This window comes from Notechis scutatus, chromosome 2, assembly GCF_049901735.1.
Source record: "Notechis scutatus isolate UNSWTSFEM ecotype Mainland chromosome 2, rNotScu1.2, whole genome shotgun sequence".
Taxonomy (NCBI): domain Eukaryota; kingdom Metazoa; phylum Chordata; class Lepidosauria; order Squamata; family Elapidae; genus Notechis; species Notechis scutatus.
Genome location: NC_142010.1, coordinates 69,904,081 through 70,150,615, shown reverse-complemented (window position 1 = coordinate 70,150,615; position 246,535 = coordinate 69,904,081). Strand labels below are relative to the sequence as shown.

At 42.0% G+C, this 246,535-nt stretch overlaps 6 protein-coding genes and 1 pseudogene across 12 annotated transcripts; 5 read left to right on the top strand and 2 right to left on the bottom strand.

Annotated features, from left to right (window-relative positions):
- Positions 1–31,912: 31,912 nt before the first annotated feature.
- FAM193B (family with sequence similarity 193 member B) lies at positions 31,913–46,297 on the top strand. Of its 2 annotated transcripts, XM_087955077.1 has the most exons (8): positions 31,913–32,237; positions 32,552–32,752; positions 33,544–33,940; positions 36,169–36,364; positions 36,839–37,075; positions 39,094–40,096; positions 41,774–41,849; positions 45,088–46,297. In XM_087955077.1, the coding sequence occupies exons 1-8, from the start codon at positions 31,928–31,930 to the stop codon at positions 45,182–45,184; spliced, it is 2,517 nt and encodes an 838-aa protein (XP_087811203.1). In that variant the 5' UTR covers positions 31,913–31,927; the 3' UTR covers positions 45,185–46,297. The 2 variants fall into 2 exon arrangements, with proteins under 2 accessions (XP_087811203.1, XP_087811204.1); XM_087955078.1 differs by lacking the exon at positions 32,552–32,752.
- An 11,475-nt stretch (positions 46,298–57,772) lies between these two features.
- On the top strand, positions 57,773–77,602 carry DDX41 (DEAD-box helicase 41). Its single transcript, XM_026673389.2, has 17 exons — positions 57,773–57,906; positions 57,992–58,165; positions 60,924–61,083; positions 61,165–61,239; positions 61,899–61,959; positions 62,388–62,524; positions 66,849–66,921; positions 68,965–69,118; positions 69,246–69,382; positions 70,181–70,343; positions 71,172–71,303; positions 71,645–71,716; positions 71,927–72,023; positions 72,751–72,900; positions 75,071–75,142; positions 75,720–75,830; positions 76,203–77,602. The coding sequence occupies exons 1-17, from the start codon at positions 57,883–57,885 to the stop codon at positions 76,337–76,339; spliced, it is 1,929 nt and encodes a 642-aa protein (XP_026529174.1). The 5' UTR covers positions 57,773–57,882; the 3' UTR covers positions 76,340–77,602.
- DOK3 (docking protein 3) lies at positions 77,159–86,618 on the top strand. Its single transcript, XM_026673390.2, has 5 exons — positions 77,159–77,289; positions 80,280–80,570; positions 81,651–81,741; positions 82,625–82,797; positions 84,207–86,618. The coding sequence occupies exons 1-5, from the start codon at positions 77,233–77,235 to the stop codon at positions 84,984–84,986; spliced, it is 1,392 nt and encodes a 463-aa protein (XP_026529175.1). The 5' UTR covers positions 77,159–77,232; the 3' UTR covers positions 84,987–86,618.
- A 10,058-nt stretch (positions 86,619–96,676) lies between these two features.
- PDLIM7 (PDZ and LIM domain 7) lies at positions 96,677–154,250 on the top strand. Of its 5 annotated transcripts, XM_087955075.1 has the most exons (14): positions 96,677–96,874; positions 104,561–104,667; positions 127,785–127,936; positions 132,653–132,683; positions 134,341–134,513; positions 137,385–137,468; positions 139,796–139,950; positions 140,495–140,531; positions 149,330–149,388; positions 149,731–149,971; positions 150,355–150,535; positions 151,110–151,230; positions 152,382–152,497; positions 153,081–153,828. In XM_087955075.1, the coding sequence occupies exons 2-14, from the start codon at positions 104,563–104,565 to the stop codon at positions 153,165–153,167; spliced, it is 1,542 nt and encodes a 513-aa protein (XP_087811201.1). In that variant the 5' UTR covers positions 96,677–96,874; positions 104,561–104,562; the 3' UTR covers positions 153,168–153,828. The 5 variants fall into 5 exon arrangements, with proteins under 5 accessions (XP_087811201.1, XP_026529172.1, XP_087811200.1 ...); XM_087955072.1 differs by lacking the exons at positions 137,385–137,468; positions 139,796–139,950; positions 140,495–140,531 and adding an exon at positions 97,720–97,793 and having other exon boundaries at positions 96,768–96,874; positions 153,081–154,250; XM_026673387.2 differs by lacking the exons at positions 137,385–137,468; positions 139,796–139,950; positions 140,495–140,531 and having other exon boundaries at positions 153,081–154,250.
- LOC113415832 (U6 spliceosomal RNA) lies at positions 107,779–107,856 on the bottom strand (annotated as a pseudogene).
- Positions 154,251–156,737: 2,487 nt separating the features above from the next.
- DBN1 (drebrin 1) lies at positions 156,738–206,804 on the top strand. The gene is given in 16 exon segments (XM_087955070.1): positions 156,738–156,995; positions 187,954–188,009; positions 188,277–188,389; positions 190,998–191,072; positions 192,208–192,354; positions 192,743–192,820; positions 193,311–193,462; positions 198,363–198,426; positions 198,681–198,740; positions 199,273–199,384; positions 201,205–201,253; positions 201,255–201,343; positions 202,858–202,992; positions 203,151–203,893; positions 204,574–204,676; positions 205,791–206,804. Coding segments are annotated over 16 exon segments (2,133 nt in total). The 5' UTR covers positions 156,738–156,909; the 3' UTR covers positions 205,862–206,804.
- A 476-nt stretch (positions 206,805–207,280) lies between these two features.
- PRR7 (proline rich 7, synaptic) lies at positions 207,281–217,214 on the bottom strand. Of its 2 annotated transcripts, XM_087955071.1 has the most exons (4): positions 216,945–217,214; positions 211,135–211,179; positions 208,623–209,622; positions 207,281–208,022 (listed from the first exon to the last, which is right to left on the bottom strand). In XM_087955071.1, the coding sequence occupies exons 3-4, from the start codon at positions 208,939–208,941 to the stop codon at positions 207,634–207,636; spliced, it is 708 nt and encodes a 235-aa protein (XP_087811197.1). In that variant the 5' UTR covers positions 208,942–209,622; positions 211,135–211,179; positions 216,945–217,214; the 3' UTR covers positions 207,281–207,633. The 2 variants fall into 2 exon arrangements, with proteins under 2 accessions (XP_087811197.1, XP_026529169.1); XM_026673384.2 differs by lacking the exon at positions 211,135–211,179 and having other exon boundaries at positions 208,623–209,602.
- Between the last annotated feature and the right edge of the window lie 29,321 nt (positions 217,215–246,535).

Genomic DNA, 246,535 nt, shown 5'->3' with positions numbered 1-246,535 from the left:
TCTAATTTTTAAAATTACATAGACAGAGATTTATTATATTTGGGAGTATGTTCCAGTATAATTACTGTTAAATATCAGAGTAATATAATAGTACATTTTCTAATGTTTGCAGATTCAACTGATTACTAAATCAAATAGAATTAATACATTTCCAAATACAATAGAATTCTTGCCCAAATTTTTCTTCCTAAATTATTCTTATCGCAGTCAGTAAACCTTGGCAAAATAAATTTATAAAAACCAGTATTAACATTGTTTAATTGATTGACATAATAATATATTCAGTGTTGAATAATATGAATTATATTTACTACCGGTAAGTTGATATTGTGGTAAGTAACCAGGTTACCATTAAACTGTTCTTTAAGAAAAATAGTGTTTTCAATTTCTCACTTAAGGTGCCTGAGTCACAAAAATGATTGTATCCCATTTATGGTGACCTGAAGCTCAAAGATGTAATAAAAGGTTTAAGAAAGATCTAATCACACTGGATTGTGAGCAACTCAGATACAGCAGACAAAATCACATTAAAACTGCTAGTACCCTGGATAGCACCAGGTAAATGCTGCTGGCTAAAGTCCGCCTATCCTCAATTGATCTTGAAGTTAATCTTGGATTAACATCACACTAATAAGTAAACAATACCCCAATCAAGGAACTGCCAAATATGCCAACAGTAAACAGCTCAACCAAAGAACTCCTAAGACCACCACTAAGACCACCACTGACAGGGCAAGCCACTAGAATATAAACTGAGAACAAAGGCCACTCCTTACTACCTTACTAGCCTGTGGATGTCTAGTTTGGGTAATGAAGCATCTGCAAGAAAACAACCAGGCTCAGAGAGCACCAAGGACCCCTCAATTTCAACCCTGAGCTACAAATATTCTCCTTTATTGGTATTAACCAGATCAGTTAAAGACATAGCTGCAATCACAAAGCATGCTAAACTTGGCTAATTTTAGCTTGGTTTTGTGTGTGTGTGCTTACTATATTGTGTGAATCTAGTCTATTAGGTTTATTATTCAATGCCTATGCAAACTCAGAAATAAGTTGATTCAGTAACCAGATGAAGGATGTTGTAAAAGGCCCTTTTATTGTAGGATGCATTATTATGGATGGGTGTCCATTTGTCAGATACACAAGAAGCATTTGCTACAAAAAGAGAAATATTGAGTGAAGTCATTGCTATGAGCTTTTTGAAACTCTGTCCTCTAAAAATTGAAAAACTATACTGTAATCATTTGTTTACTATTTTCAGAACAAAAAGGCTTAAGTTTCTTTGGAGGTCTGGTGGCATTGAGTAAAACTTAAAGATTAAAAGACATGTTACTATGAATAAGCGAACAGAGCTAACTGGAAAGACCCTGGAAAGCAGACACTTAAAGCAATAGTCTGATAGATAAAACTGAAAATAGAAATTCCACAAAAAGGGCTTTTAAAAGGAGTAAAAATTCATGCAAATTAATAGACCAGTTGGCCATTTTTTTTTAAATGGAAGAGGCAAAGCATTTCTGTTTAAGTCCACATTTTAGCTTGTAATTATTAAATTAATGCAGGTTAAATGATATATGATAATTTGTATTGATGTTGTCTGGAATGAACAAACAGTGCCCTCTGCTGTAAATGTAAAATTAATATAGGGCCCTGTCCTTGAAGATGTACATTGAACATGTAATCTTCCTAATCTATTGTCAGTCCAGCTACAAGCTGCAAAATGCACCATGCTTCCCATAGTAGCAGATCTAATCCCTCAACATTTTGTTAAAAGAATGTACATGCTATCTTGCCTTTCTCAGATTTGAAGCCTTGCCTTGGATAGAGTTTATATATATATCACCAAATAAAGCAACAGCACAAGGGGCTTCATGGATACATATACATGTTCATGGACATGGATATACAGCTAATATATAAATATTGTATACATGCAACTCAATAAATAATAAGTTTATTTCTTTATATAACTCCAATGCTAATCTACATCAATGGGTAATTTGTTCAAAATTTGCTAATATCACTGCAGACTATTGGGTAGTAAGGGGAACAATCTAAAGCATATAAAATAATTCGTAGTATGGAAAATGTGGCAAGAGGGAAGTTTTTATCCTGTTCCCATTGAGAGTCATCCATTAAACTTGAATACAGGTAGTCCCCGATTTACAACAGTTTGCTTAATGACTGTTTGAAGTTACAACAGCACTGAAAAAATGACATGGCTTTTTCACACTTATGACCATTGCAGCATCCCCATGGCCACATGATCAAAATTTGGATGCTTGGCAACTGCCTCATATTTATGACTGTTGCAAAGTTCACTTAACAACCAGGTTACTGATTTAACAACCGCAGGGATTCATTTAACAACAGTAGCAAGAAAGGTGGTAAAATGGGACAAAACTCACTTAACAAATGTCTCACTTAGCAATAGAAACTTTGGACTCAATTATGGTTGTAAGTTGAGGACTACCTGTATAGGGAGATTTCTTTACTTAATGGATATTTACATGGTAGAATTTGTTGCTATCAGATTGTGAATGGTTAATTTAGACAGGTTAGAATGGACACTGGATAAATTCATGATGAGGCTATTAATACATACCAGTCTGGATATCTATTTACAATTTTGCTACAAGAATTACAAGCTGCACATCTAAATTTGAAAGCTTGCAGAATGAATTTATTTGCCTTATAAATCACACAAAGCTGGAGTAGATGGGCCATTAGCAGAACTCTTTTAGGTATTGTTTCCAGCATTGATTGAAGATAGACCATTTTACTCAAATCTTTCCTTTTTCCTGACAAAATATGCGGTGTCGTTTTTAGGAACACTGTTTCACGGAAATTGTTTTACATTTTACATTGTTTTACTTTATACATTGTGTAGGGACTATTTTAACAATGTGGTTTAGAAATGTTTCAAAATCTACAGCGTCAGGGTTTCAAATACACATAAAAACTACATACTGCAAGTTTTTTCTAAAAACGATCAGTGAAAGCCCTAATGGCTAATTGCAAAGAAACGTAGTTGGAAAGCAAAAAATCAAGGGGACAGGGACGAGAGGGGGCCGCCTATACAGATGAGGGCGACCCCTTTTACTGGATGGATGGAAAGGTAAAATGCTCGGTTAAACATGTCCAAACACTCTTCCTTCTGCATCAGTGCCCGGGGATCAACGTTTCCTGGCCTGTACCCGTTTGTGCTAAAGAAGCCTTCCCGCTCTCGGAAACTGCCTGCTGGGATAGTCAGGGAAAGGAGAAAGATTAGGCAGGGAGGCAGGGAAAGGGCTGGGATCTCCCTGCCCAAAAGCCACAGGCTTTTCTCCCGGGCCATTTAACCGCCGCCGTGCGCTCAGCCTGCTTCCAACGGCGTCTCCTCCAGCCACTGGGGGGCGCGCTGCCCAGGCGCTGCCCGCCTCGGCGATGGCGGCGAAGGCTTCCCCCGCGGGCAGGGGCCGGACGGGCCGCGCCGCCATATTGGCTGTTGTCCTGTCTGAAAGCAGCAGCGGCGGTGGCGGCGAGCGGCGTTAGCGGCGGCGAGCGGCAACGGCATTATCGGCGGCGAGCGTCGGCGGCGGGAGCTACTGCGCGGGGTGCAGGACAAGCATGACTCGCAGGCGGAATAAGGCGGTGGGCGCGGCTGGGGCGAGGCGGGAGCGGGCGGGGGGAGCAGTCCCCCCGGAGCCGCCCGCGCCCCCCGCCGGGCCCGGCCTTCCCGAGACCCCCGAGGTGGCGGCGGCGGCAGCGGCGGCGGCGGCGACGAGTGGCGCGGAGCAGGGGAGAGCCTCACAGGTACTGGGCGCGCGCGCCCCCATCTCGCCCGCCGTCAGACCCGAGCCTGCATCCACACCCCTCAGCCCGCTTATCCCCGCATCCATCGGCGGCGCGATCCACCCTTCACCCACATTGCTGCTAGCGCAGTCGGATCGCCCGCATTCAGCCATCCGGAGTAGCCTTTTGCCATCCCTCCTCCACACGGTGGGATCGCCCTCCCGAATTGCGGCTCCCGCAGCACGTTGCTTCAGCACCCTCCTTTCGTGCCACCGTGCCTCCAGCAGCACCCGCTGGTCGCTTGGCGGTCACCTCAAGATCCACCTTGGATCCTGCCTGCCTAAATCCCGGTAGAGCATTGTGTGCGCCTTTCATCAGCACCACCCCAACCGCAGCCACCTGCTCTTCCCCCCCACATCTAGGACCCATCAGGCCCAGAGCCCCTCCACTTATTCAGCACCAACATCACCTGCCTTCAACCCCCTGATTAGACAGTTAGGCTGAAATAATGTCTGCTGTGCTTGTCGGTATTATTTCGCCTTTCAATTGCTACCTTTTTCCTTGTATGCTATCTTAACTGATTGTGCATATAGTCCACTCCAGGATGCAGAAGGCGGTTGCTTGCACATTTGCTGCAATTTCCCTCTCATTTCAATAGAGAAGCACTGTACCATATGCTGGTTGCACCTTGTAATCATCACCAAAACCTATTCAGATTTCTTTTGCAAAAGCAGTTACATATTTCTTAAATCTTATTCTGTATTCTGCCTCTATCAGGCATACAAAGACAGGCCTTTCCCAAAAATAATCAGTTAGGTGTTACACATCTATATCCTAGCCTTCTGTTTATATTCTGAGTACTGTATTTCATTTGCTTTTCAGTGGGCCCTGCCCTGGGACTATGCTGCATCTTGTCCTTCAGATTGTGCCTAGGCCTGTTTCAGAATCCCTTTCAATGCATGAATCCTTTCCTACTAGGTACTAGGAGATGGCAGTCAATCGGATCTTATGCCGTTGAAACATCCCTTATTAAACAATAAAGAGTTAATTGCAAACAGGAGATGGTTACCAAAATACTTTTTACGAGAAGGCTGCCTTGCAAGAAGGAAGTATGTAGATCAAAGAATCCTGTAAGGCTCAAAGGAGACATTGACCATGTTCCACAAAAGTCATTGTGTAAGTGATGTTATATCCCCCAAGAGGCTCACCAAGTGGACCTCAGCAGTAACTTTAATTTACTGATTTATTGTGGGAGAACTGAAGGGGATCTTGGCTACAAATATAATGCAGTGTGCCCCAAAAAGAAAGAACTAGAACCTGATGTATGCCAGGGCTAGTTCAGTGTAGTTATTGAGCCCTATTCTGGATAGGTGGCATCTGTTCTATTGGCCCAGGGCAAAATGCTTCTACATCTATATTGTTCACCATGTATAGTGAGGTGGCAAATGCCATGTATAGTTTTGTGCAATCTAAGGCCTATGAATTAAACTGGGAAGCCAGACTGCCATTGGTAGATAAACATGCTTAAGTCTTAGTCAAAGCAGTACAGAATATGTAGAAATAGGGCCTTGTCTATAAACTGTGCCAGTTGGCAAGACATTTACAGTCTTAGGAGGCTGCAGGCTACTGCTCTTGTTTACATATTTTTCAGTATGGCTAACAAGAACTGTTTGATGGGCATTTTAAGTGAAACAAGGACAGAGTTTTCTAGAGTTAGAATCCAGCTCACCTAAAATGACATTAGTTTCTAGCCCAAGGTTAAAAAAATGTCTATGCTGCCATTACCTAGCTGCTTGTAAGCAACCCTCTATATTTATTTGTCCCTTGTTATTTTCAGGAATAATTGTATAGCTATCATTTATAAATGTTAATGAAATGGCATCAGACCCAGAAATGGCTTGAAATATGCTTGAATAAAATAAGTGGTTCCCCCAAACAAATCCCTAAGTCCTAGGTGTGATTCCAATTTTAGCCAAACACATTAGCCCACCTACTTTTTTTAGTCTTCCAAAAGCTGTAATGATGGCCTTTGATATAGAAATTAAAGAAATTGCTACCCTTCTGATCTATCACAGAATATTCTATATTTTGAATTCAGAAATTAAGACAATGAGTCTTTATGAGATACCTAGGATCAGGTTTGCCTCTTATCTAAGTATTTTCCTTACTTTTTAATGTATGATATCCTTTTTTCTACAGATGACTTTTATTTAGAAAAGTATTCCCAATTTGCCTTGTGGCCAGGAAGTCACTCCTATAACTTATAAAACTTCAACCATCTTAAGAACTAAAATTACCATAGGCATCAGCATTGGAGAAAAATAGTCCCACTTATACGTACATATGCACAATTCCATTGAGTTCAGTTAATTTTACTTTAGATAACTAAAGTAAAAATTATCTAAAGTAAAATCCACTGAACTCAATGGAATTGTGTATATGTACGTGTGAGTGAGATATTTTTCTCCAGTGTTGATTGTGGCCCTAGATTGTGGTTTAGGATTTCTTGCTTTGGTGCTTAACAGCTTAACAGATATATTTATCAGAGAAATCAAGATTTTGACAGATTGGTGCAAACATGAACAACTAAGCCAAATAAGCAGCAGCATGGCAGCTCTGAAAGTTGAGAAATTAACATCAGCCTGCCTTACCTGTCATAAAGATGCCTAATACTCTGTTTATCCTTGCTTATTATATTTTGCTCCCCAACTATTTTACCATTTACCAAAAGCATGACTTTTCAACCTTTGGCAAGATTAAGTTGCAGTACTTAATCTTATCTTAAAATCCAAATATTGTATGATTTATGGGTAGACTAGGAAGCCACAGTTTCTGGTGGGAAGTGGAGACAGATTCCCCTGAAATAAGAGACGAAGCAGAGCACTTATAGGACACAGCTGACACAATTAATTGCTCCACTTTGGGAAATACTCCTTTACATTTTGGGCATACAGTCATGGATGCCCTAATCAAATTGGAAGTGACTGTCTTTGATAGCTTCCCTGTCAAAAGAAGCAAAAACTATCACTATCTGTCATTTTTTGTATTATTAAAAAAACCCTAAGATGGAGACAATTGGCCCAGTGTTGACGTAGTTGAAGGAGACTTCTTTGCTTGTTTCTTTCCATTTTAGCTTCCATGTAGTGGGTATAAAAAAAGTAAAACAAGCTGTAAGGTGTTATTAGAGCTGCCTTTTTTTGTGTAGGGCCACTCTAGGATTTTGTCTCTTTGTCAGCAGTAGCAAGAGATTTTATTCAGGATAACTGAGGGAAGTTAATGTAACCCTGTTGCTTCTTAAGCTTGTCAGTGTGAACAGTATGTATCTTTGTTTCTCATCATTTTCAGGAACAATGGTTCTTGTCAGGTTGCTGGCATAAGGGTAATGACATTAGAGATATGCACCTTCAGCAGGTTGGCCAGGATGAATCTATCACTTGTTATTCAATTGTGATCTAGATTGAAAAGTTATTAAAATCTATATATCTCAGTTTAGATATCCCAAGCGACCTATTTGTGGCAATATCATCTATGAATTGTGAAGATTAAAACTTAGCTTCAAATCATCCTTTTATGTAAAAGAGGGATGGGTTTAAACATCTGATTGAAAGAAAGTTTTGTACAAGATGCTACCCAAAGCATCCCTGTAGCCTCATGTTTTGAAGACCCAAATCCACATGTTTGAAGTCCTAAAAATAATTTTTAAAATCACAGCTGTCTCAGTTATTATAACTGATCACGCTGTTGGAGTGTTGAATAGTTAGGAAGGGTATGACCTAGGACTAGTACAAGGATCTTCAAACTTGGCAAGTTTAAGACTTGTGGACTTCAACTCCCAGAATTCCTGAGCTAACATGACTGGAAGAAGAATTCTGGGAGTTGAAGTCCACAAGTCTTGAAGCTGTCAAGTTTGAAGACCCCTGGACTAGTAGATAGATAATTGGCTAAGAACACAAATGTCTTGGTTTTCTGTAGAACTTAAGACAATGAAGCACTTTTAAATAGATGACTATGCTGACTTTTGGTAAAGCAAATTAAGGCCTTTTTTGTAACTGATAAATCATTTCTCTCTAGCCCAATGTTCTCCCATAGAATTATTTTGGGTTCTTCATTGACTAATACATTCCAAGTAATGAGAAGAATATTTCCCCATTTCCACAAAACCTATTATGATAAACTTTATAACCTTGTTCTGATAAAATAGTCTTTCATGTTAAGGTATATTACGTAGCTTCTAATGTAACTGAGGTAACCACTTCTTTAGTTTTGATAAATGAGATTCACTTAAGGCCATGAGACAGGTTGCCTAGAGGAATAGCTGATTGTTCAGTACGAGGAACGTAAGTGTAACCATTTGAATTGTCTTGAGAATGAAAAGCAAAGATGATTAATTTCAACTCCTCTAAAACAATAATTTTGCAAAATAAAATCTTTATTTACGGTAATCCTCTTAAACTAGATAACTGTCAACAAATACTTCCTTTTTAAAATATAGTCAAATATAGAAGGATATAGCAGATATGCCAGACATGACACTACAACTCTAGGTATTCTTGGATGAAGACTATTATTTCTACCTATTCCATTTTGGGTTCAAGCTTCAGAGAAGGTCATGCTGGGATCTAAACAATAGGAATGCATTTCTGTTAGTTGTTTTGGGCCTTCCAATACTACCAGAAGCATTATAAATGCATCTTTCAGAAACTGGCTAATTAGGGTTGAGAGATAATATATTGGAGGGGTTCCTGAATGTATTGGCCAGATATTTCCAGAAAGTGCTATTAGAAGACAATTTCACTGCCTTTTGGTCCTTGGTTTATTAGATCCCTCAGTTATATATGTATTGCCAAAACTTTGTATCTATATGATTGTTTGTAACCTTCAATTGGCAATTGGCATTGCATCACAGGGTAGCAATTTTTAAATCAATGTACCTCAAATGGGCTTACAAAAAATGCATCCAAACTGTGGGACTCCTGATTCCTGCGGGAATGAAATTTGGCAAGGTGGTGACCCCTCTAGTGCTGCTACACTGCTGTGGTCAGCCACTATCACATGATCATAATTTTCAATGCTCTCTGTCAGCTTCCTGCAAGAAAATCAGTGGGGAAGCCAGCAGGAAGTTGGAGCTTGCTCTTTATCCCACTACTTTTTGCCTGTCCTTAGTGATTTTGTTTGTTTTGGTAAGGAAATATTGCTGTAGCAATGACTGGGGTAGTCTAGTATATACTATCCCTGCAGTTCTTATTTATTACATTTATATGGCATTTATTTGACAGAAGCTCAAAGTACATAATACTTCACCTATTTTTCCTCCAAAGAGCCCTGTGAGTTGGTTGGGTTTAGATATAGTGACTCTATGAGCTTCCATGATGGAGAGTGGATTGGGTCTCCCTTTCCTAATCCTACAACTTAACTATTTCACCATTTGGTTCTTATCATATCATTATATAAATGTTGGGAAAAATATACTGTGCTGATGACATTTAACTCTTTTTTTTTTCAATTGAGCCAAGAAGGCTATGGATGTTCTGGACAATATGAAGGACTGAATATCAGCACACAACTTGAGGTTCAGTTGAGATAAAATGAAGGTTTTACTGGTCAGTAGATGTAATGATATGTGGAGAAGGCCTTGAGAATGTGATGAAGAGATGCTTTTTAGGGAATGGTCAGATAAAAGACAACACAGCCTGAAACTGCAGAGTGGATAGAGCAAGAGGCTCAAAAAGGACTCTCTAGGTCTGTGATGGCGAACCTATGGCACACTTGCTAGAAGTGCATGCAGAGCCATCTCCGGCAGCACATGAGCTGTTGCCCGGGAGCAGGTCCATGTGCATGCGTGCGCGCCGCCCGCCCACCAGCTAATCATTGACTAGCTGCTACCCATGTGCAGCGGGATGGGGCACCTGTGGCATACATGCATGCATGCGCAAAGATGCGTGGCACATGTGGGGGGTCACATGCACATGCGCAGGGGGCGTGGCCCCCCCGCATGCATTGCCTTATGGCTGCTGGCACGCATGTGCGTGAGTGCACTTTTGGAATGCGAGGACAGAAAGGTCAGCCATCACTGGTATAGGGCCATGATGGCAAACCTATGGCACGCATGTCGGAAGTGATACGCAGAGCCATCTCTGCCGGCACGTGAGTTGTTGCCCCAGATCAGGTCCACTGCACATGTGCGCGCATACCTCCGCCAGCCAGCTGGTTTTCGGGTATCTGCCTTGCATGCATGGGGGTAGGGCATGCGCGGGAGATGCACACATATGTGCAGAGGCTCGTGGCATTCAAGGGGGTTACGTGTGCATTGCATTATGGGTACAGGCATGCGAGCGCATGCACACATGCATGCATGTACTTTCAGGTTAGCCATCACTGCTCTAGGTTATTGGGCTGTAATGGGTGATGGCAAGAGAATTTTACTTTCAGACTTGCATGAATCTGTTAATGTTGCTTTACAGTGTATTAGAATTAGTTTATCTGGTCATGTTTCCTGTTTGGTCCACCTTGTAAGATTGACAGTAGACAAACCTGGAATTTGAACACAACCTATAATGGATGGATTTGTATTATTATTTTATTATTTACTTTTTTGCATGTTTTGCGGCCTGGTAGGAGTGTGGATTCTTAAACCTAGCACTGCTTTTAGACAGCCAAGTAGTCACAGCCAAGCATTCTTTTCTTTATGCTAGTTACATTGCTTCCTGGGGGCAGTGAATCTAGTCTGTAATCATGCCTTAGCTACCTCTTGGGTGATTACTATAACACTCTGACTGGGTTTGCACTTTATACAATTGTAGTATTTCAATAAATTGGTACTTAACCAATTATGGCTTAGCATGATGTGTGAAACTAGCCTTTCTACTGGCTGCCCTTGAAAAACTTTGGACTTGAGCTAATGTGAATCACAGCTGACAAAACTACCATATGATTTATGCTTTAGAAATGAGACATCTGCAGATATTAACTACATTGGGTCTCTACTTGTTCCTAAACCCAAAACAAGAAGATGTTTTTTATCTGTAAAGCCCTCACAGACTGGAGCCTGAATATCTGACCGCTGTAATATCTCATACATTTTTTTATCACAGGCCTATGTTGTATCACCAATGATTGTTAGGTTCATGGGATAGGCTTGTTTTGGTTATACTTCAGTTATGAAATGTCCTTCTGGGAGAGATGAGTTGGTTCCGTTCTTTTACTTTTAGTTTTAGTTGTAATAGTAGTATTGTTTGAATAGCTATATTTTAAGGTCTCAGATGTTTGAAAAAGTTTTTATTTTTAGTGGGACCTCGCCGAAGCGTTGCCTAGATACTTTGAATCTTACGCGGGAGAAAACCCGAATAACCAAAGATCCACATACACATACCCACGAGAACCTCAGAAAACATATATATATATATATATATATATGGTGTTCGGCTTGGTTCGGGTATTTTCCACGTCATTGTAGTTGTTCTTTTAAAGTTGTAGCAACGTTTCAGCAGAATCTCATCTGCCATCATCAGGCTTCTGTATTGTGTCCGTCTGTGGGTCAGACTTTTACAGTGGTTTCAGATTTAAATTTGGGGCAGCCTATTGCTGTGCCAGAATGGTTTTTTCTTCATCCTGATTGGTTGGGAGTCTTGGTCTGTGTTTATTGGTCTCGGAGTTTGCTGTGTTCTGCTTGATGGGTGTTTCTGATATCTTCTGTCTGTTTTTGGCTCTTTTTGTATCTTGATTGGCTGGCAGCATTGTGTTACTTTAATGGAGGTCTTTAGTGCAGCTTGGCTTCGGGTAAATGGACGGCTATCATTAGTTAGGAAGCTGGGTTTCATCTGGGTGCCTGGTTGGGGTGTGTTTGAGCTGGAGGTATCAGGGGGATCTGTTTGTGCCCAGGTGTTTGCCTGGCTTGTGGTGTGGAGATTTTTTGTTTGTGAGTGCAGGCTTCCAAATGATTGACAGCCTGGTGGAATCATCTCTTCTGTTCATGCTTTCTGGTCTTTTTCAATCTCTATGGCTTCTCTGATGACTCTGTGGCTAGGGTTTTCCATAGTGGCCAGGGTTTTGGTGCCATTGAAGTTGATGCTATGACCTGTAGCTTCCATGTGTTGGACTAGTGAGGAAGTGTGTTCCAGCTTTTTGACTGCATTTTTGTGTTCATCCAGGCGGGTGCTTATTCTTCTATTGGTCTGTCCAATGTATGTGGCCGGGCATGATGCACAGGGGACTTCGTATATGCCTTGGTTTTCCAGGTCAACGTATCCTGAAACGTATCCTGAAAAGAACTGAAATGGCTTTACTAAGGAACGAGCTCCACAATAAGAGATTCCGATTAGATCAGTTAAACAAAGATTTGCTAGCACTACACCTGGAACTGAGCAGCAAAATCCACCTCTACTTTGGGACAAGATAAAACAACTTACAACTTGGAGAGCTGATTCTGAAGGCATTTACAAACAAGAAAAATTATTGAAAAAACTAAAGAAATTAGAACATGACAAGAAAACCCCAACAACTCACAACAACACCTGAAACAATTAGTGCACAACGTTTCCAACAGAGAACTCACCAAAACAGAAACAGATGTCCTAACCAAAGGATTCAATTATGCTATAGCACCCCAAAAATCCCCACAGAATCCATCATATGTGCAGTAGAATCCAGCCTAACTAAATTAAATACAGATGAAGCTGATAAAATAAGACACCAAGTTACCAACATCTTATGCACAAGCAAACCACCAAAAAGCAACTTACAGAAAAATGAAATCAAAGCACTACAAACCCTGAAAAGAGATAGCAGCATAATCATCCTCCCAGCAGACAAAGGGAATGCCACTGTAGTAATGGACAGAAAAGACTACGAAACAAAATTGACAGACCTACTCCAAGACTCCACATACAAACCCATAAACACAGACCCAACCACATATCTGGAAAAATTAACCAAGAAGAAAATTATAACCAGCCACATAAGCAAAGAGATCCAACACGCGATCATACCCAGAGAGAAATCTTCCAGATGCCCCAAACTATACGGCCTCCCAAAAATACACAAAGAAGGCATACCTCTCAGACCCATAGTCAGCTCCAGAGGAGCACCACTACAAAACCTAGCTAAACACCTAGCAAAAGAGCTACAGCCCCATGCTGAAACAGCAGCTTCTCATGTAAAAACTCATACCACTTCTTGGAAATGATCAAAGATCTACACGTGGAGCAAGAAGATCTGCTTGTAAGTTTTGACGTGGTTTCACTATTCACTCAAGTCCCGATAAAAGAGACCCTTGAAATCATCAAAAATAAATACCAACCAGCTAAACACCTCATGGAACTAACAGAACACTGCTTAACCAACACATATTTCATATACAAAGGACAAAGATACAAACAAATAGAAGGAGCTCCCATGGGATCACCACTGTCACCTGTCATTGCAAACCTGTTCATGGAAGAATTCGAATCCAGAGCCCTGGCCAATGCCATCCTCAAACCCAAACTATGGTTAAGATACATCGATGACACATTCGTGATTTGGCCCCATGGACAAGAAAACCTAAACAATTTCCTAACACACCTAAACAGCGCACACCCCAAAATCAAGTTCACCATGGAAACAGAAACAAACAAACAACTACCATTCCTAGATGTACTAATCTACAAAAAACAGATGGCACACTAGGACACACCATATACCAGAAGAAAACCCACACCAACCGCTACCTCAACGCCCAATCCCACCACCACCCAGCACAGATAAACTCCGTGGCTAAAACACTAATTACCAGAACCAAACGCCTGGCAGACAAGACACACATTAAGACTGAACTATGCACCCTGACTAAAGTACTGACAGCCAACGGCTTCCACAAAAGCAAAATCACCAGCTTGATCCACAAAAACACACCGAAACATAATAGAGACCCAGAAGATGAACAGACCTATGGAACAGCTGTCCTGCCCTACATAAGAGGTACTACAGACAAAATTAGTAAGGTACTACACAGACATCACATCAGGACTGCCTTCAAAACAGACAGAAAAATAGCAGCCATCCTTAGCAACCCCAAAGATAAAATTGACCTGGAAAACCAAGGCATATACGAAGTCCCCTGTGCATCATGCCCGGCCACATACATTGGACAGACCAATAGAAGAATAAGCACCCGCCTGGATGAACACAAAAATGCAGTCAAAAAGCTGGAACACACTTCCTCACTAGTCCAACACATGGAAGCTACAGGTCATAGCATCAACTTCAATGGCACCAAAACCCTGGCCACTATGGAAAACCCTAGCCACAGAGTCATCAGAGAAGCCATAGAGATTGAAAAAAGACCAGAAAACATGAACAGAAGAGATGATTCCACCAGGCTGTCAATCATTTGGAAGCCTGCACTCACAAACAAAAAAATCTCCACACCACAAGCCAGGCAAACACCTGGGCACAAACAGATCCCCCTGATACCTCCAGCTCAAACACACCCCAACCAGGCACCCAGATGAAACCCAGCTTCCTAACTAATGATAGCCGTCCATTTACCCGAAGCCAAGCTGCACTAAAGACCTCCATTAAAGTAACACAATGCTGCCAGCCAATCAAGATACAAAAAGAGCCAAAAACAGACAGAAGATATCAGAAACACCCATCAAGCAGAACACAGCAAACTCCGAGACCAATAAACACAGACCAAGACTCCCAACCAATCAGGATGAAGAAAAAACCATTCTGGCACAGCAATAGGCTGCCCCAAATTTAAATCTGAAACCACTGTAAAAGTCTGACCCACAGACGGACACAATACAGAAGCCTGATGATGGCAGATGAGATTCTGCTGAAACGTTGCTACAACTTTAAAAGAACAACTACAATGACGTGGGAAAATACCCGAACCAAGCCGAACACCATACATGTAAGTACCCGCGAAAACTTAAGAAAACATATATATATATATATATATATATGTATGTATGTATGTATGTATGTATGTATGTATGTATGTATGTATGTATATGTAAAAAATTTTATTAGGCTACTTCTATATTTTCAGTGTTTTAAACACAAATTAGAATCACTGGGTGATAGGTGTTTTCCCAGTTTTTACTCTGGGACAGAGACTGCAAGATACTCTCGGTTTCCCAGTTGTTCATATATTAGTTTTAATTATAATTTGAGCAACAACTTGTGCCTGGTTCATGTTAAGTGATAAATATTATCTTACAGACCACAGTGTTAAATGTATTCATCATGTTAAATCAAAACCAGACATACCACATTATCACATAGTATGATGTATGAACCATCTTTCAATTGCAACATGTTAAAGTATCTAACCATCCTAAATAAGTTTATAAAATAGTGTTGAGAAAAGGAACAAACCACAGCAACACTTGAATTTAGGAAACAGAGAAGGAATTATTAATGTTCCGTGTCCTTAATTTAAAGATAAAAAATGGAGTATCATTGAGGTTTCATCCCCTTTACTTCCTGTAAGATCCCCAAGAAATGAATTTTTAATTCATTTTGGTGTAAGAGTGATTAATAGTGACCACAAAGATAGAAATTCTAGGACACTAGATTAGGTTTCTGATGATAATACTGTATATGGTTTAGCTGTATGGTAAGGCTGTTACAAGATCTGGGCCACAAAAACCTGGACAACTAGTAGATGAGAGTACAGAACCTTTTCCTTTATTTTTTTATTTTATTTTTTTACATCTAATGATCATTCAGAATTTTGCAGCCAGATCTTGTAGTTTTAAGTATATTCCCAGAAAGTTCTAGTATTAAATTCATTAATGTAGACATGTGCATTTGACCTTGTCCTGTCTCAAAGTGCTTATTCAAAGCATAATTGATATGGTACAGTAGTGATGAAACTAGAATAGTAGAAGCTCTGCTAAAATTTAAGTATTTTCAGGGGCTTCAAAGTGCTGTTCAGGCAATTTTATTTACACCAACCATGTGTTCTGGCATATGTGTGATGCTCAGTATAGGAGAACCAAAATGAAAGAGAGTTCAATAGAAGGACAAATAGAAGTTTGCCCGTAACTTGCGGATACTAAAAGTACTGCATGGAAGAAATAGTACAAATATTTGCACATTTGCCATACTTTTACTAAGTGAGATTTTAGGATGACATTCTTCTTCAAACCTGACACACATCTTTCATGCAGTGTAGCTGAAGTTGTGTGGTCTCTGCATAGCTGGATACCCAGATTTCAATATACATACATTTTTCTCTTCACAATCTGGAAGCTTTTATATCTCAAGCTGGAAACTAGCAAGCAACATACAGGTAGTCCTTGACTTACAACAATTTGTTTAGCAACTGTTCAAAGTTACAATGAAAGAAATGAAAAAATGGATTCACTATGGGTCCTCACACTTACAACCACCACAGCATTCCCAGGGTCACGTGATCAGAATTTGAGCGCTTGGCAACCGGCATGTGTTTAAAATGGTTGCAGTGTTCTGGGGGTCAAGGGATCACCCTTTGCAACTTTCCCAGCCGATTTTGACAAGCAAAGTTAATGGGGGAAGCCAGATTCACTTAACAATTGCATGATTCCCTTAATAACTACAGTGATTCGCTGAACAATGGTGACAAAAAGGTGGTAAGATCTAACTTGACTCACTTAGCAACCGCTAGCAATGGAAATTATGATCCCAATTGTGGTCATATGTTGAGGACTACCTGTAGTAAGAAATAATCGTTGCCCTTCATCAGATAGGACAGAATTTTTGTGTGTTTAAAAATAAGAAGCCAGGAAAACCAATAGGTGTAAATTCTTTCATTGTTGTATCAGAACAGCAGTGCCTACTCATCATCTTCCTCTTATACAGCTTATAAACACACGGGAGTCTGTTATTAAATTGACATACCTGCTTTAATGCAGTGAGGAAAAATTCTCCTGACTTCTCATTTCTAACCCATTAAGAGTGTAATGACAGGGTGGACTTTTCATTGCTCTTGCTACTGAGCTTTATTGAGGATAACTTACAATAGTTTAATTAAAGTTATTAAAATGAAAGTTTTTCTTCAAGGCAAAAGAGGCAGGATGCTTCCTGAGTACACACTGTCACTCACGTGTTACAATTTTCCAAAGCAGATTCATAGTACTAAGCATAGTTTCATACAGTGGAGTTTCTTACCTGCCATATAATTTAGGACACAAAGCAAATAAGGAAGCTATCCAGTTATAGCATTGCAGCTATAGCCTTCAGGTTTAATATATAGAATGCAAATATTTCCTAATTTGGAGATTACTTCTTATAGTTGCAAGTAATATAGGCTTTAAAAGACTTACAAGTACTGTACTAAAATGTTGCTACGGAAATTTAACCAGCATTTAAATTCCCCATCAGAATACTGTCTTATCACTGCTAAATTTATTTGGAGTTTTCTTGTCCCTTCAAGTTCTAGGTGGAGATTGTGCTTCCTACACTTGAACTCCCCTTTTATTTTTATTTGCTATAAACCAAGTGCTGCCTGTGGTCACCTTGGTGTTAGAAACAGATCGTGACAATATGATTTAACAGATTCCCTGATGGTATCAGTCAGTCTGTTGGACCAAAAGGTGCTACAGGATTCTTGGCTGATGAGTTAACATTGGTGGTCAACAAATCTCCTTGATTGAAGGACCAGTTGCACTCTTAATACCCAGGGCCACAATCCAGAGGTGCATTAACAGAAGTTATTTTTGTATGTTTCTTTTTTGCAGCTGTCACACCAAGTCAGACTTGTAGTTGGCATCTGTCTCTGGATTAGAACCTAAATGGCTAATTGCATGCCAGCAACAGAGCCCCCTGCAAGATTATGCCAAAGACAAAACGATATGCAGGGGACTGATCATCTTTTTATTCTTTAGCATTAAATAACTAGCAATTTCACCATTAAAAGGGAAGCAACACACTTATGTACAAAGTGTGAAGCCTCCTAGTTTGTAGCCTTGTAATACAATGCGGATAGATGCTGTTCTCCTAACTAGTGTATGGGTAGTTCTCAACTTACAACAGTTAGTTTAGTGATCGTTCAAAGTTACAACGGCATTGAAAAAAGTGACTGTTTTTCATGACCATTGTAGTCTCCCCATGATCACATGATCAGAATTCAGATGCTTGGCAACTGACTTATATCTATGATGGTTGGAGTATCCCAGGGCCATATGATCACTTTTTGTGTGCAAGCAAAGTCAGTGGGGAAGCCAGATTCACCTAAGAACCATGTTACTTATTTAAAAACAGCAGTGATTTGCTTCATAACTGTGGCATAAAATGGGGGGAAACTCAATGTTTCACTTAGCAACAGAAATTTTGGGCTACACACACACACACTCACATACACACTGAACCATTGTAAGTCAAGAACTACCTGCAAAGGATGGTATCCGCCTCGACTTACAACCACAATTGAGCCCAAGATTTCTCTTGTTAAGTGAGACATTTGTTATGTGAGTTTTACCCCATTTTACTACCTTTGTTGGCACCGTTGTTAAGTGAATCACTGAAGTTGATAAGTTAATACCGTGGTTGTTAAGTGAAACTGGCTTCCCCCATTGACTTTGCTTGTCAAAAGGTTGCAAAAGGAGATCACATGATCCCCCCGGGACACAGCAATGGTCATGAACCAGTTGCCAAGCATAGGAATTTTGATCCCATGGTCATGGGGGTGTTTGTGCTGCAAAGGTTGTAACTTTGGAAAACGGTCATAAGTCATATTTTTCAGTGCCGTTGTAACTTTGGTCACCAAATGAACTGTTGTACCTACCTGTATGGAGATATCTTCCATTACAGGTAGTTCTTGACTTACAACAGTTCATTTACTGACTGTTCAAAGTTACAACAGCACTGAAAAAAGTGATTTATGACCATTTTTCACATTTAATGACTGTTGCAGCATTCCCGTGGTCCTGTGATCAAAATTCAGATGCTTGGCAACTGACTCATGATGATTGCAGGATTATTCCCTGGGTCATGTGATTACCTTTGGTGTCCTTCTGACAAGCAAAGATTCACTTTACAGGTGCAATGATTATTCACTTAAAAGCTGTGGCAAGGCAGGTCATAAAATGGGGGGGGAAACTCATTTAACAAATGTCTCGCTCTGTAACAGAAATGTTGGGCTCCACTGAGGTTGTAAGTCGGGGACTACTTGTACAGATGAATCAGTGTCGTTTTTGTACTGAAGTGTTTGTCAGTTCCTGGGGAGTTTTGTAGAAGTGTTTAATTTAAAACTCATATATTATTTGGGAAAAGGAATGTCCTTCCCCTAAGCCCCTCCCCCCTTTGGGTCAAAGCCCAGATTGGACAGAAAAATCTAGCAATAAAGCCTGAACTAAGGCTAAGCCATATTAATTAATTAATTTTAATGTCCTGTCTTTCTGGTAGGAGCTGAAGGCAGTTTACAGGAGGATTTCCATTTTATCTTCACAATAAGAAGCCTATAAGGTTTGAGGTAGGCTGGGCTAAGAGAATGCGATTTGGTGAAAGTCACTTGCTGAGTTTCCACAGCTGAGGATCAACTTGACTCTGCCAGTACTAATCCAACACCTTAACCACCTCACAGCAGCTCTGCTATGCTTACACTGAGAATTCTGTAGCTAACAGCCTCTCTAAAAGATATCATTTGCTCACAGGAAAGTGACCGTGTACATAAACAGTGGGGGGGGGGGGAAATATATAGAAATTAATACTTGAATAGGCATTTCATCGATAAAACTTTGCATCATAAAATAATTTAACTCCATTCTGTCCAAAATATGTCCTCCCTTCCCCCCCACCCTTGCTCCAACAGAGCTCCTCTGAATAGTTCATGCTTAAGGGTTTAAAAACATGAAGAATGAATAAGAAGGTTTTAACGGTAACATCATGGGGATACTCATGCTATTTGATACCTCAGTTTGTTCAGGCACAGCATACCACTATGCGCTCCCCCCACCTATTTTCAGTTCTTTCTCTCTTTTACCCTATATACTCACTGACAAAGCCCAACTGCAAATAAGTCAAGCCTCAACATTTTTATGTTTTAATTTTCACAACTGGCTTATTTGCAGGTAGCACATTTTTCGTTGTATTTTGGTTAAAAATTTGAAGGCTTACTTTATCCATGGATGGGTTTGTTTGTGAATATATATGGGATTTACGGATACTTTGAAAAAGTAATACTTTTTCAGTATTACAGTAATAATGAACATGTACACCTGCAGATAAGCTCATCCCTGGATAAACCAAACCTAATTTGAGGGGTATATTTTGGCACCTAAAATCTCGGTTGATCCGTGAGTGTATGGTATTTTCACCATTTAAAGTTTGCATCAACCTTAGTGTCTTCCAGATGGTGTTGGCTGCAGCTCCCAGAATTCCTAGCCAGGAAGGCTACTGGCAGAGAATTCTGGGAACTGTAGTCCCAATACCATTTGGAGGGTGCTAGGCTGAAGAAGCTAGTTCTCACTTTCTCATCAGAAGCCACCCACCAGAAATCCAGAAATTAAGCACTGTCATATGATTTCATGTAGCAGCAGCTATTTTGTGTTGTCTGTTAAGTCCTAAGTAGATAAACATTCCGTCTGTTCTGTTATAAGGACAAACCCGAATTGTTAAAGCATTATAAGTAGAACCCCTTGATAAAAATCATCAGGGGAGGTTTTCTGCCTCACTAGAGTCTTTTTTATATAATTAACTCGCATTTCATGGTGTCATTTAGAACCATTAAACAGAAATGTTTAATTGTTGTATTGTTTAATATCAGACTATTTTCACATAAATTTGCACGTTATTAATAGGCCTGTGTTTGTTTTTTTTACTATAGTGATATACCAGAAAGCTTTAAAAAAGGTAAATTATCTATTAACTCACAAGCTTACCAGTTAAAAATTTCTCTTGAGAATTTGTTGAATGCTTGGCTGTTTAGTCTACAGATGTAGAAGGTACAGGTATAATTCAAATAAATATTCTTCATTGCGCTTTACCTCAGCTTCCTCACTCCCCTGCACTCAAAATTCCCCCATCCTTTGTTGCCCAAAAGTTAAATTAATTACCTAAGATAGTTTAAAGAGCAACGTTATTCTCTAGGATGTCTTTAAAATGAGGTTTTAACAAGTTTCCTGCAGATGAGAAGAATCAGAATGAGGCACTCTCAAGAGACAGGATGCAGCTGGTACACTTCAACTTGAACAACTTTAAGGACAATCCCCCTTAATAGTTAACCAAGAAGAAAGAAAGAAAAAAAAACATATCTGCATGATAGGAAGTTTGTTGGTTAGACATCTTTACCTAGGAAGGAAAAGATATTCTTAGTTGAAGCAGATCTAAAAGCAGTAGAAAACTGTCATGCAGTATATTTTCCCCAAGTATTTGAAAGGGGATCTCTGGGGGCCCCCTTGCTTAGCATCATGTCTCAGGTGTTAGCTAGAAACATAGTATCCAAGTTAGTTAGAGGCATACATTACAGCTAAAATAAGTTTGAAACTTAATTTGTTCAAGGCTTTAATTAATAAATAATTACTAAATTCAGGGATGGAAGTGGGGCTGGGGGGGGATTAAAAACTGTTTATCCAGTTATATTCCAAAACATTTTCAGAATTAGGAATGTGGCCACTATCATATTTTATTAACATCTCCCTTAATATTATGCTGAAGGATAACAACCCCTGAGGTTTGTCTGAGCATGCTAAATACTTCTTTTTCCTGGTTAAATACAGGATCTAGAAAGAATGTAATTGAAACCACAGATTCTAATTAGAATTTTGCTTTTTCAGTATTTTTGATCTAATATATTATGTGGAATCAGTTTAAATAATAAATATGAGAGTTATTTTCTTTCAAATTGTTGTCTCTATTTTAATTATTTTCATTTTGTAAAGTATATAGTAAGGAAGTAGTGTTTTTGTTTAAATTTAGGGTTGGTAGAAATAAACCTAGAATTGATTTAAAACATTTACATCAATATACAGTTTTTCTTACAGCATTTCCTTGGCATTGCTCTTTGCCACAGTCTCTTCCATAATCTTAATTTACTTTTATCAAGTATAAGTTATATGGGTGATAAATGTTTATTCTCTGAAGAAGTGCTGGTTATATATATTTGTTGCAAATTGGAAAGTTGGTCAAATAGGTGAGGTTCTGCAGAATAGTCATTGAATGTCTCTTAATGGTGTTGGGAGAGATGGCTATATTATGGAAGAATAGAATTCTTTGCAGTAGCCTTTGTGTAAAATAGTTGTTATAAAGCCTATTTTGTGGATTTGAGGTCCAAATTATAAATGATATGCAGAGATTAAGGTTTGAAACTAGGTTGGTTGGTTTTATATGCTCAAAGTTTCATGCAGGGACTTGTAAATAAGATCCCAATAAACCAATACTTTAAAGTATTAAATATTAAATAAATACTGTGTTTCCCCCAAAATAAGATCCAACCAGAAAATAAGCACTAGCATGATTTTTCAGTATGCTCATAATATAACCCCTACCCCAAAAATAGGCTATTTCAGGGGTGGGATTCTACCAGTTCGCACCTATTTGCTAGAACCAGTTGTTAACATTCTAAGCAGTTTGGAGAACTGGTTGCTAGAAGAAATTACTGGCCTAATCCTGTAAGGAAGGCAGAAAGGAAACATTCTGGTGTTGCTTACAGAAACTGCCTCTCCGTTAACCCTTATTACATTCTTGGTAGGACTAGACTTCCTGTCTCAGCAACTTCTCTGGAGTTTTTTTCCCCTCCTTTGCTGGTACTTTGCTTGTGTGGAATGACCATTTAAAAGTTACAATGGCTTATGACCATTTTTCACACTTACAACTGTTGCAACATCCCCACAGTCATGAGAGGCCAGGCGAGGAGATGCATGCCTCGATGTGAGTGACATTGAGTTGGCCATACCCAGCCAATAACATGACCACCAAGCCATGCCCACAGAACCAGTTGTTAAAAAATTTGAATCCCACCCCTGGGCTATTTACTATTATATTCAGTGGTTAGTTGCTCTGTTTTGCTAACATTCATCATCATATTGAAAGAATATATGCTATGACGATATACAGATATTATGCATGTTCTAAAAATGGAGGCTCACAGAGAGAAGAAAATCCCGCTCCACACCGCCTTCTTGGACTTGGAAAAGGCCTTCGACCGAGTCCCGCACGATCTCATCTGGTACGCACTGCGAGATCACGGCGTGCCGAGCTACTCGTACAATGGGTCCAACTCCTATACAGATGTCACAAAAGCCGTGTAAAGCGGCAGCTGGGATATCAGAGGAGTTCAATATCACCGTCGGCGTACACCAGGGCTCTGCTCTCTCACCACTGCTGTTCATTCTGGTGATGGACACAATTACACATGACCTGCACACGCCCGCCCCATGGACGCTGCTCTACGCCGATGATGTGTTCCTGGCCAACCTGCGCAAGGCTGAACTCGAGCACCTAGTCCAACAGTGGCACGACCGCCTCGAGCAGTTCGGGCCGGTTGAACCTAAAGAAGTCCGAATACCTGACCACTGACAACGAAGCGACAGGCTCCATCCACGTGAACGGGCAGGAGCTACCGCGCGCCTCCACCTTCAAGTACCTGGGAACTACTCTTGGGAAGAAGGCCTACTACAAACTGAGGTGGCAGCCAGGATCAACGCAGCGTGGGGCAAATGGAAGTCCGTCACGGGTGTCCTCTGTGACAAGAAGATGCCGATGCGCCTGAAGGCGAAAATCTATAACTCTGTGGTGCGCCCGTGGCCATATACGGCGCAGAGTGCTGGCCGACGATCAAAGAAGTCGAAAGCAGACTCCAGACAATGGAGATGCGAATGCTCCGATGGTCGGTAGGCCTCACCCTACTCGATCGCGTCAGGAATGAAGAAGTGCGCAGACGGTTCAACGTCGTGCCCATCCCCACGGTCATGAGGCAGTCCCGGCTACGATGGTTCGGCCATGTGAGTCGCGCCAAGGAAGAATCCATCATCAAATCTGCGATGAAGGTGATTGTCGGAGGAGCGAGACCGCGTGGTAGACCTAAGCAACGCTGGATGGACACGATCAAGGCCGATCTAGAGATCGCGAAGGCAGACCCGACATACGTGGCAGACAGAGAGGCGTGGAAGCAGTACTCAAGGACATTAGCGGACCTCGCCAGAGCGCGAGACAAACGCTGAAGAAAAAGAAGAAGAAGAAGAAGAAGAAGATGCATGTTCTAAAAAAGCCTAAATAATAAGAGCAACCAGACAGTAGACAACTTTAATAGGAGACACATTAGATGAACATTGAACACTGACTATTTGACAATGCTAAATGTAATCTGCTAAAAACAGGCTAATGTGGAAGCAAAACATTTTGTTGTTTAGAAAAGTGCCAGATGTTGGATCTGACTAAGTATTAATCTCTATAGCAAAATGAAGAAATATGGAAAAAGTAAGAAATTTCCTTACTGCATAGTCAATGGGGAGAACATAACCTAACACACGTTGTTGATGATTCATTTTTTTGAAACTGAGGCACCAGTCATGTCGTGATCAAGTTCAGATAATTTTTTTTACAGAGATTCATTCTGAGACATATATATGTTTTTTTAATTAGTTCAAATGAACTTCCTTCTGAATTAAAGCTAGGGCCAAATATAAAGATCCTCACCTCCATTTCATCAGTCTTGGGTACCATCACATATCCTTTTTCTAGAGAAAATAGCAGCATATTAACTTTTTCATGAAAGTAATCTTCTAATTTAGTCTCTCATTTATGTCCTGGCTTTTCTTCAAAGCTCCAAAACAGTGTACAATATATGGAGTTATGCTTGAAAACAAGAAGATTCGGAGACGAATAGGTCTTTAAGTCTGATGATGTATATCGATATGTGACTGAGGATGTTACTTGGAAGCAGTGTTTCTACACCCCTATTTCAGCTTGAATAATTTAATATAGTGTATTATTTACTACTGTTGTTTTAATGTTTGTAGATTGCATAAGAGTCCACTAGAATTGAGACAGTGGATTAATTGCATAAATAAATACTTTATGCAAGGCACATGGGATGATGGAGACAAAAGTTCTCATTTATTCAAAGACAGCAAGAAGGGGCCATGGGGTGATGAGATCCAACACTGCATCTTGCCATGGTTGATACACTCAGCAGACATGAGGCATTGTCATGTATACCAATGTAGAAGTCCCCAAAAAGGGTGTGTTGAATGATGGGGCATTTTCTCTCTCTCCCTGCTGACAAATAGCTGATTCTGTTATCAAAGATGGCTCTTTGGAAGCATGCTCCCCAGTTTTGAATGGGAGTAACTTTGAGTGACCCACTATGACTGTGTACTTGCCTAGGAAGAGAAATCTAGAGGATTGCAGCCGTCGGGAAGAGAGATCGGAGAGGGTCTTCATCTTTTCCTGCTGTTTTGTGTACCTTGTATTTTGTACTGTTCGTGTTTTTAAGCACACCTCAGTTTTTAATATCACTTTTTGAAGCTTAATTGTTAATAGCCTGGATGAATACTGATTTGCCTGTACCCTTTTGCTTCATTACAGATGTAAAATTTCATCATGTTATTGCGGAGCTTTAAAATATTTTCTCTTCCACCACAAAGAAGTCAGTGGCATAGGGTGTTTTTTTTTTTCTCCTCCTTTTTGCAGTGAAAGTGATTTGATCTGATTTATACCGGAATTTTACTTTTAAGGATTTTGTATTTTACTAGTTTTTCTCAATAAACTCTGTTGCTTCATTTTACTTTTGTATATATTCTTGTCTTTTTAGTTTTAAAAAAGATGGGACTCTCTGCTGTGAGAATCATTATCTTAGCTCCTTCTGTGGTTCATTTGTTATGGAACATCTACTTTTTTTGTCCTTGAAAAAGAACTGTTTACATTCTGCTGTGAAAGCTTGGTTATAACAGAGATTCCGATTTTATAAAATGAAAGCAATAATAAATTAAGGGCTTTGAATATTATACATTTAATATGTTTTACAATACACCCCCCCCCCAAAAAAAAACAAAAGATATATAAAAGACAGATGGGATTCAGATTACTTTAATGTTAAACCTTTCTTGGAAACTTTTGAAAAGAAATGTTTATCAACTTACACATTTTAAATGAAAAAAATAGATAAAAGCTTTGATGAATTTGTCACAATTTCAGATCATCCTAAAGAAGACATCCAGATACAGGCAACATTAATTATCTGTGCCATTGGATGCATTGGAAATAAATTTGCTGTTAATAGATTTGAAAGAGAAGGAGTTTTGTTTGTAAACTGGAGATTTTGCTAAAGGAACTGAAGGGGGCATTAACAAACAGGATTTTCTTAGGAAAGTTGATGAAGTCTGTGGAATAGAACCATCACGTGTAACTAGAAGGCAGCTGTCAAGAGACATAGTGTTCCAATTTGCAGGAAAATTTACTGAACTAGTGCTATGGAGATATTTTCAGTGGCGACCTACCTTTTGGGAGTGAGAAGCAGCTGTTTAGGAAAGATTCCATTCACAATTTTAAACAAAAGTAACAGTGATAAACTGGGAGGAGAATCAATCAATGGCGCGGTGGTTAGAGTGCAGTAATGCAGGCTACTTCTGTTGACTGCCAGCTGCCTGCAATTTGGCAGTTCATATCTCACCAAGCTCCAGGTTGACTCAGCCTTCCATCCTTCTGTGGTCAGTAAAATGAGGACCCAGATTGTTGCTGACTCTGTAAACCGCTTAGAGAGGGCTGTAAAGCACAGTGAAGCGGTATATAAGTCTAAGGGCTATTGCTATTTGATCCTGGATGGGTCAGAGAAAATGTGTGCAATGTTTATGAGAGACAAGAGACCACTTGTGAACTTTCTGTTCATAGTTAACAGAGGACTCTGAAGTTTAGCTTTGTTGTTGGGCTTATCTGTTAACTGGGTTTTTTTAATATTAGATAGATAGTAGGTCTGGTTGATTGATAATAGGTTTCAATATTTGTGATATTTTATATTGTCTTATAGCCATTATTGCGGAAATATATTTATCAGTATTCAACCAAGGGGGATATTTTATGTGTATGTTTAATATTTTGTTTTATATAATTTTTTTCTTCATCTTTATTTTTGCCTTGTATATTTTCTTTCTTTCTTTCTTTCTTTCTTTCTTTCTTTCTTTCTTTCTTTCTTTCTTTCTTTCTTTCTTTCTTTCTTTCTTTCTTTCTTTCTTTCTTTCTTTCTTTCTTCTTTCTTGATTCTGTATTTTAAATGTGGAAATAAATTTGGAAATAAAAAAAAATCAAAAGACATGTAAACTAATATTTATGTGTGCAGAACTCTTCTATATAGAGGGCATCTCAATTAGCCCAGGTTGCCCTTATGTGGAGGAATTTAGATGATTTAATTGATAAAATTTAGATAACCTTTGCATACATGACTAGTATGGTGTGTGAATGAGAGGAGGGGCTGCATCCATTTCGGATTATTTTACTTTCTTCTTCAAAGCACAAGGGATAGTTTTAGAATGCTATACTATATCATTCATGTTTTACACGTGCATGGAAATTCCCCTTCAGAATTTCTCATTGGGGAAACTAAAATTTCCTCTTTCTACAGAGGATTGCATCTGATTGGCTGATCCCTGTGTTATTACTATCACTTCCTTCATTAACTTTTATAGCTTTTTAAATTATATCATCGTCAGCATCTACAAATGGGGCTCTTACAGATTGTGATTTCTGTGTTTAAGCATGTTTTCTTTAAAATTAGACAGCCTGTTTGAATCAGGAAGAGGCAAAATAGAGTAAAGAGTCAAAACCGGATGTGCTGATTAGTCTGCATGAAGAATTGCAAAGATAGGAGAATGCTCAGTTCAAGCTGCGTGCATGGAAAAAGAACAGCAGCTCTGATTTTGAAGCATGACTGTACATAGTCTAGGCTGCCTATATATAAACACATTCTAGCCCATTTCAGCGGCTTGCCGCTTTCACAAAAAGCTTCAGGGAATTAACATTCTCACGTATAGTATGTTAATGTAGTAGCATGTATATGTCTTCAGGTAAAATCCTGTACAGCAGGGCTCTTCAAACTTGACAGCTTTAAGACTTCTGGACTTCAACTCCCAGAATTCCTCCTCAGGAATTCTGGGAGCTGAAGTCCACAAGTCTTAAACTTGCCAAGTTTCAAGACCCTTGCTATACAGTAATATAAGTACACATGAATACTTCAATCAGGCCTATGACAAACAGACAAATTAGGCCTATGGCCTTATGTTTAGCTGGTGATACTTAGCTTAATTAGATTTCTAACAGAGGAAAAATAATCAGGGTAATAATTTAATAAATAAATAAAGACGAAAGAGGTTTGCCAAGGTTCTAATGAATAGAAAAGTCACTAAAGGTGAGTAGAAATGCTATGGAATAGACTTTCACCCCATTTAACCAGAGAAAAGGGTTCCATACAACTATGGCTAAAACTTTAAAGCATGAGACGGCATCAGAGGTGGGATTCTACCTGGTCGGACCGATTCTATAGTTGTTATGATTCTGCCGGTTGTCATGATTCTGCCCAGTTCGGAGAACCGGCAAATCGCGCCACTGGCTCGCCCCGCCCCGCCCCGCCCCCTCACTCCTTACCTGGCATGTGCGCCATCCAACTTGCCTGCGTTAACCTAATTTTTGGTAAGTTGCTATTTTTCCTTTTTACCCGCCCGACCATCAGCTGTTCCAACTATCAGCTGTGCCGGGAGATTTAGATTAGCTAGAAAGCAGGAAATTGTTGGATTTCTTGCTTTCTAGCTAATCTAAAAGCAGAGCTGAACCTTCCTTAGGATTGGAACTTCTATTTTTCAGTGCAGACTCAGGTAGCAGATTGCAGAATGGTAAATATCTAAGTGAATCTGATTCTGTGAGCAACTCAATCTGCCTGCCTGCTTTGCCTGATTTTGGGTAAAAGTTGCTCTTTTTTTATAGAAAAATCAATATTTACATATGGTGTGTTGTGAGTTAATTTTGTGAGTTTGCTTGCTAGCAAATTTTATGAGTTTGCTTGCAAGCAAATTTTATGTGACAGGTAGCAGATTGCAGAATAACAATAGCAATAGCACTTAGACTTATATACCGCTTTATAGTGCTTTATAGCCCTCTCTAAGCAGTTTACAGAGTCAGAATATTGCCCCCAACAATTTGGGTCCTCATTTGACCCACCTTAGAAGGATGGAAGGCTGAGTCAACCTTGAGCCTGGTGGGATTTGATCTGCCAAATTGCAGGCAACTGGCTGCAGTAGAAGTAGCTTGCAGTACTGCACTCTGACTAAATCTGTGATCCTGTGAGCAACTCAATCTGCTTGCCTGCTTTGCCTGATTTTGGGTAAAAGTTGCTCTTTTTTAAATAAAAAATTCACTATTTACATAAATATTTACAATATTTACATACAAGCCATGCCCAGGCAATCACGTGACCACCAAGCCATGCCCAGTCAGCAAGCCATGACCACCAAGCCACACCCATAAATTAGGCCATGCCCACAGAACCGGTTGTTAAGGAATTTGAATCCCACCCCTGGATGGCATTCTACTTGAAAGATAAAACTTTTCTATGAGGGTTTATAAGGACCTATGATTTTTTTCTTTATCTAGGCAGTATTGCTTTGTATTATATAACTAGTACTTTATTTTTACTTGTCTGTGAAACGTAAGTAAAATAATGTAATGAAAAGTGGTAGTAGTACGTATTAGAAGATCTGTAAGCTAGATCGATTTAAATTTTTTTGGAATAAATACTATATTTATGTACTATATTTATTTTTAAAAAATTGCTGCAACATATCTTCAAAATATCCATCATTGTAACTCTCAGAAATACAATAATGGAAGTAGATCTTTCTTCTTTCTTTTTTCTTTTTAATTATGTGGGACATTATCTTAAGTTCAGGTAAATATAGGATATTGACTTTCATCAAAATAGCCTCCAATGTTTAATAGACGAGCTTTCATCTAATAGATGAGGCAATTAGATGTTTGCCAGATGTGTTGGATCTGCTGGGAATTGTGGAAAATTTAGCTTACCTGAGAAAAGCCAGCTTAAATTAGCCTGAGAAATATTTCAGTTGAATACAAAAGAAGTTTACAGCTGGCTTTAGTGCAACATTATTAATGTCTGTAACTCAAGCATTCTTAATGGCAGTACTCCAAAACTTGGGCACCTTATGTCCCTCATAAGCTAGTTTATCTACCGTGTTTCTCATATAATAAGGCCGGGTCTTATTTTTTGAGCCCCAAAAATGGCTAGGCCGTCTTTTCGGGGTGACTTAATCCCCCCCTTGCATCTTCGGGCGGGCGGTGACGGCTTGGATGTTGACCTCGGAGTTGGTGGGGCACTTCTATATCGGGTCAGCACACAGGCAGCACCATATCCAGGTGTGCAACAAAGTACTTCCTAATGGCAAGCCCCCACCATTCCCCCATTTCGCATGTTTTAATATAGGCCTTAATTTGGGGGAGGGGCTTAATTTCATTTCATGCCTATAAAACATGCTGGGACTTCCTATTGGGGGAGGCTGTTGGAGAAACAGGGTAGGTGAGTAATAGACAACCTGTGCTGAAAAAATTACTTGCCTTCTGGCAAATCAATACAAGTAGATTTGTTTATTTGTTTGGCTATTTCGCTTTTTTTCTATTGGGCAGGTATGATTGATTTACCATGTATGATCTGATGTTACCAGATTTTGGTACGATATGAAATTTTTCCCTTGTCGCTTTGATTGGCCATCCCAGCCCCCTGAGCACACCTGTTCCTAAAGATGTTATGAGGAGCACAGACCAGCATGCCTTCTGTCTCTGGCTAATGCATTCTTTGTGCTTTGATTCACCTGGGACTAAGACAGGCCATCTGCTTTCCAAAAGCCATTCAGTGCACAGCCTATTGTCCCAGTATTTTTGCTTAGTGGGAGGCAATAAGACCTGCCCTTAACACTTCATGCTTGTTGCCCTTTCTTCACAGTCCTGAATCCGATCTGTTGCCAAGTTTCCACCCCATGGCCAGGCATTGTGGTATGGGCGGAAGGAAAGGAACAGCAAGGAGAAGATCTCTCTTTCTCTCTTGTGTGTTGCAGCTGTTCTTCCATCTTCACTCACACTAAATATCAAGCAGAGGCTCAGAGTCACTTGTTTGACCTAGGTGGCCATATAAATTGAATGAATTAAAAAATAAAGAAAGAATAGGCTGAGCCCAAGAATCCTTGACATAGCCCTGAAAATATGTGTATGGGGATGGGGGAAGCAGCATACTAGGTGAGACAGAAGTTGAAAGGCATTTGAAGAGATATTTTACAAAATGTATTGTTATGTATTGGTTTTGAGGCAGATCGCTCCATTTTCAGACCAATATACAGCATTTTGCAAAGCACTTAGAGCTTAAGCTAGGACCTGTAGCTGTCTGGATGCTTCTTCTGAGCAACATGGCCTGAGTATGTTTTTGTTGTTGTGCTGCAGGTTCATGCCTACCCTTTCAACAACCATTTATACTTATTGTCGTTGTAGACAATTGCAAATCAAAAAAAAAAAAATAGCTCTGCCATGGGAGCCGCCCAGAAGACTGGCTTGGGCCATCCCATAATGGGCTGGTATCCCCAGGTGAGCGGCTGCCCCCAGACTTTGTACCAACATTGGTGCAGAACCTTCTGGGAGAGATGCCTGTGGATCTGCCAAAGCTGTCGGCAGAGTGTAGAAGAGGAAGAAAGAAGAGGCTTGGTCCCAAAGGGCTGGTACCCCAGGTGGCGGCTGCCCCCCGCCTTTTTCCCACTTGGTGCGAACCTTCTGGAGATGCCCTGTGGCAGAGTGTAAAGAGGGAAAGAACAGCGGTCAGGATGTAAGCATTTCAATGTAGAGAAATGTTTGAAGGCCCAGTGGCTCACTCCAGGCAGGTGCCATTGGGTAACAAAGGGTAATATCAATATCAAACCTTAGTCTGGATTTGGGCATTTTCAAACCCAGTGAACCCAATTCTAATCGCTTTGGGCCAAGGCTGTGAGAGTTGCCAGCTGCGACATGGTTAGATGCTTTTTGAACAGTTATAGGCTTTGGGTCTTTTCTTTTGTCACTGTTTCTTTTTTGGTGGTAAGAAAGGAAATACAGTTAAAGGCAAGACTAGACAGGTCTATCTACCCTCACCCTAAAGAGCCTGCCATTTTACACTTTTGTGCAATTACTATGAAGAGTGCTACTGAGTAGGAAAAAATGTTGGTCCAGTGTTATGTTCCCACATAGATTAGTCAGCAGCTTACTTTCCCAAACAAAGGTGATAAATTGGAACGAATGGCTACTTAGCCATCAATTCTCTTCCCAGGTCTCACTGTCACATACAGCCTGTAAGTCACAATCCTGCGGGGCAGGCTCCCACTCCTCTTCGTCTTCATCATCTTCATCCTCGTGCCACGGGAACTCGGGAGACTGGGACCCTAGCTCCTTCCTGTCCGCGCACAAACTCTCGGGGCTCTGGAACTCCCAGCATGCAAATGGGGCAGCTCAAGGGAGCTCCCTTGGGGGAACACCTGTAGTACCAGGTGAGTTCATGTTGGCCCTGAACCAGTGCTTGTTTTATCCCTTATGGTAGTGGAATTCTCCCTCTAGCTTCTTCATGGAGGCTTTTGTCAATTACGGGGATGGATATTGTTTAACTGTATTAAGAAAGTGTTTACATCTGCTGGTCCAGAGAAGGTAAGGTGTCTTCTCTTGGGGCCAAGTAATGCTCATAGGAAAGCTTCTGCTTACTAGGTCTAGAGACCTCTATGATCTTGGACCAGGAAAAGGTTCCACAAGTGGGGAGGTGAGCTAGGGGCCTGGAGAGCAGCCAGCTCCATTTCTGACTCCGTTTCAGGTGACAAGCACCCCGGCCTTCCTCCGGAGTGTGTCAACCAGGCCCCTGCTGTAGGAGGTGGGCTCAAAGCCTGTCCTTACAGCCACGCGCTCACCCCAGCTCCCAGCGGCACCCCAGACTCACCTCTGCCTACCTCACTCGACTTCTGCAAAACGCTTCCCAAGCAGTTCAAGAGCATGTGTCGGAGACCCACCCCGCCAGGTCTGTATATGCAGGGCCTACAGGGAAGGCCAACAGACCAAATTGGCAGGGCAGAAAACCCACTACTGTATTGCTGGGCTCCCAACTAAAGGCTCTTTCTTCCTCCTGTGGACTACAAAGAGCCTTCTTCCTTTGGTTGAATTTGGGGCTTTTGTGTGACAGATCCAAGCCAGCCATGGCTGACTTCTTTACCCATCTCTGTGAGTTATTGAATGGGCTTAGAACTTAAACCATCCTTTGAGCCGTGGTGGCACAGTGGTTAGAATGCAGTACTGCAGGCTACTTCTGCTGCCTGCCGGCTGCCTGCAATATGGCAGTTCGATTCTCACCAGGCTCAACGTTGACTCAGCTTTCCATCCTTCCGAGGTGGGTAAAATGAGGACCCAGACTGTTGGGGGCATTATACTGACTCTGTAAACCGCTTAGAGAGGGCTGTAAAAGCATCGTGAAGCGGTATATAAGTTTAAGTGCTATTGCTATTTATGTCCTGTATTGGGTTGGACTTTCTAAAATGCTCGGAGGAATGTCACTTGTGGAAATGCCAAGTGTGAGAAGATATATAGTTGGGTTGGGTTGGGTTGGATTTTAATGTGATGTCTAGATATGTAGCCTTAGACCCTTTGAGATATTACAGAAGGACAATATTTTGTGGGACGATACAGTAGTTTATGGTGGGGTGTATTTGATGTATCAGCTTAGTGACTCAGGTTATTTTTACCCTCTTCGTAATTCATGGAAATTTCTTCTGGAAGGATTAGACCTAACATTACTTTGTTCCCATCTGGCTGCAGGAGAGGCCTTCCACTCCTCGGAGCACCACCGGCATGTGGACCTCACTGCTCCACCCAACAGCCCCACAGGCCTCCCCTCACAGCCACCGGCACTCCTTCCTGCAAAGCAGATGCCTGCCCACACCGGGCCCTACAGCTCTCCTCCTCATGTTCACTTGAGCTCTTCACCGCAGGCGGCCCCATTTCCTACACCAGCCCTTAGTCCACATGCACCGGCCCCCAAACCAGGAGCAGAGTCCCCTCCTACTGGATCTTGTAAGAGCCCACACTTACCCACTGCCAATGTGCCACTCCTGAAGATTCCACCTCCTGTAGGCTGCACCCATCCCTGCAACGGGCACTGCAGCGGTTCCTTGGGTCCTCCTACAGCATCACATCAGCTACCCAGCACCAACAGGTAATTAAGTGGAGTTCTGATTGCTGTGCACTCCCAGTATTATTAATAAGGATTCTTGTTGCGTTTCCCTTCATAGTTTGCCTGCTTGTTTTGCCAGATCTGTTGAAAATCATATCTCTAATTGGTGATAGATAGTTTTTGAATATCTGATTTTAGATTGAGAATAATATCCTCATGTATATGGAACATCGTATCTACTTGGTGTATATTAATCCTTAAAACATCAGGCAAATTAATGGCATAGTAGGCAGAGTGTTAGTCTTTTTTTTCAAGTGTGATTTTATATGTGTTTGATAATCTGATCTTCTCCTGTGTTCTTTCTGGCTACCAAAGAGGGGTGTTGAACGCCTGTCAAACTATTGTCTTTTGGACTTGATTGAAACTCTTAAATCAAAATCCTAGCTCTAGCTCCATTTTATGCCTATTTGTCCCACTGATGACTGAATCCTAATATGTTTCATCAAGCATTAATGTTGCCATATGGAAGAATATGTGACAGAAGTTAAATAATTGTATAGCATTGCTTTTTGCTTTTATTGCTTTTAACTTTTTTACTGACAACAGTAAAAAAACGAAAAAGCATCTAAAAATTTGTACCATAAACAAGTAACTCCAGACAATTAGACTACTTTAATAAAAAATCCTCTGCCTTGCCCCACTGTCAACAAAAGAATAATTCACATTATCGACAAACACATATATCAGAGTCTACTCTACTAATCAGGAGTAGCTTTATCTTTCCAGCATTGTATAATTTCAGTGTTGATAAATCCCTATGTATAAAGGAATTACGATTTTTGATGCCTTGATAAATTTTAACTACTAGACGAACAGCTAAAAAGAGTATGCGTATTTCTTTATTTAGACAATTTATATGACTGCCCATCTTAAATAATTCTCAGTGCATAACAACTAACACAACAGCAATAAAAGAAAAAAAACACAACAAAAATTACAATTAAAATAATTTTTATTTCAGAAGCAGCAGCTGACCTAAGGCAATTTGACAGTTCTGTGAATTTTGACCTTCACTATGGCAAGAATAGAATAGAATAAGCCAAAATTGTAATGAATTAATATTCCATCTTCTAACTGTAATCAACCATAAGAAAGAGCAAGACAACCATAACAACCATTGCTGAATATGTGCTGGGATGCAGTATTCCTGTAGAAAAAAACTTTTCTTGTTGAATTAACCACATTCTTATCAGAAGACAGTCATTTTTCAGTTTTAAAAACAACCTGTCATTACTTTACTAGAACAGGACATTCAGATCAAAAGATCATATAAATACTATTGGGTCTCTTACACATTTGGGAGCATCAGATAATTCTTCCAAGTTCTTTATTAAATACAGACTTTCAAAAGCAGTGATATTTCAAGTCCAAATAATAAATTGTTCAAAGCTATCAAGGAGAATTCTGAAATAAATCAAATTCTTAAATTTTATAAAGTTTTAAAACTCCTTTAACAGAGCCACTTTGGTCTAAGATAATCATGTTTTAAGGAACTGAATATGTCTTCCATTATTCTTAATTAGAGTTGATCTTAATTAAATTCTTGATTTATAAAGGACCCACACTATATTGGTTACCAAATATTTTCCATATATTTCTTACAGCATAAAGTGTAGGTATTGAAACTTCCCTTGGGAAGGATCCTAATATTTTTCAAGATTTTGGTAGCTTTAATAATAACTTTTCAGCCGATCCCAAGAAAGAATGAAATTTTGAAAAACCTTGTTCCAAGGAGTAATTTAACTAAAGAATTAGCCTAAAGGATAAGAATAAAGGATTAGCCTAAAGTTATTCAGGGATAAGGGTAGACTTGGGTTTTTCCTGATTGCGACATATCACCTAAACTAGTGTTTCTCAACCTCAGCAAGTATAAGATTTACAAATTATCTCAAGATGACATACATCACATTCTGTCCTCCTATTTTCCCCCTGTAACAGTCCTGTGAGGTAGGTTGGTCTGGGAAAGAATCTGTGGCCCAAAGATTTGCTCTTTTAGAGGAAGTGCAACCTTGTTTCTCAAACATATTTTCTGTTGTAATCAGACAAACCTTCTACTGACAGTATTTCTATCTTAACTGGATGTGACTTTATTATGCTGGCATTCACTCAACACATTACAGACATTAGGCATCAATCTAGCATATCCATTGGAAGTTGAGAATCCAGTGGGTGCCTTTTCTTACCTCCTTTTTCCCCTTTTTCCCTCACAGGGACCCTGCCTGCAAGGGTCATAAGTTCCCAAATGGTACAAGCTGTCATGCACCACAGTCCTGTGAGGCAGATGAGGGGCTTGGGGAGGATGAGGACAGCAGCTCTGAGCGTAGCTCCTGCACCTCATCCTCCACTACCCAGAAAGATGGGAAATTCTGTGACTGCTGCTACTGTGAGTTCTTTGGCCACAACGCGGTAAGTGAAAGCATTGCCAGCAGCCATCCCTAATCTATACTGTTAGACTTCACATGAAGCTCGGAAGGACACCTTCCTGGCAATGGAGGCACTGCATTTCCCTTTCTCATTCTAGTGCTGGCCTTCCTCAACTTGACTTTACTCTACCTGGACTTGTTCCAGGTTTTGAATTCTGTTGTATTTTGTTCTCCATTATTTCAACGGGGGTTTCTTCAACAATGAGGGTAAATGCTTTAGATCAGCGTGTTTCTCACCTTTAAGATGCATGGACATCAATTCCCAGAATTCCCCAATCCACACATCTTAAAGTTGTCAAATTTGAGAAATGTTGGCTTAGATGGATGAGACTTGCTTAGCAAAACTTTGGGCCAAAGAAAGATAGAGCAGGAAAGATAGGAGTGGTATCCCTCGGGAATAACGTTGGGGTGGCAACTCAGTGTTTGACATCCAACTAACGATCAACTCTGTCCACAGCCTCCAGCTGCTCCAACAAGCCGGAACTATGCTGAGATCCGAGAAAAACTGCGCTCCAGGCTGACCAAGAGGAAAGAGGAACTTCCTCAAAAGCTGGGGCATAGCAGTAGCTCGGGAGAACCAGCTGTAGACCACCGGGACGTGGATGAGCTGCTGGATTACATTAACAGCACTGAGCCGAAACCTCTGAACAGTGCTAAGGCTGCCAAGCGTGCACGCCACAAGCAGAAGAAGAAGGTGGGTTTGGGTCCATGTGAGGAGTGGGTGAAAATGAGCACCCTAGACCTGGCAAAATGATGTAAGAACACTACATAATAGATGGCTGTTTGTTTATTTAAAAGATTTGTATGGCTCTAGGAACACAGCTCTAGGCAGCTCTCAACAGCAACAAAGCCAAAAAGGAATGAAAGCTTTTGTAGAAACAAAAAACAAAATGCTTCTGAGGCAAATGTTCCACAAACGTCCATTTCATCCTACCCCCAGCACCTGGGGAAAGAGCTAGCCCTTTATGGCCTTCCTGAAATCTAAATATCAGATAAGGGTGCGTTTGGGTAAAGAATTGCCTCAGAAATATAAGCGGTAGTCCCTGAATCTGGGTGTATGGATGGGGAAGTGGTTTGATGAAATGAAATACAGTGGTACCTCGGTGCTCGGTGTTCATTGGTTATAAGAGATGCAACGGGAGAGTCACAAACAAGGACGAGCCCCAAACAAACCATGTAATTTACCATGTAATCCTTTGTTTGGCCAGGAAGATTTTTCTGTCTGTCCCTGTCAAGCGCCAGGGAAATCAGGAGATTCAGGCAGTTCAAATGAGTATAAAAATTTATTGCAAGCTTTAAGCTCTCTACAAAAAATCTGAGCTACTAACGGTGAAGTGAAAGGAGCAGGAATAAAAAGGCATTCAAGGTGGGCTGGACTTAGATCTCTTGCGGGCGCGCGGGGACTCATAACTCATGACACATTTGACCCCTTCCTTCGGGTCCCACCTGGTCATCTCCTACAGTCCCTTTGCCAATGTCAGCGACCTTCCCAGAATGGCTGACTTCCTGTCCACCCTCTGATTGTCCTCCTTTTGCAACAGCCTTCCCAGCATGGGAACTTCCTGTCCATTCCCCACAGCTGTCCCCCTCTTCCTATAGCAGCACACTGAGTACTAAACAAAGGTTGAGTACTGGGATTTTCACATCAAAATGCATTGAATACCTAATTTGTTTTGAAGCAGTCGAGTACTGAGATATTTGGATATATTTTCATGATTGACATAAATTTCAAAAATGTATGGCATAATTAGCTGCTAACATTTTAACTTATAAATGGATTGTGAGCCCCCCTCTTTTAAAAAAAAAAATTCTGCAGACATTTGAAAATGCCCTATGGCTTACTCTGAGTTTAGTAGCAGGAGTCTATTAAATATGTGTGTGGATCTTCCAAAAGTATTGTAGACCCTTTAGGGATTAATCCAAAAGCCTTTTTCTCCATCTGGGTATTCTTGATGCTGAAAATATGAAGGTACATTACACCAAATCAGACTGTTACGTTCTTCCCGAGGCCTGCCAACCTGAACAGGTGAATGTGAGAGAACAGCACTAAATGCAACTGGCATGAAGCATGAAAATATTTCCCTACTACCTTTGCATGGAAGATAAAATAGCTTTACTGTCACTTTCCAGTGGAAAGATATAAATAAAGTCCATGCTCTTGCTACAGGATCTGCCTCCTGTAATATATAAATAAACCAGAAGTTAGAATGAGTTGAGGATTTTTTCCTATGGTTAACTAAGCAAGCACTTCAGCTATTTACACCTTGAACTGGGTCAGGCAGTTTGAAAGTTTACATTTGTTTTTCTGCTCACAACTTTCCTTCTTTCCTGAATATTGCACTGCCATGAGCTGAGCTTAGAGCTAGGGATGTAGGAGTCTTGGGACTTGTATACAGAGGAAAATTGCTGTGGGAAATTGCTGTGGGAAATTGCTGGCAGTGCATCTCTTCCCTAAGGTTTGTTACTATAGCAGAGACTTTGTATGTGCCATCTTATTAGTTTCCAGGGTCAATTCCCTAGTATGCTCTGTGGTTTGTGGCAGTGCTTGCCTAGCTGCGTAAGAGTTGAGTGTGACAGGCTGAAAAGCAGAGGCCAATTCATTAGCCTGGGACTGACTACTACCCTTCATCCCGCCACAGGGCTACCCTTTCAGTGCCTGTTTGATTTGATGAAGCTATTGGGGGATTCATGCTGCTAATTCTGGTATTGCAGGAGAAGGAAAAGGCCCAGCTAGAGGCTGAGGCTCAGAAGCGTGTGGATCGAAGCCCGCCTACAGGTCAAGATCAGGAGCTGCCTGAAGAAAAGCTTCTGGAGTGGCCCCAGCTAGAACTAGAGCGAGTGAACAGCTTCCTGAGCAGCCGACTACAGGAGATCAAGAACACAATCAAGGATTCCATCCGTGCCAGCTTCAGCGTCTATGATCTCAACTTAGACGTGAATGACTTTCCCAAAAAAGCTGCCGTGCTGGAACAGAAGAACCTTCTCTCCCACCTCAATGGCTCCTCTGAGCTGCAAGAGATTGACCTTGACCTGTCTCCCCTTAGCCTGAATGCGCCCCATAATCATTCGTTACTGAGAAACGAAGTTGGTCCTCGATGGGCTGAAAGCCCTGGAGAGGTAGTACCGCCGCCGGCCTCCGAAAATGGTGTGGTGAAAAGGCTGAATGCTGTACCCAATCTCTCTCGTATGATTTGGGTACAATCACCCAAGCCAACAGACTCTCCCCAAGAGATTGGAACTAACCATGAATCCAAGGAGGCAGCGCTGGGCAGGGGAGTGGAAGTGCTAGAACAAGTGCCCCTTCCTGGAAAGCAGAGGAAGGGTAAGCGACAGGGCTGCCCGGCAAAGAAGGGGGAAGTTATCTCTTCTAATGATAATCCTGGCTCCAAGGGGATGGGGCAGAAGAATCCCTCCAAGGGCAACCTTTCCGAAGCCCCGAGAGGCAATAGTCATGCAGAGCAAGGTGATGGTGCCAGAGGGCTGCGACAGAGCCAGGGATGGAGCTGTGGCGGCTCTAAGGCAGACAAAGAAAAGAGCCTTGAGGGGAAGAACCGGAGAGGGGAAGGCAGAGGTGATCAGACTGAGCAAGAGCCTGGTCTGTCTGGCCCTGGGGACCGGCATCTCCCTCACATAGCCATCCCAGATGATTTGCCTCAACCGAAGGGCAAAGGCAAGAAGAGTAGGAACAAAACGGAGAAAGCAAGCCCTTCCATTGGTGAGTATCAGATATTCTCCATTCTTTTTACTCTGTAACTATTCTTTAGGTAAAAGCCACTTACACTCCAAAGGGCCGGCAGTTCTAGAACGCCTGAAACCTGTCCAAACATACATGATCACTGATCGCTGTCAGATGTTTGCAAATCAGGGAGGCCACTGAAATAGGAGAGGTTTCCTCCGGGATGATATAAACAGTTTTCCACAGTCACATTTTAGAGCACTACAGCAGCCTTTTCCAAGCTGGCATTCTCTGAGATTGATCCCATTGGCAAAGGCAGTTCTTAGGGCCCCTAGAGTGGCCCATGTTACACCACTGCTTCGTGAGCTGCCCTGATTGCTAGTTTGCTTTTGGGTGCAATTTAAGGTGTTGGTTTTCACTTTTAAAGCCTCGCATGGCATGAGGCCAGGCTACTTGAGGAACCATCTCACCCCGATGGGACTTGGCCCACCCCACCCACACCAGCAGAGGGGGCAAATTATGGATCCCGTCGTTTAAGGAATTTCAGCTAGCAGAGTCCAGGAGAACAGCCTTCTCTGCCGTGGCTCCAGCCCTTTGGAATATCTTTCCTCCCGAGGTGAGATTGGCTCCCTCCCTCCTGACTTTTCCTAAGAGGCTGAAGACCTGGCTGTGCCCGATGGCTTGGGGACCCAATGGGGGAGCTTTTCAGTGTAGGTGGCTAACTAAGGAAAAGCTAATCCCCCCTCACACACACCCCGCCCCCGTTGTATCTGGATTTTGCCATCTTGTGCTAAGGATTTCATTTTATCTGCTTTGTTATCTTATATTTGATGAATTTAATTGTGGGGTTTTTTTTTCATGTTTTTATTCTGTAAGTACCCCAGAATCATTTGACACGAGATGGGCAGCAAATACATTTCATAATAAAATAAATAAATTCTGGGAAATGCAGTCCCACTGAATCTGCCTGATGAAAGATTGGGGATGGCTGGCCTAGAATCTTAGCATGCTTTACAAAAAGGCCTTAACATGGTATTAAGGAGAATTTTACTGAGTCAGGGAAGTAAACTATAAATACTTTTTATGCCTAGTTTACATTGTCATGTAAGATTTTGAGAGGCTGGAATATTTTGGCAGGGGCTGATGTGGCTAACAAAGGAGAGAGATGTGTAGATAGAGAAAGAATTATTGTGTATGAAAAAAGGAGAGAGAGAACATGAATGCTCAATACAACCCGGAGCTCCCAAAATGTACAGGGCCTTCAGTTCCCTCCAAAGCCAGCCATTATGCCCAGTGATTATGGGATGGGCGTGCAAAGTAACTGGAGGGCCTCTTGCTAAACCCTGCTTTTCATTTTACTCTCATACAGTTGTTGCCTTGCAGTTGTTAGAGTGAAAAATATTATGGATTTATTTAAAGTTGAGAATCACATGAAACTTAGGAGGACCACAGGGAATTTGTCGTTCAGATATTCGTGTTTGCCCAGAAAATTTTCTTTCCACCTCAACCTGCCAAGTGTGTTGCTGCGACACACGTACAGGATAACTTATAATGAAACTGTGGAAGGCACTTTGTTTTCTTTGTTTAACCTGCAGGATGTGGCCTTCAACACATTTCACACATAAGAAAGCACATGCTGTGCTTCTCAAGGGAAGGAGATCCTCACCATTGACCTTTCTTTTGAATCACTAACCTTCTTGTGTTGTACATTGCTAGATGACGTGTTCCTGCCCAAAGACTTGGATAGTGTGGAGATGGATGAGACTGACAGAGAAGTGGAATACTTCAAGCGGTAAGATGTTTTACTGTTGTTTTGCACTTCTGGTTGGATGCTAACCGCATTTCGTTGCCTGTATCCATGGCAATGACGATACAGTTGAATCTAATCTAATCTAATGTTGTCCCATTATAACCGACCTTGGGATCTTTTAACCTCAGCTTCCACATGGGAAGGAGATCAGCGGCATGCAGCTCTAATCCAAATGTCACAACAAATGAATCGGGTTTGTTAAATAAGCCACAGCTTGTTCAGTGTATACAATATATGAAGCGACAAACCAGAGTTTATAAATCACAGTGCTAGTTTGTTGTCCAACTCTACACCAAACCATATTACGGCTTAACACAATGTTTGAACTCTATTTATTGCAAGGATGAGATTGGCTCAAAGGCAATGGAAAAAATAATATTCTTTCATATTGCAGAGTATTAATTTGCAAAGAGGTGCTCTGGTACGCACACCAGCCTCTCGGGATCCCTAATTGTAAGCATCATCCATCAGGAAGACGGTTAGGAAATAGAAGTTCAGATGCACTATGCTGAAAGGAAGAGTTTCCTAGTTATTTTTTTCCCCCTATGAATTTAGTAGCTGGTGATTGTTTATTTACTCTCTATTGCTAGTAGTGAAGGAAGTGTTCTTTCAGCCATTTCCAGGGATGGTTGGAAATGCAGAGCCCAGACAGATCCCACAGCATTCTAGGATATCCACTGTCTCTAATCCAGTTTTTGTTTTTTTTAAAGTTATCTTAGATGGGCAGTACACCTTGCACCCATTGCCTTTTCCACATTTGCCTTGCCGTGTGGGCTAAAAAAAAAATTCTTCAGGGCAAAGGAAGAGGTTGAGAGAGTTGTAGGCAGGATGAACTTTGATATTATCCAAAGGGCAAATATTAAAAGAAAAAGGATCGATTAGGCATTGGGGGGAGGGGGGGATGGAAGGCCTATCTTTTGTGGGTTGGGAGAGGCAAAAGGGAATTTGGGGGTGATGGTAGAGATATAGTAGAAGAAGAAAGATCAACTCAATATGTTTTGAGGAACAGAGGGGAAAAAAGCAGTCAGACGAATGGAAGGAGATGGGGGAGAAAGAAGGAAAGAAACAAAAGGCGGGGGGGGAATACACCCAAACTTGCATCTATTTATACCAAGACAGAATTCATATACCATGATACATCACCGTGTATTTCATTAGGTTTTCTGATGTGCAGTTCCTGCTGTTATGGTTTGCAAAGTATGGCTAATGGGTAGACCAGTAAGCAAGAGATCTTTGGTGCTGTCTGAGCTTGGTTGTTTTCTTACACGTTTCATTACAAAACTAGGTAATCAGTAGTAAGGCTTGAGGGTTGCTCTCAATTTATATTCTTTCAAATCATTCCTATTAAAATGAAACTAGATATTGCAAGTCATCCAAGATAAAGAGTGTTGTCTATCTTAGTGTTCTGTTCAGGCACTTCGATAGCTAAATCTTGTAATATAAATGCAAGGTAAATATATTTTTAATAAATAGGAAAGATTGACTGGAATTACTAATTGAAAGAATCACATTTCCAGCTCTGGTTAATTTTTGGCCATTTCCTTTGAAGAAACTATAAAATGACACTGAACAATATATACAACATCTTCTGTATTTTATTCCTCTGTTTACCTCCCTATTTATGGTAATCTGTCTCAAAGCTTCCTACTTTCTAAGCCTCTAGTAAGCCATCACTTATTGTGTTTCTGTATGGCAAGCATCACATATTCTTTTCAAATTGGCCCTATTTTTTCCTTCTTTTTAGAGCCTTCTATTTATTAACCCGGAGTTTCCTCCAGTTTTCCTATATACTGCTTCATCTCCACTTTTACTTCTATTACCTACTATCTAAGTGTGTTTATCAAATACAATATGAAAAAAATATCAAATCAAATATTTTGGTTTGAAATTCAATACAAGGTAGTCTCACTTGAAGCATTTTAGTACGTTGCTGTAAAACAAAACTTGAAACATATTTCATGTTTCATCCTAAGGGAATAAAGGAGACTTGAATAAACTCCTTGTTCCCTCATTTATAGGGCCACAAAAGTATACGGAGTGAGAATCCATGCTAAATGTTATTTGCTATCCATCCATTCAACAGAAGAAATGACCCAGATAGAAGCAATACAGTAGTGAACCATATTTTTTACACTCTGCGAGCAGCAATATCTGCAAGATAGAGCCTAGGAAAGTGACACCAATGAAGCCATGTCAACATAAACAGTAAATAACACTAAAAGCAAAAACATCTTCTTCTGATTTAAAGCTTCTACCTAACACTACCTGTATGCACATTTGTATTTGGCAACCTACCTGAAAAAAGAAAGTACAACAGAAGACACGATAACATTGTTATATTCCAACCCATGAGCCTTACTTGCCCATAAGTAAAAATTTCCTAGCGGTTAACCATCTTCTCTCTGGCTATTCAGCCATTCAAAATGGCCTCTGATGCAGGTTCAGAACTAAAAGGTTTTGTCCAATGTTGATAAGTCATCAGAGTCTAACAATGTCATTATTGGCTATGTACAAATATTAGTTTTGATGAAGAATGACTGATGGGCAACTGCTGGTGGTTTGGGGGATAAAAGCCAAGAAAGTCTAAGAGGAGGATGTTGATTTTCAGAAAGATTGATTTCTCCACTGAATCAGTATCCAAGTATGAGGGAGTGCAGGATCCTATTTGTTAGGCCCTACTGTAAAGTAGTGTTAATAGTTGTGAGGTCTGTTGAGATCTGCACATTAATTAATTACAGTAATTATCTAAGAGAGGCCTGGGTCCGTCTACTGTTTTTCCTCTGGCTTTGCTGATGCAGCCTAAATTATTCCTTTCTGCAATATTGAGTACTCTATAAATACCCTGAAAAGAAGCCAGGCACATACAGTACCTCTATCCCAGGTTCTGGGAAAAGCACATGTGCACTTGTCAAGGAGAAGCAATCAAAGTAATATTATCAGTAGGGAACTGAATGAGGGGGGAAATGTCTGAAACAATCAATTTCTCTGATCCGCAAATCAGTCTGTGGTCTCAAATTGGTTACTGTTCATAAAATAGCTGTCTAACAAAGTTCCTGAGGTCTCATTCTGTGTCTGTAGACAAAGGCATGACTAATGTTTGTGTGTACATGTGGGGAAGATAATGAAGTATAGATTTGTATGCCTATACTGTAAAAACAAATGACTACTCCGATCTGGAATTCATCACCCTTTTACATCCCTCCCTCCCCCTGTGTTGCAGGTTTTGCCTGGACTCAGCCAAGCAGACCCGACAAAAAGTGGCTGTGAACTGGACCAATTTCACCCTGAAGAAAACCACTTCGAGTGCAGCTCAGTGAGGTGTGCGGTGCAGCCCTGGTATATCCGCAGGGCCCCACACCTCGCCTTCCCTCTCCCCAAACCCATAGAGAGACATTTGACCTCACTGACCCTCAGCCCTCCCCTTTCCCCCTCCCCATGGGGCTCCCCACCCCTAGCCCATAGGCAGGGCCTGGACAGCCCGTGTCCCTCACCTCTCAGTGTTCGACGTTCGGGGAGATGCTGACTGAGCCGCCCCAAGCCCAGGGGCAGTCTTATTCGGCCAAGGCCCAGCGTGGCACAGGGACCAGGCTGCACCCAATAAAGGACTTTTTAATTTTTTATTTTATTTAAAAAATCCATCTTCTCTGTTGTTTGTTCTGCCTTCACTGGGCCCTTGGTGCCAGGGCGTGGCCCTCTTCGTGGCAGGTGTAGCATGATGGAACCCCCTCTGCTCCTGAGCGCTTTCTTACATGTTGCTTCAACACTGTTGAGTTTCATAAGGGCAGGAGGTGCACAAGGAGCTCCCCTTACGAAGGAGCAAGAAGTTTCTTCTGCTTTGAGAACTAGATATTCCCTTGCAAAATTGGCAGAGCTTCTGTGTGTGATACAGCCCTTGTCTGTTTCTGTGTGTGATACAGCCCTTGTCCGTTTTCAGAAATTGCACATGTCATTCAATGTGGCTGTGTTACCTTACTTCTCAGGGAATGTTATTCTCTCAGATCAACACACCGTAAAGTACAGTGTTGCTGCTAGGATCCTACTAGTAGTAATAAGAGGTGCAGTTTCATTTCAAACAGGTAGTCCATGGCCTCTGACAGCCAACCAGAGCAATGCTGATAAAGTCTGCAAATTTTAATCTTTTCTCTTATTGTCTTCTCCCCTGCGTCTAATAATCTTTCTGGACAGATATTTCTTCAGCACAGGCAATTCTGTACACTTTCTACGTATGAACAGCACACACCTCTTTGTTTCTTCACAAGCACACACAACAGAATTACCCCCAATTGGCTGCATCAAACATAGTTGTGCTCTTTGCACATGAAGATATATGTGTTACATCCTACAAAGACATATTTATGGAGAGTCCTCATGTAAAATAGACTTACTGAAGAGTAAAACTGCACATCTGCTGTGTCATAGATTATGTATTTAAAATCAAATGTGGAGTGTGACTCCATTCTTTCTTGCTGCACTAAAAGTCCATCATTCCGTGACTGTTAACCCTTTTCACGTGTTTGCAAACATGAGCCTCTCTCTAAAGGTTTGGTTCTTGCTGCAGCCGGTCACCCGATTCATCCGATACAGGTGTATTTGATAGTGCTCCTTGTGTATGACTGCAGAAATCTGATTGCTTTTACTGTAGATAATCTTACAATCCCACAGCAGAGCCCTATTATTTTTCAGTTCATGTACTGGTTAAGCTATTGTCATACCAATGATAGTGCATTTGAAAAAAGTGCAAATGCTGGAATTCCTTCCTAGCATAAGTTCTCTCTCCTGCCGTTGTTTTACCATGGATCTCTGTTTGGCTTATACATATTTGCACATATTCCCTTAGAGCAGAGCTGCCAAACTACCGGCCCACGGGTCCGATGTGTCACATGCTGGCCACGCCCACACCTGGTTTAGCGAAGGGGAAAGAAGTCCTGATACGTCATGTGACGGCATGAGTTTGACACCCCTGCCTTAGAGTCTCTTATATGTTACTTTTTGAGCTCTACTTGACTTAAGTTTGCCCTTGAATATTATACCGAAACACACCAGTTTCACCCTTCTAGCAATGTAATTGGGATTACCATCTCCCCATGCGTGATACTAGCTACTTTACTCTGCCAAGTGTTGCGGGGGATTTCCCCCCCCCCCCTTTTTATCAGTGCATGACTGGGCAATCATTGCTGCCTGCTTGATACTGTTTGTCACATATCACTCTCTGTCTCAACAAATGAGTATGGTCCATTGCCGAACTATATTTCTGGAGGTATCCTGCCTCATCCTCCATCTTACGAGATGGATGCCCTTCGTACATCCCAGAAGGTTTGAAATGTGTGATATCATTATCGGCAAACCGATCAGATTTTCTGTTTCTTTAAAGATGCTGTGACATATTTTATGTGAGATAAGCTATGCAGCAGCATCCAGAGCAAACTTCAGGGACACTATCGTCAAAATTCCAGTTGCATACTTTAATTCTGATGTTGATGCAAATATCTACCTGCATGCTGGTTCATTTGTTCCCCCTCACACCCTTCTGCAGATGCTCATGCTGACGTAGTCAGAAATCAACAGTGTAATTGCAGCCTATATGATAAGTGCCAAGGAACTGGATTTTTGGTTATTAAGTCACAATAGAGAAAGCTTGGAGAACTTCACTAAGGCCAAGGCTAGTTGCTGACAATCTTATAAATTGCTTGCTGATACCAACCTCTCTTTGCCTCCCCCCCACACTTTTCAAGAATTCATCTGGATTATTGGTAGGTGCCTTATTGGAGAAACAGGGGACATAATGAATTTATAGCACTTAGTGTTGATTCAGAGCTGGGGGCACTCATTGCTGCAATACAAGGTAAGATGTGTCATCCTTCCAATTCTAAAAAAACCAAATATCTTCAAATCACATTGGAAGTTTTCTACAACTGGAGTGCACGTTGTCTAGCTAGCTGTCCAATGCTATTATTTTGAATCATTAGAATATTATCTAAAAAGCTAACAATGAAATGGGGCAGGAAATATGGCAGCCAAGTAATCTTTCCTGCATTGGTTAACTTAAAACCATGCATATAGCAGGCAGAACAGAAAGAAACAGCAGAATTCCCACAATGTGGCATATTAGATTTTTCTTGTACACTAGTTCATTCCATATTTGAAAATCTTGTTGCTCATAATAGTTTCATGAAATACATAAAATTTTGTTCATCTTAAGCAAGTGTTTCTGAACCTTGGCAACTTGAAGAGGTGTGGATGTTAACTGCGAATTCCCCAGCCAAAAGTGATTTAAACCATACAGGCTTGTCGCAGTCTTTTTTTTTTTTTTTTTTTGAAAACACTGCATAGATACTGTATGATATAGTTCTCTGCTAGTATCTGGTGGAGAAAAGTAAATATTGGATGGGGACTTTTTTGGTTAAGTCTAACCACCAACAAAACCCCAGCTAATCCAGAAAGCTGGATCCAGTTTTGTAGACAGAATAAAATCAACTTTTACTTTATTTTATTTGAATGTTTATGCCTCCCTGGAAATGGTAGCAGAATGGTAGCTGGAATTGGGCATCAGGGGAAAAAAGTTATACAGTACTTTCTAGATTGGGAAAGAATTAAAGGCTGCCTTTCTATTTAGGTTAAACATCTAGTTTACCTGTATTTGCAAGGTGCAAAAGATCCCAAGCTGGGCATGAAGGCAGCAAATGTGTTTTTTGCCTTCAGAATCTGGTAAAAAGTATACTATAATTGAACCAATAGGCCTCAATTTGTCTGGTTTGGTGTTTGTTTTTTAAGTTATCTAAGCCACTTGTAATGTTTCATCTATCTGCAACCTGTTTTGATGGACATCTCAGAATAATAGTGCTCTAAGAAAAGCAAAAGTTTTTCACAATTCACACAGGATGCTGAAAATTTAAACCACACATATAAGACACACTAATCTCTTATGAGTTAGCCCCAGAATCCTAAAGATGGACCACTTTAAGTTCCCTCAGGTGGAAGGGAAGTGCACAAAAATATCTATTTACTGAGGAGTAAATCTCACTGAATTCTCAGGATTGCCTTCTTTCCCACATCAATCATATCCTTTATTAGGAGATCAATATCCCAAAAAAAGCAGACAGTGGTAAGGGAATGATAGTACACCATGCACCTTATTTTAATTCACGTTTCTCATCATTAACATTCTTCATTGCTGGTGTAAAGTATTTATCAAATATACTGATTTGATAAATTTTGGCAAAATTTTTACCAACTGATTTTATTTCGATTTGCTTACTGTCAATTTGGGATCCATCTCCTTTCCCTACATGTCTTTGTTAGTAATTTGCAGTTGTTTTTGTTCTACTCAGTCACGTCCGATTCTCAGAAGTTGCTTGGACAAGTTCCTACAGTTTTCTCAGCAAGGTCAGATTAAATCAGTGTCAGCTACTCTGAATGACGTTCTTTCACCAACATCTCTTAATCTCAGTGATTTTTGATACGATCTGCCATCCTCAGCCTTGTAAAGCATATTGTGCATTATTGAACAATAGTGCCTCACTTACAAATAATTTGCTTGGGTTTAATGTGATTTTAGTATGATCCTAGAATGAATTAAAGTGCAGTAAATTGCACATCTAATACCTTCTTTCCTACTCCTTGTCCCAACAATAGTTCATTTGAAAGAAAAGAAAAAAATACTTCAGGATTGCCTCTATGTGCCCCAAACCATCCGTTAGGCATAACTAGTGGAGATCATGCTTGTGCCACATTCATGGTACAGGTTGGGCCTTCAGATGTGACACATTTTGCTTCTGCAAGCAAAGCATGCATGACCTGAATATGACAAAAAAGGTCATCAGAATACAGAGACTAAAACTAAGGAATAAATACAAATCCTATCCCAACTAGTTGTTCCAAACTTAAGGACCTTCCTATTCTCTGGATATAAAATACAGACAAATAGGATGTTGACTTTTCAGAAAGAGCTAGATCACCTGCTCAGCAGGTGCTTCTAGGGAGCTTCTGAATCTGGCTACCGCCTTCCAGATAGTTTGGAATTCAATTCTCAGAATTCTTGATCATTGACCATCTTGAGCCTTATGGGAATTATATAACCTGAAACTTCAAGTTGCCTGTTAAATAACGCAGGTATGGCATAATAATTTATATAATTTAATTATATAATTAAACTACCATCAGTGAATATGGAAATTCCACACATACATTCTTAGTTAGATATATGAACTTAAGGACACGTTACATATTTTTTAATTAAATCAGCAGTTTAAATTTGAGTGGATATTTGAATATTATGAACATTTAGACGAATATTAGCTGGACCGAATGATGTGTTTTCAGTTAAATAATGTACTGTGCAAACTTCACATTCCAAAGCCAAGATGCCAGCCTAAAAAAAAGCTATTTTCCATAGCCATTTGCCAAAGTCGTGATGGCACCAAATTTCTTTTTCTTTTTTTAAATAAAGTTTTATTTGGGTTTTCACACACAAAATACAAGTAAAACATCTTTTTTGAAAATAGCATGGTCCCGGGTTGAACTTCTTTATACAGACACAAAACTCAACTTCATGCTCCTTTTTGTATTCTATTCCATATCTTATACTATTTTACATTTTCTATATAGTTTTTCCCCTCTTAATTTTCTCAATTTTATTTTGATTATCTCATCTCAATTCAAATCATTATATTTATACTTTTGTCTGTTCTGTTTCAATTTCATATTATCTTTTCTCATTAAACAAATTTTCTCCTGAAGTTACTAATTGGAGTATGACACCTTTATATCTTTTAATTACATCCATTAAACTCTTATTTAAACTTCAATATATACCTTAAGTTTATGACCTTCAATATAATACATAATACATAACTTCCAATTGAATTCTGCTTGGCACATTCTTATAATACACACGATATTCTTTTAAAAAAAAGAAAGATTGTAAATATATGTAATTATAAACCCTCATTCCATTCCAGTTCAGTTCTATCATTAATAATCATTAAAACCATAACATCTTTAACACTTCTTTTCAATTATCATACTTCCTTAAAAACACATATAATCTCCATAATTAATTTTTCCCTTATTTCTCTTCACATGTTTTATAAATCATTAAATATACCTTTTGTTACATTTATTTATTGACAAGCATTCCACTGAATTACGATAGCTATTTTATCAGACATTTTAATCATACATTGTTTCATATTTTCTAAAATTATTTCTGCTTCTAATATAACCATACTATCTTATGTACCTTTGCAGAATCCCTTTTTCCATTAAGTTTTCACCCATTATCTGTAAATAGGCCCTGTTTCTCTATATTTTGCTTCTGTCCTTTATAACTTCTTTTCCTTTCTTCCCTCTCATCTTCTCCCTCCCCTTTTTACCCCCTTGTCTCTCTAGTTCTAATTCTCTCTTCTGCATTTCCCTCTTCTGTTGCTTTCTGATTTTATACTTATTTTTCACTCTATTTTGGGGGGGAGTTGTTTTTCCCAATCTTAAACTTTCCATTCTCTTTCTCCCCTTTCCTTTTTTCCCCCCATCTAAGATTACTTGTTCATTAAAGATGGCTTCTTCTTTGTCACAATCTGCTGCTTCTGCAGGCATTTCTTGTTTCTCATAATTCCAAATCTCCATTTCTAAAAACTGAAATACGAAGCCAAAAGAACCTTTCCTTTCTTGTGCATCTTCTTTGTACTTTTTAAGTTCCATTTTCAGTTCTTCTAAAAGTGGAGCCATTTTAAAAAGTTTTAAACAACCACCCGATTGATTTTAGTCATTCAAAACAATAACCAAGAATCCAGAAATCATCAAGTAATCCAAATAGTCCCGAGTTATATCTTCTTATTTCTTTTTCGACTTTCTCTTCCTGGGGTTTTTGTTGCAATATTTCAGTTAGAATGTATCTTTTGGAAGTCTTGTTGAGATTTTGCTGTAAGTTCTTTTTTTAATTCCAGGCAGTCTCCTCCCTTCCAGATCCTGCCCTTTTATTCTTCCTCTCTCCTTTCCTGTTTTCAAAAGCTTTTAATTATCTAGAAATCTTTATTATCCCTTTGACCTTTTATTTTCAGCATTAAATGCCTATTGATGTCAAAGTGGATTTTTTTCCAATTTCTTGCTTAAGTCTCTTAGCTGTCAGTATAGGAAAAGGAGAAAATCAAATCTTTTCCCTTTTCTCTCTCCTTCGCAGCTTAAAAATCTTCTTGGGGAACAATGTTGTTGTTTTTTAACAGTTTCAATTCCAGGGTACCTTATTTGTTGCTTTTGCTGTTTGACCCTGTCAACCAAAACTTTCTCTTCTTATCTTCCTCCTGCACATTCTTTTCCGGTCGAGTTCTTCTTTGTGGTGGCCATTTCTGACCACCGCTACAACCGCCTTCAGGAAAGGGAGTAATGGACAGCTGGGGAGGAGAGATGCGGCTCCCCTCAACCCTGCTGGCAGTCTCCCCCCCTCTTCACCACCTCTACGGGGTGGCTTAGCCCCGAAACCAGCCGGCTCGGGGCGCTCCAGTGGCGAGCACGCATCAAAGCCTCGCAGACACAAGGTTTTGGTCTGTTGCTGAAGAAGCTCAAACCGGAAGTCCTGTGATGGCACCAAATTTCTGAACACAAAGAAAGGACTTGATAGATATTTTAGACCATTCTGGTTTTTAAAGAAAATACTTTAAATTAGGCTTAGAAACGTACTTTGAATATAGCAAATGCATCTGACCTTTAAAATTGATATTAAGACATCCTGTATTTATCACATAATATGGATGTAATTAAAGAATCAGTAATAGACTAATGTACCAATCTGCAGAAGAAGCTTATTAAAATACCTTGTGCTTCAGAAATCTGAACATATATATAATCTTTGTTTAGCTACTGCTTCACATAGTGATAAAAATTTAACTTTGCGACCAAACCCTGCATTTAGGACCTTCATGGACACAGTTCTGTAAAACAAAGCTGAAGTAAAATTAAGCAAACTGCTTTGCTTAACAATCAAGTTGCCAGTCTCCATTGTGGTTAATAACCGAGGATTACCTGTAAAATCCAGAATTATACAAGTGATTATTAGGAGAATGCAATATGCATTATCAGCTCTGATTCAAGAAATAAATTATAATGCTAGGACACAATTAAAAAATAGTAGGGTGTCATCTGTATATTGATGTCATCTCATTCAAAGTTAATATAAGAATTCACCCAAAGATTTCATATATAGTCATGTGAAAAACTTAAGTCCACCCCATTCAAATTTTTAAAATATTTTAACAGACAAGATTATTTGGTCATTTCAATCCTATTGCAAGATAAAAAATAAAATAAATGTCACATGCCATTTACATTGTATGGTCAATTGTTTAATTTAGATAAAGATAAATGCAAATTTCAGATTTGCAAAAAGTAAGTACCCTTTATTATCTATCACAATCTCAAATAACTAAAATTAGGATCCGGAGCACCATATCAAGTGTAAGTGTTTTAAAAATAACAGTACAAAGGATCTGGGAGTCTTATTTAAACCTCAGGTGTTTAGTTGGATTTACTCTATGTTATTAGAGTGTTTGAAATCACCATGACTAGACTGAAAACTCTTCGTGGCTCCAATGAGTTTATAAATGCCTACGAGTCTGGGAAGGGATTTAAAAAGATTGTCAAATGATTCAACAACAATTATTCCATTGCCTGGAAAATCTACAAGTAGAGATTTAAAACAAATGCCAATTTGCTCAGGCCAGGCGTCTGCAAGAGCAGAACACACAATGCTAAAAGAAGTCTCTAAGAACCACAGAAATATCCTGTAACTCAGTGGCCCCCAACCTTTTTTGTACCACGGCCCAGTACAAAATGTTCAAAATGATCCACAGACCGGTACTGGCATCAGCATGCACGACCAAGGCAAGGCGAGCCGAGCGACCGGCCAGCCAGCCGTCCCCCGCTTCTCCCCGCCACCTTCAACTCCTCCTTTGTACCTTCTCGCGGTCGATGGGCTTTTCAGGCTCTTTCTTAATCTCCTCCTGAGTAATGTGAGACTCCACCGCCATCGGGACGGCTCTTTGTTCGAAGCCGCCCCCGCCTTCGACGAAACTAAGGCGCGAGGATTCCTTCAGCACCCAAACGCCACTTTCCAACCGACGACCGACAAGCTCACCTGGAAGCACTTTCTCAAGCGCCGTCGAAACAAGATGGCGGCGCCCAAGCAAAATAGGCAGCCCGGTACAAAATGATCCATGGACCGGTATCGGTCCGGGGCCCGGTGGTTGGGGACCCCTACTGTAACTTATTGGTAGCTCTCAACATTACTGATGTCCAAGTGCATGACTTTAGAAAGAAGCTGCATAAATTAGATCTACATGGAAGGTGTACCAAGAAGAGATCTCTGCTGCCCAGAAAGAACGGGGCAAAGTTAAAGGTCACTGTGACAGTCTGTGCCTATGAAGAGAGAGATATCTGTTGGACTACACTACAGTGAAAGAGCAGTTTCCCAGGAAAGAAGGAACACATTCCAAGGAGTAGGATGAAACAAGATAACATGCAAGAGCTGGATCAGAAACAAGAGAAGAGAGCTAGGACAACCACTTCCTTGAAGTTCCCAGGTTATATCCATTAAGGGTGAGAGTAGTATAGGTTTAGTCTGGCAAGATTCTGTCTATTTGGTACAAGCAAATAAAGAACTGAACTTTGGCTGAAGTTTCAATTATTCTATGTCATTCTTAGGCAGAGCATATAGTTACTTATGCAATAGCTAGGCAAAGGCCAGGATTTGTGGAATAATGTGCTCCGACAGATGAAGCAAAGATTTATTTGGCCACAGTACCAAAATACAGCATGTTTGACCAAAACCAGAAATACCATCTCACCAGAACCTGATGGCAGCTATAAAGCATGGGGGTGGAAATATTTTGTATTAATAATTTCTGTGACTACAAAAATTGGCTTGAGTTTTGTAAATTTTACTTCCAATAATTTTGAAATCAGGTTATTAGTCAGCTTTTAGCTATATGGCAAAATGGTCATATAGGGCTTTATGCTGTAGGAAGTTAGCACCCACCCCTCTCCTAGAAAATTGAAATATCTTGGAAATATTAAAAAGGCAGAATATTTCCCCTCAAAAGAGTAGAAACCCAGAAGCAGAAATTCACCTCAGAAGTAGAAACTCACCCCCACCTTTGTTAATGGGTGGGCCATTAAGGCATGGGCCAGAATACTTTACATAGCAAAGATCTCCAGGTAAAACTATAGCAATTGCCCAAAGCCCTTTCAGTGCATCATCCAGCAAGGCTCAACCAAGCCTGGAACTCAGGACAGCCAACAGAGTTGCCCCCGCATGGCCCCATGGGAGTCTGACAACCAATTAGAAACAAGCTCCAATTCAAATCCCAACAAAGGTTATAAAACCCAGGCACTCTCAGCACCTCAGCCCCTTTCTTGATCTCTTCCTTCACCTTGAAGTATGTGTTCATCTTTCCTTTTCACTCTGGAGCTCCAGGCCATGTGGTCCTGATTTTAAACCTTCCAAACAGCCTCCATGTTTCCTTTTCCCCCACTTGGAACTGAACCCAGAAGGATATTTCTTCCAACAATGCACATATCTTTAAAGTATTGAATTTAATTAGTGATTCTTCAACAGTGGGTTGTTTAAAAGTGAAACTTTGCTGTATTATATTATTTCAGCACTTCCCTGGACTAATAATTTTAATCCAGGGAAGTGCTGAAATAATGTAGTGTACAGCAAAGAGAAAACTTGGACAATTTACACAATAATGGTAGAATTGGATAAGAAATTCTCCCCAAACAATTTCCGTATCTACTTTTGACAATTCAAAACCCTACACATCAGAGTTCTAAAACTGCATCAACAAATAGTTTTGTGATGGCTGAAATATCCTTGGAATGATCCTTTTTGTTTGTTTTAATACCATCTACTGTATGCCCATCTTGTCTGATCCATTATGGATCTGTGTCTGAAAACTGCAGATATTTCAGATATATTTCTCATCCATTTACTTCTATTGTTTTAAGCTTATCATTTATGATGTTCCAGAATATTACATAATTTTAGAAAACTGACTTTGAGTTTCTTCACTGGTTTATTCCATACAGTGGGGATTGAAAGAATTCAATCATGAATTACAGAGTAGAAATGGATGCTTTGTTTTAAAATTTAGGAAAGACTTTACTGTATAAGAAGTGTTCCTGTACAGCAGGGGTAGTCAACCTTTTTATACCTACCACCCACTTTTGTATCTCTGGTAGCAGTAAAGTTTTCTCTAACCGCCCACCGGTTCCACAGTAGGGGACAAAACCCCTACCGCCCACCATGAAAGCTGGAACGCCCACTAGTGGGCGATAGGGACCAGGTTGACTACCACTGCTGTACAGCTATTTTCTATGACTATAAAGACGATTGCCCTCCAAAAATGGGACTGTATAGTAGTACTCCCACTTTTCAATTTCAGTAGTTAGTCAAGAGACTGCTTGGGTTGTTCAACAATATGACACAGAAGCAAATGACTAACAATTGCATGCATGTGCATCTGTCTGTCCTAGAGCCAGAACTGGTCTAGTGGTTAAGGCAATGAATCCTTGGTTGATCCAGAAAAAAAGCAGACCCTGCAATTATGGGAAAAACATTAGGAAGAAAAGTTGATAATCAAAGCAGGATTCAATCTATGAATTAGGGTTTTGACACATACATGAAAATTGGTAATGAAGAGAGTGATCACCAGGAATTGCTTTTTCAGATTTTCTACCGTTTTATTTAATGTATAAAAATATGTGTTTCTCTTACCTTTTCTGAATCTGTTGAACGCTTACCATTTGTTATTCTATTTAATTATGCATTGGTTGTTTGCTAAATTCTGGATCAATTGTAAAATGCAGGGGCATTTATTTCTTAATTTTACATTTTATTAGATTAGAACTCCTTTTCATATTATACTACAATATTAATACACAATCTCAGAACAAATCAAGGGATTCTATTGTTTGAAATGCCAATACTTGTATCTCAACAGCACAGACTGGAATATGTACATACACATAACCCTGAATTGTCATGGTATCACAGATTCTGCAGGGTGCAAAAATCTATTGGAACCAAAGGGATATCCACACAGGTGGTTTAAAAGCAAACTGTTTCTAAGAAACGAATGGCAATTTACTAGATTCACCCACCGCTAATGAAGCAGCTTCAAGAATCAAACTCAGCCTAAAAATAAATCCCAACTTTGATGGAAGAACACTTTAAAAGTAGTTGCCTAGATTATTCTGCACGCCCAGAGCCAAGAAAGCACACATAGCATCAGGATAAGATTTACAAAAAGAAGCTGCACATTTTCCACGCGGGGTAGGATAGCCTTGCTGCCCTTAACTCAGGGAGAAGCAGAATAAGGAGAGTTGGAAGGGGTCTTGTAGGTCATCTAGTCCAACCCCCCACCCTCTTAAGCAGGAGACTCTGCCTACACCATTTCTTACAAGTGGCAGTCCAGAAGCACAACCCTCCATCTGCTGATTCAGCGGCGACTCCAGCCACACAGAATGGGACCAATAAAAGAGAATATTTGTAGCTCTGAGTTGCACATGAGGGGTCCTTGGTGCTCTCTGAGCTGTCTTGTTTTCTTGCAGACGTTTCATTACTCGAACTAGGAAACATCATCAGTGACGCGGAATGAAACGTCTGCATGAAACCAAGCCAGCTCAGAGAGCATCAAGCCTCCACACCCCAGAATGGGGCTCCTTCTTGCCGGAAACTACTAAAGAAGTCGCAAAAGCGAACCCAAGCTATTAGCGCCAACTAAGGTTAGCGGCGTGTAATCGACAACGTTCTAGGCGCGCTCTTCTGCGCCCGACGGTCCCAGACCGGACTTCCGCTTCGCCTTCCCGCAGTTTGTGCTTCCGCCCGTCGCACATCCGTTCTCGTCGCGAGAATTTTATTGTAGGCCCGGCTGCTGTTGCTAAGCAACGGTAACTTTCCCCCTCATTGGATACGTGTGCGTGCCCCCACGCGCGGATGGTCGAGGGAGCGGAGTAGTTTGAAAACATGGAGACCGGAAGTAGCAGGAAGGTAAGGCCGCATCGGGCCGGCGACGTCCCGGGAACGGTTGGGGGAAACGCCGGTCGAGTGACTCTTTTCTCGTAACCCGTCTCAGAGGCAGCACGAGCCAGAATCGGAAGCGTCGGGCCTGTCTGGAGAAGAAGAAGAAGACTACGACGACGACGAAGAAGAAGAAAGAGTGAAAGGAGAGGTCGAGGAGGAGGAGGAGGATGACGCAGACGAAGACTACCGGCCTTATGTGCCCCTCAAGCAGCGCAAGCAGGAGCTGGTAACGTGGGGAAGGTTGGCACGGGGCGGCGGGAGCCATTAGCGGACACCGCTTGTTGCTGCCTCCTCGCTGGGGGCCTCTGACCCGATCCTATGCATCCTTATTTATCTAGGGTTTTCTAGTCGCAGAGGTCTCCAAACTTGGCAACTTTAAGACTTGTGGACTTCAACTCCCAGCTGGCTGGAAAATTCTGGGAGTTGAAGTCCACAAATCTTAAAAGTTGCCAAGTTTGGAGACCCCAATCTAGGGCCTTCTTAGTTAGGGTCGGCGCACTTGTTTCTGCTTCCCCTTTTCTACTGGTTGCCCTGTGGGTCCCAATCTTTAGCTCTCCGCAGCTAGTTGTATGTTTTTGGGACAACAGAAGAAGGGACCCCTAGGTCAGTGGTTCCCCACTGGAGTCTGTGGGAAATGAGTGAGACTCAGAAATGCTTTGGGTGGTTTATCAGAAAAGGCACTGGCACTTGTAGTTAAGCTTTTAACAAAATGATAAATATATTTAAAAGAATGCCCTGTGAACATACCCATTTTCTTTTGAGAAAAGTAGCTTTTTTGTTTCTATAATGGTGGGATCCAGTGTGTTTGACAGAGTGGCTGGTGAGAGTTGATAGAATCATTTTGCATAATGCTTTGTAGTGCTTTGCCTAGCCTAAAAGGGCATAGCTGATCTTGATTTAGATGCAAAAGATTGAAAATCCCTGCCCTGGATAATCTTATAAACTGTTGTGCAGTAAGCCTGTAAATGAGAGCCACTTTGGTGTAGGGGTTAAGACATCAGGCTAGAAACCAGGAGATTGTGAGTTCCAGTCCTGCCTTAGGCACAAAGCTAAGTGACCCTGGCCTAGTCAATAGTCAATTCCATGTCAATTGCCTCAGGAAGTATGCAGTGGTAAACCACTTCTGCTAACCTTGAAAGGAAAAAACAACAACAACCCTGCAAGGACTTTTCCAGGCCATCTATGAAAATCAGATACAAATGAATGAAAAGGGAGTCAGGAAATGCAGATAAATGTAATCGGGCTATGATACTGTAGATCTAATAGGTTCTTCTTTTTGTCACTTTTATAAGATCTATAGTAGCTGTAGTAAGTACTGACATTATTAAAATATTCTTAAATGTGGCTCACTTAACACTAACTTTTTTGTTTTGTGCTCAGTAGCTAAAGCAGATATGGGAAGCCTGTAGCTCATCTGATGTTGAATTCCAAATCACCCTCCCTTAAAGCTGTGCTTAATGATTGGTGATTGAGAGTTGTTGCTCAGCAATACTTGGAGCAAGTCCCCTACTACTCCCTCAGCCCGCTACGACTGACTCAGCGTAATGTTGTTTAGTTAGTAAAGAGCATACTGGGCGATATAAAGAACAGTAATTAATGGGGAATATACTTCAAGTACTAAGATCCAAGTACTATCTGCAGAACTGCAATTCTGCATTTAATTAGCCTTTTGAATGAACCTGCTTTGTAAGGCAGCAACAATTCTGTGTACAGTATAATAGTGCAAGATATTAGTGTCACCCAATTTTGAGAGGTTGCACTAAATACACCTATAGCAATAAATACCAAGGCTTGAATTAATTGCAGCATAGTGTTAAACATTTTTGTAATTTATTTTGAATATAATTTTGGTGCTGCTATTATCCCACGTAGGCAAAAGCCCTGATAGTTTCATAACAAAAACCCTGATAGTTCCAAAGAAATACTAATTTAGTATTGTGGTCTGTTTAAGAATTAACAACCACCCAGAATCATAGAGTCAGGTGGCATCATTATCTAGATGTCATTTAAATCATGAGCACTGTAACATTCTATTCATGTTCTCTACCACTGATGGTTCGGTATAATTCTGCCTCTGATTATCATAGTACTAGTGTAGTTATGAAATTCTCATTGTAAAATATATGTTTGATTTTCACCAAGAGTGGAACTTCTCTGACTGTATACATAGAATAACAGGGTTGGGAGGGACCTTGGAAGTCTTCTGTTCCAACTCCCTGCTTGAGCAGGAGACCCTCTACTATTTCAGACATTTGGTTGTCCAACCTCTTCTTGAAAACTTCCAGTGAAGGAGAACCCACAACTTCTGGAGCAAGTTATTTTTACTGTCAGGAAATATTTCCTTAATTTTAGGTTGGATATCTCTTAATAATTTTTCACCTGTTACTTCTGGTCCTGCCCTCAGATGCTTTGGAGAACAGATAGATCTTCTCTGTGACAGCTCCTCCAGTATTGGAAGACTGCTATTATGTTGCTCTTAATCCTTCTCTTCATTAGACTAGACATATCTAGTTCCCACAACTGTACATCATATGGTTATTTTCATTTTCTTTTCTGTGGACATTCAGATTTATTTTGGGGGAATACGCCAGCTACGTTAACCAGTTCTATAAAACGCATCTCCAAAACGCTATGCTATAAGAACCTTGGGATAATTTTTGCACTTTGTGAGAATTTGAATACAGTACTCTAAATGACTATATGAGCTTAGATTCTCATTCCCCTCGATTCCGACTCTTTTAATATCTGAAAATAATTTTCATATTTGCTGTGCAAAATTAAAATAAAACCTGACTATTTAAAATTAGCCTAGAAATAGGCAGAATTGAATAGGTTAGATACATATTGATGAGGTGAGTTTCATTGAGAAACAGTTGATACAAATCTCAGAGGGTTCTAACAAATACAAGATCTGTGTCTGCAAAGGCAATAGTAGTTAAACCTGCCTCTAATGGAATTCTCAGCTCACAACTTTATGCCTCTAGTTGCAAAAGTTGCTGCAGATTCGTCGCAAAGGGGCGCTGGAGGAAGAACAAAGGGACAGTGGCAGCGATTATCATGGTGATGAAGATGACATTCCCCTGGGCCCTCAGTCTAACATCAGCCTTTTGGATCAGCACCAGCATCTCAAAGAGAAGGCAGAAGGTAAACAATCAACATACTAGGTTTGATTTATTAGTAGAGAGAAGATTTTGGGCTAACTATCTGATATGTTACTCTTCCCAGCACGTAAAGAGTCAGCTAAAGAGAAACAGCTTAAAGAAGAAGAAAAGATCCTGGAAAGTGTGGCAGAAGGACGAGGTAAAGAGCAAAAAAAATATTTTTTTTCAAATAGCTTTGGTACTTGGAAAAATGGTGTTGAAGTTACAAAAAACGGCAAAATTGGGATAGCTGGGAAATAACAGTTAATTTTGAACATGTAACAAAACATGCATTATGTCCCATGAGTAGAAGAAGTATGTTAAGGCTCAGGTGTTTGGATGGCCCATTCTGGAATGCTTGTGGCCAGCCAAATTAAAACCCATAACATCTTAGTTATTCCAAGTTTTGGCTGAGACACACCTAGAGGGGTCTTGCAGGAGGACAGGGCTGATGCACCTTGTCTAGTGGGTCTTCTCACTTGATCTTTCTTCACCTTCCTTTCCTGTGTCTCCACTGCTATGCCTACCCCCATTTTCTGTGCCTTTGATTCCCTTATTTCAGTTTAGCTTCTGTGTACTGTAACTTGTGCTGACTTTCCCTTTTATCGCTCTGAAACTCCACTGCCTGGAACATATATGTTCTAGATTCATGCCGAAATTGCAGAACAATTGCAGAAGGTTTTCTATACATGTACTGTAAATCCTGAGTGCTTCCCAGGAACTTTAGCCTTCTGTTGCTATTGCCTGAGATAAGGCAATATTCCAATAGGTTGCTTTTATTTTTTCATGGCTGCTGACTGTTGTCTTTTTCTTGTATAGCTCTGATGTCTGTGAAGGAAATGGCAAAGGGCATCACATACGACGATCCAATTAAAACCAGGTAGATGTACTCTGGTTGTACAAGATCCTTTTCAAAATATGACAAACATTTCTCTATAACATTTATTTGTGTTAAAATGCATAAGTGCATAAGTGTCTCTATCTTGAGATTCTCCCTTGAAATAATTAACTTTTGCATGTGCCTTTGTCTACTTACATAGATAGGTGGGTTAGGGTTAAGATTATAGCCATGGTGTTCATGCAGGTTGGATATAAAATAGGTGGTTTTGCTCTCTATCAAATCTTCTGTCCAGTTGTTTACAAAGAAACGTCTGAAATTTGCAGTTGATGTTCGCTTGTTAGGAGAACAGACACTCTGTTTAACAATTTCTGCTTAAAACATCATGGCAGAAATTTTAAAATGAAACAATCAGTATAATCAGAAATAATAATCATAATGAATAATGTTTTTCTGTATTTCTGCACCAGCTGGAAGGCTCCCCGGTATATCCTAACTATGTCAGAAGCAAGGCATGACCGTGTCCGTAAAAAATACCATATCCTTGTGGAAGGGGAAGGAATTCCACCTCCTCTCAAAAGTTTCAAAGAGATGAAGTTCCCAGCTGGTAAGTATCCAGGCTATTGGTTTCAAATTTGATTTGAGTGTTCAGATTGTGAGGCATATATACTTGCTTTACTTAGAAAAACAAATAAATTAGCAGTTCTGTAATGTGGTAAAGCCTTCAAACATGTACAATCTTTGGATCAAGACTCAGTTATCTTAATTTGCAAAATGTTCCAGACCTTTTATATTTCCCCAAATAAATTATATTTCCGTTATATAAGGCTTCCCCAGCAGTCAGTCAATATATTTGAGCTAAGGTGTTTATTTAATCACAAGGCACTTCCTTCCACAGCTAATAGAATAGAATAGAATAGAATAGAATAGAATAGAATAGAATAGAATAGAATAGAATAGAATAATAGAATAGAATAATAGAATAATAATAGAATAGAATAGAATAGAATAGAATAGAATAGAATAGAATAGAATAGAATAGAATAGAATAGAACAGAACAGAACACTTTATTGGCCAAGTGTGATTGGACACACAAGGAATTTGATTTGGTGTAAATACTCTCTGTATACATAAAAGATACATTCGTCAAGAGTCAAGAATTATAAGGTACGACACTTAATGATAGTCATAGGGTACAATAAGCAATCAAATAATACTAGGAAACAGTCAATATAAATCATAAGGATACAAGCGACAAAGTTACAGTCAAACAGTCACAAGTGGGAGGGGATGGGTGATAAGGGGTGATAAGAAGATTAACAGTAATAGTGATGCAGACTTTGTAATAGTTGAACAGTGTTGAGGGAATTATTTGTTTAGCAGAGTGATGGCTTTCGGGGGGAAACTGTTCTTGTGTCTAGTTGTTCTGGTGTGCAGTGCTCTATAGCGTCGTTTTGAGGGAAGGAGTTGAAACAGTTTATGTCTGGGATGTGAGGGGTCTGTAAATATTTTCATAGCCTTCTTTTTGACTCGTGCAGTATACAGGTCCTCGATTGAAGGCAGGTGGGTAGTAATTGTTTTTTCTGCAGTCCTAATTATCCTCTGAAGTCTGTGTCTGTCCTGTTGGGTTGCAGAACCAAACCAGACAGTTACAGAGGTGCAGATGATAGACTCAATAAATTATATACATTTCCACAAGAGACAATGCAACTTTGTTACTTCATTACTCCATCTGTGCACAAACATGTGGCAGCTCTCATCTCTTTCCAGAGAAGAGGGGATGAGATTATCACAGAGCACAGTAAAGAATGTAGAGCAGACAGTGTTGAAAAGAGTTCTAAAGCAGGTTCCTTGGAGGTTAGAGTATTGATAAATACCTCTATTGCTTCAAGAGTTATGGTAATTGAACTCACATATCATTTAAAAATCTATGTTCAAATGCTAGGAATTCCGTGGCACCCCTACTTCTTGCAGCACTCCTCACTCCTCACCTGGTACTGCCATCACTTCCCACTTAAAGATCAGCACGGTCCTGGGGTTATGTTGGCAACCAGGATTGCTAAGCAATATAGTCATGTGACTTCATGTTTTATGACCTCAGTAGTGGAATTTCTGGTTCCCGTTGTCATCGTAACTTGAGGACTACTCAATAGCACCAGGGGTGACTACTCATCTAGGGTTGTAGGTCAGGCATTGGCAAGTTGACTGCCATTCGAGGGCAAATGTGACATTAAAGCCCTTCAAGAGCAAGAAGTTGTTTGGTGAGTTCACTGACACGGTGCTGGTGGAGATTAAAAATATAAAGTATCTACTTTCAAGTAAATAGGAAAAAAAGCAGATGCCATCGGAGAACACTTCCAGGGTTTGTTTTTTTCATTTTGAAAATGGCTAAGAAAGCAGTGGCTGGGGTCAACAGGATCTACAAGGCAGGCATTTTAATGATGTCAAATGATTCTAGCCCTAACAGAAAAGAACATAAAATTGGTGTCAGAGAACAATAAATGGGCAAATGCCTGTCCCATTTTTGGACAACAGTTGATGCTTGGATCAAGTGGAGACATGCTTTGGAACTCAGATCAATAATTAGGTTTCTACCATCACCAAAATCTAGGAAATCAGAATTACATTGAAGGATATTGGTCTGTCTGGCCCATCTGCTGAGCATTCAAATAATTGAGCAGGTGCATCAGCATGAGTGATTTACTGTACTGGCCTTTTCTTGGTATTGTTCATGATCCCAAAGCAAATAGATTTAGAGGACTTTTAAAATTGGAGCAGATTGATTAAACACTCTATATTCCAAATGAAGACATTTCCTGGCTCCCATAAACCTGTCTAATGCATACCTTCACAACTCTGTTAGGGTGAATCGCTACATGTTTCTCAGCATTGTTTCAACTTCGGCCGTTTCCATTTGACCTGCTTCAGCCCCAGAAATCTTTGAAAAGTTAATCATCATCACCCTAATCAGAAGTGTGAGGACCAAGAGATTCATACCTATACTTATTGGGGTGATTCACTATTCAGAGCTTCCTCTCACAGAGCAAAGAACACAGTTCAGATCATCTTATGTTGTATAAATTAGAGTTGATGGTGATTTGGGAAAGTTCTCTCTCTAGCATTCTAGAGAGTTCTCTCTCTAGCCTTTAAAATAACGCCCAATACCCAATCCGATTTTGCTTGGTACATTCTATCTAAATAGTACATCCAGAATAATTAAATACATAGTTAAACAATAGATCTAAATATTAAAAACAAATACTATAATAGAAATTTTATAATAACATCAATACCATAATCTTATTAAACTCTTTAATTAAAACTCAATATTCTAAATTATTAAATATATTCAATATTCATATTATTAAATTTTAAAACCAATCATTATTAAACATTTCAACATTTTAATCTCTTATCAACTCTTAAACCATTTAAATTTTCTATTTCTAGTACAATACTACAATATCATCTTATGTACCTTGCAAAATCTTTTTGAAGAAATTATACTTTATCCTTTATCCCTAAAAAAAATTCCTTTTTTCCCATTTAATTTCAAAACTTTGTAGCTTTTCTCCATCTTTTCCCTTTCTTTCTTCTCCCAACAAACCTTTCTACCCCCCCTTCTTCTAGCCTCTGCCTTACTGGCTTCCCTTCTCTGTCGTGTTCCTTTTTCCTTTTGTTTATTATCATTATATTGATTTTGCACCTTATTTTTCCCTTTCTTAAGTGTTTTTTTAAATCTTAAGTCCTTTATTTCTCTTCCTTTCCCTCTTCCTTCTTCCTTGGTCGAGTTCTGAAATTTATTAAAAATGGCTTCCTCTCCTTCTTCTTCTTCTGCTGTCTTCATCTGTTGTAATGTTTGTTGATAGTTAATAAGCGCCATTTCTAAAAAAAGGAAGGCTTCTTTCAAACCAGCTTTACCATTTTTTTTTTGCTTGTTCATAATCTTTTCTCAGTTCCTCAATAGAAAGAGCCATTATAAATCTTTTCTTTTCTTTTCCCCTTCTTTCTTCTTACAACAACCAGAATATTCCAAAGAAAAAATAAAACAGTCCCAAAGTTATCAATCAGTCCAAACCAAGGCAGAGTTCTCACTTTCTCCTCCTGGGGTAGTATCAATCAGGGAGAAAGAAAGTCCAAATCTGTTTCTTAAAATCTTATTGCAATATATTTTAGTCTTCAAGTCCTTAAGGCATCTCCTCCAACAAAGTCTTAGCATACAAATATATATATATTTTTTTAGTCCTCTCTCTTCCCACTCATCGCTTAAAGCCAGTTTTCACCTAAAAAAAATAGGTTTCTTAATATCCACTTATTTATTCCGTAGGAAAAGAGGGTAAGCTTTCCTTTTAGCACCACCAAACTGCCGCTTTTTTCCTCTTCTAGAAGGTATCATTCAAAAAGTCATACTTTTCAGGAATTTTGTTAAATATTCTTGTAATTGAAATCAATAAGCAACTGTGTGGAATGGGCCACCTCCATAGAATAGAGGTGTTTTAGTCCTGCCTTCTAACTGGAAACAGTGGAGTTAACCTTCTTCTTTAAGGTCCATCAGGTGGCCAGGATAGCACCTCATAATAAGTTCAATTTATGCTTTGATCAATTTTCCCAAATCTAGGCTATAAGTAATTCAGTAATAAATTCATATGTTGCATTACTTTTTAAATTATTGTGAATGAGGTTATGGGTTTTTTGGGTGGGGTTGGTTTGCTATCATTGTTTTCACCTATGTTTTAGAAATAGCTAATTATACATGTATGCTACATTCGTATTCAACAAGATAAGTGGGAATGATTTGATGATGCCTCATTAAATATCAGCATGAAAAATACCTTATCTTGCTTCAATATCCTCCTTCTGGAAGCACACAACTCTGTTTTCTGATTTACTTAGCTCAGTTTACTAATCTGTCACCGAATTCTCCCTCCAGCAATTCTGCGAGGCTTGAAAAAGAAGGGGATCCTGCAGCCAACTCCTATCCAGATACAGGGTATTCCTACCATGTGAGTGTTGCGAAGAATGTGAAGTTTTATTAGTAGTTATGCTCTCTGTTTTCCCCTCATTGTCATGGTAAATCCATAAAGAAACTGAACTTTAAAATCTTGTAGTTTTTATTGTGGCAGAGATGTTTAGGTGACAAGAGTCCATTTTATCAGATATTGGCAAAGTCAAGTCTCTGCTTAAGACCTGTTTTTAACAACAATAAATATGTGGGAAATTTGATGCTGCAAGGTGATTTGTTGCAATCCTGCCCCCTTAAAATCTTCATTTTCTCAAAGGTGATAAATTGTTGGCTTTGGGATAATAAGATTGGAGCCTGGAGATTACACGGAGGAATGAATCCAAATGATGAATTAGGCACCTGGTTTTTCTTGGATTTTGTTTTATGTTTATTGTTATTAGCCATCCAGAGTTGTGGTCACAGAATGGGTGGCCATATAAATCATTTAAATAAATTTATCATCGCAAGCATCTCTAAGCCTTAATGCCAGATTTTGAATTGGCTTGCATCAAACCATTATAGATAAGTTACTGCAGTTTAAAAGAAAGCATTAAATCAAAAGCAGTTAGAATAATATAGAATTGCAGGGTTTGAAAAGCAGGGTTTGCCTGCTACAATTTAGTGTCTTTAGGTGCATATATTTAATCAGATCTGAAATCTAAGTCTTCAAAGGCTACTATCAGCATCTTAAACTGGATCTCCAAATTAATAAGCAATATAATTCCTGCAGTGTATAGGTTCTTCATCAGCCGCCTCCTCCCTTTCCCAGCATTTGAAAAGTTACACTCTGTATCAGCTGAACTTTCTGAATGGTCTTTAATGGTAAAACATATTAAAATAATCTGTAAGAAACAAGGGCAATTTAAACCTAAGGCAAGCTTAATTTTCTCTAGATAAGGTACAGTTTATGCACCAAGTTAATTCAAAATATGGCATTTTCTAGATAGAGTACAGTTTGTGTACCAGTCAAAATTATTGCTGTCACAAGTTACTGGTGATACCACCAACACCATAACACATTGCATCAAGTCCAACAAAATCCCTGAATTGTTGATCTGCAAAAGAGTCAATTGTACATTATTTTGGAATTGTTTATTAAGGATCAAAGCATGCAGAATGTGGACAAAAATAGAGAAAGAGACTAAGACTAAGATGCTCTGGACTTTTTATTTCGTAAACTAAATAAGCTTAACACATAAAATATTGGAAATGTCAGTTCTTCCGTTTCCTTTATACTTTCTAGTTGTAAATGATTTTAAATAAATTTCTTAATTAGATAAAGCAGTGGAGGCAACCTGCAGGTCTCTAGAAACTCTGAGATTTCTTGCCTTCCACCGGATTCAGACAAGGGCAGACTTGTTTATAATAAAATTTGTGTAATCAAAAAAAAAACAGACAAGGGCAGACTTTAGGGTTGACAGGAATCTATACGGGGCCTTCAGCATCTGGAGGTCAAGTGATCTCAACTTTTCAACATACAGGTGGTCCTCGATTTACAACAGTAAATTTTCAACATACAGGTAGTCCTCGATTTACAACAGTAAATTTTCAACATACAGGTAGTCCTCGATTTACAACATTGAGTGACTGTTCAGAGTTGACAACAGTGCTGAAAACACGACCAATTCAGCATCCCCATGGTCACATGATCAAAATTCAGATGATTGGCAACTGGTTCATATTTGTGGCCGTTGCTGTGTCTCGGGGTCATGTGATTCCCCCTTATGCGACCTTCTGACAAGCAAAGGCAATGGGGAAGCCAAAGCCACTTGACAGACGGCTTACTAACTTACCAACTGCAATGATTCACTTAACAGCTGGGGCAACAAAGGTCGTAAAATGGGGCAAAACTCTGACTCGCTTAGCAACAGAAATGTTGGGCTCCATTGTGGTCGTAAATTGAGGATTACCTGTATTCTCCTAGTCTGCCATGCGTGGCAGTTCAGTTCTCCTGCCTGGCCAGTGCAGCCGAAAGCAGCTTTTGCAGCCCTGTTTGTTCCAGCTGCAGCAAGGGCTTCATATGCTCCTTTGTTTTCCTCCGCAGTCTTTCTGGTAGAGACATGATTGGTATTGCCTTCACTGGCTCTGGCAAGACCCTTGTGTTCACCCTCCCGGTTATCATGTTTTGCCTAGAGCAGGAAAAGAGGCTGCCATTTTCCAAAAGGGAAGGACCATATGGGCTCATCATCTGCCCCTCCGTAAGTCACCCGGCTTTCACTGCGCTTGTGCATTTGGCCCGGGGAGTGGTTTGGCCAAGAGAAAGAGGGGAGAATAAATGGGCTTAGTGACAGCGGTCCCTAGCTGATCAGGTTTTTGTTTCTACAGAGGGAACTGGCTCGACAGACCCATGGCATCCTGGAGTACTATTGCCGCCTGCTGCACGAGGATGGGATGCCTGCCTTGCGCTGTGCTCTCTGCATCGGTGGCATGTCTGTGAAAGAACAAATGGAGACTATCAAGCAGTAAGGGCGACTTTTGAAGAACATTGATTAAAGCAGAGTGGCTACATTTTTCTTGTGTTGGGTGTTAAGGAAGCATAGCAGTATTTAGCTTCTTGGTCACTTTCTTCCTCTGCCTACACAGTATAAAAGATTGTGGCTTTATTGTCAACAGGATTGGCCTGTTATTTTTCAGCTGCAGAAATTCCTCTTTTGAAAAGATCTGCATCTCATACCTCACCAATATTGCCTACCTACGAATATAAATCTGATTACTGGCTTACTAGGAGTCCAGAGCAAAAGCCACATTAATCTCTCCTCTTATTTTCATTGTTGAAGGGAGGAAACCACAGTTATTTCTACATGCAAAAATAGTGGGTGGATGTGATGCACGTGGATGCCCATGTATCATCCTGCCCTTGCATTGGCTTGCTGTGTTTCAACTGAATGGCTTAAAGGAGAAAAGAGGAACCATGCAGCATATGTGGCACAGAATTACTGGTTATCCCACTCTTATTGGCAGGGATCTTGAATGATATCCCTGGGAAGGAAGGAAAGCTTCGTTGTTTAATGACCCTCTTCCAGTGGCATAGTTCCCATAATTTAGGATCTGTCTGTTGGTAGTAAAAATAGGAAAGGCCCCTAGAGGCCCTGAAGCTATAAACGGTAGCCAAGGTCTGTGTAGGTACCGCGTTTATGAAATGTGGTTTCCCTGGTGAGATGCAGATGCTTCACAAGGGAATAATATTTTTTTTTCTATGCTATTGTTATCGTTGCTAGTACAGGCCGCCCTCCAGTGTTCTAACCCTTCTGTTCTCACAGTGGTGTACACATGATGGTGGCAACCCCAGGCCGCCTGATGGATCTGTTGCAGAAAAAGATGGTCGGTCTGGATGTCTGCCGCTACCTGGCTTTGGATGAAGCTGACAGGATGATTGATATGGGTTTTGAAGGAGATATCCGCACCATCTTTTCCTACTTCAAGGTACTAAGGAGGACAGATTTTGCTCCAAACCTGATCCCAGTGAACCCTTGATTGCTGAAAGGATTATTTTCCTCTCAGCCTTTTCTGGTACTGGATGTGTGGCTAATGACAACTGTGGTGTTTTTGTGGTCTAGATAAAAGCTTTAGGCTAGTAGTAGAGGTAAGATTTAATCTGCACCTGTTAGGATCTTATTTATGTGTTGCATGTCTCCATTCGTTGGTCTTATAACTTATATAATCCTGACAGAACATTAGACTAATTGGAAAGATTGCGAGGCAGATTGGCAATCTGGTACATGTGCTCTTTTTAGAAATCAGGCACTGAGTAGGTAGAAGCACAGATGTTTGAATAATATATTGTGAACAGCTACTTATCATACAAATTCATCTTTCTCAATTATCAGAAAGAGCCAGCTTCTAAGAGAACATAGGATAAAATTTAATTTATATCCAGCCTCTTGAGATAATTCATCTTAGTTCATAGCCAAAAAGTTACACGGGCCGCTAAGCCCTTTTTTTCTGGCTATTAGAAATTCTGCCACCTATTGTTTTCTCTTTCCTCTATTGCCTCCTTTCTAACATGTGAGGTTTTTCAAGGTATTATTTTATGTCTTTTCAAACTTACTTTTCAGAAATGAAAGATGACATTCTCAGTGTTCTAAATTGTTTGCCCAGTACAAATGTTGGTCTGCGTTTATTCAGGCTTGCAAATACTGTAAAATATATCCCGTGGCCAGGCCTGGAAGCAGAATTTTTACAGTGTGGCATCAGCAGAGCAAATTGTCCATCATTGCTTATTTGCCATGTGTGGTTCTCTCTTTCTTTTAGGGACAGCGACAGACCCTTCTCTTCAGTGCTACCATGCCTAAAAAGATTCAGAATTTTGCAAAAAGTGCCCTTGTGAAGCCTATCACAATCAATGTGGGACGCGCAGGAGCTGCCAGTTTGGATGTCATACAGGTATGTCACCAGTTTAGAGCACTTCATTAGCCTGGCTCTGTTTGTACCTCAAACTGTACTGCGTAGGGAGTCCAAATTATAGTGAGATGCCTGTGAGTTCTTTAGTTTGTGGGCGTTGGGTAGGAGAGGTCTCAAAATGTTCTGTTAATTCATTCTTACATAATTAATTCATTATATAATTCATTATATCCTATTTAGTTTTTATTCATGCATAATCTCAACCTTGGTTTTTCATATCTATGCCCAATACATCAAAGGTACTAATTTGTTGAGCCCTAATGAGCCGCCCTGTGCTGACTTCTCTGTAGTATCTTTCACTTTGTCTCTCTCGTTCTGTCTAGGAAGTAGAATATGTGAAAGAGGAAGCTAAGATGGTATATCTACTTGAATGTCTACAGAAGACTCCACCACCTGTAAGTTCAGACTTACCCTGATTTGATCTGATCTCACCACTCCCAAAGTTTTTTGCACTTGTCATAGGAAAGGAAGTAGCATTTTGCATGAGAACAATCTGATTTTTTGGCTGTTCTGTCATTGTATTCTATCTTATTTCTGAAGTAGGGTCTCCCTTTGATTAAGGGACTGTAGTATAATCATCACTTATTTTTCTTTTTCTTTGGCAGGTTCTTATTTTTGCTGAAAAAAAAGCTGATGTAGATGCAATTCATGAATATTTACTACTCAAAGGTGTAGAGGCTGTGGCCATACATGGTGGAAAAGGTCTGTAAAACCCTTTGGTTTTGAATGAAAGTACTCCTATGGTCCCAGACATAAAACGCAGTAATCTGAAAGAGCAGAAACTGGATATATGATAATTTTTCTGACTTCACTATAGTTAGATTAGATTTTTTAAAAAACGTATCTTCCTGCCAGCTACAGAGTAGTGGTGGCACAATGGTTAGAGTGCAGTACTGCCAACTACTTCTGCTGACTGCCGGCTGCCAGCAGTTCAGCAGTTCGATTCTCACCAGGCTCTAGGTTGACTCAGCCGTCCATCCTTTTGAGGTGGGTAAAATGAGGGCCCAGATTGTTAGGGGCAATATGCAGATTCTGTGAACCGCTTAGAGAGGGCTGTAAAGCACAGTGAGGCGGTATGTAACTGCTAGGGTTATTCTTCTATATCACAGAATGGCAGTCACATGGTATGAAGCATGGTGAAGATTAGAAAAGGATCTAGAAAGAAGATTCAAGCAGGAGCTCTGGCAACTTTTATCAGATCTTTTAGGGAATTTTCAATATTGCCTGTAACAAATTATTAAACCAGCTTTGGCCAGTAAAGCAGTTTATTCTTATCATTTCATAAAAGTGTCCATGAAGATAAAGGCTCTCTTGTTCCAAGAGTGTGAATCATGCTCAGAGAGAATGGAAGCTTCTGGATTAGGGATATTGGGGGGAAGGGGGGTGGGGAATCCTTCTGCTGTTCTTAATACATTACTTCATTTTACAGACCAAGAGGAGCGAACAAAAGCTATTGAGGCTTTCCGGGATGGGAAAAAGGATGTTCTTGTTGCAACAGATGTTGCCTCCAAAGGCTTGGATTTCCCAGCCATCCAGCATGTCATCAATTATGACATGCCCGAAGAGATAGAAAACTATGGTATGAAAGAGAGGGACTCCTGGGGTTTTTTTTTGGTTTCCGGGTTCATGTGTTGTAATCCTTAAATGTCTGCAGAACTTATCCACTGTGACAAAAGCAATATTTAAAAAAATGAGTGAGAAAAACCCATCAATCAGCAGAATTTGGCTGGCGGGTCTGCTGCAGAAATTATTTCTATATACAGTATCTGAGTTCTAAAATGGGTTCAGCTAAAATAGGATATGAGACACCTTCTAGCTTTCCTTCTTAATCAATTTTTTTCACCTGCTACTGTGTCTTTTAGCTTCATTGCTGGGCAGGGGTCCAACAAATGAATGGCTGGGAAATGCAAATAGCAACAGAAACCAGCTGCTGAGAGGATGCCCGAAGATTAGGAAGGAACGAAGCTCCTCCCTGTTGCTTGTGAATTTGAATTCCTTTTTCTGGAACCTAGCAGAGCTTCTCATAGGCAGAGGGGTGAAGGGACATCATCTGCATCGTTTTGAGGGTATACGACTTGCCACAGTTCATTTAGTGGCCGTTCAAAGTTACAACGGCACTGAGAAAAGTGACTTATGACCTTTTTTTCACAGTTATGACCTTTGCAGCAAAAGCCCATGGTCATGTGATCAAAATTCAGAGGATTGGCAACAGGTTCATATTTATGACCTTGGCTGTGTCCCAAGGTCATGTGATCTCCCCCTTTTGCGACCTTCTGGCAAACAAAGTCAAGACTCACGTGACGACCGGGTTACTAACTGATCAAGCTCTGACAAGAAAGGCTGTAATATGAGGCAAAACTCACTTAACGAATGTCACACTTAACAGTGGAAATGTTGGGCTCCATAGTGGTTGTAAGTCGAGGACTGCCTGTAGTGTGGATTGGGTTGTTGTAATAATCATAATTTATTCCTCGTGTGCTGCCTGACTCAATGCCTCTCAATGCAGCTTAAATCAATCAAACAAAGAAATGACAATCAATTCAATAAAATGATAAGATTAAAGGTAAAGGATGGCAAGTGGGAGGAAGCTAGGGGTCTAACTGTCCCTTGCCAAAAGCGTGAGTGAAGAGCCAGGTTTTCATGGCTCTTCTAAGCAACACCAGATTGGGGGCCTCAGGGGAAACTTTGCTCCAAAGGCAGGTGCTGCTACACAGCAAATGTGCTTCTGGGGTTCTGATAGGTTATACCTGATTTAATTGAAGGAATCTGGAGCATGTCCGTCCCCCCCAAAAAAAGCCTCCAGTGTATCGGTTATGGGATACAGGTGGATGTATGACTTATACCATGTAGGGCTTTATGAATAACAACCAGTATTTTAAATCACACCCAGAAGTAAACCTACAGCCTGTGGTGTTCACAGAGCTGAGGTATTACATGGGCATGCCCGTTACTGTTCATGCCACTGCTTTTTGAACCAGCTTCTGGGTGGTCTTCAGGGCCAGCCCCACAGGCAATGTGTTGCAGTAGTAAAGCCATGAGTCACTCATGACTGAAGCCCCCCCCCTTGCAGGTTTCATAATACAGATTATTTGAGTGACAATATCATGTGTGCGATATCGCTTTGAATTATTGGACACTTGTGGCTTCTGTCTACTTTCTTTGTCTACAAAAGATCTAGTTTTCTTCCCCCTTTCGTTTTCCTTTCCAGTATTCTTGCTCGTTCCTATTTTCTACTGTTTTTTTTTTTTTTGCTGCTGCTTTTGTAAGAGGAAGGGGAATTTGAATGTATGTGAGAAAGTATCTTATTTTGCCCACAACTAATGAAACTGGGGCTTATGAGTTCAATTAATTTAGTATGGGCAGTCTGGCCCTGATTTTATTTGGAATGTGGCTTTTGGTTGGTATATGTAACCATCTGTATGCATATGTGAACGCTCAACTCCATTCAGTTGCCACGATGCCACTGCTATAAAAGGGATTACAGTCATAAAAAGAAAAAAAATGTCACTATATATATTCACATGTAAAGTGTGTCATATCATACATTATTCATGAGGAGTGGGAACTACTTTCCAGGAATTTTTTTCCACTGGAGAGGCTTAAATTGACCTGATGGGGAAGTTGAATGGTCTGCTTTTATACTAATTTCTCATGGCTACTATATTTTGCTTTGGTGAGCAAGCATCGTCAAATCCTATTTCTTTTAGCTAAAAATGGTATTTTGTGTCCGATTTTTCCCCCCTCCCCAGTTCATCGGATTGGGCGTACAGGCCGCTCAGGGAATACTGGCATTGCCACCACATTCATCAACAAAGCCTGCGGTAAGGAACTGAGAAACTGACATAAAAGCTGGGCTGCAATGAATGGAACCAGAGGAACTAAGAGGGTGAAGGATGAAGGAATTCAACTAATTATATTTTTGTCAGCTGGGCTCATCCGGTCATGCTTCCTAATGAATCATTAACAACAAAGAATATTCTGGGGAACTGGAATATGGTCAGCGGGTGGCTTGGGTAGAGAGATACCTTACAGAGATATAGATATATATATACCTTATAGAGCCTCTGTGGCGCAGTGGTTAGAGTGCAGTACTGCAAGCTACTTCTGCTGCAGCCAGCTGCCTACAATTTGGCAGTTCAAATCCCACCAGGCTGAAGGTTGACTCAGCCTTCCATCCTTCCAAGGTGGGTAAAATGAAGACCCAAATTGTTGGGGGGCAATATGCTGACTCTGTAAACCGCTTAGAGAGGGCTGTAAAGCACTATAAAGCAGTATATAAGTCTAAATGCTATTGCTATTGTGTAGGCATTGTCCCTTGTTTACTGTAATTGAAATGCATTTATGCTATATATCCGAGAAATTGGCCTTTGTCCACATGACTTGTCTCTTGGTCCCCAGATGAATCGGTACTCATGGATTTGAAGGCGCTGCTGCTGGAGGCCAAGCAGAAGGTGCCTCCCGTGCTTCAAGTGTTGCACTGTGGAGATGAATCCATGTTGGATATTGGAGGTAAGTAGTTGGTTGGCAAAGAATAGGATGAGAGGAAAGACCTGGGAGACCAGAATAGTTTTACAGTTAGTTCAACCTTCATGAGGTGAAAGCCTATTGGAATTATGGTCATCTGCTATTCAAAGAAATGGAAGGATTTATCTGCTCAGTGGCCTCAGGAAGGAAAGAAAGAAATAACTGCTATGCAAATTAGATGCCAGTCAGGTGCATTTTTCACAAAGTGCGGGAGGTTTTTAAGTCACATTACAGCTATAATAAGACAGGCATGTCTTGTGGCTGAGAGCTGCATAGGCAGTCTTTTCTACTCCTCCCATGTGGTGGTCACTTTTCAATGATCTGAACTTTTAACTGATGCAGTATTTTCACTTCTAGGAGAAAGAGGCTGTGCTTTCTGTGGGGGACTGGGTCATCGTATCACCGACTGCCCCAAGCTGGAAGCCATGCAGACCAAACAAGTCAGCAACATTGGACGCAAAGACTATTTGGCACACAGCTCCATGGACTTCTAGACTGACTCTGCCTTTTGGCTAGGCATAAGTTGTTGTGTTTTTTTTTTCTCCTTTTTTTCTTCCTTGGAAAAGCGTCTTTTCTGAAATAATTCCATTGCAGTTCCTGGAACAACTATCGCCAATAGAAGTAGGAAACAGGCTGCAGAGGAGGACTTTTTTTTCCATTTGGGGATCTTAATGCTTCTGTTGAAAATATTGATCCTATTCTCAAGGTGAAGTGCTAGGCTTGGTTGCCCTACCTCCCACATTGCCTTCTGTGTGAACATTTTGTGCTAATTTGGGTCAATCACATCACCTTGGTATCTGGGGTTGTACATTCTTTAAATGCACGCTCCATCCTTTTTTTAACACTTGTTTGTTTTTAAGCTGTTCAGTATGCTCTTTCGTGAGGGCAGCAGGCCATTGTTGCAATAATTGGTTGCATCAGAGATTGTCATTTGTGCTGGGCAAACTTTGCCTCGCTCCTCAGCGTTTGACCATAATGAGGAGTCAGAGTCTCGGTATGTAGTTCACGTTCTACTACTACTAAGTTTCTGGTCGCTATAAAAACAGTTTGTATAATTTTATTTACCCCTTGCCTTGACCCCACCCATCTTATATCCAGCCATGTTGCTCTGTTTTGGATGACAGCTCCTGCAGCTGCAGAAGAGCTGTTCTTGCCTGCTAAAAGTTGTTGGGTTCGCTGTCTCCTGGGACAGTCCGTCTCTCTTGGGACTTTTTGCCCGTTATAACTTTCTGCGTGCTTGCAGGCCCCAAAGGGGAAGTTAGCAGGCAGAGGAAGTTGCCTGCACTATCATACTTACTGACTCATCCCTTGGGCAGCCACAAGAGCTCATCATCTTGACAGTCTCTGTCGCACACTTTACTGGGTTGTTAGCTTGGATCTGACTCCTATGGAGCACCCTATGAGAGATGGCTTCCTGTATGTTCAGCACCCCAAATTTGGGAAGGTAAATGTGGTATCTCAACTTGTAATGGGAAAGCTGATTCTACAGAATCTTGAAGGTAGAGGTGAATGGATTTGTGGATTTTGTTTGTCTTGTCAAGGGAAATTTTTCTTTGTACTTTCCACTGTTAAGGCTTAAGGTGTTAGCCTTGGTCATATAAAAGGCAGAGCCTGCAGTAGCTATGATTATCCGATATTTATGTTCCATTCTCTTGCTTTATTGTTACATTGAATTGTGAGTGTACAGCTCTGTATTCTGTCGGTTCTGGATATGATTAAATCAAATGACAAATAAAACTAAATGCTGTGTACATTAAGGAGTGTAGCATAAATGTGTCTGTTGGCAAAATGTGGGAAATTGGCCTGAAACAATCATTCTGAAAGGAATGTGGACAAAATTACTTTGCAGGGTATGCCTTTGAATGGAGAAACCCAAGACCAGGGTCTTTGTACCAAGTCTCCCAAGTAGGGGAGACTTGGGAAAGCTCAGACATTTTAAAATTTGAGACACCCATGTTGAGGCTGGGATGGAGGGAGGTTTGGATCCCTTCATTCTATTCCCCACCCTCTTCAGTTTCCTATCTCTTCTCAGCTCTGGTTTTGCAGCTGCCAACTGCATTAGCAAGTACAATCAAAGTCTTCCCAAAAGTAAAATTTGGCAGTGTTGGGTGGGGAAATCACCAGTACAAAATCAAAATGGTTCAGTGATTCTCTCGTTTTCAGTCACTTGCCTTATAGGCCAGGGCGGGCAGATTTCAGTTGACACCCCCAGATTGAAAAGGAGCCATAACCAGGCTTTTAATAGTCTAGCATTTCTTGAAAGTATTTTCATGGTGTCAAGGATGTTATCTCACTAAGCCTGGTGGTTGCCAATGAAGCCAAAATCCATCTCGAAGGGTGAGACCAACTGAAGACTTTCTAACTGGCAATTTTGGTTACTGGTGACAACTGACACATTAGGGAACTAGAGTTCAACCTTCTTTTGTTAATCTCTGATTGTACTTTGAAGTTTGGGAAATGGCTGCTGGCAAGCAAAATTAAATGCCAAGTTGAAGTTGCTTTCTTGTTTTATTGTAACCACTCTAAAAATTTGACTTCATGGAAATGGATATAGGCTAAAATATCCTGTTACCACTCTAATGGCTGAGGCCTTCAGGCCTCCGTATTATTCCTTTACTACTAGTGGAAAAATATGTTTCATATCTCACTCTTGTTTTTAAAATGATGCAGAGATTCTATATTGGGTTACCTAGAGTTCTGGGAGATTTTTTAAACATTTTTTTATCCCATGTTTATTGTTTTTAAAATAATACATACTAATAATCCTTCCTCCTCCTGTTTTCTCCACAACAACCCTGTGAGGTGAGTTGTACTGAGAAAGAGTTACTGGCCCAAAGTCACCCGCCAGTTTTCACGCCTAAGACAGGACTAGAACTCACAATCTCCTGATTTCTAGCCTTGTTGCTTAACCCAAAATTGGCTAAATTTATAGCCATCTGAGATGCTGTTTCTAACAGCTTTCTCATTTCATGCTCCGCAGCAGCTCATACAGTATACTAAAACTAATATGAGTTGATGCTTTGGTTTGGCATGATGTGACCCAAGGTAACTATTCTGTCTAGAACAAAACATAGTTAAACAACCCATAGCTTAACAATGATTGACTCAGTGTATCCCTTTGATAACTGGTATTCATTGAGGAATTTTACAGAAGGAGCACCAATTGGTGTGGGTGAGTATGATGAAAATCCTCATCTTCCAAATATTTATATCAGCCTTCCTAAATCAGCTGCTTCCCATCTCCTCAACAGTATTTCTATCATTTCCAGACATTTAGCCTATACTTCTCTTAGAATCAGATCCTCTGATTCTAAACTGTTGCGTCAAAAATTAGGTGGGTGGGTATAGAAAATAGCTCGGAACAGTTACATTGGCCACGAATTATTGATGCTGATAGGCAGCAGTTTCATAAGATTTAGACAGATTTTAATTTTGTCTGGAAAAGCTGACTATTGAATCTGGGGTATTTTATGTTTTAAAGACAAATCCACTTAGGAAAAGCAGTGCACACACCTTCCTCTGACTTTTTTTGAACAAATTGCATAATGGAAATTACTATATTTCACTTGCTCAATCACTGATCTCAGACTATGAAATGCAATGTCAAAAAGGAAGGGACAGGCACTGGCTGATGATGAGCTGGTCCAATAAATAATAGCAGAGGGCCCTGAAACCATTACTCACAATCAAGTCTATAGTTTTTTTGAATCCCACAAGGATTAGAAATTTACATTTCTGTTGACTGCTTTGATCAAGGGGAAAAAAACAAATACTTTTGTTTCTACCTGGAAAGTGCTTTCTGGACTTTGTGCTTGAGGTAGAAAAAAAATGAAACTTTGATTTTGGGTTTTACCGATCAGTTGGATTGTTGTTAAAGAAATGGCTACTTCAAACTATCATGTTAAAGTAAAAAGTTGTGGCTTGATATTATTATCCTATTCTACTGCACCAAATGGAGTTGGAAGTTAATGCCTTTTTTTTCTCCTCCCCACCCTCTTTTCCACACTTTCCCTTTCCCCTTCCCTATTTTTCCTACATTTTTGTATTTTTTTGTATGTTATATTATAAACCAATAAAATTGTTATAAAAAGAAATAAATGTACATTTATATATTATTTCAGGGAGCAAAGACGTTAAATCCCAGGCCTGATACTAGATGAGGCAATTGTACAAATATTTTCTATGCTTATAAATGCCACAAAGGGACTATGGATTAACGAAAAACAAATGTTTGCCTTTTTGTGATTCTATACATTGGCTCCTACTCCTCCGAGTAGCTCAGTAGCAGCAGAATCATATCTTTTTTTTCTGTTTCTGTGCAGCTACTTAAAACTTAACTTTCTTATTTCTTCCTCGTGTGTGGCAAATATTTGACTGCAATTGGATTGTTTCCTGGATTGCTTCATCCCCCCATTCCTTTGCCTCCATTCACAGAAGACTTGGCGGAAAGTATGGGTCCAGCTTTTTGCTGACAGTTCCTTTGGTGTCGCCCGTCTCGAGTACTTTGAAGCACGTGATGGTGGTGCAGCAGGAAAAGCAACCCTGAAGAAAGGGGAACGTAAAGTGATTCGCCTCTCGGACTGTGTGTCTGTGGAAAGAGCTAAAGATCAGAGCTCCCCCAAGGACACAGTGCCTTTCTACTTGTGCATGCTGGAACGCAACTGGTTGTTCGCAGCAGATCAACCAAACGAATGGATTGAATACATCTGCCAACTAGCTTTTCAGGTATTGATCAATACAGTACACTACAGTACGTAACTGAATAGCATTCACTCGCATCTACTTGAACTGAATTAGAGGATTTCTCATGCCCAAAAGTTAGCCATACAATAGCAATGGCACTTAGACTTACATGCTGCTTCACAGTGCATTACAGCCCTCTTTAAGCGATTTACAGAGTCAGCGTATTGCCCCCAACAATCTGGGTCCTCATTTTACTGACCTTGGAAGGTTGGAAGGCTAGGACAACCTTGATCTGGTGAGAATCGAACTGCTGAACTGCTGGCAGCATACAAGCCATTATGGCATTGCTCCCCCAAGATTGCTGTTATATTATTCATGGATGAATGACTTTCCAACCCTAAAAGTTCAGGATTCCATTCTCAGTAGCTTTTTGAAATACTGCATGAAGAGTTTTTGGAGGAGACTGCTATAATAATGGATGTTCTTCATCTACTTCTTTTATTTTACTTCTCAATTTTTAAAAATGGAGCTCTGCTGCCAAAACTCTTAAGAGGTTCTCTTAAGAGATCCAGTATAGCTAAGTAGAGTGTTTATGGAAATTCTCAGTCATCCAGGTCATGGTTGTCCCAACCATGGACTAGTCATTGGAATAGTCAGAGTGTTGCATTAGGACCGTGGAGACCAGTTTCAAATCAGTATTGATCTCAGTGATCTCAGACAACTTATTTCGCTGGTGGGTGGAAACAGTACTGATCTCAGTGATCTCAGACAACTTATTTCACTGGTGGGTGGAAGCAATAACAGAGAGAGGACCTTGAAATTTTGGAGGAAGGTGGGATGTAAACATATCAAATAATAAGTTGCAGCAAGGGTTGCTGGATATGGTGATAAAAGGTGGTCAAGTTGTGATAAAGAGGCCATTCAAATGCTGCAACTTTGCTTTTATAAGTTAATTGGAATAATAGAGTTGGAAGGGACCTTGCAGCTCTTCTACTCCAACCCCCTGCTAAGGCAGGATACCATTTCAGACAAATGGTTTTCCAATCTCTTCTTAAAAACTTCCATTGTTGGAATTATCTGAGGGTCCCTCTCATTTCTTCCCTTTTGCTCTGGTGCATGCAGAGAAGACCTTCCCAGTCCAGTCCAGTTGGAAGCACCTCAAGCTCTCAACCTCTAATGGAGGAGAATTCCATCTACTCATCCTGGAAGGAAAGTACGTATACCGGCCCAAGGGTTGGGATGAAGGACCTATAGCCAGCCAGGGCATTAAACACTCATTTGGGCTGACCAAAGGAAATACCCTCTGGAGAAAGTCAAGCTTAACAACTTGCTATAGCTGAGGTTGCTCTAAAACAATAGAAGCTTTGGCCCCAAAGCTATGGTTATCTATCACAGTTTTTCACCCAAAGCTGCCATCAGATTATAGGTTAATTTAATTTAACATATTTTTAATTTTACTTAAGTTCAACCAAATTAATTTTTGTCCTGGTCCCATCCAAGCTAACAGGAGTGCCATCTCCCCATGTCAAGGGCCTGCTCACCATTGTGAAACATGTTCCAGCACTCTGGTTTGTTAGTCCATTTCTGATTCCCCATTGTGTCAATGCTAAGAAAGATTCTCAAACAGCAACCACCATTATGGAACAAAACAAGAACGTAAGCATCCAGAATATCTTCCATCCAGGAGATAGTGTCGCAAATTCTACTTTTAAAAGTGAATCCATAGTTGTACTCTGGGTTTAAAACTTAAGTCTTCCAGGTCAGTATTTTTATCAGTTAGGCTTTTCCTGCTCTCTGGAGCTGATCGCTTTCCTTTGTTCTTCAAGGATGTCCTGTTTATTTTCCACCAGCTTTTAATGTTATTCTGTGAGCTGCCTAATGTGACGGTACATAAACCAGGTCTTTAGCTAAATAAATAAATTTGGTTCATGTTGTCAAACCCAAATAGTCACCACAAAATGGTGGTGCTTAAAACTGGAGACATCCATGGTTCTTAAAAAAATGATAGTAATGCAATCACCATTGAAGGATTATGCAAAGGATTAAGAAAGATTCTTAGATAAATAAATAATATGTCTAATATTTTTTCCCAACAGTCTGTGAGTTCCCAGTGAGTGTATTTCCAACAGAGGCTTCTGCAAGGTGTCAATTGAAAGGGAACTACCTGATGGTCTCTTTAGCTGAGCAACTGGTCCTGAAGGATGTGCAGTCTGGACAAATACAATATAACTGGCCTTATACTTTCCTCCGAAGATTTGGCCAGGAAAAGGTACATAACTGCTTCTTTCTCCTCTCTTTGTTTACGGCAGAAAAGACTTACAGTAAGAACATCACACATGGAGGATTTCCTCACTTCTTGTACCACATGAGAGAGTTGTCAGTCCTTCAAGTAGACCAGATTAGGACATCAAGTGTGTGTGTGTGTGTGTGTGTGTGTGAGAGAGAGAGAGAGAGAGAGAGAGAGAGAGAGAGAGAGGAACAGCATATACTGAACAGCACAAGCAAGTAGCTGGCATTGTGTACAAAAGCATCTGCAGTGTATGAGTTAGACCCTCCCAAGTCCAGATGGGGGACTCCACAGAAGGTCAGGGTCAAGTTCTTGAGATCCAGATTGGCAATCAGGTACTGACTAGTTAGAACATCCTGGAAGTAGAGAAGGAGCAGAAGACAGCAGTGATGATAGATGTAGCTGTACCAAATGACAGGAATATCATTAAGTATGAGAAGCTGGAGAAGTACAGGGCCTGAAGAGGGAACTGAAGAGGATATAGAAAGTAAAGGCCAAAGTAAATCTTGGCAAAGTAAAGGTAGGAGCTCTAGGGGCTGTGACTCTTAAGCTGGGAGAGTGGCTCCAACTGGAACTAGATCCCAGGAACAAACCCAGAACTCTCTGTCCAGAAGAGTAAAGTGCGAGGAGCAGCTAAAATACTGTGCAGAACCTTCAAACTCCCAGGTCTCTGGTAGAGGATCTGAGATATATGTCCCCCATAAGTGTGAAATGGGATTATTTTGAATATATGATAAAATCAATGATCTGATTCCACATGAGACAGATACTGATTTCAGCAGCTGATATTTTATGGTTCTCTTTTCATGGATTTGAGATGAGATTGAGCATCACCTGAAAATCTTTGTAGTTATTGGCAAAATTGAACAAAGGAAATCATGATGACCTGTAAAGCTTTTATATGACATAGTGTCAGGTTATCTGAGGGACTGCCTTTTTCTTCTGGTGTCAGCTTGGCTAATTTAACCCATTAGGGTCCTGATTCCTTTGATCAGTGCCATCTATAGTGACCCCGGAAGGCATACCTTCTGTGTTTTGGCACCTTCCTTCTGGAATGAGATTCCTCATGAGATATAGATAGCTCCTGCCCTGATACATTTCAGAGGGCTTTTAAAGGCCTGGCTTTCCTCTAGGTTCTGGTTCTAGGTGATTGGAGCCCCTTACCTGGTGTGTGATATTTTGTTTTGCTTTGCTGACCAGATTTGCCCTCTTATTTAATGTTCCATTTTTATTGTATATTTGTTATTTTGATTTTATGGTTTCGTATGCCCTGAGTGGAGTGGAGTCAAGCAGCAACGAAGTCCAGTAAATAAACGATTGACAGATTGAGGGCTAAGCAATTACCCTAAAAGAATAACTGTTGAAGTTTTCTTTTTCTTCTCTCTCCTCAGAGTGTCTTCTCTTTTGAGGCAGGTCGCCGCTGTGATTCAGGAGAGGGCATCTTCACTTTTAATACTTCACAGGCTGCGGAAATATGCAAAGCTGTCTCAGCTGCAATAGAGCATCAAAAGGCCATCCTTATGGAGGACAACAAGAAAGTTGGGGTTTCTCAATCCCACGACAATATGCAGAAAACTGGGCTATGGTCATGGCCCTCTGGCACACAGAGTTTGGACGAAATGCAACCCCTTCCAAAGGGGAGCATGGAAATGAACCTCTCCAGCGAAAACCACTCTGTTTCCCCAGAGCTCGAGTCTCCTGAACCACCCATCATCTACGCTTCCATTGGCAAGAACTTTCCTCTCATGTTTCAGTCTTGGGGTAAGACAGAGATGGAGTCCCAAGAGCCAGGAGCACAGCCCTCGGACCATCTCTACGAGAATCTGCACGACCTGGAACAGCATGCCTCTGGCTCAGAATGCCTTGGTTTCAGCTACAGGGACTCCGCTGAGGGAAGCAACAATAATGACCAATTACCCATTTATGATAGTCCTAAAACACTCAAGCGCTTGAGTGGCCATTTTACCTCAAGTGCAAAGGTGGACTCCTCTCCGGATAGACAGTGTCCATCTCATCTGCTAGATGGTCAGGAGGCTGCAAGTGGAGGCGAAAGGAGTGGTAGGCCCAAGGGAAGAGGAGCTGGTGCATTCAGACAGAAGCTGGTTACCATGCTTAGTCGAGAAGGAGGTGGTGGTAAGAACAAGAACTCTAGTCATGTGGACAAGCCTTAATAAACTGCTCCAGCTGAGAGATCAAGTCCCAACGCCTGGCATTCTTCTGATCTGCCTATCTTTTATTTTCTTTCTCCTGCCTCATAGCCATTACCACCAAGCAGGGGTAATCTATGCATGGTGATAGTTGTTTGGATGGAGATAAAATCCTCCAGGCCTATTCCGTTCCTTGGAGGCTAAGTGGATATCTAATTGTTTTGTTTTACAAAACCATCATTTTTAGGCAATCGATAATAACATTTGTTATCTCAAGTGTAGAATCTTAACTCCCTTCACTCCTTTTCAACTATTACAGATCATTTCATTATATTGCTGGTACTAGAACTATCAGTTGTAATCATTTCCACATGTAGTGAAGACGATAACTTAGTGAGCCAAGACCTTGGGTTTCTTCCATTCCTGCTTTACTGATCCAAGATTGTACAAATGGGGGGAAAATAGTGTGACTTTGGAAAATGATTGCTAGTTCATACTGAGATAAAAAGACAGTGGTTTAAATATTTATGCTATTAAATATATAGCTTTATTTTTAATGTAGCTTAATATTTAACCTATAATGTAATATATTGATAGCTTAATATTCAAGCTTTTAAATATACAGCTTTATTATATATAGCTACTAAATACATAGCTATTCTGAGTATGTAAATTTCTCATAATTGCTGCTCTTTAATTTCCACTAGAGTGCAGTGTCTCGCTTGCATTTAAGAGCTCAGCTTGAGAAGAGAGCCTGCTCCATAAGAACACTAGGTGGATGAATTAGTGTGGATCTGATAGGGTGCCCATTCCTCTTAAACCCTAGAGTGTTAGAATGCAGATGACAGAATCTGCATTTGAAGCTCTGTTTCCCTTCTGTTGTTCCTCGGTTACTGGAATGGCATTTACTCTGGAAACCGAGCCTCAGACATTTCAAGGGAAGAGTATTATGCATTAGGGAAAGAAATAAGCAATAGTTGCAGCTACAATATGCCAAGATAGACCATTCAGGAGTGCAATTCAATTTCATGTGTAACTTGAAGCCACCATGCAATTTGCTTATTTCTGAGATAATGTGATACATGGAAATTACACAGATGCCCTTGGTCTGCTTATAAATAATTGCAATTTAATTAGTTAGTGTATTAAGTAATGAATATAACTAGGACAGTTAATTATCCATAATAAACAAAAGCCCAGCAAAATCGCTAAACAATCCAAACAGCTACTATCAATATTAACAATTGCATCCGGAAAGCCTGGCCTCATGGCAACAGTAATAACAGGGTCTCTGGACCAACTTTCTCTTTTTTTGTATATGTATAATTTTTACTGAAAGTTTTAACAGCAATAATAATAAGTGCAATCTAAAATAGAACTGAGAATATGAAAAGGAAAGAGAAATAAAGGAAAAAGCTAAAAGTAAAGGAAAAAAGTAGGAAAAAAGCAAAGATATAATTTCTAAGAAGAATATTGGAAGCTGCTTCCTTATAAGTACAATTATATTTTAACCCCTCTGTTTTTAAAGTTACATCATGACTTTCTTCTTTCTATAATCTATCCTGTCTAATCATCAAAATGTAAATCACTTTCATTTTTACTCAAAAAGTCCGTAAGAGGTTTTCAGTCATCAATAAATATAAATATTGTCTTTTCTATAATCAAAGAAATCAGTTTATTCCTCTCAGTAAATTCTGTCAGTTTCACCAACCATTCCTCCATGATGGGCAATGCCAAATCTTTCCATCTTTGTGCATATAGTACCACAGTAATCATATATTGAAATAAACTTCCATCTAAACCAGTTTTCTCTACATGCCTAGAGGAGGAAAACATCCAAGAACTGAGAACTCTAAGAGAAATGGTGTTTATGAATTTGATTTTTTAATTGCTTAACCTTTTATGAACATATTTCTTGCTATATATTTGGATGAGAATATCCCATGTTTTTACCTTTAGAAAAATAATAGTTTTACAGTGTCTTTTGATTAATAAGTTGGAACACCACACTTCACTTCGACAGTGCAAAAGATGAGAGAGAGAAGAGGCAACTATCGTGAAGCATTGTGAGAGAGTTGTCATGCAGATGTTTGGTTCTGTGGAAAGTTCTAAATAAGATCATCAGTCTTATACAAAAAAAAAAAAAGGAGGAATCTTGGTTTTTAGGTTTATGAATTTGCCTTTTTTTCTTAATGGAACTCTAATAGAGAGCCAGTTTCGTCTAGTGTTTAAGGCACCAAGTTAGAAAGCCAGATATGATAAGTTCTAGTCCTGCCTTGGCCATGAAAGTCATCTAGATGACTTTGGCCCCCTGTTACTATCAACCCAACCAGTGGTGGGATTCAAATTTTTTTTACTACCAGTTCTGTGGGCATGGCTTGTTGTACGTGGCAGGGGAAGGATACTGTAAAATCTCCATTCAGAGATGGTATTTGCCGGTTCTCCGAACTACTCAAAATTTCTGCTACCGGTTCTCCAGAACTGGTCAGAACCTGCTGAATCCCACTTCTGAACCCAACTCACTTCACAGAGTTGTTGTGGGTAAAAATAGGAAGAGGAAAGTGTGTTGAATATGTTTGTTGCCTTGAGTTATTTAAGAAGGCAGAATACAAATAAATATCCATCAGCCTGAGCCTAGTAAATACATCCAGAAGAAAGGATTTGAGCATGAACACCAACTAAAACCATAGTACTTTAATTAACATACCATACTGAGTTTATTGCAGCATAAACTTAATGGACTAGAGCAGGGTCTCATTCTCGTGGCCCGTGGGCCAATTGTGGCCCGCAGCACGATATCCTGTGGCCCCCACCGTGATATGAAAGTATAATATTAGTGCGTTCTCCATGCGTCGCTAGCTGGCTAAACACTTCTATGTGCGGCCCAGCCTCACCCAGACTCTGCCTCCAGCGGCCCCCAGGTAAATTGTGTTTGAGACCCCTGGACTAGAGTGTACTTTGATATGCAAACCATACAAGGTTGGTGTGTTAACTACAGAAATATATAAGTGTTGCCACAGTGGATCAAAGCTGCAAAATCCACAGAGCAGCACTATTCAGACATGATATTCTTCGATTAAAACGAATTCGATTTTTTGGCACCCCCCCCTTCCTCCCTCTCTTCTTCCTCCTTTCCCTCCCCGCCCCGGAGTCAGGAGTTGCTACCGCGGGCTCTCGTGGCTCCAGTCCCTCGGCCTCAGGAAGGGGGCAAAAGGAAGACGCGCTGCAACGGCAGCGGCTCCTGGTTTTGCCTTCCTCCCGAGGCATGCAAACCATACAAGGTTGGTGTGTTAACTACAGCACCGAATACCTTAGGAGCTGGGCGTGCAGCGCCCAGTGGGTCAAAGCTGCAAAAATCCACGAGCAGCACTATTACAGCGGTCTCTCTTTGCCTGGCCCATCCAGGGGGAACGCCTGACTATTACATTTTCTATGCATAGCCCACATATACATACACACAAATACATAGATATACACAAACCTGTATACACAAACATTAATATTACAGTACAGTGTGCTATGATTTGTTTTGGATTGTTTCAACAGAAAGAGGACAAAAATAAACTTTAGAGCTGTAGTGCTTTGAAACACAGACCAGTCTTAAAATATAGGCCATTTGTCAGCTCTGTGTAGAAAAATGAGGGAGGTTCTTTTTTTTCAGGAGCTCAGTTTACAGGCTGCAGCAAACGCATGGAGTGGATGGAAGGAAGATTTCCTGTTGCCACCATCTGAAGACAATAATGCAGCTACTTCCTGCTTTGCTTGACTAAGCAAATACAGATGTGCTCCCTGAATAGAAGCAGCAGGCAATTTGCTGTAAACAACTCCAGGCCTTGGTAAAAAAAAAAAGACAACAGGCCCTGCTCTACCAGTGCAGCAGCTTAAATGATAGCCAAAGAATCAGTCACAAATTAATAAATCCGAAGGGGTAAGGCTGTGAGTCACTAAAATTTAGTAATTTAATAATTACTTGATTATTTCAAATGAGTAGGGTAAGGAGAGAGCCCAGGTGCATCAGTCTCTACAGGCTTAGAGCTAACATTTCTGTTCAGCCAACACAAATTTATGTTAGGATAGTTTCCATTTGGATGGATCTGGTGGATAAGGACAAGCATCCTGACTTCTGCACTATCAGATTTATCCAGCAGAGGGGGTGAGCTGATCAGCTCCTTCAGCTAGTAGGACCACATGGCTCTCAAATACTCCCATTTGCTATAAACTCAGCATGGCCAGGGTGTTGGTCCAACACCCTGCTCAACAAGGAAACCATGCCAGAAAAGTGGCTGTCCAGACTCTTCTTATAAAAGCCTCCACCCACAATGTCTGAAGGCAAGCCATTAATTCACTGGTTAATTGTTCTCACAGTTACGAAATTTCTCATTAGTTCTAGATTGCTTCTCTCCTTGATTACTTTCCATCCACTACTTCTTGTCTTGTCTTCTGGTGTTTTGGAAAATTGGTTGGAAACTCCCCCCCTTCCTTTGGACAGCCCCTAAATATTGGAATACTGCTATCATGTCACCCCTAGTCCTTCTTTTTACTAGACTAGACAAACCCAATTCCTGCAACCATTCTTTATATGCTTTAGCTTCCAAGCCCTCTAAATCGTCTTTGTTGCTCTTTCTGCACCCTTTCCAGAATCTCTACATGTTTTTATAATATGGTGACCAAAACTGCATGCGGTATTCTAAGTGTGGTCTTACTAAGGCTTTATAATACTGATACTTCACGTGATCTTGATTCTATCCTTCTGTTCATGTAACCTAGGATTGTGTTGGCTTTTTTGGCTGTTGCTGATTGTCCACTTGGACTCCAAGATTCCTCTCACTTCTCCAGCCAGGTTTCACCTAATCTGCAGGTGCGGTTTGTTGCCTAAGAATAAAACCTTACTTTCCTCTACATTGAGTTTCATTTTGTTAGACAGGGCCCAGTGTTCAAGTCTGTCGAGATCCATCTGGATCTTGAGCCAAGACAAAGCTTGCTGGTAGTTCAACAACTTAAGTGTCAAAGTATAGCAAGCAATGATGCAGCATCCATTAACTTTGGGGTACTGGAGTGAATATGAGACCAATGTTTGGCTAGGGTTAATGAGAATTACTGCCCAACATCTGTAGGACCATGTACACACAGTATGTTTCACCCTTCTGGACTAATTGCTTGAGTTGTAAAGTGTAATTTAAGAAGGACATAAGAGAAATGAAACCAGCCAATATCTTAAAAATGAGTTTTGTTACTGGAATCTGAGTTACTGAAGAAGATTGTAAAGTTATTTCCACTCCAGAGCCTCCAGTTTCTTTTATTTTTACTGACTCTTCTAGAAGTCCTCAAGCAGAGGATAATGAAGCTAAAAATGGTAGATATTAAAGGAATATTCAGGATTGTGTGAGACCTCCCTGTTTCTTTAGTCACTGCAAACTTTGCTCCTTCTCTCCCAACTCTTTCAGTTTTGTTTTTACATTATTTTATTGCCTTTTCCTCCCTTGGAAGCAATTTTATAATAATTCTGAATTCAGATCTTAACATCTGGGAGGTACATAGCTGCAACAGAATAAATTGTGAGTGGATATACAGACTTCAGAACCACCTTTTAATGAGCCCATTCTGGCAGAAACTAGGCTGCACCTTTTTGATGCCAGACACTAGTTTTCTTCCTTTCTCTCAACGGCTATAGAATTACATAACATGTTCCCTACAGGTACAACAGTAAATAAGTTAAACACACTGTACACACATAGTCATTATGTTCTCTTACACTATTAAGGTTAATGGAATATATTAGGGGCTACACCTATGGATGTCAACGTTTCATAATTAAAACAGTATAACTGGATTCATGCATAACTCTAAATCATGGTTTGCTTAACCATGTTGCATTCAGTATGCTGCCACAAATAACAGCTTACAAATCCAGTAGTTAGTTTTACCTAACATGCTAAACCAAATACACAGGTATCCTTGAGTTGTGACCACAATTGAGCCCAATATTTATGTTGCTAAGTGAAACATTTGTTAAGTGAGTTTTTATTTATTTTGTCAAGGGATTATAAGATAACAGGTATAAGTATAAACATAGTTATGAATACATGAAATTGATACATTTTATGTCCCATTTTATGACTTTTCTTGCCACAGTTAAGTGAATCATTGCATTTGTTAAGTTAGTAAGTTGGTTAAGTGAGTCTGGTTCTCCATTGACTTTGCTTGACAGAAGGTTGCAAAAGGTTGCATTAAGTGTTGTACCTTATGATTCCTGACTCTTAATGAATGTACCTTTTCTTTTATGTATACTGAGAGTATTTACACCAAGACAAATTCCTTGTGTGTCCAATCACAGTTGGCCAATAAAGAATTCTATTCTATTCTATTCTGAAAGGGGAATCACATGACGCCGGGACACTGCAACCGTCATAAATATGAATCAGTCGCTAAGCATCTGAATTTTGATCATGTGACCATAGGGGTGCTGCTACAGTCATAAGTGTGAAAACGTCATGTCACTTTTTTCAGAGCTTTTGTAACTCTGAATGCTCACTAAATGAACTGTTGTAAGACGAGGACTACCTGCACTTGATAGTATCTACCAGAAGCAGATGTCCTTTCAAATTATGTTAAGGAATCACTCTGAGCCATAAGAAGGGGCATTTCTTCATCACTGGATTTTATCAAACTTTAGTAGTAGAAAGAATCCACCTGGAAGTGAGGGCCATTCTGCCTGACCCAGCACCCCCCATTTCAGTCCCTGCTTTCTGGCAAGTCACAAATATCTTTTGAAAGGTAGAGTGAATGTTATCTTCTGTCCTTTGAACCTAATAGTCAAACAGCTTGAATGCCAACAAAGAAGCCTGGGTATCAAGGGTAGTTTGCAGAGAGTAGAAGCTTTGAAGTTTTTAAAACAAAGGAGTTACTTGTCACCTGGAAATCAAACAAGTTATGAAGGACTGTTGCAAAAGAGTAGTATGTAGTGTGCAGGGTGGCCATGAATTATATACAGTGAATGTAAGAATACATGGAAGAGCAAAACATGTCAGCACAATTTTACTGTTGCTATAAAAGCAATAGCTTTTTGATAAATGAAATAATTCCTTTCCAACAAAGAAAACTGGAAAAAAAATATTATAATTCCCTTTGTAATTTAGAAGCCCATGTACTCCATCCACACTGGCTAACCTCTGACCTATGTTCTGAAAGTAGACTTGATATAACTAGTTTAGGTATCTAAATATTTCGATTCTCTACATTCCATTTCATTTCAATCCCTAAATATTTCAATTCTCTACATTTCATTTCATTTCAATCCCTACATTTTTGTTTACAGGAAAAGTACCAAGTTAAACTGAGTTATAAGCATAACTACCTCTCTTCTGTTTTTTAACATACGTATGAGCCTAATTTATCAGATCCATTCTTTTCAAACACATTTTAAAAAGTACTATTGTTTAAAAAACTGTACATTCTATGAAGATTGTGCATGCTCAAAAGAGGAGATCTCAGCAGGCTTATGAAAAACCAGCCCTTTGCAAATAAATAAACAAAATAATTGAGAGAACATCCTTAAAAACATAACCAAATGGGGACTTATTACACTACAGTATCATATAATGCAGAGGGACTGTTAAGACTAGAAAAGGATGTATTTGAACTACTGGCCAACATCTGAATTATGCATTTTCTTCTTTCTGCATGTAGATAGGCAAAACAGTCTGATGCTTAGCCTTTCCTTTGTGGTAGCACTGAGATTTACTTTCAAAATCATCAGTTTTTGCATAATAATTTTAAATAAATTGCCCACCATAAAAGATCCCACAAGTCACTAATTTAGCATTACAGTGAACATGCAGGTCAAATTAATTTGATATTTATCCTGTGGTAAGATGGGCTACCAATGTATGTATGTATGTATGTATGTATGTATGTATGTATGTATGTATGTGTTTGATAAATATTTCTAACAGCAGCATTCAGGATTTCAGAGCTTGAAATCTAGTATGGTGGAATCTGGAGAGCCACACTGAGCCACTGTGTCCCTCACACATCTCCTTTAGAAAGAAAACAGTCTGTTTTGAACAGACCAGAAAAGGGGATTTCTTTTGGCAAGATGAGTGGTGGGCAGCAGTTGGGAGAATGGAAAGCTCATTGCTAGAAGTTTGAGAGAACTATTAAACTAATAATTAAAGCAAGATTTAGGCCACTTAGAATTGGATTCAAATATTAACTCCTTTGTCAATAAGTTTACACACTGCACTATAAACTAGTTAGTCAAATTCATACACCATGCAACTAAGTTTGCTTGCTTTAGATTGTGTCAGCCCTGCTATTATGCTCTATTGTATGAACCCAGATAATTGTGGTTAATTCAACAAACCTAAACTGTTTAGCATGATGTATAAACCCAGTCATATCAGCTTGATTCTCAGAACACTAAACCAGAAACCATGATTTATAATACCTAACAGCTAAATTACACATTGTATTAAGGCAAAATGTAACACATTACAGTATGACTTAACCATGCTATGCAGATCAAGATAAGATTTACTTTGGAATAGACTAAATTTCTACACAAGGTTTGGGGGAGGATATTGTTGGAAGAAAAAAATACATCACAATCACTTTAGAAGAATGGTAGGATTAAAAAATGAATAAATTTAGCAGTTTACTCCTACACACTTGGCAGCATTTCATGGTTGAAAAAATCAAAGGTAAACCCGGTTCTCAGCCATCTTGGTCTTCTTGCCTTCTTGTTTGTTTAGTTAGATTGAAGCAAATGCAGCAAGATCATAGATTCTTGCCTACTACAAAAATCTATGGATATTTAATAAATACAGTATTAGACAATATTTTGGAGATCTTCCTTGGAAAGAACTGGCTTCTCAACAAACCGTTATTGTTTACAAGGTAAGAAATCTGGAGAGTGTCTGCTTTGTCATCTTCTTTCTAACATGACAGTTCATTCTGGGAATTGTGAATCACAGCATTTTGCCTTAAATAGAAAATAAAGCAACTGGAGATTTGCCTTATTCAGCTGTGTAGTTGCATTGGCCCAGTAATTTTTCCTGGCTCTGTGTTGGCTTTTAACTCCTCCATGGTGTCCTCTGATGACCTTCATGTAATATTGATTAAACTGGTGTGTGTGTGTGTGTGTACATAAATCCATACATATTGATTCCATATGCAGGATCACTAAAGATCATTTTATTTGCTTTATAGTTTTGTACACTACTTTCACGTTTTTGCTATTTTCTTTGGTCATTTGCATCTCTAAAATGCTTTTCCCTGTAACCTTTCAAGATTTGTGAAAATACGAAATACTTTCTATACTATAAATAAATCTTTAAAGATTTTCCTCACAAAACCACCCTTACAGACATAGTGTATAATCCTTTTACAGAAAAAGATAATCCTTTTCTTGTACTTTTAGGTATCAGTACACATATTTTTCATCTTGGGGAAGATTTTGAAAGGAGAGCTAATTGAAAATGGCTGCAGTAGAAGGTCCTTAATTCATTGTGAGAACAAGAGTAAGTGGAAAGAAATAGTTATGGGCACACAAGTTGAACAAGTTGAACACTGCAAATAAATGTAACTATGAAATCTTTAATGAACTTTTTTTCTCTCTTCAAAAAAGGATTGCCCTAGAAATTATGAGCATGCAAAACAAAATCCCACAATCACTAGAACTTGTAGACAAAGCTACAGATAGATACAGCAGCTATTCTTCATGTGACCAAAATTTGTGCCATGGTCCATCAAATGACTGCCAAAATTGGAACAGTGACGAGTTGCATAGTTCCTGAGCTTTATCTGGATCTTACAAACATGCTTTTCATGCTGTTTTGTTTGCTTTCTTACATTCTTTAAATTGGTCAATGATCATAACAAAGATGTAATTTAGAAACAAAGCAGTGCATAGCTTCAACAAGTTAAAATATGTTTGAGATCCACCCTCAACACAATTGTCTGAAGCTAGTATAACTGTTGTGGCTCCTGGAGAGAAGCTCAGGCATTATAATTTTCAGGTGTTGAAAATTCATTAGAAAGCTTTGGAGTCCTTCCAAATTGAGAATTTCTAATGCTAATAATAATTTTGAGATTACTGTTCAGTGATTTTTGTCTTTCCTAAGTTTTCTTTGGTAAGAAAAAATGTGAAGAAAACTCTGGGAAGGTATGGGTGAGTTGTAAAAACGATATTCCCACTTGTCTCAGTAAATTCGGTGCAATTAGGGTAATTGGCCAATAAAAAGCTCATTAGTTAATACCTCTACTTTTTGTATGGAAATTCCTACCTCAGAGCCTTGAGAGCTACACAAAATTGAATCCCACTTGTAATGAGTAGATGTGTTTATAAACTCAGGACTTTTATAAACTTTATAAACTCAGGACCAGTTTAATTGTTGTCTACTTCATCACAGGCAGAGAGAACAGTCTTGCTTTTTGGACAAAGCTAGATTTCTGTGCAAACTGCAAAAGTTCCTCAGTGGTTTTATCCCAAAAATGGTGATGTATCATTTCAGTTTTGCTAGCGCAAGGAACTAGTCCTGTCTTGCTCATTGTTTTCAACATGGAAATGCCCCTTAAATTGCACCATTTAAAGTAATTACCTTACATGCTATAAACCTGAGCTTGCTTTGTGTTATGTACAACTGTCAGAGCCATTGTGTACGCTTGTTCTGTACACAAAAGCCCATACATTTAGAGGAGACAGCTTACTCCACCTAATGATGAACCTTTTAAATTTGACCCTGGGTGAATAGATAAAAATAGTTTATTTGACACCCTTAACAATCTGGTGCTTGATAACAATTAGATCAAATCCATTTTTATGATCTGGAACAATGCACACGTGGGCAATGAAGAATCAAGTAGGGCAAAAAGTTTCACCATATACAGGAGAGGTAAAGCACAAAGCTTTGCAATATGATGCATTCTCATTTCTGGGAGTCCCTTTGGAGGAGGAGTTTCTTGTATGCCTGGTTTTGTGTGATGAAGTATCCTGGCATCTATTATTTGCCTCCCCTGGGGAAAGCACTGCAAATATAAGGGTCATGCGAGCTTTTACCGGATTACTTTATATGGCATGTTTTCTGACTTTGGAATGCTCTCCTGAACCAAAGTCTTAATTCTATCTGGGCCATTTTCCCAAGACTGCCCACACATCAGATTAAACTACTCTACTCAGGGAGAGGATAAGATGGACTGTGGAAACAATCCCCTCAATTTTAAATCCTTCCCCCTCGAGTTTTCTTTCTTGCATTTAGGTATTTAAATTTCGCCTTTTTTAAAAATAGAAACAGCTTACAGATGGTTTAAGTAAGCCAGTGCGGAGATCTTCACTCCTCAGTTGTGTGAAGCAACAAGTATCTCCTGAGCATATTATGTAGCATATCGCTACAAACGTTTAAGCAGCTCTCTATTTTCCTATGTTCAAATACGGCAACCCGAAGCATCCCGCTGACTTGGAAAAGGGAACAGCCACAATTTCCTGGGCTGGTTTCTTCACAAGAAAGGTTTTCAAGACCCGGCTAGCAAGCCGAACGTCAACGGGGCGCGCCCCACCTCTCCACCAAACGGGATCGCCTTTCTTGCTTATCCCGTCCCGAAGTCACCGACGGCGCCCGCGGCCGCGCCCTCCCCGGCGACGTCACCCCCAGCAGCGACTCCAGGGGGAGCCTTCGGGCCGAAGAGGCGCTTGCTCCCACCGCTGCGCATGCGCCCTCCTTGCAAACGGCGCTCAGGGGGCTTGGCTGAAAACGCTAAGCAGGCGGGGCCTCTTCTATCCCGGCCGGAGAGGAGCGCGAGGTATATATAGATATATATGTAAGGCTCGCTTTCGTCTGCGCGGCGGCGCTGGAGCATTTAGTGGCCCCCTCCGTGAAAGCCGAGGCGGGGAGACTGCCGTGCGCGGGCCCTGCAAGGTAGGTAGCCCATTTTATGGGAGAGACGTGACTTGTGTCTCGGATCGCGTCGTAGCGGTGCAAAGCGACCGTCCTTGAGCAAACGGTGGTGGGTTACCCCCCCCCCCGCCCCCCGCTTGCTTTCCTGGGCTTTCTCGCACCTCTTTTCCTCCTTTCCCCTTCCCGCATCTTCGGCGCTTGTCCCGGAGGTGGAATGAGCCGGGGCACCGAGTTAAGTCGTCTGGAGACTATCCTTCCCGTCCCCCCCAGCCCCGTTTCTATCTTGCCGCCGAGGGCCGGACCCGATGCAAAGCGCGCGTCGCCTCGGCGCCCCGAATCCGGATTGCTGCGACACTGTCTGGGGGCGTTTGGGCAGCCCTTGTGGCGTCTGATGCCATGGGCATGCCTTGAGCTTTTAGCTCCTTGGAGGTTACCGGCTTTCCCGGCTTCCTGTGCCGGATCGGAACGCCCCGTTTTTTGGGAGTCAGCGGGTCTGCACACAACGGCAGGCTCTCCTCTCGATCGGGGAAGAGAACCGGGCTGTGGGGTCCCGCTGCGGCCGAAGGAGAAAGTGGCATCGGGCTTTTCGTGAAGGGAGGAAACATGAACATTAGCCTTCCCCGAACTTAGCTATTCCGGGAGTCTGTTGGACTACATCTCCCGCCCCAGAGCCAACGATGCCATTGGTTATGGATGATGGGAGTTTTGTTACCCAATGCATCTGGGCTGTTCCAAGGTGGGGAAGTCTCCTGTATACAATAACATTGTCACAGGTTGCCTCCTAGCAAACTGACTTTTTCGTATTGTCATTTATATATGGTATCTTAGATACCGGTATCAACTTGACACAGTATTATTATATTTAGGAGAACCCAGGTCCAAGTGAGCTGTGAATTGTGTGGCTTCAGTAGTGGGTCTGAGCTGGGGTGCTATTAAGAAGGTAAAGCATAGCATTTCTCTGACTTTTTTTTTTTTAAAAAATCTGATTGTGAATAGATTTGGAAGGGATGATATGATAAATACCCCCTCCACACAAATAGTATACCTCTGAAAACAAGACAGTAAGAAGAATCCTAGTTGTTATTTAATGGAGATTAGAAACGTTTGCCCACGATCGAGAAATAGGATTCTGAACAAAATGATATTTTGATCTTACCTAGTGAGGTTCTTGTTTGGATAGCTTAAAGAAATTGTTCTGTCAGGGGAACAAATAAACTAAATGACATACATATCCTATATGTGTGTTTCTTTCTTATTCTGTGACATCAGCCTGTGTTGTGAAGGGACACCCAAACCAAAATAAAGTTCAGTTCCTGTGTGTCAAAATGATTTCTTAATTTTGAGGAAAGTGTGGTTGATCAGGGCTATTGCATTATGAAGTCATTTCCTTTAAACAGCAATATTAGTGAGGAGAAAGATTTCCAAAAGGGATTGGAGTTGGGATTAATACTCCCTGGCTATTGCTCATCTGGTTCTTTCCATTTGGGAGAACTGCCAGCTGAATCCATTTAATGAATAAACTTCTGGAGAAGTGCAGGGTTAAAGAGGGAGAAAGGAAGCCTAGTCATTCTCCAGGTCTTCCATTGCCCTTCACCCCAAAGTGCCCTTACTCTGAAAAGATGAAAGTTCTGATGTTTGCCAACATTAGGGATTTTAAACATACTGTCTCCTGGGACAGAACATGCCTCCTTGAAGTTGAGAGACTTGTGTGCAAAACAAACAAACAAAAAATCCATTGGGTCACTCTCAGCTAGGTAATGAAATAAGAAGTATGTTTGATTTTCCCAAAGTGAAGGGGGAAAGTAGGAAGGGATATTTCTTTTTACTTCTAAAAGTTTTATTACAGAGGGATATTTTGTGTTAAACTTTGCAAAGGAGTTGGAGGCTATTTATTAAAAATTAAAATCCAACAGACTTTTTCTTTAGTGCTGGTAAATATATGGAAAATATCTGCCTTTTTAGAAAAAAAGCACAGTGGACTCCAGCATTGCTCCAACAAGCCTCTCCTTATTCCCTTCTTTTTAGTTAATGCCTTTTGGTGGATTGATTAACTTTCCAGTTTAGGTTTGTATTCTGCTTTAGGATCCTTGGATCATTAGGGATTCCAATGGGGTTTGAGAAGGGGAAGCGAACTGACTGACCTCATGAAACAAACTCTCTGACTTACTTATGTACTGTATGTCTGATGGGACAGAGTTTATCTCATGATGTTGGTATGTGTGTTACCATTTCCTTGTCAGAGTGGTTACCTGTAGATGCTATGCTATGGTCAACTTCCTTGGTGGAGCTCTTGGTGGTCTTTGAGCTTGGTTGTTTGATTTCAGATGTTTCATTACCTAACTAGGTAACATCATCAATGCAAGTCATATTTGAGTAATGAAATGTTTGTTCAATGAAACAACCAAGCTCAGAAAGCACCAAGAATTCCACAGTTCAGTCCAGAGTTACAGATATTCTCCTATATTGGAATTTCCTTTATGCCTGTCAATTACTCCGCTTTGCCTGACTTGAATTTTTGAAAGATTCTAAATTTAAAGCACAGGGATAGGCAACCTTTCGATGGTTCAGGACATTCGGGAAGGTTATAGGGGGACACAGCCTGGAATTCAATCCTGACTGGCTCAAGGTTGACTCAATCTTCCATCCTTCTGAGGTCAGTAAAATGAGGACCCAGATTGTTGGGGCCAATATGCTGACATTGTGAATTGCTCAGTGAGTGCTGTAAAGCACTATGCAGCAGTATATAAGTCTATTGCTATTCAGCCACAGTGTACTTGGGGTGGGAATTTTGGAAGCTGCGGTAAAGTACCAGCAGAATCAGGTCAGAGGAGATTCCACGTTGTTTGTTACTCTTAAGACTGTAGGCCTAAGCATGTATTAAATACATTATGGCTGCTCTGAGTGGCTGACAATATTGAGATACATAATTAAAACTAAATTAAAGGTATCTATTGTAAGCCACTGTGACACCAAAATGATAATTCTGTGCTTGCATCATGAGGTCTTGTGAGATCTCAACCATATCATTTGCATGATGTTATGACATCTTTGTCATAATTTGTCCTAACATAAATTCTTGTGTCTGCACCGTGTCCACAATTGCTTTAGCATTATTTTTACTTACAGAAGGCCTTATAGATAGAAAATAAAAATGTTGCATGGTTATAGCCCATTCTTCTTTATAATAACCACCTCAGAAAAAAGGCAAAAATAAATTAGGTTGTGGAAAGCATCCATTTGGGGATGAGATTTTGGAAGTAAATTTGTCAGTTTACTTTTTGATGAATGTTTTATGATTGGATATGCATATTGTGGCAGCCATTTTGGGAAAACACTAGTAACATACACAAAATTTCAAATGTGCCTATGAGCTCCTAAAAAATTGTTAAACCTGCTCGAATATAATTTCTTCATTTCAACCTTAATGCTAATCTCAACACTTCAAACCTTCCTCCCAGCTAGGATAGATATGTATGCCTGTTTAGAATAATACAATGAAGTGATTTCTGATTCATGTAAACAAATACATTTGTTATTCTTTAAAAATGCCAGAGTGCTTTGAGGGAAGTCTGTTTCTGGAGTCTCTGTGGTTCCTGTCTCCTTCCTTTTCAGCAGACAAATCCTAGCAGTGCCTGTTGGTGGTAGGTATGTTACCCTATCAAACTGACACATTGCTTCAAAATTTGGCCATAGAGATTAATAGCATAGAGATTAATAAGGCAGAAATCTGACTGTATGAAAACCTATCTCTGCTGAGTAGTATTCCTCTGCATTTCTTTTTCTCAGCACTTTGATTCGCCTTTAGTTCTTCATATCCAGTATGTTTTATCACAAGGACAGCTGATTATATTAATGTAGTTTCCTAACTACAAAAGCAAACAGTACTCCAGTCAAGAAACTACCAACTCAGACAAACAAGCTAACAGTAAACAACAGCCCAATCAAGGAACCACCAAGTCCACTCCCACAAACAGTGACAGGGCAAGCCACTAGTGTGTAAAACGAGAACAAATCCCACTCCCTTACTTGCCCTGATGATGTTACTTAGTTGGTAACGAAACATCGGCAAGAAAACAAGCTCGGAGAGCACCAAGGACCCCATAACTAAAAAGTCCTAGTTTGTGTAGTTCAGTGTTTCTCAACTTTGGCAACATTAAGATAGCTGGACTTCAACTCCCAGAATTCCCCAGGCAGCATGCTGGAACTGGGTATGCTGTCTGGGGAATTCTGGGAGTTGAAGTCCAGACATCTTAAAGCTGCAAAGGTTGAGAAACACAGATGTAGCCCGAGACTGCAGATGCTGAGTAACACAGGATGCTACCACTCTTCACCCTGGTACTCTTGGCTGGGGATGCTCTGGTGAGTCTGAGGATGCTGTAGAAACCTTGTACCAGGCAGTCGAATAACTGATGAGTGAGCTCTTGTTGTGAGGTATAAGACATTCCTCCTGCCCGCCCAGGCACGTTTTGCCGACTCAGGTTTGCGAGGAGGTGGGAGAAATCTAGGCTCTCCAATTCTTCCAGCAAAGCACGTTCCTCTGCGATTCCCAAGGAGAGAAGATATTAAAACTCTTGGAAATGTTCCAAGCTGAAGCACCCCAAGGGTGCAAAGGAAAGGGTGGTTCAAGCTTGAATGCTGCTGCCACCGGAGTCTTTTCTCAGGGAGAGGATGGGGGTCATTATACTCCCCCTCCCCAGGTTGCCTTCACAATATGCTTTCCCATCCATCCTGCATTAAAAGAAAGAAAATGTTTTGGGTGTGGGCGTACGTTTTTCGTGTTTCCTTCTGATTTGTCTTGATTTCTATTAGATCAAATAAGAGCAAAGTTGACACTTGGAAGAATTCCCAGTGAGTTCTGCAGCCTGATGAGCAACCCTTGGAACATGACAATAATGATTGCCTTATATAGACAATGCACCGCCTGTGGGAAATGGAGGAGGCAAAGGAAGGGCTTTGTGTTCAGAGGAAACCTTTCCTGCTTACTGGACAGGGAGGGGGGTTTTAGTCAGCTTATGTTGTAAGGAGATAGGGGATAGCCATGTCTTAAGAGAAGATGTCTCTTTCTCAATATTTAGGAGAGATTCTAGGCATTGCCATTTACCGTCTTTATTTGCCACCCAGCAGCTTGCTAAGGTGAGGAATCTGTGGTCCTTCATTCAAAGTTCTGACCATTACCATGCTAAATAGGGGTGCTGGGGTTCAAGAATGTCAGGAACTTCCCAACTCTGTCCACTTGTTTTAGACATAGCAACAGAACACTTTTTTTTGTTTCCTATCTCTCTAGAATAGCTTTCGTATCAGATATTTCCCTTCCAGTTATAGGAGTGCAGAACACGATTAAGGACGGTTCTCTGATCTTAGGACTAGTTTGTATCAATCAGAAAGGGAAGGGACTTTGGAGGTTTTCTAGTCCAACCCCCCCCCCTCCCTTCCTGGTTCATGCAGGGGACCCTCCACTGATGAAGCACTCACAACTTCTGACAGCAAGCTGTTCCTCTGGTTAATTGTCCTCACTGTTAGAAAGTTTCTCCTTAATTCCAGGTTGCTTCTCTCCTTGATTAGTTTCCATCCATAATTTCTTGTCTTGCCTTCTGGTGTTTTGGAAAATAAATTGATAAATACCGGAATGCTGCTATCATGTCCCCACAAGTCCTTCTTTTCTCTGGACTAGCCATACCCAGTTCCTGCAACTGTTCTTTCCTAGTTGCTTTTCTCTGCACGTTTTCCAAAGTCTCAACTTCTTTTTGTAATATGGGGACCAAAATTGGATGCAGTATGCCAGGTGTGGTCTTACTAAGGCTTTATAAAGCGGTACTAATACTTCATGTGATTTTGATTCTATATCTCTGTTTATACAACCAAGGATTGTATTAACTGTTTTGGCTGCTGCCTCACATTGCGCTCTATCTATCTATCTATCTATCTATCTATCTATCTATCTATCTATCTATCTATCTATCTATCATCTACCTATCTATCTATCATCTATCTATCTATCTATCTATCTATCTATCTATCTATCTATCATCTACCTATCTATCTATCATCTATCTATCTATCTATCTATCTATCTATCTATCTATCTATCTATCTATCTATCTATATTAAGTGATTGTCCACTCGGACTCCAAGGCCCCTCTCACAATTACTGTTGTTGAGCTAGGTTTCACCTAATCTATACTTGTACCTTTAGTTTTTCCTGCCTAAGTGTAAAACCTCGCTTTTCTCCACATTAAATCTATAAATAAATAAATTTAATATATTTATTTCTGTATAGGAATTTCATTGTCACTAAAGACAGTGTCTGTCTTGATCGATCAATCGCACTTTCTCAACTATGCCAATTTCAAAATGTATGGACTTCAACTTCCAGAATTTCCCAGCCTGCATGCTGGTTGGGGAATTCTGAGAGTTAAAGTCCACCCACATATCTTCAAACGGTCAAGGTTAAGAATTGAAGGTGCTATTGCAGCCTATTTTGATAGGGGAGATAGGAAGTTGGTATTCAGGGAGAAACAGTCATGCCGAGTTAAATAGATTGAAACATTAGGTCTTTACATAACTCTGCCATTTTCAGATTTAAGGACACCTACATTATTAAAGGCAAAAATTCCCCAAATTAGGGTTTTTAAAAATACTTCTTGTTGATAAATTTAACCCATGCATTTAAAAAACTGAATGGAACAAGGAGTTGGCAGATTTCCATTTTGCCTAAATAGTGGGGAAAAGTCCTAACATATTTACTGAAAATTTCAGTAGATCTTAGATCTTTCACCCTGATTGGGCCCCATTACAAAAGCACAGTGTTGTTGGAGATGCCATGAGAAAATAGATTTTTGTATCATCCTAAAATTGCTATGTTCTGACAGTTGATTTGAGACAGGTTAAGACAGGTTGAGATAATTTGGTCATCAGTACTCCTTTGAACTATATACTTATTGCATGGAAGTGATGGCTGAGCAACAAAAGTGGATTTTCTGTACCTTCCTGATTGCTAAAAGTTTTGCCTTTTCACATTGGAAGCAATCATTTATGGCCCCAATTACTGAATGGATTGAAGACATGATGTTACTTGGAATTATGAAGTTGCATAGATACGGTAGTTCTAATGAAATATTATAATCATGTATATAATCATGTAAATGCATGTATGAGAAGTCCTTGAATATATATAAAGCCATTTTGTTTTTTTGTTTTTTTATTGTTTTCCTTCTCTGTTCTGTTTAATTAAATAAATGCATGTGAAACCTGTTTTTTTTTTTAAAAAAAGTCTAGTCTCCCATTAGTGCTAGGGTATGTGGAAGCCTTATTTATGCAACTCTCTGAGTACTTAATAAAACCTGAGCAAATTTGATGGGAATATAAAACAGGCCCATCCAAACACCATGTAAATTGGCCCCAAATATCTGAAGCTCCTGTGCATCAAGGCTATTGGAAATACAACTCGATAGAGAAGTGCAAAGCTTATGGGCATTTTCTGTAAAGAAGTAGGTGAGGAATGAAACTAGGTCTGGAGTAATGAAAGAAGTTTAATAGTGCAGCAACTGGGCAATGTTATTTGCATAAAATAGCAAAATTCTAAGATCTCGCTCTGCAGCATGCCATCATTTGCTCACCTTTTGGCACCACCCCTCTTCTGCATGCCTGATGTTTTTTTGTTTCTACTGTTTTGGGTAACTATTAAGTTAATATTTTCTAACCCCTTAGAAATGAGTGACATGGACTCATACAAGGTTCTTCTGGATGGGCCAGCACCATGGGGGTTCAGACTGCAGGGTGGCAAGGACTTCAACATGCCACTTTCCATTTCCAGGGTAAGTATCATCTAAAGACGCATTAACGGGACTGTTATATTCTTCATTTCTCTCTCTCTCTACCACACACACACTTGGGAGGATATTGAGACATTGCGATGACTGTGTTACTTCATCATTTTGGTTGCAAACATTTGAGTTAAAATGTTCACAGCAAGTTGTGGGCTTGTGTTTCATTCGCCAAGCCAAGCAAGGCCCTTCCCTCAGGAAACTGCCAGTTTGGATTGCTCCCATGATGTAATGAGAAGGACCTCAGCATTTTAGGCTGTTACTTGATATCAGGCTCTTGGAGCTCCCACACACTATTTTTGAGTCTGTGGCAATAGCTCTTGCCATGCGGCTAGGTGGAGCAAAACGGGCGGCCCCCCCCCCCCCCCCCCCCCCCCCCCCCCCCCCCCCCCCCCCCCCCCCCCCCCCCCCCCCCCCCCCCCCCCCCCCCCCCCCCCCCCCCCCCCCCCCCCCCCATAGCAGTACAGGAAGGGATTGTGGTAATATGAATACACACATGTCTGCAGTTCCAAATGTGTTGGCAAGATGTGAGGTTTAGTTGATCCAGAGGGCAGCAGTTTCGGTTTGACACATTACTGGCAGCTGATATTTGTTGGTACCTAATTAATCTTGTTTCTTTCCAACTGTTGGGTTTGGGCTTTTTTTAGGTTCCCTTTTGCAAATTCAGGAGGTATCTACTTAGGCAAAATAAGACTGAGCTTTGTAGCAGGATAAGAATAAGATGCACAGTTTCTCTTCTCCAGAAGATCTTTTTGGAGATTACTCACTCTAAGCTCAGTCTCTGCATCTCCAAAATGAAATACATAGGAACCGCCCTCACTTTCCCTGTTCATTTTTTTTTGACACATTCTACTGGAAAGCCTAGAGATTAACTCTCCTGCTAGAGTCTGTGGGCAGAAAAGCCACAAGACAATACAAATAAGGTCTTACTAACCTGGCACTCTCTGGTATTTATTTTATTGGTTCTTTATACTAATCTTTTCTGCTTATATAAGCTCTCAAGCAGATAGAACTGGGACTCTAGCTCTCAATATTATTCCAATCATCATGGCAAAAGTTACTGAAGTGCAAGTGGGATTTGAGATTACAAAGAACCATGTTTTGGGAATGTTCAATTCAAATACCAATACAGCTGTAATTTGGCAAAACAGCATTAAGATGAATACTTTTTAAATACCTCAGCTTCTCATGCCTTTTGCAGGAATCACAACCATCTCTCTGTAAGGTAATAATGGATGCATGAAGGGCCAGTTTGATATTGGGATTGAAACCAATGATGATGATGTTGAGTTGTAGTCCTCCTTAGGCACAAAGCCAGCTGGGTGACTTTGGGCAAATCTGTCTCTCTGTGTACTGAGAAGAAAGCAAAGAAGAACCATTTCTGATACATTTCACGAAGAAAACTAATTGGCTTCTCTGTGTACTTTCTGGGACTGACATTCCCCCCTCCCAAAAAATAAAATAAAATCACAAAAACCATTGAATTGATTGTTAAGATCGGTAATTAACCTCCCCTTAGGATCCGCAGGCATTTTCTCAGTGTTTCCTACAGTTCATTATTAAGTGTGCCTTGGGCTTCCTTTCTGGGTTTGTGAGAGCCATCTTACTCTCGCCCGGGGTGGATCTTTCTTGACCTGAAAGTGCTTCTCGGGGGGGTTGATTTGGCTGCTTACAAAGCTGTCACTGGATGGCTTGCAGGCAATTCCTCCCCTCTCCTTGGAATCGCCTTATAAGCCTAGGAATGCTGAACGCAGCCACTGCTGACGCCTGCAGCCCTTTGGCAAAGCAGAAGGTTTCCTTATGAGCTAGAACTAGCCCTCGGGGGCTGGAGAAGGGCACCACGAAGTCTCCCAGAGCTTAGGCACCTCCTCCCCGTGCAAACCCGCTCCCAAATTCTGTTTTTGTACCTCTGGAGCGCTACTCTCTTTTTCCCCCCCCAGTTTGGTTTGTCTGGGCCAGTCCTGTTTATATTCTCTGCTATTGGCTATTCCTCTGCAAAAGTGTTCTTCTCTAACCCACCTCAGGGGAATGAGCCGTGCTTTCCCCGCTAAGGACGGCTTTCTGCTGAAACAGCCCCAGCTATTCCCACTCCCTCCCTCTCTCCTTTTGGAAAAAGGTTTCTCTTGGCTCACAGCCAAGTCTTAACAAAGCCCCAGCCTAGACAGGGTAGAGCCGTTCTGTGGCGAGACCCCGGCTAGTGCCTCCCACACACATACCAGACAAGAATTGCAGCCCTTCTCCTTGGCCCTAGCTTGCCACAGCAGCCCATCCCTTTCGCAAGCGAGGTGGGCCCTTCCTTAGTGGTCAGGCCTTGGGAAAGCTTTCTTTCCTATGCTGTTGTGCTCACTGCATTTGTGCAGCAAGCATCGCGGCTAAGAATAGTCCGCCTTCCTTCCTTCCCTCCTTCCCCTACTGCTTGGGCAAAAGCAGATGGCTACCACTGACCTGTGCTCTGGCAGAGCACAATTGTTGTTTTGGCAAGCTTCAGAGAGAATATGGTGCAAAGATTCATTGCTGATTCTGGCACTATTACATATTTCCACTAGAGTGGCCTCATTTTACTTTTGCCCTTCTAAAAATGATGTGTTCCTTTTTCAGTATATGCTTTCCTCTTCTTTGTTTAAAAAAAAAAAGTTAATTTCCTTTTCTGCTTAATAAATGCTGAGAAATTTTTGCAACTTCCAGAAGAAGATTGGTCAGATATGTCCTTTATGACGTATCAGGAATGAATAAGCTAGGATTTGTTTCTGTTAAAAATTAACAAGGCATTTGCGTGAAAAAAAGGTAAAGATGCCTTTCAGTCAAGCTGGATACTCTATGACTACATGGGACCAGGTTGAGGAAAGAGGCAATAGAGCTATGCAAAGGCTGGAGGTGAAAACTTCTTGCTTTCTAAAGAAACTGAATTGCAATTCTCAGCCAGTGTGATCTTAGTGAGGACTTCGGGAGTTGTAGTTGAGTAAAACCTTTGTTTCATAAAACTTGGAGAGATATGTGAGAACGTGATGGAATTTTGTGAGACTGAGGAAAAAATAACATGCTCCCTTGCCACTATTCTATCACTTTTGTCCCTCTCTTTCTCTTTTTTTAAACGGGACACTCTGTCATCCATGTGCAGAGGCCATGCTAATTGTCCCTATATCATTACAATTTCACTATATATGCTGCTGAAGCAAGCACACTAGGGCTTTACCTCTTGATTAGAGATGCTAGAAAAAAATTACCTTTAACCAACTCTGGGCCTAAAACAGTTTGAAAACCCTGATCTTGATGGCTGTAGTACCCCCCAACTATGATACGAGTAAAAACATAGGGCAGAGGACAATGTGAAACCTCTGGGCACAAAATGCAGAAACTTCTGGCATGGGAAAATAAAGAGTGGAATGCAAATAATTATTGCACTTGGCATCTCCCATTCAAATATTAATAAAAGATTTGTGAAATATTGAACATATCCTTAGTCACATGTGCAGGAATACCTGATTACCATATTTAGAGTTTTCAATAGACATGATCAGATACAAGTTTTTATAGTCTAAATCTAGAGAATAGCAGCTTTATTATTGTAAAATAAAACAGAATGGCAACCCAGTGCCAAAGAAGCCCTCCATCAAGGAACTGAATGACTACAGACCAGTTGCTCTAACATCGGTAGTTATGAAAATCTTTGAAAGGTTTGTGCTGTCCCACCTGAAAACCATCACGGATCCGCTGTTAGATCCCATGCAGTTTGCATACCGAGCAAATAGATTGACAGATGATGCTGTTAACATGGCTCTGCATTACATCCTACAACACCTTGAATCTCCAAATACCTACGCAAGGGTCCTCTTTGTAGACTTCAGTTCAGCATTCAATACCATCATTCCAGACTGTGATGACTGGTAGTCTCTCAAAATAACCCAAAACATATATTAAAGTCCGGTAAAGCCTTCAACTTAACTTCACTGTTTTATTAGGCACAGTTTAAAGTCACAAAAGTAAATAATGAGGCAAACAGAAAACCAAAACAAACCGCATTGATGAGAGTTCCGAAGCAAGCCAAGATAACTAATTATAAACTCCAGTAAAATAACCGAGAAAAGTCCACGGGAAGAATGCCAGCAAAGATAAGCCTCTTTCAAGGTAAACACTAATTGACTTCAGCAATTCTAACTGCGCAGTTGCAAACTTATATACATAGTTCCCACCTGAAAGCCACGAGGAGGATCATGGTAATCTCCTCTTGAGTAGACCTCGCTTTTCCCTGATCCTCTCCTCCCTGTGTGACCTAGGATGGATAGGGGATGGGCCTGGATCCTCCTGACTGCTCAGCTGGCCTCTGCCCTTCCCCAGCCTCCTCCAGCACCTCTGGAGCCACACTCCCACTCCCTGTTGGCTGTTCCTTCTCTTCCTCAGAGTCAGACTCCACCAGGGGCGTGACACAGACATTCTTCTAAGTAAATTAAACCAACTAGCGGTACCTCAACACACTTGTAAATGGATCATAAGCTTCCTAACAGACAGGAAGCAGCAGGTGAAGCTAGGCAGAATCACATCCGATACCTGTACAATCAGCACAGGGCCCCCCCAAGGCTGTGTGCTATCTCCACTTCTCTTCTCCCTATATACCAATGACTGCATCTCAAATGATCCATCTGTTAAAATACTGAAGTTTGCTGATGACACAACAGTGATTGGTCTCATTCGAGACAACGATGAATCTGCATATAGACAGGAGGTTACACAACTTGCCTCGTGGTGTAACCAGAACAATCTGGAACTGAACACACTCAAAACCGTAGAAATGGTGGTAGACTTTAGAAGAAACCCTCCCATACTACCACCTTTTACAATACTAGACAACACAGTATCAACAGTAGAGACCTTCAAATTTCTAGGTTCTACTATATCACATGACCTAAAATGGACACCTAACATCAAAAACATCATCAAAAAAGCACAACAAAGAATATTCTTTCTGTGCCAACTCAGAAAGCTCAAACTGCCCAAGGAGCTGCTGATTCAGTTCTACAGAGGAATTATTGAGTCCATCATCTGCACCTCTATAACTGTCTGGTTTGGTTCTGCAACCCAACAGGACAGACACAGACTTCAGAGGATAATTAGGACTGCAGAAAAAACAATTACTACCCACTTGCCTTCAATTGAGGACCTGTATACTGCACGAGTCAAAAAGAGAGCTGTGAAAATATTTACAGACCCCTCACATCCCGGACATAAACTGTTTCAAGTCCTTCCCTCAAAACGACGCTATAGAGCACTGCATACCAGAACAACTAGACACAAGAACAGTTTTTTCCCGGAAAGCCATCACTCTGCTAAACAAATAATTCCCTCAACACTGTTCAACTATTTACAAAGTCTGCATTACTATTACTGTTAATCTTCTCACCACTCCTCATCACCCATCCCCTCCCACTTGTGACTGTTTCCTAGTATGATTTGATTGTTGATTGTACTCTATGACTATCATTAAGTGTTGTGCGTTATGATTCTTAATGAATGTACCTTTTCTTTTATGTATACTGAGAGTATTTACACCAAGACAAATTCCTTGTGTGTCCAATCACACTTGGCCAATAAAGTATTCTGTTCTATTCTATTCTATTCTATTCTATTCTATTCTATTCTATAGACAGCAGGTGGGGAATATCTAAAACGCAAAGATGGCTATTCCAGGATATGGTTCGTATATTGTTCAGCTTGATTGATTAATGGATGTCATCCTTTTGATTTGGGAGAATATGAGTTTTAGCTTTCCTGAATCCTGAGCCGTGTTCTAATTCAGGACCCAAAATGTGAAGAGGAATTGATACTTTGCGGCTTCATACCACTTTTTATGATAGTTTTATTAGCTTTGTAACATCTTAGAAATAGATAACTTCTTTTTGTTTCTGGTTTGCTTTATTACAAATGCTAGCTTAGAGGACACAATGCTGTGCCTATGGGTCACAGGATATGGACATTTGGAAGAGGAATTAAAGATGGAAATGTAAGGAAAACTGTTCTATTACTAAGTATAGAAGCCCTCTTTTGGGACTGCTCTCTAAGGTTTCTGCAGTGCTTCTTAGGCAGAATGTCCTATTACAAACCAGATGTACATTTTGGGTTAGATACCTGTATCCTAACCAATGAAGTCTTTTTTTTCAGACTGAATAAATGTTCTAAATCAGTGTAACGTGAGGAAGGATTGTGCATAATTTTCACATGTTTTGTCCTTTGCACTCTGAAGAATGATCCTTGAAGATCAGAAGGTTGGTTCAAGTTTAATATGGGAATAATTATCTTTCAAATAATCCACATCCAGTTCTTAATAATAGGAAGACAGTCAATTACTACTGTCTGAAAATAAAGTGACTTCCCGGACGACTGCTTTCCCCTTTGGAGTTGTATTTTTAAGGAATTCTTGGCCCAGATTGATTGACATGGATTTCTAGAGCCCATCTGTTCTGACATGGCTTTGTGGAAGAGCAGAGCTTGACTAGCACATTCTGCTTGGGGAGCTTTCTTCCCCTTGGTTCTCTGTTCCCCCTGCCCTGTCCATTAACCACTAGCTTGCATAGCTAGTGGTTAATGGCAGGGGGATGATAAAGAGTAGCTTAATTAAGGCCACATTAGTGAAGGCAGTATAGCTGATATCTTGAATGGAAATGCAGCCAAAAGCAGAAGCAGCTCTCTAGCATTTTAGTGAGTGATTCTGCAAAGATGAATGTAGGTCTTTCTTGGAAGAGACAGATACATTCTTTAGCATCTCCACCCAACTCTGCTATGTGTGTGGGCTTCTTTCCCGCAAATATTGGCATAAGTATCTAGTAGAGAAAGAAGCGAGAGATGGTGGGAGATGCTATTGGAGCAGGCATTCTGTTTCAGATATTATGAGTGGATTTGTATTATGTGTAGGCCACTTCGGCTAACTTTTTGTACAGGTTCCCAAGTATGGGCCAGTTCGACTGAAATTAAGTCGTAAATTATATCTTAGCTAAAGTCATCCTTTCTACATGAATTACCTACCTGGTGTGTGAACTAGAACCGGGTGGTCTGTCCTCTGAACTTGTTCTTTATTTCTAACTCAGACAAAGACGTGCATCTTAGTCAGGCCCAAGTCTGGCTCTAGATAGGAGTGAGGAGGAATACACAATGAATTTTTAAAAAACCTTTCCTGCTTTAATACACAAGGTTTCTTCTGTGTTTCTGTAACATTTAGACAACTGTAGCCTATTTTGTAAACCTCTTGACCTGTCAAAAGTCTACAAGAGAATAGTACTGCTTTGATGTTCATTTAGCTTTGATTTATAAGCAAACTACAAACTACTCAGAGCATGGTATCTTTTTTTTTTTAATTATTATTAACCTTCTAAGCTGCCTAAAGTTGCCGAGGTAACTTTAGGCAGCTTACAGTCATATAATTAAAATACGATATAAAACCTTAAAACAATAAATAAACATACCTTTAAAATTCAATTACATCTCGCCTGAAAACTACAAATTAATATATCGGGATGCTGCCTCTGACCAGTTTCATACTGATATATGTGGATGTATGAAGCAACACCTTAGAAATATAGGCTAGTTTTATTTCTTATTCTATCTCAAAGTACCTTTAGAGGCCTATAATTACATGATAGTTTAAGTTTGGGCTTGCTCATTGCTCCCTTCCTATTTAAAAACTGGGTTCCATGTACTGAGAATCAAATGGCTCCATTACCTATAGGTCATCTAATGTCTATCTGGATGTTATAACAAGGTCAGCTGATCTTGATTGCCAGATCAGATGCATCCCATGAATGCTGTCCTTAACTATCCAGGAAGAAGTAGAGAAACCTACAAAAGTTATAGGACTTGCTATAGAGCCTTCTATAAATACAGAACAGATGCATTCATTCATTCATTCATTTGGGGGGGAAATAGCCAAAAGTCTGTTAAAAAGAATGAAAAGAAAAGAAAAGGCATGACTGATGTATATATAGAGAAGGAGCTTGATATCTATGTTCTTCATCAGGTAGATCTTCTGCATAGATATGACGTTTTTTAGTCTGACGTAAACAGTTAATTTACCTGTATCAAGTTATTTCTGCTGTTACCTAGTCCTGAGCAAGAGGCTGAGTTTCTTTTTTGGAAAAATAGAGAAAATATGTGATTTTAGGAATTAGAACTCATCATCAGAATAAAGCTGGAAGGACCTTGGAGGTCTTCTAGCCCAACTGCCTGTTCAAGCAGGTGAGCCTATACCATTACAGACAAGTGATTGTCCAGTGTCTTCTTAAAAACCACCAGTGATGAAGCAGCTACAATTTCTGGAGGCAAGTTGTTCCATTGGTTAATTGGCCTCACAGTTTCTTCTTAGTTCCAGGTTCTTCCCTCCTTGATTACTTTCCATCCATTGTTTCCTGTCCTGCCTAAAGGTGTTTTTGGTAAAAAAAAGTTGACCCCCTCCTCTTTGTGGCAACCTCTCAAATACTGAAATACTGTTATCGTATCACCCCTAGTCCTTATTTTCTCTAGACTGGCCAAATCCAAATCCTGCAACCGTTCTTCATATGTTTTAGTCTCCAGGCCTTTAATCATCTTAGTTGCTCTTCTTTGTACTTTTTCTAAAGTCTTAACATCTTTGTAATGTGACCAAAATTAGATGCAGTATGCCAGGTGTGGTCTTACTAAGGCTTCATAAAGCGGTACTAATACTTCACGTGATTTTGATTCTATGCCTCTGTTTATACAACCAAGTTTGTATTAGCTGTTTTGGGTGCTGCCACACACTGCTGGCTATGTTTAAGTGATCGTCCACTAGGACTCCAAGGTCCCCCTCACAGTTACTCTTTTTGAGCCAGATTTTGCCTTAGTCTGTACTTGTGGTTTTGTTTTTTCCTGCCTAAGTGTAAAACCTTGCTTTTCTCCACATTAAATTTCATGTTGTTGGATGAGGGTCCATTGTTCAAGTCTGTCAAGATCTTTTTGGATGCTGAGTTTGTCTTCTGGGTGTTGGGGTACTCTTGCCAGCTTAGTGTCATCTGCAAATTTGATGAGGTCCCCTTCTATTCCCACATCTAAGTCATTTATGAAGATATTGAAGAGTACTGAACCTAAGATGGAGCCTTATGGTTCCCACTGTTTACTTCCTTCCATGTAGATGTAATACCATTAAGGATAGTGCAGTTTGTCAGCCAATTACAAATCCATCGGGTGGTGATGCTGTCTATCCCACATTTTTCTAGCTTACCAAGAAGTTTTGAGGCCTCTTACCAGGGTGGATTTGATTTAAATCAAGTCATTAGTAAAAAGGCATGATTTAAATCAACTCTATTTAAATCAAAATTTTTAAAGAGCAACTGTCATCTCTGTCCCGCAGTAGTTCTAACCCTCTGTTGACTCGACAGTCTCAGTATTGCAAAATATACAACCTCATGCTACATAATTAATTTCATGCTGAATAAACTAAATTATATATGTATCTTAAATAGAAAACTATCTTTAGATAGATTTTTACTCCGAAGACATTTTGTTAAAATAAATTTGATATTAAAGAAAATCCAATTTAAATTTTAAAAAATCAGGTTTAACTAAAAAAAATCTGATTGAAAAAATATTTTTTTTTAAAAAAAAAATCATTGATTTATATCCACCCTGCTTCTTACTTTTTAAAAAAGAAATTATTTATTTGTTGGACAAATTTCTCTGTGGTTTGGCTGGTCTCTTCTGCAGAACATTCAGAGATGCGCTTTTATTCTAGATAGTAGAACACCAAAAAATCAAGACATCTAGCTCATTTTGTCCATGTGGTTAAAGCATCCTGCTGGACTTGAGAGATGGAAGAAGCTATCTTCCAGGAATATAGAGTTTATCATCTGTCTGGTTTCTGCACTGTGGGGTAAATATTAAATAAACATTAACCAGTTGCAGTACAGCAGAACATATTGGCTCATTAAGCCTTAGAACTTGAGGGTTCTTGGAGTGTATGACTATTCTGTGCTGCCTGCTTCCTTTAGGTCATTGTGAGCTTGCAAACTTTTGCATAGTTCAAGCGTGCAAATAGACAGATGCATGAGTCACATATTCGGCAAGTAGATGAAATATTTTGGTTTCCTTATTGCAGCAATGTGTCAGAGTGGTCTTGCAACTCATGTACAGCTGGAGAAACCCAAGCCTTTTATGTTTGTTCTGATATATCTAGCTTCGTACAACTTGCCAAGGAGTACGAAGCTGGATGAATTCCATTCCTCAAGTTCCTGACTCTGTTCATCAGTACCAAGTGGTCTGCTTTTTCTTGGGCCTCTCTCCGAGTGGGGAAAATGTGCTGTGGTAAGGTTATTTGAAGAATCACCTAAACCAGCAGCCAGGATGATGATATTGTATGGGCATAGATGTCAGATCCCTGCCCTTCCAGAAGAATGAGGGAATGATCGATGACAGAAAAAAGCAGATGGAATGATTTATGCCTGTCTTGTTCAGCTGTCCCAAAGCTGAGTTCTGAAAACCAGGGAGGACTGCTGAGGTCAAATGGAAAACAGGATAAAAATACACTCCCTGCTGTTAAATAAGGCTGAAGTAAGGTGGGCATTTTCCAAGGAAGTTCATTGGCCGGATGGAAGAAGTGCCTCCCCCAGGTGGTGTACATAGCCTTATATGGGACATTTCTCCCATTTGTCTGGTAGCTTAGGAACTGGATGCAGAACTGCTGTTTACTGAGGATGGGATCATTTCTGAAAACCCTGATTAGATACCTAATGCACTTGTTGAAGTTTGATTCCACCAGAACTATAAGGGAGAAGACTGGAAAGAGTTTGGCTCTATAAAGCAGAGAAAGTTTATTCCAGGGTTGGAAATCTAGGTAGAAATCCATGCCAGATGCTATGAACTGCCTAAGTCATACAAGTCAAGTGTAATTGTAATGGGTTCAGCTTTTTGATCAAGGTGAGAGGCACAAGGTGAGGTGCTGAAGGCCAATAGAATCACCCTCTGACTTTATTTCTGCCAGATATTTTTGCTGTCCTTTAAAACTTGTTTTCATCGAGGGCTTGGCTCCTCTTTCCCAAACTGTTCATCTATATTATTTGGATTACTGCATATATAATTTTGGGCCAGATTGAACTTGATGGATGTTGTTCAGTTGAGGAAGGCGGGCCTACTTACCCAAATGCATGTCAACAAGTGTGCGTACACACACACACACACACACACATGTTAAACTAGAAAAAGGCCCAGTAATATTCCTGGAATGTTTGTGAATTCCTATATCTGTGAAAAGTAAAATACCAGTGCCTGAAAGCAGCGCCAAATAAGAGCAGTAAATATGAGTTTCAATACACACAAGCAATTCTTAAAAAGCAACATGTCACATTAACCGTCCCTGGGTGGGATTCTACCAGTTCGCACCTATTCGCTAGAACCGTTTGTTAACATTGTAAGCAGTTTGGAGAACCGGTTGTTAGAAGAAATTACTGGCCTAATCCTGTAAGGAAGGCAGGAAGGAAACATTCTGGTGTTGCTTACAGAAACTGCCTCTCCGTTAACCCTTATTACATTCTTGGCAGGACTAGACTTTCTGTCTCAGGAACGTCTCTGGAGTTTTTTTCCCGTCCTTTGCTAGTACTTTGCTTGTGTGGAAGGACCATTCAAAGTTACAATGGCACTGAAAAAAGTGACTTATGACCATTTTTCGCACTTATGATTGTTGCAGCATCCCCACAGTCATGAGAGGCCAAGTGAGGAGATGCGTACCTTGATGTGAGTGATATTGAGTTGGCCACGCCCAGCCAATAACATGACCACCAAGCCACGCCCACCAACTTAGCCATGCCCACAGAACCGGTTGCTAAAAAATTTGAATCCCACCCCTGGGGAAAGTCATCACCATTTGGGAAGGTCAGGGAGCGAAGAAGCATGAAATGCAGAAAGTTGCAAAAGGAAAGACCAGAGGGTGGAGAGTGAAGGAAGGAAGCTGAAAGCCAGGTGTTGTCTGATGCAGCTGGCTTCAGGACCGAAACCTCAACCCAGGCAGGAAACAGGGAAGTTCTGGCTTGTAGAAGGAACATAACCTGCCTGCTTTCCCTGGGTGGAGATTGTGGGGCCTCAGCGATGATGTATGCCTGGGAATAGACTGCCTGTCCAAAGGGCAGACCCTGGAGCCTTGAACTTCCTGCCCAGCCTGATTAAGTATATAGCCAAAAGAGGGCAGTTTGTACACTTATTTGGTCTGTAAAGAAGGAAGGAAGTGGGGAGGAGGGAGGGAATTCAACTGTGCCAGAAAATGGAAGGTTAGCGCATTCTTGATAAGTGCTGGTTGCCCAGCTTCTGGTTTTGTGATCTTCCTGTTTCTTGCTCTGAGCATTCCAGGCTCTTTCTTTGCACTTTAACACCTGGGATGATGGGCCTATATGCGCTGCTTGTCCTTTAAAGCAGTGGCCCCCAACCTTTTTTGTGCCATGGCCCAGTACCGGCATCACAAAATGATCCACGGCCCGGTACCGGCATCAGCACTCATGACCAAGGCAAGGCGAGCCGAGCGACCGGCCAGCCAGCCGTCCCCCGCTTCTCCCCGCCACCTTCAACTCCTCCTTTGTACCTTTTTTGTGCTTTTTTGTGCTTTCTTAATCTCCTCCACCATCGGGATGGCTCTTCGTTCGAAGCCGCCCCCGCCTTCGATGAAACTGAGGCGCGAGGATTCCTTCTGCGCCCAAACGCCGCTTTCCAACCAGAAAAGCTCACCCGGAAGCACTTTCTCATCGAAACAAGATGGCGGCACCCAGCAAACTGGCGGCCCGGTAGAAAATGATCCACGGACCGGTACCGGTCCGGGGCCTGGTGGTTGGGGACCACTGCTTTAAAGGTTCTTTCTGTGCGTATTACACTGTACAGTACTATACTGAGGGTGGGGATGTATTTTTCCCCCCCAAGGCTAGTTTTCTCTTCCTTTCTAGGAAGCCATTTGTATTCTTCATCTTGAAGAATGAATTGGTTGTTTTAATGTCTAAACTATCTCATGACTGAAGACTTCCCTCAGAAGGCCTAGAAAAAGGCTGTATTATGTTCATATTAGTCACATTATGCCAAAGGATAGGTTCCAAAATGGTAGTCCATGTTGTGGCTTGAGCTCCTCAATGTTGTAGAAACTGTTATGGGTCTCATAGTAATAGCTATAGCACTCATACACTGCTTTGCAATGCTTCGCAGCCCTCTCTAAGCAGTTTACAGCAGTGGCCCCCACCCCTGGTTTACAGAGTCAGCCTATTGTCCCCAACACTCTGAGTCCTCATTTTATTGACCGGAAGAATGGAAGGCTGAGTCAACCTTGAGCTGGTGAGACCCGAACTGCTGAACTGCTGGCAGCCGGTGATCAGCAGAAGTAGCCTGCAGTACTGCATTCTAAGCACTATGCCACCATGGTTCTCATCCAATATTTCTCCTTTTCTCCTCTCCGAGTCTGCCCCACTAGGTACACCAGACAAAGAGATCTCCCCACATCACCCTACCAATAGATCTTACATGGCTCCATCAAGGTCACCTTCCTCATTCTTTGCATCTCCATGTTTTTTCTATATTAATACTCCTGACATTGTTTCTTCTAACTTTACCGATAGATGGCTTTATATAGAACGTTCTTTCCTGGTGTGGCATTCTGTGGGTTGTGTTGGTTTTCCAACATTTCTATAATTTGTCCCAAAACTCCTGGAGTTATTGTTCAAACATATCTGGAGGGTGCTATTTTGGAAAAGGCTGGTGTGGAGTAACCCTTGGAACATAAAAAGTTTGGTTCTGCCTCTTCTGAACTTGTCTCTCTTATTATGGGAACTTGTAACAGTGAAATATTTCTTGCAGTAGTTTTCCTTTTATGAAAATATGAAATGATGAAGTATCTGTTTACCTGGAGAAAAAGTTTAGCTCTGAAGAAGGATTGCACTGGCAAATATCAGGGCCTAATTCTTTTGTAGCTTTACCTCATTATCCACTGTCACTTTTCCAGCCCTATTAGAGCATTCTGTCCTTGGTATTGCTTACACATCCCGTCTCTTGGGATTGTTGTCACGGTGTTAAGTGTGATATTTATAAGCCCATGGACAGTTTGAATCTGCGTCAAGAAAGTAGGGCTTTACTGCTGGGCTTCCACGGAGATTTGTCAGCAAGCGCTCAGTCCTTTTATGTTCATGTTGAACTGGACTTACACAAATACTTTTATTTTTTCCAAAGTACTAGGAAATCTCCATTCCAAAACTGCAGGACTCACTAGCATCTTTAAAATACATATTTTGTCCTATTTTTCTGCTGTTCCAAACTTTTTTAAAATAACCGTTTTGCGGAGGCAAAGGAAAAAAATATCTTTGAGGGGGATGGGAAGCCCAATGGTTGGGGTGCTTGTTTAATATGATATAGTGACATTTCCTAAATGTATGACTCCTTATTTGTGTGTTCATACCAGGTGGCTATAGTAATTATTGAGCCCTATCTAGGGGAGAGCTGCTGAGGAACATGGTTGCTTGATTCTTTAGAGTAAACAATCCATGGAAATATTGATGATGGCATTGGAAACTTGCTGGGATATATTAGGCAAACCAAGATTTTTCCAAAAAAAAAGCTGTACCAGCATGTGTGTGGAGGAGATTGGGGAAGAGCCTGTGAGGAAACTCATAGTGGACTCCCATTTGTATGCATATTTTCACAATCCATCTTTTCCTATTATCTCTATTGCTGTGGCCTGAGCTGAATGCAGGAACTGTTACTGGCTTGTGGATAAACAGGTAATTGTATCTTTGAACTCTGGGAGAGTGGATCTTTGCATTCTTTTCAATCCACCCAGCAGTGGACACTCTTGGTACTAATATGCAACCTCCCCACCTCCCCAAATGCACATCATGTATTCTGCTTCTAGATGTTCCTCCCAGTACTGCTTTAAAGGCTTCTGGAGGACCTTTCTTCTTCTTTATGGAAGGCTGTGGAAGAAGGAAGAATATGAGTAGCTGATGTACTCCTTTCCGTTTTTATTGGGAGCAGGGAGATGGGCCTCAGCACTTACAAGAGGTCATACTGATTCCAGAACCATCTTGGGAAACTGTGATTTCCAGGCAAAGCCTCCTTGCTATAGACCAGGGGTTGGGAACAATGACCCTTTTATGACTTGTGGACTTCAACTCCCAGAATTCCTGACCCAGCCATGCTGGCTTAGGAATCCTGGGAGTTGAAGTCCATGAGTCATAAAGGGGGCCATCGTTCCCCACCTTTGCTATAGACATATAGACACTGGAGACGAGGAGTTTCCATATGAAACTGTTTTCCTAGAGTCTGTGCAGATGGCTGTATCTATGCTCTCCAGATAGGCCTCCTGCTTATCACTGTTATGTATTGTATTGGCGACTGTCATGTCTCAGGCGTAGCAAAATGGTACAAGAACAGTCCTGCTTTCCTCTGCTTTGGCTGCTGCTTGGGGCCCCTGTAGCAAGAAGGCTTTGAGTTAATGGTTCCCTGCCCCCAGGGTAGGTATTGCATTGCTGTTCATGAGCTAATGTCTCTGTTTGCTGACAGAGGGAGATAAATTAGTTGCCGGGAGAGGTGAGCCCTGTGGAGAGGTGGGCTGATTGCAGCCCCCTCCATTTCACAGAGCAGATGTAAAAGCTTTAGGAATTTTTGTGGCTTGGTAGCTCTAAGAAGCATGAGTGTGACCACATGGATTGTGTTACGAGAAAGGTGTTGATTCACTCCAGTGCCCTGTTCTTTCCACAAGTCTGGTGATAGTCTGAAGATTCTGCAGCCCATCCACCCCTCCTTTTCTGAACGAATCAGGCTGGAAGAACACTTCAGTGGGTTCCTCCAAATTGTCTTCTGTACTTTTACAAAGATGGATACGCAAACTGATTGTGTATGCGCGAGAACTTTCTTTGTAGGGTACAGAATGGGATTGGGGTAAGAGAAGAGAACACAATGCAGTTAATCAACTCACTGTATGTCTGAATTGCCCATGAGGAAGAAAACTTAAGAGAGACCACAAAATAGTTGTTTCTAACTGGAAATCTGATACTGTCCCCATGTTAATTTTATTCTACATGATTTATGAGAAATCATATGATTGCGGTGCATATGGGCAATTTCTCTTCTGCAACTCTGGATGAATTGATTAAAACGGCGGTTAGATTATCAGTGTAAGTTAGGATTAATGATATGACATCATTTTAATATTCAATTCTGGAGATAGGAAAGAGGAATGAAGAATGCTGGTCCTTCTCAAGCTATCTGAAATTTCTCCTTTAGGCTGTGCAAGGGTTCAGCAATGTACAAGTGGCCTCAAATATCTACATTTTACTGAGGTCATGATTTCCCAGTTTGAAGAAGATAGGCAAACCACATGGTGATTGCATTCCCCAGGATATCTCCAGACAATCAATGACCATATGTACCAATCCAAAAATAACCTTTAAAACTATAGTTTTCTTCCATTTCATTTCCATTTACAGAAGACGTGCCTTTTATGTTTTTTAAAGATGTGTGTATATTTGTGTGAGGTGTTGGCAGGGAACTATGAGTTCCAGCACTGGAAAAAGTAGCATGCAGCACACTTGAACAACCTTCTTTCCTCTGTATACAGTATGTTAAAACTTTATTTCCATAATTCCTAGCCAGTATGGTTGTGGGCCATGTTGCCCGGGAATTATTGGTGTCTGACAATCTGGAAAGCGCTTGTAAGGAAAACTGGTATCATAAAAGATAACAAGTCAGTTTTCATGAACGAGTTACTCACAAATGGCAATACTCAGGAGTTCCTGCAACGTATTCCATACAATACCCACAGTAATCCAGGTGAGCTTTCTTGAGGGAAATGTGAACATCACGGAGCCTGCTTGGTGTAGCACTGAAGGCGCTGGCTAGGAACCAGGAGACTATGAATTCTAGTCCAGCCTTAGGCATGAAAGCTGGCTGGGTGACTTTGGACTAGTCACTCTCTAACTTCTCAGGGTTGTTGTGGGGATAATAGGAAGAGGAAGAAGTATTACATATGTCTAGAGATGGGAAGGCCTAGAAAAAATGGAAAAGTTGGAGTGAAAAAAAACCCCCAGAAAAAAACTTTTTTCAGTTTTTTTCAGTTTTTTTTCAGGCCTTCCCATCTCTACATATGTCTTCCTCCTTGAGTTACTTATAAAATAATAAAGGTGGGATTACTAAACATAATTGAGCGTTGAGGACAATCTGATGTCCCTCAACATCTGTAGAAAATAGAAGCTTGAAAAAAATGCAATTCTAAATAACCTTTTCTGAGGAGAGGGCTGTTACCTAACTAGAGAGATTGAAGCTATTTTAGAGATCTTTAAAAAGAGAATGTCAGCCAACATAAAGTAGGAGGCAGTTAGATCTGCATGCCAACCAGGTTATCCAGATTAACCCAAGTGTGAATTTCCCCTTCAAAGATATTTGTTAAGTATCTTTGAACTTTGAATGAAGAACTTTGTTTTAAAACAATGGAAAACAACTCCTAGAAAGACCTATTATTAGTCGTTCAGACCAGAGTCACATTTAAAGAGCTTATAAATCAAACAAATACAAGTTTAATTATATGTCACAAAATTAAAATATATCCCCAGCCCCTTTGGTGTTGTTTGCAAAGTAAAATGCTTTAGTGTATACAGAGAAATGTCATCCAAACTAAACTATAAAAAGAAACTAGAAATTGTGTCTTCCTTGGTTTTCTGAATATCTTGCCAGTAGTTGCATCTGATTCTCCTCAGATGATTTCCAGTTATATAAATTATAGTCTTTTACGTTCTTGGCTTGAAATTTTAGAAATATCAGGTTATGACTGTTTCCAAAATGAAAAAAAATAATTTCCCTACCAGTCTCTCTGCTCCCTGAAGCACATTAAAATAATTACCTGATCTGCAAAGTTTTTTATGTTTTAAGGCTGTAAATATTTGAACCTAGGTTGATACTTTTCTGAAAGTTCCTGTTTAGTAGCTAATCCACAATTGCCCTATTGTGAGGAAGAATGGAGGTTACTCAAAGGTTAGTTCTCAGGTTAGCTCTCACTCGTACCAACAGTCTTCGTCATTAGTCATTAAATGCTACTTATCTTCCCCATTCCTCACCCCCTTTTCTTTCTCAATAAGGCACTACATTTTTTTCTGTTTAACTGTGTAGAAACCTATTGCATCATGGTATCTGAAATACTTAGTGCAGCAAGAACTTTGGTAAATTAGATTTTGCTTCCCTAGATTCACAGATACCGCAACCCAGTACAGACTTGCAATCTGGATTTAAATGATGGTCAAACTGCAGAATTATATCACTTGCACAACTGCAATCACCTTTAGTCCTTCTCTGTAGACTACAAATAGCCCTATTTTAAAACTATCTTAGGGATGCAATTTTGCCTGATCCCTTTTCAAAAAAATAAAATAAACAATCCAAATTTGTCTTGAAAAAGGTTCATTCTGAAGGTGTGTGGCGTATCTCAAATTTTAAGACTTTATGAATTTTAAGAATGTCACCAAACGATAAAGATGGGAGTGTGTAGCCAGTCACAAATATCCCATTAAAGAAGAAAAGATGGGTAAAATAAAGGCAAGTGATTTCGCCAAACACTTGGGTGGAAGGTGTAAGTAGAATGGCATACACACACAAAAAAACCCTAATTCCCTTGTATATCCAGTTTTTGTTTCAGCAGGTCAAGCATTCCATAAACAAGTATTTCATTTTTTCCAGTCCCCTCGAACAGAGGTGGTATTCAGCAAGTTCTGACCAGTTCTGGAGAACTGGTAGCAGACATTTTGAGTATTTCGGAGAACCGGCAAATACCACTTCTGACTGGCCCTGCCCCATCTACTCTCCGCCTCCCAAGTCCCAGCTGATTGGTTGGGTCTTCTTTGGTTGCCTTGCACAGGAGAACGGAGCTGGAAAGCAGGTTAATGGGGTGGGGAGGGAATGGGATTTTGCAGTAACCTTCCCCTGCCACGCCCACCAAGCCATGCCACACCACACCACACCCACCAAACCACGCCCATAGAACCAGTAGTAAACATTTTTGAATCCCACCACTGCACTCAAATTAATTCATTATTCATTTTGCTTTTATGAACATGAACCTTCCCCACTCCCAAAGCAAACTCACACATCCCAACCTGCGGTGCACAAAAACTGTGCTGAAGACCCAGTGCCTGTGCTTTCGCCTTCTTGGAACACACAGCTCTGTTTGTGCAGACCTAGCTATAGATACCACACCGAATGGTGGGATTCATTCCCAGAGGATGTAATATTTAGATCAAGTCATGCCAGATGCGACTATCAGATGCACATGGTCTATCAGTTGTTATGCGCAGTATCAGAGGACGGACCCGTCAAAATCAGTTGGAAGGCAATAAGAGTAGTAGGAGAATGTTATTGTGCTTTCTGGAAGTGCCACATTTGCTGTTGTCAGAAGCCTGCCTTTTGCCTAATTCAGGAGGCTGGGGCAGAGTTCTGATACTCAGAAAGCAGAGCGGAAAGGTATTCCAATTCCTTGTGTGATCATTTAGGGTGGATGTAGCTCTCCACATGATCATAATCCGTTGGTTTTAGAAAACGGCAGTTATTGGTAGCAGGTTGCCGTTTTTCCCCCTGCAAATTTTCAAATTTTAAAACAACTTTTTTAAACGGATATTCTGTAATCACAGGAATGTTTACTTATTACGATAGGCAGGTGCCCGTGCTTTATTTCTGCTTTTTTAGTTTAAGATGTTTTGACGGGGAAGGAAAAATAACCAAGCAAACAAGCCAGCTCTAATTTTGAACGACTTTTATTTGGGCTTCCAGGCTTCCAGACAGAAAGAGGATTCCAATCTTGCAGGGAAAGTGGAGACTTTATTCTTCTGTTAGAGGTTTTGATGGCCGATCCTGCAAGCACAGTTGCTCTTCAGAGCATCGTGTGAAGGCCACATTTCAATTGTTTACAATAGTGTGGCTTAGGTGTCCAGATAGTAGTTTTCTGAATATGATTGTTGTTTGCATTTCTAAGAAGGTAATGTGTAAAGACATCTAATTAAGGTAGAAAGAGAGCAAAGAGAAGAGAGCCAAGGACAGCCCAGTCTGAAAATTGAAGAAATATTTTAATTCCTCCTTCTGTTTTCAAATAATCTTTAATACACCAATAGTATTTTTTTTAAAAAAAAAATCAGTATGCTTTGTGGAAATTAGGTTCCCACATTCCAGTGTTCAGAAGGTGAGGAGTTTTGTCAGCTTGTTCAGATAGTCTTGATTGGGCTGTCCTCAAAGGACCGTTTGTGTATGTGAGCACACAGCTGCTAAATTTGGGAATGATGCAAATAGAAGCAAAGGGAATATGAAGCCAAATATTTCATGGGGAGGCGTGTTGCTAGATGGCAAGGGCTTTCTGACTTACCTGGCTTTATTAGCGGAATGTCACAAATAACATCAGGTGCACCATCTCTGCCACTTGCCTGACAATTGACGATGCTCCAATGTAAAGGCCTAACTTAAGGAGTGTGCTTTGGATCAGTAGCTGGCACACCTGCTCAGCTCTGCTGAGGTTGTTCTGTAGGATATGCTGCATTCATCAGCAAGTCTAAACTCTCCCACAGGCCTTGAGGCCTTCCAAAGAATGTGCTTTATTGCTCAAGCACTGTGCATTGGTTGCTCAATTTTTTATTTTATTTGCAATGGCTCTACTAGATAACCTGACTGCTGCAATGGAGTGATGGAGAATCTGCTAGGGTTGCCAGCTATCATTGAAGGCATTTCTGCAGGTTTCAGCTTATAACGCAGGAATCAAACATTTAGCATCTAACAAAATCTCTACATCTGTACAGATGTTGCAGTGGTAGCAGCCTGGCTCACCCTGTTTACCTCTTTTAGCTCTCATCTTGTACAGATTCATTCTTAATCCATCACTATGCTGCTTTGGTTGTTTATATTGACTTGCATTTTGGGGTTTTTATAAAAACCTGCTTGATAACCATCTTGTAAAGCTTCCCTGAAAAATTCCAGAAAAACTAATGTGATGAAACCATGACTACAACTCCCCCTTGAGGTAGGCCAGTTACACACATTAATGTAATGCTGCAACCTCCCTTTCTCTTTTCATCCTGGCCTAGGGCCCAGAATCATGTTCTTCTTAGGATTGCTAGTAAGTACTATAGTTAGAGCTCTCCCTTCCTTGTGGACAAAGCCAGCTTGATTTTCACTGCCCCATTAGGCATTCCAGGGTAACATACCGGCAGTAGAGGCTTGCCACAGACTCACCACTGTACAATTTAGCTTAAGATCTAGTTAAAAATACTTACCTAAGAATCAAAGAAAGGGGCAAAGGGAGAAAAAGAAAGAATAGAGGAAAACAAAATGGTAAGATGTTTGTTATCCTTTGCTAAGTCTCTTGGAAATGGAACTGCATATTTGCACATTTGGCCAAAAAAGTTTTAGTATGGAACATACTCAAATATCAAAGAATAGAGTGCTGAAAGAAAAGGAAATTAATTCTGTATTTATTATGTTTAGGCAGGATAGACCAACACCCTCTTGAATAAGCTGTAGGCAGGAAGGCAATCTTAGCACCTTTTGCAGCTTAGGATATTTTGGAGGAAGATTTTAATGGGGAAAAAAAGATTGCTTTCTGAGCTGCCTGAAGCCTCAAAGACATCAAAGGATTTATCCGATTCCATGTCTGAAACTGTTTTTATTTCAATGCCCTGAGCAGAATGAGACTAGCTATGAGGAACGTATTGTTTGTGTGTTTGTTTTTATTTGGTTTTTTTTTTGGTGAAAGAAAAAAAAATACTAGGCAAGACCATTCCTCCATAATAAAGGAAACATGACAGAGAATACTTTTAGTCCACTTACCTTTATTTCTCCCCGACATGGACACATCTGCTACAATACGTAAAGATAGCTCAGCCTGGCACTGGCAGTACTGTAATATTTAATTTGACAGAATACAGAATGACAGAGTTGGAAGGAACTGTGCAGATTTTCTAGTCTCACCCCCTGCGTGAGCAGAAGAATAAGTTGGAGAATAAGTTGACCCCTTCTTCTCTATGACAGACCCTCAAATATTAGAAGACTGCTATCATGACATCCCTACTCCTTCCCTTCATTAGACTAGACCAGGGGTCTCCAAACTCTTCTTGGGCATTTTGCAAACGTTCAGGTGTTTGGAAGGGGAATCAATTTTACAAATGAGCAAATAAAATGTAATTAAATAAATGTGTTTTATTTTGCTCAATGTAACACACACACACACACACACACACATACACCAGAGAAATCGAAGGACTCCTACCTTTCTTTCCAAACAGTGGTGAATATAGCCCTGCTTTCTCTCCCTGTGCTGTTTGGAAAGGATCAGAGCAGAGCACATTGGAGGAGGCTGGTAGGCTGGAAGGAACCTTCTGGAGGACCGGATGTAGCCTGCAGGCCGTAGTTTGGAGACCTCTGGACTAGACAGTCCCATTTTCCACAATCGTTCATCATATGGTTTAGCCTCCAGTCCCCATCTTTGTTGCTCTTCTCTGTACTCTTTCTAGAGTCTCAACATCTTTTTTATATAGTGGTGACCAGAACATAGTATTCCACGTGTGGTCTTCCCAGTATAAAAACAATACTAACACATTTGAAAGTTTTGGAGAGACAACTTGATGATGAGCAAATCTTTGGACTGTTAGTGGTTTGCCTTCTTGCTGAAAGATACGGTAGCATCAATCCACCTTGCTTATAAACTTTGAAGGAGTAGCTTTAGAGTTTAATGAGCAGGAAGACAGGGCCAATAGGTCTTCTGTAGTGAACACAAACTCTTCTTAAATGCATATTTTGCTTGAGCACTTTGAAATGTCCCTCTGAGATTGGGAAAACTCTGAGAAATATGACTTAGCAAAAATATGGGTTGCTACCATTCAGGTGTGTCCCTTAGCTTGCTATATCATGCTGCTTCCAAGCACCATTATTTTTTAAGAAACTTCTTTGAGAATAAATAATGTAACTACACATGTTATTTAGCAAAAAAGTATAAGGGCATAGAGAAAAACAAGAGAGAGTTGTGTCTGCTCCCATTTCTCCTAATCCAGCTCCATTGCTTATTAGCATCGGAAGAATTTTTGTTCCATTAATGATGTCTTTCATGTTGGAAATAACTTTTTCTTTCCTCGCAGCTCACCCCTGGGGGCAAGGCAGCCCAGGCAGGAGTTGGAGTTGGGGACTGGGTGCTCAGCATTGATGGAGACAGCACCAGCACCATGACCCACATTGAAGCCCAGAACAAGATCCGTGCCTGTGGGGACAAACTCTCCCTCAGCTTAAGCAAGTAAGTAGCTCTTATGCTGATGCTGGGGTTTTTCTTTTAGGGATATAATGTAGATGTTGGAATAATGATTGCTTGGTTGCTTGGTTTCATCCAGAGGTTTATTTCATTCAGAAATAAACCTTTTGGATAGCAGCTGCTTGCCAGCTTTCATTTTGGTATTTAATAAAACAAACAGCCACCTTCCTGAATTTTACCTCCTGAAGGTAAAGGCTCCTGAATCACACCAAACTGATAGGAAATGTAAGCTGCTGTGTTCTATTCCCCCCCACCCACCCCAGGCTTCCCAATCATCACATTCCTTGTTTAAAAACTTAAAGCCAAGTAAATAAACAGTGCACAAAGTTTTAGGTCAGAGCATCTGGATTTTTAAACTAGGACTCCAGTTCCTGAAATAAAGCTTCATTAGGATTAATAGGAGAGAGGTCAGGAGTCGCCAACCTTTTGGACCTCAGGGACTACCAAACTCATAATTTTAAATTCCGCGGACCAATAATATGAATTTTGACTGACGGTGGCTTGCTGACGTTGGTGGGAGAGAGAGAGAGAGATCCGATCTAACCACTGGCAGTGATTCTCTCTCTCTCTCTCTCCCCCACCTCTCTCTCTCCCTCTCTCCCTCCTCTCTCTCTCTCTCTCTCTCTCTCTCTCTCTCCTCTCTCTCTCTCTCTCTCTCACACACACACACACACAGACACACACACAGAGGTCCGTCACACCCACCCACCCCCTCCAAGGCAGCCACATTCCTAACCTGATTTCCAGCTCCATTCTCGGGGAGAGAGACGGTATCCTGCGATCGATAGGAAAATGGGGTGGGGGATTTTCCTGCAGACTTTTTTGGGGATTTTCCCAGGGTCTCTGCTGCTTCTGCTTTTGGCTGCATGCAAGGAGAACAGCAGACGTCTTTCTTTCTCACCCCCAAACTCCGCCAGAAATGAGTCTTTGGGATCCTGCAAGGCATCCTGCTCCAAGAGGCTGCGCCATTCTGGCAGAGTTTGGGGGAGAGAAAGAAAGACTTCTGCTGCTTTTGCTGCTTTCCTTGCATTAAGTCAAAAGTCTCTCTCTCTCCCCCTGTGAACAGAGCTGGAGATGGTAAAGAATGATCAATTGGTTGGAAAACAGAATGGGGGATTTTCCTGCAGACTTTTTGGAGGTTTTTCCCAGGGTCTCTGCAGAAAAAGCAGAAGTAGCAGAGACCCTGGGAAAATCCCCAAAAAAGTCTGTAGGAAAATTCCCCACCCCGTTTTCCTACCGATCAATCATTCTTTACTGTCTCCAGCCCCATTCTCAGTGGGAGAGAGAGAGAGAGAGACTTTTGGCTTCATGCAAGAAAAGCAGCAGAAGTCTTTCTTTCTCTCCCCCAAACGCCACCAGAAATGAATCTTTGCTGGCCTCTTGGAGCAGGAGGCCTTGCAGGTTCCCAAAGACTAATTTCTGGCAGAGTTTGGGGGAGAGAAAGAAAAACTTTTGCTGTTTTCCTTATGTGTGGCCAAAAGGAGAAGAAGAAAGAAGTGGAAAGAAGCAGCCCAGTGGCCAGGCCAGGCGTGTGGGGCAAGTTCCCTTCCAACGCCCTTTCCCTCCTCCCCTCACTACCTTGTGTTGTTAGTAATGCAAGCGATGCAAGCCTTGTGTTCCCAAGGGCATGTGGGCGGTGCACCCTTGTGTTCCTGCGCAACCTGGATTAATTGCTTTGGGGGGTGCCATTTCTCTGTGGACCACCAAAATTTTCTCGTGGACCAGGCCCATCGGTTGGCGACCACTGATCTAGCTGGCTGCTTGAGTTACTCCATGTGTTGTATTTTACCTTTTAAGCCCCTGAGAATCTGAATGATAAAGCAGTGTACAAATTTAATATTAATAACAATAATAGCCTAAACAAAGTGGCAGCTCAGTGTCCAGAATTGGTAAGCATATTGTAGAGCCTATAGAATCAGTTTCCTGCAAAACCAGTGTGCCCTCTGATTCCAGATGTGCATCTTCTCCTGCAGAACAGAGCTTAGACTGACTGTCTTGCAATAGCGTGACTTCATATGGATTTCAGCCAAAGTATCCAAACTGATTTCAGGCTACACAAAAGGGATTCCTAGGTGAAAACAGGTGTGGATTTGAAATAATAAACAATAAACAAGCAAGGTGGTGCTGGCTGGTATTTCCTGAAAGTTAAGAGGCAGAGAAAACGCCTGTCAAAAACAGCCTTGCTTGTTAATTGTTTATTATTTCAGTTCCACACCTGTGAAACAGATAGCATGAAAACATTATAGTCAAAATTAATGTGGGTTGGCCAGAGCACGGCAAATAATTATTTCTGGATGAACACAGTGCTTGTTGTTGGATTTCCTTATAAGGATAGCTTGGAGGCTGCAATTGGTACAGAATATACAGTAGTTAGTAGGATTACCCTGTTATTTGCTATGAATTCTAAAACCAATCTCAGCTTTTTACTTTTATATAATTAGTAAGTACCAATTCTATAACAACAAACTAATCTAAGCATCAAAACCCAGTCACCTTTTTTTTTTATTACCATTTTGAGCACAAAATCCAGAAGCGATTTCCCGGTAGACACAAAATTGGACACATTTTTTTCCTTAATTAGGACAGTTAATTTTGCCATCTCTGCCAGTTCCATCACTTTTCCCGTCCATCCTTTCATTGTGGAAATTGTCATGTTTCTATTTTTTGCATATATAAAATTCTAGCTGCAGTCAACATATATAACAACAAAGCACCATTTTTTCAAGATCTTTATCCAATAATTCTAAAAGAAAAACTGCTTTCACTTGTATATTTCTTTTAAGAATCTTCTGAATTAAAACATAAACCTGGCCTCAAAATTTTGTTGTCTTAATTCTGTTACAGCTTTATTAATTCTCTTACCAACTGGTGCAATATTTGCTTCTTGCTGTGATTTTCCCCTGCATAAAAATCTAGATAACATAGAATTAATAAAATATGCATTGTCTGTATGCCATAATACATATGTGTTTTTGATAAGAACCATGTTTTTTGTCATCTAGAAAAAGGAAGAGTCATTTAACAGGGCTTTTTTTTTTTTTTAGAAAGATAACATGAACTCAAACAATCCTTAATTGCAATACAAAAATGGCAATTATGGGGGGAAACAATAAAATTTAATCCATGTTATGATTTAAGGGACAATTGATATAAAATGTTTTACAGATGGTTTATGGTTTATGACTCTGTCAATAATTTTCAAGTTGGATAAATCATATAACAATGTTGGAAATGTCACAACAAAGAAGGAACATTTTATAATATGTGGTGGCTATGCCAAAAACTCAAAAATATTGGAAAACAATACATCAAAATATTCTGAAAATCCTAAAAATAAAATTTAAACTGAAACCACAAATATTTTTATTGGGTACAATCCCAGAAAAAAATGTTACAATTTACTAAGATATGTGCTGACAGCAGCAAGAACAATTTTGGCACAGCATTAGAAAAGGGGGCCTGTGCTGACGATATCAGATGGGGAGGCCATAATTGAAGAATGTGCAGCAATGGCAAAATTGACAATATATATTCATAATGGAAGTCTGATCAAATGTGTGCAGTAATGATTTCCATATAGACTGTGTGTTACATAGGAGGGAAAATTTGGACATTTGGAATATGGTTTTTAGGAAGGAGGTTATGAGATTAATGAAAAACCATAGATGAAAGAATTGAATCTAGATCCTAGCAATAGCCTTACATGATTAATGTAAAGCATGTATATCTAGGTTGCGGTTAGTAGTTGGGGAAATATCTGGATGGGAAGTGGAGAATGTGTTATTAGAAAGTTATGCATAATGTTTTTTACGTTTTATTCAAGTTTAATTGTTTCTTGTGTATTAGTCAATTGCCACTATCCAGTGTAGTCCTCTTTTTCTGACAGGATTCTGTCAGAAAGCAAAAGCACAGGAAAGCACATATACCTGATCTATTTCACTTTCATCTTACGTCCCCTGTTATTTTCAGTCTGCAAAAGCAGGTTAACCTGTACAGGCAGTCCTTGTTTAAGCAAAGGGGGACCAGTTACTTGATTGTTAAGCAGAGCAGTTGCTAAGTGAAACCACTAATGTGCTTACAGTGTTACTTCAGTTTTTCTTTGCTTTATAGGTCTGTGAAGGTCATAAATAATGATTGCTTGCAAGGTTACTTTTTCAACACTGTGGTAACTGAATGGTCGTTATCTGAGTCAGTCATTAAACAAGGACTGTAGAGTCTTTGCTACTGCTTTGGCAGTATGGAAGTACCCAAGGTGATATTTGCAAGAGAGTGATCTGAACTGATGAAATCATTTTTTTTTAAACAGAGCAGGTTAGAATGCAAAGGAGAAATACTATTTCTTCACTGTAAGAATTTCCAGACAGTCTGGAAAACACACACACACACACACACACACAAACGCACTCATTGAAGTGTCTAAATTCTCATGACTGTTCTCTCCCAAAGCTTCCTTTCCAGATGCCTGATGGTGTGAAAGGAGCTGGATTGCACAGACCAATTTGCTTTAGCTCTCCATGGTTACAGATAGTTGCAGCAACACAGCTCTCTTGCAGCAGAGGGACTGATTTGCAGAAAGCTTATTGATTGTATTTATTATTCCAATTGTTTACAAGATAAGAAGTGCAACAGTTGAATCAGATGGGTACATATAAGAAAAATTAGGCCAGTGCCTCTGTTAACAACGTTTTTTTCTCTTTCCAGAGTCCAGAATCTCCTAGGCAGACCTCAGAAGGTGCGTGCGCAGCTGTTTCTCTCTCTCTGTGTGTCTCTCACTTCACTTCTCTTTCGGAAACTGTGAAATAAGGTTGGAAGTGATCTCCACCTAGCCTCTCCTAGATTTTACAAGAAAAACTGCAATACGTAGTAGATGCATAATGTATTTCAAAAGCAGGATAATAAATGCCCATATATAGTTTGGGTAGAAGTGTGAAAAATAATCCACACTTTGAAAGCTCTGACCATTTTGCAACCAAGCCAGACAGTCGTTGTTCAGATAGTTATTTTAATACCCAAAAGAATAATAGATATAGGGGACTTGAGCTTCGAAGGTATGCAGTGATCCTTCTTAGCCTAAATGGTCCTCCATGCTGAGTTTCTGAAGAATTCCAATTGGAACTTCTTAGCAATCAGTAGAAATGCTTCATTTTTTTTCTTTTCTTTTCTGATTTTGGTAAGCTACCCGGAGTCGTTCTATGAGCAAGTTGCTAAATATGATACAGATAGCCCTCAACTTATGAAGACAACTGAGCCCAACATTTCCATTGCTAAGCAAGGCAGTTGTTAAGTAAATCATTCAGCCATTAAGCAAATCTGGCTTCCCCCATTGATTTTCCTTTTCAAAAACCGACTGAGAAGGTTAGAAATGGTGATCACGTGACTCCAGGACAATGCAATTGCACCATAAATACACACCAGTTGCCAAGCATCCAAATTCTGATCACATGACCATGGGGATGTTACAACAGTTGTAAGTGTGAAAACTGCTTCTAAATCACTTTTTTTCCAGTGCAGTTGTAACTTTGAACAGTCACTAAATGAATGGTTGTATGTTGAGGGCTCCTAGTATATAAATAAATAAATTAAATTTCTCCTCTCATTTTTTTCCCCTTAGAATTGATCTAGTGTTTTAATGTAATGTTCTGACACAGGGAGGCAATTTAAAGAACTGTAGAATGCAGTAGCTTTTTTTTTCCCTTCCTGAATTTCTGGCTTGCTAAGCTCATCCCTAGCTTATTTTTAAATTGCACTTCAGAAGTCAGAAATTGGACATGGGTATTACCCTGGTGTTGTAGCTGTGTACGATTCACAAAGACAAACCAGGGATATAAACTTGAAGCTACAAGGAGGGCCATGTGGATCCCTGGATTGGGTCTTTGCTTCACCCAGTAGAGGGGCAAACGGTCAGATCCTGTCCTTTCCAAGGTCTTGGGGAGGCTGCGCTGGAAGATCCGTTTTTTTCAGGTCCATTGGTAGAAGAGGGAAATGAGATGAGGGTAGATAAAGAGACACGCATGGTTTTTGTTTTTTGCTGCTCAAAACTTCAGCATGTGCCCCTCTCCTGTTTCCGCTGTTTGGATGGAAGGCCATTTATTCCCTTGCACACCCTCTGGGCAGCCTTAGAGGGGTCTTTTCTGCCCCTCGAAGGGAATTGCTGAACAAGGCAGTGCCTGTAGAGGAGTAGACCGATAGAGACAGAGATGGACCACTGGGCTTATGTTACAGCTGCTCTGTGCCAGCTTGTATTTATTGCCTTGGTGCTCAGAGAAGAGCCCTGAATGGCCTGGCTTCCATCTGGGACACTGTGGCCTCTGGCTCTGCCTGATTATTGGGTGCTGTTGCATGTTGCCTGCCATGCCAGCTTGGGCATTGTTGTTTTGTCTTTTGTCTAGGACGCACTCCCTTCTTCTCAGCCCCCCAAATACAACTTCACTCCCAGTTCTGCCCTCAACAAGACAGCCCGGCCCTTTGGAGTTAACCCTGCTCCAAACTCTCAGCCCGGGTGGGTGACGAAACCCGTGCGTTACGTTCCCCCTGCATCCGTCTGCACCACACAGCACAATGGGTATGTTGCTGTGCTTCTGGCCATCCGGGACGGGGTGTGGGCGGGGTAGTTAATGCGACCGTGAAACTCTGCACACTGGCCCTCCTCTATACACCTGTGCATGTAAACTTGTGCATGTGTGGCTTTCCACTGAGGGGCACCTGGTGGGTAAGAATGTATCCCCACCCCCAATTGAAAAGTGTAAATCTCTGATGTTGCAGTGACCTCTTGTGGCTGGAAAAGATATTGCAATTCCTGAATAAAACCATTCCCCAATTTAATTATGTTCATTCAGTCCAGAATGTCACACTGGCAGCCCAATAAATTGTGATTTTAATAATAACATCTCACTTTTTAAAACTGGACAACTCAATAGATGAAGTTAGAAATATAATGTGATGTCCCAAGGAAAATGTTCTATTGTACCTGTAATTCTTTTTACTGACCAATCCTAAATAATTCTTCATCAGATAGTTTGATTCTAATGATAGCATACTATAGCAAGTTCAGCTGCATCTGCACATCCATTATTGTCTGCTTATGGGTTGTATATTCTACCTTTATAAAATAGAGTAAATGTACTTTCTGAATATCTTTGAAAATCTTCCTCCCCCCACATTCCCTGGCTCAGAGAGATACAGACCTGAAGTATAGTGCTATGCAGCCTGAATCTGCACATTTCAGAGAAGACACTGAGAAACAGACTTGAGATGCCAAGCTGTTTTCTGATGAAGAACAAAAAACACCATTCTTTTAACTCAGATTTCTAATTTATTAAGAAAAATGTTAAAATGAAAAATATACAAAAGAAATGCACATAAAATACAAGATTTACATTCCCAACATTAAACGGGTAGTTTTATCTTTACTCCATATGGGAGAAGTGGGGATTTAAAAAATAATAATAATTTGGGCTTTTGCCTTTTTTATTTCTCACTTTCCTTTCGGTGGAATTTTTAGACTCTTCTCCTTCTTAGCTTTGCAAATTTTGACCAGAGCAGGATCACGAGACTAGAGAAACAAGCTGTTTAGTTAATGCAGAAAACCATAGCCCGAAGGGTAAAACTGGTGGAAAGGATGCCGGATGAATGGGGATTAATTCAGTAAAATTAAGAAGCTTCAGAAAAGAAGAGGGGGAAAAGAATATGCTTGGAATCAGTGACATTGACCTGCTTTTTCTGCCAGGATGAGCTACTCATGTATGGAAGACAGCCCTAAGTGCTTAACTGCATGCAAGTTGTTGGCAGTCTTTGTTCAGATGTTGCCAAAAAATAATGATGCTTTAGGTGAGCTCCTCTAACTTGGTGCATTCAGCTGGTTCTTACTTACTTTATTTAAGCTAATAAATGGTACTGGTGGAATAGCGAGAATAGCAATAGAAATAGCACTTAGACTTATAGACCACTTCACAGTGCGGTATATACTTAGTTGTTTCAGTATAACTTCATTTCCTTAGCAAGGAATAGCTTTCTGGGCGACAATTTATAGTACAAAAGGAGTTGTGAAGACTCACTGTGAACTGGTCAGATCGTTCTCTTTTCAGCAAAGGGCTTCTGTAAACTTTCTGTCACTTGCACGTAAATGTAACTATTGAGGATTCTTCTTAACTTATTTGGAGATGAGAGTTTTTAGGAAGTAAGCATTTTCTTCTTCGGATGGGAAACTCTTGTCCTGGATTTTGCTTGGGATCGCACCACACGATATCCTTAGCCAGCGTTGTCGTAACACGTGATGATCTGCAATTACACCTGTCCTGATTTCATGTACTCTTTCTCAGTTTGGTGCCCTCCAAATAGGCCGAGGTTTCACTTCCTAATATTCCTGATTAAGAGGGGTGTCATGCTAGAGATAACAGAAGTAGGGGAAATCCAAGGAGGGAAGGGGTGCGAATGGCATCAAAACGGTGGGTGTGACTGGATGACCACAGCCTTGCTCCTTTTTACCTGCATGTTAAAAAAAGGGGGGCTGGTCTTCCGTCACCTGGTTATGCTGGCCATTCTGCTGCTTTGACTCCCTTGTGGATTCTCCCTGATTGAAGGCCACCTGACTCTTACCCAAAAGAGAAATGGGGGGGGGAGCATTGTTTTCCCTGCCTTTGATTCTAACCTGTCTGCCTTTCCTGTCTTTTCCCCCCTCTTTTTCTCTTCTGCAGGCACAGAATCCCAACAAGTCAGTAAGCTTTTGGTCTTTGTAGCCTTTTTTTTTTTTTTGCTAATTTGCATGATGTTTTCCATGTTGGGTTTCTCATTTCCTATCTCGCCCCACTTTTGGGGGGGCCCCGGTTGTGACAGGAGTGGGAAATGCTCCTTTCCTAAAGAAATCCTACCCTATGTTTGTTTTGGCTAGGTTTTTTTTTTTAAGTTTCAAAGCTCGCAAGGGGCTTTGGGAAGAGCTGCTTTTACCTAAATAAGAAAAGCAAAATTTGTTTGTACTTTTTTGACCAAGTCCTTTTGGGGCACGCTGGAACTCCTTTGAAGTCACGTTTTTGCCATTTCCTCGGAAATAAGTGGGGGTGAAAAGGCCTCTTTATATGGCAAGAAGCCACGGAAGTTACCCTAAGGTCAGGCTTGCCAAAAAGATTTGATTTCTAAAAAAAGGATTCTGGTGCTTCTGCCTGCGTCTGGGACAGCAGTCTGGTGCAGCTCTTCCTAGTCTACATTCATCTATAACTGTGACTGCCTGACCTAGATAAGGGTGAGGAATTGGTGCTAAATTTGGCAGGGAGCTTGTGGTTTCTCTCCTCCCCAGTGAAGCTGCAGATATCTCTAGGGACATTAACTACTCCCTATGAGCAGCGGAGGTGTAAATGTTCTTGCTGTGTTGGAAGGGAATGATATTTCTTACCTGGCTGGTACTTTGCTTTCTCTTATCCTTTGCTGCTCTTATCTTCAGGGTGACTGCTCACTCACCTGAGGTGAAGGCTGTGTCCCCAAATCACCCCCCACCTGATTATGGAGATTACTACCTGGAGGATCAGTAAGACTTGGGAACAGGGTCCTGGGCTAGGAGGGCAATGTCAGTGGTGTTTGTCTTGCATGTAGATGTTCTTGCCTCATAGCTTGCAAATGTTCCTCCCAAAATTATGGGGAGCAATCTCTGAGACATCACAGTTCAAGTCTTTAAAAAAAGAAATAAAAATAAACTCAGGTTAAGAGGGTATATTAGAGCATCATCTGGTAAACTAGGCCACTGTATGGCATGGAAACTCAGGATTTAAGGCTTGTCCCCGCACAAAGTCAAACATTGACTGCTTAATCTAACAGCATTGGAGTAGTTTGTTAATAAATTCAGTGCTTTGTTAACTCAGAATCAGCACACCATCCCACGAAGCAGTTCATATTTAACTTCTGATTACAGTTTAACTGTTGGTTGTTCCAGTCCCTGGGGGTGGGGGGGAATCCAGTTTTCACCTCTTAAGGTGATTTGTTTGTGGGATCAGACATTTCCAGGTACTTCTCCCTTTAGGTGAAGATTAAAGAGTTCATGCTTTCTTTAACAAGGCAGTTTTCTCTGCTGCTTTGCGTGTCCTTATAGTCCCCCTCTGTCAAACGGGGAGCCTCAGCCAGGCCCTAGAGGCCGTGTAGCATCCTTCCTCCCTCTCTCCAGCCAGATTGCAATTCACCGTTACAAATGGCTTCTGGTGTTTACAGCGGACAATCGGAAGGTTTTTGATGGTGTTCAGGGTAGGAAGCACTCGTTTTTTGTAGCCTTCCTGTAGAGCAGGGGTGGGCAACTATGGCCCTTTTATGCTCAGGAATTCTGGGAGTTGAAGTCCATAATTCATAAAAGGGCCATAGTTGCCCACCCCTGCTGTAGAGGGAGGTTGCCAGGACACACCCACATATACCCCACATTTACATCCCCCCCCCACAAATAGCCTTCCTTTGCTTCTCAGGGTTTGTTTTTTTTTGAAGGAATTCCTTACAATCTGCTGGTTGTTCTGGCATTCATTTTCAAGCCCTTGCTCTGGCCTGCAGGAGGATTTCCATTGGCTTGGGGAAAGAAAACAAGGCCTGAACTTCGCTGGTGTTTCTGGACAGAACAAAATGAGATGTAGCTCACAAGTAGAGCTATACGGGCAACGTAAAGTGCTTGCTTTCCAAGTGGCCACAGAAAGGGCTGCAGACATTGATGGGGAAAGGACCTAGAACAGATCACTTCACAGCTATCCCTAATCAGACCCTTTGTATTGGGTAGCCGTACAATCCTACATGATCAGAGGTGAGAAAAATGGGCCACGGCTTTACATCAGGTGGGCCCAAGGCTTTCTGGTTGTGCTATGTGGGGCTCCTCAGATCCCACCTATCTTCACTGCCAAACAGCTCTTAGAGCAGTGGCCCCCAACCTTTTTTGTGCCACGGCCCGGTACCGGCATCACAAAATGATCCGCGGCCCGGTATCGGCATCAGCACGCATGACAAGACAAGGCGAGCCGAGCGACCGGCCAGCCAGCCGTCCCCCGCTTCTCCCCGCCACCTTCAACTCCTCCTTTGTACCTTTGTCGATGGGCTTCGAGACGGCTTTGGGACGGTCGCTTGGCTCGCCTTGCCTTGGGTGCTGAAGGAATCCTCGCGCCTTAGTTTCGTTCGAAGCCGCCCCCCCTTCGATGAAACTAAGGCGTGAGGATTCCTTCAGGACCCAAACACCGCTTTCCAACCGGAAAAGCTCACCCGGAAGCACTTTCTCATCAAAACAAGATGGCGGCGCCCAGCAAACCGGCGGCCCGGTAGAAAATGTTCCACGGACCGGTACCGGTCCGGGGCCCGGTGGTTGGGGACCCCTGTCTTAGAGAACTAATTTGCCACTGATGCCAACTGTGAAATCTCAGCTCTTTAGCCCTCCCCAGCCCGATGATCAGCCCCCTGGTAGAAAAGGATGGCAAATAGGATGGATTCCTATTTCCGTCCCCCCCAGAGTCTGGTCCGCCTCGTCTCCCTTCTGCCCAGCAAGTAGAATCAGGGGCGCGGGGAAGGAGATTAAGCAGCCTTCGTAGCCTTCACCCTCCAGATCTGCTAAGTTTGCAACGGTCAGGACTGTCAGCCGTCTGCAGTTCTAGCCAATTTATTTCTTTAGCTACGGAAAACGAACCATTGTAGACAAGGGATTGATGGGGTGAGCTTCAGGATCTCGTTATTGCTTCTGAAGGACAGGTTATTTATTCAGCCCTTTAGAGTGGCCATGTCTTGATTCATTGCTCCGTGTGTGTGTGTGTGTGTGTGTGTGTGTGTGTGTGTGTGTGTAATGCATGCCTGCAACTGCTGTTTTCAGTGCAGTTCTGGCTGAGTGCCCTGGTCTGTTTGTAGGCACTCTCTGCGGCTGGTGAGCCTGCCGGCTTTCTTCCCCAGCGACACCAGTAAAAAGAGACTTATTGAGGACACAGAGGACTGGCGACCACGGACTGGGACTACTCAGTCTCCTTCCTTCCGCGTTCTGGCCCACCTCACAGGCACAGAATTCAGTAAGTGCCACTTTGGCGGGGACTGTGTAAGGGGCAGGGCAAGCTTTATTTTGCTGCCCCTCTTGAGTAGCCAGTTCCTGCTAGAGACTTAGGGGAAATCACAAGCTTTTCATATCTGCCGCTTCAGGAAACAGGTGCAGTGGTGCCTGAGATTTGGTGACAGCTCTGATCCTTCTCTCACTTGGTCTCCATGGTCAGAGTCAGGTCCTTGCGTTCCTCCTCCTCCTCCTCCTCCTCCTCCTCCTCCTCCTCCTCCTCCTCCTCCTCCTCCTCCTCCTCCTCCTCCTCCTCCTCCTCCTCCTCCTCCCGTACTCATGGCCTCATGCTCCCTTGGCCTCATGCAATCTGTCTGAGGATGCAGCTAAATGCTCTGAAGGCACCTCCTTTCTGCTTCTCTCACCCTGATTGCTATGCCTAGGCACCACTTCTCTTGGGGGCGGGAGGGGTTAGCCTTCATTAATTCTTGCTTTTTCTTTCCATCTACCAACCTGATTGGCCCAAACTCTGATCCTCTCTCTTTCTCCTTTCCTTCTGCTGCTGCCAGTGCGAGACCCAGATGACGAGCATCTTAAGGCGGCCAGGTAAGAAAGGCCAGATCTTGGGGGGCTTGGATTTCTGTTAGGGTTAGAGAGAGGAGTTCCTCAAGTGCTAGGGATGCCCACCAAGACGCATTTGAAAGGGTTTCAGACTTGTTTATAGAGATCCTTTTTCTCTCTTACTACAGATAGTTTGTACAATACGTCCAGAGTTAAGCCAGTTTTCTGGGTTCATGCGGCACACCAGATCCTAAACTAATGGCTTAAAGTGTTGTTGGCTGGTTTGAGGTGTTGTATGAACACCCTTGCTTCATGGCATTATCATCTGCTGGGAGGAAAGAGGGAGAGAGAGAGAAGCCATTTTTTTCCTCTTGAAGGTGGGGTGCTATTGAAATAGGTTGGGCATCGTGTGAAGTTCTTCTGCATGCATTCTGTCTCTCTCTCTCTCTCTCTCTGTCTCTCTCTCTCTCTCTTTCCCCTCCCCCAACATTACTGTTTCCTCTCCACTGTCTGCCTTCCCTTTCATTTTCTTTTTCTAGAGAAAAGTTTGTCCTGGATCTCCGGAGCCCCCGTTACACTCACCTGCGCGACTGGCACCACCAGCGATCGGCTACCTCTCTGAATGTGCTCTCCTAGGATTTGTAGACTGATCCCGCCTTGCTCTTTCTGACTCGACGACCCTCCTGTTGATTGTATGCAGTGCAGATGTTATGTAGGGAGGGCAACTTTTCTGTCTGTTTCCTTCTGGCTGTTGAGTGTAACTTGAAAATAGGAAGTCCCCACAACTCCTGGAATGTAATGATTGAATCCGTGCTGGAGAATTGCTTAGTTAGGAACTAGAAATAAGCGGGAGACTTTTGTTTTATGGACTCACACTTTGAATTCCATGCCTCACTTCCTGTCCTCTGTGGAAAGAAACTTTAGGATCCAGCCTTACCATTGGAAAGGAGGATTAGTTTCCCCACCTTAAAGAAATGTTCTGGAACAAGGAAGCCATTTCCACTGAAGTGGGAATTAATTCCTAAGTAAAGAAACAGCATGTACTCATATACAGCTGGCATATTCTACTCATGGAAGATCTTCTGGCTTTCTCAGGCTGGCCTTTGTTTTTATGAACTGTCAAGAGTTTTCCATCCTGGATAAGCATTACAGGAAAAGATGGCATTGTTAGAACCATTTGTTTGGGTTCTATTTATGACATTTATAAACTAGCCTCCTTCCAAGGAATGTAAGATTGCATGCATGGCTCTCTGCCTTTCCTCACAATGCAGTCCTTTGAGCTAGGTGCAGGAAGAATGACTGGCCCAAGGAAACGCAGCGTGACTCGTGTAAGAATTGGGGTTTGAACCCTTAGTCTTAGTCTCTAATACCCGCACAGACACCGTCGTTCTCAGTTTAACCAGTTCCAAAAATCTCCTTGGGCGGCATAGACTCTTGGAACAGCAAGGGCTGTACAGTACTGTCTACCCTGGTCACTTTCTGATACAGTTTCTCAGCACTGGACTGGAAATGAAGAAACCCCCTTCTCCCTCTCCACAACTGTTAGAGAAAATGGTCTTCCACCCTGCTATGGCTATCCTTTTCCTCTCCTTCCTCCTTTGGTGATGAGTGTTGGTTTGTGTTTGCTACCTTCAGGGAAGGACAGACATTCCTCTCTGGGTTGGCCAATGAGATCTTGAGAGATTGCAAAACTACCTTGCCGCCCACCCTTTGATTGGAGATGTCTATTTTGCACTTGATCTATACACCAAGGCGCCTTAAAGACAACCATGTTTGAGAAGCGCGATGCAGATGCTCTTATTGGGATCAGAGCAGACTCAGGAAGGGGTGTGTGTGTGAATTGCTCTGTATCTCCTTCTGCATCTAGAATGTCCTTTTCCCCCATGGAGGGCAGTTCACATGCTCCTCTGTTGGCTACAACTCTGCCGTTGGGAGAGTTTTATCCATGTTTGATCTACATGCATGATGCAGAATTCAACTGTTATCTGTACAGTACTATAATTGCCCAGCCTTGAGTGCCTGGAATGTAGTTAAGACTTTGCAGTCTAGATGGAGACTCACTTACTACTTTCCATTTTGTAGTAAAAATAAATGCTTCTATTCTCATATCTGGCTCCAGCCTGTTTATTATTGTATAGGCCACCGAAACTGGAGATGCTGAGTCACTGGTGAACTGAGCCAAGCTGTGGGTGAGGAATTGTTCTTCAGTGGAGTGTCAGCCTATGTGTCATCTGAAAGGTCACTTAGGATGCAGTTGGGAAAGTAGTCTCTGTTCCCTTGTAAGCTTGGAGTTTTCTTACTTTTGGGGTGCTGGTTGACATCCCTCTCCATGCCCTGAGGGTTAGGTCTGGAAGAACTAGAGGATTGATGGCCTCCATGGCAACTGGCAACCACAGGCTTGTCCCAAACCATCTATGTTCCTATGCCTGCAGATTGGCCTGTATTGAACATTAATTTTCTTCACAATGGTAGGGCTGCGATCCAGATGTGAAGGGCATATCTATCTCTTTGTTGTGATCAGATCGTTTCCTGGTCCATTTGAGATGTCCTGCCACTGAGGACTTCTGCGGACTATGTAACTTATTAGAATGGTCTGTTCAAGGCGGGTTTCTGGGAGGTACTTGAGAAATTTCTCTGCACCTGATAGGCAGTTTCATTTATTGCCAGGTTGACCTCTGGCATCAGAAGGTGATACAGGCTCTTGACAAGATTGCATTCGCTACTCCTAGAGTACATCTTAGATTATTGAGGATCTCTGGGAGAGGTGAAGCAGAAAATGTGACACTTGGAGCGTTGATGGAGAAAACAAGGACTCAACCTGAGTATCGGTGGGAGCTCAAACTCAAACCTTTATCATGGTGGTAAAAAAGTGCAGTTCTCCATTGTTGCATATTTGCCTGTTTATATCCCACCTTTATTATTTTTACAAATAGTTCAAGGTGGTGAAGGTGTGCACTTTCCTCTTCCTATTTTCTCACAACCACAACCCTGTGAGGAAAAAGCTGAGTTAAGGAGAGTGTGTGAATGACTTGCCTAAGGCACCCAGCTGTCTTTCATGGCTAATGGGGGGTGGTGGTGTCTAAAACTCACAGTCTCTGTTTTTTAGCTGGATGCCTTTATCACTAGACCAGGGGTGTCAAACTCAAGGCCTGGGGCTCAGATTCGATCCACGGGGTGCTTAGATCTGGCCTATGGGGCCAGCCTGGAAACAGCAAAGGACCGGCCCACAGTGCCTCTGTCAGTGAGAATGGAGCTTTGGAGGGCTGCATGTGGCCCTCGTGAGCTCCATTTTCTCTGGCAGAGGGTTGCAGGAGGTTGTTGCAGCTGAAAATGGTGCTTGGGAGCCCATTTTTGCAGACAGAGCACTTAGGCCCCCACAGGCACCCCCAACATGAGTGACATCGAGCCGGCCATGACAACCCTGGCCATGCCGGCCACGCCCACCCCGGCCATGCCTCCCCTGGTCCCCCTGAGTAAAACACAACCCTGATGCGGCCCTCAATGAAATCGAATTTGACACCCCTGCACTAGACCAAATTGGCATTGGTGGGCTGTTGATTAGCAGCTTCATTTAGTATGTCTAGGTCTGTTTTGGCGACCATGAGTAGGTGTAGTTCCCTCCTAGCCATTGCAACTGTTCCACACAGCATTTTCTGATATATTTACTCAGAGTTGCTGAAGTTTTGACTCTTTATGGGTGATGTCCATTACCATATTATCCTCTTGGCCTGTAGACTCTGATGATGTAGTCTCTGGATACACCGTGGCTATACTCATGCCCTTACTTGCTTTGCAAGATATTGGTGTGGGCACAACTGGTGGGATTTGGAAGATGACAACGCCAGCAGTCTTGAAGGAGGCTTTGGTGGAGCCTCTCTTTGGTGGAGCATCTGGTTATTTTTGACAGCTATTCGACACCTCCTTTTAGGGAACGTTTTTTGGGTGGGTGGGTGGGTGGGAACAGTTCTCACACAATTAAAAACAAACAAGTTGATGCCACATTTGGCTGCTACCAAAACATGGATCAAATGGAAACTTCCCACTCCACCCAAAAGAGAGCCACTTGCAGGCATGTACACTGAGCAGGTGGGAGAGAGATGGAAGAATTTAAATATTGATTGGACTACAAGTAGAAATTGCATTAAACACCCAGCAATTGCTGGAATTCTGTTGTAATGGCTTCTTGGTCTTTCCATAGTAAGTCTCATGTTCTCGTACTTTTGGGTGCTTGTTTATCTGTTCTAGTCCAGCTCACTGGGAAGAAGTTTATCAAGGATTTGTTGAAGAGCAGTCTAGAAGAAGCAGATTATTTGAATGTATTTCAGTTAAAGTTAAGTTTTGAGCATAGGACAGAGATGGAGTTGGCCACTCAAACTGATGATTTTATTGAGATTTGCACAGAAGTTGTGCATCCTTTAGACTTTTCTGTGGCCTTTAGGAACCTTAATTATGGGGACTAGAAGCACTGTTTATAATGGTACTGTTTCTTCCTCAGTTCCAGTTGGTTGACATTAAGAGAACAGTTTGGGTCAATAATCATGGGGTGGCACAAGATTTAGTATTCTCCAGTCTGACTTTTAGCTTCTAGATAAAGCTGCTGGAAAAGGTAATCAGGGATGAGATATTAATATGCAGTTGGTACTTAATTGTGCATTACCACCCTGAAATGCCACTGAAGTCTTGTCCTGATGTCTGGAGGTATTGGGGTTCTGCCTAGAATAAAACAGAAGGTTAAAGATGAATTCACTTGTGAAGTTGCTGTTTGTTCACTGAGGTTCTCTGTTGGTTCCAGTGTTTTCCTGGGGGGAGCACTATGCTTGAAGGAGATGATCTGTAACATGGAATCCTCCTGGACTCATGGCTGCTGCTGGAGATGGGCAGATGTAGTTAGCTGTGGTTAGGAGGGCCTTTGTCTAGCTTCATTTAGTATGTCAATCGTAACCTTAACTAGAGTGTGGCCATAATGGAGACTCAGGCCCTCGTTAGTGGTTGCTTGGAATACGCCAATGTGACCCACATGGATTGCTTTTGTGGACCACTCAGTAACTGCAATTAGTTTGAAACACAGTGGTCCATTTGCTGTCGGTGATTTTTTTTTTTTTTTTTTGCCATGAGTATATTATACCTGTAGGACAAACTGTTGGTTTTAACCTACTATATTGTAAAATATTTTAATAGTTTGCCAATTTGGTATCTTGCAAAACCATTTTCTCCAACTAGAATTGACCCATCTAATACATCTATCCTGGGGGAAATATGTTGATAGCATCCTCTATTTGTGAGGTGAAGCCCAGGAGACACTTCTTAGTAATTGTACAAGTAGTCTGTATTATTCTAGATTAATTCTGTATGTGGTAGCTTTCCATAAATTAATGAAAGTAGAGCTTTTCTAGACTGTTGTTTATGACTTGATTACTGTTTCTTTCCTCGTTCTCTCTCTCTCTCTCTCTCTCTGTGTGTGTGTGTGTGTGTGTGTGTGTATGTATGTATGTATGTATGTATGTATGTATGTATGTTATTCAGCTTTGTTCGGGTATTTTCCCACGTCATTATAGTTGTGCTTTTAAAGTTGTAGCAACGTTTCTGCAGAATCTCATCTGCCATCATCAGGCTTCTGTATTGTGTTCGTCTGTGAGTCAGACTTTTACAGTTGTTTCAGTTTGTCTGACTGAAAACAAATATATGTGTGTGTGTGTGTGTGTGTGTGTGTGTGTGTGTGTGTGTATATATATATATATATATATATATATATATATATATATATATATATATATATATATATATATATATATATATATATATAATTTGTTTTTGTAGATTTTCACGGTACAGGTATGCAGGTCTTGGCGTGTTTGTCTTTTCCTGTATAAGATTGAGAGCATCTTGGCAATGTTTCGACGGGGTCCCACTCGCCATCTTCAGGCTGGTGCTTTCGGCTTCATGTTTGGGCGAGCAAAGTGTGATCAGAGCTGCCGTCTCCCTGTATATACTCCCCACCAGTATATGTAGGGAGACGGCAGTTCCGATCACGCTTTGCTCGCCCAAACACGAAGCCGAAAGCACCAACCTGAAGATGGCGAGTGGGACCTCATCAAAATGTTGCCAAGATGCTCTCAATCTTACACAGGAGAAGACCCGAACACGCCAAGACCTGCATACACACACACACACACACACACACTTATTTACTGTGGATATTTTATTGTTTTGTCTGTTTTTTGCTGTGATGCTAATAGCTGTGAGTCTTTAGAAATTATTACACACGCATGCAAAACCAATATTTTCAGGTGCTGTTTTATCTTGACACCTTTGGGAGCAGAAGCCTATCAGCAATATGAAGCTTCCTTCTATTCTTTTTCCTCAGTGCACTGTTTTCTAGGATTCTGTTCTTGTCATGGGGCACAGATACAAAAAATACCTTTTGGGCAAATCATTGTATGAGTGGACTAGAGCTAAAAATGCACAGAAGGTTGTTGTTTTTTTAAAAGTCCAAAGTCCCTTGATCTAGAGCAGAACAAACCCACCGCATGGCCTCTGTAATGTGCCAGCATTCCATTGTTCTTTTCAGCCTTGGAGGATGTGGTGCGGATCTTGCTGAGCTGTACCACTTTTCACTGCAGGTGGGGGATCTTAAGTGGGAGGAACAATCTGTGTTAAGAGAGAGGGAGGGAGGGAGGGAGGGAGAGAGAGAGAGAGAGAGAGAGAGAGAGAGAGAGAGAAAAAGAAAGAAAGAAGGAAGGAAGGAAAGAAAGAGAGAGAGAGAGAGAGAGAGAGAGAATAAGAGAGACAGAGAGAGAGAGAAGAGAGAGAGAGAGAGAGAGAAAGAGAAAGAGAAACCCTCTGTTTCCTGCCTGGTGATACAAATACGTGAGATTCCCCAAACATGACAGTCTCTGGTGTGAAGAAACGTTTCCTGTGTGTTTTAAAGGGGTGTGTGATCATTTTCAGATCTACGGTCCATCGCTTGCGCTCAGAATGGTAGAATACAGATAAAATTAAATACTACCGTTGTTCTTGCCTGGGATGGACTGGGGAGGGTGCGGTGTGCTTGCGCCCTGAGGGGGTGTTTTCTTTCGGCTCACCCCAACTAGGTATCTGAGGCAAGGAAAAGAAAGAATTGGCGAACATCCTGGGATGTCTGTGTTTTATTCTGTGTTCTCTGCCTCTTTACTTCATCTGACAAGCTCCATATATTTGTTCAGTTCTTCCATCTTTCTGTTTTCAGTGAGCTTCTGCCTCCAGCGCAGGTCCTCTGCTCCTGGCTGGCAGCATTTTCTGCTGAAGCGCAGGTAGCATCTTTCTCTCTTCTTCCTGGATCATCTGCTGGAAAAGGCTGACTCCAGGGCTGAGGTGGCTTCCTCTGCGATTCATCACACAAACTAAACTGCCACTTGATTTTTTTCACCTCTTCCCTGCCATAGAGCTCCCTGCGGTAGTATTTGGCCTTGAAATGTCCCTGTAAGCTCTGCACCGATAATTTATTTTCTATTCAATGATCTACGGATAAGCCCTGATGTCCTTTTGCAAGCACAAGACCTGGACATCTGGGGAAATCTAATATGGTCCTATTTACCCAGTTGGTTTGGGATGGGCATATTATGTTCCCATTGAAACATCCCTGACTAGAGTTGTGTGTGAAAACAGCTCGAAGCTAGCGTTGGTACCCAAGCATCCCCCACATTCCCCACCTCCATCCTTCCAACATACTTTATCAGATATTCCAAAAAGCATGTAATCATCAGAGAGATGAGGACAGGAAGAGCTGGGCTGGCTAATTTTCTTAAAATGTTAAAGAATTTACTTCAGTGTCATTCAGAAAAAAATGGAGTGTTCTGGGGATGCTTTCAAGCAAAGTTTGGTTGTTGTTGTTGTTGTTTAAAAGAAAAGCTGCCTCCTGACAGCTACACTAGACACACAGCTTAAGTGTATGTTGCCAACTCCAAAACAGTTCTGGCACTGAAACAATTTTGTCTCAAATGCCTTCAGTCAGAGGTCCCGGATGACATTCTGTGCCTTGTTTTGATCAGGATCTTCAATTCTGCTAACTCTCCTGGGTGGTATAGTCCTACTGGGAGCCTTACCAGAATTTGCTCTTATATAACATTAATACCAGGCATTGTTTCTATACCATTATTTAATGATTCGGGAACTGCCCCAACAACGATTACCTCAACAACTGCCACAACAGAACAACTATTTCATCGAGGTTTTCTTTGTAAGCATGCAGACACACAGCTCCTCCTGCAGCCTTTGACTCAATCTTGACTGGCCTGGAGGAACGTGGTGGGCTTGGAGGAGAGTGGACTGTTGTTTCCCATGTCTCTTTTTTAGGAAGGGAAACTATTCAGAGGAATAAATGTTCTTTCTTCTGGGCGTGTTTGCAAACAACAGTCCCTGTCCTCCGTGCTCTCTACAGTAGCTCTTTAAGCCTTCTTTTGAGGCTAGTTAAATTGGATTTTTCTTTGGCCCTGTGGAAGGCAAAAGAGAGAGAGAGGCCACCTTTCCACCTAAGTTGGAAGAATACTTTTCTTCTCAGCCAGCTTTGGGCTTTCTGGGCTCAGGACCGACACTTGATGCTTAGTTTCATGAACTCCCCTTCCTTTAACTCCACCCTGTGTTGGGAAACCAAACCAGCCAATAGGGGTCACTGCTACACAGAGAACTCGGCCTATGGCCTCCTTGCCCTGGTCTTAATTCTTGCCTGGGGAGGGGGAAAGGGGCCTCCAAGCCCAAGAATTTAGTTTGGGTTCTCTCCTCTGTTATAAATGTATGCGAAGGGCCAGCCGCTGCTTGGATATAAGGTAAAAGGCCCGGTTATTTGGAACTAATTGCTTATTTTGTAGCCAGGTCTCCATACCAGATCTGCCTTCTGCACCAGCCTTGACAGTGGAGCCTGGATATGGTAAGCAGGAGCCCTGTGCATGCTAGGGAGAAAGGCAGCTGGAGTGGTGGTCCTTTAGCAGGAAAGTTGGGGGGTGGGGGGGGGAAGCAGGGGAAACCTCAAAGGAATGGTCTCTTTCCTGGTTGTGGAAGCTGCTACAGCTTTCAACTCAGTGAGCTAATTTTAAATTGTCCTTTGTGCGTGCATAGATTAGAAGCAGATTTATTCTTTCCCTTAAGAAAAACCTAGGGTAAGGTATTCCCAGTGACCCACAGAGAATCGGAGCACGAGCTGTGCACTTTCTGGATCCCCCAAACACCGCATAAACGTGCAGTGCCAGATACCTTGTGTAATTTCCTCCAGGCTCTACTGCTCCAAAACCTGCACCTATCACAGGCCCTTCCAGTCGCCCACCGTGGGCTGTGGATCCTTCCTTCGCTGAGCGATATGCACCAGATAAAACTAGCACTGTGCTGAGCACGCACAGCCAGCCGGCCACCCCAACGCCTGTGCAGAACCGCAACTCTATTGTCCAGGCTGCACAGCAAGCCCCGGAGAGTGCCAGCAAAACGCCCGTCTGCTATCAGTGCAACAAAATCATCAGGTAAGCCAGTGAGGTGTTCTTTTTTTGTCTAGGGTGGGGAACTCATTGTGGTCTCCCTCCGCTGCTGTATTATAGCTCCAGCAACCCAGCCAACATGGCCAGCAGTTTAGAAATGCTGTCGGTTGTACTTTAGCAACATCTTGCGGGGCCCCTGCTATTCCTCTCTTTTCTCCCTCATTACTTGATTGAGGAGACAAATGTATGAGCTGCCTTTGCTAATGAGGATTGAATATGTGTGAAGTGAACAGGAGTCTCAGAAGGGTGCTTTTTGGCTTCCTGCAATGGGCGTAATGCAGGCTGGTGGGAGAGAGAGCCTGCCTTTCCAACCGAAGAGATTTCCTGCACCAATCCCCCGCTCACCCTTTCTCTTTGCTTTCCAACAGGGGGCGCTACCTGATGGCTCTGGGACGCTACTACCACCCAGAAGAGTTCACCTGCTCACAATGCAGGAAGGTGCTTGATGAGGGTGGCTTTTTTGAAGAAAAGGGCTCCATCTTTTGCCCCAAGTGTTACGACATGCGCTACGCCCCCAATTGTGCCAAGTGCAAGAAGAAGATTACAGGGGTAAGTTCAGGTGAAACGTGGCCTTCAGGGTAGCAGGTTACAGCCTCGGGTATATTGGAAGTTAGGAACATTGAGGAAAGCCTGGTTGACTTTTAACCCTCTAGCTGTTCCTGACTTAAAGTTCTCCTCCTTCCAGTTTTTTAACCGGTCTGGCTAAGCCAAGGAGAGCTGAAGCCCAGAAACAGCTAGGGCAGTGATGGCTAACGTTTTCTTCCATCACGTGCTGAAGGGTGGTTCATGCCTTAGGAGATAGTAATATGCTTGTTTCATCAAGGGCCTCATTCAGACCTGGAATAGAAGTGGGTGCTGATCGGTTGAAGATTAAGAGCTATAAGCTAGAACTTCCTGGTCTGTCTTTCTCCAGGAATGTTTATCCATTTCCTGTCTACTCCAGCCTCTTCCTTCTCCAGATTCTTAATGTGAGCACATCCTGGCCAAAGATTATCAAGATGATGGCTGTACAGCATGTTCAATGCTAAGGGCTCCATAAAGCTCTTCCCCCTATTATCTTGTCATATTGGCCAAGAAAATGCATCCATTCAGTGGAGTGACTCACATTCCTGTATTGCTTTAGGAGATTATGCATGCTCTGAAGATGACCTGGCATGTCCAGTGCTTTGTCTGTGCTGCCTGCAGAACACCCATCCGCAATCGTGCTTTCTACATAGAAGAGGGGCAGCCCTACTGTGAGAGAGGTACTGCATACCGGATAATTGAGGGATGGCTCCGGGTTTCAAGCTTTCTGAAAGCCCTTAGCTGCTGTTCCAGCCTGATGAGATGGAATGTACCCTGATTGGTCCCGGTAGCATCAGAGTTCCTTGTACCAAAAAGGAAAGCCTTGAGCAAAACATCCATCATGCAATGTATTGCTAGCCCTGGATTTTCTACCCCGGGCAGCAGGAAGAATTTGCAAAATAAAATACTTGCTGTGCAATTTTCCTCTGCCTCCGGTTTGATCACCTTTTGTTGATGGTTGCTGGGCAGTTCCAGTTCTGCTAGGTTACTATGGAGATGGTATATTAGTACCTGCATCACATAGAATGCCAACAAGCATGCTGGGAATTGTTGTTCCTCCCCCTCCTTTCATTCCGGGTCTGAACAATACTCCTCTGGAATATTCCATTAGGAAATTGCGGGGGGAAGAGGGATGTGATTTCACTAACGAAATAGTGGACAGATCTGGTATTCTCCCAGATGAACAAGCAGCTGCCTTTCATCAGAAAACGGGTGGGGACGGTGCACAGGGTTCTTAACAGCATGTGTGTAGCCTTGCTGGACTCGAGCGTGAGGATTGTCAGCCATCTCTAGCCCAACAAGCAGCAGCACAGTTGTGTCGGGCCGTAAGCTTAGCTTAATAACAGCAGAGAGATGGAGCTGAGGGTTGCGGGGGAGGTCAGAAGGAAACCCAGAACAGAAATAGAAGATTTGTAGATCGGACGAAAAGATGTTAAGTAAAGCTGGTGGTGTACTTGAGGCTCTCAGCCCCTGGAAAGTTAACCCTGAACAATAAACCATGGGATCCCTCAATTATTTTTAAGAGTTGCTGTGTTAATAACAGATTAGAAAAGCAGTGGCAGAAGATCCTGGGATGAATTTTCAGAATCTCCCCTAGGCTGAGAAGGACTCCCAGTCAGGAAACATGGAGAGTTTTGATGCTCAAGCAAAATAAAAGTTATAATATATGGGTGCTGTGGGGAGGCCTGGCCTTCCCACCAAGCCATCTTCTACTCCATAGGAAATGCATGTTATGCAAGCAAAGCCCCTTTTTCCCCAAAGTGTATACAATACAGTATTGTGTTTGAAAATGCTGGCTCAGGAATAACGTCGTTTCTCCCCTTTGTGCAAGATTATGACAAGATGTTTGGGACTAAGTGCCGTGGCTGTGATTTCAAAATAGACGCTGGCGATCGTTTCCTTGAGGCCCTGGGCTTCAGCTGGCACGACACTTGCTTTGTTTGTGCGGTAAGACAGTTCCTTCCCTCTTTCCCTCTCTCTCTCTCGAGTTTTCTTATTCTACTTTCTTTTGCTGCACTTCAGGGAAATGCATTATAAAATAATTGCAGGCTGTTATTCCCAGCCAGGGGCAGGACTGGCTGGCATAAGATGTGCTTCCTTCTTCCTGTGCATTGAGGTTGGAGCTACTGGATGGTGCCTACGCAGGCCCTTTTCTCACTTGCTTTGTCACTTGCAGCATTGAAGGTCTCCTGCTGGTGCAATAGAACGGAGAGCCAATGTGGCATAGCAGTTGAGATGTTGGATCAACAGAGAGACCCTTTCAAAGCTTGCCATAGCCACGGGAAGTCACTGAATGGTGTAGAGCCAGCCTACCTTGCAGGGTTGCTGTTGCAGAGCTCCTGGAGGAAATGAAGACATATCAGATATAATTAATGTTGGGGGGGCAACTGCGATGTGCCTTGAGGGTGGCAGTAGGCAGGATTTGTCAGGCTGATTTTCCTCACTTCTGTCATCTATCCAGGCCTTTATTAGTGGGGGGGGAGGGGGAACTGATGCGAACCTCACGGAGAACATCTTTTTTCCCCTACAGATCTGCCAGATCAATTTGGAAGGAAAGACATTCTATTCCAAAAAGGACAAGCCGCTGTGCAAGAGCCATGCTTTCTCCCACGTGTGAGACAGAGGAGACCTTATGTGCTCAAGCTGCTGCCTGCCCCAAAACTCTGCCCATCCTTCTTTTCCTGTCCTGAGAGAGCCCCCAGACCAAAGGTCTCACTTGACCATTTTTCCCCATAGAGGGAAAAGGGTAAAACGCTCAGGGTCCTTTTCGGGAGGTTTACAACGGTTGTATTTTTTTTTTTTAAACCTAAACTGGTGTTCTTCCTATGTATTTGGCTTTTATCTTTTGCAGACTCCATCCAACTTGAAATTGCTAGACATTTGGGGAGTTGAAGTCCAGGACTTCTAGAGGACACCAGCTTAGGGATACTGTAGAGTTCTTGTGCCTATTTCAGCCAAAGAAGTTTCTCCCGAGTAAAGGATCCCAAATGATACAGCATGCTTCAAATGAAGCATCAGCTGGCCTTCCCTTGAAGTCCTTAACTCAGTGAAAACTTGCTATTAAAGCTCCAGGGGAAAGTGGGGGAAGGCAAGTTTTTCCCCAGAGTTTACTAGCATTACTTTCTGTCCCCTTTGCAATGTAATTACCAACAATCCTCTGCCCTGCCTTCTCTGACAAAGCATTTGCAGAGGGCTTCTGTAATCAGGTTGGCTCTGCCTTTTGCCCATTGGCATGTATTTCCCGCTATGTTGCTCAGTGAAATTGCTTCCCCCACCCCCCCCAAAAAGCCCCAATCTCTTTTCCTCCTAACCACTTGCTAGTAACCAAAATATGAGACCCCTACCACAGAAAATGAGTGGCTTATCTAAAGAATTGTGTTGTAAGTTTCCACAGATCAAGAAAAGCCTCACTTCAAAGTACCATACAGGAAAGAAGAGTTTCAAAATCTAGCTTCTTCACACCAGCAAAAACTGCTTCTCCATCATGAGATGAACTTGAGATTCTATACCTAGGAACACAACTTTATATATACTGTAGTACACAGCTTCTGAGGTCAGGGGCAGCCCCAAAGCACCCCTACCAAAGACCTACTATTTGTGTTTTGCTCTAAATGTATTTCTCAGAACTGTGCTGTTCAGCTAGGAGTCTGTGATTCCTGGCCACCTTTGATACCCTAATAAAATATGTCTTTTAAGTCTTCCTCTTGTGGGCTCTAGTTGTTTAGGAGTTCCTACTAATACTTAGAACATTGGAAGTAGAGAAATCAGATGCAAACGATGAACATTCAAAGCACACTGCTGTTACCTTCTGTTCCTTGTCCTCTAATTATACTTGGAGGAAATTTCAAAAGAGAGTAACTACTATTGCTGCAACTCAGAACCACATATTTTATTTTGAAAAGTGGCAACTAGCAAGCATCTTTTCATGCAATGATGGTATTTTAGTTCATAAACTGCTGGGAATAATTCCATCATAAGGAAGTGGCCTGATCTGGAACAAGGTGGACAGAATACTTTTACTATCGTAACTAGACAGATCGTTTCTCTTCTGGTAATAGTTCAGTGAAAAATAATCAGTCTTGGAGAGTGAGGAAACACCCCCCCCCCTCAAGTCTGTTTAGTGCAAAGGCTGGCCACATAAAAAATAATGGGGGAAGAGCCACAGTGGGATCAAAAGAAGGAAGATACTAGAGTCAGCAAAATGTGCTAATATTGCTTGGTCAAAAGTTTATAATGGATTCCTAGGAACATGACACCTGCTGAGGTATCATATACTTCATATACTTTGGTTGGAGATGAGGAAAGCTTCTCTTTTTGCTCCATTCCCCCATTGTAAATTCTTCTATTTGTAAGTTATTTATCCTTTTTAATGAATCATTGCATTATGCTTCATAACCTGGAGAAGTGTATTCTGCACTTCCGTGCTTAAGAGATATAGCCTGCTGTGATTGTTTCAGTTTTGGTGTCTGCTTTGGGTGTCATTTTGTTGTTGGATGTTACCTTTGTGCCTTTGATGATTATTGATCCTATTTTTTTTATGAAAGATTTATTGTAATGAGGTAACTTTTCAACGGAGCACATTTTTTGAAGGAAGCAAAGCCTCATCAAAAGCACCCACTAGATCAATGCCTTGAGGTCATTTTTTCAAGGAAAGTTGATCTATAAGAAGACTGTAAGATAGATGATAACAAGAGCTTAGCACACATGGAAACTATGTTAAACTCAATCAGTCATAATTGTTGCTAAGGAGTAAACGCCACCTCAAATTGAATTTGACTCCTGGGGGTGATATGGACATATTTTTGGAGCAGCAATATACAGGAGTTGTTTGCCGTTACCATCTCCTAGGATATTTTTCAACTTCCATGATATTTCGTGCAGGTTTCCCCCCCCCCCAAATCAAATACTAACTAGATCAGCCTTTACTAGTAGTATTTTGGGTTTATAAATATTTCTGAATATAGTAGTTTGGCAGACCCTGGTTCTGGAGGTTTTTGTACTTGTTTTATTGGTGGTGGGAGGAGGCACAGAGATTTGCTTGTTGGGTTTTGGAAAGCACAGATGGAGCAAGTGGGAATGTCAAGCAGGGACAATTAGTTTCCCCCCTACTCTTCACCTTGTCCAGGTCGTCTTTACAGCTGCTCAGTTGGATTGCATTGCCACTAGAAACCACATGGGCCAGGTGACCAGAAAAGAAATGCAGGGCCCAGGGAGAGAAATCCATCCACTTGATGGATTTTGCAAGGTGCCATGACAGCCCAGCTGCCACCCACTCATTATGGGAAGGAGCCTTTGTCTGACTTCACAGTCCCAGAAAATGACCTGGACAAGCTAAAACAGGAGGCAGACGTCTTTCAAACAGGGAGACATCTAATGCCTATGAGAAGTGCTGAAGAGTGATAGGAAGAAAAAAAAAATCTGGTAGGGGGTAAGCATCCCGCACTTTTCCAAATGCAGCAAGCAGTGATCAACTTTTACAAAAGAACATGGTAGGGATCTGTCATTTGGAGAGAGAGAAAGAAAAAACAACAGGCAGCTGCTCTTGTCTGTATTGATAGAATTGTTCTGGTGTAAATCATCCTGCTTCCCTGCTCAAATCTTTTCCCAGCCTGATGATATCCAGATGTGCAGGAGATGATTACCACCATTCACACAGCCCTGGTGCACGATGGGCTTTGCAACGGGAAACACCCCCACAAAGTGCAAGGCTGGAGAAGTTTCCAGTTTTCCTTAAGAGTTTATACTGTACACTCCTGTGATCTGGACCAGAAAATGCAGTTTGGAAGAGGTTACCCGGTCAGTTTCTTTCTGGCCGGCAATTGTGGGATACATCATAACCAGAAAGTTGTTTTATACAAAACAGCCCATTAGTGCCTGTGCAGAGTGCCGCTCCTGGGTGAAGCTCTCTCTCTTGTGTACCGTTCCCGAGCGGCTGCGCGTAAGGAACAGCAGATCTGTTGGGATCGCCCAGCTCCTACGCCCCAAACTTAACACCTGAAGGCAGGCCGGGTGGGAAGGGCAAGGCAGGTTCTTTCTTTCTCGTGCCGGCCGGACTCTTTTGGCCAAGGCTTTCAAAGGCTGCAAGATGGCTGATTCCGCGCACCCACGTGTGGAGAAACCGGGAGGCGGCGGTTTCTGGTGCTGAAGAGACGGGGCAGGGGCGGGCGGGGGAGCCCGCGATCCCGGCGCTAGGACCCAGCGCGCGCACAGGCGGAGCCTCTGCTCCTCGCCCGCCCGGCTCCCTCTCCGCTGCTGCAGTGTCTCCGAGGCAAGCAGGCAAGGCGGCCTGTCTTAATCCGAGCGCGGCTCCGGCACTGCTCTCCGCTCCCCGAAAGCAGCATCCTTCCGTCGCCGCCGGCATGGCGGGCGTGAGCTTCAGCGTGAACCGCCTGGAGCTGCTGGCCTCCTATCAGGAGGTGATCGGGGAAGACAGCCCGACGGACTGGTAAGCCCCCCGCCCGGTGAGCGGGCGATCCAGCTCTTTGTCCCCTCGGTGGGGAGGGGGCGGTGGCTCCAGCCGCTTTGTACAGGGGGGCGTGGGCGGTGTCTGCCTTGCCTGCCTGCCTTTCTCTGGGAAATCGCCCTCCCGCTCCTTCCCTGCACGCTCCCCGTTTAGCCCCGGAGGATGATCAAGGGAATTCCGCGCCTCCCACCGGCAAGATGCTCCTGGAACGTGGGACGGGCGGGCGCCGCCGGAGGAAGAAGCCATTAGCAACCCCAAAGTGGTGCATTGGCAACGCCGCTTGCCGGGCGAGGTGGGGCGACGGCTCCTTTTTTTGTGGGATACAAGGAGGGCACTAGCTGAAGATGCTCCGACGGTCTTTTGTAGTCGGAGCGGAGCTGAAAAAGACGCCCCGAAACGGCAGCGCCCCGTTTGGCCAACCCGGGAAGCCCCCGCTTGCCATTGAAGCCTCGAAGGCACGTCCTAGCAGCTGCGCCCGTGGCTGGACGCCCCCCTTCCCGGCACTTTGTCTCGGGCTCGGCGGGGGCGGATCCCCTTTGCTCTTTCCACCTGCTCTGCCGTCTGCGCCGGGCTGTCGTGAGCCTCGCGGCCGTAGCCCCGCACATCACAGCCCCAGGCCGTCATCTTGGAAGGTTGCCCCCTGCTGCGGTCATCCTAGAGCCCTTCGTGGCCTTACCTGCCACTCTTCCCTCCCCCTCGTTTTTTTTTTTTTGGGTGGGTGGGTAAAAGTTCTCCGATAGGGACCCGCTACACAAAGGAAGGTGGGGCCGGGCAAGGAGAGAGGCGGGGGTCTGAAGGCTTGAGGGGAGGGGCTGGTGGACTGGGAGGAGGGGGAGGAGGAGGAGGGTCTGTGAGAGGAGTAAAGGGAGGCATCCAGAACTAGGTATCTCAATTCTCAAGAAATGCTCAGCCCCAAACTGTAGCAGCCTTTCATCCTAGCTGCTGAGGCCTGCGAGAGAGCGGATTTTGTGTGTTTTAGGCCTTTTCTTCTCTGTGGAAGAGGAAACCTGTGTGAATTTGTGTAGCCATGGCATACCATTCAAAGGCCTTCAGAGGCGTTGGTCAAGAGCCTTGAGGCTACTCCTTCCCAGAGCAACCTTGATTTGAAGGCTGCCTGTGGAAGCCGTCTCCTTACAAAGACACAACACAGATGGCATCTGCTCCATTTTTGCAGTCCCCCCTCCCACCCACCCAAGGTTGGAGTAAGGCAGGCTTTGATAATGAGACTTGCTAATTCATATTTCCAGCTAATAGGTATTCACATCTCTGAAGCAGAAGGAACCTTCCCTTTGTATCTCATTAATCATTTCCAGAAATTTAAAGCAACTTTTGTTTCAGAGGTCACTGACGATTATTCCCAGGCAGTTTAGTATGTGTACTTTCTAAGGTGTAGACTTGACTGGAGAAGTTGTGATAGTTCCCTAAACCAAGGTACCAATACTGCATTTTGCCTGAAATTATAGAACAGTTAATCTGGTACCTATTATGCAGTAAAAAGTCTTTTAGTCTTTAAAGCAGTGGTGGCCTATATCCTCTATGAGTGTTTTGAATAGATCTCTCCTTTTCAGCATCAGTTCCCTACTGGTGAAATCCAGCATTTACTCTTCTTACTCTTTTATTTAGATAAGTAATTTAAGTAACAATAGAAAACATGTTTTACTCTACATGTGTGACATACGTGACTGCTGATGACTGGATTATATCCACTGTAGGCTTCATGATATTTTCTAAGGAACCTCTGTGGACTTAGTTTTATTTATTTTTAATAATTTACACAATCCTGCATTTGTTTTCATCCCGGCATTTTCCTATCTGGATGCCCTCCAGATGTACTGCTATTACCTTCTGATTCCCATGCTGGTGGGTGATGGTTGGGAAAGATGATAGAACAGTACTTATTTCAATATAAGTGGCTAAAGTTCTAAGTATCCAATGAGGCTTTATTTACCTTGCATATGGACCCTCACATTTTCAATGTTTGTTTTGTTTTAATGCAGGGTTTCCCCTTTCTGAAACACCTCCTGAGCCTTCTTCATCTCCTCCTCCCTATCTGCCAGGAAGGCTGTTCTCTCTGTGTCATTGCTGGGGTTCTCTTTCCTCACTCCGATTGCTTGGAGGCTCTTGTGCACCCAGACGGTCTAACTTTAGCAAGAGCGTCATGCATACTGTGATAAAAAGTAAAATCTCCACATTGAACTTGACCCCTAGTGATTTTACAGATAGCTCTATGTACAGTGTTTATGGCAACAGCAATGATGTAGTTTGCCATTGCCTTCTTCCTGGGTGGGTTTTCTTTTCATTTTTTACTCCCCAGTTTAGCCTCCAGCTCTCATAACTCTAGATAGCTTTCTATCCAAACTCTAACTTGCTTGGTTTCCAAACCTAGAGAGAGCAGCCAGCAAGTTGCCACCAACATTTTTTACTTCCTCCTTCCAAAGACATGTGCCATTACGTAAGATGGCGCCTTTCGTTTCTTTGGTCTTCTTGTCATGACGTGACTTCTGGTTCCGAAGTTGAAGTCAACCCTGTTCTGTGCTTTGAACTTGATCTGCCCCTATTTCTCCTCATCTACTACAATGTCTTTGAAGCTGCCCATATCACCGGCACATTGATTGCAGAAGGGCAGCTACTTCTTGTCATCCCCTGCTGAGCCATGAGTTTCATACTCATTCCTGGAGAGGAAGATGGTAGACATGGCTTTCTGGGGATATTCAAAGCCTTCATCTGCTTTACTTTTCCCCCCAACCTATTAGTTTCCTTCCCCTTTTAGTATGCTTATTTTTCTCCCTACCATATGCACACACACACATACCATGTGCTTAATAGGGGGAGGTCTTCTTTCTTTGAAGCTCACTCTTCTTCTCTTTCCTCCACAGCAGAAGGTCTCCAGCTGTTCTTTTGCCTACTTCCTTCTCTTTCAAAGCCCAAGCACTTCGAGACCCTCCTCCCTGGCTCCAACTTGGAAGCTAGGGCCTCATGGACTGCGTAGCCGGAGACGCTGCCTATAAATCATTGTACATCCACTTGCTAACAATAAAGAGGCAGCTGGAAGAGCATATATAGTATGAGTAGGGTTTGTGGTAGGAAGTGGGGAAACAACAATGGGAAATGATCACAGCATTGTCTGGATGAAAGAAATTCTGTGCTCAGAAAAGCAAGTTTGCTGCAAAATGAGTTAAAAGCAAGCAAAGACTATATAATATATCAAATACAATCATTCTTTTGTTCTGTTCCCACTATCAGAAATTAAGCTGTCAGCTTTTTAGGATAGTGGCCTGTCATTTCCTCTTCCCACATGCTGTAAAACTCTGAAATTAATAATACTGCCTAAGTAGAAATACTAATTGGGAGAGTTCAAGAAGGAACAAATTACATTCATGGGATCTACCATGAAAAAGCCATATCTCTGGATGAGTAGGCCGTTTGGGGAAGTGGGTGGGGGTGAAGGTAACAGTGATCAACATGAAACTGCAGTCAACAGCTTAGGAGCAGGTAAAGGGATCAACATGGAAGAAAATCCCCTGAATCAAAGATAGGGTCATACCTGAAGCATAAATTTCTATAAAATTGGGCAGGGTGTTGCCACAATATTCATGGATTTGCTCCTAAGGAAAAACCCCTTTTTTAAAAAGAGAGCACAAAAGACACCCACCCATAAGAGAAACAGTGCTTCTGTTTTTTAAAGACAAGACTCACGTGATTTTGATCTCTCCCAACAATGTGGTGTGTGGCTAGATTTTGTAGGGAGAAGTCCATCTTGAAGTCAGTCAAGATTTGGTGGCTAGGCGGTTAGTTTACTGGCTTTTGTGACTTGACATACTTAAGCTCTTTCTCAAGCTTCTTGAAATTAGATTCCTGGGTCTTTATAATAAGCAGGCAGGCAAATAGTGCATGTTAAATCAGAATTTAAAATCCTGTCATGACATTAATTCTGCCTTGTAAATCAGTTTTTGAAAATGGCATTAGCTATCAAGTAAACCCCTCGCTGAGCTTTCAGAGATGCTTTCAATTATACCAGTGCCCTGTGAGTTGGTCAAAATTTAACTAAAGATATCTGCTGCTAACCAGCCTCCCTTCTCGAGTCCCATTTATCCAGCTACCACCCTCCTTTTTGAGGCTAGAGTAAGAATATTAAAATTTCTGTTAATTTGCCGTTGGATCCTGGGATTGCTATCCTTGCAAGTTTCCAAGTTTTTATTACCATTTGTATTTGCACTGTTGTACTAGCCATCTTCCTTTTCCAGCTTTAGGCCATTTTATCTCCCATCTTCCAAAGAGCTTGGGGTGGCATTTTATACTCATAATAACCATATGAATTAACAAAATCGATCACATACGTCAATGGTCTTATAAAAATCTTAATTGTGCAGGGATCTGAACCTGGGAATCTCCTGGCCTAAAATGATCTTAGTGCCATACCCCATTTTTGGCTCTTCTTTCTTTCTCCATTTGCATTAGTTTTCCATTCATGCTGCTATCCTGGCCCTGAGATCTCTCCCCTGTTGGCTGGCCTTCCTTTGTCCTCTTGAAGCATTTTCATCCAGCTTGCTCTCCAAGGCTGCTGGGAGGAACAGCCCCTTCTCCTTTTATCCAATGGTGCAACAGAAAGTTTTTTTTTCCTCTTGCAACATGCCGCTTCCTCCTCTAGCAATTTTTAAAGCCTTTCCCTTTTGGAACCCAACATCGGACTCTCTGCCCAGATTTTCTGGGCTGAGTCTCATCTAGTGTCACTCTAGTGGTGAAGCAGAGAAGGGATGATATCAGTGAAGCTGACAACATGTAGCTAAAGAATCCTGACCTGTGGTAGCTGCAGATTTGGGGTAGACAATGGGGTTGTGAAGTATGATGGAATTATGGAGGCTGGGTTGGCTTTGAACGAATTTGGTAAGGTGGGAAAACATGGCTCAGCAAAATTGGGTGTGTCTATAGGGTTCTCAATGGGAAGGGTCAGTTTTAGAGAAAATGAAGACCAGAATTTCCTTTGGTTTTGATCAAGTGTCACATTTGAAGAGGGAGGAAGGTTACTTGAGGCTAAAGCTGGTTTCTAAGTAGGGGATCTCCCCCTCCCACCTCCTTTTTTAAAAAAAGCCCACTATTTCCCCCAATTATCCTGTGGTTTGAACCCATCAGGTCATTGTTGCTCCAGGGCACACTCAAGCGATACAATGCTTTGCCAAAGGACCAAGAGAGCTTGCAAACCTCAAATGCTTAACAATGAATGAGCCAAAGGCTGCAGCACCCTCCAGGATTTCAGTCCCAGCACTAAAAGCAACATCTGGAGGTGGGACAAAAGAAACCCTACCCAAATTTCTAAGAAAGGGGGCCAAGAGAAGTCTGCTGTCTGGATCTTATTCCCAAAAGATGCTGGGGAAGCCAGCTGGGGATGGTTGGGGTGGGGCTGAACAATAACTTCTTTATGCAGCAAGCCTTACCCTGGCTGGTGGGCAGCTGTCCACACAGCAGGCCTCATCCTGGAGCCATTCAACCCCAGAGTGTGGTGGAAGGCACCTGGTGGCCTTCTCTTGTGGCTCAAGGTCATTTGGCTGACAAGACTCCTTATCTTGGGGAGTAGGCTAACCACTCCTATTCCCTGCCCGTGCGTTAGTGGGCTATGGGGCATCAATTCAATTACGGAGAGGAACGGTTCCTGGTTGGGAGGCAGAAAAGCGCTGAACGCGGCAGAAACCGCCTGCGGGGGTTGAGAGCGAGGACGGACAAAGACTCTGCCTCGGCGCTACTCTGGCGGGGCGGGTGCGTGTGTGGAGGAGATGCTGGGGCGGGAGCGGCCTCCCTCCCTCCTCCCTGGCGGTGACCTTCGGCAAAAATTAGCCCCACCGAGGACGTCGGGAGGCACGGGGAGCACCTCGGGGTTTGGGTCAGAACGTATGGTCTCTGGGTGTCCAGCCGTGGGAATCGCACGTGGCTGCTTTGTACGTCAGAACCGAGAGGGCGCGACGCGGGGCGTAGGGAGGAGTTGCTTCGGTGCCGCTGCCTTTTGCTCCCGGGGCGGGGTGGAGTCGGGTGTGTGAGAGGAGAGCGCGCTCAGGGCCGGCGGGCCGCCCCGCTGGAAACCCGCCTGGGGAAGCTGCTGCTCCCGCCAAAGGCTTTCTAGAAAGGCCGAGACCTGTCGGCCTTTGCTTTCTCCAAGCGTCGGTCCAGCTGAAGCCACGCCCTCTCAAGGCTCGCCCTTCCCGAGCAGCTGTGCCCCCTCCCCCCTCCCCCAAAGGCCCCCTCCTCCACGCCTGGGGTCTCGCCAACCGCCCTTCCCCCTTGCGGAGACTGCTGGGGCCCATTACTTGAGCAGAAAGGAATTTGGTGCCGTTTTCAGCACGCCGGCGCCCTGGGGCTCGTGGTGCATTAGAAACACATGTGCCTGGACCCCCGGCTCCATAAGGCGGCGGCCCGGGGGTGGGGGGGGGGCGGCTCTTCCTTGCCTTTCCGAACAGGACGGAGTGCGCGCGGAGGTGGGAGGGGAGATTGTGCCTCTCCGGTTGCAACCAGAAACCCGGACCTGGGCTGGGTGGGGGGCCCCGATTTTTAAGGCAAGCCTCTCTTCTGAGCCTAGCTACCAGCTGCCGGGTCTGTATTTAGTTGTTGGGGTTATTTTTTTAGTATTTTTAATATTTATTTCATTTGTCAATCGCTTACAAGATACACGTATAAGAATAAACATAGTTTTGAATACATGAAAGACTTATAATAAAAATAAATTTTTTATTAAATTTTTAAATTAATTAATGAATAATTAAATTAAAAATCTCGGCTTTTTTCCCTTCTTAAGAGCACGGTGGGAAAACACGCAGTGTTAAACATTTTATTTAATTACAGGGTTTAAATCCCATTTCTCTCCCCCCCCCTTCCAACACTAGCAAGCACTCAGGGGGCTGTTGTTTTTCAAAACAAAAGAAAAAGCAGAATAAAACAGTTTAAAACTTAATATCAATAAATTAATGATAGGCTGGAGAAAGAGGAGCACATTTACCGACTTTTACATGCAGGAAGAGGAATTTTGCCAAAGTAGTTCCCAGGGAAGTACATTCCATAGCCTGGGAGTAATGCAGAAGAAGGCTAGGAAGGCTGGCCTCTGAGAAAAGGGGGGTGTCTTTATATTTCAAGGGCTGGAAAAGTTCATAAGTTCAGAAAGGGAGAAGTACCAATTTAGGTAATCACATCCTAAGCCATTGGCAGAGTATTAAACGGGCTGCCAAAATCTGGACAACTCTAGATGATAACAAAGAGGTGCAAAACAAAACTCTTTGCTGCTAAGTTCTGGTTGTCCTGATCTTTTTGAAAGGAAATGTGAAATTACTTTAAAAGTAAATACCAACCCATCAATCTATGTCCTAGAAATAACCGATGCAGATCTTTCAGATAGGCCCAGCCCTGCTGCCTTTTTCCCCCAGTTGCAACCTCAGTATAGAGTGGTCAGATGTGATTGTAGATAATCACAAACAATTCAGCTAACTCATAAAGGTTGGCAGTTACTACAGGTAGTCCTCAGCCTACTACAGCAATTGAGCCCAAAGTTTATGTTTGCTAAGTGAGAAATTTGTTAAGTGAGTTTTGCCCCCTTTTTACAACTTCTCTTGCCACATTTGTTAAGTGAATCAGTGCAGCTGTTAAATTAGTAACCTGGTTGATAAGTGAATCTGGTTTCCTCATTGACTTTGCTTGTCAGAAAGGTTGCAAAAGGGGATCCCATGACCCCCTGGGACACTGCAACCATCATAAACGTGAGTCAGTTGTCAAGCATACGAATGTAAATCATATGACTGGGGATGCTACAATGGTCTTAAGTCTAAAAAATGGTCATAAGTCACTTTTTTCACTGCCGTAATTTTGAATGGTCACTAAATGAACCATTGTAAGTTGAGGACTACCTGTATTGAAGCATTCACTGTGCAAGTGTGCTTCTCACTAAAGGCCCTGCCTGCAGTTCCAATGAGAGGAAAGAGCTCTCTGCTGTCTCAGATGTAGTACAACCATTTCTAAAACCTCAGTAACTGAGTTTGATTTTCTAACATAGGAATAAGGCAGAGAAGTGTGAATAAATGAATTTGCGCTAGGAGTTAGCTACCCACATCTTAGTCTCCATGGTCTGATGAGGATTCAGTGATATGCAAGGCTAGAAAACTGGGACTTGAATGATTTAGCTGTTTAACCTGCAAACAAGGCTTATGTGTAAATTATACACACAAGTTGTAGTTGTATATGGGCATAATTGGTCTTTATAATATTACTTGCAAACTGTGGTACATGACATAGGGGATAGTTAAACTTCACCCCCATTTGGAAGGTGTATCTTGTATTAGAAGTATTTCATATTTTTTACAAAGGTGTTAACAATCAAAACCACAGAAGGTCTTGAGTAAGATCAAGGCTGAAACCTTCCTCTCTTCTGAATGACCTGATTAGTTCTCTCTCTCTCTGCTCCCTTTTGGATAGTCCCCTGATGCAAAATGTCGGCTTAGGTTCCTGTAATTGTTCTCAAACCAGAAAATGTGACCCACTCTTACCTTTTAGGACACAGTGAGGGGAAAGCAGTTGTATCTGTGTCAGAATGACAGCCCAACAGCAACTGGCTAAAAGACAAAGAGCAGAGCAGCTGGCAATGAGAAGTTGTGCATCATATCTCCACCCAAAGCACTGCCTGCTGTTGAAGCCAGGAGATGTGATACAGCTGGGAGAATCAGGGTGAAACTCTACTTAGCTGAGAGTAGCAGCAGCTGCTGCATTTCCATTCCCACCCGTGGGGAACAATTATATTTCAGGGTTAAGTTGCATGCAGCCCTTGCCAGCAGCTAAATTGCTGAATTCAGGAGCATTGGGAGGGCATTGCTCCTTATGACAGGCTGTGCCCCTTTCTGTCCAAATACCCATGGAAATTTTCTATCCAGCACTTATCGGCTAGCTGAGTGCCAAATTAGGAGTGGATGGAAGTTACTGTAATTAGTGACGCATTGTTTGAACTACAGGCAGTGTGGGTGCCTCAGTTGGTGCCAAGCTGGGCTTCTCTGCACAGCGACCTGTAAAAAAGGGCACAGAGCAACTCTGGACTTAGCAATAGCAAAGCTCCTGTACTGGTAGTCCCCCGTTCAATCAGGAGTACAGTAAGGTAGCAATAAAGTTCTTCTGATGAGATTCCTGCCTTCTGTCTTGGAAATTAGGGCTCCGTTTTTCCAAATCCAGCACTATACTTTGTAATGTGACATAGTGATTAGAAAGTGTTCTAACCAGGTTCAGAAAGAGGCAGGCTTAAATCTTCGCTTGACTCGGTTGCCAGGTCACCTTGAGGTGGTCTCTAGTTTTCTAAGCAATTTATCTGATAGTGCTGTTGTGAGAATAAAAACAGGGATAAATCTCTCCTCTGCTGTTAATATTTTAATTAACTCAGCCTAACTATTAACTGATTTTGGGTTCAGTCATGAACAGATGAAACCTCTCTCTTGGTCCCAGACATCCATTTTTCACAGACAGATTATTTTGTTCCACCCTTTTTAAAAATGATTTTTCTTCTTGATGGAAACACTCAACTCAACCCCTCTCAAGACCATACTTGGTCTGCAATAGAAGCCATGAATTCTCAAAACAAACCTTACATTGGAAAAGGAGCCAGTAGAAGGAATATATTGCTGTTCTATTGATAATTGAAGACACTGCTGAAGAAAAGTAAAGCAGTGGTGTGAAACAATAAATAACCTTAATAATCATACTGAATGCTGCTCATATGGAATGAGGGAATCTGGCATGGCTCTGGCAGGCTGTCAAGAGGAATTTTTCCAGTCCCCAAACAGCTGTAAGCTAAACTGCTTTTGTGGCAGGATCCTGCTACTGCTGCGCAGAGGTGTGCAATCTAACTCTTATTGGACCTTTGCCATATTTGCACTTTATGACAGCAAAACCTGTCCCAGATCCAGAAAAATCTATGTATATGTGTGTGTACATATGAAAGACAGGGGGAAAAAAATAAGAGAAGGGGATATCAGTTCGAAGTAGTGACGCCTTCTGAAATGAATCATCCCACTTCAATTCTTTATATCTTTTGTCTTCAGTGTTTCAGGCATAGTGGATATCAAATAATATGTTTCAAAGTACAGATAGTCCTTGACTTATGACACAGTTGAGCCCAAAATTTCTGTTAAGTGAGATAGCTAAGTGAGTTTTGCCCCCATTTTACGATCTACCTTGCCACATTTGTAAAGTGAATCATTGCAGTTGATAAATTAGTAACGTTAACTTCCCCATTGACTTTGCTTGTCAGAAGCTGGCAAAAATGGCCCCAGGATCTTGCAACCGTCATAGATACGAGTCAGCCGCCAATCATCCCAAATCCCATGTGACCATAGGGCTGCTGCAGTGGTCATAAGTGTGAAAAATGGTCATTAAAGTCACTTTTCTGTTCCATTGTAATTTCAAATGGTCACTAAACAAAAGATTGTAAACCGAGGACTACCTGAAAAGGGGAGAAAGCAACTTGCAGCTAAAACCAGCACAAGCTATTTCTAAGATAGACTGCAGTAGGCTACAGCAGATGTTTTCTCTGACAAAATCTGGTGCTAGAAAGGATGAGGTCTTCCTTTTGTCCTCTTCCAAATATTGAGTGAAGATGAAAATAGCTAATCATAGGTGTGGTCCCATTTCTGAGGAATTGCGTTATTAATCCTTCTAGAAAATGTGACTAAATCTTGTGACTTATACTTTAATCAATTTTCAGCCCACATTAAGGTTAAACCACAGGAGGAATTAACTTTGACTACGTATTTCTACTAGTAGGAAGGAATCCTAGGGAGATTTAACTCATTCACTGGACCAATGGATAAGATGTTGAGGCTAAGAAGTACATGGTGTAGAGCAGAGGTCTCCAAACTTGGCAACTCTAAGATCTGTGGACTTCCACTCCCCGAATTCCTCAACCATCTATGCTGGCTGGGGAATTCTGCGAGTTGAAGTCCACAAGTCTTAAAAGTTGCTGAGTTTGGAGATCCTTGGTGTGGAGCTAGATGTATCTTGAGGAGCATGATAAGAGTATCCTGTGGGAGAACCGGGGTAATAAATGGTGCCTTTGATATTATTGTGGGCACTTTTATAAAACTCATCAGCATAATGTGTTTCATGCAGGGAAATCCCCCTCAATTCCTAGCAGTAAAATAAATGGGTTGAGGTCTTGGAAACTATGATTTACTTTTTTGCTCAGCAAGAGGTGCATTTATCACTTTACAACCTCGTTTTGTTGTTCACTGCCTATATGAATCCCACATGATCCGGGAAGCCCCAAGTCCCCTTGTTATCTGATGTGGCTGTGCTCCCAGATCTGCTGTCCACAGATTGCTGCTGCTGCTTCATTTCAAGCCGTACGGTATAGTTTGATGCTTTTGAGGGGGATATGAATGACATATATTAGTTCTGCCTCATTGATACTTTGCTACTAACTTCCAAATCTATGAAGGCACTCCAATCTCATAGGTTTGGTTTTAAGGGTATTGGTTAGATGCCTCTAGGAAATAAAACAGGCAGGCTGAGGTTAGGATTTCCTGGATGGAAATGGACATGGACAGAGAGGACATTAGACTGGGAAGAAAGGCCCCCAGGCATTGAGTTAGACATTATTGAGCTAGTACTGTCTTGAATCTTTGGGGAGCTGGATTTCTGGGCTAGGACTGGACTAGGACTGTATGCCCGGAGATCCCATAGACAAGTTACAGCCTGGTACCTTTCCTTAGCTCTGTTGCATGGCCTCAGTAGCCAAGCATCTGTTTGATCTTCCTGCTTCTAGAGCTGATAAACTTTTATCAAGCTTATCACAGTGTTTTATTAGCACTTTCTAAGTGCCCGAGTGCACAAATCCATTGTATGGACCTATTAAGGTTTTCCTTTCTCTTACTCTCAGGATCCAGAGAGTCTCCCCCCACCCCCCACCCAACAAATTAGCTGCACCCATATTCAATATTGAACCGACACAGGATTTGGGCTTCCCATTCAGTGTCCTTCTACTGTACACTGCCCTCTGCGTCTAGCTGCCTATAGTAGGGCAGTAGCCTTGATTTTCCTGGATCTTGGTGGCTCAGCAGAAGCAAATTGGGTGCAGGATGATTGAAAAGTAAAAATGAATCTGGTGAGCTCAGTCCCTATTCTAGCACTGCCAGCCTAACATTTCTCTTTTCAGTCCATTGCTATTTCTACTTAACACATCTTTGCTGCTTTATAATGCGTATTTTTGCCACTGCAATGCTACCTTTAGCTCTCTTCAGAAAAACTTGAATTTTCAGAGGTGGCTGGGTTGTCACCATGTTAATTCAAAAACTTGAACTTGAAGGGAAATGCTTGCTCTATTTTTGTGCTCCAGGGCCAGTCCCACCTATTCAGAAATGTTTAGTCAACACATTCATTGTGTAGTTGAGGGAACTGATGCTGCAGTCTCGTGAGTGCATTTACCAGGGATAGGAAACACAAGTGAGACCAATCCCTTGACACATTTCTACATAATGGGGACTTTTGCTTATTTTCCTATGGAGAAAAAAGAAACCAACAATGCTTTGCGGCAGGGTTTCCCAACCTTGGCAGCTTTAAGATGAGTGGACTTCAACTCCCAGAATTCCTCAACCAGCCACGGGAACCTGTATAACTAAGCTGGGGAATTCTTGAGAGTTGAAATCTACCTGTCTTCAAGGTGCCAAGGTTGAGAAACGCTGTTTTACACTGCACCATGGAAATATGGGGTTTCTCTCAATTTATTCATTGCAATATTTATTGGCCATTGTTTGTCCCGCAAAGAGGCCTCTAAGCAGTAGACCAGCATAATTCTTTACACAGGACAATGCCAATTTGAAGGGCAGGGCTGTGAAATAGGAAGGCAGCTTCAGAGTTGCATTGCTGCAACTGAAAAGGGATCCGACTCTGATTTTGTTTCTTCTGATAGTGGAAGGTATAGCAGTCCCTTAAAAGTGGATGGTTCCACAAGCAGCTTCTTTGCCTAGCAGGAAACCTCAGATCACATGGTATCCAACATTTTGAGCCTTATACATAAGAACAAGCCCTCTAACAGAAGTTGGAAGCCAACCAGAAGCTAGGCATAAGGATAATATAATACTGTACGGTTTACAAACTGAAAACTAGGAAGCAGTCTAAATGGCAGCATTTTTTTTCCAATCGTGGTTTCCTAATATTCTTTTCAAGGGAGGCCATGTAGACAGTTGCTGTAGTGGAAATGTGAAGTACCTGCACCTGGAGCCTCTTCAGTCCATTCAGTTGATGCAAGAACATGCCTCGTTCACACAAATGTTAATGGCTGCTCTTATGATGTGTGTAGCATCATGGGTTTCTCTGCCACAGGACATGTGGCTGATCAGAGGAAACTTGCCACATTGCAGCGATGTTCCCCAGATACCGAATTTATGCAAACATCGTGAAGACAGTCCTCCAGCGATGTTCGTGCGGGTATGTCTTCTCACCATGGTCCCATGCACATATGTTCATAATTTTGTTTCCCTCACTCAGGTGTAGTGAGCAGCTGCCTTTTTATTGCAAGAGCAGATGCAACCAGCCTGGTGTGAAATAGTTGCACAAGCCAAGAGGGGTTCCTAGAAGCATCAGGAACCTTAAAATACATTCAAAATCCAGAGCTTTGGGGTGCTTTTCCTTCCTTTGCTGGTGAATCTTGAGCATGCTTTACTGCCCACCCTTTTGTGCCCTGCATTCATTTGAATTGGGGTGTTCCAGAATTCAGGACAACTGAATGACCGGGTTTTCATTGGGGGAAACCAAATTTTCTGCCATCACTTCGAGCTTAAGGATATAAAATGGTCACATCTGCTTCGAAAAAAGGCTCCCACACTTCAGAACTTTGAAAACTTCATTTCAAAGGGTAGAAATTCCTGTGTTTAGGTACAACGGGCAGAAATGCTTGTGGAAGAAGGATGAAAGAATGATAGAGACTGAAAAGGGTGGGCCACAGCTCCAAATTGCTGCTTTCTCTAAGCTGAGTACTAATTTGCAGAGCATTTCTGCCTCAACACAACAATGTACATCCTCATTGACATTAAATGAAAAAGAAAGAGATAAACGTGCTTATGATTATCAAAGAAATGTTTCTCCAGATTCTGGAAGACCTACCCTGAAGATATCCCCCAAGACTCCAAAGTTAAAAAGTATAACATGGATAGTGTGTAAAATGGATTCCTGATGAAATCCTGCGGTGAGCGGCTTACTGAGAAATGCACTGCTAAGGGCTCTTACCCAAATGAGTCTTTGAAACTATCAGTCCAAGCATTCCAGAAAGATCCCATGGTCAGTAGTATCAAATGCCCCTGAGAAGTCAAGCAGGAACAATGTGGATATCCTCTCCATGTCTAATTCCTGAGGTAGCTCATTCACCAATGAGCTCAATGCAGTTATAGCCCCAAACTGAAAAATAAACCGGAATGAGGAGTGAATCTGTGTTAAACTTCAACCAGTGGGCATAAGAAGAGGACCTTTAATTCTTCCAACATCTGTGGAAAGGCAAATTCTGCCAAGCATGTTTTTTCCAGGAAATTCTTGATTCTTGCTGATACAATTTTTCTTCAGAGAGCAAAGAAAGGATCAATAAGACTTGATACTAATCGATATGAACTTAGTCAAAGATGTGGAAATAGCAAGGAGATTGGGAGAATTGCTGTATGTGATTTGATGGAAAACTGAAACTTAAGTGCAGCTGAAGTGCAACTTTAGAGTTCAAAGAAAGTGATTTGCAATAAAAACGGAGCAATATAACTAGGATTCCAAGGCAAGGTAAAGTAATGGGATAAAGAGTTCAAAATGGGTGGGAGTTCTTAAAAACACTCTCTTGGTTGAGAGGAGGAGTGTTCCAGGGGTCAGCCAGAAAGAACAGGATGAATGGACAGCATTGAAGTTGGAGTCTGATAGAAATATGGTCAGAGAATATTGATTTATACTGAAATGTTTAAATCTTTTTGACCAGTGAGAATTGCATCCTAAAATATGGGAGAACTTTCTGGTTTTATGCATTGAGAAATCCTGAGGTACCAGGCAACTAGAGGGTTGTGCCTATCTACAGAAAGGAAGAAAAATTATTATAGAGAGATCATAATATGATTTATTATTAATAATATTCTGCCAGACAAACCTTATTTCACTTTGGCAACGATGAAATTATTACCAGGAATGGATTTTTCAAGAAGCCATTGTCAGACTAAAATAATTTCATTTTTGAAGTTCTATAGCATACCTAGTAAAGCAGGGTTGTCAAACTCCCGGCCCATGGGCCAGATGTGTCGTGTGCTGGCCACACCCATGCCCAGTTTAGCGAAGGGGGAAAGAAAAATCCCAGTGTGTCACGTGTCACTTCTGTGACTACATGAGTTTGACACTCCTGTTGTAAAGCATTTGACAAAGTATCCCATGATGCTCTCATTAGCAAGCCGATGAGACATGGTGATTAGATGGATATATGGGTACGTCAAAAATAAGAACAGATTTAGAAGACAACAAAGATGGGAAAAAGAAATCCTATGAAGAGTGGCTGAAGGAAGAGGGAGTATTTAACTGTGACAAGAAAAGACTGGCAGCACTCTTCAAACATCTTAAAGGATGTCACACAGCAGAAGGTTTAAAGAAGTTTCCAGGGATGCTGGAGACAGAATAATTAATGGAAGTTAAAGGACAGCAAATTGACTGGATATTAGGAAAAAGTGAGCATAAAAGTAGTTTGACATTGGAATTCAATTACACAGAGATGTGGCACTTTTCCCTTTGCTGGGATACTTTCAATCTGGATTCCTTCATGAAGCAAAGGGCTGGACTCTGTGGCTCAAATGGACCCTTTGCGATACAAAGTGAGGATAAGTGGTAGTTACCAAGCCAGTGTTTATCCAACTATTGCTGGGTGGGGTGGGGAAATGTAATGCTTTCTGTTTATGCCAATTTTTCCTAGGTAGTTTTTTCTTCTTCTAGCTGTTTCTCTCTCTGTGTGTCTCTCTCTGTCTCTCTCTTTCTCTCTCTGTCTCTCTCCCTCCCTCCCTCTCTCTCTCTCCTCTCGCTCCAGCCATTGACTTGCAAATAAAATGGGCTGGGAACAATTGGCTTGCATCAAATCTCCAGTTTTCAAGAAGAATTTATTATAAATCATATTCTAGAAGTGTTCCTACTCTCCCTGGATGCAAGCCCAAGATGGGGCCAAAAGCCCTGTTTTAGGTCTAAAATGTTTTATGTTGCTGCTTCTTAGAAGTGCTGAAGCTTCTGTACACTATACTGTCATGGGCCGTGCTGTTGCTCTCATAACAAGGAAGTATTTGGAATAAAGTATGCACATTACACAATTTACATACTTTTATTTGGCTTGGCTTTGTTCCTGTAATTAGCAGTTAACAAAAAACCTGAAAAACAAAATTATAGGTTTACAAAAGAATTATATGTTAGCAAAAAGAGACAAAGAGGTAGGCAGGTAGAAGAGGGAGGAGGACTGAGAGAAGAAGCCAGATTTTCAGCAGACAAAGAAGGAATCGCATCTAAAAGGCAGGTAGGGATGCAAGTTTGGGGTATTAAAATTATGTCAGGCAGCAAAACTTCTACGTTGTTCCAATGAAAACCAAAATGCATTGGCCCTTATGAGGCCAATTCCATTCCAGATGCTAATTAATTTTTTTAATCTTCATAGAATTCATATATGCTCGTGTCCATGGTTCATCCACCTCAATGTGCAATACTGCCAAATGATTGGAGGCTTGAAGCAGAGGCTAAATGCCTCACTAATATAAAGGCACAGAGGGTCAGCACTTGGGGAAGGGAGAACCATTCAGAAACTCAGTCCTGCTCTAAATGTTAAAGCAGGGTTCCAATATCTCAGGGGCTTCCACAAAGAAGAGGGAGTCAAGCTATTCTCCAAAGCATTTGAAGGCAGGACAAGAAGCAATGGGTGGAAAGTAATCAAGGAGAGAAGCAACGTAGATCTAAGGAGAAATTTCCTGACAGTTAGAACAATTAACCAGTGGAACAACTTGCCTCCTGAGGATGTGAATGCTCCAACACTGTTAAGTTTTTAAGAAGAGGTTGGATAACCATTTGTCTGAAGTGGTGTAGGGCAGTGGTCGCCAACTGTAGGCCGGGGACCACTGGTCGTCCGCAAGAAAATTTTGGTGCTCCGCAGAGAAATGTCCCCGCAAAAGTACTTCCTTCAAAGCAATCCAGGCTGCATGGGAACACAAGGCTGTGCTGCCCACATGGCCCACTCACCCGCTGGCCCCCACCCTTCGGCCGAGCATAAACCTTACCTTGAGTAGAGCCACGCGAGCTGGAACTGGAAGGTAAGACCAATGGCAGGGGAGGGAAATCCACCCTGGGGTGGCTTGCTGACACTGGTGGGAAAGTCGGTCCCATATTCCAGAGCTGCAATAGTCACAAGACTGGCCCTTTGATCATCCCAGAGCAGCTACTCCAGTCCATGGCAGTCCGGTGCACCCGGGTGGAGGAGCAGCTGCTCTGGGATGACCAAAGGGCCAGTCCTGTGACTACTGCAACTCTGGAATATGGGACCGACTTTCCCACCAACGTCAGCAAGCCACCGTCAGTCAAAATTCATATTAGTGGTCCGCGGGATTTAAAATTATGAGTTTGGTGGTCCCTGAGGTCCAAAAGGTTGGCGACCCCTGGTGTAGAGTTTCCTGTCTAAGCAGGGGATTGGACTAGAGGACCTTCAAGGTCCCTTCCACCTCTGTTATTCTATTCTAAATCCATATTGAGACCAGAAACTGATTGCTTTACCTGGCTTATTGCAGAGCTGTCCTTGGGCATACAGATCTATGAATGGTGAAAAGTAAACCTAAGCATTACAGAATAATAGAGTTGGAAGGGACCTTGGAGATCTTCTAGTCCAACCCGCTGCTCCAGCACAAAACTCTATACCATTTTGGGCAAATGGTTGTCCAATCTTAAAAACCTCCAGTGTTGGAGCAATCGGAATTAACCGGAGGCAAGCTATTCCGCTGATTAATTGTTATCACTGTTAGAGGAAATTTCTCCTTAGTTCTAGATTAGTTTCCATTCATTTCTTCTTGTCCTGCCTTCAAATGCTTTGGAGAATAGGATGACCCCTTAGAATGGCAAACCCTTAAGTATAGGAACACTGCTATCATGTCACCCCAGTCCTCCTTTTTATTAAACTAGACATACCACCCAATTCCTGCAACTGTTCTTCATATATTTTAGCCTCCAGCCCCTTAATCATCTTTGTTGCTCTTCTCTGCACTCTCAACATTTTTTTTTAATATTGTGATGACTAAAACTGGAGGCAGTGTATTCCAAGTGTGGTCTTACCAAGGTATTATAAAGTGGTATTATAAAGTAGCATAATTCCAAGTTAGATTTCAGCAGGAGTCAAAAAAGCAAGAGCATGATTCCAAGATTATAATGCTGAAATTTAGCAATGCTTATTTTTGGGGTGTGTGTGTGTAAAAATGTGAATAAGGAGCAATAGGAGCAGGAAGCCCCTGGGAAGCTTTCTTATCCCCATCCCCACCCACTGAAGATCCCAAATTAGACTGATGAATGGCAGTTTTTTTAAATATTTTTTTTTATTAATTTTCAATAAACAAACATACACAAACAAAACACAAAACATGAAAACATAAAACTTCTTTTTGGAAGGCGGCTTAGTCCCGGGTTACATCTTTTTGTACAGACATAAATCAAATTCATGCTCACTTTATATACCATTTCATATCTTATTTACCATTCTACATTTTCTATATAGCTTCTCCCCTCTTTTCACTCTCCTAATTCTATTTTATTTATTTTATCTCAATTTAAATCATTATGCTTGCATCTTTTGTCTGTTCTATTTCAATTATCTGTTATCTTTTTTCATTAACACAAAATTTCTCCTGTAATCACTGATTGAAGTATGACGCCTTTATATCTTTCCCCTAAATTTAACACATAAAATAATATATAATTTTCATTCTGATTCTGCTTAGTACATTCTAAAGCTACGTACTATATTTTAAAATAGGAAAATAATAAGTTTATAATATAATTAAAACAATAATCCATAGCAAATTAAACTCTATCGTTAAATCTTAAGCATTTTACACATTCCTTTTAATATTTTATCCCATTTTATAATCATATAATGTTCCAGTTTTCTAAAATTATTTCAAATACAATACAACAATACAGTCTTATGTACTTTTGCAGAATCTCTTTTTTTAATTATATTTTTACCCATTATCTCTGAATAAATCCTGTTTCTTTACATCTTGTTTCAAACCTTTGTAACTTCTCTTCCCTTTTTCCCTTCCTTTCTTCTCCAATCTAGCCTTTTTACACCCACCCCCCCCCGTCTCTTGATCTCCACCCTCTTAATCTCCACCCTCTTCTGTATTCCTCTTTTCTGTTGCTTTCTGACATTGTATCGATTTTTCACCTTATTTTTCCCTTTTTTGGTTGTTTTTTTAAGTCTTAAATTCTCCATTCTCTTTCCCCTCTTTCCCTTTTCTTCCCCAGCTAGAGTTGTTTGTTCATTAAAGATGGCTTCTTCTTCATCCCAATCTTCTTGTTCTTGTAGTTTCTGATAGGTAGAAATCGCCATTTCTAAGAAATGAAAAACAGACCCAGAAGAGCCCTTCCCTTCTTGTTCCTCTTCTTTTAGTTTTTTAAATTCCATTTTCAGTTCATCAACAAGTAATGCCATTGTGAAAAAATGTTTAAACAACCCAAATGTTTTTTATCTTTCAAATAATAATTTCCAAAGGTCCCAAAGTCACCAAGCAATCCAAATACACACAAACTGTTTCATTTAGCACTTTCTTCTTTTTATACTTTCTCTTCCTGGGGTACAATTCAGTTGCAAAGTTCCAAAATATATCTTTTAGAAGTCTTGTTACAATTTAACTCTAGTCTTAAAAGTTCCAAGCAGCCTCCTCCAGCAAAATCTTAGTATCAATTCTTTTCCTCTCCCTTCCCACTTATAGCAAAAAAATAATATTTTTTTTTCCAATGTTCAGAAATCTTTAATGTCCCCTTGGCTTTAATTTTCAAATTTAATTACCTGCTGATGCCAAAATGGGTTTTTCCGATTTCCATCTGCTATCACCGTAAGGAAGGAGAGTGAGAAAAAACAAACTTTCCCTTTTTACTTTCATTCGCCGCTTTTTCCGATCTTTGAGAGTGATGTATCTTTAATGAAATTTAAAATCCAGGGTATTTAAATGTTACTTATTATCCCGGTCAGCCAAAAACTTTCACTTCTCAGCTTCCTCCTGCACATTCTTATCTGGATGAAAGCTTCTTTGTGGCGGCCATTGCTGACCGCCGCTCCACCGCTTTCGGAAAAGGGAGTTAAGCCAGCTGAGGAGGGGGGTTGCGATTCCCCCGGACCCCTGCCGGATCTCCCCTGTCTTCAGTTACCTCTACGGGGTAACTATTAGCCCCCAAATCCGGCTGGATCGTGGGCACTCCAGCGGCGAGCGCAGCAGAAACCGCGCATGATCGTGGATTCTTGCCGCCGCCGAAGCCTTGCAAACCAGAAGTCCCCTGAATGGCAGTTTTATGCTGTTTCAGAAGGACTAGATTTAAGATAAGAGACATGTTTGGTTCCAAGAGGCCCTCTGCTCCTATTCCCATCCTTTAAAAAAAAAAGTTCAAAGGTTTCAGCTCCACCCACCCAAATCCCCAGATATCCTTCAGAAGAGAAAAAACCTGAACTGCAGTCTATGGCCCTTTATTGTTCACTGCATTACTTTTTCTTTTAGGTCTGAACATTTAAAATAATGCCTGGAGCGGAAAAAGCAGGCTGGATTTTGTGCTTCTTACTTCCATTACAGAAATTAAGACATCTGCTGGTGCAGGAGAAAATGTTATAATATCTATAACATGTCCTGTGCCAAGAAAAGAAGATTAAGATGCCTCTCTCTAAAAAGAACAGGAGAAGGAATTAGCTGAGAGCAAGCCAGTTAACTAACCATGTTTTTTACTCTCCCTTAATTCTAAGGATTACTTTGTGGTACGGTTATTTTTTCTTACCCAACTGTTAAATTGGCATCTAGGAGAATATAATACTCTACATATTATTTTAGCCATAGGTCTTGTCTAAAGTGAGTCCAAAGTGTTCATTGGATTTTGACTAAGCAGGACTAGATGCCAGATTGCTGGCCAGCTGTGATTCTCATTGACCAATCCTATTTCAACATAATGTAGTTTTGACTGGGTGTTATAATGCTAATATGAAAGAGCTCCGGGTATATAATCTAAGATATTTACCCAAAGATCAGGAATGGGACTTTACTTAATAGATGAAAGAATCCACCATATCCAAGGGCAAACTATTTGTTTCCCTTTACTAATTCTAATTGTAGCGAACTAATTTACTAATTGTAGTGAGAACAATCAACCAATGGAACAGCTTGCCTTTGGAAGTTGTGTGAGCGCCATCACTTGAGACTTGCAATAAGAGATTGGACTGCCATTTGTCAGAAATGGTGTAGGGTCTCCCGCTTGGGTTAGATGGCCTTCCAACTCTATTAATCTTAATGATCTGACTGATCTAATTCACTGTTTACCAATTCCAAACTCTCTGCTATGATTTACCAATCATTTGATTGTTTAAATTAGTCCTACAGTGAGGATACTCTATTATTAAGATAATAATCCCCACTAAAACTGGGGATAAAAATATTCAGTGCTTCATTTTAAATTAAAGCAGCCATACCCAGTCTGGTGCCCTCCAAATGTGAGTCACTGAAACCATCTTCCTCTCCAGCCCTTTCTTTTTTTTTAATATGGCTTAAAAGAGGCTAATTGAAATCTTAAGCCTTCCAGGGACATATAGCCCCCTGTTTCAACCCTAAAAATCAATGGAAATCTCCCCACTCTCTCTCTCCCCAAAGTGTGTTGGGTTCTCCCATTTGTGGAATGCAACCCACAACATGGTGCGGTGTTCGGGTTGATGAAAGTGTGTACTTCTATAGTAGGGCAACACTTGAAGAGTACCAGATTGGGGAAGGTTGGTGATCATCTATAGCTGTAAGCCTTTGAACTTTATAACTCTACTGAGCACTGCTTAACTGACACTATCATCTCTTTGTCTCTCTTCTTTTCTTCTTCTCCTGCTTGAAAATAAATCCTGATAAACTGAGCGCAAAACCCTGTTTAACATCACACTCAGATATTTTGAGTATCACTCCAGGATGTTTGGATAAAAATATGCTATTCTATGAACCAACAGGCTGCCAGCTTTCAGCTGATGGAAATACTTTCAGTATAGAGATGACCTGTCAAATTATTTGCTGTATAGAAGGCAGAGAGATAGCAATAAAATAACATAAATAATTCCAGGAAACATTGATGGCTTTGCACGATTGAAACTGCTGCAGGCATTTGTAGTTTCTCAGTATAGATGCTTTTAGCACATGTCAAATTCCATAAACAGCCATCACTGATGGATACAGATGACTTTTAAACAAGGTTAACTACCTTTTAAATATACATTTGGACTCTTAAAATAACAGGTTTCTTGGTTAATGTCAGTGAAGAAATGGCCAATCAATTCAGGTTCCTCAAATTTAGGTCATAGCTAATCTTCCTGAGCATTACTTGGGAAATGAATTGCTAACCCCATTGTTATTCTGGCAGAAGGAAATAAACCAGTGGGCACCCTCAGAGCCTGCATAGAGCCTGCTGCAGCAATAGGAAAATAGGGGTTCAAAACCAGGGGTACAGGTAAGGCACTGTGTCCCTCTTATAACAAATAGGAAATTGCCCATTGATCAACCAATTTTTCCCCCCGAAAGTGTCACTTGCAATTTGACATCTTTGGCAAACTGATAAACTGGAGGCAGTCAAACTGCTGGCAAAGTTAGTGGAGTTTCAGAAATAAATCTCAGCATAAGAGATGGTGGTGGTGCGTAAATATTTATCTGTATCTCTCCGCTGCTATCTAATGGTCAGCCAATTTTTTTTCCTTGATCAAACGTGGCAGCCCTTTTTGATTTATTATATGCCACCAAGTTGGTGTCAGCTCTTAGTGATCACCTATATATATTTCTCCATAATGATATGCCCCTAACCAGTGGTGGGATTAAAATTTTTTTACTACCAGTTCTGTGGGCGTGGCTTGGTGGACATGGCAGGGGAAGGATCAGGGCTGGGATTCAAATGTTATAACAACCGGTTCTGTGGGCGTGGCTTAGTTGGTGGGCATGGCTTGGTGGTTATGTGACTGGGTGGGCGTGGCTTGGTTGTCATGTTATTGGCTGGGCGTGGCCAACTCAATATCACTCACATTGAGGCACGCATCTCCTCGCCTGGCCTCTCATGACTGTGGGGATGCTGCAATAGTCGTAAGTGTGAAAAATGGTCATAAGTCACTTTTTTCAGTGCCATTGTAACTTTGAATGGTCACTCCACACAAGCAAAGTACCAGCAAAGGAGGGGAAAAAAACTCCAGAGAGGTTCCTGAGACAGGAAGTCTAGTCCTGCCAAGAACGTAATAAGGGTTAACAGAGAGACAGTTTCTGTAAGCAACACCAGAATGTTTCCTTCCTGCCTTCCTTACAGGATTAGGCCAGTAATTTCTTCTAACAACCGGTTCTCCGAACTGCTTAGAATGTTAACAACCGGTTCTAGTGACTAAGTGTGAACTGGTAGAATCCCACCCCTGGGAAGGATACTGTAAAACTTCTAGTCAGAGGTGGTATTTGCCGGTTTTCCGAACTACTCAAAATTTTCGCTACTGGTTCTCCAGAACTGCTCAGAACCTGCTGAATACCACCTCTGTCGCCAACTAGTCCTTCAGGTCTTCCAGTGGTGCACTACTAGAACACCAGAATAACAGTTGGAAAGTACTTTGGAGATCCTCTAATCCAACCTCCCTGCTCAAACAGAAGACCCGATACCATTTCCAACAAATGGTTGTCCGGCTTCTTAAAAACCTCTAATATTGGAGCACCCACAACTTCTGGAGGCAAGCCATTCCACATGAATTGATCTCACTGTTAGGAAATTTCTCCTTAGTTCTAGATTGGTCCTCTCCTTGATTAGTTTCCACCCATTGCTTCCTTTCCTGCTTTCAGGTGCTTTGGAGAATAGCTTGACTTCCTCTTCTTTGTGGCAGCCCCTGAGATATTGGAACATTGCTGTCATGTCACCCCTAGTCCTTCTTTTCATTGAAGTAGACATACACCCGATTCTTGCAACTGATCTTCATATGTTTTAACCTCTAGTCCACTAATCATCTTTGTTGCTACCTTGCTGCTGGCCATTTTCAACCTTCTCTTTCTTTCCAGCCTTCTCCCTGAGCTAATTCTTTGCACGATGCGTCCAAAATAGGATAATTTGAATCTTGTAAAATTCCCTGTTCTGATATCAAAGGAATGGACACATTGCCAGAAAGCGGGTTGTGTAAATCTAATGTTTTGGGGTGTTTTTTTTTTTTAATGGAGGATGGAAGTCCATGTTAAGTTCTTTAAATTCTATCAGGACTTTGCAGCACGAAATGGAGAGCAGATGGAACGTAGTCTATGTTGGAAGGCGTGCAGTAGAAAAAAAAATTAGCAATTCAGCAAATGGAGCACATGATATCCAGAAAGAGACCTTACTCAGTAAGCTCCCACTTTAGCCATTAAATACAAAGAAGCCAAAGTGCCTCTCAATTTATAATGCCGTGGTGGCTCTGCACATGGCAGGAACTGCACACGGCCAACTGTCTCTCATCCCCCACTCCCCTCTAAATCACCTTGTTCTCATCATATGAACTGTCTCCCGGCTGGATGGCAGTGTAGTTGCCATGGTGATAGAGAGATGCTGGTTGCCTTGATAAGCTGAGATTTAAGTCTCTCCACCCACGCAGCCTAGACCAATTCTCTGTGCTCCTTCCTCCTCCTCCTCCTCCTTCACAGGAGGCCTTCGGATGAGGTGGTAAAGAGAACAAAACCCTCTGCGCTTGGGACGGTATGCGAAAGCATTTGGGCTGGATCCCTGTTGGAGGACTGGCAATGGTGGGCAAATAGGCTTCCCTCAGTAAATGTGGAAACAAAGGGCGGACTCTTAGAGACTGCCTCCATGGAGGCCCCTTCACACAAACCACAATAGCTCATTAATATGCAGCTGCTGTTTTGATTTCACCATGCTCCCTCTCCCCTCCCTCTCCTTCTCATTCCTGCACTTAATGGACCCGCCAGAACTGTGTGGGTCTTTAAGACCAGGTAGGAGAGTGTTTTATGCCATCCGGTGTTCTAGTTCTCCATTTTGCTCTTTCTGTGGAAATCCTCTCCTCCACTTCACGCCCTTGCAAATGACTTAACGCTGTCAATGTACACGTAGAAGAAAAAGAACCGGGTTACCTTGCAGTAGGTGCCTTGCTTAGGGGGCCCTAACTGAATCCCTTGCTTTTTTTTAACCAGAGTGCACTACAGTCTCCCTCAGCCCTCCAGTAGCCTTGCTGCTCCAGGTTGATAGGAGCTGCAGTCCTGCACATGTGGAAGGCTCTATAATTTGGTCTCTTTGCCCTGTCATGTTGCAGCTGGAGTTGGACGTGGGCAAGCAGGTCATCTGATTGTCGCAACCAATCAGTCAGTTGCCTGATACAGTTTCCCATCTCACGAAAGGGATTCTGAATCTTCACTCTGTCAAGCCAACTTCCCCCAAAGTAAAGAACATGCTCTGGAAAATTCTGAGATGAGCTGTGTTCTAAAATAAGAAATGATCATTGCTCTCTTTTAACACAATTTTGTAATGATCATTGTTTTGCAGAAACTGTTAGGAAGGTAAGTCGCTGTCAAGGCTGAGCAGTCGACACCTTGCTTTGCAGCCAATTATTAATCTGTCATTCTGTCCGGGATCTCTGAAATATTTTGACAATATAAAGTTAAAGATGCAACTAACAGGTGATTGCCTCATTTAATCACAGGCCTGCCTAGCCAATGCTGTTCCCACAATGGCTAACCAGATGCTTTGGGGAATTTACTGGCATATACATGATTGTATCTTGCTTTTCCCTGATGGGGCAAATGTGCTTGAGTATGGGATGTCCATAAGACAAGCATGACACAATAAAAATATCCTATTATTGTTTTTCCTGTAAGTAGTAGTTGCTTCCAATAATAGAGCCAGCATGACTAGAAGGCGTTGATAGGTTTAGTCTCAAGAAATGTGTTCTAGTCTTGTTTTAAAACCCTTCAAATAGATAACCACCAATATGTTTTTGTAGAAACCATCTCCTTTGGCTTTCTATTTGTCTTATAATACTTATAATAATACTTCCCATCATTTTATTTGGGGCATATTTTGATCAGCTAACTGGTCAGTTTTTATTGTTTCCTCTCCAAATCCTTTTTTTAAAAAAACAGCATTAACAACTTTCAAGTTTTCTGGTACAGAGGATGATAGAGGCTAGTCTAGTGAAGAGAAGGACCAAGGGAAACATGATAGCAGTGTTCCTGTCAGGATTCCAGCGATCACCCTAATTAAATCATGAGCCTATGAATTGACAGTTCCATTATCTGAGGGGCTGCCACAGAGAGGAGGGAGGGAGGTCAAGCTATTTTCCAAAGCGCCTGAAGGCCAGACAAGAATAATGGATGGAAACTGATCAAGGAGAGATTCAACTTAGAAATAAGGAGAAATTTTCTGACAGTGAGAACAATCAACTAATGGAACAGCTTGCCTTCAGAAGTTGTGGGAGCTTTATCACTGGAGGCTTGCAAGAAGAGATTGGACTGCCATTTGTCAGAAATGGTGTAGGGTCTCTCGCTTGGGCGGTGGGTTGGACTAGATGACCTACAAGGTCCCTTCCAACTCTGTTAATCTGTAAATCTGTCTGTAAATATTAGGGGTGCTTTTGTTATATAAAGGTGCTGAATTGTTTTGGACTAAGGACCATTTTTGAGCGGCATGCCACGAGCTTTACTCCAAAAATTGGGTAGGAATTGGACAAAAATTAATTTTGATTTAATTTTGTCAAATTAATATGTTTAAATATAATTGATATTTCCTCATTTATTTTCTGTTATATTCCATGAGGTCTGCAGGGGACAAGGGAGTTAGAGTGACAGAAGCAGCATCATGATGAAAGACACACACACACACACACACACACACACACACACACACACACTTTTCCACAGACATCCCATGAACTTAAGGGCAGGACTTGTGTCACAATGCTGCAATGTCCCAAAGGTGCTTATGGACTTTCTGGTTTTCTTTCATTGAGAAGTCGGAGCTGTGCTTTCTGCAGGATGTTTTCCTCCCTGTGTCGCTTCACTGTTGAGCACAGGCACAGGATGATGGGAATGAGTCTGGGATGTCTCCGTCTCAAACTGAAGCGCAAATGGTGCCTGTAGTCTTCAATTTTTCTGGAAATCCTGTGTGGGGAAAAGTCCCTCTGGGACAACCAGGACCCAGAATACTGAGAATCTCCATAGACACAATGCAGTGTTGCTTTGATCAACTTGGCTGAGGCAATGAGAGCCTGTGGATGGTGCTGGGTTGTATTAATTTTTTGCAACATTAGTGTGGGAGGTGCTTTCAACTCTTTTAGAAGACAAGTGATTTCACATCTGAGTTATTTTGAGATCTCCTGGGGAATTACATTGTGTAGACTCAATGATGTTTGGTATTCAGTTTTTTTAGGAGGGCCTAGATTCATTCTTTGCCTTAATATCTTGATACCTCTAGTTTCTTACTAAGGAGAAGTAAAATTCAACATAAAAATCTGAGATTTGAAGTGACACTATTTTAAAAGGGCACTGTTAAAAAAACAAATGAAATACTTCAACCTCCCCAATGATTCTATTGTTAAGGTGATGTCCAGGAACACAAATACTTCGGGGAGGTATTCAAAAAACCAGAATCAAGTAACAATTCACCCAGAAGCCCAGTTCTATCTTCTGAAAATGAAAACTTTCCTGCTTATTTAATTTCTATACCATTGCAATATGCATGGGCTCTTGAAATTTGACCTAAATAAAACAATATTGCATACAATCAACAGCACCTGAGCAATATAGACAATAAGATCATACCAAGCCATCATTTCCTGAATGTTCTTGGGAAATATTGTCTTTGCTAACTTCCAGCTATCCACCAGTGTAAGTGTTATTTTGGCCTTGAGGGGAAGAGAGGAGAATTCCAAAATGGGGATTGCAATAAAAATGGCCAGAGTTGGCCAGGGAAAATATATCTGGTGGGTGGAAGTGCTCCTTTAGAAAACCCAAGCAGCAAGCAATGTAGGGCTTTATAAACTAAAACAATCTCTGTAATTAGAAACAAATTGACCAAGCCAGTTACAGGCCCCTGTGTTAATGAGGTGCAGCCCTGTAGCATGTTCTATGGTGATACTTGTTTGCCAGCAAGTACACCATTGCATTTTGCAACAAACAAAATTTCTTTTTAAAGGCAGCCCCATCCAGCAGTCCAGTTGTGGTAATAAGAGCTGTTACTAAGACTTCCCACTCCATGTAGGGTATAACTGGCACAAAACTGAAGAAGTCCCGATCATGCCTTCTACCTATCCATCTAGTAGACTGTGAGTTTAGAACAACCCTTTCAGAGTTATACCTGAAGCTGTTGGAAAGCTCTTCTGACTAAACAGTTGCTCAGTTTTCCTAGGATTTAACTTCAGGCTGTTTGGTTCCTGAACCTCCAGTCAGAAGTTGAGGTATACAGCTGGAGAGGTGGAGATGTAGACTAAAAGCCATTTAAATAATCTGCTTCCTCTAAGGTGTTTGTTAACTGATACCTCACCATCTTCTCTATAACTTTCCTCAAAAAGGGAAGGTTGAAGACCAGGCAATAGTTGTCTGAAAGAGCTGGGCTGAAGGAAGCCTCTTGAAAAGGCAGTGTACCACTGCCTCCCTCAAGATGGCTTAGCTTAGAGGGACTTAGAGACTGATTATTTCTTGGTCCCAGTTAGTGTGCATCCCACACCACACATAAAACTAAGCAAACTGAAGGAGCTAAGAGAAGCAGGGATCAAATCTCACCCGACGGCAGGGTTAGAAAGCACCCTGTCCACTTCATTGGAATCCATTGGCTGAAAGGAGTCCTCGATAACATTACAAGACATTATCCCAGCCACCATTTCATCCTTTTGTCCATGGAAAATCCAGACTGCAATGAATGTGACTTTTATTAGCAAAATGTTGGACTAACAAGACATAGAAACCAGGTGGCAACTCTTCCTGCTCATCTTTCCCCTAGCAAGAATTGACATTCGCCTAAAGTAAGATTAGCAACACAGGATTGATGCTTCCTTGCTCTTACTGCTATTGTGTAGGCTTGAACATAAGCTCATGCCCCTACGCAGTCAGATTCACATTTCATTTTCCTCCATTAGCATTCCAGGCATAGTTAGTGCTGCTTCATCTCCTAGACTTTCCAAAGAGCTCCCTAGAATTGGCTAAATGGGAAGGGGCCACTTGGGAGCATATTAAGTGTTAAAGTTGCCTCCTGAATCCAAAAGTCTATGGGGTACTCTTAAGATCACTAAGAAGATTCCCAAATGCCCACTGGAATCCACCTGAATCCATTAGGCTGCTGAGACAGATCTTGCAGAGGTCCTGGGCAATCATGAATCTTATCTGGACCAGATAGTTGATCTAATTATGATAAAAAAAAACTTCAATTGAATGCCCACCACCTCATTAACTACTCTGAGAAAACAACCCAGGTATACCTGTATGTGTATGAACTGATTTATGTGGGACATGTCTATGGTTGTCCTGGAACTTCTGAGCCTTCTTTGAAGCTCTTCTCAAGATGTGGTAATTTCCAAACTAGTTTTATAATAGGTTTTAAAAAGCATCCTATTCAGCAGCACAGCAGTCGGAACATTTAACAGGACCCCCAACCTATATGTTGCCCATACACGTAGGCACCCATGCCCTGTTTCCCAAGAACTGAAACCTTGGCCACAGACAAGATGTCTCTCATAATCAATACAACCCCACCCAGTCCTGGAGCTGGTTGCTGAAATACTCAAAATTAGAGTATTTAGGGGAATTTCAGGATGACATCAGTACTCTTCCCCCACAAGGCTTTGATAATGCATGCCAGATCCACTTGGATATCCGGTATCAAAGTGTGGATGAACATGATTTAATTACAAGTAGGTCTGGCATCTATCATTAGTAACTCAAGGCCAAGATCACTAGCAGTTTTACTTCTTAGATTTTGGATTGAGGTGTTTGGGCTAGAAGTGGGGACCAGCACACCAAACTTTTGTCCCTCCTTCTCCTACAGTAACTTGCCTAGTTCTTCACACCATCTCTCCCTCAATCCATTTCTTCTTCTTCTTATATTTATATTTTCCAGATAGGTATTGTTTGTACATGACTCCTCTTAATACGATTGCACGAATACTTGTGCCTCCTGATTTCATTTTTCCCGATTTCATTTTTTACAATCTCCTCTCCATAAACCTAAAACTCAGACTATGTTTCGGACTTCAATGAAACAGATACTAATTCATGAAAACTATTAATAATTCTATGGTAAAAAACTTCAGCTGTTTGGAAAGTGAAAGCAATATTTTTTTAAATAAGTCTTTCTTCACTGCCGGTATGTCACAAGTTCTGTGCAGAGAGCATGCAAATTAATTCAGCATCACACAACTCAACTTGATGAACCACAGCTTTCACTTTTTAAAAAGCAAAAGGATCCCAAATGTACTTAGTCCTTGTGAAGGGTGAGATTCACTCCTGTCTACAGAAATCTCTCTTGCAAGGAGTTAAGATAAAGTGTTTTAAAGCCATGCACAGTTTTGGGGACTGTAGCAGGAGAACAAATAATCAACACGTACAAAGCTATTGCAATATAAGCCATCACATTGTCTTATTCTTAGTAGTGACAGTGGCTTTCCTTTGTGCAGGTTTGGGAGAGCAGGAATGGTCAGGCTTCTATAGTGTGCTTCCCTGTTCCAATGTGTTTGCATTATTATTATTTTTTATTCCAGGGCTTTGTATACCTATGAAGAAGACTCTGATAATCTGAAACTGGCAGCCTCAGGAAGTGAGTATTGGCATCAAATGCTACTTTATCTTTAATCCGAGTGGCTTTTGTCTCCACAAAGGGATCTGCTCCTCCCTTCCATAGAGCGTAGTTGCATGGATAGGGGGCTGAATTTGGGAGTGAGTTGCTCCTGACTTGTGACAAGGATCTCCCCAGATGGCTGAGAAAAAACATATTTCATTTGATAAAGTGTATCTATCATAAGCTGAAAAGCAGAAGGTTTTGACTGTTGCTTTGTCCCATGAGTGTGTTGCTTTCTCTCCCCAGCTGGTGGCCTGCAAGAGCTGTCTAGCCATTTTGAGAACCAGAAGGTGATGTACGGATTCTGCAGTGTCAAAGATCCACAGGCCACCCTGCCTAAATATGTCCTGGTTAATTGGGTAAGCCCTAAAAAAAACAACCCCTCTCTGGGGAATAGCTCATTCTCGTTTCCTGATGTTTCATTTATATTCATGATGTAAAATTCACTACCTTAGGAGGACAAATTATGCTGTATTTAAAATATATACCAACCAGATACTCTTCCTTCTCCCTCCTCCCTCCCTTGTTTGATAGAACACTCAAGTAGTCCTATCTGGATTGATAGGTAAGGCTGAGTGGCCTGTTCCTTGCTCTCACCATCTTTGTTTAAAATGATTTGTAAACACATTAACATATCTGGTTTGGGTAGAATTGTGTGTGCACATACATTCTTCCAAGCGGCTGAGAGAAAGAGGCCCCTTCCTAACCCCTACTCAAACATGATCTGAATCAAGCAGTTACATGTTTCCCTCATGGTAAAAAAAAAAAAAAATTGGACAAGGACACAATCATTTAAAGCTAAACATACTGTGCGGTTTGGTCCTGAGTAGACTTAGCTATCTTTCAAGAATTGGACAGGAGAACTTCCAAGTGATTATTACATTTTTCCTTCCCCACCCCCCCTCTTCCTGTTCTTATACCACAGGAGTCCTCTGGGCTTAAGATTTAAGTAGAATGTAGGTACAAAGTGGCCCTCTAATATCGTGAAATTGATCCTCCTGATGAAGGTTGGTGTCTCTCCCAACTTTTGGACCAGTCATACATGCCTGTTTTTCAACACAAGGTGATCTCTTTGTAAGAACATCTGTGCTTTCTCCTATTCAAGAAAACGCCCAAGATGGCTCTGAGGAATACACTGAAGGAAAAGCCAGTACTTTGAGCAGACATATTGTTGGCTTCCATTGACCACAGTAGATTGTACAGTATTGCCCTCTAATGGAATTATTGTGGTAATAAACAGCATAAGTTTATACTGCCTGCCTCACCCTCCAGAAATTGCCCATTCTCACATTACAATACTGTCTTTCCTCCCTTCATCACTCCCTAGTTTTTAAACCACATTTTCAGCATTTAACTCAGACCTCTGCTAATGGAAATGTTTAAATACAACATTCTTTAGGGAGAAAATAGCTTGCAGATTTTTTAAAGTAAGTGAATTCTCAGTAGGAATATAGTTGGCAATTAAAAAGAAGGCAGTGCTGTTTTCCAGTTATTCAGGAGAGGCCTAGGAATTCTGTACACCAATTTCCTGCTGCTGTGTCCACACTCTCAAGGATTACTTCCCCCAGATTATTACCCTCCAGATGTGTTGGATTATAACAATAATTACCACCAGCCCAAAATAGCTATAGCTATGCTGCTTGGAAATGATGGGAGTTATATGGAATATATTTGAGGATGCCAGTCTGGAGAAAACTGTTTGAGGAATATACTTAAAGGATATCCTTTGGTGTTTTGCTGTAATTGAAATGGCAAAGAAACAGCTGAGTGTATTTGTGAAGTGCAACCATGCCTGTTTGGCTGCCTGGGGGGTGATGGCATTTTCCTGGATATCACATGGTTGGATACTGCTGAGCAGCAGACCCTCCTGTAAATGCCTTGCTTTGAGATTAAGAGCTGTTACTGAGCTGCAAATCGTTATCTTAATTTAGAAAGTGAAAAGGGGGTGAACAACATCCCCTAGGAAGGGCTTGTCCACTTCTCCACTATGAGAGGATTCAATACAAAGCAATAGAAGCTATGTTGACTCTGTGAGTTCCAGCTTCCTTTTTCCAGATGTTGTTGCTACGAGAGTCCCCATGGCGACCCACCTCCTATTTGTGCTAGTAGGCACATCTGGAACTTCAAAGTGGGAGACTCACACAAAATGGCTCTCATGATGGTCATGGGAGGGGGGCAGTCAGAACTGGTGAGATTGTTCGTCCTTATTCCTCTCACTTCTCTGTTTATCCTTTTTCCCTGGGTGTGCAAACATTTCACACAATGCTTTAGATTGCAGCCATCCATTTTTTACATTCCTCCCCCCCCCCTAAGAATGTCTCTAGAGTTTGTCTATGGAAGATTCTTGGTCATCCAGGTCATGGTTGTCCCAAAGGTGCTTTTTTCAAAAGGCAACTGGACTTTCTGGTTTTTCTTTGAAGATGTTTCGCTTCTCATCCAAGAAGCTTCTGTTAGAACCGAAGAAGCTTTTTAATGAGAAGCGAAAGGTCTTTAAGGAAAAACAAAGTCCAGTTGCCTTTTGAAAAAGCACCTTTGGGTCTCTTTGTGACCTGGAAATATCCTTAGAAATGTTATGTATGATGCTTTGCTTTGCTTCCTGTTTAATGGAAATTATATTTACTAAAGATCAGGGCAATAGGATGACATCAAATGAAGGGAACACCCTGGCATCCATGGAATTTAAGATAGAGGAGCATTGCTTTTCTACATTGCTAACAGAATGATATGGCTTTTGTCTAAAGTATCACATCTCTTGTTGCTGGCCCAAATGTATGCCTGGAATACCTTTCATTTCTGAAACCTAAGGCACTCTCCTGGTTTTCTTCTGGTCTGGTGCCATCTTTGTTTCTGTTAATTATTCTGGAGACCCTGTGTGTGCTTGAGGAACATGCCTGCTATTTTCAGTGCACTGAATGACCTTTGTCAGCTTTAATCTTTCCTATCGTTCTTCCCTTTCATTCTTGGCAGGTTGGAGAGGATGTAGCTGATGCCCGCAAGTGTGCCTGTGCTAGCCACGTGGCCAAAATTGCAGAGTTCTTCCAGGTAAGTGAGAAATTATGTGAATGGAACATGCAGGTGGAAATGAAAGGCAGAGTAGGCTAATGGTCAAGAGCTGGACTGGGGAGAACCATATGGATACTATTGGTCTGGTCACTCTCTCTCTCTCTCTCTCAGCCTATCTCGCCGCATTGTTGCTGTGAGAATAAAATTAGGAGATAATCTCCTATAAGCTGCTCTGAGCTCTTAGAGAGAAAAGATGGGATGTAAATAGAATAAATCAATAATTAAACTTCTGTTGTATCCAAAATGTGGAGATAACAGCTGTTTATGTACAGTGTGATGATATTTGGGCTCCATGAAAGCATATTTACCCTATAAAGGATAGTGCAGGGCATCCTATTGCTCTAGAAATACATGTAACTTGTATCTTAATTTCAGCCTTTAAAAAATGTCTTTTCCACTGTCTCTTATGAGGCAGGTTGTTGGTTGCAGAGAAAAAAAAGTGATACAAGCAGAATGCAAGAAAAATAAGGATGCCAGGAAGGAAAATGTTGTAATGACGAGGCAGTCGAGGTGTTTGATCATGATCAACTGAATCATGATGATCTTTATTGGAGTCTAGTCCTGCATTTATACACATTTTTAGTTATCCTCCAACATTGGTTAACTTTGGTTACTGCTTAACTTTGGTTACTGTTTAGCATAATAGTAATTAACACAATTAATTATCTCTAGTTAAAGTCTAACATATGTTTACTTCCTCTCTCTAATCCTCCTTTAGATTAGTGACTTTGTTTGCCTGAGTTGTATTTGCTTGGAAACATTCTTTATCTGAGGTTTGCCATCCGAGATAGGAACATTCCTGCAATTACAACTCTACAGGAAAAAAAAGAGGGAAATTAAAGAATGAATTATTTAGGTAAAGTCCCAATCACAGCTTGCTTCAATCCTAGTCTATCACGCACTCCCCAGCAGATATCTCAATACATAAGTAGTAATAATAAGACTAAGAAGGATAAGTAATAAATAATAATGTAAATATGGTCTTTCCCTAAAATGTGATGATAACAAACTGTTCGAAAGTGGGCCCAGTTCCACATGGTGACTCTGGGGTGGCCATGAAAAAAAAACACTGATCCTGAATACTTTTGTGTGATTTTAATGCCTCCTCTGACAGGGTGTGGATGTAATTGTCAACGCTAGCAGTGTGGAAGACATAGACCCGGGAGCTATTGGCCAGAGACTCTCCAATGGCTTGGCACGTATTGCCAGCCCAGTGCTGCACCGCCTTCGCCTGCGTGAGAATGAGAATGCCCAACCTGTGGTAATGCTTCTTCTACACTCTTCACTCAGCCAATCTCATATTAGTCTTGTTTTGCTTTTGGGATAGGAACAGAAGCAACAGGACCCCAACTTATTTCAGGGTCTCAAGGACAAAGCACTTCATTTTTAAGAGTGACAATACAGAAGAACAACAGTTCTTGGGGTTTATCTGTTGTTATATGTTCCTTCAGAGGAAGTTATATATTTGGAGAAATGTCTAGGCAGTTATTCCCATGCAGTTATGATCATGCACAAGGAAAGAAGTCATTCCATTCGGCTGACATGCACTCTAGTAAGAACAGGTGGTTGCTTTTTAAGGGGGATAGCAAACCTAGAATACAAACACATATGTTCCAATGAGCCTTATCTGACCGATTTCTCAATTGTAGGGCACGGTCTATCAGAAGACGGATGCAGCTGTGGAGATGAAACGCCTCAACCGGGAGCAGTTCTGGGAGCAGGCTAAGGTAGGTCATCCTTCTACCTCAGGGGTGTCAAATTCAATTTCATTGAGGGCCACATCAGGGCTGTGATTGACCTCGGTGGGGAGGGCTGGGTGGGTGTGGCTGACTGGATGGGTGTGGCTGCTTGAAGCCACTCCCCAAACTGCTGGCATGTTTCCTGTTTGCCTTGGCCGAAGCCACACTAGCCTGATGTTTCCTCTTCACATTGGGTAGACTAGGCCAAAGCCATGTGGGCCAGCCTCTTATTCCACGACGGCCCTGTAGGCCGGATCCGACCACATCATGGCCCGCATTCGGCCCACGGGCCTTGTGTTTGACACCCCTGTTCTACATAGGTCAGGCTGAGGCACACATATGTGTGGGTGCCAATATGCTCATCGACCTGCACAAAACACACGGTCAATCCTGGCGTCCTTTGATCACCTCTACCGTGTGATGGGAGGCCTGTTATGAGTAGAGTTGGCATTGACCTTCCCTGTTTCCTACTTTGCAGAAAGAGGAAGAGCTACGCAAAGAAGAAGAGCGTAAGAAAGCCCTGGATGAGCGGCTGCGTTTTGAGCAAGAGCGCATGGAGCAGGAGAGGCAGGAGCAAGAGGAGCGTGAGAAGCGCTACCGGGAGCGTGAAGAGCAGATCGAGGAGCATAGGCAAGGGAGGGACTAGAAGGAGGAGGGCGGGGGTGCTGATAAGTAGTAATAGTGAGTGGGAGAAGCAATAAATAGCCAAATCTATTGCATTCTCCAACTGGGATAAAAGCTGCTTCCTCCTACAGACGGTGGCATTTATGAGCAGCTGTAATATTGTCCTTTATTCTTTGACATGTTAGGTTTAGAATTTTATATACTCCTGTTGTTATTATTTTTGCCAATCGTGGTTATGTCATGTTTTTCATGGTCCGACTGATTTTCTTTGAGAAGAGATTGCTGGTCTCCTAGGGTGAAGTTATAGCTCTACCTCTCTTTGGGAGGCGTCATTGATGTGATGTAGAAATACAAGGATGTTTCTTTGACACGTTTTCATATTTAGAAGTAAAAATTGTCTTGTCTCATTGCTTGCCCAGTTGCTTTTCCTTCTGTTTGGCTTGTCCTCGGTGTGTCCAAGTTGTGTCTCAATGTTCTGCCTACATCGCCCTAATTTTAATGAGCCTGCTGCAGCTTACATGATTCTACATGTCCTGGGAAAAGGCCATTCAAGGGTACAGGCTAGGTTCTGGCAACGGAAAGACCCAGGTTCAAGTGCTGCTGCCCATCAAAAAGGGGGTTTGAATAGCTTACAAAAACTTGCTTCATTTTCTAACTGATTAGCCTTTTGCCGTGTGTGTATTTAATTGTCGAGTAAGCTATAACTTGTTTTATTTATATTATAATAATAATAAAAAAACATTTCAAGGAATTTATTCTCCCAGCATGCCTGTGGGTTGATTAGACTGCCTTGATTAGACTGTGGGTTTACGGTGACTGCCTGTAGGCCTCCCAATTGGTTTTAGAAAGGGGGGATGTTAGCCTCCTCAGTCCACACATAATTTTTCTGACTGTGCTTTACGGCACTCTTTGGTCTCTTGGAAACATATGACAACTAGAAACAGTAGCTCCTTCCCCCCCCCCGATTTTGCCCTGCAGTGAGCACTTACAGAAATCTGCACTCAAGCATAATCTGACTCTTTATTTTTAAATGGGAAGCCCAAAAGCCTAACTGGTGGCTTGATTGATTGAGCAGCTCTAAGGTGCATCAGGGAATTTCCCCACTAGAATCAAAATTGTCCGGCAGTCCCATTGTCTTTAGAGGGTCTGCTGAGGGACCCCCTCCTCTATTGATCTGTGAGTGACATCCTCAGTGGGAGACAAGATGTCACAGAATGCTCTCACCCTGAAACTACATGTGGCCCCAACTCTTCTTATAGTTCATTCACAAAGTAATATTATTCCAACTGATTTCGGACCTGGGTTGACGTGGGTGCCTGTACTGGTTTTTAATTGCCTTGTATGTTTATATAATTGTTTTTGTTTTGCCATTCCCTGCTCAAGGTCCATTAGGATTGGGGCAGGCTTAAATATAGAGAGGCAGACCGCCACAGAGACAGATAAAATGCTACTTATACAGTAGTTTGTGGTAGCTCTGCAGGGTTACCCTAGCAATCAGGTTGATTGAAGAAAAAACTTTTCCACTTGTTACGAGCTATCTGTGGGCCTATTCCTTTCATATGCTTAAATGGGCCAGTTGGAAGAATATGGTTTGTTGCAAGAACAATCTGCGGTTAATTGACTCCAGTTAGCAAAACCTCAAGAGATTCCATTCAGCTCAAAACCTACCCCCATATGGACACGTTACAGCTGTTTTGGAAGATTATCAAAACCCTATCTTTTGCAGGGGGGGGGGGGGAATTGCTGAAGAGAAAGAATGGATACAAAAGCATAACAGGAAGTTCTCATTTAGTGACTGCCTTGGATGGAACCTGTTCACGGTTAAGATAGCAATAAAGTAACTTTGCAACCAATCCTCACATTTATGATCTCCACAGATCTGCAAAGCAAAGTAAAGCTGTAGTAAGATTGTAAGCATAGTCATGGTTTTACTTAGTGACCACTTCACTTAACAACAGAGTTGCCAGTTCCAAATGTGGTCACTAAATGAGGACTACTTATATAGAACTCATTGCTAAACCCTGCCAGCAGAAAACATACCTTCCCAACAGGGATGAGCTATTAGACTCAACTTGCATAGGTTGTTAGATAACTGATCAATGAAGAGGCTAGTGATCTCAAGAAATATTTCCAGTTTTCTTCTTGAGCAGTGTTTCTCACCCTTGACAACTTTAAGATGGGTGGACCAATTCTTGCAAAGAATTGTGGCTGGGAAATTCTGGAAGTTGAAATCCACATTTTTAAAAAGTTGTTAAGCTAGCAATGCCACTTCACAGTGCTTTGCGGCCCTCTCTAAGTGGTTTACAGAATCAGCCTATTGCCCCCAACAATCTGGGCTCTCATTTTACCGACCTCAGAAGGATGGAAGGTTGAATTGACCTTGAGCCTGGTGAGAATTGAACCCCTGGCACTCAGCAGAATTAGCTTGCAATACTACATTCTAACCACTGTACCACCACGGGACGCGGTGATTGTGAAACATTGTTCTAATTAAGATACCTAAATAAGGTATGACTTTACAAAATTATATCTGAATGTTTATCAAGCTGGCTGAGCTAATTTGAGTTAGGGGAGAGGTTCTATCATTTGGCTTATTCTTTATATGAGAAGTGTCTTTTTTTATTATGCTAGCAGTCATTATTTACAAAGATGATTCATGCAGTGCTTCTGTTTGCCGTTGATTCCTATGTTTAAGGTAGCCTCTCTGTCAACAAATGAGAGAGAAGGAATGTTAAAAAGAGATCACTTTTGCACCTTCTGCTTAATTTTTGCAGTGGGAGGCAGACAACAGGAACCGTCTACCAAAAAACCCTATAGGGGTTTGTGGTTTTGAATATAGTTACCTAAGAAATTATACACATTCCATAACTTCCCAGAATTAAAAGAGACCATTTTTTGCCTCTCTTTAGAGCAGGTCTCCAACCTTGGCAACTTTAAGACTTGTGGACTTCAACTCCCAGAGCTCAGCGCAAGCTCAACTCTGGGAGTTGAAGTCCACAAGTCTTAAAGTTGCCAAGGTTGGAGACCCCTGCTTTAGAGGTTCTTATCTACTTGCAAAAATGGCATTTCTAATCACTCAATGCCAAAAAAACCTGCAAACTTCAGCTCTGTAGGTCTTACTTCAAAGTAGCTGTGCTTATGGTCAGTTAAAACTTAAAGTACCAGCAGCAAATAAGTTTATGATTACATGGATGAAAGTCAAGGAATTTTAATGGAGGTAGTTTGACTGCAACCCAGATGTATTCCAGAGGATGACCTTCATAGAGATACTTGACTTAGAACCATTGTTTAACCATCTGATGTTAGAACAGCACTGAAAAATGACTTGCTTTCTTCACACCTAGGACAGTTGCACCTGCATTTCCATGGTCACTTCATTGGTCACATATTTACACATATTTGTGATGGTCATCTGTGACCTTTGCAGCTGGCTTCCAACAAGCAAAATCAGTGAGGGAAGCCAGATTTGCTTAACAGCTGTATGATTCACTTAATGAGTACAATGATTTGCCTAACAACTGTGGCAAAAGTTGTAAAATCGAGCACAAGCAAAATCAGCGAGGGAAGCCAGATTTGCTTAACAGCTGTATGATTCACTTAATGACTACAATCATTTGCCTAACAACTGTGGCAAAAGTTGTAAAATCGAGCACAAGTCCCTTAAAAATACCTTGCTTAGCAACAGATATTCTGGTCCCAATTGTGATCGTAACTCAAGGACCATCTGTAGCTTATTACAGATAAATATATCTAAGAGCCGCGGTGGCGCAGTGGTTAGAATGCAATATTGCAGGCTAATTCTGCCCACTGCCAGCAGTTCAATCCTGACCAGTTCAAGATTGACTCAGCCTTCCATCCTTCTGAGGTCGGTAAAATAAGGACCCAGCTTGTTGGGGGGCAATATGCTGGCTCTGTAAACTGCTTAGAGAGCATAAATCACTATGGAGAGGTATATAAGTCTAAATACTATTGCTATATCTGAAGGCTTAGGAAGAATTAAATTAAAAGAATAATACGTCATCATTTGTAGGAAATAGTGAAGACTGGCTAACTTTCAAGCCGTCATCAGGATACAAAATCAAACAATAAACATGAAACATGCTTTTCAAAAAACAAAGTAATAGCCTGAGTTATAAAATGTAATACTGTACACAGAAACAACATTAAGATAAACAACAATTTTAAAGGAAGGTATTAAGGTAGGTTGAGAATTGAAATATGATGTTTTTGCAAAACAATTTGTCCAGAACTAAACCTAGAATATAATAGAATATAATAATGGCAGCAATTTTTTTTCACTTTGGACCCTTCAAGGTAAAATGGATGTGAGCAATCCACAGGTGAAAGGATGTTTATAATTTCTAAGCTCTGAGTAAGAGTCTGTATAATTTTCTGCTGAATTCTGGCAGGAACTTAAACATTTTTATAAACCAACTACCCTCAGAGTTTCCACAATTTTTTTTTGGGGGGGGGAAATGGGCTGGAAATTTCTCCATCCACTTTGGTGATGACATCATTATGATCGCCATTGTCCCCTTTAATTCTTGCTGCCAAATAAATTATTACATTTGTGCCTCCTCCCTCAGCTGCAAAGGGGTTATTGCCAGAAAACAGAGATGCAAAGCCAGTTTTAGAATGGACTTCCACTTTCAGCAATGAAAGATATAAGACAAATGAAAACATTTGGACCTCTTAATGAACACTGAACGAAGACACAGTAACAGGTTTGATTTAAACAAAAACAAAAAATATCCCAGAGCATGAAATGCTCTCCGTGGTCTCTGGATGGATGTGAATACTGAATTGTGGACATCAGATTTAATGTTAGGAAACTCAAACAGCCTGTCACCTCTGCCTAGGGTTCTTGAGTCCGTGTCGCAAACGTCCATCTTTCTTTTACCACTAGGCGAAAGCAGCAGAGCCTGGAAGCAGAAGAGGCCAAGCAGCGATTGAAGGAGCAATCCATCTTTGTAAGTGAAGCTTCAGGAGCTGGGTGGAAGTTGCCCAGTTGTGCAGCCGGCTCCCCACACAGGATCTTGGCAGGAGGAAGAATGGATCGCCAAAGGCTGGCTGGGGACTTTGGGGACTGATTCTGCAGCCAGGGAGAGGGCGTTTTTTCCCCAAGGGCTCTCCCTTGCTCCAGCTTAACGCTAGGTCAGGGCATAAGTAGGGCTTTTTGGTGTGCTTGAGGTGCCCTGGGGCTGACGCTGACCTCTCTCCCTAGGGGGAGCAGGAGGACGATGAAGACAGGCAGCAGCCCAAAAAGTCTGAGTCGGAGGTGGAGGTGAGTGCGGCCCCGGGGCACAGCATGCATTGTCTAGGCAAAAGACTCCCATTGCGCCCTGCTAGGGTACTGCTGCATGAGGTTGTGGCATTGTGTGCAAAGGTTCAGCAGGGAAAGGTAGGATTCAGTTTTGATGGCCGTGATCTAGTTGGAGTTTTGTGCGTCGATGAGTGGAGTCTGTGCTTAAGCAGCAGGGTTGGGCCTGAGTTTTATCTTGGGGGAATCAACGTGTGTGCGTGCGCGTGCGTGTTCTTTGCTTTGTATTCATCTCGCTGGAAGCCAGTTCCGTTGTGCTGTTGCTCTTGATGTCACTCTGTGCCATTGTTCCTGCTGGAGGGGCATGGGGGGGCCCATTGCATATGCGTGGCACGTGTGTCTCCTTTTGTCACTCTTGACCTGGCGGCTGCATGGAAAGGATGAGGGCAGAGAGTTCAGTCTGTATTTAAGGCAGCGGGGAGACGAAGAAAAAAGTAAGGGCTGTGCCGTGCTTGACCCTTGTCTCTCTCTCCCCCTCCCCCTCCCTTCCTGGTAGGAGGCAGCTGCCATTATTGCTCAGCGGCCTGAGAACCCTCGGGAGTTCTTCCGGCAGCAAGAACGAGTGGCTTCGGCCAGCTCCGAAACACCCTCACCCTTCAACAGAACAGGTAGGGCGCTTTCGAGGTCTCCTGCTCTGCAAAGAGGAGGCAAAAATGCAACCGTGGCGGTTCGAGAGGGACATAACCCTACGTGGCCATGCGGGTTTTGGGGGGGAGGTTTATTGTCAACACTTGGGTGGTCTTTGCATTGGGAAGTGAGAAAGTGCACTTTGATGTTTAAAACACATGGCATGTCCAGAGACCATGGCGACTTCTGACACCGGGAGAATCTAGGCAGAGAACGATTGTGGCAGCAAAAGACAAGGCTGGGTGGTGGTTGTTTTTTTACATATAGGCAAGCACCTTAAGCACCTTATATAATCTAACTTAAAAAGGGGGGGTGCCATCTAACACAAAGAGAAGGACACCATTCCATTTAGCATATGAACAGGTTTTGAAAGTCAGACTCACACGGAATATGACTGAATCCAGTTATTCCATAGAATTTGATATGTAGGTGCATTTTGAAATTTGGAATGCGTACAGGCATAGGCCTCCATTCCTAACCAGAGTGACCCCAGAATGACAAACTTAAGTGTTTGACATCACAATACAGCATTATATTCACCAAATGTACAAGGGGAGGAGTTTATATCATGATGTCACAGCATGTTTTTTTTTTTTAACCTACTTGCTCAGTTTCTCCTCTCCAGAGAGGCACTACATATTAATGTTGCAAAGCATTTGCACTTCCGGTCATGGATAGTACGGGAAGCGTGATGAGGGATGAAAATCGTTGCTTTATTTATTCTAATATTTCAATACTGTTCCTCCTATCACCGGACTCCAGGTGGTCCCAAAACAATAATATATAAGATCCAATAAAATCCGAGCTCATGTCACTATCCTTGCACAATGAAAATCAAATTGTTTAGCAAACTATTCAGAAGGCACTTAAGGTTCGAATGATCAAATAAAATAATCCTTGTCGCTTCCTGGAAAGAGTGGGGGGGGCATCTTGGCTTCTGGGAGAATTAGTTTTTCATAGTGTGACGGGAGAGGCGGTGGGGTGTGTGCGAAGGCTGTAATTGGATAAGAAGTGCAGGGCCAGCAGAGAGTATCCTTTCCCACTGACTAGCAAGTAAGATTTGCTGCTTAGGACACAGATGCCGTCTTTGAGAGATGGAGCTAAAGTGAAGGGTTTGCTTTTTTTTAAATGAAGTCAGATTGATGAGCTGGGATGGCCAATAGACTTAATGCATGTTACAATCTCCTGAGCTGCTTCTGCAAGGAATGGGAGGTAGGCAGCTCAGGGCAGCCATTGTTAGTCTACTGATCCTTTGCTACACCTCTACCGTGACTTATTCTGTCTCCTTTTGGGTTGATCCCAAGAGCTGGCTAACCGCTTCTGTCCCTACCCGCAGTAAGTCAAAAGCCGTACTTTCTGAAATCTTCTGCATTATGCCTTACGTTGTGGACCTCCATATTGTCTATTTGGTTGCTCTCTGGGGACTCAGATATAGTTACTTCAAGTGGAAATTCATTTCCCATCACTACTGACATCTCCTGCCTCTTGGCTCTCTCTTTTCTTCCCTCGACCTTCCTGCATAGCTGCTCAAGCCCTTCACGCTGATCTGTCTTGGCCCTCCCGTTCCATAGTCCCCAACTGTGCTTCCCATTTCCTCCTGCACTGGCCCTGGCAGTGTCCTCTCATTCTCTTTGGCTTCTCAGGGACTTGCCTTCTTTCCCTGCTCTCTGGCCCTGGACTTGAGTACGGCCCGCCCAGTGGCAGGAGACGGGGGTGGGTAATGGAGTGGGCTGCTGGACGGAAGACTGACTGTTCTCTTCTGCTTTCTTTGTCTTCGTCCGTCTGTCTGTCTTTCTCTCAGCAGGTCGTCTGCACTGTCCTTTCATAAAGACACCTGACAGTGGGCCGCCCTTCTTCCTCTTCCTCTTCCTCCCCTCCACGGACTCCCTTCCCCTATATCACTTGCCACCGCACACCAAACCTCTCTTCCTTCTTCCCATGTAGGTAGCCAGGTCTCGGCTGGGCTTTGGGAAGTTGGTTTGCAGAGGTGGCTTCTAAAAGGGGCCTCAGATGCTTTTTTTCCCTTATTTTTGCCCTGTTCCATCTCATCTCGCCTCTGAAAGCAGGAACCAGGAGCCTGTCACTGTGCAGGAAGTACCCATCACAGACTGGCTCACGAAAGCTCAGGGATTGGCTCTTCTTTTGGCATCCTCCTTGTGGGCTAGCTGCATGCATCATCATCATCATCAAACTATAGCCACCCCCCCCCCATGGATTTATTTATTGACACCGTTTCTGTTCTGCCACAATTTCAGGGACTTTTCAGCGGCTCACATAAAGTATGAAAGCGAACATAACAACCGTTGCAATTAAAAACAATAAGACAATCTCACCAACACTATAAAGAGTTTTTTAAAAAAACGAGATGTCTTGACAGAATCAGGGAAAGGCTCCCCGGAGCAACTTGGCATTTAAAAGCTTCTATAACGTTAGCAAGGAGGGGCTGGGGGAGGTGCTACCCTGGTCAAAACCCGCAGGGTTGTTTCACAGCATCGCATTGTTGCAGAAAAGCAGCGCCTCCTCGCTTCAGATGAAAGCAACGGTGCTGGGAAGAGTGAGGTCTTGAACGAGGTTTCCACAGTAACAATCGTCAGAGAGTTTCTCCGTTCATGTGCCCTCCCTCCCCATTAACGCAATCTTGGGTTGCTCCAGGAAAACTCCTACATCCAACCATTGGTTTCCCAGGCCGAAGTACTAACACCCCCTGGGGCAACCCCAGTTTTAAGCTTTTGAAGTAAATTTCATTTGCTGGAAGCTAAAGCACGGGCGGCAGCATTTAACAACACAGCATTTTGGGGATGGAGGGGAGGAGGATCTCTGTATAGGTTGTGTTGGCAGGGAAAAGCCAAGGGGTAGCACTCCTGGGTTAATTGGCTGCCCGCGTGTGGTTTGGGGACCCTGAGAATCTGGCACAACGGTCTTCTCCTATGGCTTGCTGTGGGCTGTGCTTCCGAAAGCAGCTGAAAGATGGATGGATATAGCCTGTTATTTTAAAAACGTCATCTGGCAGCAGGGAAACCTGCAGCTGTAGCCTTGCATTCCCTCGAGTCAGGCCCTTCTCTATTGTTCTGTGATTCCAGAGCGCCTTCTGCTTTTTGTCAACCTGGCCCCATCAAAAGCAGGAAATGTAAGGGGGAGGGGGGGCTTACACCGCTTCACTTTCCAGCATGTTTGTCAGCGAAAAGAAAAGGAGGACAGCCTTGCCCTGTAATACTGTTCTAGGAGGAAGAGAAAGAGAGAGATTACGGGGAGGACCCTGGGTTTCTATGCTCGGCTATGAAATCATGTATTTTTTTTTTTTTTTTGGAGATGGGGTTAGGTCGTATAGCTCTTTTGGTTTCAAGTGAAGGTGCCACATCTTTTTCCGTATGCACTTGGGGGGCCCTGCGCCTCAGGGACTTGTGGCTTTTGCCTTGTCCGCTCCCTCTTGAGTGCCTATGTGGCTCATTCACAGGCAGCCAGACGGAAACACACAGAAAGGCCTCTGCCTCTGCTAGTAGCCCCTGTGACTCCAGTACGGCTTCCACGCCAGTGGGTGAGCAGATTGAGCGTGCCCTGGATGAGGTGACGCAACAGGATGCTTTAAAAGGTAGGCCCTGCTCCTGTCTCCACAGTCAGTGTTGTCTCTGTTCCCCAGACAAATTAGCAGGATGTTGGTTATCGTTGCATTCTGTCCAGTTCGTGGAGGCCCCGGCCCTCTGCCGCCCTCCAAACACCACCACCCCTCTTGCTTCCTCCCTCTTGCAGACTCCTCCAGCCCGAGCAGTGAAGAGACAGGCATGGCATCTGCTACAAACTGGGCTCCCCCCAGTGAAGAACAACCAGTGGAGAAAGCAGAAGAGCCTCCTGGGGCTACAGCCTGGCAAGGCCCCGACTGGACAGAACCACAGCCAAGTGGGACTGGCCCCGTTGAAGACATGGTGCTCCCAGAGTCCAAAGAAGAGCCTCTCTTCCCAGTAGCCCCGCCTCCCAAAGAAGAGCCTCAGTTCCCAGCAGCCCCAGTCTCTGTGCAGAGCGAGGAGGCTTTGGATCTGGGGGAGGCCTTTGGTTTTTCACAACCGCCTGCGCCTCCCTCTGAGAACATTCTTGACCTGTGGCAGAACGACAGCACCGCTGTGGAACCCAACCCTCCGGATGCCTGGGAGCTCCAGCAGGGTGGACCTCCCACTCCAGCCCCATGGGATCTTCGCGACGGGCCTCCCATGCCTGCCCCCATGCTGGTCGAGGTGGATGTCCCTCCAGGGGCACCAGAGCCCCCGTCTTCTGCAGGCCTTCCTGAAGATAACCTCTTGAACTTCAATGACCTGCCGGAGCCCCCAGCAACTTTCTGTGATGCGGATCAGGATGAGGAGCCAGCCAGCATGATTGCTGTTGAAGGGCTACATCAGATGACGCTCAGCTACCAGCATGCCCTGCAGGAGGCCTCTGGGGTGCACCAGGAGCCCCAACTGCTCACCAATGGGGAGACTGCCCAAAAGGAAAGCACGCAGGTAAGGCTGACGAGGCTCCAAAGCAAATTTTGCAATCCCCATGCCGGCCTTTGGAAGCAGAACAAAGCTTGCATGTGGTGCTACTATAGCACGGCTTCCCGTGGCACACTTTCACAGGCAGGATTAGCTGAAAGAAATTTGAGTGGCTTATGAGGGTTGAGAAGCATGGTGACGACCCAGCTGTTGTCTTAACTTATGGTGTAAACCAGGCTGTCATATCATTCCAGAGGTATGATTGAGAAGCATAGAATGATAGACAAAGAAAACTAGTGGGTTTTGTTAGTTTGGGTTTAAATTTATCATTTTCTCTGAACTTGAAGTATTTGCTAACCTTGCTACTGGAGAAGTGATATCTAGAGTTTCCTTTACTGTAAATGAACGAAAAGATGGATGAATTCCTATGCAGTTTTAAACAGTGTTTGTTCCATTCATGTGGATTAATTAATTTTTAGTGATTTTTTTTTTTTACAACACTTTTGTACAATGAGAGTTGTGAAAAGACGGGCCTTCCCTTATTTTCAAATGTGTGTTAATGAATAGCAACCTTTTGTGCAAATTGTAATGATGTGGAACAGGCAAGCACAGATGATGGATGCTATTCGGTATTCATAAAGCAGGAATAGACACCGTGAGCATCTTTCAAAGGAGAGCACGTGCAACAATTTGATTTTCTCTTCCAGACCAGCGAGGGCTACTTTAGCCAATCACAAGATGAAGATTTTAACCAATCAGAAGAACTCTCTGCTAAAGCTCCTCCTCCAGTGTTCTACAATAAGCCCCCAGGTAGGCTCTGATATTTATAGGTGGGCTTAGATAAATCCATTCCATTTTAAAAAAAACAAGAAATTAATTTAAATGGGAGAAATATAAAATTCTGCATTTGATAGAAAAAAAACGTAAGGTACAAATATAAACTCTAGTAGACCTTGCTTGGCAGTGGTACCTATGAAACGAATCTGAGTGTCTTTGTCAACCACAAGTTAAGCATGAGCCACCAGCGTGAAACGCTGGAAATTTTAAAGAAGAGATTGGACAACCATTTGTCTGAAATGGTATAGGGTTTCCTGCCTAAGCAGGGGGTTGGACTAGAAGACCTCCAAGGTCCCTTCCAACTCTGCTGGATAAACAGCTATCCTGAGTTGAACTAATGGGAAGAACGTAGAATCTAGATTGGTGTTTTTTTCAAGCTTGGCAATGTTAAGATGCGTGGATTTCAACTCCCAGAATTTCCCAGCCAGCATGGGGTAAAAGTACAAGGCTGAGGCTAGAGATAAGGAAAATTCCTGCCTGTAGGAGCTGTCAGCCTGAGAACAGGCTGCAGCCTGAGGTAATGAGTTCTCTCTTGGTTGAGGTAGAGGTCAGTTCCCAAATATGCTTTAGTTTATCTAGTTTGAACTAGATAACCCCTGTGGACCTTTACAGCTCTGTGATTCCAAGAGTGGCCAATTGTGAGGGCAATATAAACAGATGCACGTAGGCCTTGCAATGGTCGTCTTGTCCTCATAGACAGGGAACGTCTGAACAAAGTTAGGCCAGACATGGAAACAGGATTTCATGTGACTGGGGACTCTGGGAATGCTGTCCTATCGTGTGGATCATGGTTCCTTCATTCAAGCAGGACCACCGCTGTCCTTCAGGCTTCCCCAGCGACGGAGGGGATGAAGAGGTGAATCTGGTGGATGCATCTCCCTTGCAGCTGCTCAGTCAGACATTCTTAATGCCTGAACACACTTTAACCTTCTGTCGAGGCATAAAATGGGCTCCCCTCGGGATTCCTGAAATAGAAGCGTTAGCGATTTCCTTGGAGAAGGCAAAAACAGCCAACCCTGCTTGGAGCTAATCTTTTGTTTTTGTTTGTTTGTTTGTTTGTTTCTTCTTCTTCTTTCTCTTCCCTCAGAGATTGACATCACCTGTTGGGATGCTGACCCAGTGCCAGAAGAGGAGGAGAGCTTTGGGGGCAGTGTTTAAGGCTGACTCTCAGGCCAAACTCCTCAACCCTGCACCTAGCAAGTCCAGTGTCTGCAAGCCTGGAGCAGCCGCAGTGAGGGCCTGGTGCCCCCTTGCTCCATATTGTAGCCCTGCGGTCCATGGCCTCAGATTGTACCCCGGCCAGATAGAAAAATCTGGGAGGGGGGGGTAACTTTTTCCAGTGCGCGCTCTTTCTCTCTCTCTCTCTCTCTCTCTCTCTCTCTTTCTCTTTTTCTAATGGTGTCAAATAGGAAATGTGTAAATCTGCCTGGTCCCCTCTTTGTTGGTAGCTTCCCTGCAGACCCCTTTTCCTGTTGCCTTCGCCCATGGGGATTTTTCAGATCCCCCCTGTCCCAATGCCATTTATGCCATTTGGGTTGATCTCTTGGGATGGGGGTGAGGTGTGCTGCTCTTGGGGGAGGGCGGGAGGGCCTTTCCTCCACTCAGGCTCTGCCAAGAGAGTTTTGAGTATTTTGCACGAATCTAAAAATAAAATATGGCAATAAAATGGCCCTGTGTGGGCAAGGCACTGGCTTCCATCTCTTCCCTTCTCCACTTGGTCCCCAGAGGCCTTGTTCCCAGGGAAGCAGAAGCCCTGCCCATTCTGGGTTCCAGCAAACCTTAGCAGCGAGAGACGTTCCTTCCCCCACAGCTCAGCTCAGCTCCGCTCCGCGGCCGTCTGTCTTGAGAGCGAGCCTGTTCCAGGCCCTTCTCCTCGGGTCTTTTTATTTGCCCTGAGAGCCTGGGACAAGGGGACACTCTGGATGGGGCACCCTTCTCCTTTCTCTTTCTTCTTTCCTCGTCCATTCCATGCTTCGTTTCCTTTCCCTCCCGTACAGTAATTGTTTTTTTTTTTTTTTGGAAAGCACAAATTCTGTAACAGCAATGTGCTTATGTATGTTAATAAATAAATTGATTCCAAGCAGGGCAGCTGGCTTTGAAATCCAGGATGACTTTATTGAAAAAAGGGGGTGGGGAGAAGTGTGGGGGGCAATTGCTGAAGAACTGCAAGTCGGCTGAGTTCTACAGGAAACCATTGAGAACAAATCTATTGTTTGTTTTTAGTTCTGGTGGCATCCTTTTCTCTGCTACCATAAATGGTTAGAAATGTACTTTATAAAAAGTGTTGGGGAGGGAGGATTGTGCAATTTTTAAAATTTATGTGGGCCAGCAAGCATTTATGTGGTAAGGGAGCACGGAGGAATGGTGGTAAACATCTGTCCAATGAGGGTAAAGAAGGCACCACTAGGGGGCGCTGGTAGTAAAGGAATGCTGCCCTGGAACAGGCTGTCCCAATGGCTGCTGTGTCTTTTTGGGTGGGCTTGCTTCAACTTTGTGCCACTGTACATGTGGGATTGCTTTAAAGGGAAAAACCACATCCGCCTTTCTTGTGCACAGACTCAAGCAGCCAGTACCAGGTTTGTAATAAATCAGGTTCCACAAACTTTATTGTTGTCAAAATGTAACAAACAAAAGATCGTTTTAACAAAGTTTAGGCCAAGCCAGTTTAGGCCAACCCCTTACAGTCAGCACCAACAGAGCCAGTAGTGGGCCCAGAGAAAGGGAAGTGGGTGAGATGGGGAGACCAGCCCCGATCTCGCCCTGGCCAAAGAGGTCAGTTGCAATGGGGATCTTTGCGCTTGTGAAGACTGCGGCCCAGGCATGTCTGGAAGGCTTGCACTACGGGGCCTGGTGGCCCCCACAGGCCAAGGGAAGAGGCTGCTCAGATCCATGCAGCAACCAGCGTCCCTCATAGGTTGCAATGTGGCACGCTACACTGCCGTAGTCCTGCCAAACAAAGGCATTGAGACGGGCAGATGCCAGGGCCTGGGCTCGTAGCTGTCTCTGGTGCTGAGTTCAGAGTCTGTCCAGCTTGGGAAGAGATGCTGTGAGTGCTCAGACTCCAAGTAGAGGTTGGTGCAGGTGGGACCCTGCCCGGCTGAGCTTGGCAGGTGGAGGGCTGAGCCGTAGCCCCGGTCCAGGAAAAGGGGCTTATAGCTGGGCGGCTGCTCCTGCTTCTCTGGCTGCTCGTGGCTCAGGAAGGGGGCGTTGATCTTGCGATATAAGCCACGCGTGTCTGTCAGGACTTCGCTGTATGGGGGTGGCGGCTCAGCCATCAGCACTGCTTCCTCGTAGCAAGGAGGCTTAGATGGGTCTGGTTCTGCAAGCAAAAGGATCGCAGCCATTTGAGTGGAAGCAACAGTTGCATTGGTAACAACACTCCCACAATGCCCACTGACTGAGATTCCAGCCCTAAGCTCTCTCTCTCTCTAGCAATACTGGATGAAGTAGGAACAATGGCCGGAGGAAGATTTCCCCCTCCTTTCCTTCAACTTTCTTACAGCCAGGTCCTCTTATATCTGAGGTGCTGGGGGAGGATTAGGAATTCCCTATCCACCTTTCCTCTTCAAGAAGCATCTTCACACATAGGGCATCATGACACTGATAGAACCCTTTGAACTATCTTGAGAGTCCCTCCCATTCTGTAAGAAAGGAACTGAAATTAGGCGGAATATGGAAGACTAACCCTTTGAAGACTTAACATCTCTCAACTACAAAAGACAAGTATGGCTAACTTACGGGGTTTTAAGCCAGCAGCATAAAACCCGTGTATTGCATCGACTGAGGATTACATGCCTTCAAGTCAGTGTCAGCTCTTCCTGGTCTCCCACTGAAACTGGCAAGCCACACACCACCCCCCCGCTCTTCACCCCTTAAGAAGCAGCCACAAGTCATCACAAGGGCCTCTTTTGGCTCTTACCATGCCTACAGCTCCAAGGCCTCGGGGGTGGGAGGTGTTGAGGGTGGTGGGGCTCAATGCGGAGTCGGTGGGGCACAGGAATGCCTGGTGGGCTTCTGATATAACCTCCCCCGTAGGCAGGGCTCCCATAGCCCTCATAATGCAAGGGCTCCATTTCCAATGTGCGCAGGTGCTGCTCCCGCAGCCGCTCCTCCTGTCTCCGTTTCATGCGGCGTCGCAGGTAGCTGCAGAAGCAACATAGCAACACAATGAGCCCCCAGATAAGCCAAAAGCCAGCAAAGCAGGTGAGGAAGGTGTAGGTGCCGTGGGACATCACCATCTTTACTCCGGGAATTAGGGTAGGGCCTCAGAGATTTCTCTTGACAGGCTCTGAATTTAAAGTCCTTCTCAGATTCCAGCTTGGAGGGGGATGAAGGAGATCCCACTTTCTCCCACCTCTTCTGCAAAGAGGCAAGGAAAGCTTTACTTCTGCGGGCGAAATCGTCTCTGCCTTCCTTGCAACCTATTCATGCCGATGGGGCCATAAGTGCCCCTCAGTCCCCCTGGCCTGCACTACGGCACAAATTGGAAATCCAAGTGCTCCTGTTGGCCCTACTTCAGTCTGGAATGGTGCTGGTGGGAGCCGATGTCTGCGTGCTGCCACACTTTCAGTCAACAGTCTTCGGTAAGCCCTTGGCAGTTCCAGCCATGGAAACGGTTCTCTTCAGATGCGAAGATGAACTCTTGAGCCTTTCACAAACAAGAAGTAGAAGAAGTAGAAGAAGAAGAAGAAGGAGTTCTTGCCCCTAAAGGAGCCCGATGGAGGAAAGGAGAATGCTGGGAAAGTTCGCGGACACGACCTTTGCTCTTTTCTTCAACTGCCCAAGTTCTTGGATACTTGGGTTGGCATGACCAGTAACACCAGCACCCAGCCCAACTTCTTCCCATTGCTAGGTTAGGGCTTTGGGGAACCGATGGCAGTGCTGATGGGAACGCTTTCTCTGTAAACAGACAGACAATGCTGGTCAGTGTAAGAGAGATAGGCAAGTTTTACATTTGCAGAGCCTCTATTAGATTTGCTACCACTTTCCTAGTGAGCAATTCAGCATAAGCTCACAGAAGGAAGCCCAACTGTGCCAGGGTCCAAGCACCCACTTTCCCAAAACAAGAATATATTACAGCAGGGGCCACATTCTGCAGTTACTGTATGTGGTTTTCTTGATTCTGGATTATTCTAGTGTGTGAATTCATCTGCTGCACATCATTTACAACAAACATACTGTAGAGCATTGTGTGAACCCAACCACTGCAGTTTATTCAAACAATAAGTTAAAACCATGTATTTTCTGCATTTTCAAGCAGATACGGGGAAGAATGGAAAGCTGCTTGCTCAATTGAACAGAGGCACTTAATTCAGTCACTGTCTTCCTCACCTAAAGCAGCCCTAGGAAGTTAAGTCAGCCTTGCTCAAATCCGCAACCCAATTCTATGCTGACACTATATGCCCATTGTCATCTGTGTTCACACAAGAGTCTTCGATAGCTTGGGGTCTTCCACCCGGGTCCCACTGCTATAACTAATTGCACCAAGATGATGAGTATCAAGGAGAATGTGAGCTAAACTCTCTGGCACGCAAGGACCCAGGTTGAGAAAAGGGGCTTCAAAAAATTATGAAACTATCTACATTTCTATGGGCGAAGCTATGAGCTTTTTATGAGCACGAAAATGCTGCCTCACCTCTCCTGACGGCATTGGCAGCCAGCTCCTTTGCTCACCAACAACCTTCTACCCACACACTTCACAGCTTCACCCTCAAAGCCTGGCTGCCACATGGTATGTAAGCCTAAATTGCCAAGATTTATTCAGTGTACTATTCCTACACCCAAGTGGGAATATTAGTGCTATTTGTGGCTTGGTAACAAAGGCGTTAAAAAGGATTTGGACACTTTCATTAGGAAGAACCCCCACAAGTGTTAGCATTGCCATTCAGCTCGTGTTCTTTTCCTTCTTGTCCTGAGAACTGCTCAGAACTGAGCTGTTATACTTCCAGCCAAATATACATATTTTTAAAGAATATTTTGGAAAAAGACATTCTCAGCCCATATTTTCAGCAGCACATGTGAAGTGCGAATAGAAGATTTCTCTAGCACTTCTTCAGGGGACAACCTACTGGCTTTTCGTGGTCTGATGAAAACAGTGCTACCCTAGGACTTGGTCTAGTGTGGGATGAATGACATGACCAGGTGTCCTGAAAATCATACTCAAAGGATGCTCATTAGCAGTTTTGCATCAACAGGAGGAAAATATCAAGTCGAATGCCACAAGGGTTAATCACTTCAACATGTTTCTTCATTACTTGGAGGAGGTAAAGGAAATGCTTATTAAATTTACAGGGAATTAAATTAAGAGGGAAAACAAAAATCCTAGAATTTTTGTACTGTAGGTTAAAGAAAGTCAAATAGACTGGAAAGTCAAAGAATGGAATTTAATGAAGACAAATGAAAAGTTACCTCTTAGGAAGTAGGAATCAAACACATGGGTGGTGTCAAATGGGCAATTCCTAACATGGCAATAGGCCCTGTGAAAAAATACTTTAGAGTAATAATTGACTGAGGAAGAGTCAGTATTCTTAAGAAGGTACAACAAAAGGCAAATGAAGTTTTAGGTTGCAAAAACAGATGTACAGTTTCCATATTTTAAGAAGTAAAAATTCCACTTTGCTCTGCATTTATCAAACCCCATCTCAAGTAATAAATGTCTCATGTTTGGGGCATCACATTTTAAGAAGGTTTCAGACAAAGTAGAACAGGTTTAGCAAAAGGCAATAAAGATGAAAAAGGGAGCAGAAATGATGGCCTATGATAAGACTGAAGGAACTGAGTCTTGACAGAAGGCAGGAGGTAGGTTATGGTAGCAGTCTTCAAATATCTGAAAGAACATCATTCAGCGGTTCACAACCTATTCATTATTACTCCAGAGTGCAGTACTTGGCATAAAGGATTAAGATACAAGAAGACATATTCCAATTTATGGAATTTTCCAATGATAGGGAAAACTTCAAAGAAGTAAGAAGAGTTCAATAGTGGTAACCAGTTACCAAGGGATCTTTCCAAAAGAGGTTAAGCAGTAGTGCATGGGAATGCTTTAATTGGGACTCTTGCACTGAGCAAAGGACTGAACATTATGATCTAAATGGACCCTTTCAACTCTATAATTTTAGTTTTAGAATCTCTCAGGCACATGCTTCTTCACTGTTTTCCTAACTAGCACCCTCTAGATCAGGGGTGTCAAACTGGATTTATTTGAGGGTCGGATCAGCATGTACTTCTCCTCTGTGGGTTGGCCATGGGGGAGAGACAGGATCCTGTCAGCCAAAATGGGGGGGGGATGAGTGTGCCCCTCTGTGCCACATTTTGGCCAGAAAGTGCTGCAGGAGGCCATCTGGGCCAAAAACGGGCCACGGGTGTGTGTGTGTGTGTGTGTGTGTTTGCATGCACTCCTCCCGCTCCATTTTGGCTGCTTGAGGCACCGTGGGCTGCCCTTTGCTATTTCCAGGCTGGTCCCAGAGGCCAGATTTAAGGACCCCACAGGCCAAATCTGGCCTGCGGGCCTTGAGTTGACACCCCCGCTCTAGATGTATTAATACTACAAGTGATAGGATGCCTTTCAATATTTTTATAGGCACAACGTTTACTACAGAATTAGGTGATCATCTCATCTTAAAACTGTATTACATGGTTTAATAATGCAAACCAATAGCACAATTAAGTGCATAAATTTTGAAAATGCCCTTATGTGAGAGCTGTTTATATAATAGCTTTTGACAGCTTAAAAAAACCTAAGCCAATTAAAAATTAATACTACCAAATTCAATTACAAAAATTGATTAAAGCCTTTGCAGAAATTCTACCTGTGTGGAAACCTCTTTCAGGTTAAAATCAGCTCTACCTCTGTTGAAGTCCACAGTCTACCTGTGGGCGGGGTTAGAAACAAATGCATGTGAAGTTCTGACTCCAAGGCTTTGGAGCTAGACAGAAGGGGATAAAATTTGGAAAGTGCCCAAAGATCCACATTGGGAAGTTAATCCAAGATCTCACACAATCTTTAGGCCATACTTTCCCTATTTGAGACAATCCAACAAATTCTAAAAATAGATCCAAATAGATTTTCTACTTGTTGATAAGCTATAAAAATCCAGAAAGATTCTGAATGCCAATCCATCCAAATTTTTGTATCTACAAAAGTCAAAAGGATGACTATAGAACATCCATAAGCAAAACTGAATGCAATGCGTTCTGGAGGCGTATTGCAAAAAAAAAAAAAAAATCTAGCTTCTTCTGCCTCTTTAATCACAGTTACATGGAAGCATTAAAAAGATCAATCATATCAAAAGAGAACTATTTCCTTACCCCAAACTTTATTACCACTGAGGTTAAACTACTGCATCCCCAAATCTTCAGAACCCAAATTAATCCACAAACTAGAAAATGCGAACTGCCTCCAGTATGTCATTTTTGTCTACTGTACTTCATTCTTGCCTATGTCCCCATGGCTCACAAACACAATTTTAAATTGATTAATCAAGATTTCAGAAATTAAAGTGCAGTTTGTGATGAGCAATTTAAGAACAGCTTCACTAATTCGGACCTCTCCAAATATATTGGGATAGCATCTTCTAGAATTCCCTACCAACACACTTAATGTTTTTACATTTTAAGCAGATCACAAAACAGTTTCTTTCCCAGCAAATTCTTAAATGTCAACATTTCTTGGACTTAAACAGTATCTTGTATCATTCTATATTCTGCTAACTATGATTCTCCAATGGTTAGTTTCAACATGTTATTTTCATTTTTACAATGCACTGGAGCAAAGTATTAAACTTTCATCTTGCCTTCAGCAAATGTTACTGCCCAATAACATTTAACTAGTCAAGACAGCAAATAGAATTGGATAGATAGGTAGAGAACAGATGGACAAACATTCCTGTTTTATACAGCAGATGTGCAGCAAATTGAACATTTTGATGTTCTTTGTCAAAAACTCTGAATTGTTAAAATAAGCCTCACTCTTTGCTTTTATCTTATCTAAATCTTGGTTTGGCATACTGCTCTGGTTACCACGGTTTTGGGGAAAAGTATAGAGCTTCAATCACATCCTAAGTACACAATGTCAAGAACTGAAACAAAGACGAGATGTTAATATCAGAAAAAACTTCTTTCTGTGACCATATTCGATCTTTATAAAAAGTTAAAGACCTTACAGTATAAGATTGTTTTGAACATTCTCCTCTAGTATATGAGGTCAGGACAATCCCAATTAAAACAGACTAGAAGAACATAAAATATACAGGCACAGATAGGGGAGAAAATATGGTGTGACACTGTAATTGTATCATAGGCATCATTGAAAAAGTACAGTGACAAATTGGAACAAGTCCAGAGGAGGCTAAAGGTCTGAAAACAAAGCCCAATAGAGAACAGTAGGTTTGGAATACGTTTAGCCTACAGAAGAAGAGACATGTGTGAGAAGATATGACAACAATACACAACTACCTGAGGAGTTGAAAGACTGTACTTATTGTCTAATGCTCCAAAGGACAGAACCAATGGGTTAAAACTACTGGGAGCCATATCAGGCTAGACATCAGGAAGAATTGTGTATGAACTGTCAGTCAGTGGAACAGGCTGCCACATGAACTGTGGAATTCTCCTTCATGGAAGGCCTTGAAATACATGCTGAGTGGTCATGTGTCTAATAGATCTTGCACTCAGAAGGGCATTGATTTAATTGGCCTTTGTAGTATCTTCCACACAAAAATTGCAATTAGAGATGCCATAAATCGTTGGTCACTGTAGGATAAAAGATTTGGTGAATTTTTAGTGGACTCAGGATTATGCTATGATAATTCTATGGGTGCATAAATAAGGCAGTTGTGCATGATGTCATGAGCATGGAAGCTTTTCCAAAACAATGCCAGCTGCTTTTATACTGAATTTGGGAGTTCAGAAAAGTAGCAGAAATATTGCTGCCAACAGAAAAGGCTAGAAAAGCTAAATTTAACTGATATTTAGATACAGTAGTACATATTATAAAACGCATGTTAATTCTTCAGGTATACGGTTTTTTTAAAACCAGTCTGTTATTAACGTTCTGTGTTGTGTGTGAGAAAAAGAAACTAACAGGATTTGTGCAAAACCAAGAATTCAGTACCTCTCCTTGTACCCACTCCTAAATAAAGGGGACGCCTGTACTAGGCGCTGCAGATTCCAGCACCAAATCATGACCATAAATGTCAATGCTTTAGCTACATTTTGGCACAGGTTTTTCCTCAGCATGAATCTGGCCTAATGCAAGGCTGGTATCAATGGGAAGCAATAGAACATGGCTGTGGCTGGTGGGGGGAGTTAAAAGCAATGCATCAAAAGCCTGGTCTACCTGAATATCTATGCCTCAAAACACAGATGGCTTAGGGAGAGATAAGACCACCATCAATCCAGCCAGAACAGAGGCTTCTGACCTACAGCTGGAACTTCTGGTGGCTCTTGATAAGGGAACTTCCTTTCTTCTCCTTTGTGTGCCCGCTTGACTCTTTAGCTTCTGACATAGGATCAGACTGGAATGCTGGTTTTGGAGATAAAAGTGCCTTACAGCTCATTTCTGGGCTGCCTTAATGCAGTTATCTTGAATCCTCAATCCCTGCTCCAGATTCTTCTTGTGGCTTACTCTCACATATTAGCTTTGTTCATCCAAGCCTGTCTTTCTAACCGTGCTTGTGTACAAGCGAGGAAATTAGATTTTTTTCCTGGATTTGGGAGTGGGGAGTAAAGGATAGATTTGTGGACATCTAGACAAGACGGGGAACTAACTACCCCTCACTCTTACTTCAGAGACTAGCGGAGAATAATTTAAATTATCCTTTCTAAGACCTGCAATGGTGGTGAAATCCTTGCCTTGGATTTGGCAAGGATTCAGACTCAGGCTAAAAACTCAGCAGAAAGATGCTGTTTTTCAACCTCGCCACTGTCGCATACATAGACAATTAAAGTCTCCTACAAGTCAGGCTTGATTCCCAGTGACTTCAGGGAGACAACCACGTAGGCATCATGTACAGGATTGATTTAAGAACTAAGTCATGCTGCCTGAGAAGGAAAGGAGCCAAACCTCATTCCTGGATCCGTTCCCTCAATTATGTAGTAGTGCAGCCCTGGAAGTGAAAGGTGTTTGCACACAGAGGCGTTTTTCTCTCTCTTTCATTACTTTCCATACACCTGGAGTCAGCCCAGAACAAATGAGCCCATAACAAAAGCTAAACCTGGAATGGCAGGTTGAGCCGAAAAAGACTACATGCTATTTTAAGAGGAATTAAAGATCCATAGCTTGGTATGGATACTGTATACAGAAATGGGTCTTGGTGAAAGAAGCGTGAGGGTTGAGAAGAGCCAGGCCCCTCACTGTGGTTAATCTCTCCTAGTAAAAAAGGGATACAATGGGCATTCTCCTCCCCCAACCCCAATTCCCCAAACATCTTTTCTACTAACTTTGAGCTCTCCTAAACACAGCATTTGGATAATCATGACTGGAGAAGATACAGCTAGGAAAACCTCTTGGCCTCCATTCAGAGAAGGCAACTGGGTGTAAGGAAGGCTCCTCCACCTCCCGCCTGCATTTCCACCAACCCTCCTGATCCGTGATGCATAGAGACCAGCTCTTCGAATAGTGGCTCAGTTTACTGTTGTGCCGGTGTCACCCACGCTTTAAAGCCTCCCCTCCGCCACCTCTTAGCTGCCCGAGACACACCGATCCTAGACTTCTTGCGCCCCGAAGAAGCCACATTTGCGCGTACACCCGCCCCCCCCCCCACACACGCGCAACACACACACACGAAACGCAGAGCCGAAGCGCGCGCTCCCACAAGCAAGCGAGAACGCGCCAAGCTTCTCTCTGCTGCCTCCCCTCCCCGTTGAGTTCCTCCCCCATATATTGCCGGTCGCCACCTGGCAAGTCCATTGCCAGCCACGGGAAAGGGATGCCACGTTCCCAGGCCGTGCCAAGCTCCCAGGTGCCCAAACACCAGGAGGCGACGAATCTCTAATCCCAGATGATGGTCCCAGTCGCCTGACTCCGGGTGGGAGGTTGGTTGGGGGGGAGAGAGAGAGGCAGGACAAACGCTCCTAAAGGCTGACACGTTTAAGGTGCACCGGCACGTGAAGAGCGGAGGGCAGCCTCGGGGAAGGGTGGGGGGACAAGAGGAGGGAGCGGGGGCGCAGAGCCCTAGGAGGACGGACCCCGCCGCGCTTCCACCACCTTTCCCGTACGGAACAAGGTCTTTCTCCTCCTCACCGTTTCTTCCAGCGCCGAAATCAGGGATCGCTCGCAGGAGCCCCATACCTGGACGGCGGCGGCGCAGCCATCCCTCCCCCGCAACCCCAGCCTTCGGTCCAGCGCGGCGGGCGCGCAACCTAGCAGGAGATCAGGTAGCGCGGGGGGCCGGCCCGCTGGCCCGCTCTCGCCTTGCCCATGTGGGCCGCCGCCGCTGCCGCCGCAGCCTCCACGCGGGCGGCGCCGGTCTCTCTCTTTGTCCTCTGCGCCGCGAGCGCTCACGCGTCTCTCTTTCTTTCTCTGGCTCCTGCCTAGCTCGCTCCCTGCCAGCCCCGCCCACTGGCTCCACCCTCGGCCGCCGCCGCCGCCGACGGCAGTTTCCAGTCAATTCCTGCCCAGTTCGGAGGGCTTGCGGGGCTTTCCTGGGAAGTGATCCCCCCCCACCAACCACCTTTGGTAGAGAGCGGCGGGCGAGGCGTCGAACCGAGCGATCCACCTGGAAGACACCGCCCCCCCCACACACACACACACCAGCCCTCGCCGCCACGGCGCGATCCCGGGAGGCTCCTGATCGGAGTTTCCTGCCTAAATCCGCTTGGCTCCCTGAGGATCGTTTTCCACACACCCCGATCCGGGCGGGCCTCTCGTTTAGTCAACGTCACGAATGTGGCCTCCCTTGACACTGGGTAGCACGCCAGGGCAGCGGGGAAAGGGTGGGGATGGTGGGGGGGGGGGGCGCCACGGCGGAAAAGGCCTCCGGCGACAATCCACGTGGCTCGATTTCAGCCCCCACAAAGAAATCCGGGCCCGCTTTCCCTCCCCGTTTTCCGAGCCGAGAATCGTGCCTGGAATGGAGGTCTTGATTCATAGCCGCCTTTTCTCCCCCCCACCCCCCGCCTTCCTCCGCCCCTCCAGCTCCGCCACCCTACACACAGACGCAGAATGAGAGCTATTCCTAGACTCTTGTGTCGCTAAATAGATGAAAGCTGGATGGAGGCGTGGGGAGGGGGGAAGCGCTGGAGCTGTGGGGAAGCCCTGTCACCTGAACGGGCATGGCCTCCGGATGAGCCTGCCAGGCATTAGGCTGGTGATCGCGAACTCTTGAGAGTCTCAGACGGAGGGAAATGATCCTGCCGTAGTTGTAGGTATTGCGATCCTTAAGGAAACCAAGACAGCCCCTTCCATGCACAAGCAAGCTCTGGAGAATCTCTTACCTGTGCTAAAACACAAGCACACAACCGAGAAAAAGTCACCTACACACCCACTTGCCCAAACTGTCCGATAAAGTCCAGCTCTGATTAGTGATCACACAACACTGACCAGGACAGAGATTATTTTCCAGGAGAAAAAGAAGATACAAGGAGGAGGTTGGCTGAAACCCTCTGTGGTCGCATGGCACCCAGCGTATGTTGTTAATGATTCCATTTGCTGCTTTGTCATTTGAAAAGCCTTCAGCAACTACCTTTGTGCTACCTGAAGCAGGTATTTCCTAAAGAACTATGAAAGGTGTGGTACTCTTTGTCTCCTTAAAATGGTGTTAAGATCAGTCCCCAGCCACTAAACCTAGTAAAGCCATATTATGCATTCCCTCCCTTTACCAGTTTTCCTTTCAGTGAATCCCAGTGCAAAAGTTGCCTATCAAAGACAGAATCACTGTAGCAATGGAGCTGCTCTGAAAATGGAAAGGCAGTCCTTAGTCTGGCTTTCCCGCCCTTCCCCTTCAGAGTAGAACAAATAAGGTGTATCTGCCTCACCTGCCTTAGGATGTGCAACAGTTTGGCCTTTATCCAAGGGTATAAATAAGGTGGAACCAGGCAGACTGTAGAGTAAGTACAGGTAGTCCTTGTTTAGTGGCTGTTCACAGTTATGATGGTGATAAAAAAAAAAAGCAAATTTATGGCCAACCCTCACATTTCCAACCTTCACCAGCCTGTAAAACAAAGGAAAGCTGTTGTAAGATCATAAATGCAGTGGTGATTTCACTTAGAGACCACTTCGTTTAATGACTGAGTAAAGAAAGACTAACCTGTAAATGCTTTGAACGGCTTGGTAGCTGCTGGTTGTGGCTCATGAGAGTTGTAATGAACATACTTAGAAGGCCCCAATATATGTAGGGGAGGGTGTGTTAGCCCCTAAAAGACCTCCTTCCTTGGGTGATGCCCTTCCATTGTGATACCCTGAGGAATTGGCCACCCTATGGTTTTATGGCAGGGTGGAGGGAGGAGCCTGTGGCTTCCTCCCCCCCACCCCCACCTATATATTCTCAGCAGAGCTGACAGCTGCCATTCCTGACTGCCGAGAAGGAAGAGATTCCTTCTCTGGAATGGCAGTGCTGCCTGCAGGCCTCTCTGTGCTGCTGCCATGGCAACAGAGCCCGAAGAAACATACAAAACCACCCCTCAGTAGTTGCTATTGAAAAGTGTCGTGCTTGCTTGGCAAAGCCTTGGAAAGCGAAGCTATCATGGGCCTGTCAAGGAGATTTAAGAGGGCAGATTATTTTACACCTCAGTACAAGGCAGTTATGAAGCAAAAGCATCGGGGCCTGGAGGAAAGGACAGTGAAGGCCTTTTGAAGGAGTAACAACCACTTGAAGACCAAGAACAGCCAGGCTGCCTGTAACATTTGACTGCTTCCCTGCTACAGTAAATAGCCTTGTGAGAGCTGACCAATGTCTTCATGAGTGTGGATGATGCACATTGTGCCAAGCTACCACACACTTCTAGGCAGGAGCTATACCAATTTGTTAGCCTGAGGGTCCTGGATTTCACCCCCCAGAAGAAATGGAGTTCAGGGCCCAGCTGATCTGTCGCTGAAGATCTGTAACTCCACTGGCATTCCTTGACAGTGGGACTCCCTCATATTGATACAGCAACTAAAGTCCCCAACTGCATCTCTGCCCAGTGGTCTTCCTAACCTCCTGTCTCCCTCTTCGTGCTTGCCTGCATCCTCTTTCTGTTGACACTGGCCCAGCTGCTGCCCCGTGCAACATCCCTCTTGTTTCTCATGTGTTAATGACACGGCTGTTTCCTGACTTGCATCGAAAATATTATTAAAAGTTTCCACTTTTTGTGTTGGAAAGGTAGAGGTCAGCCAATCAGTGATGTTGCCAATGAATGTTTTGAAAAAGCACAGGTCTAGCTGGTTCTTTATGAATCTTTGGAACTAGCCAGTTCTGGGGATGACTTCCTTTGCCAAATTCAGCCTTCCCAGCAGTAGGAATGGCAACTGTGCAACATATGCTTAGGGATGCACGTGGGGAGCCAAATGAAAGAAGAGGGCATACATTCATTCTCCTGTGCCTTCCGATTCATTGGGTAACAGTGCTGACCTATGCCACCTTTGTCATAGGCTCCTTTGGTGAATGGGCTGCCTAAGAATCTCAAAAGCCTCATGCAGCATGGGACAGAGCATACAGTTCCTTGTCGTGAGTCAGCTCCTTTGTGTTGTGGGTATTGCCCTCTGTGGAATGCGACCCAGAATAGCGCTTCCTCTGTGTGGGTAGGAACTGAGACTTACTCAGCACTAATCACAAAACACATTATTTTCTTACTGGAATAGCCACTTGTGGATTCCCATTTTTGAGCAAAAAGTGACTTGCTCCTAGATGACTTTAGCCTTTTTTTAAAAAAAAAAAATCATATCACTGATAACACTTCAGAAATGCTTACAACATCCAGTAACACAAAACAGCCCAGGGTAACAAAAAATATGTACGTGAGAAGTTCTCTACAGTGTCAGCTACTGGAGAGAAAAAAGCATCACATCACCCTTTGAGAAATCCGTCTTTGGGCCCAGTGTTTTCTCCTACTGATTCATGCTTCCCTTCAGATGATGTGGGGGCAGAAGTCTCCTGTCATACTTGAAGCACTTGTGCCTTTGTATACCACTGCTTGTTTTGCACGAGCAGCAAAGCTGATGGTACTTTGAATGGGAGGCCACCCGGACCTGATTACGATTAAAAAACAACAACAAACGCACCCCAGGTCTTCACTTCTACCTGCCTTGTTCCTGCTGAACGGATAGGGGAAGGGAAAATTGGACTAAGATGCAGGGAGGGAGGTAGCAAGTTGAATCTAGATTTTTCTCAAATTGACCGCAGGGCCAATGAAATGATTGGGGCAAGTCTAAGTTCTGTTGATTCGGTTGGTCTACCCTACCCTCAGCATAATTTAAGCCTGGACCTACCCAAGACACTACACCATTTTGAATTGGGCTTGTGGAGCTCTGCTTAGCACTGCAGCGCTTTTGACTGCAACTTTCTCCTGCTTTTTTTTAAAAAAAAAATCAGCTTTGCTGCTGGAGACAGGTTAACTGCGTAAACCAAAGCTAGAACTGAGAAAAAGGGAGGGAGGATCCAAGAAAAAGTGCTGCTATCAGCCATGTGTGCTGTGCAGGATGAAAAGTGTATCCTAGCAACAGCTGAGAGCATCGCTTTCCCTGGCAAAGGAACCTCCTACAGCTCGTCCCAGGAAAGCAACACATCAGGTTGTTGCAGCGACACAAGGGTAGTACAGCCAAGGTCCAAACAGAAGTCAGAGGGAAGAGAACATCATTTGAGATACCATGAAATGACAATTATTTCCAGCATTTGGACATAGTTGACAATAACACATTGTTCGGTTGTAGAATCGGCACATCTTCATTTTAATCATCTGAATCGTGACTTCAGTACTTGACCTCATTCCAAGCATGACAATAGAGAAAGTGACTATTCGGCAGTCTCCTGCACAATGGTTGAACCTATCATAGGTTATCTTCTAGCCAAGCACCGGAAGGTAACATTCTCCAAGTGGGCGGGGGGCCCTCTCCACAGGCACCCTTTGAATTTATAGTGGGGGCCCTCTCACTTCGTAACAGTCCATCCTGATCCGGAGGTGGGGCAGCATTTCTTCCCATCGCGTTTATGGAAAATCACAATGGCTCTAAAAATATAGCAAAACGCTTTTGACACATTTGGCACATTCATTCTGGAAGCAGCTTGTTTCAAACTCAATTGTCCAGCATCCTGTTCACTTCGTTTTTGTACCTTCCCAGGAATAGAAAGCGATTTGGAGAGTACCACAACCATATTGTTTCAGTGATGAGCTATCAACCAAGATGAGGGAACCTACAGGCTCCCCACCATCGCTTTAACCCAGAGTATGCACATATTACATGCATACCTGCTGATTAACATTTCTCTTTTTTCCATTCCCTTTGGCTTAAGTCCCTTCTACTCCGAGTGTAGAAATCTGTACATTCCCAGAGCTGCCATCGTTACTATTTCGTACTGTAACCGAGATGAGAGTTTATGTTCACACATTAATTATTGTTCATGGTCTGTATAGGTCAACGCCCCCAATCTTTTGGGCACCAGGGACTTGTTCCCTGGAGAGAGGTTTTTCCCCCCGGACTGGAGGGGGCTTGGTTTCATGTGCTGCCTGCATCCCACAGATGGGGCTTTGCTTGTTTGCGCAGGCCAGTTGGGGACCCCTAATATAGGTGAATTAGGTAGTGCCTACAGTGACAAGGGCCCATCCATGTTCAAAAAAATAAAAATCAAATTAAAAAGAAAAGGGGATGGGGGTCATTAATTGCATGTTCACCCATGTCTTGAACCAAAATTCAAGAAATATTAAATATTAGTTGTTACAAGTTCAGAACTAAACATCAGTAACAAATATGATCATATATTGATATCATATACTGTATATCCAACAGATATATGACAATAAAGCCTAGGGAGAATTATTTATTGGGATAACACAGTTTAGTTCTAGTTCTTTGTTTTCCTCAGTTGGCATCAGTTAAATTAATTAGAGCTGATTTCCTGTAGAATTATAAGTTAGTAGCTAACATAGAATCTGTTGTTTGTAGATTCCTTGCTGGATACTTTGCATTTTTATGGGTACACTTGGTTAACTATCTTCTGTATTGTTTCTCAATATCCTTTGAAATCTCCTGAGCAGGTATTTCTTTGAGTGTCACTGTGCTTTTCAAGCTGAGAAAGAAGATACGGAAAACCGTTTTCCATGGTGATAACTGCTGCCTATAAAGACCCATTTTGGTCAGTTCACTAAGCTAATGTAAACTATTTATCAGCAAGGCACTTAGATGACTGGCCCACCGCAATGTTTGCAAGAACTTTTACCAGTGATAGGCTTTCTGATCCTAGCATCCCTTCACTGAGAATTGTTTGTAATTTATAACTTGGTTTGTATTAGTTGCCACAACAGTCCTACAGCTGAGAGATGAGATTCTGTTAGACTGAGAAACGACTGGCCGGCTAGGGTATCCTTAACAACGGAACAGAAATGGGTGAGTAAGAGAATTGGGGGAGGGAGAGTAAGGATACGTGGGGCACGCTGTGCTGTTTTTGCTTGATGTTCTTATCTCGAACTGTACCATGTTAAGGATAAACTGAATGGTATCATACTATATTTTGAAGGTACAAGTTCCTAGGATAAGTTCTTAATATACTCCCATGTAAATAAAGTGCAGGGAGGATAGATTAAATATGTAGAGAACTCTTGCCAGTCAGTACTAATGTATAATATCAAGTACAGCAGAACCTCGGGTCATGAACGCTTCTATCCACGACTAAATCGGGTGCCGACCCCAAAGTCTGCTAAATGTTTCACTCTGATCACGAACACATCCTTGAGTGGCGATCAAACACAGCCGTGACGATTTCCCTTTCTGTGCCATTTTTTTTTTGGTCTGCGCATGCACAGTCAGTCTTGCTTCCAGTCATGACCAAATCGGGTTGTGACCGAAGTCCTGGAACAGATCACGGTCGTGACCAGAGGTTCCACTGTAACTGGATTTCTGACACAGTGTTGAATCAGGATAAAACAGCTTCCTATGTTGAATCTCTTCAGAATATCTGATGCATCATGGTCACTGCAAGTGGCATTCTGAGAAAGATTTGGTAAAGAGTAAGGAATGATGATCAACAGTGCCATTTTATCTTGATTACTAGTTGTAGACAGATGGCCTCTCCCTCCCTCCCAAACTGGCAGGCCAAAGGTTCAAAGCTGGGCTCTGGAGTCAGCTCTCCACTGCTGTTGGTTATGCCAATGCTCCATGATAGAGATTATTGAAAGGATTTTTTTTTTTTTACCTAAAATGCCCCCTTTTCCTTCTACTGAAAAAAAAAAAAATCTCCTACCTCTGCCTGTTTCTATAGCAACAGTTCCCAAGATAACAAACCGCACTTACCAGTCTCCTGAAAAGAAGTGCAAAAAAAGAAAAAAAAATGTGGCCTAGAGGATGTAGCCCACAAGCTCCAGTTCAGCCCCTGGAAAGCAAAAGGCCAGAAGAGGCGCAATGAATCTTTTATCTCAGCCAACTGTTTGCACTGAGCCTTGGAATGCCCAAGCCACATAGTCTCAGTTTAGTGTAACAACGAGCTACCTTTACATGGTCAAGGGTCAATTGTTTCTTTTTTAAAAAAATCAGCCATGGAAAAAACACAAATTGACAGAATCTGTTACTAATGAAGTTTAGCAAACAGGCAAATGATATTTGATTCCCCTTTTCCTTTTTGTGTTTTTTCTAATGAGGAGTGGGGGAAGGATGATTTCTTATTTTTTTCCATCCGATGGTAGATGATAAGAGTTGCTATGGTGAGACGGGCAGCTGTATAAATCAAATAGTTATTCTGAATTATGTTAGTGCAATCTTGAGGGCCTCTAGGGATGTGGAAAAGGAAAGTGGGGATTGCACATAATGGGTTTAATGGATCCATTCTCAGGGGACCTTCCTAAAGGAAAAACAGGAGAAATTGAATTTCTAATCCAGTTCTAAGTAGCATTTCTAAGGCCATTTGACTCCAAGGGGATCAATGCTTTAGCTCCCTGTATCACAACAGAAATCCCTTTTGAGTGAACCCATTTTTGGATTACCTGGTCTGTCATTTGAACAATTGTCAATGAAAAAGCTCAAGCTTTCTAAAGGTATGGCCAAAGCTTATCCTACATAAGGTCAAAGAAGCAAGCTTTTGAAGCTCCTGACCTGTCCTTTTATAGCTCCTTCCTCAAAGTCTTGCAGTTTGACCCCAGGGTTTGGCCTGGAGAGAGCTCAGTCAAAAGGTGTTTTAGCAGGAGCTTTTTGAGTGAGAAGGCTAAACTCTGAACATCTTCCCTTGGATGGTAAAGCAGCCATAAAAAGAAAGACCTTGCTTTGCTACTGCTCGGTTACTAAGCAAGGAAGCCAATCTGGTCCTCATTTTTTCCCCCATCATCACTTTTTTTTTTCAACCGCAGGTGGCAGATCTGAAGTCAGTATAAATGAATCCAGAATTCAGCAGACAGCCTTCCACCCCACGTAACTTGTTCTCGGTCGGAGAGGCGGAGCTGTGACTGGGGGTGGGAAAGCTCAGTTGCTATGCGCTTGAGTTGGAAATAGGTTGGAACGAGTGTTGTCCCGTAGCCTCAATTTCCTCCCCGGGGGTGTAGGGGGGTGAGGGTGGAAGACTCCCGGCGATTCCCACCTCGAGGCCTAAACGACCAGGGTGTGCGTGCGCCCTTGCGCGCGTGGCGGTATCCCAAACAGGCGCCAAGCCATCCCAAGCGGACTCCTCCTCCCCCTCGAGAAACAATAAACTTTAAAAGACAGGAAGCCGGGCAGAGCCAAGGTTATGAAAGACGTCGTTAAGGACAAGGACGTTTCAACAATGGAACAAATGGCCTTTGCGAGATTGGGAAATTCTCTCCCTGGGGTTATTTCCACGCAGGCCAAGGTGGGGCTGGCTTCTGCGAAAGGCACGTCGGTCGGAAACCTCAGGCTTTGCCAGCCTCAAGTGGGCGGGCGGGACCAGGCGGGAAAGGAAGGCTCTGGAATAACCCGTCCCGAAGTTCCTGAACCAATCCTGGAGCATGGAAAAAGATTATCCCGTGATCCAAGTCTGTTCTTTCTAACTCGTTTTCTTGCGTCCGTTTATATTTTCCCGCCCTTTCCTTTGGGTAAGTAAACTGTTCCAAAGGAAAGAAGGGCACGAGTTAGTGGGAGAGGAGGAGGAGGAGGAAGGAGGCTCGTCTGAAGGCTAGGTTTCCTCGCAGGCATGTCGAGCGGAGCGAATTGGTCAGGCGGCGAACCGCTTTGGTTTTATTTTACCCCAGCACCGCCTGGTGGAAATGCTACGAGTCGCATAAGAACACAGGGTGAGCTGAAACTCTCCGGATCCTGGGCGAGCCTCGTGCTGCCCCAATCCCGGTCTATCCGGGCTTCCTTCCATTCCAGACACTCCTGTCACTCCCACCCGACAAAGCCAGCCGGTCCCAATCGCAACAACCAACTCTTCCGCGTTGGCAAATCGCTGCTGGCGTGAGACAAGAAACGGGGCCGGGCAGATCGAAATCCCGCGCCCCGATCCTGGAGCGCCGCCTGCTAACTTTACAGGCTCAACCCACCTTGGCGCCTACAAGGCTCATCATCCTCTCGGAAATGTGGTTGGGAGAAGAAGAAAAAAAGCAACGAGGAAGGTTCGGGATTTGCAGCCTCTTCCTGGCATGGAGAAACCATAAAAGGCCTGAGTTCTCCTTTCCCTGGCCCCAGTCTGCCCGGGGTAGGGCAGCCTCTCATTATGACTTTTGTGGCCTGGGATGGGACATTATGACTTTTAATGGCTCATGATTTCTCGCGTTTCTAAACCTCCGGAGTCGAATGATGCTTGGTGGGAAACGATACAGGTGAAAACCACTCTAAAAATATGTTTAAAAAATAAAAGCAAAACAGACACAACCACCTGTTCCCATGAGATAAGAGCAGCTTGGCCTAGACAAGTCAACTTTGTGTTGTTAGGTCAGTGGAGATTCTCAAGTCATCCAGGTCATGGTTTTCCCAAAGGAGCTGTTTTTGTTTTTTTCTTCCAAGAGGCAACTGGACTTTCTGGTTTTTCTTCGAAGACGTTTTACTTCTCATCCAAGAAGCTTCTTCAGCTCTGTCTGGATGGTGGGGAATGGAAGGATTTATACTCCTTGCAGACAGCTGGTCGTTCACAAGGAAGCCTGTAAGCCTTTTGAGATGAATAAACAGGACACGATGGATCTACCTGAGTGGGCAGTTTCTTTGAGCACCCCCTCTTCTCCCAGCACTTGCTGCTCTTATTACCTGCCAAGATATGGTCCTGGAAGAAGCAGACAATTTGGGTTTGGTTTTTTTTTTCCTGTTCCTAGACCCCACCCTGTCAACTCCAGCTTTGGTAAATTAATTTGAATGATTCCACATATCCCCAGAATAAGACGTTTGTTTGGGGATGCACTCATCAATGTTGGGTGCAAGTGCACAAAGACAGAGGGGCTGAATTTCTCTCTCTTTATAGCTGTGGCAAGTCCAGTAGGCAGAGTCTTTGTACAGTGTGTGCTATCACATGAATTTGTTTTGCATTGCACACATTGCCTCATTAGTGGAGCATGTGGAGATTTTAAAATTGTCAAGCATTTCAGATATGTTTGATCTGAACTCTAAAAGAAAACGAACCATCATTTAAGCAATATATAGTAAAGGAAATTATGTAGATATATTAAAGTTTTAAGGAGAACATTTCAGTCTCCACCTTTTTCAGCTGCTTTGAAATTGGACGCAAAAGTTAATGTGGCATACATGGAACCAAACTCATCACATTCTGTGATATGGAGTTCAGAAAAGAAGTAAAAAAAAAAGTAAGCCAAAGAAACTGAAGGCCCAGGGTAAGGGAAAAAGGGGTATATAAATCAAATTTATGCCAACACCTTAACCTAGTCAATTACACTACTTCATAGGTTGTGCTTTGTTTTTTAAACTTGCCTCTCTTTGAAGCTCTCATCAACTCCAGAGAACCACAGGTTTTTATCAACCTCTTAATGTATGTTTAGTCTTCTTTCATATATTTGTTCTGAAACTCAGTTCTTATTTATTTTCTCTATATGGCCAAACCACCTCAATGTATTTCTTTCCTACTAGTCACTCATGTCTGTATTCAGCTCCTATTCCTTCTCCATCCCACCTGTTCTTATTTTATCAGGCACGCTTCTTTAAATACCCAATTTCTGCTGCATTGAATTTTCACGTTTCTCCTGATTTACCCATCCCTCACATCCATATAACAAAGTAGGCAGAACCACACTTTTATATAAGGCCCCTTTGACTTTTTCAACAAACATTTATTCCTTGCCACAGACCATATGACCACTCCTTTCTGCCACCGTTTTAGCAAATCTTAAAGGCTGCCATTTGTACTCAAGTTGAAATCATTTATTCCTATTCATTTATAAAGATTTTGACTTTGCTTCCATCTGACTGGTTCTAAGTGGCATAACATTCAACACTATACACACAAGAACAGTAAAATAATACAAGAAGTATGATAGATGAAATAGTACCTACACCTACATCATTTATGGCACAGTATCACATTTGGGCAGTGAAGTCACTGCATTTAATTTCTGAAAGTCTTGGAGTAACCAGAAATGGGACCATCCTTGTCTCAGGGGACAAGCTATTCCATCAAGAGCAAAGCCTTCTCCCCACCCAAAATTGCCTCCTTCTGGATGCCCATTTTTCATTGGGAATCTTCAGCAGACAGCCTCTGTACCCGTTGGATGGTGGATTCCACCTTTAGTAGATGGTCTTGAAGATACCCTAGTCCTGGAGGACTGTATAGGTAAAAAAAATAACACCTTGAACTGCATGGGTACTAACTGGTAGCAAATGCAGTTCCGGTAATGAAAGGTGTAACATAATAGCACAGGTCTCACCCATTGTTAGACAGACACTTGGATTATGGAGCAGTTAAAATTTCCGGTTCATCTTAAAACAAGAAGCCAGGTTAAGCCTTTTATGTTATCAAACACAGCAACCTTGATCTTTGATACATTAATTTTGAGATCTGTACTGCTTATTGTATCATACAATATGCCGAACATTTGCTGTAAATCATTTGGGTTCTCAAATAACGGCACAAAATTATCTGCAAGTAAATGTACATATGTGTTAATGCTTCTAATACAGGGGTGTCAAACTCCTGCGGGATGCTTAGATGTGGCCCATGAACCTAGCATGGAAACAGCAAAAGACCGGCCCATGGTGCCTCTTCCAGCAAAAAAGGAGCTCGGGGAGGCCGTCTTGGCCCCCGTTTTGGCTGGCGGGCTGCAGGAGGCTATTGTGGCCAAACACAGAGCCCGGGAGGGCTGATGTGGCTGAAAATAGAGCCTCAATGAATGACATTGAGCTGGCCACCCCCAACCTGACCACGCGCCTCCCTGCCCCCTCAAGGTCAAACAAAACCCTGATGTGGCCCCCAACAAAATCAAGTTTGTCACCCCTGTTCTAATACATCTCTAAATGATAGCAAGCACTCCTTATACAATTATCTATAAATGTATTAGTCAGCCAAGGCAATGTCACACATCGTTGTCTTATTCCATGCTCAGCATTGAACCAATTGCTAAGTATTTAATTTATTTTTATGTATGCTGAACTTCCATCACATATTGTTCTTATCACATTCAGCAAACCATCTTCAGCACCATACTCCCATAAAACATTTCATAATTCAAACCTCTTTACTTCATGTTTTCTACAAACAGCAAACATATAATTAACTTTATTTCTCACAGTCATACACTTGGCAAAGATCTGCTGAAAAGCAAGTACCTATCACATTCTTTGTATTTTTGTCCACCAAATTATTTTCTCCATGATGCAGAATAATCTCCTGGAGTCCTACTTTCCATTTTTGTTTTGTACAGTTACACTTATAAAGGGGTTAATGCTGGAATAACCAAAGGCCTCCCTTTTTGAGATGTCCATGCTATCTGCCTGGTGTATTATTTTCAGTGGTTTTTAAATGTTCTATAGGTACAGTTCTGTAGGTACAGAACTGACAAAAATTCTTGTTTCTTGATCATATCTCCTACTTTTACCTGCCTTTTGTCTCATTTTGTCATTAAGTTTCTAATGCTTACTGATGTAAGACATAAACATGAAGCTAGACTCACTAACTGAGTAGTGTTTCTGCTTGCACTAAAATGGATATAGGGACTGTAGATTTCCCTCCATATTGCATTCTTTCAGTTATCAGACAGTGGCACAGTCCTCACTCGTACTCAAGTGAGGTGCGCAGACATTCCATAAGCAAGCCACATCTATATTGTAACTACTCTTGTTACACCATCAATACCTGGAGCTTTATCCCTTTCAACCATTCTCACCACAGTTTGGATTTCATGTTTTCATTGTTTTCTTGCACGCTGATCATTATAGCACTTATTTCCCTTCTACTTTTTGACATATTGCAACAATTCCCATATAAAAATCTCTAAAGTACTCCCTGCAGCATTTCCTCACCTCAATTTCACTGTAAATCATTTCATTACTTCTGCTTTTAATTTTGTTCACTGTTGGAAGTGAAGTCTGGAAGCTGTAAAAGTGAATAAAGAGGGGTGAAAAACATTTTCTTTCCATCAAAATAATTCGGCATTGTTTCCATCTCCATTTCTTGCTCTTTTTTTCTGACTACATTCTATGCAGCTATCTTTTTCTGCCTAAACACATTGTACCATATTCTTTTGTTGTTCTTCTTTTTTGCTGCAGTCTTTTTCTAATACAACTTTTTCCTCATCCACAATATTTTACTTCATAATTCCCCCAAACATCATTTATTATATTTCAACTAGCAGTTCACGGGCTTCTGTTGCAATCCAGGACATATATTTTTCATTCTGTTTCGAGCAGCTTCCATACATTGTTTCCTCATATTCACTTCCCATTAATTATGTTGGGAGATTAAAATACCATCTAACCTTTTTTTAACCTTGTACAACAGTCCTGCAGTCATACTACTGTTTCTAGTTTCTTTCTGTTTATTCCTTTCTTTCATTCTTATTTTTCCCCAAGATCCTTTCTATTGAAAAAGAAGTCTGTCTCATAATTGGAAGCTCTTGTCACCCTTCATTACTTTTCTTAGTCTTTCATCATGACAACAAAAATACCATGTTTTTATTCATTCCTTTGTAAAATGTCCAGAGGAACAGATTTATATTTAAACCATGTTTATGAAACAGATGGACCCTTTTCTAAGCAGCTATTAAGTGAGTGTCACCATTCTCAATCATTCTTGAATCTCCAACTGGCACAATAATTTTTTTTATTCTCTTTTCTCATTCCTAACTAGAGCTGTGTTGGCGCAGTGGTTAAAATGAAGTATTACAAGGTAACTCTGCTGATTGCTAGCAGTTCCGTCCTGTCTGGCTCAAGGTTGATTCATCCTTCCATCCTCCAAGGTGAATAAAATGAGGATCCAGATTGTTGGGGACAATATGCTGACTCTGTAAACTGCTTAGAAAGAGCTGGAACAGTATGTCTAAGTGATATTGCTATTGCTATAATTTCCCACAAAACTCTTATCTTCTTTTTTTCATTATTGCCAGTCCCTGGAACATAAAATGTAAGTATCAACCTATGATTTCCTACTTTCACGTGAATCCATCGCAACAATCTAGATGTCACCTGTTGATACTTCTTGATATCCAGTTTAGTTCTTCCATTCACAATGAAATCCATATCTTTTGTTTACTCCACTCCACAAGTGCAGACCATTTTCATTTGTATTTTTCAAAATACATTATGCTACACATTATCATTCTGACTCAAGCAGGGAAGAATTCCCTAACAGAAAGGCTAGTTTCAGCTGGAGAACCAGTTATCCAGACAGGTGCTTGGATGCCTTTCAAGTGTGGTGGATCTGAACTGAAGCTCTTTGTAATAGACTGTACTAATATTTAAATCAACAATGGATATTTTAATAGTAGCTTTTTCTGGATTCTATCATGCACAAGGGTAGTAGTCTTATCTAATTTCTGAATCTAGCACTTGGGGGTTTAATAATATAATTCACATAATGATACTTCTAGGTCAGGGGTGGAGAATGATGGCCCTTTTATGACTTGTGGAATTCAACTTCCATAATTCCTTAGCCATGCTGGCTCAGGAATTCTGGGAGTTGAAGTCCACAAATCATAAAGGGTCCATCGTTCCCCACCTCTGTTCTAGATTAAGATTTGCTTTATAGTTTGCCCATCCTTGTAGTCTTAAAAGCTGCATGCTCCCCTAAGAAAAACTCATGATCCAGAATAGCTGATATGTGGTTTAAATACCACTCTCATTAGTAAATTCAGTGTATGTGTTTGACTGTTGTGTGTGCATGCATATAGTTAGCCAGCACAGAAAGAGAGATATATTGGTTAGTAAGTTGGCTGGCTAGCCACAATCTTTTTAACTATTTTTCTAAAGATGCAACATGAAAGGTTTGTTAGATGAAAGATGATTCAAGGAGCAAAGGTGCTGTTGTTTCCAAAAGCTGGCTCAGGTAAAACAACCAAATCACTTTGAATAAAAGACACAAATTTATTAAGCATGCAAACAATACAGTGTACATTGGCAGCTTGTCAGGTAGCCCTGAACAAAGGCAGAATCAGAACTTATGTACCCTTAGCATGCTACATTGCAAAGGTAAGACAAAAGACAGGCAAACACAATAGATATTGCCGCATGCCATTGGGATGTGTTTGATAAATCTACCTGGCTAATGTTTTTATAATTTATCCCTTTCCATTGAGTTGGCATGCAGCCATACTACCTCTGAGATATGGACAATTGAATATAAACAATTTGGATTTCTGGGCCATAGGTTTCTGCCTGATTCTTCCCCTGGCACCAGTCAGGGTCAAGTCAGTTTGCTGTGAATGTTTTTTTCCCCCCAAAGGTGCTTCAAGCACTTTATATGTATTGGGGAAGAGGAAGCATCTCATAGGTTTGGTAGTGAATGCAGCTCATATATACCTGGGGAGAAACGTTTGCCACCACAGTACATTATCTACTAATCGGGGTGGGAAGGAGGAACAGAAAGAAAGAGAACAAGCGTCTCCTGTTACACAATCAAACTCTGAATACCACAAACAGCTAGTTTGAAAATGTTGCCCTAGTTCTGGTGATAAAATATACTCCAGTACTCCAAACCTAGTCTTTAACCATGAAAGAACCCAAGCAGCACTGCAAAAGTTATGTTCATTAAGTAAACAGGTTTCCAATGAGGCCTCAAAACCGTGGCTGTGTCTGTGGCATATGACACAGTTTGGAAGGACGAGTTGTTATACGAACTGTGCCATATTGTCCCCCTGAAAAAATCTCTGTCAACTAATTAATAACATGCTGAGTGATAGGTCCTTTAGAGAATAATAACGGGGGACAACATAAGTAAGTTCGGAAAATTAAACAATGGCCTCTCACAAGGCTCTGAAATGACACCCACACCATTCAATTTATACATATTAGATATGCCAGCGATGTTCAGATATTCAGGGACTGACTGGAGCCAAAGGCATCCTAGTATGCGTTGCTGTAGTTTTAATGATTCGGTATTAATTATTGTTATTTTGATATCTATAAACTGTCCAGAGTCCACTAGGATTGAGGCAATGGGTAAATTAATAAATAAATAATGTTTAAAGAGGAGCCAGCCCATATTTAGTTATAATGGAGTCTTTCAACTCCAAAGCTTCCATCATTGGCTACAGTCTACATAGGTACTTTGTGCACTTGCTTGTTGAAAAAAAATGTTCCAGAGAGCAAATCACCCCATACAATAGTGCAATTGACTCTTACTAATAATAATGATAAAGTGCAATACTGACTAAAACATAATAAGGGAACATACTTTAGTCAATTAGTAAAAGGGAGTTACTTGGAACTTTTCTTGATGTATGTAGTCTGCACAATCAATATCAATAAAATGCTGCACAATGAAAAATCAATATATATCTACCACATACAACACACTTCAGTCTGTTTTAAGTTTAAATACAATGGAAGGCTTGTGTGTTGGATATAGGAACCAATGTGGTCAGAGGGTAGTGGCTTTGACAAGGACCGGATAAATCCAATTCAAATCTAACCACAGCCATAGTAACTCACTGGGTAAACTTGGGCCAGTCTCTGCCAATCTAACCTATCCAAGAAGTTTCTTGTTGTGTGGATAAAATAAATGAAGTTCCTCTTATAAACTGTGTCATGCCCTTCAAGGAAAACTGATAGAAATCCAACAAATAATTAAAAATAGTGTTTTAAACAGAGTCAGCATGGCCACATGTGGTATTAGAAAAGGTGTAGGAATGAATTCCCTTTGACAGCAGGGGGTATATTACATTTCTTTGAAGTCGCTTTCAGCTCAAAACATTTTATGAAGCTACTTCTTGGGAACTGCTGAGCCTAATATTTTTTTCTACTCTGGCAGTTCCTAATTATCTCTTACTTTCATTCTAAATGAGAGCATTGGTGTAACAAATGGCTGGTTGAGGGCTAAGAAACAGATGCTCAATTAAAATAAACATAAGAGAGCATACGAGAATGCTATATGTTTTACATTGGATCACAAAAGATCAAATTTGCAGGCTGTGATACAGCCATGAACCCAGGAGAAATGCTCCCCCCCCTATCGCTGAGGCATCAGCTGTTAACAACCTGGATAACAACAACCCTGAGAATATCATGATATGTGCCAAAGGGAGATGCTTATTTTGCACTAGTAAAATGGCAATAAAGTTCACAGGAAACATGAGAAGAACCCGGCTGGATGAGGCCAAAGATTCCTTCAGTTCAGCATTCTGGGTCACCCCCCAGTCTGCCAGATGCCTTCTGGAAGCCATAGATAGGAACAAAGAGATAGTCTGCTCAATTGTTACTTCATCATAATTGGTATTTAAATAATGCTTTTTAAATGTGGAACTGAATACCATTATCAGGGTAAATAATAGCCAGCCCATATGTACCTTTGCCTTAATTGGTATGGTACTGTCTCCAGGCTAAGTGTCTCTTATATCTGTGTACGCTTGCACATACACAGGTATGTACATACTTAATTACAGGTGCTTTTATTATGCTGCTTCAGTCCAGGGAATCTAAGTGGCGTAACAAAACCATAGCTCATGGGACTGATGTCCTCTCTGCTGGCAAGTCTTGTAGAGGCAGGTTCAGGGTTAGGGTTACAAAAGTCATGAACAGAGACGAGGTGAGGGTCTGAGAAAGATCCTTTCCTTTCCTCTCAAGCAGGGGTGGGATTCAAATTTTTTAACAACTGGTTCTGTGGGCGTGGCTTAGGTGGTGGGCGTGGCTTGGCGGTCATGTTATTGGCTGGGGGTGGCCAACTCAATATCACTCACATTGGCACGCATCTCCTCGCCTGGCCTCTCATGACTGTGGGGATGCTGCAATAGTCGTAAGTGTGAAAAATGGTCATAAGTCACTTTTTCCAGTGCCATTGTAACTTTGAATGGTCACTCCACACAAGCAAAGTACCAGCAAAGGAGGGGGGGAAAACTCCAGAGAAGTTCCTGAGACAGGAAGTCTAGTCCTGCCAAGAATGGAATAAGGGTTAACAGAGAGGCAGTTTCTGTAAGCAACACCAGAATGTTTCCTTCCTGCCTTCCTTACAGGATTAGGCCAGTAATTTCTTCTAACAAGCGGTTCTCCGAACTGCTTAGAATGTTAACTGGTTCTAGCGAATAGGTGTGAACTGGTAGAATCCCACCCCTGGGCAGGTTCAATTTGGAGGAGTTGGTGTCAGTGATACAGATTCCCAAGCCAGGTAGAATTGGTTGGCTACAGAGGATTAAGCAGGGTTATCTAAGAGTTGTGTTTTCCCATGCATGTACTGAGGAACAAATCTCCCTTATGTTTCTCAATAATATCTCAAACACATCTCAAATAAATAGATATTATGTCAGCTCTGAGCCTAAATTCGTTGCTATCCCTTCCTTTTCAGACTCTTGTCTTATCAGCCTCGCTTCAAACTTAGCCAATCCTTGGAAGCATAAAGCAATAAACCTGCTTGACTTTAAAAGTTTGTTGATAGTTTCAGTACGTGCTTTCTAATATTTACTGTTTAACCCCGGTATGTTGATCTTGTCTCCTGTTTCAGGAACCTCTGAGCTAAATGCGACATGCTACATCATTTATACTTATAACAGTTCATTTATACAATAACATGTTTATTGTTTTAGAGTATACCGAGGATTAAGGACTCACTTTTCTTCGCATTCAGTCAGCATGTGCTGATTCTTCAGATTCAAAAGGGAAAAAAGTATTTTGGAGCATGTGTTGCATTTCTTGGAGTACCTACTGACAATTTTTTAAATCAAATACCTGACATTGCAGCTGGAGATCGATGTGATGCCAGGAAAAGATGCAATTGCATGAAAACATGTACTCATTTGCAAGTATCACTTGAGTTTATGAGCAGGGCACAGGTTATTGAAGTTTTTTCTTTCAGTTTTAACATGGCGCTTGTTGTATTTCAGTTCATGTACTTTTAATATATGTTTAATATAAAGGTGGAATAAATAAGGACATAGTTTTCTCTCGCCCCTTTACCAGCTTAGAACCAATCTCCTGGGTGCGTTCCCTCTACATGGTGGCTTTCTGTCCTGTGTCTAGATTACATAGGAGGACATGGGGATTCAAATTTTCCTAAGGATGTTACACAGCTTTACATGGCCAACAATCTTTCTATGATCAATGAAGCACATATTGACATTTTGGGGGTATTTTCTGGCCTTTCTGAATTACCCAGTATGCATCAGTATGGTCTCTTGTTTCTTAGCTTTTTAAAAACCAGCTTAAACATCTGGCATTGCTTGTTCCATGTAGGGTTTTAATTTGCATTGTTTGATTGTAAGCATTATTTTGCTAGCAAGTAAAGATAAGGATATTGTGTGATAGTTTAGACATTTTCTGAAGTCACCTTTCTTTGGTATTTGTATCTAAGCAGATGTATCAGTCCATTTACTATTTTTATTCAAATTCTGGGTCTACCCATGTCAAATACATGACTTCGGGTGACTAACAATTATGGAAACAAGGTAAAACAAATGTAAAAAGTAATAAGATATAGAGCAAGCAACAACAATTAGCACAACCATATTATGGACTCAAGCGTACCCTCAGGCCCCAAGTTGATCAGCAAAACCAGGTCTTCAGGGCCTTGTGAAAGGTCTTTTGGCCACTCTGTTCTCCACATGTGCTGGCACAGTTTGGTTAGAACCTTTACTGATTCTTCTGTTGCTTGCCATACTTCTGAAGATCTTCCATCCATCCCTGTAATCTACTAATTTGGTAATGTATTTCTTGGCTTCAGCTTTTCTTCTCTTCTTAGCAACTTCCACCATCTGTTCTGTCATACAGTTTGCTTTCTTCTGTTTCTTTGGCAGTCTCTTTTGACATTCATCTTAAACAACTTTAATTCCACACTTTTTCTGGTTCTCTGTCAATGAAATTCAGAATTTCTAAGTAATTCCTGATGTTCTTGAAAATGGTATGTGCTCAATATCATATCTTGGAAACTGATTGGATTGGTTCTTTCGTTTCTGCTTGACTTGCACATGAAGACTTCATGCTCTGTTCCACTGTCAACCCTTGCCATGCCTTTGCTATTATAACTGAGCTCTTCTATCCTTTTGTATCAATAATTTGATTCCTGTGCACTCTGGGAATGGCTATGTATGTAATTGTGATTTTGCTTCTGAAAGACAGTGTCAGCAATGACACCATCTTCGGGTTGTCAGGAATTGATAAGTCATTCTCTTATTTCATTTCTGTTTCTTGGGCCGTATAATCAACCCATGTTTTCTTCAGTATTTCTAATATTGGCATTCCAGTGTCCAGCCACAAGCGTACCCTCAGCCCCTCCCCCCGCCCCCCTTCTTAGGACATTCTTCTTAGCACATTCTTTCAATTTCATATTGAACTTGGCTATATAACATGTCAATTTCATCTTCTGCATCAGTGGTTGGAGCAAAACTTAGATAACAGCCATATTAAAGTGTTGTACATGAAATCTAGTTTATATCATAAAATCATTGACTGCATTGTACTGTCTTTACTATATGCTTCCTGATTATAAGACAATGCCATTCTTTCTTCTTTTTTTAACGTTACGAGTAGTAAAAAGAGTATGATGTTCTGAAAGAAAATGTCCAATCCCAACCCATCTCAATTTTCTGACTCCTAAGATGTCAAACTGTAGTTGTTTCATTATTTAATCTTTCGCCATCTTGAGCTTTTCCATATTCAGGTTTCTTGCTTCCCACTTTCCCACTGTAATTGCAGCTTTGGGTTTTGTTTTCCTGCATGGCAACATCATCAGTCATTCATCAAAAAGGCTTTATCCTTGGCAAGTCATAAACATTCCATTCGCTCTACAAAAGACTCTCAGCTCTTACTCAATGGTATATTGAATAACCACCTGACCCAAGAGGAACCATCATCCAGCACTAGATCACTAATCATTTATTTAATGTAATACTATTATTTATTATATGAGCCACGGTGGCACAGAGGTTAGAGTGCAATCCTGCAGACTACTTCTGCTGCCTGCCTGCAATTTGGTAGTTCAGATCTCACCAGGCTCAAGGTTGGCTCAGCTTTCCATCCTTCCAAAGTGAATAAAACGATTGTTTGGGGGCAATATGCTGACTCTGTAAACCGCTTAGAGAGGGCTGTAAAAGCACTGTGAAGCGGTATATGAGTCTAAGCGCTATTGCTATTGCTATTTATATTTTCGATCCATGTGCTTTTCTCGGTAAAATATAGAAGTGGTTTACCAGTAAAGCCACCATAAAGCTAATTAATTGTTTGATTTCTATAGCCACTCAAGAGTCATTTGCTGAGATGGGCGACTACAAAAAATCAAATAAATAAATATCCTAACTTCTGTCACGCAATATGAAATTATGCCTTTGTTGTTGTCCCTAAAGTGATCATCCACCTCCGGGATTTTCCTATATCGCTGCCAAATTTAGACACCTGCTTGCTTCAGGTGGGCAGCGGAGGTGACCTTCAGTGCCTTGAAGGCCACTGCTGAGAATACATGTCTCTGCCATGTGCTCCTGCTGTTCTTTGCTCATCTCTCCCAGGACACACCCTGTCACAATGAGAGAGCAGTAGAGTAGGACTTTTGCAGAGAGAGGGATTCTTCTTCTTTCTACACGCACCAGTATAAAGGCATTATCTGATGCCTTAACCTTCTGTGTCCTCCCAAAGGTGCTTTTTCAAGAGGCAACTGGACTACCTTTGGGACAACCATGACCTGGATGATTGAGAATCTCTTTGTCCTCCTCTCAGTCCTGTTCTCAGCAGTTGGCCTCACATTATTTTGTGGCTTTCTTCCCTCCACCTCCCGGGTTCAGTTTAAAACTCTCCAGATAAGGCTTGCAAGGTGATTTCCAAACATGTTCTTCCTACTTCTCATGCAATAGAGCATAGCCTTTTTTTTTTTTTGCCAGGAGTCCCATTAGTTATTCCCGTTAGCACCATCTGCTTGGCCAACTACTCACTTTCAGTACTCTCTGTTTTTCTGGACTATGTTCTTTGGTAAGAAAAAAAAAAGGGAAGAAAAGGTCACACTTATACTTGCAGGGCCTCCATCCTCTTACTCACTGCTTCACAGTCCCTTGCAGTGTCTTCAAGGCTAAATCATTTATTCCTCGGTGGATATTTATCAGAAAGTCTTGGGAGACTTTCAGATCCAGACCTAGAAAAAGCTTCTCTTGAAGGGCTCTCCAGCCAACAGTTTGCTGTTGTTGTCTGCTTATTTATTATCCTATGACTATCGCTGAGTTTGTTTCTTATGTTTTATGATGGGTATTTTATGACGATTATGTTCATGATTTATTATTGTTTGTATGTACACTGAGAGCTCATGCACCGGAAACAAATTCCTTGTGTGTCCAATCACACTTGGCCAATGAAGATTTCTATTCTATATGGTACCTCTAAAGGTTCCTTCAAATTTTGTGTCCATGCCAGTGGGAAAATGGTCCATGAACTGTTTCTCAAGGACATAATTCTGCAATGTCATCTTTGTGCCAGACCGCCACAAAGTAGCCTGCCCTCATCTTCCCTTGCTCTCCTCCAAGTAATGTTCTTTCAGCCCCTTCCAGCACCATCATGTCATGCCAAGCACTCTGTCTGGGATGGAAGTGTTCCAAAGCAAATCTGTCTTGCTCTTTTTGGCTATCCAAGGTTATTGTGGGTGGATTCTCACTTTAGTTTCTGGCCACTGATTTCCATTCACCTTTTGGCAGCAAGAGAGCCAGGGCTGAAAAGCTGAAAAGCCATTGCTTCCACTTCTCTTGACAATCCTCGCTGGCAGGAGAAGCATGGGGAAATGGAAGGAGGTGGTTCTCTTGGATGCCAGTTCTTCCAAACAATGAAGCCACAGCAGCATCCTGGACAAATGTATACAGGTAGTCCACAACTTATAATCACAACTGAGCCCAAAATTTATGTTGCTAAGTGAGAAAATTGTTCAATGAGTTTTGCTCCATTTTATGACTTTTCTTGCTGCGTTTGTCAAGCGAATCATTGCAATTGTTAAATTAGTAACACAGCTGTTAAGTTTCCCCATTAACTTTGCTTGTCAGAAGGTTGCAAAAGGGGACCCCATGATCCCAGGACACTGCAACCGTTATAAATGTGAGTCAGTTGTCAAGCATCCGAATGTAAATCACATGGCCATGGGGATGCTGTAATGGTCATAAGTGTAAAAAAAAGGACCATAAACCACTTTTTTCAGTGCCATTTAACTTCAAATGGTCAGTAAGTGAACTGTTGTAAGTCAAGGACTACCTGGTGCAATGTCCCCCTGCAGTTTTGGCACTGCCGCATCTAAATCCCAGGGAATGGGTAGCTTCGCTGCAGCACTGCCAACTGAACAGCTGTCACTGGCACCCTTGCAATGAAGCCACTGGCATGCTGCTGATGCAGGCTGTCAGCAGGAATGGCATCTTGCAGCCCCGCGGGGAAGCCAAGGGAAGCTTTCCTGTGAGACTGCCAGCTGCAGAGTTGCTTCCATCCCCCTTTCCTCCTCCTGTGGGAACAGAAGTAGGAGTAAGCAACTCTTCAGCTGTCGTTCTCTGGCAAGAAGTGGTTCTTTTAGATACAGGCCTCAAACTTCTGCTTCCCTTTTCCTTCAATTTTTACCTGCCATCCATCAGTGTGAAGAAAAGAGGTGGGAGAGGACCGAGGAGAATGGCTTCCTTTGCTTCCATTTCTCCCTTCTCCCAGTGACTACTCTGGAGAACTGATAGCAGAAGACCTGCTCTGCTTCTCCCCATAAGCAAGAAAACAAGCAAGGGGAAAAAAAGAGGAATGGCTCTCTTCTCTCCCCCCCCCCCATCTCTCCTGGGAGAGGGAGGAGCAGCAGACATTCACAGAGCAAACACTCCCGGGGATCAGAGAAGTGACAGCAGAAAACCTATGGATCTCCTGCTACCAGTTAGTGGCACTGATAATCCATATTCCACCTCTCTCTCTCTCCACCCCACACTTTTGGTGCAGACAGACTTCCTACTATACTTTGGGTGCAAGGCAGACAGGAATTGAAGGTGTAAGTTAATCCTTTTGAAACTGCCCTAAATTTCTGCAGGCTCCCACAATGGACTAACACACACACACACACAAAACTTTTGTGGTTTTGAATCAACCAATCAAGAACATTTAAGTCTGTATATTTTAGAACTGCCAGCATAAAAATACAGAATACAGAGCTATGTATCAGAATGGTCAAACAAATGGCAACTTCAAATCTCAACAAATAAATGCTCTGTCTTACATATTGGCGAAAAAAACAGAAAATAAAATACAATCTGAATAGTCAAGACCTTGTTGATGATCCAAACTCTGTCAAGGACCTTGGAGTACTCATCTCTAATGACCTAAGTGCTAGAGCCTACTGTAACTACATAGCCAAAAAGGCATTAAGAGTTGTTAACCTAATCTTATGTAGCTTTTTCTCTGGTAATATCACACTACTAATTAGAGCACACAAAACATTTGCTAGACCAATACTTGAATACAGCTCATCAGTCTGGAACCCACATTACGTATTTGATATTAACACAGTTGAGAAAGTCCAGAAATATTTCACAAGAAGAGTTCTCCACTCCTCTACTCGTTGCAGAATACCTTATGCCACCAGACTTGAAATTCTAGACCTAGAAAATTTAGAACTACGCTGCCTTCGGTCCGATCTAAGTATAGAACATAAAATTATACATTGCAATGTCCTACCTGTCAATGAATACTTCAGCTTCAACCACAACAATACAAGAGCACACAATAGATACAAACTCAAGGTAAACCGCACCATACTTGATTGCAGGAAATATGAATTCAGCAACAGAGTGGTCAATGTCTGGAATACTCTACCTGACTCTGTGGTTTCTTCCCCAAATCCCAAAAACTTCAACCTTAGACTGTCTACTATTGACCTCAGCCCTTTCCTAAGAGGCCTGTAGGGGGCGTGCATAAGCGCATCAATGTGCCTATCGTCCCTGTCCTATTGTTTCTTTTTATTTTTCTTATATGTATCCATTTCATGTATTCATAACTATGTTTATACTTATACCTGTTATCTTATAATCGCTTGACAAAATCAATCAATCAATCAATCAATCAATCTCCCATTATTATTCCTTGTTGCTTCTCTTTTGGGACAGGAGCAGAGCTCCTTCCTTTTGGATGACCCGTAGAGTCCTCTTCTTCAGTCCCTGGACCTGGCCAGCTGCTGTTTCTGAAACATTAATAGTTGGGCTCAGAAATCTTTTAAATCCCAAGTATAGGAAGTTTGCTTGACAGATGTGTCTCACTGCTCCACTTCATTTGTCTGGCTTTCCTCTATATCTTCTCAGAAATTGCTTCTCCACCCCCTGCCCCCTTCCTAAGCACCTCTTGCATCTTATTTAAGAATTCCTCAACTCTCCCAAATCTTGAAAGTTAGGTTATTTGGTGTCTAGCCTCTTCACTTTTTCTTCCAAGAAAGCGCTCTATCTGCAGATACAGTTCTTGTGTTGTGTTTGGGGAAGAAAACAGACACAAAAAAAAATACCTGTAAGTCACGAGAACTGCCCTATCCATCTTTTATTTATTTATTTGATTTGTCAATCGCTTACAAAATAATAGGTATAAGTATACACATCAGTAAGAATACAGAAAATAGGTATGATTAAATGGGGACAATAAGACAGGGACGGGAGGCACGATGGTGCACTTATGATTATCTGATCTTCTGATGAACTAAGAACAATAATGAAGTATTCCCCTGCCATATTCCCATTTTTTTTCCTTTTTGTTTATTCAGTGAGATTGATCTCTGGGCAGCCATCTTCCTTATAGAGTATGTACCCTGAAGATGGCTCAACTACATCTATAGCGAGCAACACTCTAATTACACAGAATGGGCAATCAGCCGCTCTCAGGAAGCATCATCATCATCAGTCAGCCGGTAGCTTCTTTCTCTACTTGGCTCTTCTCTCGGTATCTTTTCTTTCTCTGGTTGAATTCCTCTGCTAAATCTTGTTTGCTCAATCGTTGAGTTTCAAATGCTTTCAATTTTATATCAATTCCTTTGCCAGAAATAGACTTATGTTTAAATCACATATTTGAAACAGACCTTTTTCTAAGCAGATATTCACTCATCCCCATTATTACTAGGTCTTGGATCTCAGAATGGCACCATCACATTTTCTCTACTTCGTCTTTTTCTTACCTGTCCATTCATGTCACTGAACAGAATTATTTCCCCCCAAAGTACCTTAATTCAAAATGTCCATAATTTTCCCTACATTCATCTCTGAGTCTCCCATTATCCCCATTCGTTGAAGTGTGGCATGTAATTACCGTAGTCCATCCTTTTCTACTTTACATTTTCTGATATATATTTTAACCCTCTCACTCAAAACACTGTACTACCTGACCAGGCTATTTTCATCTGTTATTTCACCTGTTATTTCCTTCATCATTTTCTTTTTTTTCTCAGACCCGTAACTCATTTTTCACCTGAAATTCTTAAAGCCTTTACCTTTTATTCCTCTTATAAAAGCCACAATCTTCTATATGCCTGGTCATCACCATAGATATTGAACACTACTACTATCAGTCAACTGTGGCTTTTGATATAGCCCTTTTTAGCAATGAAGAAAAGATTTAGCCTAGATTATCAGCCTGATCACATCCCTGCTGCATGCAGCATTTCCTGCCAACAGGAAGGATCATTTTTGATCTGTTCTGAAACTTTTTGGCTAGTATGCCACAGTACAACCAAAGCTGAGTTTAACCCAAGCAAGTTCATGCAATAATATTATGCAAGAAAAGCTAGAATCTCTAGAGAATACCTTGCAAGTTGCAAGTCATTGGGAACAAAGTGGCATCATGATTAAAACAGAGCTGGTTATGCATGAATAAATAAACTGTTGTTTCTCTTTCACCAATTCAGAAGTACATGTAGTGTACTGACAATAGTTTTCAAGATAGCCGCCTTCTGCCAACAACCAAACTATTCTACTCACTTAATAAATCATATGTGCAAGAAATAGATTTTAATTCTATACAATAAGAATAGAATCGGTGTGGTCAGGAAGGGAAAAGGTATTTGGAGTTGAATCTGACTCTTATTTGCTTCAAGAAAGGGGCCAAGTAGTTTTCTTGATAATAATACAAAGATGGTTAGTCATTGCCTTCTTGACTTACTAGTCAGAAATACAACCCTCGGATTTCCTGATAATCTACCATCCAAACACTAATAAGATCCATTCTACTTAATGTTTTTAAGAGCTCAAAAAAAAAAAAAAATCTAAGTTCCATAATGCCATTTGTTGTGCTATTAGGGAGAATGCAGAAGTGTTCATTGGCCAAGGTCAGATTATGGCTTTGGTTTTATGTAAAACATCAAAGTATTACAGCTAAAGTGGGCAAGAAACAGACTCAGGCTTATGATTTGCTCTAGCTCAACCAGCGTTCTTGATGATGATTATCTAATAACTGAAAAAAATAATATTGCTTTTGTCTTCAGCAAATAGGACTGCTGAAATGGAAAACACTTGCTCTAACTAGGAATGGACTTGATTTAAAGGATCATGGGATTAGGTAAGCCTAATTCCAAGAATAGGTTGTCCCAGATGTATTCAGTTGATGGAACTTTGGTTTGTATTAAAAAAGAACTTCTAATAAATTTGAAGTCTTTCCAAGACTGCTGTTTTCCCAACAGCAATCCAAGATTGTTTTATAAACAACAGTAAAACTAAGGCTATTAAAAGTGAATTTATACCTAACATATAGGAGGACGTGAATACTTCCAACAAAATGAATAACCAAGCTCTTGTGTCTTCAGTTAATCTTATTTCATAGCTAAGATGAATGTAAGACATTCAAAGATACAGAGTTGCATTAGAAACTCTGAGGTTGTACCCAAAGGCACATTTCAAAAGGCAACTGGACTTTTCTTGGTCTTTTTTCTTGAAAATGTTTCACTTCTCATCTAAGAAATTTCAGTTCTGGGTCAACCATGACCTGGATAATTGAGAATCTCCATAGGCAAACTCTGAAGTTGATTTGAAGAATGATGGATGATTTGCACCTCCAAACTATTTAGGAGAGACATGTCATTACAACAAATATTTTTTTAAGTATTTTCACAAATCATGCTTGCAACTAATTCAGCTTATGAATGGATCCATAATAGGATCTTTGAAGGAGGTTATATTATGTTCATAGAATTTTGCTCAAGGAAACATGGAGTGGAGAGGATAGAAGAAAAAAGTTCCAGAAAAAAAATCTGGACATGGAGAAATGGAGAATAGTATTAGAGAATAGCTAGAGAAATTAGAGAATAGCTCTAATTTCTTTCTGCAGATACACACACGTATTTGCTTTATATAGTGCATATCTTCACAGTTTTATAATTTTCTCTATGTACCTGTTCATTGCTGCTGTGCAGACACAAAAACACGGGGATTAGACAACAATTGTCAGAAAAAGAGTAAAGATTCCATAGAAGTGCTGATATCCAGGATAAAGCAGGTTGTTATTACAAAGGAGAATCTAAAGATAGATACAATTTTAAACAGCAGCAGGGAAAGCAAACAAACACAGACAGCTACAAATCAGGTTAAAAAGAAAGGACAAAAAAGAATTCAAACCCTAAAAAAGTCAGAGAGAGAGAGAGAGAGACTATTCAAATGAAACCAGAGTTTTAGCAATCATGGTGGAAAAACACCAGAAATGAGCCCAAAACGTAAAACTGTTCCTAATTTTAGAACATCTGGCTTCTACTATAGCTTGGCAGGGCACGAGCCTGAAAACAGATTCAAGGGGGAGACAGATCTCCAGCATTATTAACTATAATTCTAATCTTAAATTAAATCAAATAAAAACCAAATACCTAGTTGAAAGTCTAATTGGAGGGGTTGTCAGATTAGAGACTCTTATATACTATTGGTACAAGATACATACAAGACACTTTTAGCTGGAATGTCCACAGGGGTGTGGTTAAAAAAAACAGCTTTGGCTAACAAACATGCATTGCCTTCATTAACTATTGTGGGTGTCACCTTGACATTTTTGAACATAACTTGTGGACACCTCTGGACGCCAGATTCAGTATTTGGAAGATGTTCTTAAAGAAGAAATGGAAGTAAAAACTGACAGACCCCTGAGGAACCATTGCCACTCGGAGCAGACAGTCTTGGTTCGTGAATACTTTTGAAACAGCCAAGACCTCGTTCTCAAGAAGAACCCCCTTACTTCAAGTTATTCCCCAATTC

Excerpts from the sequence above, each read along its gene's own strand:
- FAM193B (XM_087955077.1), top strand. The coding sequence starts at position 31,928 with ATGTTCCCACATAGATTAGTCAGCAGCTTACTTTCCCAAACAAAGGTG. Across the intron at positions 33,941-36,168 it reads CAGCTACCCAGCACCAACAG|GGACCCTGCCTGCAAGGGTC; the intron begins GTAATTAAGTGG and ends TTTCCCTCACAG. Across the intron at positions 37,076-39,093 it reads GCCACAAGCAGAAGAAGAAG|GAGAAGGAAAAGGCCCAGCT; the intron begins GTGGGTTTGGGT and ends CTGGTATTGCAG.
- DOK3 (XM_026673390.2), top strand. The coding sequence starts at position 77,233 with ATGGAGCACCCTATGAGAGATGGCTTCCTGTATGTTCAGCACCCCAAA. Across the intron at positions 77,290-80,279 it reads AGCACCCCAAATTTGGGAAG|AAGACTTGGCGGAAAGTATG; the intron begins GTAAATGTGGTA and ends CTCCATTCACAG. Across the intron at positions 81,742-82,624 it reads CTACTCATCCTGGAAGGAAA|TCTGTGAGTTCCCAGTGAGT; the intron begins GTACGTATACCG and ends TTTTCCCAACAG.
- PDLIM7 (XM_087955075.1), top strand. The coding sequence starts at position 104,563 with ATGAGTGACATGGACTCATACAAGGTTCTTCTGGATGGGCCAGCACCA. Across the intron at positions 149,389-149,730 it reads GACAGTGGAGCCTGGATATG|GCTCTACTGCTCCAAAACCT; the intron begins GTAAGCAGGAGC and ends AATTTCCTCCAG. Across the intron at positions 151,231-152,381 it reads GCAGCCCTACTGTGAGAGAG|ATTATGACAAGATGTTTGGG; the intron begins GTACTGCATACC and ends CCTTTGTGCAAG.
- PRR7 (XM_087955071.1), bottom strand. The coding sequence starts at position 208,941 with ATGGTGATGTCCCACGGCACCTACACCTTCCTCACCTGCTTTGCTGGC. Across the intron at positions 208,023-208,622 it reads GCCTTGGAGCTGTAGGCATG|AACCAGACCCATCTAAGCCT; the intron begins GTAAGAGCCAAA and ends TTTTGCTTGCAG.
- DDX41 (XM_026673389.2), top strand. The coding sequence starts at position 57,883 with ATGGAGACCGGAAGTAGCAGGAAG. Across the intron at positions 71,304-71,644 it reads CCAGTTTGGATGTCATACAG|GAAGTAGAATATGTGAAAGA; the intron begins GTATGTCACCAG and ends CGTTCTGTCTAG. Across the intron at positions 72,901-75,070 it reads CGAAGAGATAGAAAACTATG|TTCATCGGATTGGGCGTACA; the intron begins GTATGAAAGAGA and ends CCCCCTCCCCAG.